At 35.5% G+C, this 288,358-nt stretch overlaps 2 protein-coding genes across 4 annotated transcripts; one reads left to right on the top strand and one right to left on the bottom strand.

Moving 5' to 3' along the window:
• The first annotated feature begins 30,370 nt into the window (after positions 1–30,370).
• Positions 30,371–133,110, top strand: Ciao1 (cytosolic iron-sulfur assembly component 1). Of its 2 annotated transcripts, none has more exons than XM_090392427.1 (7): positions 30,371–30,612; positions 35,460–35,599; positions 66,929–67,189; positions 91,510–91,598; positions 102,002–102,203; positions 120,207–120,294; positions 132,541–133,110. In XM_090392427.1, exons 2-7 carry the CDS (start codon positions 35,470–35,472, stop codon positions 132,770–132,772), a joined length of 1,002 nt encoding a protein of 333 aa, XP_090248553.1. In that variant the 5' UTR covers positions 30,371–30,612; positions 35,460–35,469; the 3' UTR covers positions 132,773–133,110. The 2 variants fall into 2 exon arrangements, with proteins under 2 accessions (XP_090248553.1, XP_090248552.1); XM_090392426.1 differs by having other exon boundaries at positions 30,373–30,737.
• A 14,849-nt stretch (positions 133,111–147,959) lies between these two features.
• On the bottom strand, positions 147,960–285,008 carry LOC150106402 (solute carrier family 49 member A3-like). 2 transcript variants are annotated; one of them, XM_090392423.1, is made up of 10 exons: positions 284,881–285,008; positions 266,842–267,000; positions 249,867–250,083; positions 236,725–236,801; positions 211,792–211,929; positions 206,108–206,224; positions 191,911–192,063; positions 179,839–179,999; positions 170,355–170,479; positions 147,960–148,551 (listed from the first exon to the last, which is right to left on the bottom strand). In XM_090392423.1, exons 1-10 carry the CDS (start codon positions 284,974–284,976, stop codon positions 148,355–148,357), a joined length of 1,440 nt encoding a protein of 479 aa, XP_090248549.1. In that variant the 5' UTR covers positions 284,977–285,008; the 3' UTR covers positions 147,960–148,354. The 2 variants fall into 2 exon arrangements, with proteins under 2 accessions (XP_090248549.1, XP_090248550.1); XM_090392424.1 differs by having other exon boundaries at positions 266,842–266,888; positions 284,881–284,971.
• Between the last annotated feature and the right edge of the window lie 3,350 nt (positions 285,009–288,358).

The raw sequence follows: 288,358 nt of genomic DNA, 5'->3' as shown, positions 1-288,358 counted from the left end.
ATGCATGGGATGTAAGCATTGGATGCTAGTGATTTGTGATGTGTATATTAATGTTAATGGTATAATAACTTTGTTGATATATTTTCCAGAGTTCGTGTTTTAATGTTCTGTAGTTATCCATGTGTTTCAAATTTCTTGGTAGGTTGTTGAGTTGCGTGGGTATCTGATGTGATCTCACAAAAGAACGGTATGAGTTGTTGTAGGGTGTAGGGATGTAGAGAGTTGTTGTTGTAGGTCGTGTTATACGATATATGTTTCTGTTGTTTCGATAGGTGATGTCGAAGTAATTCCTTGTTAATATCATGTAGTGTTTCAGGTTTTTAATGGTCAGGATTCTGACCATTAAGTATGTCGCCATGTGCTGGTCGGATATTGGTTGTTGCGTGTAAGATGTCCAAATCACTGTTTTAATTTTCCTGTACAATGTTTCTAATTTTGTTAGGTGGCTGTTTGATGTGTTTGCATAGACTGTTATACCGTATCTGAGTAGGGATTCGCAGATACCGTGATATAGGATTTTTTTTATGTTGGATGGAATAATGTCTTTTACTTGGAAGAGTTTTGCTGCGATGATCTGGAGTTTGGTATGTAGGTATTCTATATGTTTTGTCCATTTAAGGTGGCAATCAATATTAAGACCAAGGTATTTTGTATGTGTTACAGGTTTGATTTCAGGACATTGGTAGGTATTTTTGTTGTTAATGCAGCGGTATGTGTGATAATGTATCGATAGTGGTGCGTGGCGCATGATTCTTGGGTTGTTGTGTTATCAACATCTGTGTTTTGGTGCCGTTGATTTTGCGTTTTGGTAGAAGTATGTTGTGATTTCATTTAGGTCTTGTGCTTTGGAGAGAGCCGTGTTGATGTGTGTGTGTGGATTGCTAGTAGTGAGGTGTCATCTGCGTACTGAAATATCTGACTTCTTATTGTCATGTTATGAACATCGTTAATGTATATGTTGAATAGAGTGGGTGATAATATGGCGCCTTGAGGAACACCGTGTTTTATTTGTATACCCCGGCTGTGACATGTACCTATTTTTGTTACTTATGTTCTGTTTGAGAGGTAGTTCCTAGACCATGTATGCAGTGTTCCTCTTATACCTACTGAGTATAGTTTGGTGAGTAGTATGTCATGTTCAAGTGTATCAAATGCTTTGGTTAAGTCAAGCAATATAAGGACGGCGTACTTGTTTTTGTCGAGAGCTTTGTTTATTGTGTCGGCAATGTCTTCTAATAAAGTGATGGTGCTTTTTGTTTTCTGAAAGCTGTATTGGTTTTGTGAGATGATGTTGTATTTCTGTAAATAGTTCTGTAGTCTGGTGTGTGTTATTTTTTTCTAGAAATGTTGAGATGACTGGTAGGGTATCTATTGGTTTGTAGTTCTGAGTATCGTTTCTTTTACGGTGTTTGTATATTGGCGTAATTATTGCAGTTTTTAGTTGTTGTGCAATAATGCCTGTGTCGAATATTACGTTCACGAGTCTCAAAAGTATTGAATTTATTTGTTCAAAGTGTGTTATAAGGTCTGTGAGTCTTATTTTGTCTATTCATGGAGTGGTATTTGGTTTTAGTTGCAGGAGTACTTCTTTCAGTTCCTGTTTTGCTACGGGTGGAAATATATATCGTTTGTTGTTGACTTTGTGTCGGTAATTTTTTGTTTATCGTTGGTAGTTTGTCTTTTTTGAGTTGTGTGATATTGTTTGTGAAGGTATGGTTGAATGAGATTGCTAGTTCCTCTTGGTTTGTGTCCTGATCGAAGCTTTTTGCAATAAACTCTTGTGCTGAAGTTGTCTTTTTTCGAGTTACTAATTCGTTGAGTGTAGCCCATGTTTGCTTCATGTTGTTGTTATATTCTATGAATTTTTGGAAGTAGTAGTGTCTTTTTGTCCTACAAATTCTTTGTTAGTTGATTTCTTGAGTTTTTGTATAAGGTTTGTAAATGTGTGTTACTGGGTTACTTTTTGAGTTTTTTTCATAGATTTTCTTTTACAGTAATAGAAGTAGTAATAGAGGTAAAATAGTAATAGATGAAGTAATAGAGGCCTACAAACGGTGGGCGAACTATGTCGTCATTTATCCATGGATTGTTGTCTGTTTGTCGCCTCGTTTGTGTAGGCTTTGTTGCTTTTTTGTATATTTCTGTAAACTTTAGTTGAAAATTCTCGTATAGTTCGCCCACCGTTTGTAGGCCTCTGCTTGGCGTGTTGCCAAGAATAGTCGATTTATGCAGAAGGGGAGAAAGAAATGAAGGACGTACGAATTGGTCGCCAAGACGCGAAATCACGTGCTTTACAGGTAAAATTTTCCAACTGTTATACAAGCAACATAGCTAACCACAATACTCATAAAAGAGAAGTTAATTTTCCGACCTATAATAATAACTTATCTCACAATACGGACTGTTTACCCTATTATTGGAATGGATTCTCCTTTTTCTGACATGCGCAGAAGTGTCGAAGGATCTCTAATCGGTGGGCGAGCTATATATAATGTTATTACAGGATCATTTATTTTAAGTAGGTAATTCCAGTCTGTATTTTTTACATGGTTATCGACAATGCTCTTTAGTATGATCGAGTTTTGTGATGGTGGGAGCGGGGGGGGGGGGGTAGGTAATGTAATAAAGTGAATTTGAGAAAAAGTAGTGTTCGGCAATTTTGACGTTAATTTACTGATGATGTATATGGATGGATGGGAGCCCGTGTGTTGATATGATCAATGCATGATTGTGTTAGTGAGTTATTGAGTATTTCTTCTCTTGTTGGGGAGTTAATGGTAGGGTTCATGTTGTACTGACTTAGTACATCAAAATAGGTGTTAGTGGTTGAAGAAGCGTGGTCAAGAGTATGTCCGCTTCCGCATGTTCACTTCCGCAGGGCCGGCGGAAGCGGACATGCGATGCATGCGGCGTCGCTATGAAGGGGGCGCCGCCTCCGGGGCACGGGTCATAAGTTCATTTTTAAAAAAATTAATTGTTATTATAAATAACAATTTCGTTATTTCGTTCTCTGTGTCGTGTTGTGTAATAATTTCTTGTGGGTATAAAATAGAAATGGAATCAAAAATTTAAAAAAAGTTATCAGGGGCACAAAATCGTTAGCGTCATACTGCGAAAGAAGCAGTTATTAAGAAACAAACTGGGGCTCTTAATAAATTTGTTAAAATATTTTAATATTCTGATGCAGATTGTAACCAACTCGATACATCAGAAATCAGAGTTGAAGAACCGTGCGTATCATCCAGTTTGTATGAAAATACTATTGCAACTATTGAACAAAATAACAAGATGCATGATTTAAGTGAAAAACAGTTAGGAGAAGATTTAGTTGTAGTTGACCACGAAACTAACACATTGTTAGTCTCTGTAAATTTAGAAGATCCAGGTGAATGGGGAAATATTAATTAAAAAATACGGGTTGTTTTAATTGAAATGGGGCCTGTTCGAAAGAAAAATGTAATATATCCCAGAGATACATATGGTCGTAAATTTGGCGACACGTATTATAATAGGAAAATGGAAAACGGGGAGCTCGTGCCAAGAACATGGCTCATTTATTCCGGACTTTAAATTCTTTTTTTTTTTTTGCTTTTGTTGCAAACTTTTTGCACCTACTGAATCAAGTAGTCTTGTATTGTAGAAGGCTATAACGATTGGAGAAATATAAGTACAACTTTGCATAGACATCAGACTAGTTTAACTCACATGAAAAATTTCTTAAAATGGAAGGAACTTGATAAAAATTTAATAATCAAAACTACTATTGATTGCCAGACTCATAGCATGTATGAAATGGAAAAGAAACATTGGACGAGTGTTTTAGAACGCTTGATTGAAATTATAAAATTCCTTGGTAGCCAAAATTTAGCTTTTCGCGGATCATCTGATAAATCATATGAAAGGTATAACGGCAATTTTTTTAAAATTAGTCGAATTGTTTGCGAAGTTTGGTCCCGTTATGGAAAAATCATGTTGAAAGGGCCCTACATCGAAACAATAGAGTACACTATTTGAGTAAAGACAGACAAAATGAAATATTGGAAACTTTAAGTAACACAATCAGGGATACGATTTTATTATCAATTCGAAAATATAAATAATATTCCATAATTTTAGACTGTACACCTGATGCAAGTAAAACAGAACAAATGACCATTATTATTCACTTTGTTTCCTGTGACAATGGAATTGTCAAGATCAGGAAAAACTTTTTATGTTTTGTAGATATATCAGATTCCACAGGACGTGGTTTATGTGCAACAATAATGGAATAACTGGAAAAATGGAACATCCCCATTGAAGACATGCGATGTCAAGGGTATGACAATGCGGCAAATATGAAAGGGAAAAAATATGGGCTCCAAAATTTCCTTTTGAACAAAAATCCCCGAGCTTTTTATGTGCCATGTCTGCTCATACTCTAAATTTAATCATTAACGATGCAGCCAAAGTGAATGCAGATACAATTAGTTTCTTTGCAATTATTCAAGAAATATACATTTTCTTTTCATTCTCTTACAAACAAGGGGCAATCCTTTTAAAAAGTTCGTAAAAAATTTAACATTGAAACAGCCATCAAAAACGCGATGGGTAAGTAAAATTAATGCAATCCGCCCTCTACGATATCAGTTAGGTGAAATTTAGATGCACTTTTTGAAATTTTAAGTAATGAAATTTTTAATAAAGAAACTCAGCATGAAGCACAAACATTATATGCTAAAATAAAGGACTACAAATTTATTTGCTCTCTTATAACTTGGCATGATTGAAAAATATCCCCTTTTAAAAAGTTCGTAAAAAATTTAACATTGAAACAGCCATCAAAAACGCGATGGGTAAGTAAAATTAATGCAATCCGCCCTCTACGATATCAGTTAGGTGAAATTTAGATGCACTTTTTGAAATTTTAAGTAATGAAATTTTTAATAAAGAAACTCAGCATGAAGCACGAACATTATATGCTAAAATAAAGGACTACAAATTTATTTGCTCTCTTATAACTTGGCATGATTGAAAAATATCCCCATTGATGTAAAATAAACACAAGTAACATGCTTCAAGACAAAAATATGAACATTACACTTGCTTTACAATCTATCGAAAACTTAAAAATATTCTTACAAGAGTATCGATCAGATACAAATTTTAAAGAAGTTCTAAAAACGGCAAAAGAACTGAGTGAAGAGGTGGATGGAGAACAAGAATTTAAAACTGTACGGAATTCGATGACGAAAGAAGATACGACAATTTGATTACGAGCATCATGACGAAACGTCGCAATCGCCAGAAGATAAATTTAGAGTGAATGTGTTTTATACATTTCTAGACGTTGCAATGTGTTCGTTAATAGAACGTTTTGAACAACTAAAAACATATTATGATAATTTCAATTTCTTGTATAGATTACTACAAATTAATAACGAAGATTTACGAAAAAATTGTGACGATTTAGAGATTCTCTTGAAGGACGGCGACAATAAAGATGTAAATGCAATAGAACTATATGACGAGTTATGTGCTTTCCGGGATATTTTTCGGAAGGTTAATTTAAATATTCAAAACCATTTCGATATTCTTAATTTTATTGTGTCCAATAATTTATCTTTCCCTAACTTTTCAATTGCTTTAAGAATACTATTAACCTTACCTGTTAGTGTATCGAGCGGTGAACGTTCCTTTTCCAAGTTGAAATTGATTAAAACCTACTTAAGAACAAGTATGTCACAAAAAGGGCCTGTTAGTTTGGCGTTAATAGCTATTGAAAATTATATATGTGCGGAATTAGACGTTAAGACCATTATTTCTAATTTTGTGAATATGAAATCAAAAACCCTAAAATTTTATTTTAAAAAATTTCAAGTATATTTATGTAATTTAATTTCTTTTCTGTTATTCTGTAAATATGTTATTTTTTGAATACTTATATTAAACGTTCTAATTATTTCTGAATTCTTTTCTTATTTTCTCATATATCTTGAGTTTCTTTTATTTTCCTAAAAGATAGTTCCACTTATAAAAATTATTAAAAAATTTTTACAGGTTACTAAGAATTTACTAACTTGTAAAATGAAAGAATTTTTTAAACTTTAGTTCAAATAAATTTTAATTTTAATTAAAATTCATTTTAATTTTGTCAGCGATTCGGATCGGTGAGAAGGCTATAATCTCTGTATCATTATATTCAACGATTAAAGTGAAGTGGCTTTATCAAAATTTGCTTTAACTTTTAAGAATTTTTTGAATATTCGGGTTTTTAACGATTATCCTGCCTAGTCGTGGGTATAAAATAGAAATGGAATCAAAAATTTAAAAAAAAGTTATCAGGGGCACAAAATCGTAAGGTCAAGTGGCCAGCGATGACTTCAATTCGTTCATTGCTTCTGGCTAATCTTGGAATACTCCCAAGTACGAACAAAGAACTGAAAATGGAATAAAAGGCAACACAGCACTTGGTTCTGGGCTTTTTGGTCCTTGGCTCTTCACCTACGAGGTCTGCTGGAGCTCCTTCCCGCAATCCAGGAAATCGTTTTCCCGCCATCGTCGCCCGATGTTCACCGTTGCCAGCTCGCTCTAGGCTCCCGGTAGCTACGGCAGAACCCCAGCGCGTCCGACGAAGAAAAGTTCTCGATGATCGACCGGACGAAGGATGTTCCAGTTCCAATGTGTATAACGGAATGTATGTCGGACTTTCCTCTCGAGATTGCTAGCAAGTAAGCCATTAATTTGTTGTTGTATGTTATGCGTATGTAACTCGAATTCGTGAAGGATTGAGAGAGGTTACTTGTTAACTAGCATGAAAAGTGAATGTGAAATATCGGAAAATTATGTATTGTTTAAGCATGTCTAATTCACAGGTTGATTGTGATAGTGTCTGAATTAGTGTCATTTAAGTTTTGAATATATTGAAAGAAAGTTGAATGTAAACCCTCCTGGAATACTTATGCATACTTGTAAGCCAAGTCGTGTTCATAGAAAACGCTTTTATATCAAGGCAAACCAGGGTTATTTTCTGCTAGTGAAAGCACTATAGTTTCTGTTGCTCAGATAGCAAGTAAATTTGTGTGTTAAAGTGCTTTTGATTAAGTTAATCTTTAATTAATTTTATGTGCTCTGTAACTACCTGGTTCTCATTCCTTTATCCCGAAAATATTAACGAGCCTGCGGGAATAGAATATAGTAACGAGCCACGACTTGCACATAAAGATATTGTATAGAGGTGTTAACTTAACTTTTGTCATCTTCTTGGCCTGACTTTCAAACATCAAAAGATCAATTAAGTGGCGCAGTCGTTACGAATAAATAAATTTCTTAATTGACATTGTGCGATTGCTCAGGGACTGTTACGTTAGATAGACTTATTACACGAGGTCTACCTATTTGCAAAAAAAAAGGGGGGGGCAAGAAAAAAATTTAAGTAAGGAAGTAGGTAGAACAGATAAACAAAAAGACAAAGAAAGTAAATATATTACAACTGCATTCTCACGGTTTAATCTTTCTGAAGGGGGTTGGGGTGAAGTTGGATAGAGCGTTTGTGTTTGAGAGGGATTCGTATAGATTTTTTGTTGCTGGGGGTGGGGGGGGGATTTTTGGCTCTCTATAATATCTACATTGTGCTGGCCTCAGCTCTCTGTAACTCCCTAAGTTTCTCTCGTCGAAGGGCAGTTTGATCATGTTAGGTATGTAGGAGCTTCGGTTGGCTTTTTACCTAGTAATTATCATACTTATATATTATGTAGTTTGTTTCCTGTGGTCTAATAATACTGTTCTCCCTCGCTTCGAAATTTATTATTAGACTGTGGTTTAATACTTTCTCATTCGTGTCATGATAAACTCTTTGCCTGATACTTTTGTCACTCCCAAGAATAGTCGATTCATGCTGAAGGGGAGAAAGAAATGAAGGATGTACGAATTGGTCGCCAACATGCGAAATCAAGTGCTTTCTTGTCTGTCGCTGTACTAGTACTAGCTTGATTTTTTTTTGTCGCTTTTTTGCATTTATTTTAATTAATTTGTATGATGGATCCAGTACAGTCAACAAGTTCTGTTGTTAAACGTTTCAGTAGCTCTTGCAAAAGAATATTGAATAATGTGCTGACATTCTGCGAAAAAGAATCGTTTCCTTGTTCCCCTTTCTCAAGTCATAAAAACCGCAAGTGCAATTGCGGGCGTATCGGGGTCGACTGTTAAAAGAATTCGTAGGGAATCAAAAGGTGAAGGTAAGCCAAAATTTAAATCTCCTAAAAAAAAAAAAAAAAAGCGCCAGAGTAAAGAACACCATCGAAACCGTAGCTTTGAATGATTTTGATGTAGACATTATAAGAAGAACTATTCACGAATTTTACGTGGTCGAGAAAATAGTGCCAACTGTTTGGAAATTGATTCCTGTGCTTAAAGAAAAAATTTAGTTTTCTTTGGAAAAGAGAAACTTTAAGGAAAATACTTCATGAAATCGGATTTTGTTTTAAAAAGTCCCAGAATAAAAGGAAACATCATGTAGCGAAGTGACATTGTTTTATCTAGAACGCAGTATTTGAGAGCAATAAGACGTTTCAGGGAGGAGAAAAGACCGATTGTGTATCTAGATGAAACTTGGATTGATAGTAATTTAACTTACGGAAAATGTTGGCAGTCTAAAGAAGAATATGGAGTGCTACAAACCGGAAATGCCTCGCGGCGCATAATAATTTTGTGTGCGGGTGGAAAAATTTGGTTTTTTACCGAATTCAAACTTACTATACAAAGCCAATTACCATAGGCAAATAAATTCTACGATCTTCGAAAAGTGGGCAGATGAAAAACTGATTCCAAACCTTCCTAAAAATGCTGTTGTTATAATTGGTAACGCTTCATATCACTCTATTCGATTGGGCAGAAGTGAAAAGTTTCATTCGCCATCGCAACGTAACTGGAGATACTGACATGTCGAAACTTTTTAAGCTTTCAGAACAGGCGATTGAAAGTGTTACAGTTCAAAACTGGGGAAAATATTGCTTTCATGTCACCTCATTGGAAAATATGTATTGGGACAGAGACGAAATTATCGAAGAATTATGCGAACCGTTGGTGATCAGTTTAAGTGAAAGTGATGGCGATTCGGACACTGATTCAGATGACTCTGAAGATTAAAAGAATTTGATAATGGTATTTTTGTTCAACCTTTTTTTGCATGTGTTTGTTAAAAGAGTCACAAATAATTAATCGGTTTAGGACATTAAAGTGTCTCAGTTCTCTCAACTGTAAGTTTGGAATATCTAAGTTCATTTGGAAATATTTCTGTTTTTCTGTATAATTATTTTTTTATTTTATAGAAAACTTTCTTAAAAATAAACTTAGTTACATTTTTGTTTTATGCTATACCTTTTTTAATTTTGTTAATACTCTACGTACATTTTTCCAACTGTTATACAAGCAAAATAGTTACACTTTAAAAACTACAATGTTCATAAAAGAAAAGCTAAATTTTCCGACCTGTAATAATAAGCAAACACACCCCAGAAGACAGATTGATTACCCTATTATCGGAATGGATTCTTCTTTTTCTGACATGCGCAGAAGTGTCGAGGGACCTCTAATCGGTGGGCGAACTATACTGGTAGACAAATGACATTTTCTCATTGACCTCAGAATGCTGTTGATAGTTTTTCACTGATGATGACGCACTTCATTACTCCTCTTCATTCTGTAAACCTTGTAATGTTCAAACATTTCAAGCTACTAAAACATTACTGTTACATTTTTTATCACCACAAAAATTCTGTATACTAATTTCATCATAAATCCATAATGAGTTCACCATAATGAATATATGAAGCACAAATCGCTTGAAGACTTCACTTCACCTCCGTTTTCTTTTGATAATACCTACATATCCAGATAGGATCATACTTCATTTCTTAGGGCTGACATGTAGTAACCAAAATGGCCTCAACAGCATTCAAAAAAGTTCATATCCTTTCTGATCAAGACAAATCACAAATCTACATAGAATACTTTTCTCACATTTCGGAGAATGAACCAAAAATTTCCCTTCAAATGTTTTTCAGATAATTCTGGCTGAGTTTCTCTCCAGGTTTACTAAATCTTTCACACTGGCGTTTTGTTTTAAAAAAAAAGCCAGCTAACGCCTTTTTGTTCCCATATAGGGAGTAGGCGAGGCCATTTTTAATCCCTATCTAACTTTTGGAGACTGAGTGGGCAGTTCAATCTCCACTGGTAGCCAATCAGAGAGCTTGCCCAAGGCTATCACTAATTAATCGGCATGCAGTGAAGAAGGCAGCTAGTAAGTGCCACCATCTGGTGGTCTCTAACCCTAACATAATATATGTAATTTCTGAAAATAGTGTGGGTTCGACGGCCGATTTTCTTGAGTTTATGGGACGAAAAACCCGAGTTTCCGGGAGGAAAAATCCGCTAGCCCGTGCCAGAGATCGACTAACTGTGGAACCAGTCGAGAAAAGGCTTAGAAAAAGTTCTTCTAGTCGGCGACTAAATTCGAACGCCTTTCTTCGTGAGGTCAAGCGCTGTAGAGTGCAAACTCCACTTCTACTGAGACGTTTTGTTTGTAAAAAAAAAAAAAATGCCTTCTCTATTGGTATTTTCAGGTGTGTGTGTGTGTGTGTCTGCTGAGCTGGCTTTCTTCATTCTTGTAGTTTCCTGTCAGCCTATAAAAAGACATAAAGTTGTAAGTCCAATTCATATTCTAGCTTTAAACATACCAAAGTAACTTCTCACCATTTTTCATTCCATCACTAGCGTTGTCCGGAATTATCTTGCAGCTCATTAATGAAATACACCCATAGGTTCCCCTCTTTCTTTTTTATCTCTTGTTCTTACATGGCAATAATTTACATCTTCTTCTTCTCTGTGAGTTTAATTTTTTTTTTAAATTCTAAATAACATAATAATGAACATAACACAAAATTGCCGATTAGTGTCTACATTTACAATTTATTTTATTAAAATTATTCCGATTAATAGCTACTTAAAATTTTACTACTAATTATAGAAATTTTGCAGTTTAAGGTAAGGCTGAATGTGTTATAAATATTTCAACTTCTGATTATTTAAAATACTCGAGTTTAGTAACTGTTTTAAAAACTGCAAGATAAAGGCGTGTTTAAAAGGAGTTTTCAAGTAGCACTAATCAGAAACTTTTGCTTTTCAGTGGAATTTAGAGTTCCTCAAGATCGAGGGAATTTTAGAGAAAGAATCAAAGCTCATCTCAGCGAAATCAAGAAAAATACAGCTGAAATAAATGAACAGTTCTATGAAGTTTTTGATTAAAATATATGCTTTATTTTGGAAAAATGCACGATCTATTGTAGAATTTCAAAATAGTTTATTAATTAACGGATGTTTTCATATATTGTCAAATATTATTCATAAATTTGTGTAGGTTTATGGATTGATTTGATCAGCGACGAAGAAATTTTTAACGTTGCTCTTCGTAACAGAAGATTTGTATTCGTTTATTTATAATATATATATGAAACATAAATTTTACATATACATATGAAAAATCAGCATTTCATTAAAACCAAGGATATGTTACGTAGCCGCTTTCTTAGATGTATGAGGAATAGTGTATCAGACTATTATAAGCCCTCAAAACAGCCCCACAGTGGGAAATTGGTTATACATGGCTCCGATGCACTCCATGTGTATTCTTCCCAGTCAAGCATGATCAATTCCTGCATTTCATCAAATTTTCTGGATTTAGTGGATCCCTATCACAAACGTTTCAAATCAACACATATAAAAGGTTCTGGGTGTGAGCGATGATCCTGTGACTTAAGAACCAATTCATTAAGGGACAGTCACTGTCATGTTTCTGTAAATATTTCTGGACGATACGGGTCCTGTGACATTGCACATTATCCTGCCGGAATTATCAAGCACATGTAGGATAAATGGTCAAGATTAAGGGGAATACTTAGTCACAGCGGTGGCTCGTTGCTTGAAATCGTAGGGGTGCTGCAACTTTCGAAATATACATACACAATATAAGTACAGTTTATACCTGTTTGAATAAAATATCAAAATTATGGTAGAAATTAAAAAAATTAAACATGAAAAAATATTGTTTATTATCGATAAAATTATACAAAAAAATCACCTAACGGCTTTTTTGTTCCCGGATATAGGGAGTAGGCGAGGCCGTTTAGACCGCTCTAACTTTTGGAGACTGAGTGGGCAGTTCAATCTCCACTGGTAGCCAATCAGAGACAGCTGGCCCAAGGCTATCACAAATTAATCGGTACGCAGTGAAGAAGGCGGCTAGCAAGTGCCGCCATCTCGTGGTGCCTAACCCTAACAAAATATTTTTAATGTCTGAAAATAGTTTTGGTTCAATGGCCGATTTTCTTGAGTTTATGAGACGAAAAACCCTCGTTTCCAGGTTTTTCGTCTCATAAAGGAGAAAAAACCTGCTAGCCTATGCCAGAGATCGATTAACTCGGGAACCGGTCGAGGAAAGGCTTAGAAAAAGTTCCTCTAGTCGGCGACTAGATTCGAACGCCTTTCGCCGTGCGGTCAATCACCGTAGAGTGCAAACGCCACTTCCACTGAGCTTTGGCATAATTCAAAATTACTTAAAAATAAAATATATTCTTGTTTTATTTCATGAAAAAATATTGTTTATTATCGATAAAATTATACAGTTTAGTATAATTCAAAATTACTTAAAAATAAAATCCATTCCTTTAATTACAATTAAAGGAATAGATTTACAATTTTGGACATTACAATTAAATCCTTTAATTGTAAAGTCCAAATATTTAAATTTAAAGAGACGGAGTAAACATGATAAGCACTACGAACACTCTACTACTGGCGCAAACTGCATAAGTAATATGGCAGGGCGCTTTAAACAAGATCAAGATAAGATAAGGAATCGTGATGTGATTGATTGTTGAGATGATGACGTCATTCTGTGTGTGATGTCATGTGTTTGGAATTTCCCTGTGGGTATATGTCTCAATGGCTTCAATTCTTGTTTTGTTCACGTATGGAATTATGGGTGATGTTAGAGATAAGGATTCGTGTCGTGATTGGTGGGGCAATTCGAACAAGATCAAGATCAACATAAGATAAGAAATCGTGTCGTGAATGTTTGTTATTATCAGATGTAGATAAGTGACATTCTTTGTTAGTTGTAAATAAGTGACGTTATTGTTTTGAATGGAAAAGAGAGATATATTAGTGAATAAGGAATCGTGTCGTAATTGGTGGGACAATTCTGACCAGATCAAGATAAGATAAGGAATCGTGACGTAGATGTGTTGTTATCAGATGAATATAAGCGACGTTATTGTTTTGAGTGAAAGGGGAAGCGATGTCAGTGTCCTGGATGTGTGTTGTTATGAGTTGTAGATAAGTAAATGGTTTGCGTATGGTATTATGGGTGATGGATAGTGAAAAGATAAAGTTTGGAAATGTTTGGAATTTCGCTGGGGGCCCTCATCTGTCAGGGACATTATGTGGTGTGGTTGGTTAGCTTAAATTGTGTGCGATGATTAGAGATAAGGAATCGTGACGTTTTGTATTTGGAAATTTATGGGGAACATATGTCTTTCTGTGATATTGCATGGTGTTTTGGTTTGCCTATGGAATTATGGGCGATGTTTTTTAGATAAGATATCTTGGAATTTTCCTAGGGTGACACACATCCTTCATTGTCATAATGTTTTGTCTTTGGTTTTCTATAGATAGCTGTACTAATTTTCCAATACATTTTGGGGTATTTCTTTCCTGTTAAAAGGCAGGAATTCTTAGAGTAGATTCGTGATGGCGGCAGGGTTTAGGCTTTTCTGAATAATTTAGATGTATGCTGGTGTCCCTCAAACATACACCTTTTTTTGCTCCGACGTTATCACTATCAGTTGGAGGTGACATCACTAAAAGATTATTGGCAAATGAAAACCTCTTTTCGATTAACGTTATATTGTTTACTAATGTTTCAGTAATGGTGTTTTTTTTAGTTTACATGAAGAGAAAAACAAACGGTATTTTAAAAAATAAATTAAAAATAAACGGAGTCTTAAAAGCTTACAATAACTTTTTGTATGTAGTCTAGAAATTCTAATGATAATTTAAATTTACTTACAGTCTTTCCAGAATGATTCTTCTTAATGCAATAGATATTCCAAAATAGTTGAATTTTTATCCATATCCCACAATACACAAAAACATCATCTTGAAAGAACGATTCTGTAATAACTTCAAAAACTATTTGACTTTTGTTCCTTAGATTTTCTGTCCGTTTGGTGCATCGCTAATTCCTTAGCATTGGGTCATACTATGTTTTTATTCCCAAAGTGGTGAGTGTAACCTCAAACTGTCTTTTCCTGACTAATATATCCGCCAGTGATCAGTAAACCCTCACACAGAACAATATTTCTGTAAATAACCCGAAACTGTTGACTACATCATTTAGTTTTCACCCGTTTGGTTTCTTGGAGATGACTCATTAATTTCTGGTCTTAGTTTTCAACCTCTATCACACTATGGAACTGTTTGTATTAATCACATCCTGTAATATATGAGTTGTAGTATTGTTTAAAACTTATCATTTTCCTACGGTTGGATGTTTCTCATATACTTACATATGACTAAGTGATTAGCATTCACATGATTGTGATGACACATATCCTAAAATTATTCATTCCTGATTAAGGATTTTATACACTTATTGTTTTCAAGTAGATGACTTGTTTGTTTCTTTACATTTTGTGTAGCTAGGAAACTGGAATTTATTTCAAATGAATATTAGCTCTGTAATATACATACAATAAAACCCCGTTTTTACGTTCCAGCAATTTACGTTTTCCTGCCATTTACGTCATTTGCTGTTGGTCCGTCTTAAGGCCTAATCTCACGATGTATTGTTTTCCTGCCATTAACAACTTGATGTGGACGTTATTTCCCGTGATTTGCGTTTTTTGTCATGGTGGCAATACCGATTTCTGCGCTCTGTTCTCAGGCAGCGTTGCTTTCGGCTGTAGTTTTCCCGCCATTAACAACTTGACGTGGTCGTTATTTCCCGTGATTTGCGTTTTTTTCTGGGTGGCAATATTGATTTTCGAATCGATTTCAGCGGAAATCTGCGCATTTCTGTTCTCAGGTGGCATTGCTTTCGGCAGTAGTTTCGTTTCCGCCATCATGGTGACTTGCGCGCATGCAGCAGTACTGTAGTGATGAGCGATACGGTGATTTTTCGATCACAGTACGAATTGATATTGCAGAATTTCTGCAACGTAATTTAGCATGTGAAAGTTGCTTTCAAGTTGTGGTGGTGGATTATTCATGTTAGTAACATGGAGAAAAAAGACAGAAAATATATTTCGGTACAAGAAAAGATGGCAATTCTACGACGTGTAAATTGGCATGCTGGAACACGTGTGCATTTAGCATAAGATCTTGGACTCTCTGTGTCTGTCTACTTTGGACACGATAGTAAAAAAACAGGTCAAGCATTGAACTCAATGCAAAGCAATCTGGTGCTAAGTCAAAAAAAAAGTAAAAACAATCAACAATTAGAGATTTTTTAAAATAGATAAATGTAAGAACATTGTAAATTCATTTCTTTTTTTTTATTAAATTTTGTAATCTAGTATGTAGACTCATATACTAGCAGTAAGTTATCTTTTAGCCTTTTTTAAATGTTTTTTTACATTTCCTGCTATGTAGACTCTCCTTCTATTTGCCCTTTTTTCCATCAGTTCCATGAAAAGTGTAAAAAACGGGTTTTACTATACTTTGTTAATTTCTATTTTACCTTTATTTTACTGTAATATTATTATCAAATTGTATTTACTGAATCTAACATACAGAAATTAAATAAAGTGAAAAAGACAGTATTTTTTTATCTTATTCTTCTGATTTAACATTTGCACTGATGTTCATAGTGTATGATTTGCTACTGATGTTCATAGTGTATGATTTGCTACTGGTGCTTACGTGTAATTCATGTGGTTTTTCTCCATGTGACATTTCAAAACAAGTTGAACTATGGTTTTTATATAGTTCAACTAAGTAAAACTCATTTCCGTTAGTCCCAATTGACTGTTGTCCTCTCAGCCCGACATTTATTTCACAGTAGAGATATTTATATATACAGGGTGTTCCGGATAAATTTGACAGTTTCGTAAGGAAAAAGAAAATCTTCTTTGTATCTATTAAATTTAATGAATTGACAAAAAAACATTACAGGCAGAGTTAATTACAATACTATCAACAAGATTTACTCAAAATAACCACCATTAGCATCGATCACAGCTTCAATTCTGCTTCGGAACCTCGAACAAGCTGATGCTACAGTCTCCCTGGGAAGGGCCGCAAAAACTGTTTTAATTTTATCCATTAACTGGGCTTTTGTATTACTGGAAGTGCGATTGGTGTCTTTTTCAACTGCGCCCCACACAAAATAATCCATGGGGTTAAGGTCTGGGGAGTTTGGAGGCCAAACATTTGGACTGGTGAAGTCGTAGAAATTTTCAGACAACCATTTTTGACTTTTCCCAGAGGTGTGGCAAGGGGCCGAATCCTGCTGCCATACATACGGCCTACCATTGGCTACCCTTGTTATCCAGGGCTTGACTACAGTTAGCAACTCCACGAACAAAGCCCGAATTCCAATGCCAGGGTTCTTCAACACCTGTTCCTGCAGATTTGCGAGGAATTCTGCTGTACGAACGCAATCAGATCGTCTGCTAGGGATCTTTCTTCTTGCTACATCCTCGTAGTCACCATTGCAAGTCTCTAGTTCATGCCTGATTGTTTTTACTGTATTCAGGGAGCATTGGGCAGCAGTCGTAATATCCTTATTTTGATGGCGGGCACGAATCATCATGATACAAGTTATTCTCTTCCATGATTCAGGTGGGTTCCAGCTATCCATCCTTTCTGACATCTTGTATATGAATGAAGAAGGGTCCAAACTTTTAAATGAAGAGAAGTGTGTGTTAATACATGTAACTTACGGAAAAATATAATTAATTATAAATATGTCAAATTTATCCCGAACACCCTGTATATATATATATATATATATATATATATTTTTTAACACAATTATTATATTAGATATTCTTTTTAATACAAATAAATAATTATTTATTCTTATTTCAAATGAAAATTAGCTCAGAAAGAAATAAAGAAAAATTGTAAAGAAAAAAAAGTTTCAAAAAAAAAAAATCATCTAATGCCTTTTTATTCCCGTATACGGGGAGTAGGCGAGGCCATTTAGCCCTATCTAACTTTTGGAGACTGAGTGGGCAGTTCAATCTCCACTGGTACCAATCAGAGCTAGATGGCCCAAGGCTATCACTAATTAAGTGGTACACAGTGAAGAGAGACGGCTCAAATGTGCCGCCATCTCGTGGTCGCTAACCCTAACACAATATATTTAATGTTTGAAAAATAAGGTGGGTTCTACGGTCGATTTTCTTGAGTTTACGGGACGAAACACCCGAGTTTCCGGGAGGAAAAACCCGTTTGCCCGTGCCAGAGATCGACTAACTCTGGGAACCGGCCGAAAAAAGGCTTAGAAAAATTTCCTCTAGTCGCCGATTAATTAAAAAAGCAGCGGCGAGAGCAACGAGCCTTGAGAAACACCTACAGGGATTCTTTTCAAAGAGGATTTGAGTCCTCTCATCTTGACCTGAAATTTCCGGTTTTTTAAAAAGGAATCAATGAGTTTAGTAATGTATAGTGGAACGTTGGCTGTAAACAATTTATAGATGAGGCCTTTGTACCAAACCTTATCAAAGGATTTTGCAACAGCTAGAAAAATATGTCCTGTATGTTGTCATCAGTTGAATCCAGTTGTGATGAATTCTGCCATCTGTGAATTTGTTGTGTAGTACTGTGCCCGGTACGGAACCCAAACTGCCCTTTCGGAATTATGTTGTTTTTGTTCACCACATCTTGAAGTCCATTTAGAATGCCTTTTTCTGCAATTTCCCCAAACATGATAGGAGACTGATGGGTCTGTAACTCTGTGGTAATTGCTTTTCCAGGTAATGAATGAGGATTATGTCTACTTGTTTCCATCGGGTGGGAAAATAATTTAATCTAAGTATTGCATATATAATGGCACCAAATGCATGACAGCTTTGTGCGAAAGGGCCTTAATTGTCTTATTAGTAATCTCATCAGGACCTGGGGCCTTTTTGTTATTAAGTTTTCTAATTATTGAGTAGCCTTCTTTAGGTGAGGTGTGACAAATATTTTCACGACTGCAGGGTTGACAGAGCGCAGTACGAACGCGTCGGTGGATTTTCTCAATGAAGGGGAGGTCCGCATACACGTAGTTAGGACTGCACTGAAGTTCCAATGCATCTGCAAGAACCTCTGCCTTTTCATCGTCCCTGTAAACCATACCTCTTTTTCCATGAATGGGTTGGATATTGGAACGATCTGTACGGAGAGCTTTTGCCAGTTTCCATAAAGAGTTATCTTCAGCTTTCAGGGAACAAAGTTTTCTTTCCCATTGCTGATTCCTGTAGTCTTTTAGCACATAACGAAGTAAGGTTGATGCTCTATTCAGCTCTCGGTGGTCCTGAGGAGATAGTGTGTTATGAAATCGGCGTCTGATTATGTTTTCGTTTGTGATTAGAACAAGGATTTCTTCTAGAAGTAGGTTTATTTGAGCTGGGGTGGAAACAGAAGAGACTGTAGCTAAGCCAGATTGAATTTTGCTTTCTAGGTTGTTGACTGCCACATCAATTTCTTCATGAAAGAAGATATTTGGTACTGAATCTATGATAGTGTGGACTGTAGCCTTGAATTTTGTGAAATTAGTAAATGACTGATTGGGAGTGAGCTCCGGATCCTCTCCGAGTTTTAAAAGTACCGTGTTGTGGTCTGAACTGAGTTAATTAACCACTTGCAGCTGGAATTGATGAGATGTTTCTGAATATAGCTATATCCAATACATCGGGCCTTCCGTGTGTTCCATAGTGTTTTCGTTCAATCGGACCTGCGATAACAATGTTTATCAGCCAAGCAAAATTGTGAAGGATTTTTCCGTTGTAGTTGGAACACCTGCTATTCCATAAGGGATGCTTCGAATTTAGATCTCTTGCCACTACTGTTGCTTCAGTAGTGTCAAGCAGCTGGGAAGGATCAGAGGATAACAGAGTTTTCCCTGGAGGGTTATAAACTGAATATATTTTTAAAAATGCCTGCATTATTGGTGTGAATTTCCATGCCAGTGTTTTCCAGATTAGTTGTAGGGATCTTTTTTATTTCATTGTAACGGATGTTTTTCTTGACAAAGATTGCAGTACCGCCACCTCTAGCATTTAGCCTGTTATTTCTTATTAATGAGTGATTCCTCAGCTTGGGATTATCATAGGGCCGCAGATGAGTCTCATTGATTAAGAGGATATCAATTTTGAAGTGATCAGCAAATTCTTGAAGCTCTATAATGTTGTTACTGAGCCCATTAGCATTCCAGAAAGCGACCTGTATGGAATTTACTGTGATGGCCTGATTATCCATTAATCATTGAGAATATCACTTGGGTATTTTTAAGAAATCTGTTTGTATCAGCCTGGTTTTGGATTTGATTTGCTAAAATCTGTTAGCATTTCTCCCAAAATGGCGGCATACATCGCCACGGAGCTTTGACTGCTTGGTATGGTTTCTGCTGGTTTGTTGCGTGAGGAAACCACAGAGGCATAAGATTTATCGGGTGTAATAGCCCGCACTTTAATTACCGATGCAGGTTATGACGCGCTTCTGAGTGAGCGGGGATACTGCCTCTCTAGTCTTTGTCAAGTTAGATGGGTGGAGCGAACAACCCTCGTAGTTGGCTAGGTGTGGGCCACCACAATTTGCGCACTTAGCAGGTGTGGTTCTTGGCTTGAGGCATGTATGAGAGGGGTGATTATCACTGCACTTAACACATTTGTATTCCGACCTACAAAGTTTCTACGCATGCCCATACTTTTGACAGCGATGACATTGTCTGCGAGATGTCTTCCTCCTAATTTTTTTCAGTTTATCAGTCTTGATAACTAAGTTTCAGACAGTCTTCAGAATTTCTCTTTGTTCTTTACTGATCTCCAGTAAGACCAGAAGCATGGGGCGCTTGTCTGCTTTGTACATGCGCGAAATTTTTATTGGCGCTAATCCTTGCCGACTGAGTTCAGTGGCTATTTCTTCAGATGTTATAGTTTCTACTAAACGTCTAATGACTACCTTGAGTTTTTTTCGCTTTTAAGCTGAAATGTGTGATATAGGACTTTCAGTTCATCCAAAAGTCTGGTGAGCAGCCAGTATTACGATGTACCTTCAGGCTGAATCCGGACTCCTTCATCGGTGTTCCTAGCCGAAGTGAATTTGATGTTGTGGTTTTTCATCAACACTGTGAGTGATGACAATTTTTCTTTAGTTCTTAAAATCTGGTGGAATTCTTTCTTTAGGCTGTGTTGTTGTATCTGTCTCTGCTACTCTTTCAGTTTGAGCTGTAGTGTCCATTGGTGCTGCTCTCTCTAAGTTCTGAGGGGGTATTTCAGGTTCTGCAGTTGGAGATTCCTTCTTTCTCTTCTTCCTGCTGACCACCTGATACTCGGTAGAATCTACGTAGGAAATATCGTCAGCTGTTGTTGTTAGCTCGCTGGCGCTGTCTTGGGAGAAACTAATGTGAAGTTCAGATGGTTGGGGTTTTATTCTTTAATCTGATGAATTTCGACTTTTCCATTTGCGACTCGCCATTTGGTATGCAGTAGTTGCTTATGTGTCTGAATATAGCTAAACGTTCTTTAAAATTGAGGTCTTCGTATGGCGTATCCATGATGAGGCCTAAACTTTGTTATATGGAACAGGACCTGTCTTGTCCCTTCCAACCGTCAAGTGTAGACCGGCAGTGGACATTTCCTTTTAAAAGGCAGAACACAACTAACAGCCACAGGATGGGGAACAGGAGAAGGCCTGAAGAAACTTAATAAAAATCAAAACTCTTATCTTCCTAGAATACGGAAAAGAAACTGCGCCTATGAATCGTCACGTGCACAAACAAAACTTGCGACAATAAGCACTGAGAAAACATGTCCATCTCTTACGAAAACAAAATCTAATCGCAAATTTTTCTACGTTAGACAAATTCCACTATCTCGCCATATGTATGGCAAGTTGGTGGAATATATAGAGGTGTGCAGTGCACATTCACGGAATAGCAATATCGCCGATATTATATTTTTGCATTTATTCCCGTTAAAGACTTAATTGTTTTCTGGCTTCGCGTTCCTAAAATTAAACACAATATGCTAATGCTTCATGAGAGGACACATTTTGACGCGTTAACATTGCATCACATTCGCGTTAATAGAGCTTTGAACAGATGTACAGATGGCGCTGCGGATGAAATTCTTAGTGTTCCAGTAGCTTTAAGCACCAAGAGGGGGAGGGAGACAGCGTGTGCGCTGAGACAACAGCATCTCGAAATCAGTGGCTGTGATTTTTTTTATTGTGTCAATCAAATCAACTGAACGTTGTCATGGATTGCTGCTTTTATTTTCTGAGTTTCATTTGTTTTGGGTACATGACGCGTGAACTGACGTGGTTAGGACACCGGTATAAACAAGTTTTTAATATATAATTTTAAATAAATAATTTATAACTTTTTGCTCATGTTTACAATTGGAAAATTCCATTGGGCATGCGACGCCATTGATATATATATATATATATATATATATAACGTGCTAAAACTTTCAGGTACAACTCTTTGTTTACCATCTGACCACCTGGTACAAATTCATAATGGACAATGCCATTCCAATCAAAAAACAACAACCGACATCACCTTGATTTTTGACCGACTCATCCATCAACACTTAAATCACTCATAGCACTGTGTTTGGTTCATACAGTCCTCCCAGTATGCTTGGTTAAGCAATTGAAATGTCTCTGTAAAATTTTTATGAAGTTTGCAGCAAAATTTCATACACACACCTGGTTCTTAAAGCTCTTTCATTGTCACTTTGTCAGTAATCTGATGAATAGCTTGTTTACATGCTCACTTCAGCTGATGTTATTCGACGACTAATGCTCATAGTAGAACGGAGCAAATGGCAGTTTATTGTTAAAGTCTGCCGCTAGGTGCGCTCAGTAGCCGCAGGATGATCTGAGTGTCAAAATCAAACAGTTGGTGCGCTATTTAAAAATTCGGTCTTTTTTTGAACACGTCTCATATATATATATATATATATATATATATATATATATATAATGTATGTGTGTGTATATATACAGGACCGGCGTTACCATTTAGGCAAACTAGGCAACCGCCTAGAGTGCAAGCCATGAAGGGCGCTTCTACACTAGATTTAAAGAAAATGGTAGAAAATTTTGCAAAATTAAAGGCAACAAAAGTTAAAATTTGATTTATTATATTATACATATGGTATATTACTTTGTATATTATTAATAAAGCATGACAAAATAATTTTTATTTTTTATATTTAAAATTTCATTTAAAAAAATATCCAACTTGTGAAATAATGGGCGCAAAATAACCTGGCACTGATAGTGTGTGTATATATATATATATATACAGGGTGTTCGGGATAAATTTGACAGTTTCGTAAGGAAAAAGAAAATCTTCTTTGTATCTATTAAATTTAATGAATTGACAAAAAAACATTACAGGCAGAGTTAATTACAATACTATCAACAAGATTTACTCAAAATAACCACCATTAGCATCGATCACAGCTTCAATTCTGCTTCGGAACCTCGAACAAGCTGATGCTACAGTCTCCCTGGGAAGGGCCGCAAAAACTGTTTTAATTTTATCCATTAACTGGGCTTTTGTATTACTGGAAGTGCGATTGGTGTCTTTTTCAACTGCGCCCCACACAAAATAATCCATGGGGTTAAGGTCTGGGGAGTTTGGAGGCCAAACATTTGGACTGGTGAAGTCGTAGAAATTTTCAGACAACCATTTTTGACTTTTCCCAGAGGTGTGGCAAGGGGCCGAATCCTGCTGCCATACATACGGCCTACCATTGGCTACCCTTGTTATCCAGGGCTTGACTACAGTTAGCAACTCCACGAACAAAGCCCGAATTCCAATGCCAGGGTTCTTCAACACCTGTTCCTGCAGATTTGCGAGGAATTCTGCTGTACGAACGCAATCAGATCGTCTGCTAGGGATCTTTCTTCTTGCTACATCCTCGTAGTCACCATTGCAAGTCTCTAGTTCATGCCTGATTGTTTTTACTGTATTCAGGGAGCATTGGGCAGCAGTCGTAATATCCTTATTTTGATGGCGGGCACGAATCATCATGATACAAGTTATTCTCTTCCATGATTCAGGTGGGTTCCAGCTATCCATCCTTTCTGACATCTTGTATATGAATGAAGAAGGGTCCAAACTTTTAAATGAAGAGAAGTGTGTGTTAATACATGTAACTTACGGAAAAAAATAATTAATTATAAATATGTCAAATTTATCCCGAACACCCTGTATATATATTGGGATTAGGAGTTAAAATAACTTGGTTATTCTAATATATATAATATTCATCAAAGCTTGATTTGCTTCCTCAGTCTCAACTAAAAGGCCGGTTATATTCCATTAATTCGAGCCCTACCCAAGGGCCTATGAGTAACATCGAGATATATATATATATATATATATATATATATATTAGAATAACCAAGTTATTTTAACTCCTAATCCCAAGTATGCAAACAATTAAGTTTGCGCCTGAAACAAAGTTCAAGTCTAAAGATGGTACAACACCAGGTCAACTCATTGTAAAGGTGGGTAAAGCTCTGATCACTATTCTTAGTATTTTCCCATAATGTAAAGCACATCTCACTAGAAGATGTATACTGCAATGCATTATGGGTGGGGTCACTACCCAGACCGGTTTCAACCTTTTTTGAGGTCTCCTCAGTGAGTAGCTAGATCCTAAATACCAAGGTTATAGTAATACGGAGCCTTATTACTATAACCTTTTGAAGCTGTTCTTTCGTTTTTGAAAGAACAGCTTCAAATACAACTACAACGTTTTCATGCTAATTATGTATAAAGACTGTCTATGTTGTTCATAGTCTTTTAAAACCTTAATGTTTTAGTGTTTTTTCTTCTTTTATAATGTCACCTGAAGAAGGCTGTTACAGGCCGAAACTAGTAGTGTGTTTATATTAAAATGTGTTTACTTAAATCTTGGTTCTAGTCATTTAATTCTTCATAAAGCTATGCATGTTAACCGAGTCAATGATCATATATATATATATATATATATATATATATATATACACAAACATATTTATATATGCTGAACTTAAAACCGAGAACTAGAATAACAATTAAATTTATTCAAAACGCAACATGTTTCATCGGATTGTCCGACTTCTTCAGGCGTGGGAACATAGAAAGCAAATGAAAAATACTACGAGAAACATCGTATCACTATAAAAACGACTATTATAAAATTCAGTTAGCTTTGAACTGTAGCTACAGTCCATGTTGAAGTTCTATTGTTTGACATCTGCGTGCGTCTGATTTCACGAGTTTGCCAACAATATCGGATAACAGAGGCATTGGGATAAGGGATTGGCAATGGGCAGTCCCCTGTCTCCTATATTAGCTAACATCTTTTTTGAAGATTTCGAACAAAAGGCAATCTCCTCAGGCTACTCTTAAACTAAAAATTTGGCCTGAGATTTGTAGATGACATATTTCTTATCTGTGAACACGGCACCGATAACATTCAGTCTTTTTTAAATCATTTAAACAGCTTCCACCAAGACATCAAATTAACAACGGAGGTTGAAGAATATGGATCTCTTCCCTTCCTGGACGTAAGACTTACTAAGACATCTGATTCTATAAAAATCTCAATCTTTAGAAAATCTACACACACACGGATAGATACCTACATGCGTCATTATCCTGCACAGAAAGTGGGTATCATCTCAACTCTAGCACATCGTGCCAGATCTATACTGTCAGATAATGATGAAGAGCTAAAAAATGAACTACAACATCTACAAAGAACTTTCATAAGTAATGGCTACTCGTCGAAAACTATTAATAAGCATCTATAGCGCCGCCATCAAAACAACTCAGAAACACATGACAAACACAAACTTATATCTCCTTACCATACATCAGCTCGCTCTCCACAAAACTGAGAAGAATTTTACGAAAATTCAACATAAAAACATGCTTCTCTACTCTTCCTAAACTAAGATCGATTTTAAGCAAATACAAACAAGCTCACAACCATCTACAATTCCCAGGATTGTACAAAATCACGTGTGACTGTGGAAACAATACTATGGCCAAACGGAAAAATCGATCCTCCTACGTCTGGAGGAACACCAGAGGGACATTGCCTACAAAAAAACTAGAGGAAGTGCGCTGTCAAGCCACGTACTGTTTTCAGTAAACACAAATGATGAAGGCAGTCAACATGAGATAAACTGGAGAACAACTTCAAACCGTCATATATGGCGTGACGAGGTGGAGCTCCGCATAATCGAGTTTAAGGAAATTATTATGGACCCTCATCATATAAATAATAATTTTAGTTATAATCTACCTGACTCTTTCAGCTCTGCTATCCGATTTGGCACACTCGTGAAATCAGACGCACGCAGATGCCAAACAATAGAACTTCAACACGAACCGTAGCTACAGTTCAAAGTTAACTGAATTTTATAATAGTCGTTTTTACAGTGATACCATGTTTCTTATAGTGTTTTTCATTTGCTTTCTATGTTCCCACGCCTGAAGAAGTCGGACAATCCGATGAAACATGTTGCGTTTTGTTTAATTTAATTGTTTTTCTAGTTCTCAGTTCTAAGTCAATATATATAAATATGACCATATCCCAATTCCGAGTTAATATTACAGATCGTTATATATATATATATATATATATATATATTAGGAGAATTCATTTTTACTCGGTAGGAATATTATAAAATAAGTTTAATGACTATTACCGAGAGAAAAGATGGCAAGATATATTTAACAAGATACTACTAGTTTACTAGTTTCGTTACAAGAACATCATCAGGTATCATACTCAAAGAAATATATAAAAAATTACAGAGACTTAAAATTGTATTAACAGAACAAGTGAAAAACAGTAGCATGTTTGAAAAAATGCAAGTATGAGTTCCATACAAACGAATACTACGCGCTGTCGCGAGTGCGCCAGTACTGAACAGAAGCAACGTGTGCGTCCGAGAGATTGTAACTCAGGCTGTTGTTGATATGAGAGGAATCTAGAGAAATTCCTCTTGATTCAACAATCTTTCTTTCGAGTTCATCGTAGCACACATGGATATTAGCAGTTTGAGTCCAGTTTACAATGTGCTGGCGGCCTTCGTCTGAGTTAGCAGAAAAGAGAACGTGGCTAGAGAGAGCGCTAGCTCTAGTCCTATTATAGGAGATATCTCTACGGTGTTCATCCAAACGTAGAAGGATGGATTTGGCAGTCTGTCCATAATAAGGCTTTCCGCAATCACACAAAATCTTGTAGACTCCTGGAAACTGAGTAGGAAGATGTTTCTGTTTATATTTGCAAAGTAATGAACGAAGTTTTGGAAGCGTAGTGTAGCACGTTTTGAAGTTAAATTTCCTGAGGATCTTTGCCAGTTTTGGTGAAAGAGAGCTGATGTAAGGCAAGGAGATGAAGGCTCTTGGGGGAGGGGGATCTTCAGCAGTAGTTGAGTGCCTGGGGGGAAAGAAATTTGTCAATCTTCTTTGGAGAGAAGCCATTGTTAATAAACGTTTTTTTAAGAAAACTGAGTTCATTTATAATTTCTGTTTCTTCGGTAAGTAATGATTTGGCTCGGTGGGCTAAAGTGGAAATAATACCACATTTTTGTTGAGGATAATGATGGGAGGAAGCATGAAGGTATCTGTCAGTATGAGTAGGCTTTCTAAAAATTGAGATTTTAATGTTCTCAGCACATCTGGTAAGTTTGAGATCTAAAAAGGGAAGACAGTCATCCGATTCCAGTTCGAGGGTGAAAGAGATCTTTTCGTGGCACTTGTTTAGGTGGTCTAAAAATAAATAGAGTTATTGACGCCGTCTTCCCAGATGAGGAAAATATCATCAATATATCGGTACCAGACTTTTGGTTTAAAGTGAAAGGAGTTAATAGCTTTTCTTTCAAATTCGTTGAGAAATATATCCGCAAGAATCGGAGATGGTGGGCTGCCCCTAGCCAGACCTGCGTTTTGTAAGTAGATCTTGTTATCATATTTGAAGTATCCTGACTGTATGCAATGGGAGAGAAGAGCAAAGAGTTTTTTTGATAATTTATTCTTGAGAAGATCGAGGACTTCTTGAGCAGAAACATTTGTAAAGAGAGAAACAATATCAAAACTTGCCATTAAATCTGTTTTTTTAAGTTTGATGTCCTTGATTTTAGAAACAAAATCTGCAGAGTTTTTAATATGTGAAGAAGAAATTCCAGAAAGATTTCTTAGAAAACTCGCTAGAAATTTGGAGAGATTATAAGTGGGAGAGTGTATGCCCTCAACTATAGGTCTGAGTGGCAGTTATTTTTGTGTATCTTGGCGAGACCATACAGTCGAGGTATCATGGGATGAAGCGACCGAAGAGAAAGCCGAATGTTTTTTTTTTACTCTAAGGTGGTTTTTAATAAATTATTAGTTCTATTATGTAGTTCCATCGTAGGGTCATTAGCAATTTCTGAGTAGGTATCACTATTTAAAAGTTCCAAGATTTTATTATGGTAATCAGACTTGTTTAAGACTTGTTTATAATAGTAACATAGTTATCATTCTGCGGGAATGATAACTATGTTACTATTATCTTTTAAGGACTTGATAGCTTTTCTTTCAGAGTAAGAAATGTTGTCAGGTGGAGGTCTAGCTTTATTAATACAGAAAATTGCTTCCATACGGAGGAGGTTGGCGTCTTTCTTTGGTAATAAAGAAGCTGCCTTTTCTATCTTTGTTAAGAGATGTTCTCTAGGGATGGATGTAGGAGCAGTGACAAAGTTGAGACCTTTAGCAAGGTCTCAACTTTGTCACTCAACTTCAACAAGGTCCCAATGGGTAGCCCACTCTCTCCGATTCTTGCGGATATATTTCTCAACGAATTTGAAAGAAAAGCTATTAACTCCTTTCACTTTAAACCAAAAGTCTGGTACCGATATATTGATGATATTTTCCTCATCTGGGAAGACGGCGTCAATAACCTCTATTTATTTTTAGACCACCTAAACAAGTGCCACGAAAAGATCTCTTTCACCCTCGAACTGGAATCGGATGACTGTCTTCCCTTTTTAGATCTCAAACTTACCAGATGTGTTGAGAACATTAAAATCTCAATTTTTAGAAAGCCTACTCATACTGACAGATACCTTCATGCTTCCTCCCATCATTATCCTCAACAAAAATGTGGTATTATTTCCACTTTAGCCCACCGAGCCAAATCATTACTTACCGAAGAAACAGAAATTATAAATGAACTCAGTTTTCTTAAAAAAACGTTTATTAACAATGGCTTCTCTCCAAAGAAGATTGACAAATTTCTTTCCCCCCAGGCACTCAACTACTGCTGAAGATCCCCCTCCCCCAAGAGCCTTCATCTCCTTGCCTTACATCAGCTCTCTTTCACCAAAACTGGCAAAGATCCTCAGGAAATTTAACTTCAAAACGTGCTACACTACGCTTCCAAAACTTCGTTCATTACTTTGCAAATATAAACAGAAACATCTTCCTACTCAGTTTCCAGGAGTCTACAAGATTTTGTGTGATTGCGGAAAGCCTTATTATGGACAGACTGCCAAATCCATCCTTCTACGTTTGGATGAACACCGTAGAGATATCTCCTATAATAGGACTAGAGCTAGCGCTCTCTCTAGCCACGTTCTCTTTTCTGCTAACTCAGACGAAGGCCGCCAGCACATTGTAAACTGGACTCAAACTGCTAATATCCATGTGTGCTACGATGAACTCGAAAGAAAGATTGTTGAATCAAGAGGAATTTCTCTAGATTCCTCTCATATCAACAACAGTCTGAGTTACAATCTCTCGGACGCACACGTTGCTTCTGTTCAGTACTGGCGCACTCGCGACAGCGCGTAGTATTCGTTTGTATGGAACTCATACTTGCATTTTTTCAAACATGCTACTGTTTTTCACTTGTTCTGTTAATACAATTTTAAGTCTCTGTAATTTTTTATATATTTCTTTGAGTATGATACCTGATGATGTTCTTGTAACGAAACTAGTAAACTAGTAGTATCTTGTTAAATATATCTTGCCATCTTTTCTCTCGGTAATAGTCATTAAACTTATTTTATATATATATATATATATATATATATATATATATATATATATATATATATTAAAGATGCCAAGAAAGATTAGCAAAACAAGTGTTTTCTGCCAGGAAAACGACCCTGAGGAAGACCAAGATATAGGTGGATTGATACTGTACAAAGTGCCTTAGACGATAGAAAAATTTAAGATAGGAAGTTAGTGATGATGTAAATTTTTCATGTAGTACTATGATATCCGGTACACCCCTTGAGGGTACGTGGCAGAGGAATTTGATGATGAGATACCAAGAAATTTCATACTTGGTTTTAATTCTTTCTTTAAATTTTTTCCGCCTCTTATATATATATATATATAAGAGGAAAAAAAAACACTAGAAAAATTTCCAAAAATCTTTTCCTAATTAAATTTTTTTTTGTCTTTTATTTCTTTACTATATACTTATGAATTAGCGATCATTGCAGATACTTAGTCATAGGTCGTATGCAATGCGTGGTGTGTATTCTCAAATCGCCTACTGAACTCGGTTTTTTATTAGGCGTAATAAAAGGTTTTATTAGGCGTAACTGAACAGTTCAATAATAGTTGCAGGGCATGCCGACCCGAGAGTGCACCGCACTCGGGCGACAACATTGATAGCGAAGAAACAAATATCAAATGTTTATTTTATGTAACTAATATCTAATTTGGATTATACAATGCAGTATAATCATTAACAGTAATAATATTCATTTCTTGGTATATCCTACATTGAAAAATTTAACTAATATAATATTAAGGGGTGTCCGATAAAAGTTTGCACTCAGGCGCCAAATACCCTTGGTGCGTTTGGTAGATGGATACGTAATATGGTAAACGAGGTGCATGTCTGCTATCTCAGCGTTCGTAAAACGACGTATGTTCTTCGTACCACGTCGAAAGCTTGAATGAGGAAACCCCCAATTGCTCACCTGGAGCGCTGGCGAACAGCGCCACCTATCACTTTCGGGTGGCGTTTCCGGTCATGCTTTCCTATGTGCATATGGTTGAATTTGATAATCTCTACTTCCCCTCAAAGTTTGTACATGGAATTTTGAACCACTCTGTATATATATATATATAAGAATCGAGAACAGGCTTTATCCAATGGAGTAACGCATGTTGCGTCTTTCTTCCAACTGCGTTACGTTGGCACCTATTATTATTTTCATTCTCAGATTCAAGTTCACGATCTCTTGAAGCATGCCATCTGGTGGTGACAAGTGAATTAATCATGCTGCAATAATCTCCGCTTACTTTTTGGAATTTTTATACCTGAATGAACTCTTTTTGGGTTGGTGGGTAGTTCAAGTTGCTCTGAATTATCATTTGATGTTTTGAAAATACATACAGTACTTTTTTTTTTTTTTTGAATTGTGTTATGTTAAGAATACTCAGAAAATGGGTAATCAATAATATCCTGGTAAGCGTTCTGTTAATTTTAAAACATAAGACTAATTTGTAAATAACCTATAAAAAAATCATCAAACTAATGTAAATATAAAAATTGGGGAAAAAACGGGGGGAAACAAAGCTGGTTTATTTTAATTTTAAGAGTTTCCCTAGGATCACAGATTGTGATATTGTCAGTGAAGAAAAGTAGTATAGATAATAAGCAACACTGTGGAAAAAGTAATACATAGCACCGCTCGGAATCGTAGTTAATTATCCCCGAGTCCATTTTACTATACATCTCACAGCATTCACTAAGACACACTTCACGAACTTATTTTTGTCTATTAACCGGACAGTTTTTTTGCCGTTAAAGAAGTTTACGGGGAGGGAAAATATGCAGCTCCTGAGATCGGCTAAACACACCAATTAAAAATACTTTCACGTTATTATGATTCAAAACCCGCTCTTTGCCAACCGAAAGGCCGTAGTATATCTTTCTTCCGATTGCGCCAGGGGGATCTTATTACATGGTCAACAAGTTAAAATATTATTTTAAAAGTGAAATAAACTGAGGAGATTATAATGTATTTCAGTGGGAGAATTCTCCCACCAAAAGAATTTTTTTTTTACAGATATGTACTAAAAATGTAAACCATTGCCATGTTGTTGCAGCCTTTGTGGTTAAGTCATCATTGATGCTATTTGGTTGGAAAATACATATGTTTGAATCCTTCCATAATCACCTTTTTTTTGAAGACTCACTGTTAGCAACTCACTCTAACCATTATTTGATGAGGTAGCTACCATAGTTCTGGGCAGAACAGGGGGTAAGACAGGGATGCATCTTGTTCTCCCTCTTCTTTTTAATTGTTTTCTGGAATATGTCATGAAGCTCTTCATGAATATGACACTGGAATAGTAGTTAGCAGACTAAGAATAAATAACTTCAGAACACACACAATTTACAGACATAGAATACCAGTTGTGGTGGAAGTGGGTGGTAGATGGCATTGATTCGTAGTAGAGGTTCGGTGTAGTGGTTGAGACAGTTGTAGGTCCTCCCGCGACTCTTCAGACTCCTTGGAGGTGTCAGGAATAATAATAATAATGACTTGTGTTTTGCAGACGATATCGATCTTATGGCAGAAAGTGAAGAAGAATTACAAGAGATAACCAGCCACATTTTCAGAACATTAAAAAAGTATGGCTTATACATAAACCAACAAAAACAAGATAACCTCAAATCAGACATTGAATTCTTAAAGATACAAATTGGCAATAAACATATTGAGAATGTAAACAAGTTCACTTATCTAGGAAGCACGTTGAATCAAGATGGTCGCTCAAAAACCGACATTAAATACCGAATTACTAAGGCAACCGTGGTCCTACAGAAGTTAAAACCATTGTGGAGAGATAACAGAATAGCAATCACAACCAGACTAAGACTAACTCCTGTCTTTTGAAATGAAAACTTACAGAAGACTTTTGAGTATTCCCTATACCGCTCATGAAACCAATGAAAATGTCTGAAAACTGATTGATTCAATAGATGGGAGAAAAAGGGAAAATATTCTGACAGATGAAATGGTTTGGACATGTGGAGAGGGCTAATGGCATTCCAAAGCAAGCACTAGAAGGAATTGTTCTGGGATCAAGGGTTAGGGGCCGACCTCGATTAAAATGGACTGATAACATCAAAAAATGGACAAATTCCTTCCTTTCTCAACTGACATCAAGAACAAGAGACCGAGATGATTGGAGGAGGCTAACAAACAATAACACCTACCAGCCATGAGTGACCCAACGGTCCATTTAGGACTACTGGAGAGGAGAAGAAGCTATCATAGTTCTACCTGAACTCATTCACTGAAAAAACATGACTAACTCTGAGATTTTTACTCTTCCTCTCATTTGCCACTTTCCAAACAAAAAATCCATTTCCTGTGACCTTGCTAACCAATCCATTACAGAATTTCTAGACAGTGATCTTTGTTCTCTATATTTTCATCAATCTCATAAAAAATTTTTAACTTCGATTTCTTTCATATCTCCTCCATTCTGCTTATCAACAGATTTTTTTTAACCCAAGGTTACAAAATGATGATATGAAATGGTTGCAAGGAACAATATGATTACAGGTCCATAGACCTGTCATCATATTGTTCACTCACCTCTGATCCTTTTCACCACTTCCTCATCCCCAAGGAATCCAGATAACCAGGTGCATGCAGCAGTTCAGATGTGTCTGTAAACAATGCCTCTTAAATAGAATAATAAGTTTCTTATCTCTACTTGTCAGTGCCTTCTTCAGCAACCAGGTATTCCACTGAGCTATTTTGGCCACTTTTCATTATGCCCTTATCTTTAACTATCTTTCCACTAACATTCTCAAATCCCTGGGAATCTCAATTTCTTGCAGCTGAATTCTGTCAATGTAGCACACACCTTGTAATATTTTCATCCCAAACCTAACGCTTAGCATATCGTCATTAGTCTATTTAAATCACCCTGCAAGAGCTCTACATCATCTTTATAAACTATTGCTCAACCCAGTTATTGTTCTTTAACTTAAGCAAACAGTATGGATATTTTCCCTCAGATTATTTCATTTAGTATTCATGTATACATCAAATAGCAATATCCCAGGTTGAGTGCTGAAGCATATTACTAATTGCCTGCTTTTTTGTGGATTCTATTCTTCCATATACTATTCATCAGTCACTTCATTATCCATATCATTGGCTTTATATTTTTACCCATTTGTTTCAGTTTATACAATAGTGTTCCATGTAGCATCCTGTCAGATGGCATTGCCAACTCCAGCAGTATCGCCATTTCCTTTATCCAACTCACTGAAGCAAGACATGGCATTTACAGAATAGTGCTGGCTTCCATAGAGTATCAAATTCCTATTCACTTCCTGAATTCTGTCACTGAGATCCTGAGATCCACTACTCCTGTATACTGATCAGTGTCTAATTTTCTACTTCTGTCTTGGAGCCTCCTTTATGGAACAGAATTGCTTTTCCCTCTTTCCACTTCCTTGGGCTCTTACTAGATCTGAGACTTAAAAACCTGCTCAAGGACTTCAATGTTGCTTTTGTATTCTTCAGTCACATAGGTCAATATCTTCTCTTATCCCATGGCCATAATCACATCAAGAGTGTACAGTATCCTAAACACCTTCAGTCTTCTTAATAGATGACTCCTGACTTCCTCCAGTTATTTTCTTATATATGCTGTTTCTGCATTATGTATTTTTTTAGGTGTGTCTATAGGTTCTCTACCAAACTAACTACTATCATCCTCCCACTGTCCTTTAATCATGTATGAACATGGGATAAGACAAGATATTGACCTAAGTGATAGAAGAATGCACAAGGAACATTGAAGTCCTTGAGCAGGTTTTTAAGTCTCATCTAGTAAGAGCCCAAGGGAGAAAGGAGAAAGAGGGAAAAGCAATTCTGTTCATGCTTAAAAACTCATTAACAGACTCCTTCCTTCTCTCTCTCTCTCTCTCTCTCTCTCTAACCACTAGTAACATGAGGTTGGTGTATAAAAAAAAGTCATCTACTTATTCTCCATCAGTCAGTATTCACATCTATAACTAATATCTCCACCTGAATGATACATCCTTGCAAAGTGATCACTCAGTTACTCCAATATTTTGGTATTCTGTCACTCCTTATCATCAGCACTGATTAAAGTTATCCTTTCATAATCATTTTTATTTTCTATCATGTAGCAAAATAACGTTTGGATTTCCTTTGGCGTTCTTGGCTAATGTCCTCTTATAATCTTGATTTTGCTTTCCTGCCTATGCTTTGTACTGATTGTGAGACTGCAGATCACATTTCTCTATGTCCCAGCCATAAAATTTCCTTTTTTTTTTTTTCCATATTTTTTTTTTTGTTTTTGTTTTTTTCTTGCTTATTAATGTTACTCATCCATGTGGCTCCTTGATTTAACCTCATGACCTGGATATATACAGTCTGATACTGCTTCAAGCTCTCTAGTAAACCTCATAATGTCCTGCTCTGTAGTTCTACACATGTAACCCTTCTTAATTGAAAATTCCGTATGTTTGGCAACCTTACCAGTCAAGACACATGATTACTCTTCCCCCCACTTAGAGCAAATGTGGATACCTTGTTATAAACAAATCCTTTAATGCAGTTCAGGTAATTATCTTTTAATAACTCTGAAAATTCCATTTCCTTTTCTCCACATGGAGAAAAGGAAATGGAATTGGGGCAGAATTGGGCACTTATGGCATTCTCCCCTTTCCTTAGATATTGATTTGGTATTGGCAGCCAAAAATTTTTCATAAGAAGTTTCCACATGACAGAATTGAAAGTTCTCTTATGGGAGTCAGTGGAAGGCATTCCATAGGAAAGGAGATGTACCAGGATGTAATTTTGATTTATCTAGAGTATGAGTTATCTGGCATCTGTAGCATACTTGGGAAATGCATTAGGGAAATACCAAGTGTATTCTGAGAGTTCTGATCTTCTCATGGGAAAATTGGATAATTTGTATTGTGATTCTTGTATTTGAAATAAGTTCTTTTATCACATATTTATATTGATATTTGAAGGGAATTTTTAGAATGTTTCTTAGCTGGTAAACTTCAATATAATAAAAAAAAATGTTTAAACACAGTGATAATAGTAAGTCTAATAAATTTAGAATTTATACAAAATTAATTTGTTAATTTTAAAATTTCACCTCATTATTATTGTTTTAGTTACACCATTATGAAGTTAGTTAACAGTGCTGAATTATGTGGTCATACTGATCGTGTATGGTGCGTTGCATGGAACTGCCAAGGAACACAGTTAGCAAGCTGTGGAGGTGATAAAACTATCCGCCTGTGGGGAAAGGAAGGCAAGTGTTCAAGAGCTTTTGCAATTCATAATGAATGTGTATTTTCTTGATCATCTAACTAGAGTAATTATTTGGACAATGGATCAGGTGTTAACTAATAAATATTTATTAAACCTACTAGTTTCACCAAACTTTAGCTGTTGGCATCTTCAGGGTAAACTTTTGCAATTGTTTACTAATTTTTCTTCTTTGTCCATTAATTGGGCATGTATGTGTGTGTGTGCACACATATAAGCTAAATATTTATACTGATTTCGAACATCAAAAACATCTGATGTAATCAGAGCTATGCAAAATGGTGATGCATAACAATAAAATGAAGCAAAGTTATTTTATATCATTATATTTAGGTAGAGAGTAGCTCTTGTGTGCCAGCCTGGTTAGCGTATCCACCAGGGATGGCTCGACTGCAGAACTGCAGCATCCCCAATTTTTCTCGATATATAAATATATTTATTAGTTTATTTATATTTGCTTGTAATATTTAATTTTATCATCAACAATCCTATACAATTCTCTTATTTTGTGTAAAAAATAATAAACATCCATCTTGTAGCACTTAGGAGGGTGAAGGACGCTAGCAGCACTGTGTCATACCACGGTGTCATATTGCTATGCGCGCAAGCATATACATGTCATAGTGAGATGCAAGCTATTACCATAATGTGGCACTTTCCTTTTCGCAGTTCCACTGTTATTTATATGCAATTTGCGCCAGTAGTAGGGTGTTCATAGTGCTTATCGTGTTTACTCCGTCTCTTTAAATATTTGGACATTACAATTAAAGGATTTAATTGTAATGTCCAAAAATTGTAAATCCATTCCTTTAATTGTAATTAAAGGAATCGATTTTATTTTGAAGTAATTTTGAATTATACACCAAAGAAGAAGACTAAACAGTATAATTTTATCGATAATAAACAATATTTTTTCATGAAACAAAACAAGAAGAATATATTTTATTTTTAAGTAATTTTGAATTATACCAAACTGTATAATTTTATCGATAATAAACAATATTTTTTCATGTTTAATTTTTTTTTAAATTTTTACCATAATTTTGATATTTTATCCAAACACGTACACTGTACTTACAGTGTGTATGTATATTTCGAACGTTGCAGCACCCCTACGATTTCAAGATACGAGCCACCACTGGTATCCACTCTCCAGCCAAAAGGCTGCGGGTTCAAATCCTGCCATGGGCATGGATGTTTGTGATTGTCTGTGAAAATACTAGTGGTATTGGTTGGTTGGCAGTAGTAGATGGCATTGGTGTACAGATGATGAAGGTAGTTGTGGTTGGTGGAGACAAAGAGGTAGAGTAGGTGCCCTCCCTCGATGAGTCTTTGGACTCCCTGGAGGTGTTGTGTAATAGTATCCAAATGACAGGCCATCCTTGATATAGTGCTTAATGTGATACTTTACTTTACTTCCTTTTAATGTATGGACATATTAGCAATATCTTAAGATAAAGTTAGAAGGTGGTTAGTAATTTCTGCTAATCTCTGGAATGAACTGCACACAACATAATTTGTTTAATAACTAAATAATTATATTAAATATAATTATAAAGGAAAACAAAAGTAAAAAAAAAAAAAAAAAAAGAAGAATATATTCACAAGCAACTAGATATATGGTTATAAATGGCTATAAATAACTAGTGTGTCAGTGCTAAGGACTAAAGTAATACACCAGCATTGAGTCTGAATAATTTCAGAGGGATGATAATACATACTGAATTATGAACATATACAGAAGTAGAAAACAGGCCATTAATTTCACAGGATGCAAATATTGTGAAAGGATAAATACACCTTCATATTTCTTTTTTCAAGTAAGCTTAATTCTGGGTTGAAGCTTGTTGATTTTATATAGAAACATAATTTCTCATATGAATACTCTCAAAATTACAAAATCAAAATTACTATGTGTTCATCATAGTAATTTGCTGACTTTGTCATATCAGTCTTGTCAAGGAATATGGTTTTGGTAGTATACCAAAAGTTTCCATATAACTAGATTTATTACACAGTATGAAATAGAATGTTTTCACTACCTTCTAGTAAAGATAACTTATCATGCTTTGAAATAGTTGAAGTTATTTACTGCCCCAGGTTACTTCTGCCCAACATTTCTTATACTGAAATTCAAGCTCCTTGCTTTCTCTCAAAATTAAATCTCATCTTGCCAAGACATGTAGAATAGCTTAGGTTGATAGTTATTCATTTTGATGATATACAAACAACTACAAGAACAAAGTTAAGATTGTATCAGGCTTCTAATATTCTACTGGATTTCTAACTAGTATCTTCAGAATAACAAAAGAAAAAGAAAAAAAACCTCAACTCCAAACTCAATTCCAATCCAACAGCTGTAGGTTGGAGATGGTCTTAAAATAATAAGTCTCCCAAACTTTTGGCAAATTAATACAGCCACACTTGAAGTTTGGAAGGGTTGAGTGTGCTCCACTGTTGCTTACTCTGCAAATAGTCTCTCAAACTTGCAATAGCTTCTCTGCAATTTACTGTAGTAAATTGCAGAGAATTTACTAATCCAGACTTTCCATAATGATGGTTATAAATGTATTTCTTACATGCTTCAAGACAGAGATATTAACATATCTTCCTGCATTTTTGAAAATTATGGAGACAACTACCGTGTTTGAATGAAAACTTTAGTTTAAATAACTAAAATCTGCAATTCGACGTTTCGACCTTTATGTCAAGGTCATCTTCTGGAGCATACAACTATACACAGAAAACAAGCTACACTACAATCAAACTGGTTTGTTAAAGATACTGACCAACTGCTACAACAATTGTTGGCATAACCTCTGGTGAAAAAAAAAAAAATAAATAAATAAATTATACATCAACGCTAGAGTCCTATTATTAGTGTTATCTGTTGGTTGTAGAAATACATTGGGCGCAACAACAAGTAACTATCTATATACATATAATAACAACATGTTATACCTGTACATTCCAGCCAGTTGGTATGGAATGGCTTCTAATAATAGTTGTAGATTGGCTAGAGTCCTGACTTCTGCTGGATCTTATATATTAGGTAGGCAGTATCAGTTGGTCAGTATCTTTAACAAACCAGTTTGATTGTAGTGTAGCTTGTTTTCTGTGTATAGTTGTATGCTCCAGAAGATGACCTTGACATAAAGGTCGAAACGTCGAATTGTAGATTTTAGTTATATTAAACTAAAGTTTTCATTCAAACATGGTAGTTGTCTCCATAATTTTCAAAAATGCATTCGGATCACCGTGCAAGCCTAAAAGAAAGAATAACATATCTTCCTGTTTGTCCATAGTAGCCAAATTGTAGGCACAGAGCACTCCTACACTGCTGAATGTGTTAAGAATGGAATTGTTGCTTACAAGGCCAAGGATTGCCAATTTAAATATGTGGTTTGAAAGTTGTGTGCAGATTATATTTATTTGCACCTTAGCCATCTTTTCAGCTGTACCCAAAACTATTTCTATACCCTTTATCCTTTTGGGTATAGGGGTGAAAATAGCAGGGTTTCAGAAATGTCGCTTAAAGTTACTAGTCACAGAAAAATTTTATTCACCCATAGTATGAATTGTGGCATTGCTTGTGTGTACACCATAATAATGGTTGTAAATGTGTTTCTTACATTCTTCAAGACAGAGGATATTAAAATATCTATGTGGTAATATATATGTGTGTGTGTGTGTGTATTTCCACTGTTTCAATCTCAGCAACAAAAAGAACACCTTTAATATTAGAATTTAAGACAGCCATATTCTGTGCAAGAATTTGTAAGATATGGCATTTTTCTCTTTTTTAATTTTGCCACTTGTTCATTGTTTTTTTGCCTTATATGTTACATGCTACTTTTTTTTTCTGTTGCCTGCCAGTTAAGGAAGCAAGATAGGTGATGTTTTGAATTGTATTACTTGGAAATTGTGCCCTGTTATTATAATGTTTTAAAAGTGATTTCACTTAATCTTCTGCCCTAAAAGAAAGTACAACAATAGTTCTTGAAAGACTGAAGGTTGTTAAACTATCTGTAAGTACTCTAAGAATTTCAAAAATTTTCAAAAAAAGTGCTATGGGCAATATTTTAATATTGGCCATAGCAAGCATTAGCAGCCATCGTAGCCACGCCTGCAGCACAAAGCAAAGATGTGGGCAACAAAACAGCGACAACAAAGCACTTAGAGTCTCACTACTAGTTCCTCAGATAGACCTCTTGAAGCTTTAAAAATTCTGAAGCAGCAAACTTGACATTATCAAAAAGAAAAAGTTTATGTTGTGATTTTTGGTGCGGTGCCAGTGAACTCATGGCAATTGTGCCAAAATAGACGAATCGGCCTCAAATTCCTCAGCCAGCCATTAAACAATTTCTAAACCTCGGCAAGCACATAGATAGCCTGGAACAGTGTCTTATCATACTTGATGAAACCTTCTCCTGGAAAATTGATGCAATCAAAAAACAAGCTCAAAGCAATCCACAATCAGTGTCTCAAAGCTATTACTGCAAACAACACTAGCAAGCTTCACAATCTCATTGCCTCATCATTTGAAGATATAATTGAAGCAGAAAATAAAAAGTACAATACCATCATTCTAAATTTCCATTCAGAAATTTCTAAAGCAGAGCTAAACGATGATGATTATTATGATAAATGATGATTGCAGGCTTGCTGAACAATGCAACTTTGACCCCAAGAAAATTGTCAGGTTTCACCACTTTCAGTCCCATGATTACAGAGAGATGGAATAAACTTCCTGCACTTCATAAAAGTGACCTGCTATATCCCAGAAAGCAGATGAGTGTTCATATTGGCTATGAAAAACAAGTTGGAAGACACCAACTCTGCAACACTTGTACAAACCTGGACAGATGTGACCTATGCACAACACACAAAAAAAGCAATTATGAAAAGAACTGGAAGAAAAAACAATGGAGATGAAGCATGGTCAATCATTTATAAGGAAGGGATACTAGTGAGAAAAATCAATCTATAAATAATTAGCTTGGAAACCTGATCTCGAATACTACATAGGGAATGTGTGGGATCCATGTCAAAAGCAAACCTCACAGAAAAAACTTTCAGATCCATTTCACAAATATTCTTATTATTATTCCTTCCCCCTGCTCTTTTACCTTCCAGTGTCAAGGATTTTCTATTCATTTAACTACAACCGTATCTTGAGGATAAGGTGGTTAGCCGTATGCCTCCCAGTGTGTCCTATGTCTGTAGAAATGTATGCGTGTTCACAGGCTGGTTTACTTTTTCTGGGGGATAAAAAAAAAACCCAAGTTTCCAGGTGAAATCCCCTCCTCTATCTCTGTATAAGACCGGCTAACTCACCCTTAGTTGAAAGAGACCAGTTAAAGGTTTCTCACATCACCAGGTCTTTCTGACCAAAGGTCTTCATCTATACTGACTGAGCTACGGAGGCTCTTCACAAATATGCGCAATGAAATGGATCTATTTTCTTCCTGACAGAAACTCAAATCTCAACCTCCTCAAACACTACTCATCTGTACTTTCCCAACTACACATTCTTTAACTCCTATTGCATTAGAGGTGGGGGTCTGCACATAACTTTGGCTAAAATTCACCCTACCTCATTCTACCAAATTTACATGCTGTCTCTACCACTTTCCTAATGCCAACATCCCCTCTGAACTCTTCAATTATCTTTCCTTAAATGTTGATTTCCTTCAGTCCAGCTCTCCAAATAGCAAAGTCATTTTCCTCGAAAACTTCCATGTCCACAACACTAACTGGCTGCCTACTTCCAATTACACAGTTCAAGCAGGTAGCATGACTGAGATGTTCACAATCACAAACAATCTCACTCAAATTCATGTCCACCAGAATACCAAACAATCCCAACCACTCCCCAAACATTTTAGAATCTCTTCCTTACCATGATCCATCTAAGTATGCTGTGAATGTTGTCTGTTCTCTAGACAGCTCAGACTACAATGTAGTGCAGATCTCTTCCCCCATGGAGCAATACATATACAACCACTCACATCCACGTATGGCTGGGGTGTTCAACCCATCGATCGCGGAGCGATTTTTGGTCGATCTCTTGTGTATTCCTCCTTACTTACAAATTTAATTAAAACTGCAAACATAATATTTTATTTATCATTATTTTGTATTATTTGTAATTCGCTTTAAGTGTATTGCTATTGTTTATTTATTTTTCTTTAAAATTGTGAAATTAGTAATTTTCTTATAAGTCCGGGTAAATGAATTAATTTGGATCAGTGGAAGTCAAACAGCGAGCTGAGTGAATATGATTATAAGCAAAGTGTAAAAACTTGATTGTAGCTTAAATATTAAATATTCCAAAGCACATTACATCGATTTTTTTTACTTAGGTTAGTTCCATGTGAATATTGTAAAAAAATAAACTTTGTTTGTCTCAGTATAGTTTATATTAGTTGTTTTTGTAAATAACTCTTTTGAAGCTAACCATATATACTGCTTTAATAAGAATATGTTAGAGTGTTAAAAACAAAGGCAATGTTTTTGTCATCAAACCTGTACATGGTGGCATTAGAAAGATTGTTATTGAAACTTGTATGTATGAGAAAGGCTTGCAGGCTCTGTGTAAACATCTCCGAAGTCAGTCAGAAAGAGTTCAAACAACTTTCCGATGGCCGGCAATTTACAATCAAAAGAAAGCGGAGGAGAACAAAAGGCATGCCGAACTTGAAACTTAAGATGAAAGACTTTTACCGATTCTTTGGGGGTTGCCAAACTTCATGCGAGGTCTCAGAGGAGGCCTAATAAAAAGGGACTGAAGCAAGCAGAAGGGGTCCCGGTTCCAGAATTGCTGTCAGAGAGGAGGCTGCCCGGTCCAGAGTCGATGTCAGAGAGACTGCCCAGATCCACGTTAATTGAGAGAGGAGTTTCCCGCTTCCAGAAAGGAGCTTCTCGGTTCGAGACATTGCTAGAGAGAGACTACTTCTAGGTCGCAGACAAGGTTTTAAATTGCCGAAAGGAAGAGTTCCAATTGCTGGAGAAAAGTTTCCAGGCCAGGTTAATGTCAGACATTCACCAGTGTGTTGCGTTTTCATTACAATTTGATGAATCAAACAACTTCACTAATATTGCTCAGTTAATGGTATTTATTCGCATGGTATTTCAAGATTATTCAAGTAAAGAAGAACTTTTGAAAATTATACCATTATTGGGAAGGACTAGGGGAGAAGACATTTTTTTGGCATTTGATGAATTTGTGAAATAACACAAAATTCGGCTTTTTAAACTTGTGTCTATTACTACTGTTGATGCTCCTGCAATGATAGGTAATAAATCAGGCTTCATTTCATTATGTAAAAAGGATCACAAATTCAGATTTTTTAACATACCACTGTATTATTCACCAACAAGTACTGTGTAGTAAAAGATTAAACACAATTACATATTACATTTAAAATTGTAAATTCTGTTCGAGGAAAAGCCCTGTAACAGTATTTAAATTACAGGCAGATGATGATGATAGGGAACTTTTGTTGTACAATAATGTTCGCTGGCTCAGCAGAAGTCAATTTTTAGAAAGATTTCTTGTATTAAGCAACGATATAAAAAATTTTCTTGATGAAAAAGGAGATATTTATCCACAATTGAGTGATAAAAGATGGTTGTTACACTTATCATTTTTAGATTTCTGTATGAAATTAAGCAATTTAAATTTAGAGTTACAAGGTAGAGATAAAAATTTAATTGGCATGTTAAGTTCAATAAAAACTTTCCAACAATACTTACTTTTATTAAAGAAAAATATAAATGACCGCGAATTTAGACATCTCCCATATTTATTAAAATTTTTTGAACAAAATCAAGAAATGCTTCGATGATTTAAAATAATTTAAAAGAATTAAAACATGATTTAAAAGAATTTATTCGTGGAATTAGTTGAGGAAGAAATAAATTCAAGATTTAAAGATTGATTTTAATAAAACTGAAATGATTATCTTTTATCAATAATCCATTTCAAGAAAACTTGAACATCACAGAAATTTCAAATAAAATTAGTGGGCTATTTGATATAAACCAAGCTGAAGTAGAACTTGAGATAATAAACATTCAGAATAGTTTACATTTAAAATCAATAAACAATGAAGTCATTTGGAAGTATGCACATGAAAAATTCCCAATATTAACTGATATTGCACGAAAAATTCTGTTGTGTTTTGGATCGACATACTTGTCGGAATCTGCTTTTTCAAATATGAACGTCATAAAAAAAATCAATTAAGAAACCAAATTACAAATGATCATTTGGATGATTGTCTGTGATTGGCCACTTCTTCATATCAACTTGACTATGAAAATATTGTGAGGTGAGGTCCAAACAATGCCAAATTTCACATTAACTTTTTTTTTTAAATCAACCAGCATTTCCTGTAATTTGTGAGTTTGTAATCAATCTGTTGTTTTTTTCTAACTTTGGTTTTCCAAAATAGAGAAATAAATATTTTATTCCAGTATATTTGTTTTTTTTTTGTTGTATTAAAATAATTAAAAGTGATAAATAAATTTTTAAATACACAAATAAAGTTTTTAGTTGTGTATTTTTTTTAAATTGTTTATTTTTAGTTGTTTATTTGTGCATAATCAGATATCAGGTTGGGGGAATGTGATCTATATAAGAGAGTAGATCGCCAAATAACTTTTTATAGAAAAGTAGCTCGCATAGTAAAAAAGGTTGAACACCACTGATGTATGGCATTATTAGAAAGCCAAGTAGAGTGATCTTTGCAACTTCTACACCTCATTTCCTTGGTCAGATTACTGTTTCCAGCCACCTGAGCCAAACCTATATGCAGAAAGAATCACTAAAATAATTCTCATTGGCATGGAAACGTTTATCCTCTCCACCCTAAATTCTCATCCCCTATCTAACTGACTTGCATCCACTCCATCTTCCTATACAGCCTACACCAAAGCACAGAACAGTTGCAAGAAAATTATCACCACATCGAAAACTGATTTTGACTGAGCTAAAAGCAGGAAACTTGCATCCTGCCCAGATGGCAGCCATGCCTTTTAGCTCAAGCTATTGGCCATAACTTCTGTCCAACACCACTCTCACCACTCCCAGATGGCACTATTGCATCACACACAGAAAAAGCCAACCTCCTTGCTTCCTACTTCTCCAATTCTTGCATAGATGATTATGGTAGATTCCTCCTGCTCTTTCAAACACTCAGCACTCAATGCCACATTTGACCTTTTGCCAGAAAGAGATCAGAAAAAATTTACACCATGGGGGAAGAGATCTGCACTACAGTTATATACAGTTATATGGCACAGGCATATAATTAATATTCCCCCCCCTCTTCATCCAAAAAGTTTGGCATTCTCTTTCACTCTAGATGTTACTTTAACTCCAAACAGGGTCTTGATCCCCTATACAAATCTGCCTGACCATTGAATACTGCTCTCATATCTGGGGTGTGTCCCTAAGAACTTCCTGAAAATACTAGATTCTATACAAAAAAGAGCAGTTAGATTGATTGACCACCTTTCTCTCACTAATACACTCCACTCACTTTTGTACAGATGTTCAGTCTCTGTAGCCTGCACCTTCTCTGAATACTTCTATGGCCATCATTCATCAGAATTGGCATCAATAATTCTCCAATCCGCTTGCAAATTTGTTCAGATGTGTGCAACTAACCCCCCCCCCCCCCCCCCACACACACACAGTTCATCTCCAAACCCACAGAACAAATTTATCCACTTCTTCACTTATCCCTTCCACAACTGCCCTCTGAAACAGTCTTCCATCATGTGTTTTCCAAGGAATACAATCCACAGCTTTTTAAGTCAAGTGTGAAAAAGTTCTTTATTTCCCATCAGCAGTATTAGCGCATTATAGGTATAGGTTGACCAACTTCTCGTGGATGGGTTCTCCATAAAATTATTAGTCTTCCATAACAGGAAGAACTAAATTTCACTCTTATCATCTATCAAAAGTACACTGCAAGCTAAGCTTTGGAGAGGAATTATGTAAACAAATGCTTCTTCCATTTCTATGTGTATGCATCTCATAATAATGGATGAGTTTTTCCTCATTTGAATATTTGAAGAAGCATTTAGAAAACTCACTAATGGAGTCTTTGATTTCCTTAACTAATTTTTGTTTTTACTGCCATCAGCAATAATTTATGCTTAATAAAGCATAAATTTTTTACACTTCATTTTAATACTGTTCTGTTATTGGGTATATAAGCTTTTAAAGTCAGTAAATAGTTTATTAAAGTCTGTGCAGTTATCCGAGTGGTTGTGTGCTCCACAACCATATGCCTGAGAAAGGAGTGTCCTGTGTTTGATTCTCATCGCTGATGTGAGGAGCTAAGGATCTTTCTCAGACATAGCCAAGTTAGCCGGTCTTAGCGTGGACTGTAGGGTTTTTCTCCCCAGTTTACCTGGTGTTTTTCCTCCCACAAAGCAGGTAAACCGGTCTTAAGAACATAACGCTTCACAGACAATTACACATGGTTGAGCATGGGGGTAACGATCCCCACCTCATAGTGAGTTATGAAACCCAAAAATGGGAGGCCTGTAGTGCCAAAGAAGAAGAAATAGTTTATTGAATTTAGCTTTATATAATAATAGGTTATATGAAAAAGTCGCCGCAGGTGTTCAAACATTTTAGAATCTATTTTCCTTTGGAAAGCACCTCATGTATTCATGGATGATTTCTGGCTAAGTGCTAAGTTTATCACAGGTTTTTTTTTGTGCAAATTGAAGTCTCATGAAACATAAATGTTGCTGCTCTTAAAAAGGCCTCAAAAACCTTATAGTAATGTAGAGTTTTTGTCAACAGTCTCAGGATATTTTTAATACATTACAGAATTCAATTTCATCTTTGTAACACTACTACTTGAATTCCTTGAGCTATTTGTCTTGATTGTTTATAGTTGATGACACAACAAAACTCTTTTTTTCAGTGTTTGTAGTATATTTTGATCCCTGATCTTTGCCTTCACTTTTGCACTTCACAAAACTAAAAGGTGTAGTTTGTATTTTCTTTCATTGGTGTTTCATTTTTCAACAGAACATCTAGTTTGTCTAAAGTATGAGCAGAAGCACTCACATTGAGCTTGGTAAACATTGGGGGGAGGGGGTAGAGAGAGAGAGAGAGAGAGAGAGAGAGAAGGGACTGTTAGCGAAGATTTTGTTGATAGGGGGAAAAAAGTAGGAACTAGATTATATCTTTTCGGTATCTTAGCAATCATCTCAGAGATATCTATGATATATGGGATAGGGACTCGCTGTACATGTTCAGGGTTTTGGGAAAAGGGCTTATAAGAGTCCAAGATGCATTTAAACTTCCTAGAAGTGAAATTATTTTGTAGTAAGATGCATTGGATGCTGCTCAATTCTTGTTGAAGAGCTTGGGAATTGGAGCAGATAACACATGCTTTGTTGAGCAAAGATTTGAAGATGCCTATTTTTTTGAGATGGATGATATGCTGAATCTTGCTGTGTGTGTGTGTAACGTCCTGTGAAGGTAGGTTTATGGTGAATGGAAGCAGCAAGTATTTCAGAAGCGATACAGGAATGGATGACATCCAGAAAGGCTATTTGTCCATCCTTTTCTTTTTCCATAGTGAAGTTGATGCATGGGTGTAGGCTGTTGATTTTGGTTAAAAAAAGGTAAGTAGAGATTTTTCTGGGTCTGGCCAGGTGGCAAACACATCATCTACATATTGAACCTAAAAGGAAGGTTGGGGTTGTATTCAAGAGAATAGGAATTCTTCAAGATGCTTAAGTAAAAATTAGCAAGTAGAGATGGTGACAAGGGACTTCCCTTGGTGGTTCCTCTAATCTGTTTGTAGAATTCCTGCAAATGAAATAGCCTGAGTGCATGACAGAGTTGAACAGTTCAATTAAATATGTTATTCACTCTTTTCTTTGTGTTATCATGTTAATTTATAAAACCTTTTAGTAGACATATTGCTAAAACACCAAAGACTAACTTTGAGGACAATGTAGATGACAGGAAAGGAACATTCTTGAAGTGTCTTTTAAAAAAAGTTATATCTAATCCCTACAACATGATTTTGAGAGTATTTAACCCTTAACATTTTTACTTTTAAATAACATTCTAATTGTCATATTTTATTTTAACAACCACTCTAGAATAGATGTTAACATCTTGGTAAAGTTAGTTGGAGTCATGGGGATTCAAAATGAATAATCAATGATATTTTATCTCATTAAAAGCCAGGGTATTTGGTTCATGGGTGTTGTAACTTCTCTTAATACGTTACAACATAAATAAAGATCTTAATAAGTTTAAACATGACTTATATGTTGTGTTCATTCAGAGGCCCCTTCCAGATTGTCTCTCTGAATGATATCAACAGTTTGTGTATGATGGAGCAATATCTTCAAAAAATGAAGGTAGCCAGTGGTGTGGGCCCAGGGATCTATTCTTGAGCCCTGCTATGTTAATGATATTTCATGTGGATGAGCTGCAAATCTTCATTTGTTGGATAATGATGCAAAGTTGGGAAGAATTATAATGAGCATTGCTGATGTAATTCCCTTCAGGAAAAAGGGAATTTTTCACTTTGACAAATGAGTAAGGTTGTACTTTTAATATTGATAAATGCAAGGTGTTGCACTTCGGAATGCAGAGATGAAAAGCTGTGTACCATATTGGTGGAAATGTGCTTCAGGAATTAGGTGAGATTTGATATCTGGGGGGAATGGTTAACAGTGAACTGAAGGTTAGAGAGCACATTGCAAGTGTTGCAAAGACTGCACATCAAATTGCTGCTATGATAAGAAATACAGTGTAGATCACAGAGCTTGGTGGATAAGTAGAAAATAGATATGATAGACATTTCAGTGGGTGAGGGGATTTTATTGGATTAATAAATAAGAGGTTATAAAAACTGTTTGCTATGGAATTATCAGACACAAGGTTTATTATTAATCGTCTGGATTAAGTACAACTTTGGAATTGAAGACACAATTAAAAAAAAAATATATATATATATATATATATATATATCAGGTGCATCATGCTGGAAATCCCTGACTGTGGTTTTCCTAAGATACATAAAAAGAATATTCCTTTGAGACATTGTAAATTGCTTTGGCTTTCTAACTTATAAACTTTCAGCATATTTATTAAATGCTCTCTCCTCATCTACTGGAAATTATTTTTTCTTTTTTGAAAGTTGAAAGATGATTTCAAGAACAACTGTCAGGAATATCCTTATTGCTGACAGATCTTCTAGTTAGTTTTGACATCATTCACCCTTCACAAGTATTCCCTTTACTGATACATTAGAATTATTGTATAATGATTTTTCTCCTGATGTAAAATTATTCGATTTTGCTATACATGCAGATTATTTTTCTTTCCAAAATAAACTTCACAAACACATCAAGGGGATTGCAATGGGATCTCCTATTTTCCAACTCTGGCTAACTCTGACATGAAACATTTGGAAGAACATATTCTTAACATCTTTTCTCCCAAGCCCTCTGCTTGGCTGTGATGGTATATTTGCTATCTGAGACTCTTCATTTTCTGAACCTTATGAATTTCTGAAGAAAACTAATTCAGTCCATCTTAGAATTTAATTTATTGAAGTAGAAGACAATAATTGCCTCCCACATCTGGACATTCTTATCTTTCAACAACCTAATGATAGTCTACAGTTTTCTGTTTACAGGAAATTAAGACATACTGAAAAGTACATTGATGCTGTGTCACATAGTCTGTCTCAGAAGTCGGAGATTATTAAAATGCTAAGTACAGGTGAATGCATTTTATGTTCTGCTGATTATCTTTTGAATAATGATCTGTCTTTCATTAGAGCTACTTTCATCTCCCATAGTTATAGCCCTAAACTAATCAATAAAATAATTAATAATTATGACATCCAAACTCTCCTGTAGAAGCTTATGCAGCTTCAGTTCCATATATTAAGAACTTGTTAGAAAGACTCATGAGACTACTTTGCCAGATTAACCTTCAAGTTTCTTTCCATTTGGTTCAGAGATTAAATTCATTTCTCTCTAAAAGATAAATATCCCTCCACTTGCTTATCCCTGAGTTTATAGGATTCCATACTCGATGTGGCCTTTCTTATTATTGTCAGACTGGTTGTTCTGACTATACATAATATTTTGAATCTTGTAGGCAATTCTTTTGCTCTCTTCCTCCCTGAATAATGTTCATGTTACAATGAGCAAAATATATAGGAGTTGTTAATAAATTCTAATGCCTGTTATGTTTGTTAAACTTTAAAAATAAGTATTATGTTTATTCCATGTTTCTGTAATATATCTAGTTATAGTATCTTTTTCTTGTAACCAAATAGCAAGTGCAATTTTATTTTAAAATGGCAATAAATAAATTAAAAAAAAAATTGTTCTAATATTAATTCTGTAGTACCACTGATCAGTCTTCTGGGTGAATTGTGAGGGTTGCATCTACATGGTAGTCTTTTCTGTCATATTCGTTCATCATGAAAATTACTAATTTCCTAGTAAACGCTTGTATTTCTTAAATTAAAACAGCAGCAGATTTCAGAATTTTAGGATTTTCCAATAGTGATATCATTCAAAAATTTACAAATAAACTTGCAGACTTTATTCTTTTAAAAATTAGTAGGACTTTCTCCAGAAGGATAATGTAAGGATTAATTCACCAGAAGTTCTCATCTCATCATCATCTTCCTTTTACCCTCTTTTACCTTGCGGTGTCGAGGGTTAGTTAATCATTGGACCTCAAACCGTTCACAGGATAGGGTGGTCAGCCCTATGCCCTGGTGTATCCTATGTCCGTAGTGTTGAGTTCTGAAGGCCAGTTTTGCCTGCTTGCGGGATGAAAAACCTCAGATAAATTGGGGAAAAAACCCTACTGTCCACGTCCAAGACCGGCTAACTTGGTTATGACTGAGGAAGATCCTTAAGCTCCTCACGTCATCGACGGGAATTAAACCTAGGACACTCCTTTCCCAGGCATATGGTTGCGAAGCACACAGCCACTAGGCTAACCGCGTGGACAGGCAGTTCACATTCTATCTTAAATAGGAGTCTTCCATAAGTTCAGCGAACTGAACTTGTGAAAGAACTCATTGAAAAGACAGGAAGTTGTTCTATCTTTTCAAGGAGTCTAGTCAAGTTCTTTCCTGCTGTCCTCGTTTTTAATATGATATTGCTATTGATGAAGTCTGTTCATGTACCTAATCTTTCTCAGGACTCTCAGATCTGTAGTCTCAAGTCGTTGGTCAAGTGTTTTATTTCTAATCCAGCTCTCTAATTCCATATAAATTTATTCATTTGATTTCCCACCATACCGGCTTTGTTGATTATGTTGTTTATTTCCATATTTGCCATCTTCAATAAAAATTGTGCGTAAGTAGCTGAAATGTTTGACTTGTTCTATAGATTCTCCATTCACAAGGCAGTTGATATTTTCATTGTCTTTGTCTTGTTATTGCTGATTTTCATACGAAATTTATTACAACATTATTCAATTTAGTCAGGGAATCTTGCAGACTTTTACTGGATTTATTTAAAAGTATAAACCTGCATAAAGTAAAGAGTGAGATTAACATGACAATTTTGATATCAGGTTTAATACAGCTTTTCTTTGTAATGTAATTGTAATGTAGTGTAGTGGCGCTAGTAATGTAGTGGCGTAATGTAGTAGTGTAATGTACGTGGTGGTGAAATGCTTTAAGAAAGTGATTTTTAATTGGTGAATAGTCTGTTTTTCTACGTTTTTGTTTCTCTGGAATACAAGTGTACTTCAGTGGTTGTTTTTTGAAGTTAGTTGTTGTCGCGATATTGTGTATTTTGGTTACCGAGAAGATGGGGTCGGATGCATAACAGTGGAAGACAAGACGAAGCTAAGTTTTCATTACTGTATTTAGTTTTATTTCATTTTATTTGCTGCACTTAATGTTTTATTTTGCTTGTAATTGTTTGCACTTTTCTTATTTATTTATACTCCTTAATATTTATTTAGCGTTTATTTTTGACACTAATTAGCGACACCATTTTGATAATTAACGATTATGCTAGTAGTCTCTCAGTAGTAACAAATGATGGCGGATTCAGCTGCAGTCGCAAATGGCATGTCACCAAGTCCTCCGCCATTTAAGAACTCTATTGTAAGGCATGCAGTACTTGAGGCATGTATGCGTCTTGGGAATTGGATATCTGGCTTGTGAGAGTGGGAAGCGTGTGTGTGCGTAAAGTGCAGGCGGTGGGAGGAAATAAATGCAGTAAATATCTCAATAACTAACCTTGTTGCTCCAGGAACGGGAAATGAATACAGGAAGACGAGTAGTGTGATAGGAGAGAATGAAGAAAAAAAATATGAATGAGAAAATAATAGTTGATAGTGTAGGAGATGGTTTTGTTTGTGAGAGTGAATTTCTGACCTGCAGAGGGAAATGGAGGAGCTGAAAGAGGAGGTGGAATGTCTTGGGAGAAGTATGAAAGATGAGATTAGGAGAATGGAAGAGATAAATGCAAGGCAAATTGGAGTAGGGGAAAGAGAGAGAGTTTTGGGAATGATAGGAGAGGAGAGAATGGAATTGGATGTGGAAATGGAGAGAATGGAAACAGTAGGAGAGAGGGAATGAGAGAGAGGTATGGGAGTATTAGAAGAGGAGAGAATGGAAACAGTAGGAGAGAGGGAATGAGAGAGAGAGGTATGGGAGTATTAGAAGAGGAGAGAATGGAAACAGTAGGAGAGAGAGGTATGGGAGTGCTAGAAGAGGAGAGAAAATGGAAACAGTAGAAGAGAGGGAATGCTAGAAGAGGAGAGAAAATGGAAACAGTAGGAGAGACGGAATGAGAGAGAGGTATGGGTGTGCTAGAAGAGGAGAGTGGAAACAGTAGGAGAGATGGAATGAGAGAGAGGTATGGGAGTGCTAGAATGTGCTAGGGAACTGACAGTACCTTTGACCTGGCTTTTCAATGAAAGTCTGGCTGCAGAAAAGGTGCCCATGGAATGGAAGGAAGGTAAGATAGTGCCATTGCATTAGGGCGGTAGCAGACTGGAAGTTCTAATTATAGGCCAGTTTGTGTGTCATCAGTAGTTAGTAAGATCTTGGATAAAGTAGTGAAGGACCGTATACAACATTGGGCAGATGAGCGTAATGTTATCCGTGAGAGTCAACATGGATTTGTGAAGGGGTGCTCTTGTTTTAGCAATATGCTAGCCTTTTATGATAAAGTTACAAGAGCATTAGATGAGGGAAAGGCATATACTGCCATTTTCTTAGACTTAGCAAAGACATTTGACAGGGTGCCACATGATAAGCTGATATTTAAGTTGCAGCACATGGGTCTGGATGTCAGAATGGTTAACTGGATTCAGGATTGTCTGTCCAATAGGTATCAGAGAGTTGTGTTTGGTGGGGCAGTTTCAAGGAAGCAGAGGATTACAAGTGGGGTCCCACAGGGCCTAGTACTGGGACCTATATTGTTTAACCTTTATATCAATGACACTGTCAGTGGATTGCAAGGGGATATTCAGTTGTTTGCGGATGATGCAAAGCTGGGAAGGATTAAAAGTAATAGTGCAGATGCAAAAATGTAAGGTCTTGAGGTTTGGGAAACATCGATGGGACACTGCATACTCTATAGGAGGAGTTATACTGGAGGAAGTATGGGAGACAAGAGATCTGGGGTTGATGATTGATAGAAACCTGAAATTTAGGGGAGATGTCACCGGCAAAGGTTGGTCGATTGGTAGAGCCTCTGCTACTAATGGCTCGCAAAAAGTTAAGAAAGTTTGAGCGCAGTTAGTAGGGGACCAATTGTTCGATGCTGTTGGCACACTCTCCCTCAATGAGTCTGTGGACTCCCTGGAGGTGTCTAATAATAAAAATAATAATAATGCAAAGGTGGTGAAGGTAACACAGAGGATTGCTGCAATAATGAGAAGGACGCTGACCTGCAGAGATAAAACAGTTATCATTCTGTTGTATAAGACCCTGATCAGACCACACTTGGTCTGTTGTTCTCAGATTTGGTCCCCAGGATTTGAAGGGGATAAATTAACTGTGGAAAGGGTACAAAGGTGGATAACAAAGATGGTTTCAGGACTGTACAATGATAGTTATGAGGATCGGCTGAGAGATTGTGGACTGCAGAGTTTGGTGGATAGAAGAAGGAAAGGTGATATGATTATGACTTTTAAACTGTTGAGAGGTGGTTACAGGGTTGACACTGGGGAGTTCTTTTGCTTGGTTGAACAGCGGGAAGGAGTGATGACAAGAGGCCATCCCTGGAAGTTACGAAAGGAAATTGTGAGCAAGAAGGTGAGGAGTGATTTCTTTGCATAGAGGGTGGTTGAACCATGGAATGCATTGCCTGATGGAGTGGTGAGAGCGAGAACGTTCATCGAGTTTAAGGAGTGGTATGATAGACTTTGTGTTTCTTAGGGGGGGGGCCTCCCCCTCGATGAGTCTTGATAGACTTTGTGTCTCTTAGGAAGGACCTCCCATGATGAGTCTTTTGACTCCATGGAGGCCTGAATGATAATAATAATGGTAATCCATATAGATAATAACAGAGGGGATAATGTACATCCTTGTCTGACACCAGATTTTATATCAAACAATCTTTCTATACTTCCTTCAATTCTAACTGCTGACTTGCAACTTAAATAAGACTAAGTATTGCTTGATATAATGCCCCATGGACACCATATAACTATATCATTTTGAATAGCTTTTCTCTTGGCACCTTGTCATATGCCTTTAGCAGGTCTACAAAACTTAATTACAGATCTTTGTTATATTCCCACGATTTCTCAACTATTTCTCGTAAAGTGAAAATCTGATCCTTACGGCCTCTATTTGGCCTGAATCCAGCTTGTTCTTCAAGCTTCTCTTCCACAATCCTTCTCAACCGTTTCTCAAGTATACTTGCATATATCTTACCAGGAATATTCAGTACAGAAATACCTATGTAATTCTCACATTCAGTTATATTTCTCTTTTTATATATGGGTGCTATAAGAGCTCTGCTCCAATCATCTGGAATTCTTACCTCTGTCTAGGCCTTCTGAACTATGCAGTGCACCACTGTAAGACTTTTATACCTCCATACTTGAGCATTTCTGGTTGAATATTCTACTCTTGATGCCTTTCCACATTTCTGGCTTTTGATGGGTTTTTCTACTTCAAGTATGGATATGTATTCCTGACTGTATGCCTGGTCAGTGTATTTTACCACTGTGCTGTCATCACTGCTTGTTCCATTTACCAATTTTTCGAAGTAATTACTCCATACATCAAGGATATCTTTTTCTCCAGTTTTCACATCACTTTTACTATCTCTAATACCTTTCTTCCATTTTGGAGCTTTTTCAACAGCATCCAGAATATTTTGCCACTTTCCTGATATTTCTTTTCTGTGTACCTTCCAAAATCTTCCCATGGCTTTGTTTAGCTAGTTTTACACAGTGTTTAGCTTTCTTACATTTGTCTCTGTACTCTCTAATAGCACATGCTGACTTATTGAAAATTCACAAGGAATTTTCAATAATCTTTCTTCTTTTCCATTGCTGCCTCTTTGTGTCCCATGGAGTTTTGATTTTTCTATCCTTGCAGACAACCTCGCCACATGCCTCTCTGACTGAATCAATCAATGTTTTTCTTCAGGTCTTGCCACTATATCTCCAAGGTTTGGCTCCTTTTCTCAAACTCTTTCATTTTTTTTAAAATATTGTTTGTATATTTTAGTCTATAGATCAGATAATTATTATAATAATTATATATAATGTATATATAATTGATAATTATATTTACAGTGGAGTCAAAAAGGAAGACAGAGCAAAAACAGGAATAATGATTTTTATTTGAAAATCAATTTAAAAACAAAATCACACATTACAAATACTGGAATGAGAGAATTCTAGGACTAAGATTGCAAATAAGTCGTGACTTCCTGACTGTTATTGGTGTCTATGACCCAGAGCAAAATAACAATGGCTTTTATTCAGAGTTACAAAAAATTAAAGATAAGCTTAAATGATTATCTGTTGTTATTATTATTATTAATATTATAAATATTTATTAAGATATTATTAAGCAAACTATATCCGACACACACAGAAATACTAATCTATAAAGCATTATGTAATAACATTTTAAGTTACAGAGTTATATCATATGCATTCTGCACAGATTACAATTGTTGCAAAAGAAAATGATAAAACTGATATTCTGGGAACAGAGAGAACAGCCCACTTATATGGGCAGCCAGGACAGAACACAAAATAGTTAAGGTGAAACACTTATGCCACAACACAGTCATGCTAAAACATCACTTCAGTCCAAGCTAGAGTAACCAGAACAACATATCAGATAACAAGACCACAGTTAACAAACTACATAACATATAATAATCACTATGGAAAAGCCACCCAAAGTTTCTACATACCTGACATGGTTAACCCGACATGAAACTGCAGAGAGCTGAAACAGGAGCTATATAGATATTATAGCAAGACTGAAAATTAGAGGGATCTCTCTCTCTCTCTCTCTCTCTCTCTCACACACACACACAGGTAACCCTCTCGTATAACACAGATGTCAGGTTCCATAGAAATGCCACGTTATATAAATTGCATTATACGAGACTTAGATCACATACAAAAAGTAGGGTTAGGTTCCGAAACCGTTTTTTTTTTTTTTTAATTATATAAACAACAATGACATATCCAACAAAAACAATATTTTTATTTAATTCAGGTAATTCATGTAAGTTAAGAAAACATAAACTATGTAACAAATACGTAGCATAAAATTATAAAAATTACAAATTGTACATCAATTTCATTGCACATAATGCATAAATGTTTTAGGCACAATAAAATAAAATAGTTTAATCGTCATCACTGTCTTCAGAAATAACATTTCGTAGATGTTCTTTAAGTGGCCGGAGGTCGTCACCACTTGAAATCTCTTGGACATCATTTGTATAATTCTCATTGCATACTTCAGCTGGTTTAGTCATCAAGAAGTCAGTAATAAGACTTTGCTTTCCAGTGCAATTTTTTATTAAGTTCATAATATGGCGCTAAACAAATATCCAATTGTCTTGTGAATTTTCCCAAGCGCTCCATTGAGGAATCATTATCCGTAAAATAACTTCCTAACTTTCTTGCCAAGTCCAATCCTTCTGTTAATTTCTTTAAACTGAATTCTTGAACGGATTCATCAGAATCTTCGGCAGAACTTTCCCGCCATTTCATTCGATGCCATCTATTAATTGTACCAGTTCCTCCTCATTTAAATCTGTTTCTCCATCAATTAATTCACTAATTTCGTTTTCAACCATATCGCAAAAGCCCTCTCCACCAAAAATGTGTGCGACGTTTATTATACGACGTAGCTCAGCATCCACTGGAGGTACGAAATTTTGTTCCAGAACAACTTAAGGCCATATTTTTTTTCCAGCAAGCATTCAGCATAGAGGGTTGTAATTCCTTAATGGACAGAGATATAATTTTTACAAAATTCAATATTGAAAACTTCCATGCTTGAGGCAGTGTCATGTTTGGATTAGATTCCATTTTTTCCAAAATTAATTGAAATGTTCGCCGAATATACTATGACTTAAATGTTGATATTATTCCTTGGTCGAGTGGTTGAATAAGTGAAGTAGTATTAGGCAACAAAAAAGTTATTTTAATTTTCAGATGGCTTAAATTTGTTAGGTGGCCTGGTGCGTTATCTAAAATTAGTAGAATTTTGAAGTCCATATTATTTTTCTTTGTGTAACTTTCTACATCAGGTACAAAACATTTGAAAAACCAATTTTCAAACATGCTAGCTGTAACCCATGTTTTTTTGTTGGCCCGCCAATAAACAGGTAGGGTGGACTTGTCGAGTCCTTTCATCGCACGAGGATTTGCGGATCAGTTAATAAACATTGGTTTTGTCATGTAATCACCTGATGCATTAATACAAAACAGTAGAGTAATTCTATCTTTGGAAACTTTGAATCCAGGAGCTGATCTTTCATTTTTTGAAATATAGGTGCGTTTTGGCATATTTTTCCAATATAATCCAGATTCATCCGCATTGAACACCTGCTCTGCACTGAAACCACCTTAAATGATTTTTAAAAGTTCTGCTGGGTATTTCCGGACAGCTTCAATGTCTGCTGATGCTCCCTGGATTTTATCATCATCATCATCATCATCATCAAATTCCTGCCATGTACCCTCAAGGGGTGTACAGGATATGATAGTACTACATGAAAAAAATTACATCATTACTAACATCCTATCTACAATTTTCCTCCAAATCAGTCTGTTACTTGTCAAAACTCCAACATTATCAGATCTTATATTTCTATCGTCTAAGGCACTTTGTACCATATCAATCCACGTATATCTTGGTCTTCCTCTGGGTCGTTTTCCTGCCAACCTGGCAGAGAACACTTGTTTTGCTAATCTTTCTTCGCCCATTCTGTTTAATGGATTTTAAGATTATACAAAGAAAACTGCTTTTTAAAGTTTTCGAACCAGCCCTTACTGGCACAAAATCCATGCTGAGAGATTTCTTCTGAAGAATCTTGATCAAGTTCTTTTAAATGTTTATAAACTTTGAGAGCTTTTTGCTTAATAAGGTGTCCATCCAAAGGAATTTTCTTTTGAGTGCAATCTTCTATCCAAATCATTAGAGATTTCTTCATTTTTTCTATTAAAATATTGCGAACACGAGCAACGTGCTTTGCACTTACTGTTGACCTAGCAATAACACTCTCGGATTTTATGTTCATTTTGTTCGATTGTTCGAATTGTTGATTCATTTAAATTTGGAGTCCTTACAACAACTCCTGGTTTTTCTCCAATTTTCAACCAATCCAAGATTTTAATTTTTTCTTTGAGAGAAATGAATTTCCTCTTCAATGTTGGTTTTTCCCCTTTTGTTGCAGTTTTAGTGGCCATTACAATAAAAATAAACTTTTACATAAACAAAAAACATTACATATGTATGTAACTCACCAGAAAATAAACTGCTCAGCTTGAGAATAACACAGTTATGATTTTAAATGCACTTTCCTGGCAGAAAACGAAGACAATTTTCAACATTAAATACTTTATACAGTAAATCCTAGATGGCGAACCTATGGCACTCGTGCCAGAGGTGGCAAGTCTGAGAATTTTGCTGGCATGTCAACGATTTACAGATGATATCCTTTTATACGCTTATAAATCATTCAGGTTTTTTTTTTTTTAATTGTTACAATACATACAAGCTGAATTTTGTTTTAGACAAGACAGCAGCTATAAAGATGTGCATATGATTGGTGCAGTATTAATGAAAGATCGTGCAACCTAAAGACAAAAGCAACCAACAAGTGTTGAATTGAAATGCTAATTCTCTTCAATCGAATTCCATAACATCTGAAACTGTCATAACAACATTCACTATTAGTTTTAACACATTCACAACAGGTTGTCATTTATTGTTCTGACGGAACTTCTCATTACTGATTGGCTCAACTCACACAAACGTTTCAACCTTTGGTTAAATTTTTGGCCTTGCTTGCGTTTTAGGCGGCAGGCAAATTCGCACATTCATTATATGGCATGTTTCAATTCTTGGTAGTCTTTTATTTTAAGTTAGCCTTTGTGATCTGTCATAATGATATCGAGAATTGCAAAAGCAATAAAACAAACACTTATTTCATAATTGAAGAATAGTTTTTAGTTAGATACTTCGGTGCAACATATGGTTTTGCATTTGAGGCGTGAGAGGAGATGTGATTTATTAGTTAGCACCATTTTTATTCCATCTGTCTCTAATTGCACTATTTGTTGAGAATGACACAGACTGCAAAAGCCTCTGCACAGTACCTAATTCAGTGATAAAATAAAACTAAATTCGATACCTATAACTACTTGTGCGATACGGGCAGACACAAATTTAATGAAGATAAAATTTGATTTTTAAGTCCTGCAGTGAAATATAAGAAAAAAATAAATAAAACAAAGGGTTACTAGAAATTGTAGACTGCGTTATATCGAAACTGCATTAAAAGAGGGTCACCTGTGTGTGTGTGTGTGTGTATATATATATATATATATATATATCTTCATATATGTTTCCAAGCATATACATATAAACTGTTAAATCCACACCTGTCTCAGATAAGCTCTGCAGAAGCTTTGAAGAAGAAAGCAGAAATGCTACCCAAACAAACAAACAAGTATATCAAAAAGAATGTACTCAGTAATTTGTATACTGAATTTTTGTAGAGAAGTAAAATGTCTGTATGAAATGCAGAATCTATAATAAAAAAATAAAAAAAATTGAAAGAAAAAGACAATGCAAAAAAATTATTTGTATAAATATAAAATCATTTTATTATTATTAGTAGTATTGAACTGTGTGTTGTATTACTGCATTGTACAGTGACTTGTATGCAGGTTCGTGCCAATCCATATGTAAATACGATGGATATGGTATTTAGTTAGTTTAAAAAAAATGTATATTTACATTTAGAATCTTGCGACTGTAAATTACAATTACAGTTATATATTAGTTATTCATTATATAAAAACTGTGTGTAATCTTCATCGTTAATATTTGAACAAAATGTCTTGTAAATACATAACATATAATTAAAAATATTATTAAAAAGTTTTTATTGAAATCTTATGTACAAAATGAACCATATATGGTTCATTTTGTACATAAGATTTCAATAAAAACTTCTGAACTTTGTAAAATAATATGTTAGAATGTGACTTAAAATGATTATTGTATATATGTAAATATGTTAATGATCACTCAAAATATTATTATTTTAAAAAAAAAAGATAGAAAAAGAGAGAAAGAGATTAATAATGGGAGATTTCAATGCAAGGGTAGAGAACATTCCACTCGGTACAAATATTGGAACAAATGGTGAAACTGCATGCAATATGGATATAATAACATAAAAATTACTAATACTTTTTTCAAGCATAAAATATGTTGCTATAAATTCACTTAGGAAACAAGAAACCTAAATAGTATAATAGACTATATCAACAGTGGGTAAACTGCGGCTCACAAGCCACATGCAGCTCCCGAGACAATATTGGTTTTCATTATCATTTTTCCTAAACTTTTATATTAATAATGTATAGTTCCTGTAGTATTTTATTTCGTAAATGCTTTAAAGATAAGTAAAAAAACAGATATTTTGAAACTTTAAATTTTTAGCTTTTAAATGGTACCAATCAAAAGGTTTGTTTGTTGAAAAGTGTTTCGACATTTGATGGCTTGTGTCGCTTCCGCCAAAATTAGTTCCAAAAGTGACTACTATGATCACTGCATTACCCACCTCCTCCGTTGCCTGGACTCTGCATCATCACTCTTCATGTAGTACAAACAAGTTACATGCTTGTGGTGATAGTGGAACATAACTAGTGTAGTGTAGTGTAAATAAATACTTTTCTGAATAATAAATACTTAAGATTGATTTTAGTGAAAGTTATAAAACCTTTGTTTAAAAAGACTGAGCAACAGAAGAGTATAAAACGGAAATACGAACAAGAAAAGAGAGTGTTTAACCAACAATGGAAGGACAATTTTGCTTTTACTGTTAAGGGTGAAAAGGCTCTGTGGCTCTTGAACATTCAAAAATGTATGAAAATATATGTGGCTCTTATTACCGAAGAACTTTCCCGCCACGGGACTATATAATAGCTCATAGGAAAACAGCTAATATGATACTAGATAGCCAGGTATTTAGAAGTATAGAAATAATGAAAGAGAAAACTGATATAATGCTAATTACTAAGTATACAGTGGAAGAAATAGCATTACAAGAAATTCAATAAGCAATACAGTGTTGGATTCTGAATATATAGAGATTGGAGTAATTATTATTTGCTTCAGAATCCAACATGATCTTCCATCACAAAGGCTAGACTTGTAAATATTATTTAATGTAAAACTTATTTACAATTTAATATTCATATAACTACTTTAATTTTGTCTAATATCTAATTATTTAATCAAAGATATATGTATTAATAATGAAAAGACTGTATTAAATATTATTAAGCTATTTTAATTATTACTATGTTAATATTATAAGAACTTGTATTTGATAATTTAACTGCACATTAATTGAAATGTTAATATTCTCTGTTTATTCCTATTTGTAGAAATTTAACATTATGTAATAGCTCAATTTTATTATATTTTGTTTTGTTGTCATGGAGACGCATGTAAGCGAGGGCGAGTTGGAACACCATGTGAAAAGAAGGTTTATTGAAAAGTTTTAGATCACGAGAATAATTTAGGTGGGAAGAATGGATATATAAGCGATGAACGCTGAAATTATGAAGGAAGAGAGAGAGAGAGATAGAAAGGAGAGGATTGGCATTAGGTTGGAATCGGAGCATTCGGCATTTGGGAATCACAGTGCGATAATAGCAAGTCGGCAAGTCACTCAAGCAGCTAATAAAGGCTACTAGTCGAGAAGCAGTTAGCTAATAAGTTGTAGAATAACAATTATAGTTACGGAAAACAGCTGAGAGACTATTAATTAGACTAGCGATACTTGAATTGAGATATAATTTCAGGGCCGACCTGTCAAGGACACACAGAATCTTGAAATAAAGCATCGAGTAACTAGGGAATAGTAGAGGCTGTAAAATTGAAGTTTACCGTTAGCTGTGTTTAGAATTGTAGTGTCTAAAGAATTAATTGAATGCCGGAAGAGTGAACAACTGTGTATATAAAACCTCAAGTTAAGGAATTATTGTGTGTTGCCTTATTTCATGAGTGATCAGTAGTACTTATGCAACAACGTTTGTTTATGTGTATAGTGATCGACGATTAATTCAGTTATTGCTTAGAGGAATTATTTTAATGAGTGCCGTATACTGTTTAAGTATTTACAGTTATAAAAAGTTTACGTATAAGTAGGTGAAGAAAAAAGATTATCGATAAGATTATTCCAACCGTTAATATTCCTATACAGAGGAGTGTGAGAGTTTCATCCTAGAATTTCCTTATACTAACAGTAACTATTGAGGAAGTTGGCTAAAGTGTAAATTTAAAAGTGTTTGTTTGCGAAGAGGTATTACGGCAATTTTTTTTGTATTTGGAACTTAAGGAACTGTGAGAAGACTGTATTATAGAGATAACAGATTTACCATTGTATGAGTTGAATGATTGAATTTACCTGAGGAGTTAAAATGTTTTGTGATATCTTAATTACTGATTTGAATTTAAGTGTAAAATTTGTGATTCTAAATTAAATGTTTGTTTTTGTTTATCTAAAGTTGTATTTTGCCTGAATCTCTTTTACTGCACCATTCATAAAATATTCGAACCAAAGCGGGTAAATTAAGTAAGTTAAATATACTCGGCCAGTATATATAATAACAACATATAAAGGAAGGGTAGTTGAGAGTTGGTTTATCTTCAATTCTTGAACTAATTCAGATGTAAAGTGGCGTAGTCTTTAAATATAAATTTTCTTTATATTTGAATTAGAAATCAACTTACAACTTATCTATTAGTTAAGAACATCGTAATAGTAATCATGTCGGATCCAAAGTATAGATTGAGAAGAAGTAGGATCCAACAACAACAAAGCAAAGCAGAAAAATCCTGATTTGCTTTGCTGTATTGGTTGGAATAAATATAGAACTTATTAAATATGAGGTATTCTATTTATCAAACGATTTTTTTAATTATTTTGAGATTTTTTGAGAAATTTTGAGAGTTTTGAAATTATTTAACAATATCTGACAGCAGGGAAAAATTCCAGAAACTTGGAATAAGGAAATTATCATTCCAGTATATATAAAAAAGACGATAAGTGCAACTGTGAAAACTACAGAATCTTCTTTCTTCTTCTTTCACTACGCGTTATTCCTGCTTCCTATGCAGGGTCCGCGTGTTACTTAGATGCGACTTATTGTTAGTACCACTCCCAACCGACCTGTCGCCTAGTCTGCCGCTGGGGGGGGGGGATATATTTTTGGCTGTAGAAGCATATGTTCACGGGGCCGGTTTGCCTACTTGTGGGATGAAAAACACCAGATAAACTGGTGGAAAAAACCCTACTGTCCGTGCCCAAGACCGGCTAACTTGGCTATGCCTGAGAAAGATCCTCAAAATTCCTCATGTCTTCGATGGAAATTGAACCTGGGACACTCCTTCCCCAGGCATATGGTTGTGAAGCGCAAAGCCACTAGGCTAACCGCGTGGACTGTGAAAACTACAGAATAAGTCTCCTAAATACTGTTATAAGTTATATGCACAAATATTAACTTCAAAACTTAAATCATATGTAGATGATGAATTTTGAAGAACAAAATGGCTTCTGAAAAGGATGATTGTGCATTGATTCAGATTTTACATTAAAAATCTTAATGGAAAAACATTACAAATTCAACATAGAAACACACATAGCATTTGTTGTAGATTATTAGAAAGCCTTGACAGAGTCTTAAGAACAAACTGTGGACTGTGCTCAAGAATATGAACATTCCAAATCAGCTGCTTGCTGCAATAACTAAAATGTATCAAAACACCAAATAACTATAAGAATCAATGAAGAAGTTATAGGATGGAAATCAATAAACAGAGGGTCTGTGAAGGATTCTCAGTATCACCACTCTTATTTAATTTTTGTATAGATGAAATAGTAAAGAAACGGAAGAAAAATATAAAACCAGCATTTAAATTGGATCGTGGAACTGTACTTAATACCTTTTTGTTTGCAGATGGCCAAATAATCATAGCAAGAAGCAAAGATGAACTCCAAAGATCAATGTACTCTTTAAACATAATTGCTAAAAATTTGGAATGCAAATATCGACAGACAAAACAAAAACTATGGCTTTTAAAGGACCATCTCAGTCAGAAGTAAAATCATGATTGAAAATAAAATTTTAGAACAAGTTAACTGCTTCAAATACCTTGGATGTGATGTCATATACAAAAGAAGCTGACATTGATATCAAAATTTCAAACTTTCTAAAGATAACAGAAAACAGAAATGATCAATAATATTTTCAAATCATACAAGAATAAGAGTTTATAAAGTTTTGACAAGACTTTCTCTACTGTACGGAAGTGAATTACGGACCATAAAAACTGCAGAAGAAAAAAGAATAGAAACTGGAGAAATGAAATTCCTGCAAAGGGCAGCAGGTCTCTGGGACAAAAAAAGAAGCACAGAAATACATAAAGAACTAAAATTAGACTCAGTATTGGACAAAGTATATGAATACCGAAAGAAGTGGATTGACTATATTGGAAGAATGGACAGTTCATGACTACCCAAAAAATATTCTGATACCACCCATTTGGAGGATATAGAAGTCAGAAATGACCAAGGAAGAGATGGAATGAGACTAGAACAAGCCCCTGGCCTAAATCTCTGAAATGATAATGATGAACAACGTGAAATTTCATCCTAATTACACAGAGGCAATGAGACATCAAATGTTATGGAATAAATCAGAACTATTACACCATTGCTATGACATAACCTAGAAAAAAAAAAAAAAATTGGGGATTCCTTGGAAATGGCATTAGATCCTAAACATCTAAATATAAACCCAAGTATCAACTTGTATGAATATATCATAGCTATTGTTAGTCAAATGTATGCATATGAATGCATCAACATGCACATTGTGCCAAACAATGTAATGTGCAATTAGAAATATTTAAGAAAACATCAGTCTTCTATAACTACATAGTGGTTGTCACCTTTGTTAGTTTTTTTTATGATGACCCCACACATGAAAGGTCACAAGATCTATAGCACTACAGTGCCATGTGTGTGCAAGTAATTAAAGGAGAAAGTGTAGCATGTTGATATGCTTCTTAAAGAGTGGGAAGTTGAACTCAGTGGGAAAAACAGTATGGGGAAGATTGTCCCAAAGAGTAGAGATGTTATGGAATGAAGGAAGCTGATGAAAAGTTAGTTTGGTGTGTTCAGAGCTGATCAGCAGGTGTTAACCAGTGGTTGCTCTAGTTCTTACATAGTAAGAAGAAAGTGGTGGAGGAATGGTGGCAGCCAATTCAGAGCAGCAATGCCCATGAAAAATTCTATTGAAATTTTCAATAGAAATTTTCATGGGTATTTCATAGGTGCTATTTCAGTGCAATAGAAATTGCACTGAAACAGCACCTATGATAGTGACTTGAAGGGAGTCTGTGAGGGAAGTGTCATCTATTAAGCAGATTGCCCTCTTCTGAATATCATTAAGAATTTTTAAGGAGGTCTTGGGTGCTTCATCCCAAATGTGGGAACAGTACTCCAAACTTGGTTGGATCTGAGACTTGTATAAAGTATTAGGAGTTTAGAGGAAGAGAAGTAATGTTTAGAATGGAAATGAACACCAAGCTTTTTAGTGGCTAAGAGGTTATGTAAGTAATATGTTTGTGCCAGGATAAACTGTATGCGATAGACAACCCAAGAAGAGAAGTTGATCTTGAAAGAAAACCAGAACATTATCAAAAATGGAAGGGAATGAGGTAGGATTTTTGCTGTGGGTAATAAGGCAGGCTTGAGTTTTTTTGGCATTGAAATATACTAAGTTGTCTTCACCCCATTAGAGGATGTTGGAGAGGTCAGTGTTCAAGTCATTGGTTATGGAAGATCTTGATGCATCTAACATTACGGTAGTGCAGGGTTTATTGACTGAGGAAGAGGAATGTGAAGAGTACTGTCATTGGCAAAGCTGTGAATAGGATTTGAAGTCTGGGAAAGGAAGTCATTGATGTAAAGGAGGAAGAGCATGGATGAGAGCACAGAACTCTTGGACACTGCAACATTGATGGGGAAATCTGATGAGAGAAAGCCATTCCACCAAACTTTATTGTTTTTCTACTAGTTTGTATGTTTAAAACTGAGGAAATTCTGTGTAATTATGGTGAAATGTAGTGCTGTTAATTAAAATAATGGTTACCATCATTATTCTGGTGTTCCCTTATAAACTGTAACTTATATGTGTGTGTATATAAAACTGATTTCTGTGAGTATTTGGAGTTTATTTTATATTTTAGAAGACTGACAGTGAAACATGCATGTTGATGTTTTTCTTTAAATCCTAGTGAAGATATTTTTAATGTGTATATCACTCAGTTGCTTAGTTCTTCATAGTTAATTCATTTAATGTTTACATTTTTTATGGCTCCATCTAAAATTTCGATGGTCTAGAAGTAGCAATATCTTTCAAGGTCATGTAACAATAGTTAATTGAGTTCAGTTGAAATTTCCTTTATAAGCAAATTAGAGAGAAAAAAAATAAATTCCTTCCCATTTTTTTTAGGTGATGGATGGGTTTGTAAAGCAATACTAACAGAAGGCCATCAGAGAACCATACGAAGTATTGCTTGGTCTCCTTGTGGTAACTACCTTGCATCAGCAAGCTTCGATGCTACAGTCTGTATATGGGACAAGAAAAGTGGTCAGTTTGAATGCATTGCCACTCTTGAAGGCCATGAAAATGAAATAAAGAGTGTAGCTTGGTCATCTTCTGGCCAATATCTTGCCACCTGCAGCAGGGATAAAACTGTGTGGGTGTGGGAAAGTAAGTATTTTTCACATGTGCATGTGCACACACACACTTACAATTTGTATTTCTTATTTCTTAAAATCAAAGGACTCTACTTATCTGAAGACTTCATTTTCTTGCATTTTGATATTCATGATATTTAATTTGATGGGAAGATATAAGAAACTGAAATTGATTGTTCTTAATATGTTCAAGAAAATCAATATTTCAGAGGAAGATATAAAAAATTAAAATTTGTTAAGTATAAAAATATCAAGAAATATGCAACTTACAGAGCAATATGTTAACTGTCATATGAATGACGGTTTTTAAGAAGAGTCAATGTTTTAAAAGCTATGACTTTGGCTCATTGTTTTCAGTTGCAACTTGTTTTTATCACATAGTCATTTTACTGTATGAAGGGTAGGTCTCATTGAAAAGTCACTCTTTTATCAAATATGGCCATAATAGATAATCAGGTGCTAGATTGAGCCAGTGATTCTGATTAAGACTTGTTTTTTTTCTCCTCAGAAAGCATGATGCAAAATTCCAGTGAGTTCATGTGGCTTTCCATTGGTTATTATTATTATTACATGGGCATCTCCACAGAGTTTGAAGATTCTTCATGGGAGGCTATAAATAGGTATTATTGAAGTCTTGTCTATAGTTGCATCTTAGACTTATACACTGATAAAGCACATGCAGTCACCTCAGGAGCCCATTTTTTAACTACTCCAAGCAAAAAAAATCTAGTCTTAACACTCTTGCTAACTATTTGGATGCCAACCATGCTCAGTTGAGTATTTAGATTCCCAACAACAACTTCTAGGTGATTCCTTGTTCTGCAGTCATGTATTACCAGTTGTGAAATTTTTAACATCTACATGTTAAATATTCTTTAGCATGCTTATAGAAATTGAAATAAAGGATAGTAAAAACAGAATCCTTTCCAAATTTCACAAATCATTCTGCCCAGTTTTCTATCCATATAACAAACTCTTACTCTTGTGGCTGTTCAGAAGAATTCTAATTCATCTGAAGAGTTGTGAGAGTTGCCAAAATATTTGCAGTGAGCAGTGATTTAACACATTCTATATTTTTCTACCAGAATGCTCTCAACACACTGGATCTCTTCTTAACCCCTTAACGCACCATTTAAAAATCAGAAAGTGTCGTTTTTCTGCCAATTTTTTTATTCTTTATTTTCTTTATACACAAAAGAACATTAACAAATCTTGCAAAAAAAGACATTTTTTTGCAAAAAAAAAGGTTAACTAAACTGCATCTATTTTGCTAAACCAAGTTAATTCGGTCAACATCTTGAAAATAATCTTGATAAAAATCTTGAAAATAATAATGTTTTAGTCAAAATTTACCACTGTGTGGTAAATTCTAAAACACGGGATGACACAAAGAGGAATGTCACAGTCAGTACACATATATCTTGTTTCTTTGCGAACCCTTTTATTGTGTTCATTCCTTTTTCTTGAACAGAGGAAACACTGGCAAGTTGGATTTTCTTTCTTTTCTGTTGTTGGTATGAAAGATGGAAAATGTCGTGCAGACAATCTCAACTGCATCTTTATCACTTCTTTAAATGCTTGTAGTTTTATATTTTTTAATGGAGAGTTCGATTACTTTGAGGCGAAAATCAAGTGAATCCATCTTACCGCTAGATTTTTGGTAAAGCACAAAAGCGTTCCACAGTGCCAGGTCTAAGAGATGAAAGAAAATCTTTTTATAATACTTCTTGCCTCTCTTTCTGGGTACAACATACGAAGACAGGTGTTGATCAACACCACCCATGGTATGGTTGTAATCCAACACAAGTTGCGTTTTTTTTATTCTTCCTTTGCGCGTCTCTATATCTACCATTGATGTAGTGTGAATGGTAGAGATAAGGGAGATATCCTTCTTGTCCTTCCATTTCATTACACATACTTTCCCTCTTGGAAAACGAATTACTTCTCCAGTTTTCAATTTTTTATTCTTCAATTCGCTGAGTACTTCTTTTCGTGATACGTGTAATGTTCCATGAACATCAGTCTTATTTTTTATCAATAGATCTGCTAATCCAGGGGAATTATAGAAGTTGTCCATAGTCAAACAATAACCTTTATTCAATAAAGGTTTCATCCAAGTCATCACTACTTGTGAAGACATTGGAAAATTGCTAAAATCTCTGTCCAGAATGGTATTCTTGCCAGTATAGTAAAATTATAGACATCCATTTTGTGATTCACATAATAAGTATGTTTTTATGCCGAATCTGGCCCTTTTGAGAGGAATGTATTGCACCTATCCCAGACGACCTTTATAAAGTAATAAACTTTTGTCAGTAGTCACCAATTTCTCTGGCATAATTGAATTGCCAAATTTTCTATTCAAATCTTCATAAATTGGCCAGATTTTGTTGAGTTTTGGGCAAGGGTGATTTTGCTGGATCAAATTCATCATTATTTGAAAAATGTAGAAATTGTTTTATGGCCTTGAAGTGTTTCCTGCTCATACAATCTGGAAAAAATTGTGTATATAATAATCGATTTTTTTGTCCAATAATGACGGTATTCTGGTTTTCTTACTATACTTTGCAAAAGTACAACAGCCAAAAATACTCTGATTTCATTTGGATTTGTGTCATACCAAGAAGTCTTTTCTTTACCATGGGTACGACTCCTTGCATATCTATTTGTTTCATCCACAACACATTGAATCAATTGATCATCAAAAAAAAAGCTCAAAGAAATTTAGGCAGTTATAATCGCCAACATCAATATTTTTTATACCGGGAGCTTCTGTGAAAGCGAATAGTGGAGGTGGATGAGCTTCTTGTTGTATTGGATACTATTGTCAGGCTAAAGCGAGAGTTTCATCATCAGTACTTTCATCCTCTGAAATAGCATCAACTTCTGAATCACTGCCACTGTATTCTAAAGTTTCATCTTCTGAACTAAATAACCAGTCTTGATCACTATCCATGATAGGGTAATAAATATAATATAAAAATAAATAACAAACAAATGTTATAAAATATAAACGGCCTCGATGTAAACGACACTCTAGTGACCAAATGTGCAATTGCAGAACAAAGAATTGACATTCACAGGTGATGATGCAGCAGGTAATAGTGCACAAAAAATGTGCAAACGCAAACGAAATAGCTGATACACGCCATTGGCAACTTTTCTCGGTTGAAAGGAAATAGACACAAAATTGTCTAGCGTGTATATTCGGTTGTATTTATATGTGAAATCAAAATTCACGGTCACACGTATTAACTCGGGTGCACTGAAAAAATTCAGTTTCTTGGACCCGGGTTAACTCGGTTGAGTGTGTTATCCCTAAATACTCAAGGACTAATAGTCCTTGAGTATTTAGATTCCCAACATTTGTAAATAAGCTCATACAATGCCAAAGTCCATAACTTTACACTTACTAACATTAAACTGATAACCATTCCTATTTGGGTATTTCCTCCAATTTCTATGTAGTTCTAATGCATATGTTTTACAATCCATCATGCAGGTTTATTAAAAAAAAATTATTGGCATCTTTCAATTATAGCCCTAATTTTAACAGTTTTTGTGTGCGATTAGAGCCTCCCTCTCCTTCTTACTTCACCTGCCAAATCCTGTGTTCTGTCCCTTTAGCATCTTGCTATTTATGAAGGTCTAACTCAAAATGACCAAGTCTGATGGCTGCATGTAATGATCCTCTAGCACAAATGTAAATACAGAAAGAATGAATACAAGAAAAATACTGTTCAGTAATGAATTTTGCAGTACTATGTATGATCATCATCAATTGATTATTGAAGTACATTGGAACAAATTCTGTCAGCATCTTTTCCTACTTACCTCTAAAATCTGATTGTACCTTAAGTTTGCCTGAATCATCACCACTATGCCATCCAAACATCGCATATTATATACAAGTTGTGACAATTAAATTCCTGGAAATGCACACTTAAAAACTATATTTGCTTACTGTTAACAAATGTAGGTTTTAAGACTGCTGTCACGATCCCCCTGTGTGGCATTGCACTTAGATGATGCTGCCATTGTTCAAAACGTTTATGGAACTCATCTTCTGGAATGTTTTTTTATTACTGTCACCACATGATGTTGGATGTCAAAAAAATCTGTTTTCTTTCAAGGCATTTTTCAGTTTTAGGAAGAACAACAGCCAACATGAGTAAAGATGCTCTGAAATTTCCTGTCAGCAATGATCTTTTGCAAATTGACCATATTATTCACTACAGTACCTAACAATACTCTCCACTCTCTCTCTCTCAATACACTGGACATCTTCTTAACCAGTTCTGATAAACATACCATAAATGTCAATGTCCAATCAATTTCCCGATGCACCCAACACCAGGCCAACAAAAGAGTATAGTGGGTTGTCTTACTTCAAGTGCAGGTTGTCTTACTTCAAGACAACTTGCAGTTGTCTCACTATGCTTCCATCTCAGTATGGTATTACTGATTGTTGACCTGGGATGGCCCAATTTGTCAATAATTTGCTGAACAGATAGGCAGGCAACATGGCGTCATCCTATCACAATGCTTCTTTCAAACTGTCAGTTCCCTTCTCACAGCCATTTTATTCAGATGCCTTTGCACTGACTTGGGAGCATCATATCCCACCAATTTATACCAGCTACTAACACATGGCCCATTACATTACGAATATACTTTTATCATTATTAACCCTCTCATGCATAAGGGCCTCATATGAGGACACATAAAAATGATGTCCTCATCTGAGGACATCATTTTTAACATATATAGGGCACAAATTTAGCAAAATTAATGAATTCAGGGTAATACTAATACTGTAAGATTAAATGTTACTGTATCATCATTATAATTTTTTATAAATGAATATAAAAATTCATGCATAAGAGGGTTAAGAGAAACCTCCGGGGAGTCAGGGACACATCGTGGGATGCCACATACTACATGCACCAGCTATCATACTTATTCTTGAATTTATTCACACTGCTTGCACTCACAACATCCAATGGCAACCCATTCCAATCACACACCACCCTGTGAGAGAAAAATCTAGCCCTTGCCCCCTCCCCCTTCTTAGCAGCATTCATTCTCAGCTTCCAAGGATTCCCTCTTGTCCTTTCCCCCACCCTCAATAAATTGAAATCCTGTATGACCCTTTCAGAAGTTCGTAAGTCTCAATCATATCACCCCCTCTTTCTCCTGTTTGCAGTGGAATAATCAGTATTCCATAATCCTGATATCATTTTTAACACTCCTTTGAACTCTCTCAAATATATCAGAATCACAACGGAAACCAGGAGACCACACAATAGTCCAAGTGAGGTCTTATCAAGGCCTTGTAAAGAGGCAAAATGACATCCTTATCTTTACATGCGAATGTTCGTTTCAGCATTGCAATTATCTTTTGAGTTGTATTTGCAATTTTGCCACATGGCCCTGAACTTCAACTTCCTATCTACTAACACTCCAAGATTATTAGCCTCATCAGTTTCTTCAAGCATAATCCCACCAATATAATATGACGTTGGATATCTAATCATGCTGAAGTGCTTGATTTTACATTTATTGACATTGAACTGACATCCATTTTCCCATGCCCACAATTCCATCCTATTCAAATCATTCTGCAATTACTACATGTCAACAGCATTCCTGATTATCCTACCTATCTTTGTATCATCAGCAATTAACTGTATGTCACTTGTCAAATCCTTCCCAATATCATTAATGTATAGATTGAATAACAGCAGATCAAGCGCTGATCTTTGTGGTACATCACTGGTTATATTATTAATTTCATAAGAATTTACTTTTTTTTTTTTCCCCACTGTGTTTCAATATTATGAAATTAAATAAGAACAAAGAAATCACCATATTAAAGGCGGACTGTGCAAGGCTAGTGATTTTCTCATTCTGATGGATGTATGTGAAGCATGGTAATAAAATGTAGTACAAAGGTGGTCTGAAAAGTTCTCGGCCTCGACAATAGATGGCATCACTATTGGCAAGATTTTTTTTTCTAAGTTGGTACATCTGTGATAAACATCCATGTGAAATTGCAAGTCATTCTACCAAGTAGTTAGTTTTATATAGCTGTCTGTATCCCTTGAAATGGATAAAATTGAGTATTGTGCAGTTATAAAATTCTTTGTAAAGAAGGTTGAACGGCAAAAGAAATTCATTCGAAGTTCATAAAAGTTTATGGGCACTCTTGTCCTTCATTTTCAACAATTAAGAAATGGACTGCCGAGTTTAAACGTGGCCATACCAGCCTTGAAGATGATCCACGTAAAGGACGTCCAAAAAGTGTAACAACACCAGAAATCATTTATGGAGTGCACGATATGGTATTGGATGACTAGCAAGTCAAAGTGCATGAAATTGCTGAGACTATAGGCATTTCAAAAGAACGTGTAGGATGTATTTTGCATGAAGAATTGCAAAAGGGTGCCGCGTGGCACAAGTGCTTGGAGCATTTTAACAAGACTAAAACTGATTTTGTGCATTGATTTATTACTATGGATGAGACTTGAATTCACCATTACACACCAGAAACCAAACACCAGTCAAAGCAGTGGACAGAAGCCCGTTATTCAGCGCCAAAGAAGACAAAGTCAGTTCCATCAGCAGGAAAGGTCATGGCATCAGTGTTTTGGGATGCCAAAGGCATTTTGTTTATTAATTATCTTGAAAACTTTAAAACAATAACTGGGGAATATTATTCCAATCTTTTATCCAAATTAGATGAAAAAATTCATGAGAAAAGACCCAGTTTGCAGAAGAAAAAAAATCATCTTTCATCAGGACAATGCACCTGCCCACAAAGGTGTTTTGGCAATGGGAAAATTAAGGGATCTGCACTATGAATTGTTGGAACATCCACCCTATTCCCCAGATTTGACTCCCTCTGACTTCTATCTCTTCCTGAAACTAAAACTCTTCCTCGCTGGTCAGTGTTTTTCTTCGAATCAAGAAGTGATTGCAGCTGTAGAGGGGTATTTTGCCGATCTTACTGAGAACCACTGCTGGGATGGGATAATGGTGCTGGAGCATTGCTGGAATAGATGTATTTGTCTTAACGGAGATTATATTGAAAAATAAAAATACTTTTGAAATTATAAATTCTTTTCATTGTTAGGTGGAGTATGTTTTAATGCAATGAATATATTGCTTACAAATCATGCCGTATACATTATTTTTCAGATAGATCTATTGTTTATTCATAATTTTAAAAATTAAGTATATATTTCCCCATTTGTTATATATATGTCCATCTGGCATCATTACACTGCTGGCTGATACTTTCTAATATTTTTTTTTTGACACCAAAATCTAATTTGTCCCCCCCTCTCCTCCTTTCCCACAGCCAACAACACTAAAAGAAATAGTTCACCTCCTCTTAAGATATTATCCTTATTAACAGCTCTCATCTGAATGAATGTAGGTATTGTTTTACTGCTTTTAACAAATTTCTGCCCTTATACACTTGGACAGATCTGCTTGCACTCAGCAGATATAACTAACATTTTTAAATTTCTACAAGATGCTAATTTTTTAACTGTATATAGGTATATTTTAAATTAGTTGCATACAAACTTATAAAACTTTATAAGAATTTTCATATATGTAGATCAAAATATTTTTTCTGGTTTTAACAACATTTATTCATTTTACTATAAAATTTTAACTGTGGACATGGTGCATGATAACCATTGTTGCTTATTGCCAGTGAATAAACATGGACTAATATGACATATAGGAATGTTTATTAATAGAAACATGATAATTAATAACGTAACAGATTTAATTTATGTATATATATTTTTTATTAGTATAAAAGTTTCATTCTAGTATCACGGGCATGTTCAGTATGACTGTCAAATTAAACAAGAACAGAAACCAGTATATTCAACGATGCAATACACAAACTTCATGTACATGATGTAGAGTTTTATGGTCTAATTATATTAAGGTTCTAGTAAAAAGAACTTTAACAAAATGTTCTTTAAAAAAAATGCAATTCTGGAATTTGTGAACTATTTCCCATAAGAGGAATAATTTAAATCCATTGTTTCTCTTTAGATTTGGTCAATGTAGTAAGGTCTCAGCTCTGTGTACATACAGAGCTGAGACCTAGCCACAAGAAAGAACATACTAGTAGCATAGTTATGAAAGTAACTTACGTCTTATATCCTCATATGTTCTTTCTTGTGGTTATATCAGTTGCTTTAATATAGTTTTTGTTCTAGATGTTTTTCAGAACTTTCCAGATCCCCCTCTTATAAACGCTCCCAGAGATTATTACTTTTATGGGGAACCTTAATTTTCTTCCAAAGAACTCGATATCTTGTGGTGATAGCATGCTCTGCATGTTCTGATTGCTTGGCTCATGTAACTTAGCAAAGTCTAAATGTTCATCATAATGCACAGCTGCAGATTTACCTGTGGGGCAATCTATGCTGGCAAGGAATTTGATGTGCTGCATGTTGGGCTAAAAGCAGAAGTATATCTTTAGCTGAGCCTAGAAAAGTAGGTATCTTGTGATAGGACACTTGTTATCCACCAGGTCTAAGTAGTTTGGCTGTAACTTCCGAGACACCTATAATATAGGGAATGGTGACACGACAGATACCTCTTTATTACTATTGCAATGAGAGGCAGATGACAAATTCTATAATTATCTTGTTGGCATACAATTTGGTAAAGCCATTAGTAAGGAAGGTGGACTTCATATGATTTATTTCTTGGGAGAGCAACCGTATACCACTTCAGAGTGTGTGTGTGTGTGTGTGTGCACGTGCACTCATGTGCTCGATGTACTAGTCTTAATGGTATCAGTTTTTGACAATTATGATGGTGTGAAAGAGGACGAATGTTAAGTTCAGTATGTGTTTTCTTTCTGAATACTGAGAAATGAAAACTACTCTAGTTGATGATATAATAGGAGATTTAAAAAAGCAATCCAGTTGTTCTCTTCTAACTCAAGAGCGAACTGATTATTCATCAATAAGATCAGCACTTTTCACCATCACATCTAATTCACTCTTGACCATCATGTACCCCAGGTCACCTTAAATCTAGCAGATTCACACTACCATATACCACTTTTTGATACCTGTCTGTTAACCCACTTATCCAAGAGTTTGTAATCCAAATCCATATTATCAAAAGTTTATGCAGTAGCCTTTCGTGTGGTATCCTATCAAATGCCTTAGCAAAATCCAACAGTAACAAAGTGTATCCATTCCCTTTATCCAACTCGGTTGTAACATTGTTATAAAATATGAGAAAAATTGCTAAAATATAATCTTCTGTTAGTAAACCCATGCTGTACCTTGCTGAATATAGCTTGTCTGTATATGTATTTCTGTATGCAAAATGCCAGCTGCATGGAAGGCCTCAACTCAGAGATCGAATTTTTCCCTGGACTTTTTGCAGTGGATAAGATGCGACAATTGTTTTATGTTTGCATCCAAAAACGTTAAAGATTTATGAAATGTTAGATCGAATGATAAAAAAGATTGCATTATTGAATGCGAAAAATGCGATGAAAGGTTAGGACATTCCAAAAATGAGAACAATGTTACCAGGAATAATCAGAAAATGGATGGAAGTGCTTGTGGAAATAGTAATAATAGAAGTGACATGGAAGAACTTAGTTAGGCAAGAGTTAATGAAGAGTCAGGTTAAATATATGGAGGAAGAAATTGAACATTTAAAAAAGAGCATAACAGATGTAAATCACAAGGAGGTTAATAAGAAGAAACAAGTATCTAAAGATGATCAGGTTGCTTTATATGGCGACTCAGTCATTAAAGGTGTGATAAAAAATAGGTGCACAAGATATATTTTACAGGTGGTGCAATAAAACGAATATCAGATGCTTTGCATAGATGGAAGAAGGAACGGGCATCAGAATTAGTAGTGGGCACAAACAACTGGGATAGCGAGACAAAGAATGTGGAAAGGGATTTGAAGAAGTTGTTGCAGGAAGTGAAGGATAATAGTGGCATTGGAAAAGTGGTTAGTTTAGTGGTTAGTTTGTTGCCCAGATATGAGTGTAGTCAACTGAGGAGAGCAGTGATACTGAATAGCAAGATTGCTGAATTATATGTTAGGCAGGAGTGTTCAATTTGTGAATGTATGGAATGAATTCAAAGCTGATGGAATGGGTTCGGTGTTGGTCATTTGGAGTAGTAGTTGTTGTTTACTAAGAGTACACAGGGCTCATACAAAATTAATAATGCTAAGGGTCTCAGAGAGAGGTTGAGAAGCTGGTTGTGGAAGGATGGGAAGAGGATGGATAAAAAGGTGAGGAAGTGATTATAGCAGAGCAAAGTGATGCAGTGCAAAACGGTGGGGGATGATAAGAATTATGAGTGAAAATCAGGGAAATGGGGAAGTTCAGAATGAAGAGAGAAGTGCACTATAGCAGAGAGAGAGAGTAAAGAGTGATTGTGTTGATGGGATGGCTTCAAAGAGTGGAGAATTGTTATGCTTATATACTAATGTACAGAGTATCAGAAATAAAGGGCTGAGTTTGTAGCATTGATTGAATCAGTATGCCCAAGATAAGTGAAACTTGGTTGACTGAGGATGATATTGTCAGGACTTGAAATGGTAGGATATAGAATTTTCCAAAAGGATAGGAAGATGAAGAGAGGAGGGGGGGGGGGCATTGTTAATGGTAGCAGAGAAATTGTGTCCTTTGAGTCGAAGTGGAAAATAGTAGTAGTACATGTGAAGATTTTGAAACTGATGTGAAGTTGAGATCAATAGAATAGTATATCTAATAGGATCTGTTATAGGCCAAGGAACGTGAAGAGTATTGATTGTGAAATGTTTAGACAAATTAGTTGGGCAAGTATCGGGTCATCCCAAAGATAATGCCATTTTTTATACTGTACTTGTTCAAACGTGTCTCAGCTTGTCTAAACATGAATTTTTAAAGCTTTATAAGTACTGCTAAGTGAGGTGGTCTCATTCTAAGGAATTCCATCTTGCAAGAACATTATACATAAGTTATTGTTTAAATAACTCTTTATTACTATGGAGGTCACTGAAGAGCATATTAGGCACATCATGCTTTGAGTTCAAAAAAAGGTAACAATGCTGCTAACACTATAAAAAAATATGCAAGTGTTTACAGCAATAATATTTTGATTGTGCGAAAGTGCCAGCAATAGTTTTCCAAAAATTTCGACAAGGGGACTTAGCTTGAAAGACTCTCTCGTTCTGGGTATTGTCTCTCTCTCGATAATGATATACTGGAAGCCACTATTGCAAGAAATTCCAATGCATCTGTTGAAGATTTAGCAGAAGATCGTAAATCATCATCCATCTGTCACTATTTGCAAGAACTTGTAATAGTGTCTAAGCTCGGCAAGTGGGTTCCTCCCAAACTGATGAACAACAATCGAAGAGAGTGCATCAACAACTGCTGTTCATTCTTGAGAGGTTCAATCTCTGTTTTTGAGATGAAAAGTGGATGCTTTACAAGAATGTTAAGTGCTGAAGGCAGTGGGTTCATTCAGGGGAACAGGCTAAACCTTAGCCAAAACAAGATCTTCAACCTCAGAAGATTTTGTTAAATGCTTGGTGAGATATGGCTGATATTACACACTTTGAACTCCTGCCATAAAACCAAACAATCACAGCTGAAGTATACTGTAAACAACTTGATCTATTGAATGAAAATGAAAGAAAAGAGGTGTTCTCTGGTCAATCAAAAGGGTGTTGTTTTTGACTGTAATAACGCACATCCTCATAGTGCAAGAATCACCTGTACCAAGATTGAGGAACTTGGCTGGGAAAAGTGTCCACATCCTCTGTATTCTTCTGATCTTGCACTTTCAGATTATTACCACTTATTTCAAAGTTTGCAACATTTCATTAATAAAAACAGTACAATACATTAGAGGCACTGAAATTGAGCCCATGCAACTTCTTTGCCTCCAAACCTCCTGAATTCTATAGAAATGGTATTATGAAGCTTTCACAATGTTGGAAGAGAGTTATTGATTCAAATGGAGAATATATGCTTAATTAAATTCGCAAGCGATTTATCTTTTATATCCTTTTAAAACTGAGTGCTAAAAACATTACTTTTATGTTGACCTGATAAAAGGAAGATGATTGATCCTAATGGGTGATTTTAATTATAGGAATGTGGATTGGAAAGAAGAGATAGTATATAGTAACAAGGAGAGTGAATTTGCGGAGTTTCTGTAAATAACTTTCTAAAGCAGCATGTGATGGAAGCAACACAAGCTTTATCGGTGTTAGATTTAGTGATATCATCACAGGATGGATGTGAATGAGATATTAGCACTACCACCTGTTAGTGAAAGTGATCATTAAGTATTGGTTTGGAAGGTAGTCAAACAGGAAAAAGTTATCAAGAAGGTCTGCATGTGGAACTATAAGGTGGGTGATTATGAGAAGCTCCATAGTCAACTAGCATCACTACATTGGGTTGATGAATTGTGTAGAAAAGATGTTGACAGCATGGGAAATGATAAGGTAGTATCTAACACAAGCAATACATAACTGGGTACCAAGAGTTAAGCAAATAAATAGAGTAGGAAGTGAGATGGATGAACATGAAATCAAGCAAGCAGTGTTACAAAAGAAGTTGTTATGGAGGAAGTGCAAGACAGTTTGCAGTGAACAGATGCATGAAGGATATAAAGTACTGGCCAGAAAAGTAATAAGCATGGTTAAAAAAGAAAAAAGTAGAATATAGGAGGAGAATGGCCAGTCAGGTCAAAGCTAATCTAAGGAAATTTTTCTGCTATGTGGCAAGCAAGAGAAAAAAAAAATTCTGGTAACTTGACTGGTGAATAGTTATGGTGGCAGAGTAACCATAGCAAATGATATAGTGGAATTATTTAATGAACATGTCATCAGTGTATATCATACTGGTGTGAATGATGCTGTGCAACATATAGAAGGGAGGCAATAATTAGAATTAAAGGTGAAGAAATCACTGAGTATCAAGTGTTGCTTGAGTTAGATGTTAATAAGGCTGTGGAAATGGATGACATATCGCCATGTATTTTTCAACAATGTGCAAAAGAATTAGCCATACCCTTGTCCTGGTTATTTAATGAAAGTCTTATAGTGGGGAAGGTTACTAAGGTGTAGAAAGAAGATAAAATAATACTGCTCCACAAGCGTGGTTTGAGAACAGAAGTTTCCAGTTATATAGACCAATCTGTATATTTTCAGTTGTGATCAAAGTGTTGGAAAATTGGTTAGAAACAGAATACAAGATTGGGTTGATGGAGACATAAGATCTATGATGGTCACCATGGGTTTGTGAAGGATAGGTCTTGTTTTAGCAATCTGCTTATGTTTTATGATAAGGTGATGAATATGTTGGATAAGGGAGAATCATATACAGTGATATTCTTAGATTGCAAAAGCATTTGATAGATTACCACATGATAAGGTGTACAAGCTGCAGAGAATAGGAATAGATAGTATACTGTTTAGATGGATTGGAGATTTGGCTCTCTGAACAATACCAGCAAGTTGTGTATAATGGAGCCATGTCTAAGAAAAGGAAGGTGAGCAGTGGCATGCCTCAGGGTTCTGTTCTTGAGCCCCTACTGTTTAACTTATTTGTTAATGATATTTCATGTGGAGTGACTCGGACTCTTCAAATGTTTGCCAATGATGCAAAGCTAAGTAGAAATATCAGGAGTAAATGCAAGGTGTTACACTTTGGGATGCAGAGATATAGGGCTACATACTATATTGGTGGAGCTGTACTTCAAGAAGTGGATGAGATTCAGAAACTTGGAGTGATTGTAAACAGTGGACTGAAGTTTTGAGAGCACATTGCAAGTGTTGCAAAGACTGCATATCGTTGCTGCTATGATAAAAAGTACATTGACATGTAAGGATAAGGAGGTGGTAGTGGTGCCTCTATATAAGACATTGGTCAGATTACATATGATCTGACCAATGAAGTTGTATAAAGATGTGATGAAGGAGAGTGTGAGAAGTAGATTTTTTATGTGGAGAGTTGTTAGTGTGATGCATTGCCTGAATGTTTTGCAAATGCAGTTAGTGTACTTCAAAGCTCATTATTATAGATGTGTTGCTGGTTTGAGTGAGCCACTCATGAGACTCCATGGAGGTTACCAAAATAATAATTTAAAAACAAGAATATTAGGAATGAACGAGATATGTGTTAGCATTCAGAAGTAGTGTGAACAGAGTGAACCTCAGGTGGTATGATTACTTAAACAGAAATGGTAGGAGAAAGAAAAGATTTAGCAAAACATAAATAAAAATCTAAAGAAGAGCAGAAAATTGCTGAAGTAAAGTTTAAAGTGGTATTATTAAAAGAAGAAAGCATGAAAACATTATACTACAATAGATTAAGTTTCAAGGTAACCCATTAAGCAGCGAACAACATGTAGAAGATAATTGGAAGAATTATTGTTAAGACAAATTTAACTGAAATAGCAACAGAAGTATTAGGGATAAAAAAAAAAAAATCAAGAAGATGGACTCCAGGGTTTAACAAAGAAATAAAAATATTAACAAAAGAAAGAAAAATATCTAAAATATCTACAAATGAAAACAATAGATAATTGGAATGAATATAAAGAAATAAAGTTAATCAGAAAAAAATAGAAAGTGAAAATCAATTTTGGGAATCATATACAAAAGAACTAGAATATGATTTCTATGGTATATAGAAATAAATGTGGAGATTAATTAATGCACAAAAGAAAGAAGAAGCAGAATATAGCCCAGTATTAAAAGTAGAAATAGAGGAATTTCTGGCCTATCATCTCATTTCTCCACAACTAACCATGTCATCGAGTGGGACAAAAGCTGTTCCCCTTACTCAGAGGAAGATTACCACAGTCGCCCGTTCTATCGTGAACCTTAACAGAAATCAAGGCCTAATACTCCCAGAGATATGGAAAACCCTAATCAGAACCTTAAAAACGGAAGAAATGAACTTTAATACAAACTACAGAAAGTTCCTCAGCAACAGCTAGCTGATCTTGTACACGCGATACGTGTTTCACTCACGTTCGATACTATTTATTTGTAATTATTCTAGTCAGTTTTTATTCTTGTCGGTTTGCGGTTACACATAATTGTGAGAGTGTTTAAACCTATATGTAAGTGCCCTGAAGAAGCCAACAGATAAGTGTGGCGAAACTAGTTGGTTCAGTTAATTAATAAAATTGATCAACACTTGATCGGTTAACCAAATATTATTATTTACTAATTTATGATCAAGAAAACAACCTTCATGTAGAAATAGAGGAATTGGAAAATTATTTTAATAATCTTTATAACCAAATAGTTGAAATAAAAATAGAACTACGTAAACAAACAAAACAAGAAGAACAGAAATAAATACAACAGAAACAAAGATTGAAATAACAGAAATTGAAAATGCAATTAAAAAATTGAAATAGCAGAAAAGCTGTGGGTTCGAATCCTGCCGTGGGCATGGATGCTTATCTGTGAAAATTGTGGTGGTGGTGGTCAGCAGTAGATGGCGCTAGTATAGATGAAGGTAGTTGTTGTTAGTGGAGTTGTGGAGACAGAGAGCTGTAGAGCAGGTTGCCCTCCCTCGATGAGTCTTGGGGCTCCCTGGAGATGTTGTTAATAATAATGGAAATTGAAAATGCAATTAAAAAATTGAAAAAAAGGAAATCACCAGGTCTAGATAATATCAATAATGAATTATTAAAAAATGGTAAAGAAATTATAATTCAGAGTTTAAATATACATCATCATCAAATTCCTGCCATGTACTCTCAAGGGGTGTACAGGATATGACAGTACTACATGAAAAAATTACATCATTACTAACTTCCTATCTACAATTTTCCTCCAAATCAGTCTGTTACTTGTCAAGACTCCAACATTATCAGATCTTATATTTCTACGTCTAAGGCACTTTGTACCGTATCAGTCCACCTATATCATGGTCTTCCTCTGAGTCGTTTTCCTGCCAACCTGGCAGAGAACACTTGTTTTGCTAATCTTTCCTCTCCCATTCTATTTAAGTGACCATACCACCTGAGATTAGCTCTGCTAATGCATTCCTGGATGCTGACAATGTCAAGTTCTTTCCTAATATCCTCATTTTTAATATGATATTGCCATTAATGCCATCTGTTCACACCTCTAATCTTTCTCAGGACTCTCATATCTGCGGTCTCTAGTCTTTGGTCAAGTGTTTTACTTCTGACCCAGCTCTCAGATCCATAAGTTAAAACTGGTTTGAACACTGTCTTGTATACAGCTAATTTAGTGTTCCGACTAATTTCTCTCTTATTCCATATGAATTTATTCAATTGACTTCCCACCATACCAGCTTTGCTGATTCTGTTGTCTATTTCTATATTTAATTTACCATCTTCAGTAAAAATCGTGCCTAAGTAGCTGAAATGTTTTACTTGTTCCACAGGTTCTCCATTCACAACACAGTTGACATTTTCAATGATTCTGCCTATTTTCATTGTCTTTGTCTTTTTATTGCTGACCTTCATACCATATCTATTACAACAGCTATTCAATTTAGTCAGAGAATCTTGCAGACTTGTAGCGGATTTATTTAGAAGTATAACATCATCCGCATAAAGCAAAGAGCTGACATTAACATCTCCAATTTTGATATCAGGTTTAATACCACTTTCCTTCATAATGTGATCCATATAGATAATGAATAACAAAGGGCATAATGTACATCCTTGTCTCACACCAGATTTAATATTAAACCAATCGACAAAGCTTAAATACAGATCTTTGTTATATTGCCATGCTTTCTCGACTATTTGTCGTAAAGTGAAGATCTGATCCTGACAGCCTCTGTTTGGCCTGAATCCAGCTTGTTCTTCACCAAGCTTTTCTTCCACAATTCTTCTCAACCGTTTCTCAAGTATACTTGCATAGATCTTGCCAGGAACACTCAATAGGGAAATACCTCTGTAATTCTCACATTCAGTTTTATTTCCCTTTTTATATATGGGTACTATGAGAGCTCTACTCCAATCATCGGGAATTCGTCCCTCTGTCCAGGCTTTTTGAACTGTGCAGTGCAGCCACTGTAAGACTTTTATACCACCATACTTCAGCATTTCTGGTCAAATGTCATCTACTCCTGCTGCCTTTCCACATTTCAAGCCTTTGATGGCTTTTTCTACTTCAAGTATGGATATGTATTCCTGACTGCATGCCTGGTCAGTGTTTTTTATCACTGTGCTGTCATCAATGCTTGTTTCATTTAGCAGTTTTTCGAAGTAATTACTCCATACTTCAAGGATATCTTTTTCTCCTGTTTTCATGTCACCTTTATCATCTCTAACTCCTTTTACCACTCTTTCCTCCCTTCCTAAGTTTCTTCAACAACCTCCAGAATATTTTGCCACCATCTTGATATTTATTTTCTATATTCTTGCCAAAGTCCTCCCATGACTTTTGTTTAGCTAGTTTTACACACTGTTTAGCTTTCTTACATTTGTCTCTGTATTCTGTAAGAGTAAAAGCTGACTTCTTCGCCAGGAACTTTTGATATGCTTTCTTCTTTTCCTTCACTGCCTCTTTAACTTCCTGTGTCCACCAGGGAGTTCTGATTTTTTTATCCTTGCACACAACCTCACCACATGCCTCTCTGGCAGAATCAATCAATGTTTTCTTCAGAGTTTGCCACTGAATCTCCAAGGTTTGATTCCTGTTCTCAAACTCTTTCATTTTCTTTTCAATAATCTTTCTGTATTTTAGCCTACAGTTCACATCTGAAAGCTGCTCAACTTTTATTCGCTTTAAAACTTTCTTACATGTTATTCTTTTCAATATGAAATTCAATTTTATCCTGTTCAAGACTAAATAGTGATCACTTCCAATTTCAAATCCTCTATACACTCTGGTGTCCTGCACCAGGGAGAAACACATCACTATCAACAATAACATAGTCAATGAGACTTTTCTTATTCCTAGCCTCTTCTCTCCATGTGAATTTGTGCACATTTTTCTCTTGGAATATAGTGTTAGTAATAACCAGTCCATGTCCTGAGCAGAAATCCAACTGATATTTGCCATTATTATTAGCTTTGCTCTTTTCTCCAAATTTTCCCAAAATATTTTTGTATGTCTCACAATCATTTCCTACTCTTCTATTTAGATCCCCAATAAGGACCAACTTTCCCTTTTTCATTGTGTCAGTTGCTTTTTCTAAAGCTTCAAAAAATTCCTCCACTTCTACCTTAGTAGAACCTTCTGTGGGACCATAGGCACAGATAAGTCTCTTTGTCCAGTTCCCCATTCTCATATTTGCCCACATTACTCTACTTGAGACTGACTGCCATTCAAGAAGATTAGCCTCGTATTTTGTGTTGAATATTATGGCTACTCCTTCTTTTCCTTGATTGTCATTGCCTGAATATAACATTTTGTATTTATTGCTCAGAAAGATCTCACCAGTTTTGGTCTTTTTTGTTTCAGTCACCCCTATTATGTCGATCTGGTACTTATCTAATTCCTCAGCTAGCTCCATTTCTTTGCCATTCAGGCTTCTTATGTTGATAGTACCGATCTTTAACTCTGGTGATGTTGAGTTGGGGTTTGTTTTCAGATTTGTTCCAGTAGCTGACTTTTCGCTGTTCACCCTTCTTCCCTGGCGAAAACAACTGGGGCCTTGTTTAACTGGGCGACGCCCCAGCCGGCATGAAATTTTGTCATGTTGTACCATCCTTTTTTTATTTTGGTTTAACCAATAAGAATACAATTTGGTCGGCTAAATCCCAAATTGCCAGCCCATCCTCGTTCGTTCAGTATCAAAGTAGATAACCAACAGGGTGCACCACGAGAAGGTGAGGATTGGACATTAGGTCAGAAGCCCTGGTCGGTTCTCCGCATTCCTTTAAAGGCTATGTGGAGGTCTCTTCTCAGTTATACAGCTTTGACCCTTACAACCAAATAATAAATACAAAAAATAATCCAGTAGAATGGAAAAAAAGTATAATAATACCAATATTTAAAAAAGGAGATAAAAAAGCAGAAAATTATAGAGGGGTAAATTTATTTTAATAAATTTATCCCTCTATATTTCATTAAAAATACTAACAAGAATTCTAAATAATAAAATAACAAAGGAAATTAATCTACTAGATGAACAACAAGGTTTCATAAAAGATAGATCATGTACAGATGCAATATTATAATCAGACAATAGATAGAGAAAACAATAGAATACAATAAGAAATTATTTATATGCTTTATAGATCTGGAAAAAGCATTTGACAGAATATTAATTCAAAATGTAATAAAAATATTGCAGAGAAGAAAAGTATCAGAAAACATAATATAGATAATTAAAGAAATATATGATAATAATAGCTGTATAATAAAAAAACACAAGGAAAAATAAGTAAAGAGATACAACTTAGTAATGGCATTAGACAAGGAGATTCAATGGGTGAAATAACACAAAAAGTTAATAAAATACAGGAGAGGAAATAAACAATAGACTAATAAGAATCATATATTATGCAGATGATGTACTATTAATTGCAGAAAATGAAACTCAGTTACAAATATTACTACATGCATATAATGAAGTAGCAAAATTATATAATATGAAGATAACTAAAACAAAATGTGACAATATCACAAGAACCACAAAAATGCAAATTAGAATTGGAAGGTACTATTATCTAACAAATAACAAATTATTTAGGTATATAACTGAACTGGAAAGGAAGGCCACATCTAGAAGTCAGAGAACAAGTTGCGAAAGCTGCAAGAATATCAGGATGTTTAAATAAAACAATATGGAAAAATAAACATTTTAGAGTAGAGACAAAAACCAGAATTTATAAAGCAGTAATCTGGCCTATTATGACATATAATGCGGAAACAAGACGAGACACTAAGAAAACAAGACAAATGTTAAACACAGGTGAAATGAATATATTAAGAAAAATAGTAAATAAAACTAAACTAGATAAAATAAAAAATACAGATATAAGAAAACAATGTGAAATACAAGCAATAAATGGTCGTATCAACCCGAAGAATAAAATGGATTGACCATGTGGAGAGAAGAAGTGAAGATAGAATAATAAAACAAGTCTATAGTTGGAAACCAAAGAATAAGAGAAGAGACCTAGAAAAAGACTAAAAGATACCATTAAAGAAGATGAAGTCTTGGTCACAACAGTTATCACATCTAATGCAGAAAGAAGAAAAAAAAAAGTGGCAGGAGGTTATTGATGGCAGAAGGATTGGCAGGAAGAAAACATAAAGAACACAAAACGATGGGAAAAACATCAAATGCAAACTATAACGGGAAACATAAAACAAGACCAGAGGAGTGTGAAATTGTAAAAATGAAAAGTGAATTAATCAATCACACTGATGCTTAGTGGAATATGCACACAGCTACAGATAATAAATACCAACTAAATTTATTTAGTTAATAAATTATTTTACCTGTCACCTAAGTAACTTCATGAGCACAAACACTCAGTATGTGCAAGTAGGCACACACTGGTAAGAAATCAAACACAGACTGAGTATGAATGGTGTGATCCTACAGTCCTAATTGGTGTCCTCTACAGGTGTGATGATGGAAACCAGCTGAAGGTCTCATGATGACAGTCTTCCAAATTTGTTGCAATTTGGCGTATGTTATAATGCCAAAGCAGATTCTGGGAAAAGTCTCTCAGATTTGTAATTGCTCCTATATAAGAGGGAGATTTTTTCTGCTGAATCCAGTGATCCATATCTAGGATGGTCTGCTACTCCAGAACAGCTGTTTTATAGGTAATGGACATAGTTCTTGTCTTCTGCCAGGTGGATATTTGCTGGTCTTAATGTTTGTCTAAAGTATGATATTTTGCTGGAGTATGGGATCCAGTAGACTGTAAAGGTGACTTAGTAGATGTTAGAAGTTTATTTTGTACTTGGTTGGACTATAATAAATTTAGTTTAATCCTTTATCCAAGTGTAAGCAAACAAAGTTTGCACCTGAAAATATCTTCAGGACTGAGGTAAGGTGGTGCAACTTGCAGCAAAGGGGGACCAAGCTCTCATCACTCCTTGTCTCAGTATCTCCCATAATGCAAAGCACATCTCCTTGCGGACATGTATTATTATTCTATTACTTTGGATTAAGAGTTGGAAGTTTACCTCAGTCCTGAAGATATTTTCAGGTGCAAACTTTGTTTGCTTAGACTTGGATAAAGGATTAAACTAAATTTATTATAGTCTAACCAAGTATAAAATAAACTTCCAACATCTTTCTCTTAATCCAGAGTAATAGAATAATAAGGTGGTACACCTGTTGGCAACTTGTATAGGTAAATATGAGCTCTCCTATTGCTTCTGCCTTAGTATCACCACTTCTGGGTCTGCCTCCCGCTGACGAGACCTCAATAAAGGTCGGAACTGGTCTGGGTAGTGGCCCTTACCTTAATGCATAGCATTATACATGTCAGCAATTGCATTATGGGAGATACTGAGACAAGGAGTGATGAGAGCTTAGTCCACCTTGCTGCGAGTTGCCCAAGTGTTGTTACCACCTTACCTCAGTCCTGAAGATATTTTCAGGTGCAAACTTTGTTGGCTTACACTTGGATAAAGGATTAAACTAAATGTATTATGTGACTGATTAGACCTTTTGGTGAACAGATAATGATAGCTAGTTTCTGGTGTGGCTTGACGGAGGTCTATATGTATACTTTTTTATTAGCTCGTGAAATTTTTTCTGAAGTCATCCAGATATATGGAATGGCAATGGATTTTTTTATTCATAATTTAGGGGAAAGAGGAGTTTGGGGGATGAGCAAAGAGTTTTGTTGATTTTGTGAGTATGGGCAGGTGGAGGGAAACCATTGGCTAAAAAGTGTCCCAAATGTGATTGATTTCCATAGACTGACTGTTCAGTCTATGGAAATCTGTGATGGTTCTAACATAATTTCCTAAGGTTTTGAGGATACCATATTACTTAGAGGGGTGGTGATGTGAAAGATGATGGATGTACCTTCCAGTGTAGATAAGAGTCCTGTAAATAAGGAAGGATAAGGATCCATCGGGCAGTCAGGTGACAAGAGCATCAAGGAAGGGTAGACAGTTATTGTTTTCTTTTTCAGTTGTGAAATGGATCCTCAGGAGTGCAGACTGTTGAGATGTGTTAAAAATTTCCAACATATCACTGCCATGTGACCAAATGGAGAATACATCGTCCACATAGTGTAGCCATACTATGGGTTTGAGAGTGGCAGAGTTTAGGGCCATGTTTTCAAATGTTCCATGGAAAGATTGGTGAGTAGGTTGAGAGAGGGAGCACATGGCCATGCCTTCAGTCGGTTTGTATATTTTTCCTTGCCAATTAAAATAGCCAAAGTTAATTGTAAAATTGAATAAGGCTGTTATGTCAGGGGACCAAAAAAAAAAAAATAGTCTTTAGTAGTTCTGAAGTTTCTTTTAAGGATACATTAGTGAAAAGGTATGCTATGTCAGAATTGATCATTATGTCTCAGTATCTTTGAGGACCACATCCAACACGTAAGATTTGAAGTACATAGAATTTTTAACATGAGAGGAAATGTGGCCTGTAATGAGAGAGAGAACTTTTGAGTTAAGTGTTAGTAGTAAAACCAATACTATCCAGTATAGGCAGGTCTACGGTGTGTGTGTGTGTGCGTGCATGCGTGTGTGTAAAATTTCTTTTGGATAATCTATAAATCCAGGGAGGCCTAGGCTTCTAAGGTTTTTTGCTTTGAGATGGTTTCAGGAATCCAAGATTTAAATTTAATTTTGTCTAATGATTTTTGGAGTTCCTTTTTTTTTGGAGGGGGGTGGGGATAGGGTAGGTATCAATTATTAAGTAGTAAGTAGATCAATCTCTGAGTAAGATTGACATTTTTTTTTTTTTATCATACTCAGGGCAATCAAGTTACTGCTGTAGCATTTACTTCAGGACCACTCTTTTCTCCAAGATTTTTATGTATTCATCATTCTTCCAATTCTCAAAGTCCAATCTTTGTACAGTTTTGCCCACTGTAGCTTCTTTTTTCTGCATAGCCTTTGTCAACAGTTGTTTCTTTTTTTTTTTGGTTTGTAGGCAGTCCTCCCTGCTTTCAGCAATCTTCGATGGACTGTCATATCAAAAATATTAATCTTACTAGCTGCCAAGTCTCTATTTAAGTCTGCAGCAGACAATCTTGGATTCATTTTGCTTTTCCTAACTAGTAAATGATCTTGAGTAAGTGTAGTTTTTCTTTTTCAGTCACATTTTCATGACTCAAAGATACCTTTTCTGTCAAGAGAAAAGGTATCTGTCTCCTTAAACCTCTTTAAAATCAAATTAAAAGTACCCAAATCAACACCATACTCATTGTCAATTTGTCTTTGAGTCATGAATATCTGCTGAGAAAGTACTTATTTTTGAATACTTTCTTGTAGATGTATCCATTTTATAGCTATACAAAATAAATAAAACATTAATGTCAACTTGTTTATAATATAAATTAAAGATGCCGAGAAATTATATTCTTGGTTTCATCCTTGATCGCAATGTAAGTAAACAGTTTTTCATGTCAAGTAACTTCACAACTGGACTACTTGTATATAGAGGCTAATGATTTTGCATCAATTGCTTCAGTATCCCATAATGCAAAGTGCCACTACCCAGACCAGTTTCGACCTTTATTGAGGTTTCATCAGTGGGAGCCAGATCCAGAAGAGACACCAAGATTAAAGTAATGCAGAAGTCATTTATTTCCCATATACACTATTAAAACACCATTGTTTACAGTATTAAAAATGCACAATACTGTTAATAAACATCATAGAGACAGTTAAAACATGTAGCACTCAACCAAAATAGTGAACTAAAACCAAAACCAACAATAGTAACCCGGAAACAAAAACCAAAAACGTAACAAAAATTTGGTTTGTTTGGATTAATTTATTCGCTACTGTGGGCTTGGACTTTTCTGTTCATAAGAGCAAATATTTTCGTCATAGTGATGTTCACTATGGTGTGTAGCAAATGCACTATAGTGTATGTTCACTATGGTGTATCTACTATATTGGTCTTGTATCTAAGCTAAATTTTAGGTATAAACTGATAGATCTAAGAGCTAATTGCTCAGCAGTAGGTGGAAGATAGTTGTATCTTCTTTTAATAAGTAAGTCTTTTGCCACATGGGTAAGGATACCATAATTCTATCAGACCTTGAATACACATAACCTGATAGAACTCTGGTACTTGTGGGAATTTCTTTAGTGATAACATTATTATTTCATTGACATGATAAATTAACATTTTTTTCACATTACTTTTAGTTAGCGAAGATGATGAATATGAGTGTGCCAGTGTTCTGAGTTCCCATTCTCAAGATGTAAAGAGGGTCTTTTGGCATCCTACAAAAGAGGTAATCAAATAGGACTTGTGACTAAGTTAATGTTTGGTTTACATTTAAAGTTATAATTGATACTGATGTTCCAATCCCAATAACACCTCCACAGATATGAATTAAATAAATAAAAATACTGCAAAGTTATTTCAGTTTGTTTCCTTCTGTTGCAATGGAATAATAGAATTACTGATAGTTTTTAACACTGATTCACACGGAAAAAATATAATTCTCTGTAATTATTTTTTTCTTTTTTTTTTTTTTTTTAGATTTCTAAATACAATCTTCTTTCACTCTTAATTTTCTTTGTTTTTCTCTTGCCAGATATCATGCTCAAAGGGATTGGAAGTTATTTGCAGATAAAGTAGCTGAAATGTTTTACTTGTTCCACAGGTTCTCCGTTCACAACGCAGTTGACATTTTCAATGATTCTAACTATTTTCATTGTCTTTGTCTTTTTATTGCTGTATTTTCATACCATATCTATTACAGCAGTTATTCATTTTATTCAGGGAATCTTGAAAACTTGTAGCGGATTTATTTAGAAGTATAACATCGTCCACATAAAGCAAAGAACTCATATTAACATCTCCAATTCTGATATCATGCTTAATACCACTTTTCTTCATAATATGATCCATATGGATAATGAATAACAGACGGGACAATGTACATCCCTGCCTCACACCAGATTTAACATTAAATCATCTTCCTGTACTTCCTTCAATTCTAACTGCTGACTTACAACTCAAATGAAGACTAAGTATTGCTTGATATCATGCCCCATTGACAATATATAACTCTAGTGTATTGAATAGCTTCTCTCTTGATGCCTTGTCATACGCTGTTTCCAGATTGACAAAACTTAAATACAGATCTCTGTTATATTCCAATGCTTTCTCAACTATATGTCGTAAAGTGAAGATTTAATCCTGACAGCCTCTATTTGGCCTAAATCCAGCTTGTTCTTCACCAAGCTTTTCTTCCACAATTCTTATCAAACCATTTCTCAAGTATACTTGCATAAATCTTGCCAGGAACACTCAGTAGGAAAATACCTCTGTAATTCTCACATTCAGTTTTATTTCCCTTTTTATATATGGGTGCTATGAGAGCTCTACTACAATCATCTGGAATTCTTCCCTCTGTCCAGGCTTTCTGAACTATGCAGTGCAGATACTGTAACACTTTTATACCACCATACTTGAGCATTTCTGGTCAAATATCATCTACTCCTGCTGCCTTTCCACATTTCAAGCCTTTGATGGCTTTTTCTACTTCAAGTATGGATATGTATTCCTGGCTATATGCCTGTTGAGTGTTTTTTACCACTGTGCTATCACTGCTTGTTTCATTTAGCAATTTTTCGAAGTAATTACTCCATACTTCAAGGATATCTTTTTCTCCCGTTTTCATATTACCTTTATCATCTCTAACTCTTTTTACAGCACTCTTTCCTCCATTTCTAAGCTTCTTCAACAACCTCCAGAATATCTTACCACCTTCTTGATATTTATTTTCTATGTTCTTGCCAAAGTCCTCCCATGACTTTTGTTTAGCTAGTTTTACACAGTGTTTAGCTTTTTTATATTTGTCTCTGTATTCTCTAAGAGCACAAGCTGACTTATTTGCCAGGAACTTTTGATATGCATTCTTCTTTTCCTTCACTGTCTCTTTAACCTCCTGTGTCCACAATGGAGTTCTGATTTTTCTATCCTTGCAGACAACCTCACCACATGCCTCTCTTTCTGAATCAATCAGGGTTTTCTTCAAGGTGCCACTGAATCTCCAAGGTGTGGATCCTGTTCTCAAATTCTTTCATTTTTTCTTCAATAATCTTTGTGTATTTTATTCTACAGTTCACATATGAGAGCTGCTCAACTTTTATTTGCTTTAAAACTTTCTTACATGTTATTCTTTTCAATATGAAATGTGAATACAATTTTACCCTGCTCAAGACTAAATAGTGATCACTTACAATTTCAAATCCTCTGTACACTCTGGTGTCCTGCACCAGGGAGAAAACATCACTATCAACAATAACATAGTCAATGAGACTTTTCTTATTCCTTGCCTCTTCTCTCCATGCACATTTTTATGTTGAAAGATGGTGTTAGTAATAACCAGTCCATGTCCTGAGCAGAAATCCAACAGGTATTTGCCATTATTATTAGCTTTGCTCTTTTCTCCAAATTTTCTCAAAATATTTTTGTATGTCTGACAGTCATTTCCTACTCTGCTATTTAGATCCCCAACAAGGACCAGCTTTTTCATTGTGTCAGTTGCTTTCTCTAAAGCATAAAAAAATTCCTCCACTTCTACCTTAGTAGAACCTTCTGTGGGGACCATAGACAATGAGACACAAATAAGTCTCATTGTCCAATTCCCCATTCTGATATTAGCCCACATCACTCTACTTGAGACTGCCTGCCATTCAAGATTAGCCTCATATTTTGCATTGAATACTATGGCAACTCCTTCTTTTCCTTGATTGTTATTGCCTGAATATAACATTTTGTATTTATTGCTCAGAAAGATCTCACCAGTTTTTGTCTTTTTTATTTCTGTCACCCCTATTATGTCAATCCGATACTTATCTAATTCCTCAGCTAGCTCCATTTCTTTGCCATTCAGACTTCTTATGTTGATAGTACCGATCTTTCACTCTGGTGATGTTGAATTGGGGTGTGCTTTCAGATTTGTTCCAGTATCTGACTTTTCGCTGTTTGCTCTGGTTCCCTGGTGAAAACAACGGGGGGCCTTGTTTAACAGGGTGACGCCCCAGCCAGCATGAAATTTTTTCATGTTGTACCATCATTTTGTATATTGGTTTAAGCCAATAAGAATACGATTTGGTCGGCTAAGTCCCAAATTGTCAGCCCATCCTCATTCATTCAGTATCCAGGTAGATACCCAACAGGGTGCACCACAAGAAGGTGAGGATTGGACATTAGGTCAGAAGCCCTGGTCAGTTCTCCGCATTCCTTTAAAGGCTATGTGGAGGTCTCCTCTCAGTTATACAGCTTTGACCCTTAAGCATTCCGACTTTCATCTTAAATTACTTTAATATCCTATATCTTCTCCCCCCCACTTGACTGTACATATCATGTATTTGATGGTAATGATATTAGGATGGAGCACAGCATTTTTAGCATTCAGGAAATGGATGAGCAAAGCTAATTTCAGGTGGTGTAGTCAATCAGAATGGGAGAAGAAAGTTTAGCAAAACAGGTGTTTGATGGCAGAAAAAAGGTCCAGAGGAAGACAAAGATCTATGTGACTTAATGTAGTAAAGTGTACTTTCTTGCTCCTCCTCAACAGGTTAATAGACCATTTAGGTCTAATACTGCCATCAGTAGGTTTCTCCATCTTATTCTGCCATAAGTGCATCTAGTGTAAAGTGTTCATCCATCTGTGTCTTAAGTCTTTAATTACCACATCCATGTATCATTCTCAGTGTTCTTCCTTGTCAATTTTATTTGTTAAATGTTGTTTAACTTGTCATCTGCTCTCTAAACATAATCACACTACTTATCTTACTTATAAATGATAGCACATTGTGTCCTTGAAAAAGGTTTGTAGTTCCTCATTGTATTCATTTATATAGTTCAAAGATGGTCCAAAAAGTTTTCTCATTACTTTTATTTCAAATGCAATAAGTATTCTCATTTTAGTTTTTTTAATGTTAGTCATAGATAGTTTAAATAGTTTTTGGATTTTCTTGGTAATATTCTAATTTTAGAAGTTGTAAAATTGCATAGCATTCTCTTGTGTATCTCTTGATGCATAGCATGTGTGCTGTTACAGCAGATGTACCTTAGAACATTGCTTCCCAAACTTCTGGATGTCAGGACCCCCTTTGCAAAAATTAAAATATTTCACGGCCCCCCCTCGAAAAAAAAATCGTAATAGAGAGATATATTATTATGATATTTATTGTATTTATATTCAATACAAAACATACACAGCGAATATTGCAAAAATCAAATGGTATATATTACATTTTTTGCCTCTTATCGTTTGGTTCTGAAGACGATGCGGGCTGTTCTGGTAAAATATGAAATACTGTCCTTTTTTTTTGTGAGTCTGTTTCGGCTTCTTCTGATTGTTCGCGGGAATTTTTTTATATTTTTTATCAGCCACTTATCCATCTCAGGGTTAAACTTTTTAACGTAGAATAGATCAAATAATATCACCACTTACCGATACTGGCACACCACAGACTGATAACATGAAATTAGTGAATATTACCTGAATAAGGGAATCCCCGGACCAGGAACATTTTTCTCTTTTGTGACTTTTCTCTCTTTACGGTAATTAAGCCTAACGCAAAACAGACAGCAAAGGCAGGTTATTAAAACGTGCATATGATTGGTGTGGTATTAACAAAAGATCGTGCAACCGAAAGATAAAGCATAGCTGACATTTGAGTTGAAATGCTAACTCTCTTCAACTGAATTCCATATGTGAAACTGCCATAACATTCATTATATATATATATTACTTAGTTTTAACACTTTTACGAATTTTAACACGTTCGGTTGAATTTTATTGCTGCCTTGGGAAATCGAACTCACACACACACATCTAATTAATAACAATAGTTTTTAGTTAGATACTGTGTTTGTCCATGCAACATATGGTTTTGTTTCAGTCTGTACAGCATAGTTTCTGTATGAGGGGACATGTGATTCATTAATTGGTGTGTTTTTATCCCAGTTGTCTCTGATTGCACTATTTGTTGAGAAATATATTACACAGACTCCTCATACCTTATTCACTGCATAATAAAAGTACTTGTTTTTATTGCCTCTGCAGTATAGTGGCTGTTAGGGAGGGCATGTTGTTCACCACTGCAAGCGAGTTACTATCTCCCCACATGAACTTGTTTAAGCTTTTTTTCATGTGTGAAGTATATGCGAAACTAGCTCGGATGACAGTGATAATATAAAACGAGTTTTGATATGTATATAAAGTCAATATCAACAGTCCCTAATTACGAACGTGTGATGAAAGGGACAGGAAGATTTGGAGCTTACCTGGAGAGCATTCGAAGTAAATACAATTAACCACTGCTTTGAAATGAAACATATGAATAAGCATATATTTACTAATATTCATTAAGTGCCGATATATGCAGGAAGCAAAGTTTGTGAACCAACACCAATGTGTGAATTTTTCCATTAAAATATAAAAAATAATAAATAAATAATAAAAGTTAAATACATCTCTTTTAAAATAAAAAAATCTACTTAGTCTTAAAACACTATTAATATAATTAACGGCTATTTTAGCCTGTTTTTGTTTAGGAGTGTCCCTTGTATTTAATACATTTGCTAACATAACTCAAAAGGGGTATGTATATATTTTAGGGCATTACGGGCGAGTGTAGAAGGCAATTATGGCAGAATAAAAAATGTGGAAAAATTATGTACATACCTTGACTTTGGTTTAAAGATGCCTTCTAAATCCAAGCTCTTGTTGAAAGGGGGGGGGGGGGAGGGAAAGCACATGGGAATGTACTTGAGACACGGGAAACATGTTGTCTTAAAACATTTAAATTTTTTTTTCATTATTTCACGGCCCCCCTCAACAAAACCTACGGCCCACAGTTTGGGAAGTGCTGCCTTAGAAGACAGAAATATATGATCTAACAAATATTGGAGTCTGAAAAATAACAGACTGATTTTGGAGGAAAATTATCAATAGGAATTAGTAATAATGTAAAATTTTCATGTAGTATTTGCTGTAATAAGTTCTGAAATATAAATATACACCTCTTGAGAATACATTTTAGGAATTTGATGGTAATGGAGGGAAGAAGTAATATTGAGTTGGATAATCATCCATTGCACTCATAATCATTGATCCTACATTATCAGAATTCTGAAAAATGGAGGTTTATCTTGAAAGCAGTTGGTCATGATATATTTAGTCATCAAAATGTATGACAGAGTTGAAACAACACTGACATGACATTCATGCCATCAGTTATCTCCATTATGTGATATGATGATTTTTCATGCATAGAACACTTAACTAGATTAACTCATGTTCATAGCTGCATCTTAGAACCAGTGCTACTAAACTCAAGCAATGCATATTCTTTAAAGTATGCAGTGTAGCTTTGGCCATCAGTGGGTTCTGGTTGTAATCATTTACTGCACATAACTTTTTATCTGCCTGGAAAAGCTATTATGTTAGGAAATGCTTAAATCTTACCCAGAATACTCAGTAGAAAATTGCTCTTGCTATAGAGAACTCATAGGGAGTCACAGGAATTGGATAGTCAATAGTTTGATATAGTGAAATTGCTTTAAACTAGTGTTGTACCTCTGGTTTATGATTTTTAATAGAATTGAATTATGATTTTACTGCATCTTGGATTTGACCTTCTGACTGGACCTCCTGAATTATGCAGTGTATGTTGTGTAAAACTGTTATATCTCTATATTTGAAGATTTCTGATTTAATGTTGTCACTTCCAACTACCATTTCACATTAAAGATCCTGATGACTTTTTCTACTTCAAGTATTGAGTTGCTTTTTGTGTGGTTCCCACTGACGAAGGTATTATTATTACCCCACGACCTCATGGAGTCAAAGACTCATCTGGGAGGTCCTTTTATCACACACACACAGCTGCTCATACTGTGCCTTGAACACATTCAAACTCCTTGCAGACACCACACTCTCAGGCAAGGCATTCCAATCATTCACAGCTCTGCACGAAAAAAACCTGCCCCCCAGGTATGACCTCTAGTTCTCGCTTGATCTCCCACTATTTTATGTTGAGCTTCTCCAGCATTGATCCTATAACAACCCCTTACCAACTTGTAGGTCTCTATCATATCCCCCCCACTCTTCCTTCTGTCCACCAGACTCTGCAAATTACATCTTCTCAATCTTTCCTCATACTTGACATTCCAGAGATCAGAAACTACCTTAGTCAATTGCCTTTGGACCCTTTCCAACATCTCTTCATCCTTCTGAAAAACCAGGTGACCAAATCTGGGCATAATAGTCCATGTGTGGACTAATCAAAGCCTTATACAACAGAACAAGAATCTCCCTACTTCTACACATCAGTGTCCTCTGCATCATTCCCAGAAGCCTTTGTGTTGTCTTCACAATTTTGGCTATGTGTCCCCTAAATTTCAGATTCTTATCCACTATCACCCCCCCCTTCCACCTCCAACAATATATCCTCACCAAGTATAAATTCTGCATCCCATCTTTGTTTTCCAAATTTTAAAATCTTACATTTTGCAACATTGAACTCACATCTCCATTTCCGTGCCCAATCACTCAATGTCTTCTTGTAAGGCCACAACATCTTTATTACTCTTCATGGTTTGTCCCAACAAACAATGTTGGGACAAACCATGAAGTTGTTGATACCTATCAGATAGTCAAACTAGACTGCTCTAGTTTGACTATCAATTTATCATGAGGTACTCTATCAAAAGCCTTTGCAAAATCTAAGTATATTATTGTGTATCCTCCTCTGTCCAAGGAAGCAGTCACTTTATTGTAATAAGTAAATAGATTACTAAAACATGACCTCCCTTTAGCAAATCCATGCTGTTCATCAAAGATAATACCATTGTTGTCAACCTAACTCTGTATCCTAGTTCTCACAAGCTTCTCCAACAACTGACCACAGATAGGCCTATAGTTTGATGCTTGAGTTCAATCACCTCCTTTATGAAGTGGCACAATCTTGCCCTCCTTCCACCCCTTAGGAACTTGACCGAGTGCAAGACCCATATTAAAAAAATATGTCAAGGCAGGTGTCAACTCCCTGGCACATTCTTTCAGAATACGTGGTGATATATTATCAAGTCCCACAGCCTTATTAACATCTAATTTACTCAACTCTCCATACACCTCTTGCTCACCTACAGTCAGTCTCTCCTCCCCATCATCAACTGCTCTCAATCCCTCTATAAAGTCGCATTCACAAGATTGAAAGATCTTTATGAACTGTTCATTAAGTATCTTCACCACACATTCTGCATCAGCTGTCTTTATACCATTTTCTCCTGTCAATGTCATCCTTCCATAATCATTCTTTCTTTTGCTGGCTACATATCAAAAGAACTCCTTAGGATTCTTTTTGGCTTCATTAGCTAACTGCTGTTCATACCTCTCTTTAGCTACCCTCACCAACCAAGTCACCCTCCTTGCCTGGTCTTTGTAGACTTCATGGAATTGGTTATTTCCACTTCTCTTATGCTGCCTCCACAATGCCCTCTTTCTCTGTATCGCATGCTTAATCTCTTTATTCATCCATCTCACACCTACCTTATTTAACCTTCTCACCCTTGGAATACACTTAGACATTGCATCTACCAGATAGTTTTTGAAAATCCCCCAAGCTGCATTGATCTCTTTTCCAGCTAACTCCTCATTCCATGCTACACCTGCAAGCTGTCTCCTGAGCTCTTCATAATCACCCCTCCCCCCTTGTAGTTCCACATATACCCTTTTCTCACAGAGGTCCTCACACTGCTGACAACCACCCAGGTAATCACCTCATTGTCTCACTAATTGGTGGATGATTTGACACCTCATTTATAATTACATCCTCTGATGAGATGACCAAATCCAAGACCCTCAATCCTTGCGTGCCCTCTGTTACATACTGCCTGAGGTAGTTATCCCTCAAAAACTCAAGAAACTCATTTTCTTTACTTCCAGTTGCTATCTCATCATTCCAGTCTATATTGCCATAATTAAAATCGCCCATAATGATCACCCTTTTCTTATTTGCTTGACTAATTTGATTATACATTTCATTATCACCACCATCCACTTACCTGGTCTATAACAACATCCAACCAAGTATTTGATTCCATTCACCTCTATCTCACACCATACTGCCTCAAAACTACTGGCACTATTTCACTCTTGTATCTCTACTTTGTATGGACATAACTCTTTCTCTATCATCAATAGCACTCCCCCTCCCATTTTACCCTTTCTATCCTCACGAAACACATCATACCCTTCCATCTTTATTCCTATCAGGATGTCGTCCTCTCCCAACCATGTCTCACTTATTTCGACAATCTTTGGGTGAACAGATGCAATTAATGCAACCATTTCATCTGCCTTGTTTCTTATACTTCTAGCATTTGTATACGAACACAACAGCTCATTTCTGGATCTACAGCTAGTTCCACTGATACCACTCACTCGATGTGATCTCTCCATGCTCGACTGGGGCCATTTCCCTTTCTGCTTATTCATTTTAAAACCCTTTTCAATTCCAACTGTTTCCTCCTGATCCCAGGTCATCCCATTTCTTTCCTGTCTACACATGCTCTCACCTCCTCTCGGAGCATTCACCGTTCTCACACTGTGTACCCCTGTCCACCCTGAGCCTCCCCATTTCCCTGTTCCTCATTCGTAACCACCTCTTCAATCTCTCCTATCTTACTCTCCTGCTCTTCCACATCACTTCCCGCTTGATCTGATTCATTCTCTCTCACTTCTACTCACTTCTCTTCTCTCCAAGCGACTCACACCATAACCACTCAAATGCAGTCCATCGCTCCTACACAGTTCTTCTTCCTTCGAACTTATTCCACACATTATTACAAACCCATAGTACAATTTGTACAGTGGGTGGGATAGGATTTTTTTTTTTTTTTTTTTGTCAGTTTTGTATGTATTTTTTTTTGTAATTTTTTTTTTTTAATAGTCCGGAAACTTTGCTATAGAGACCAAACAAGGAACACTTCAGGCATCCAATAAGCAGAAAGGGGATCTCACATTGGGCGATGAGATTCATCTTGCACCTAAAGACAATTACAAACATCCATGCCCACAGCAGGATCCAAACTCATGACCTATTGATTGGAGAGTGGATATGCTAACCACTTGGCCAACCAGGCCAGCAAAACTGCTTAAGGTCAAAGCATGGATTACTGGGCTTGAGTAAGGAATGCTGTCATTTCTTACTCAAGCCCATAAAGTCACAATTAAATGATTCAACATTTGTTCACTGTCCAGCTCCATTCATACCAAACCCAAGTTATCTACAATTTTCATTTCGTCTACCTCTCTACATTGGAACATTCTTCTTCACCCATTTTATCTAAGGACTGCAACCTCCAGTTGTTAAAAAAAATATATATATATATATATATAAATATCGGTCAGCAGGTTACTTATTTTTACATCTTCATCATGAACAGCATTGATGGCATTAAATTTTGTGCGCTTTCATATGTGAGGTTGATTAAAAAAAAAAAAAAAAAAAAAAAAAAAAACGTCTTAATTGATTAATATTTTAACCAGACTGTAATTTCAATGAATCATGATTTATACAATGTGTTACCCAAATTAACTTGTATAATTGATTAACAGAAGTGGTTGCCATGTGAATTAATAATAATAATTTGTTTCTTTAGATATTGGCTTCAGCAAGCTATGATAATACTGTGAAGATTTATAAAGAAGATGGAGATGATTGGAGTTGTTTATGTACCCTGAATTCTCATGAATCCACAGTGTGGTCAATTGCATTTGACAAAAGTGGGTCAAGATTGGCTTCTTGCAGTGATGACAAGACTGTCAAAATATGGAAAGAATATATTTCTGGAAATCCAGAAGGTAATGTATGTTCTATTTTATTACATAAGAATTTGTCCCATTATTATTCGTATAGGAAAGGAAAATGTCTGCATTATGTTTATGCCACTCACTGATTTGTTATCTGTATGTCACAGATACCAAAGTTAAGAGCTGAATCAATTTACTTGGAGAAGATCTCAACATGGCCAAATTAGTTTAGCTGACTTGAATTCTGATTATGGGCTGAAACCAAAACATGCGCTGAGATAGTGTAGCATAATCAAAATCGTGCTAAGGTGTGGGATTACTTGGCTAAACCAGTTTTCTACTGTTATCATCTTCAACAGAACTTTATCAAGATAGGAAGTCCAGGTACCAAATATTAGTGGAAGAGAGGTGAAGCTAGCAGAGGATTTACTCAAATAGCTTGTTCTGACATTAGGATTACTGAGGTGAAGAAGATCAAAATAGAACCTTTTAAATAACTACTAAGATGTTTTACTAAGAAGAGTATAATTATAGTTCATTCAGTTTTGATAATGCCCTTTGGTTGGAAAGAATTGGATTCAAATCCCATCTAGAATGCAAACCTTTATCAGGGCTTTTCAGTTGAAGGTGACAGCTTGTCATATGAAGATAGTAGGAGTCTCCCCCTTCCTCGAAACCTCAGGTTTTTCATCCTCCAAAACTGATAAACCAGCCAGAAGAAAACATGCAGTTGTTTTATTACAATATATATATATATATATATATATATATATATATATATATATAGACACACACACACACTCACTCACACACAGATAGGATTAACTTCTTTATCAGAACATTAATCAGGTTTTAATTTAACTAAATTACTTGACCCTGACAGTCCATTGAGCCTAACATACCGGGGGGGGGGGGATCAGAAAAATAATCACTTGGTGATTATTAATAAGCACTGTGCTTCATTACAACAATGTGCATAAGTTGTAGAAAACTCCTTTTGTACTTGGTTACAAAGCAAATAATACTTGACAAGAAATTATATTTTTGTATAATCCTTTATCCAAGTGTGAGCAAACCGCATTTGCATGTGAAGTATCTTTGTGCCTAGGCTACTTGTATATAGAGGCTGTTAACATCACATCAATTGCCTTAGTATAATTTCATACAAATAATATATCTTGATTTTTTTCCTTTTCTTATAATGATATAATTTCTTGTTAAATATAATTTAATTTGTAACCAAGTGAAAAAACGTTCTACAACTGATCCAGAGTATTTTAATAATGTGATACACCTTACTACTTGTAAATGGAAAATATTTGGCTTTTTGTGCATTAATTCAACCTTGGTATCTTCCTGGGTTTGGCTCTCATTGATGACATTTTAATAATGTTCTTGGCTCTGGTTTTATTCCTTGGGAGTGGAGTGGTCTGCTCAGTTGTTGGTTTTTGCCTTTCATTGAGTAGAGGTTAGTGTATCTTGTCATGGAATGAATCAGGTCAGGAATGATGAGTTTAGTAGTAGTCCTTTCAGGTTGCTCAGTGAAATTTAGTGATCTTGTAGATAACTGTGTTTTTGAGATATATCCCACACTCTAATTCTAACAGTACCTCAATAAAGGTCAAAACCAGTCTGGGTAGAGACCTTCCCATAATACATATTTTTGATTAATATTTTAACTTTCAAAGCATACTTCCTTTCATGTCTGAAAGGAAGTATGCTTTGCATTATGGTATACCAAAGCAACTGATGTGAAATCAACAGCCTCTATGTACAAGTAACCTAGTTGTGAAGATAATTTATGTGCAAACTTTACTCACACTTATAAAGAAGCAAACAAAAATATAAAATGTAGAAAGATGTAGAACATATATTTTCTACATTTATTTCTGATCAGTGTAATTTAATAATAAGGTGATAAACAATTTTTACTTAAACCTTCATGAGTCTGGCTCTCACTGATCACACCTCTGAATTTTGGCATGATAAGCACCCCTGCGCACACACTAACATTAGATTATTTAAGTAAATATTAATAAGATTGCTGGTAGTGCAGTTAATGTCTGCATTATGGGATTACTTTTGGCCGTATCACAGCAACCATTTTATAGTATCTCAGCTACAGCATTTGCTGGTTGTTCAGAATTATTTCTATATCATGGAATTTGATTTTTATTTTTCAGTAATACAAGTGAAAGAATTTTCTTATAATTAAACACAAAGGTTTTGTTCCCCCCCCCCCATATAATGGTACCAATTCCTCCAAGGGTGTGAACTCTAGGAATTGAAATTCCAGGATGTGATGAAGTGAAACAAGTGACTAAGGTTTTAAAAGAAATAGGCCCCAGCAAGATTTACTCTTTCATGCTGTACAGCAGAAATAAATATTTAATTGTAGTTAAAGATGTGGAAACCAGGGATAAACTACTGCATGGTTTTACATTTCAAGGTAGCACAGTAATTCCTGTAATGGTAGGTTTAAACAGTAAAAATCGAGAGATTTTCTATGGAACATATAGAAAACATTTATCAAATAACGAAACCTGTAGTACGATCATAATTAAAAGAAACACACGTATTAACCACAGTGAAAATTATTTAATTGTAAATATTTCATCCTAAGTTATCTTAGGACATCATCAGTACAGTAGTTTTAAACAATAATAGGAATAATATACAGTTAGGGTGCATGATTACAATCTCATTAAACATGCATAACGTGCTACAGGAGTAAAAAAAAAAAAAAAAATATTTAACACAATTTTGTATGGCAATTTCACTTACTTTAGGAATAGTAAGAACGTCGTTGCGGTTTAAGTTTGGTCTGTGTAGTAGAGCTTCAGAACTTTCTTTGTATAAACGTTCATGTTTATATAAAGATCTATGTAAAAGTTTAGACTTTTCCCAATGGATCCTATGGTTTGGATTTTCAATTCCGTGTTGAGAGAGGCCAGATTTCTGTGGTTTAAAAAGACGAATGTGGTCTTGATGTTCCGAGATGTGTTTCTGAACAGACCTACCTGTCTGGTCAAAGTGAGATAATTTGCATGAGCATGGAATCTCATAAATGCCAGGCAACATCAAAGGTGAGAGTTTGTCCTTAGGAGAAGGTAACAAGTTGTAAATTTGGTTGATAGGCTTGTAAGTAGTGGCAAAATTGTATTTCTTCATAATTTTAGAAAGACGTTCTGAGATGCCTTTAACGTAAAGTATGGGAATCCTATGGACTTCTTCCTGTCTGGTTTGATGTGTGGAGAAGTGACTGATGATTTTTTGAGTTGTTTTAGGATTATATCCATTTAGGATGGCTGTATTTTTGATTACTTCTAATTCCTGGTTTCAAGATTCTTCAGAGGAGCAGAATTTGTGTGCTCTGGAAACTAGTGATTTAATAATGCCAGATTTCTGAGATGGATGATGAGCAGAAGAATTGTGAATGTAGCGACCTGAGAATGTAGGCTTGTAAAAGACAGACGTGGCGATGGAACCGTCTTCTTTTCTTTGGATGTGTAAATCCAAAAAGGAGATACCGTTCCATCGATTCTTTTTCTAACATAAAGTTGATGCGATGATGAAGAAGGTTATTTTATCTAGAAACAGTTGTAATTCATGTTCGGGATGATCCCAGACTGCAAATATGTCGTCGACATATCTTAACCAAATTTTTGGTTTGGGTTCAAAAGTGAATATTTTTTCCTCAAGATGTTCTAGAAACAAGTTTGCTAGGTTTGGTGATAAAGGAGATCCCATTGCTGTTCCTTCTTCTTGCTTGTAAATTTGACCTTTCCAGGTGAAGTAACCTGATGCAATAACAAACTTGAACAATTCAACTATGTTAGATGGAAATTTTTGAGTTAGTAATTCTATTGTTTCTTTATGGGGAATGTTTGTGAAGAGGGTCAAATGCCTAATGTCAAAGCTGATTAACAAGTCAGTTTTTGATAGTTGAATGTCTTTAATTTTTGTGTGAAACTCGGTAGAATTTTTGATTGAAGAGATTGAGTGGCCTATGTGAGGGCGGAGAAGGTTAGATAAGAATCTTGATAGCTTGTACTTTGGACAGCTGATACAGTCTATGATGGGTCTAAGTGGAACATTAGTTTTGTGTAGCTTAGTGAGATTCTATTGTAATCATGCGCCCTAACTGTATGTTAGGGCGCATGATTACAATAGAATCTTTAAACAATAATAGGAGATACATGATTACAATGTATCTCCTATTATTGTTTAAAACTACTGTATTGATGATGTCCTAAGATACTTAGGATGAAATATTTACAATTAAATAATTTTCACTGTGGTTAACACGTGTTTCTTTTAATTTTAATATAGAAAACAGTAATGAAATTCTTATCCAGACATTCTCAAAATGGAGTAAAATCAGTAACATATGAAGAATATCCCAGGCAAAAATCCCAACTGGTTTTCTGATGAAGTTACCTTCATGGACATAAGGATACCTGTACTGAATTTTGTCAACGTCGGTACAATCAAGTTATGGTGAACATATTGCTAATCAGACCCTGTTGGAAATGTGAAAGTTCTGAACATCACACTACTACCTGCCCTTTTATAATTTTCTCTGGAAGCCAGTAGGGCTTATTAGAACAGCATATACGTTGGAGAGGCATAAAGAAGAGTTCCCAGATCTTCCAGTTCAGTTCTAGTAAAGAGGTTGCTTTCAAACTAACTATACTTGGTAAAATCACAAAAAGTGCACAATAAAATCAGCCAGAAATTAGCCCCAAAATTCCAGAACTGTACAATAATGAATTTAGTATAACAATTGAACTGATATAAGACGAAATGCAAACAAATGAAACTGTTATACAAGAAAAAATTGGAGAAAAACAGAAACGCAAGTAAAACATCTGAAAGAACTTAATATCCAGGCGAGATCATCAAAAAGAAATGATGAATTAATAATATAAAATTAATCCTTTCTTTTAAGGTTACATGATGGTTAGCATTCATAGTGAAGAACTTATGGAGGCAAAAACACACATATTGGAGTAATTACTTTACTTATAATTATGAAAATAATACACAATTTTTCAATCTCTGTATTGAGGTCGTCATCATCAGGAACACATATGTACAGGACACAAGCTACATGACACTACACAAAAGTAAGATAATAAATGCTTAGTTAATTGTTTACATGAGCCTGACCTCTGGTGGAAAAATAATAATAAAAATAAAATAAAAATATATACAAAATTAAAAATTAATTCACAAAATAAAATATCCTTTATTCTTATCAGTATAATATACAAATAATTGGGGGCGGGGATTATAGCAGAACTACATTAAACTATTTCTATAGTCCTTTCATATTAAAGTTTTCTTCTGTTTGGGGTTGTTCTGAATGCTATATGGGTTGAAGATGAGGTCTTCCAGATTCTTTGAATTATTGATCCATCATTCTTGTTTAGATTTGCAAGATGTTTCGGCATCTCACAGGCTTCTTTGAGCTTTCTATCAAACCAGGTTTTGGTGCGGTGTAGGGACCTGGTGCCTTACCGGATGATTCTGTGATATGTTTGAAGTGCATGGTCTGACAGGCTTGTTTTACCATAGTGGAGAAATTTAATGTGCCCATTTATGTTCATCTTTTTTTATTGGGATGGTGTGCCTCGTTTTCCCTATGTAGAGTAGGTTGAAGGTGCACTGAATTTTGTAAACCCCTGGGTGTGCAAGATGGAAGAAGATCTTTGGTCGAGCTTAGTAAATTTCTTAATTTTGCAGGAGGTTTGAAGGTTGCCTTAATATTAAATATATTTGTAGTGTTTTATCTCTTTTTTACATTAGGCCCCCTAATATATGATATGGTTATGGAATTCTTGTAATCTTTTTTGCTTTTAATGGTATTTTTGTGGAGAATCTTGAGAACTGCTTTTTATTGTAGCCATTTTTTATAAATGTTTGGTTAATGATTTCATATTCTTTGTTCAGTGCCTGCTCATTGGAGAAAATTGTTAGGGCTCTATGTTTGAGGATGCTGATAACCTCTAGTTTTTGTGTTGGATGGTGGTATGAATTTTATGTATGTATTGACCTATGTGTGCAGTAGACCATGAAGGAAAGGCAGTCTGAGGGAAGACATGTGACAAGTGTGTCTAGGAAAGGAAGAGAGTTATTGTTTTCAATCTCAATGGTAAATTGGATACGTTTGTGTTGTTTGTTCAGGTGGCTTAGGAATGTATATAATGTTTTGTGGCTGTGAGGCCAAATGGCAAAAACATCATCAAGATATCTGAGCCAGACTTTAGGCTTGCTGAATCTAGACAAATTCTTCTATGTAAAAATTAGCTATTGGGGGGGGGGGGGGGAGGATCACTCATGATCTTACCTACATTTACCTAGAAAAAGAAGGTATGCCAGAGACGTCATGAGGAATTTTGGCACTCAGACTCAGAAGAGTTTATTAACTATTAGGAACCATCTCATGCTGATAAAGGGAAAGAGAGAGATTCAATTAAAGAAAAAAATAACATTTACTGACACAAAGTTTTTTTTCTCGTTATGATTACCATCTACATGAAAAGAAAATAACTAGTTTCCAAATTAAGAACAGTAGCCATGAAATTGAAATAATGGCAGCAACTAGAAAATAATGTACAAAAAGCAGGGTACACAATTGTTTCTTCACAGATTGAAGACGTCATCAGGTTTATCCAAAACTAGAATTTAAAGAATTACCAGTGGCACTTCACTAATCACATTATCTCTCTTCTTCTTCATTGCCTTATTAAATGTATGAGGATTCCACAGGCCAGTAAAATAAGAAGCTGTATGAAAACTTAATGCTATGCCATAATATCAGATTTTTGTTTCTCCAATAAACATACTTCTGTAGATATCCACTCTTTTTTAGATATTCTCTCTCTCTCTCTCCCCCTCCCTCCCTCACTCCTTGGGTCATTCTGTAATATCAAAAGTGATGTAGAAGGGTGAATCTTGACAATAGATTGGAAATACTGTGGATGTGTTTCTGCTATAGTTAGACAAAAAATTCTTTCGGGAATTGCAGCCATATTTATTATGGTGCCCACTACATCATAGCAGCTGGAGATTAGAACTGTATTGAAAATCCTATTAGACAAAATAAAATGTCTGAGAAGTGGAAAAGTAGGATATGTACATTTAAAAATATGTCTTGATAATGCTCAACTAGCAGACATAAGGAGGATTCAAAATCCTAATCTCCAGTCTTACACTTACATGAAAAATGGTATTGTTACCCATCTTGATTGAATTTATATCTCTTCCTTTGTAAATAGAGTAATTCAGATCTTGACAGCAACATGGCAAATCATTATCTAGTTTCACTTAAATTCCAGTGCATGGAACAAGTAGAGATCAGTTCCAGGCCATGGAGGCTTCTACCAAATTTCCCATTGATCTAGGCCCTCTGTTCAAACTGGAATAATGTTACCTGGAAATGGAATATGGGTTAAAATTCAAAGAAGTAGTAAAACGGAATATGATTGAATGGGGAAAGGAATATGCTTTCCTCAAAAGATAAAAAGTTGAAAGACATGTATAAAGAGAGAAGCTGATTCATAGTAAACCAACACAGTGGTACAGTATGCAGTAATATCATTAGAAACATCAACATAGAACTGGAAAGGCAGAAACAAGTGGAAGAAGGAAATTTTCAAATTAGAATACACACTTAGCAAATAGTCCTTCAACTTCTTTCTTCAGTACACATTTCACAAAATTCTGTGAAGAAAGGACTATCACCCAAATCTGTGGGGATGGTTAAAACATAAGGATATCCACCACACAAGATATATTACAGACACATTATAGCAGCTGAAGTTACCACTGCCTATAAAGAATGCCAGAGAAGATAATCTGCAGGACTTGATGGTCCAGGGATACAACTTTGCCACAAGGCCTGAGGTTTTATTCTTCCTATTCTAGTTATATTCTTTAATTCTTCTCTCTCTCTCTCTCTATCTATCTATCTACAGGTCACACATGAAGGAATTTTTAACAGGCCATGGTGTCCTCATTCCAAAACCTAATAGAGATTGATCATAGCTTAATCAACAGCTGGAGGGCCTATTTCTCTATTTTATAGTGACTACAAGATGCTTTCTGCATTATCAATATCAGGCTCAAAGTAGGAGTGAGATACATAATTAAAAGCACACAGGTTTATGGGGTTTCAGGTGGAGCAGTAGAACTTAATCTGTTTTTGCTACACAGTCTGCTCTTCCTAGTTAATGTGAAAAAAGCAGCCAGTAGCAGTAGTCAGTAGTAAATTATACTTGACAAAGTCAAATATAATTATACTTGACTTTGTCAAGTATAATTTAATTTATAATGTGCATAAACAGGAAGAGTTATAATGGTATTATTGTTAGATTTGTCCATCATACAGTGGTTTGCAAGTATTTGAAATAGGAATGGATTACCATCAAATTTTGAGCAGGCTAAAATTCACTATTGCAATAGTGAATTTTAGCAGAGACAAATTTGAGATACTTTTAAAAATAAGATCATCCAGCTTACTTATTCTTCTTCACTCCTTCCATTGGAAGCATAGGGCCTTGAACATGATCTTTCTCTGACTATTTTGCTTCTCTCTCTCTCTTTCTCTTCATCTGTGTCCAGTTCTTTCCATTCTTTCTGAGCACTTTTTCCACTCCTCTTCACCAGCTCATCTTTCACTACGTCTCTTTTTCTTTTCTCGTGAGATTCCACTCTAATACTTGTTTGACTTTCTTAGTACATGCCAAAGCAATCTCCATTTTCTCTGATTGATGTCATACGTTATTGGTTTTTATTTATTTTTTTGCCATAATTCTTTATTGGATATCCTTCTGGCCATTTATTATTATTATTATTATTATTATTAAGAGAGACCTCTAGGGAGTCCCTGACTCCCTAGAGGCCACATATTACACATATATGCACCAGCTATCATACTTATTCTTGAATTCATTCGCATTGCCCTCATGCACAGCATCCAGTGCCAGTCTATTCCAACCATGCACCATCCTGTGAGAGAGCTTCCAAGGGTTCTCTCTTGTCCTTTCCCAATCCTCTATAAAATAAAAAATACCATCAATTTAAATCCTGTATGACTCTTTCAGAAGTTTATAAATCTCAATCATATCACCCTTCTTTCTCCTGTTTGCTAGTGTCTGCAGTCTACAAATTCTCAATCTGTCTTCATAATCCTGGTAATATTTTTAACACTGTCCTTTGCACTCTCTCCAATATATCAGAATAACAATGGAAACTAGGAGACCAGATCTGCACACAATAGTCCAAGTGAGGTCTTATCAAGGCCTTGTAAAGAGGCAAAATGACATCCTTATCTTTTGAGTTGTATTTGCAATCTTTGCTACATGGCCTTGAACTTCAACTTGCTATCTACTAACACTCCAAGATCCCGAGCCTGATCAGTTTCTTCTAGCTTAATCCCACAATATAATACGACATTGGATATTTAATCATGCTGAAGTGAATGATTTTACATTTACTGACATTGAATTGACACCCATTTTCCCATGCCCACAATTCCAGTTTATTCAAATCATTCTGCAAGTACTGCATATCAGCAGCATTCCTGATGACTTAACATATCTATACATCATCAAATTTGAGATTAATTAAGAAAAAGGAATTTTTCAGGGATAGTCTCATGGGAAACTTACATAAAATTGAATTAAGGACTTAAGTAACACTGTATATGCTAGTCACATCAAACTTGACCCCCTCCCCAATCCATTGTGGTCTACTTACTTTCATAAACATTCATTGGCTTAATATAAAGTCTGAACGCACTCTTGGAGCCAGTGTACCATTGTAGTTTCTTTCATTTGATGTGTACGTTATTATATTATCATATGTCTTATAGATACATTGTTTTGAAGTGTAAAAAGTCCTTAACATAAAAAAAAATGCTTATTCCCGTTAGAAATAAACTGGTCTTTATACAAGCTGAATTGTTTGCAACATTGAAGTTAGTTATGATGATTTTATGGACTGAGTTTTAAGCAAGTTATTAAATTTCAAATTAGCTAATTGATTTATTAAATATCTCTAGAAAAAGGGCCATCTTTTTTTTCTAAGACCAGCAGAGGAAGAGGGAATATGTTGAAGAAGAAATATCCACTGCACCGTAAAGTGAAAAGCAAGATAACCTGTTTAATTTGTAATTAGAACGTTAGCTTTCCCCTAAGGAGTATAATTTAAAATGCAACTATAAAACCCACCATTTTATATTATCAGTACTTAGGTAAAGTAAGAGAAGATAAGTTAAAAGATTTTAAATCACCTCTTAGTAAACCATGAAGTCATCATCAAATTCCTGCCATGTACCCACAAGGGGTGTACAGGATATGATAGTACTACATGAAAAAATTATATCATTACTAACTTCCTATCTACAATTTTCCTCCAAATCAGTCTGTTACTTGTCAAGACTCCAACATTATCAGATCTTATATTTCTATCGTCTAAGGCACTTTGTACCGTATCAATCCACCTATATCTTGGTCTTCCTCTGGGTCGTTTTGCTCAAAACCTGGCAGAGAATACTTGCTTTGCTAATCTTTCCTCACCCATTCTGTTTAGGTGACCATACCACGAGATTAGCTCTGCTAACTCATTCCTGGATGTTGACAATGTCAAGTTCTTTCCTAATATCCTCGTTTTTAATATGATATTGCCATTGATGCCATCTGTTCATGCCTATAATCTTTCTCAGGACTCTCATATCTGCGGTCTCTAGTCTTTGGTCAAGTGTTTTACTTCTGACCCAGCTCTCAGATCCATAAGTTAAAACTGGTTTGAACACTGTCTTGTATACAACTAATTTCTCTCTTATTCCATGTGAATTTATTCAATTGACTTCCCACCATACCAGCTTTGCTGATTCTGTTGTCTATTTCTATATTTAATTTACCATCTTCACTAAAAATTGTGCCTAAGTAGCTGAAGTGTTTTACTTGTTCCACAGGTTCTCCATTCACAACACAGTTGACATTTTCAATGATTCTAGCAATTTTCATTATCTTTGTCTTTTTCATGCTGACCCTACCATATCTATTACAACAGCTATTCAATTTAGTCAGAGAATCTTGTAGACTTGTAGCGGATTTATTTAGAAGTATAACATCATCTGCATAAAGCAAAGAGCTGACATTAACATCTCCAATTTTGATATCATGTTTAATACCACTTTCCTTCATAATGTGATCCATATAGATAATGAATAACAGAGGGGATAATGTACATCCTTGCCTCACACCAGATTTAACATTAAACCATCTTCCTGTACTTCCTTCAATTCTAACTGCTGACTTACAACTCAAATAAAGACTAAGTATTGCTTGATATAATGCCCCATTGACACCATATAACTGCAGCGTATTGAATAGCTTCTCTCTTGGCACCTTATCATATGCCTTTTCCAAATCGACAAAACTTAAATACAGATCTTTGTTATATTCCCATGTTTTCTCAACTATTTGTCGTAAAATGAAGAACTGATCCTGACAGCCTCTGTTTGGCCTGAATCCAGCTTGTTCTTCACCAAGCTTTTCTTCCACAATTCTTCTCAACCGTTTCTCAAGTATACTTGCATAGATCTTGCCAGGAACACTCGGTAGGGAAATACCTCTGTAATTCTCACGTTCAGTTTTATTTCCCTTTTTATATATGGGTACTATGAGAGCTCTACTCCAATCATCGGGAATTCGTCCCTCTGTCCAGGCTTTCTAAACTATGCAGTGCAGCCACTGTAAGACTCTTATACCACCATTCTTCAGCATTTCTGGTCGAATATCATCTACTCCAGCTGCCTTTCCACATTTCAAGCCTTTGATGGTTTTTTCTACTTCAAGTATGGATATGTATTCCTGCCTGCATGCCTGGTCAGTGTTTTTTACCACTGTGCTGTTATCACTGCTTGTTTCATTTAGCAGTTTTTCAAAGTAATTACTCCATACTTCAAGGTTATCTTTTTCTCCTGTTTTCATGTCACCTTTATCATCTCTAACTCCTTTCACAGCACTCTTTCCTCCATTCTTAAGCTTCTTCAACAACCTCCAGAATATTTTGCCCCCTTCTTGATATTTATTTTCTATATTCTTGCCAAAGTCCTCCCATGACTTTTGTTTAGCTAGTTTTACAAAATGTTTAGCATTCTTGCATTTGTCTCTATATTCTTTAAGAGCACAAGCCGACTTATTTGCCAGGAACTTTTGATATGCTTTCTTCTTTTCCTTCACTGCCTCTTTAACTTCCTGTGTCCACCAGGGAGTCCTGATTTTTTTATCCTTGCACACAACCTCACCAAATGCCTCTCTGGCAGAATCAATCAATGTTTTCTTCAGAGTTTGCCACTGAATCTCCAGGGTTTGATTCCTGTTCTCAAACTCTTTCATTTTTTCTTCAATAATCTTTGTGTATTTTAGTCTACAGTTCACATCTTAGAGCTGCTCAACTTTTATTCGCTTTAAAACTTTCTTACATGTTATTCTTTTCAATATGAAATGTGGATTCAATTTTATCCTGCTCAAGACTAAATAGTGATCACTTCCAATTTCAAATCCTCTGTACACTCTGGTGTCCTGCACCAGGAAGAAAACATCACTATCAACAATAACATAGTCAATGAGACTTTTCTTATTCCTAGCCTCTTCTCTCCATGTGAATTTGTGCACATTTTTATGTTGGAACATGGTGTTAGTAATAACCAGTCCATGTCCTGAGCAGAAATCCAACTGATATTTCCCATTATTATTAGCTTTGCTCTTTTCTCCAAATTTTCCCAAAATATTTTTGTATGTCTGACAATCATTTCCTACTCTTCTATTTAGATCCCCAATAAGGACCAACTTTTCCTTTTTCATTGTGTCAGTTGTTTTTCTAAAGCTTCAAATTCCTCCACTTCTACCTTAGTAGAACCTTCTGTGGGACCATAGGCACAAATAAGTCTCATTGTCCAGTTCCCCATTCTCATATTTGCCCACATTACTCTACTTGAGACTGACTGCCATTCAAGAAGATTAGCCTCATATTTTGTGTTGAATACTATGGCTACTCCTTGTTTTCCTTGATTGTCATTGCCTGAATATAACATTTTGTATTTATTGCTCAGAAAGATCTCACCAGTTTTGGTCTTTTTTGTTTCAGTCACCCCTATTATGTCGATCTGGTACTTATCTAATTCCTCAGCTAGCTCTATTTCTTTGTCATTCAGGCTTCTTACATTGATAGTACTGATCTTTATCTCTGGTGATTTGAGTTGGGGTTTGTTTTCAGATTTGTTCCAGTAGCTGACTTTTCGCTGTTCGCCCTGGTTCCCTGGCAAAAACAACGGGGGCCTTGTTTAACCGGGCGACGCCCCAGCCGGCATGAAATTTTGTCATGTTGTACCATCATTTTTTATTTTGGTTTAACCAATAAGAATACAATTTGGTCGGCTAAATCCCAAATTGCCAGCCCATCCTCGTTTGTTCAGTATCCAAGTAGATACCCAACAGGGTACACCACGAGAAGGTGAGGATTGGACATTAGGTCAGAAGTCCTGGTTGGTTCTCCGCATTCCTTTAAAGGCTATTTGGAGGTCTCCTCTCAGTTATACAGCTTTGACCCTTAAGCACCCCAACCATGAAGTCTATATGTCAAAACCATTTCATCTTCCTTTCCCTCTTTTACCTTGCAGTGTCGAGGGTACCAAAATCATTAAAAACAATTTTATATTAACCAAAATGCTTGATGAATTCAGAATTATTAGTTTAAATTTGCTACATGGTCAAAACTGCCAAAATAACTTGCCATTACAAAGTTCAAACTTTTAACCACAGCGTCTTTAAAAGCTTGAACTGGTCCAGCACTGTTATTCAAAAGAATAATGAAATATTAGTTAACATAAATGAATAACCGGCTGTAAAATGTAAAAGTTTTATTGCATTTTCTATTGCAGTTGATGAAAGTATAGATGTTATGGGACAGATGTTAGATATCTTTATTTATGCATATGAGGAAAATCTTAACATAACCAAAGAAATGGTTGATCATCTTTCTCTTCATGATACAATAAATGGCAAGGATATTTCATTTAATCTTTGATTATCAAAATTAGTATATGTGACTGCAGATGGATCTCCTTCAGTGATGGGTAAACAAATGGATTTATGGCTGAATTCATGTATACTAATTAAGAAGAATGAAGCTACCCCTGGCAGTAAGTTTCACTATATCCATTGCATTATGCCTCAGGAAGTGTTCTGCTGAAAAGTTGTAAAATTGGAACATATAATGAAATTTTTAAAGAAAATAATAAATTTCATATATTCACATGGATTAAGTTAGCAGTTTGCTCATTGGAAGAGTAACTTTGAAGGATTGCTTTATTACACAGGTTCACTGGTTCTCTTGTCATAATGTTTTGAAGTGATTTTACTAATATGTAAAAATTCAGATGTTTATAAATATGAAAGGATGGCAGCTACCAGACAAGCTTGATGAAAGTAATTGGCTTCTGGATTTGATATATATATATATATAAAAATTTGATATATATTGCAACCTTTTACAAAGACAAATTAATGGTGACAGTTTGGCTCCCTTCACTTCATGTTCGGAATATCAACAGCCATCTAGTGCTAATGAGTTTATCCACTGTGACTCTCACTTTGAAGGAGATGATTTCTCTCTGGTCATTGTATCATTTTCCTATGATGTTGACAAGACAAGTAGTAACATTCAAATGGAGTGTTTGAATCCACTGCAACTTGGAAAGTTTAAGTATAGGTGTTTTTTTGTGAAGCTACTTACCCCAAATGTGTCAGTTTGCTGCAGGGATCTTAGCAATTTTGCAATAAATCCTTTTGTAAGCAACTATTTGCACTGTGTAAAGATGCAGACTGACAGCTGAAAATTTGAATTACCAACTGCAGAAAGGGTACACAGCTTTTTTTTTTTTAATGGCTTTGAGATCTTCTACTGCTGATTAAATTTGAATGATATCACAGATCTTGAGTAATGGATTATAAAAATATCAGGCTCTAGATAATTACTGAAGTAGTTCAAAAAATGAAAATTTGCAACAAATCAATTGATATAGTTTTGGATTGTTCCTGTAAAGTTGGCAAAAATAGACATGTCCCCTTTCTGCTGTTAGCGATTCATTTATTATCCATGCTAAAACTCAGGTCAGCAATAAAAACAACCCTGACATATAAACTTGTTTGGCAAACAAAACTAAGTTTTGAAAGATTGATTTAGCAAGCTTTTTTTTTTTTTTTTTTTTTTTTTTTGTGGCTGATGTTGAATCTTTCCTTCATTTAACATTATATAAGTAAACTGCGAAAACTGTTTTCTTCACTCTATACAGCTGACTTTCACATTTTTTGCAGCAGACCCATAGGGACCACAGAATAATTTGCTACTGAATAGCTTTGCTGAAAGAACTTTTGTTTTGGTTGGGACTTTTACGTAGTTGTTACCGCAGTATTTGCTATAGTGAAAGTAGACTGTACTTAAAATTATATTGATTTGATGTTTAAGATATGACCCTCTCAGCTTTGTCTTGTTCCTTAAGTGATCTCTGCATTTATGTTTTCTGAGTTTTCTCATTCATTTGCATCTTGTATTATTTGTTAAAAATTATTATCAAATAGTGAACTGTTATAATCATTTTGAAGAAAACATTGTGAAAGACTGTGTACATATTTTTAGAGAATAGGTGTTTGTATGTGTGTCTACATATACCACTAATGCTATATGTAGCTATATGCCGACAGTTCTCTCAGCATTAATTCTTTGCATAATAACTGATGATGATTTGCTGTTAGATTCCCACCAACTAATGTGAACTCTATGCCATCTAAATTTAAAAAATAATTAACTGTTAAAGTTTCTTAGTGAAACACATTGCTTAATTTCACTAAACTGTTTTAATGATGGGTTTCATCACAATGCACTGTCATATGCAGCTAATAGTTTAGTAACAATTAAGCATCAGGTGATAACAGCTTACAAAGTCATTGATTTAATGAGTCTTGAGCCATTTTAGAAAATAATTTGTTAGATTTGGCCTGCCACAGGTAAACAGTGAAACCACAAATGAATTAACATGTATCTAATCTAACATGTAGTGATAAAAAAAATAAATAAAACTTAATTAACATCAGTATAAACATGGTAAAAAGAATTTAAGAATTCAGTTGTAGCCAATTCTTTCTTCATAAATCATGTTATGTTATCAATTTTTCCCATATTGTAGTGCCCTATGCTATGGGAAAAATATAGAATGATGTTAATTTGAGAATGTCATAAAATTAGAGTTATATGCATATACCAAAGTTATAAAACTATAACTTCAATTATATGCAGAAGTTGTATATAAGATTTGGGAGAATAATGCCAAGGGAAAAAAAAAGAAGAAAAAAAAAACTATGGTATTAACATTATGACCTGGGTGAGTTGCAAACTCACTGTGTGCTAACAGCAAATAGTGAGGTAACTGTTCAGACTTCAGAAACAACACTAGTTTAATTAACAGTAACTTCATGTAAATAAAACATTAACTTAATTGGCATTAAAACATTAAAACTTTGCACTGTTAAATACATTAAGTTATTCAATAGCTCAAATCAGTGAAACCACAAATGAATTAACATGTATCTAATCTAACATGTAGTGATAAAAAAATAAATAAAAATTAATTAACATCAATATAAACATGGTAAAAAGAATTTAAGAATTCAGTTGTAGCCAATTCTTTCTTCATAAATCATGTTATGTTATCAGTTTTTCCCATATTGTAGTGCCCTACGCTAGGGGAAAAATATAGAATGATGTGAATTTGAGAATGTCATAAAATTAAATTTATTATATGCATATACCAAAGTTATAAAACTATAACTTCAATTATGTGCAGAAGTTGTATATAAGATTTGGGAGAATAATGCCAGGGGAAAAAAAAAGAAAAAAAAAACTATGGTATTAGCATTATGACTTGGGTGAGTTGCAAACAGCAAATAGTGAGGTAACTGTTCAGACTTCAGAAACAACACTAGTTTAATTAACAGTAACTTCATGTAAATAAAACATTAACTTAATTGGCATTAAAACATTAAAACTTTGCACTGTTAAATACATTAAGTTATTCAATAGCTCAAATCAGACATTAAACAATGTTCAAATTTCTCACCCTTCAATACATTAACTTCTCAGCCTGGAATCCTGCTTGGATTTAGGTTTACAACATATATTAACATAGCATAACACTAGCACTTGGGAGTTCTTATCGAACTGTAGCAGTGTAAGGGAGAAATCTCTTCTTCATAGTGGGAGTATCCACTCATGCATAAATATTTGATCCTTTTTTGACAACTAGTAAAATAAGCTGAGTGGTACTCTTCTATTTCAGAGAACGTTAATTTTCTTGCCAGAACTTGGACTGTTCCTGCAACTGACAACTGTTCTGACAAATATCTGTCATCCATCTCAGTTATGATGAATAGCATACTCTCATCCTGATGAGTCTGCTGACATTACTTTTTTTAACTGACAAGTCACATTAAGCATTAACTCTATACTGACATATTCCTTCTATACCAACATACTAAAAACTTTTGCTGTCTTGTGGATTCATGAGTTTTTCCTGACATCTCTTCTCATTCCTTCTGGATAATGATTCTCAGCTATGACTCAACAACAAACTCTTCTGTGACTCGGTCTCCATTTATGACTCAACAGGTGAGTATTTATATGCTTTAGTCTCTTTAATGGGCATGCTTGGCATCGCAACTGTTGTATTTGCACATGTCATGAGTCAAAAAATACACTGCTTTGAAGACTTATTCCTTTTATATTTGTAAGAGTTCAGTTTATAGCAAGAATTTTATTTTGTAAATACTAAATTCTTACATTTAGGAGAACTAAAACTAGGAGAACACTTGGGGAGAGAAGGAGAAAAGCTTGTTTAAATTTTGAATATAGAGTTTTATAGAGTTTACTTTTCAGAATTTGTTTTCAAACAAATTAATTTTGATAACTGATACCGTATTACAGGAATTCCTGTTCCAGATGGAGGCTTAGTATGGAAGTGTGTCTGCACCTTGTCTGGTTATCACAGCCGTCCAATTTATGATATTAGCTGGTAAGTGCTCATAATCATTTATGTTAAAGTAAGTTTCATGGCTTACACATATAACAAAAATTATATATTTATTCAAAAACTCCAAAAACATTATATGGACATTGTCAGGGAGATACTGTTAACTACATTCAAAAGATAAATCAAAATGATGAGTCATAAATCATGCATATATTAGCTGATATATGCAGCTGAAGTATGATATTACATTATTCAAGTTCAAAGAAACAATTGTAGTAAGATGCGTAGATTAAAAAGAAAAACTTATGAACAACACTCTGATCAGTTCAGATTTGGACGATTTTTTGGCAGTCCAAGTTATGCATGGTCCAGCATCATGCACCTCAGGTTTGCCACTCCCGTACTCACTAAAGTGAGCCCTTGAGGGGCCCACATTCTAATAATTTTATCGACTTTGATTTGATGCAACCAAAAATGAGTTGAATGGGTCCATTTTAGGGTGCATCCTAAATGCCAAATTTTATTTAACTCTATTCACAGTCAGATTGGATTTATTAAGTACAAAGCATAACTGGCCTATGGAATTGAGCACATGAGAACAAATAATTCAAAGGTTGAGATACAGAGAGAGAGAGAGGAGATATGAGAATAAACATACAAGTTAAATGAATCTAACAGCAAAGACAAAGGTGAGATTTTGTAGCTTATGACTGGTTGATATTAGAACTCTTTGGTTATCCCTGGAAGCTGGTTAAGGATATAGTCTGGAAGCATGTGATGCTTATGTTCTTCTCATGGTGTGTGTGTGTGGAATGAGCTATCATTAGATGTTTTAGTGTATCTTCTGTGAATGCATTCAAGGAGAGATATAATAGATATATAAGCATGACTGAAGGAGCATGCATAATAATTCTGCCTATAGAATGTGGTAGATAGAAGATGAAGGAGTGATATAATTGAGACACTTAAGCTGTTGGAGTGGTATTTACTGGATATAGGTGAGCTCTTTCATATGTAGAACAAGAGGAAGGGATAAGGACTAGAAGTATTCCAGAGAAGTTTTTGTCCCCCCCCCACGTTATATGGATGTGGTTGATAAGCAGAATGCACTGGTGATATGGATATGCTGCTAGCTGAGTAGACCTCTGGCTACTGAAACAGTGGCAATGAGAATACATGATTATGTATTATCTATCATACAGTCTGGTAAACAGAAGATGCTGATGTAATATGATTGAGACATTTCATCCAAGAGTATTTTAATAAGGTGTGACACCTTTTCACTACTTGTATATGGAAAATATATGACTTCTGCTTTACCTAAATTTTGATATCAATTCTGGGTCTCCCACCCGCTGATGAGACCTCAGTAAAGATGGTCTGGTAGATGCCCTTCCCATAATACTTAACATTATACCTACCCAAAAGGATGCGTGCTTATGGGATACTAAGGCAATTAATGCGAAGCCATTAGTCTCTATATACAAGTAGCTCAGTCATGAAAATACTTCATGGGCAAACTTTGTTTGCCTACACTTGAATGAAAGATAAATCAAGAATATAATTTCTTGGCATCTTTGATTTAATTTATAACCAAGTGGAAAAACTTTCACTGATTGAGACAATTATATTGAAAGGTAATTTACCAGGTGGACCAGAATGAGAGGGTGATTAGAGCATAAGTTCAAGGTTAGTATGATACTTTATGGTGCCTAAATGAGGCTCACAACGAGGCTCATGGCTCTATGCAGAACCTTTCATAGTAGTCATAATAATAAAAATGCAGTATCAATCAACAATGATTAAGTATCCATTTTAAAAATTACGTTTTTTTGGTAATAGATTTTAAATTCAAATACCGAAAAAATAATTCAAAAACCTTAATACACTTGTGAGCAGTTGAATTAGAGATACCTGCCGTGTTGGCAAAATGATGCTCTGGAAAATGGAATAGTGGCACGTGACGAGGATGTCGTCAGACGTTGTACTGACCGTCTGAGTAATAGTCGAGCACAGAATGAGGAAGACTCGAGATCTCAGCGAATTCGATTGGTGCCAGATAGTCGGAGCCAGACGTATGGTGCACTCCATCTCCGAAGTCGTGCAGGCACTGGCTTTTCACAGGCCACTTTGTCAAGAGTGTACCGTGAGTACATGGAATCAGGTAAAACCACAGCTGCCAGGGAAAAACTGCCATGGTGTACAACGTGTCAATTGACACGTTGTCAGGGGACGCCATCGGCTAGATCGGATGGTAACAGCGGATAGACAACATCTATCCACAGTGATCTATAGTGATCTGCAGGCCACAGTGTGGCAGATCACTCTCCAATTCAATGCTGGACAACAATGACGTGTAAGTAGCCACTCCATCCAGAACCATATCCTTGCTATGGGGTACAGAAGCCACTCTGCCCAAGTAGGGTACCTCTACTCACTGCACGTCACAACTATTAGCATGGGCACAGGAACACTGCCATTGGACCCTCGACGCACGGAAAAAGGTCGCCTAGACTGATGAGTCAAGGTACATGTTGGTACATGCCGATGGCAGGGTACGAGTGCGTCGCCAAGCATATGAAGTGATGAATCCCTCATGCCAGCAGGGTACAGTTCAGATCAGTGGTGGTATCCTTGTATGGGGATTGTTTACGTGGGATGAAATGGGTCCCCTGGTACATCTACCATCGTCCCTCACCTGCAAATGATACAGGGACCTGCTGTCAGATCATGTGCACCCATTTCTGTGCCTACAGTACCCTGCAGGAGACCTGTACCCATTGGTGTGTTGGGACCGGCTCACGTGAACTGGTTATTAAAATTTTTCAAATTTAGCGAGCCAGTTGTTAATGTTTTTTAAGTCGAGCGAGCCGGTTATTAAAATTCTTTATGAAAGAATAGATGATGAATGATAGTATATACTTGTAAATATTTTGAAATTATATAATAAACACTTACATATATTATTATTATCATCAAAAATAAATGCATAAAGGAGAATTCACAAAACGAAACTCAATTTACGAACGGGAATTTGGAAATGATTTTATTTACTAAACAATGTCTGTATTCATTAAAACACAAATATGTTATCAAAACTCCCGCACTGGGCATTTGAATAAACAATAATGCCTTATTTTTGGTGAATTTCCAAGAACTTGCAACATTAAGTTCTTGGAAATGCAACCTGCTACTAGCCAGGTATCTCTAATTCAACTGCTCATGAGAGTATTTTGCAGTTTGTATTCTGGAAATATTTGACAATCCATCATCAGATACCATATAGTCACTAAGTTGCTAGGTAGTGTGCCACACCAGTCCTTGCCATGTGGTCCTGTTGTATGCGTTTCTGGAGGCTTCAACTCTCTGAAGATCAATTAGTGCAGACACACCATTCCTTCATCTCATTGGTAATCTACTCCTTTTTCCAGGAACTTTATCTTTTATTACTGTTGTGAGAAGTCTGAATGATATATGCACGTAAACACAAGAAAGATATTTAATTAACCAAATATTTCGGTCTGGAAATAGCAGACCATCCTTAGTGGTATTACAAGAACAGTTTTAAAAATACAAGCTAGAATACTAACAATAGATCGTTAAAAATAGAACATGCCGCATGATGTTATATCACTAAGTATTAAGTATAAAACGGAATATTTTGAAGTAGAGACATGTGAGAAGTCCTTCCATCCTTTCAATGTGTCCAAACTATTTAAAATTTCTTCTGTCAATATCCTTAAGGAGCCTGAAAGGTCTACCAATATTTCTAGTATGCATTCATTTTGTCTGCCTTTCAGTATATGATATCTTTTTCTCATCAGACTTCTTTAGGTTTCAAGATTCACATCCATAAGTTGCTGTTGAAAAACAGTTGCATTCAGAATCCTCAACTTTTTTTTCCTGTGGAGATAGATCCATCCTTCCAGATTTTAGACAAGTCTCTGGCTGTTGTTTTAGTCATTCCTAATCTTCTTCTGATGTCATCTGAACAACAATTTTTCACATTAATAATGATTCTTGGTACTCGAACTTGCTGACTTCCTCGATTCTTTCTCCATTAATGAACACTTGTTTCTCAGGTGCTTTCCTGTCTGTATTTCCTTTGAGAACCATAATCTTTGTCTTGCTAGGATTGACCTGAAGTCCTGTCCTCTGTTCTTACTGATCTCAGTAACTTTGTCAAGGACTAGTTCTTCCTTATCATTACAAAGGAGTACTGTATCATCAACATACCTCAGGTTGCTAATCAATCTACCACTATCCTAATTCCTGTCCTAAGCTCATCTAATGCTACGCATATGATGTCCTCAGCATAGATACTAAACAGGTGAGGAGAAAGTAGGCATCCCTGCCTAACTTCCTTTCCAACCTGAATTCAATCGAGTTAATCCAACCTTTTCTTACTGTGGCTTTTTGCTCACTGTACAAGTTAGCCATCAACCTAATAATGTGATGAGGAAAACCCATTCTTTTCATTACTTCCCCTGGAAGTAATGAAAAGAATGGGTTTCGCCATCCCCCCTATTTGGCTCAATCCACCCTCTGCGACTTTTTCCTGTTCCATAAGATGAAATTCTGGCTGAAACAGCATTGTTTTAACATGATTAAGGAGATCTAGGCAGAATCACAAGAGATGATCAACACAGTCACACTCTTCCAGGGATGCATGGAATCATGGAAATCCATTGGGATTGTTGTATGATCATAGCAACTACTTCTAAGGAGATGGAATTAAGTAATTTTTTTTATGGTCAAATACCTCAAACTTTTGGGTTAGAACTTTTTTCAAGATACAGGAGATAAATTCTGAAGTACCATTTAATGTATGCAATGGAGAGTCAGTCTATCTAAGTCATCTCTTCTAATGAGGGTCGGTGAAAAATGGTTGATAATTTTCTCTATTTCTTTTGATAGGTTTTCGTGGAGAGAGGACATACTTTTGTTTTTTTTTTCACCATTATGAAAAATGGTGAAAAAAATCCACATGAAATAACCAGATGGGATAGAATGCTATTTTTTATTGACTGCTCTAACAGTTTGATGAAAATTCTTGTGTTTCACATCAGAAGAAATATGCTAACTAAAAATAGGTAACATACATAACAAGAATAACAATGGAAAGCACACACACACTTCCTATGACGTTGTTTGCTGGTTTGTGGTCTGCATATTACTGGTAACCACATGCATCTACATTGAATTAGAAAATACTAGATCTGTTATAAACTCATCCCTTGCTTTTTAGTTCACTGTTGGGATGGTTCATCATTTCAACTGCTTCTTTGAATGCTCCTGAGAAAAATCTGTAATTTGTGTGGAGCATTTTTGTTTTTTTTCCATAATATTCAATGTTTGGTTTTATTTGTACGAGGGTGGTCTGAAAAGTTCTCGGCCTTGACCATAGATGGCAACACTATCGGCAAGAGATTTTTTTTTCTAAGTTGGTACATCTGTCATGAGCATCCATGTGAAATTGCAAGTCATTCTATCAAGTAGTTTGTTTTATACAGCTGTCTGAAGCAAAAGTGTTGTCTGTATCCCTTGAAATGAATAAAATTGAGTATTGTGCAATTATAAAATTCTTTGTAAAAGAAGGTTGAATGCCAAAAGAAATTCATTCAAAGTTCATAAAAGTTTATGGGCATTCTTCTCCTTCGTTTTTGATAATTAAGAAATGGGCTGCTGAGTTTAAACGTGGCCGTACCAGCTTTGAAGGTGATCCACGTGAAGGACGTCCAAAAAGTGTAACAACACAGAAATCATTGATCAAAAGAAATTCATTCAAAGTTCATAAAAGTTTATGGGCATTCTTCTCCTTCATTTTTGATAATTAAGAAATGGGCTGCTGAGTTTAAACGTGGCCGTACCAGCTTTGAAGATGATCCACGTGAAGGACGTCCAAAAAGTGTAACAACACAGAAATCATTGATCAAGTGCGTGATATGGTATTGGATGACCGGCGAGTCAAAGTGTATGAAATTGCTGAGACTATAGGCACTTCAAAAGAATGTATAGGGTATATTTTGCATGAAGAATTGCAAATGAAAAAGCTTTGTGCAAGATGTTGCTGCGCTTGCTCACAGCAGATCAAAAACGCACTCGCATGAAAATCTCTGAACAGTGCTTGGAGCATTATAACAAGAATAAAACTGATTTTGTGCGTCGATTTATTACTGTGGATGAGACTTGGATTCGCCATTACACACTAGAATCAAAACGGTGGACAGAAGCCAGTTGTTCAGCACCAAAGAAGAAAAAGTTGGTTCCATCAGCAGCAAAAGTCATGGCATCAGTGTTTTGGGATGCTAAAGGCATTTTGTTTATTAATTATCTTGAAAAGGGTAAAACAATAACTGGGTAATGTTATTCCAATCTTTTAACCAGACTAGAAGAAAAAAATCATCTTTCATCAAGACAATGCATCTGCCCACCCTGTACCCCAGATTCGGCTCCCTCTGACTTGTATCTCTTCCCAAAATTAAAACTCTTTCTTGCTGGTCAGCGTTTTTCTTCAAATCAAGAGGTGATTGCAGCTGTAGAGGTGTATTTTGCAGATCTTACTGAGAACTACTACAGGGACGGGATAATAGCCCTGGAGCATCACTGGAATAAATGTATTAGCCTTAAGGAAGATTATGTTGAAAAATAAAAATAATTTTGAAATTATAAATTTATTATTAGGCCGAGAACCTTTCAGACCATCCTTGTATGTGCTGCTGGTCCTGATTTGTGTTTTCTTTTGTTCTCAGCAGATATGTCAGAAAAGCTGATCATGTAGACATCTACAAGATCAGTTTTTTTTTTAGGTGGATGGGAATTTTGGAGATTTCAAGAAGTTGAGATCTTGTTGATGGGGTAGAAGGTAATGCTTATATTTTGTTGATGCAGTATCCTTGTTATTTTATCTATTTTAATGTTTAAGCTGTGGTTTACACTACATAGGACAGGCAGTTCGGTCAGGAAAGATGCACGAATCTTGAATATACCAAGGTTGTTGAGAACGAAAGAAAACACAAATCAGGACTGGTAGTATACATACATACAGCTGAAACCAGACATCAAATATCATGGCAAGAAATGAAAATGCTCTACACATAGATTAGATTTTTCTCAAGAGCATTCAAAGAAATAGCTGAAATGATGAAACATCCCCCCCCAAAAAAGCAAGGGCTGATTTTACATCAGGTCTGATATTTTTAATTCAATGAGACTTGCACATAGTATGTTACCAGTAGTATGCAATAGACCATGAACAGCAAATGTCATAGCAAGTGCCTGCTTTCCATTGTTTTTCCTGTTCAGATATTTTCATTATGTATGTTACCTGTTTTTTTTTTAGTTTATTCAAGTATTTCTCCTGATGCCGTGAAACACAAATATTTTCACGAAACTAGCTGAGTATTCAATACAAATTAGTCTTTCTAGTCCATCTAGTTCTTTCATCTGGGTAATCCTGCCAGAAAATAATAAAATAATTTTATCTGTCATTTTGTAATTGTGACTATTGAGAGTAGCAGTTTCTTTGAGGTGTGGAAATTTCTTTCTAAAGTAATTTGGATGAGGAACAGATGATATGGGCTTTTCAAAAGTGCCATTTAATATGTCTGCAATGGATGGTGAGCAGAAGTGTGATGAATAAACTGACCTGAGAAGGATGGTTTGCAATAGACAAAAGATGTTTACAAGGAACCATCTGTTTCTTTTTTATTCTAGTTTCATAGTGAATTTGATTCTGTGATGTTATTAATTTTTTTGGCTAGACCTGATATGTGACATTTCTAATTCTTGATGTGGTTTATTCTCAAGAGCAAAAATATCATCCATATAGCAAGCTGTAGGGAAGGTTTTGAATCAAAAGCAGATTTTCTTCTAATTTTTCCAAGTAGGCAAGAATAGGAGAAATTGGTAAGCCCAAGGCTATCCCTTCAGTTTGTCTGTAAAACTTTCCATTCCAGCTAAAATATCCATCCAGAGTTCATGACAAACTTAAACGGGTACAAAATATCTAATGGAATTTTGAGGATACAAGTCTATGGTGTCAGCTAGAGGAATGTTAATAAAGAATGAGGCTATGGTGAAACTTACTAAATAAATCTGTGGATTCAAGATTGGAATCCTTGATTTTTGAAATAGTCATCTCTTCTCTTGTATCTTTTTGATACAAGAGAAGAGATTCGAAAGAAACTTAGAAAATTTTTATGTAAGCCTTCTTATACAATGTGCGATCGGTTATACAGGATATCCTGTATAACCGATGGTTTTTGTAACTCAGGGAGCCTATTGATTCTAGGTTTTTTATTTCATATGGGTTTCCTCCCCATTCCTTAGGATGGGTTGAGCCCTCCTAATGTATGTATATTTTATGACTGTAGATCCATGTGTGTGTGTGTGTGAGAGAAAAACCCCTCCTCTGTATGAGACCAGCTAACTCCCATTTAGTTGAAAGAGACCAGATAAAGGTTCCTTGCATCATGGACAGGAATCAAGCCCAGGTCTTTCCGACCAAAGGGCTTCATCTATACTAACTGAGCTATGGAGGCTCTACTTTTTCATTATTAAACACACAAGTTTAACATATGGTTATATATTCTAGTTCGTTGTGCATTCATTTCTGAAAAAAAAAGGACACAACATCAAGTAAAAATAAGTCATGAAAAAATATATACATTAAAGGATACCAGAAATACCACATGTAGTGTTTTTGGTGTACTTTCCACGATTAAAAAAAAAAAAAAAAAAAAAAGGTAACAATATAGCATGATACAGTAGAAAACAAATTAATCTGAATACTCATATACATATATATAATTAATTTTGCAAGACAATGAGTTCATTAATTCTCCTAGGCATGGACTCTATCAACGTAGAACACATTTTTCTTACTTCTGTGTCTCAAAACCATACTCTTATAATGGATTGTATTAAGTTATCCTTTGTATCACAATTTAATTTTCCAAATCTTTTCAATTATAGGTGGCCTTGTGTGACATCTTAAGTTTTTAGACTATTGGGATCAATATCAATACAGCTATAACATTGGATGTACTGACCTGTATGTTACAGGAAAGTGCAAGAGAAGTGGCAGTGTTCCTAACCAGAATGTTTGTCTCAACACTGATAGAGTGCTAAAGGATTGGAAAGGGAGCGAAATGTTTCCATCACAAAAAGGAGGCTCCAAGATTGAGGTTTCAAATTATAGACCAGTTAATATCAAGAGTGGTGGTGGTTGAGATATTGGAAATGTTTGTTAAGGAGGAGAATTCAGGAATGGGAGTAAAAAATATGATACTCTACAGGAGAGGGAGGGGGGAATAGCATGGCTTTGCAAAGGTAGTTCTTGTCTTAGTAATTCATTCTCTTTTTAGGATGAATTGGATAAGGGCATGATATTGTTGAACTTTGCAAAGGTATTTGACAGGATACCACATGGAACATCTTATTACATCATTTGGAGCTAATGACATAGATAAGAGGTAACTGATGGACAACCATCAGAAAGATGATAGGTAAACAGTGGTATGCCACAGGGTGTAATGGAGAGGATTTAGAGACAAATGAACAAAATAGTGACTCATTTGTGGAATGCTTTCTGCGAAAATAGACTGAAAGTTACAAAGTGCTGATAGACAAAAATTGGTACATTAGTGATGGTATTGGGAATGATTTCAAGAGAATATCTTGATTTTTTTTTCCAAGGATGCTAAACTGGGTAGAGCAAAAGTTAGTAAGATGATAAAAAGAGATCCTGCAGGATAATTAAAGTGGACTAGTATTTTAGGCATAAAATAATGGCTGCAATTTCAAAGTGTAAATGCACTTCAGGCCATATATTGCATATATAGAATTGCAAATGATTGATGAGCCTATATTTAAGGTTAATAGTAGAGTGTGTTCAGAGGACATTGTAAATGTGGGCAAAATATTTGAACTTGGATGTTAAAAAATCCATATTGACAAGTAAGGCTTTGATATAACTGCATCTGGACTATTGTGTGCAGATTTGGTTGTATGGGTTTCTTAGGAATATGGAAAGGATTTCAAGGCAAGTGACCAAAATGGAGGACTCATTTGTGGAGTGCTATGAGAATAAACTGAAGGTTACAGAGGTTAGCTGATCGTCAGTAAAGAGCAGATATGGTAGAAATGTAGACCTTACTAAAGGGGGTTTATAGAGATGTGCTAAAGAATGTTGAAACATTTAAGTCCAGTATAAATTCCACATGGACTTTTTAGACTAAAATTATTTACTAGTTTGGCATACATTACAATGCACTTCATCAGGAGAGTTAAAAAAAGAGTTGGATGGCAAGCAAACAGTAAAATAGAATATTTTGAAAAAAAAAATGGTCAGTGTGCATGATTCATGTTATAATATGATGAGAAAAGTGTCAGATCAGTGTGCATCACATTTTTTATGAACAATGACCACAGCTGATCATACCTTGTGCTGATGAGTGTTTAAACATTTCTAATGACTGCTTAATGAAGAAACTGCAATTGGTGCAGGCCATTTTGTATGCTGCCATAGTGCTTGATATTTTGTCTCCGTATGTACTGATTTGTATTTCCTATTTTTTCCCTCTACCTTCTTGATGTGCCCTATCATGCATAATCATTTGTCCCACATGGCACTTAGTCAACAAACAGTCTCCATGTGAAATTTATACTAGACATAGATGTCTGACATGTTCTCTGTGCACAGAAGTGAGATACTGAAGAAATTTTCTAATACAAGACTGTATAAAGGAAAAGTGGGGAGAGGAAGGGAGTGGCATCCCTGGAAGTTGCATAAGAGTGTAAGAACTGTATGCTCAGCAAGTGGTAAATGAGTGTAGCAAGTTGTAGAGTATGAGTGCTTTTTTTGGTGAATGACTTTAAAGAGAGAATGACAGTTGGTGTGGGCTTCCCATGGTGGGTCTTTGGGCTCCATGGAAATGCCCATATTAGCTATGAAAATGCATGTAAAGTTAACTTGCTCTTATAATAGTACATTTAATAATTTCTACAAGTTTCATTTTGTGTTACATTAAATAAGTGCCTTGTGTAACTTCCTTAGTAAATATGTTTTAATAAATTATGGAGACTACTACCATGTTAAGAATAATTATTTTAATTATTTAATATTAAGATCATCAGCTGGCATATATAAACACACAGACAAACCACTTTACAATTCAAGGAAAAAAAAAAACCTACATCAAAGCTATATCCCCTATTTTTACATGACCAGAGAACAAATTCATATTATCCTTTAATATTTTTAATATAGCAATAGTGATGGGCTTAATGTAAAAATACAAATAGAGCTTTGATGTAGGTTTTTTTTTTTCACTAGAAGTTAGGTCAGTAGAATGATGATTGATCTAATCAGTATCACTTTGGTATAGTGTTTGAAATGTAATGTAGCTTGTCTCTGTGTATATATATATGTGTGTGTGTACTTCAGATGATGACCTTAACATTGGGAAATTAAATTAATTATCCTTAACACTGTAGTAGTCGCCATGATTTGTCAAAATGAATGCTTATCACTGTGTAATATTATAAGAAAGGATTCTTTAGTAAATAAACTCACTCATTTCTTGTATTTGTTAAATCAAAACAATGTTCTAAATACTTCATGTTAATTATTAGACTATCTCAACATTTTAAAAATAAACTTTCATACACCAGTCAGTACTGGGGAGGAATCTAGAAAGGTGAAAGCCTCTTTCTGCAAATGATTGCCAAAGTTTTTGCAATTGACCACTCACAAAAGGCTATAAACCATTAGCACTGAGGGTGGACGAGAGCCTCTAATTTGAAGCAGAAAAACTTTCTGCCTCTTTGCACAGGATGATAAATCATCTTCCAGCTAACGACTTTCACAAACATCAGGTCACTATGGAATTTGAACCTACAGGTAGGTAATTTGCCTCCTGACTTTAGAAAGTTCATCTGAAAGATACATCATTTGTTTCTAAATATTATAAACGTTTCTGAAACATAGAGCCAAAAGGCTTCACTTCAGCAATGCAAAATTGTTTAAATTAAGTGGATATTGAATCCAACAAATACTAAGGACAGTGATCGGAGCTTAATCCAATTTTACTACGAGTTTCCCCATCATGAAAGGTCAGCTTATGCTTATATCCGCCGAAACTTTTATAGTCTCTATATTCAGCATGAAACTCTTGTATTGGCTTAGAAATAATGTTGGATTCAATATCCACTTAATTATAAATGTTTTTTTCTTTTTATTTACTTTCTCATTAAAAAAAAAAATTATGGATTCTCTTTGTCTAGGTGCTGTCAAACAAACCTATTAGCTACTGCTTGTGGAGATGATTGCATCAGGATATTTGAGGAAGAGAGTACTGAGGATTTAAATGCACCATTTTTTAATTTAGCTACAACAGTTGAAAAAGCACATGCTCAGGATGTGAACTGTGTTGCATGGAACCCAAAAATTGCTGGCCTACTGGCATCTTGTAGTGATGATCATAGTCTCAAGTTATGGCAAATACAAGAAACATGATATATAAAACAAATGTTTTTTAAATACTTTTTCTTGTCAGTAAAGAAAAAAGACAAAAGGGAATTGCTAAGAGTGTATATCTCACCATAAAATTCGAAATATGCATATATTTGAGTTCAATTTCTTATCTCTTTAAAAGCCGAAAGAGGAAAACTGAAATTTATGCCTTAAATGATGTAGTGATAAAATCAGTTATGAAAGGATACTCTGATATTCATGATTAACCAAGCATTAATGTCAAATATATTAATATTGCTAGACAAGCATTTTATACAGTAAGTACCTCTAATATGGATGATGCATAATGGTTACATTATAATAAATTTTATATTTGATTCTGTGGCTTGCCTGTCTCAGAGCTCAGTAAAGTACATTTTATTTAATTACTTGCATATCAGTAAATGAATTACAGATTTAAAAATATATACTAAATACTTCTCAGCAGAAATAACAATAATCACTATTATACACAAAACTTGATACAAACTATGTCAAACACATATGTTGCTTTTCTTTAGCTAAATCAACTATTTTATGATTGTGAAGTGTCATCTCCATTGAGGAGGTTGATTATTATGGATTTCCACCTGAGATCTGTAACATGCAGTAGAAAGATTAGATAGTGAGGCTCTAATCTCTTTCATCTCATAGTAAGTATTCTATGGATACTCTGATAGGTTGATTGAAAACACCTGATAAAGGTAGTTCTTGTCACAGATCCCATCCAAATGAACTACAGAGGCTCCATTTTATGATTATGTGCTGTTTACTCTCACAGTTTCAAATTTTATTTAAGATAGCAATTGATTTTGTTAGAATAAAGTATATATTTTCTAATTAGCATATTAGGCTCAATAGCTTGTAGGAATCACATAACTGTTATTCTATAGAAAAACACGTATGCCACAGTAAACTTTTTTTAATTATGTAAATACAGGATGTTTCAAAATGTCCCGATTTGAAAATTGTTATATCTCTGCAAACCACAAATGAATGCAACTTGTACTATGTGAACTGTTTTGGCCCAGAGTTGGATATGATGACTGCTAGATGCCACAACGCTTAGTTAATGAGAAGATAGATTCTATTCATTTGTGTTTCGTGGTTGCAGAGATATACAATTTTCAAATCGGGACATTCTTTTTGAAACACCCTGTACAATTATCGAACAACAGAAGGAATTGAATTCAAAAAATAATAGTGCACATGCTTTAATTGGAATCCCTCTACGTACAGTCACGTGTTCATGGATTAAAACTATTGGGCTGAAGTTAAAATTAAATTAATATAGCAGATAATTAATATAATTTTTGGAATAGTCGTTCTGATTAAGATTAGGTCTATGAAGTAAGGCTTCAGCACTTACTTTATACAAACGTTCATGTTTATATATGGATCTATGTAGTAGCTTAGTCTTTTGCCATTGGATCGTGTGGTTAGAGTTTTCAATTCCATGTTCAAGGGCAGATGTGGTCTTGACATTCAGAGATACATTTATTTATAGATCTCCCTGTTTATCCAAAGTAAAACAAGTTACATGAATGTGGTACTTCGTATGCACCAGGTAGAATCATTGGTGAAGGTAACAAGTTGTAAATCTGGTCGATGGGTTTGTAAGTAGCAAGGAGTTGATATTTTTTCATAATTTTTTGCCATTCAGAGATGCCTTTAATAATGTTACAGCAGGCCTGTGGGGTTCTTGTCTGGGTTGATTTGTCGATTAATTAATTTGTAGCGGTTAATTATTTTTTGGGTTGTTATTGTGTTATATCCATTTAGTAAGGCTGTTTCTTTGATAACACGAATAAAAAAAAAATTTTTTTTCTGCTGATTATGATCTGACACTTGTTTTTTACAAATTTTGGTGCGCAAATATCAAACCCATTTTTCTCTATCACGTCAGGTTTTTCCTCTATGGCATTTTCTTTTTGCTAATTTGCAAGTTTTTGATAGTTTTAAGGAGACAGTACTATTTAGAGGATCAAAAAAATCGATTTTTTAATATTATTTTCTGAAAGTATGTACTTTTAAAAATCTGTTCCTAACTTTTTATCAAGAAATTCGAAAAATTCCCGAAGATATAGCCTATTATTCAAAGCGGTGCACAGATCAGAATCGGAGCGCTCACTGCTCTCGCTTGTTAGTAAACGAATAAATGCGTAAGAACCTGCAACGGCACGTATAAATGCGAGAGAGGCCGATAACCGACCTAATACATTTAGGTGATGAAAAGTAGGCGATGACAACTGCCTAAAACAAATGAATGCTATATGCGTCATAGCAGACAAAGAACGATCGAAACCAGTCAATCATTAATCGATCGTGAAAGTATGATGAGCGCTTATAACGTTTCAATAAAGTCTGGTTTTTTTTTGTCTTGTTAATTGCATTTTAGTCAGCAGTGAAGAAAATACATCATGTCTACTACTCGAAAATGTGTCAATAGTGTAGATTCCTTCTGCTACATTTGTGGCAGCTTTACTGTTCCCAGTCAAAGGACAAATATCACTGATTTCGTTAAGTGTACTTTGCATACTTTGACGTAAAACTTGCAGATCAGGACAATTCACGGGCTCCAAATAAAGTGTGTAAGTCGTGTAGAAAATTTACGACAGTGGAGCAAGGGAAAACGGCAAAAATTAGCTTTTGGTATTCCAATGATTTGGCGTGAACCGAAAAATCACGTAGATGATTGCTATTTTTGTTTAGTTCAGACTTCTGGTTATAATAAGAAGAATAAGAAAAAAATTGTGTATCCAAATCTCGATTCGGCCAGTTGCTCATTCCAATGAAATAGCCGTGCCAATTTATAAAGGACTTCCTTTACTTGAGAACGAGCATGATCGGGATATGCCAGATGTTCTTGAGGAGCAAGACCCGGATGTTGATTTAGACAATGAAAATTTCATTTCTAGTTCTGGACTGCAACGTTTTACTCAAGCGGAATTGAATGACTTAGTAAGAGATTTGGGCTAATCAAAGGAATCATCGGAATTGTTAGCTTCAAGATTAAATGAAAAAAACTTACTGGAGCAAGATACGAAGATAACTTTTTATCGTAGCAGGGAAAGTAATCTTGTACAATATTTTAAACGAGTGTGGGTTTGTTTACTGTAACAGTGTCAGGTTTACTAACTGAAACGAATGTTGTACAATATCATCCAAATGAGTGTTTTCATTATATTATTTAAGGAAATTACAACGTCACGTTGCCATTTTCAAGAACTTAAGTACAAGACACGTGCACGCAGGCACAACAAAACAATAAGTGAGGAAGAAGTATGAAGCTATTATTTCTCCTAAAGTCCTGATGGTGCCCTCTAGCGGGCAATGTTGGTATTCTTGGGCGATTGGGCTGAAGGTCTGATGTAGGTTTCCCAAATTTGAGGAAGTCTCATGCAGCCAAATTTGTTGAGGTTTGGATTGTTTCTTAGGGCTGAAGCTGATTCTATGAAAAGCCTTTCATATCTGTATTTGCTACGGTATATTATCCTGGCTTTCTTCCACCGTATTCTATGGCAGGTATCCAGCGCATGGTCAGCAAGACCAGAGTGGCTGTATTGGTGAAACCGAATGTAGTCCTTGTGTTCCGAAATTCTGATATTTGCTGTCCTGCCTGTTTGGCCAAAGCAGGACAGCTTACAGCTGCAAGGGACCTGGTACACACCAGGTAGGTCTAGGGGGGGATGTTGGTCTTTAGTTGAGCGGCTAAGGGATGCCAATTTTTTATATGGTTGTAACAAGAAGTTGTTTTTTTTAGGATTTTTGTGATTTTTTCCAAGGTGCCTCGGATATAGGGTATGGTGATGGATTTAGAGTAATCCTTGTTGTGAGGGGGGGGGGTTACTGGTTTCAATATTTTTTGGATTTTTTTGGGGGGTGGTAGCCATTGGCTGAGAAAGTGTTGAGAATGTGGTTTAGTTCTGTGGTTAGGTCTTATGAAGCAGTATGTTAAAGCTTTAGATTTACAAGGTGACTGTTTCCAATACATATGTGAAAAATTTCCACAACTTAGTTATGAAAAAATTAAAGCCGGTGTATTTGATGAAACCACAAATTAGAACTTTAATGAGAGACCCAAATTTCATCAACTCTATGAACGAAATTGAGAAAGAGGCCTGGACTTGATTTACGATGGTTGCGAATAATTTTCTTAGAAACAAAAAAGCGTGCAATTACAAAGATCTAGTGGAAACAATGCTTGAAAATTTCCAGCGTCTAGGTTGCAACATGAGCATAAAGCTTCATTTCCTATACAGTCATCTTGATAGATTTCCCGAGAATTTAGGTGCTGTAAGCAATGAACAAGGCGAAAGATTTCATCAAGACTTAAAAACTATGGAAGATCGGTACCAAGGAAGATGGGATTCTCATATGATGGCCGACTACTGTTGGCGTATTCAAAGGGATTGCCAAAACAGAACACACAGCAGAAATTGCTACAAACAAAAATGTATTCCCTGAAACTCGTGTAAGTAAAATTGTTATTTCTTTATAAATATTCTTGTAATTTTTAATGAATATTGTTAAGTAGTTATGTATCTAATTATTGGCCTCTCTCGCATTCAAAGTGTCAGTACGTGCCGTTGCAGGTTCTTACGCATTTATTTGTTTACTAACAAGCGAGAGTGGCGAGCGTTCTGATCTGAATACCGCTTTGAATAATAGGCTATATCTTCGGGAATTTTTCGAATTTCTTGATAAAAAGGTAGGAACAGATTTTTAAAAGTACATATTTTCAGAAAATAATGTTAAAAAATCGATTTTTTTGATCCTCTAAATAGTACTGCCTCCTTAAAATTAGCAAAAAGAAAATGCCATAGAGGAAAAACCTGACGTGATAGAGAAAAATGGGTTTGATATTTGAAATCAGCGCACCCAAATTAGTAAAAAAACAAGTCTCATATAAAAGTCAGCAAAAATTGTGTTGGACTGTGTAATTTCCAAACCTTGTGTGCGCTCTGGATCCTAGAGATTTTATGATGCCATATTTTTGAGATGGATGGTGAGCTGATGTATTATGGATATATAATGACCTGAAAAAGTTGGTTTTCAGTAGACAGAAGTGGAAGATGGAGCCATTTCCATCTTCCACTTGCAATGTCTGATCACTTTTTTGAATCCTGGCCCCATTCTCTTGCATATATAATTTCCTATAAGTACACAAACAAAAATAGGCTTACTTAACTTCCAGTTTAGTTTTTGGCTTATATTAGTCATTTTATATTGTTTTTTTGGAGCCTCTTGGGGGGGAAAAAAAATTAGAATTAAAGACTAATAGATTTAATAGGGATTTTTTTTCCTATTTATTCCTCTAAAATGAAAACTTCATTCAGTTTAGATTTTTAATAAAGACTTGGACAAAAAAAAATATAAAAAAGAGTTTGTAATCTTAAAATGTATGCACTAGCATACATCATGTTTTGGAGGGATATTGTTAAAATTGTAAAAATATACAAAAGATATAATGGCTATGACAGCATTCTTTTCATGGTTATATTTCAAGCAACAAAGAGCAAAAAATTGCAATTTTTCAATGTCATTGAAAATACAGCTTCAAAATTTGAGTCACCTATTTAAAAATAGCACGTGGCACACCAGTTAACTTTTTTTTATATAAAAATAAATTATAGGGGCACCATATCACTGAAGAATCTCTTAGACCATACACTACGATTAATTTTTTTTAAAAATATTACATATTTGTAGTAAATTTCTTAAAAATTTCCTGAAGTCTCACTAATAATTCAACAAAAAAAAAAAAAAAAAAAAAAAAATACACATTACTCAGAAATCAAACAGCAGTATGCATTAATCAAGCAATGGGGTTGTTTCCAATTTAATTTAAAAAAAAACAGTGATAGTTTACATAAATATATAACTTTATATCAGTATAAAATATTACATTATTGAAATGGTTAACAATGAGGTAGGAGTGAATAACAGTGACAGAAATAAAACAAGTATAGAACTGTCTTGAAACAAAGTTAAACTACTTAGCATTACATAATGACTGAACCTTTATTATTATCACAGATAGTAGGTACAGTCATTTTGAGGTTGACAGCTCTTGCTCTCCATTTTGATGTTTAGGCTTCATCTTCTGTATTAGTTCCTTCAGCACTTATATGTACAATCTTTAAAGTACTTATTTCAAAAATACATAGTGTAACTATTTTTAAAATTATAGGTATCAAGTCACAGTTTGAGAGTCCAGAACTGGTTCTCACTCACATTTTTCCTAAGGTGGGCAGATAGTTATCATATGAGTGAAACTGTATAACCTTACTTTTTTTAATGCATTTCAAGTTGTCTCATATTATTCTAAAATGATTATATAAAAGTTCAGTAAAAATTAGTTTTTTTTTTTTAGTTTGAAAATGAGTAATCCCCTGTAAATATGTGCTAACTCATTAAGTCAAAAAGTTTTGACTAAATATGAATTAAATTAGGGATATTAGTTCATTGGTCTTCCCATGGTACAAATGTGTATTATAGGCTAAGAACTTTTTGTGGGTGGAACTCGCAAAGAATTTGAGATGTCAACTTGACAATGTTGAAGGTTTCCTTGTTAATATATAGAGTGGATTTCAAACAAGGAATAATTGTGTACACACACACACACACTTTCTTTTTTAAACTGTGAATAAATTAAAAAAAAAAACTGGATCTGAGAATGATGAAAAGCGATCTTGGATGTCCAAGGAAGCACAAAAATGAAAGCATTCAATCTATTCACTGTCTTCAAAAATGATCAAAAATTATCAGTTAGGAATGCATTCTGCACATATTCAATTCTGAAGAAAAAGCCTTACCACATTCAAATGTTGCATGAAGAAGATCATATTCTGTGAATTATTTTGGGCATGTTTAATCTGTAGAAGTGCATTCTAAATGATAATTTTCTAGTATTCTTCCAAAGACTTGGTGAGCAGATTCAATGCTGTCTCAGGATGATGAAATTTTTCTGTTGTGCATAGATCTGTTTTAAAATTATTCACAGATACTTATATTTTGCATAAATATATGCAAATCATGTTGTTTAGGCATTTATTTGAAATTTACCATTTTTCACCAAAATATGCAGTGCTTACTTCCTGATCTTCAAATCAATTTTAAAAAATATATCCTCTATACAGCTTTTTAAAAATCAAAGGGAGTAGGCAGAACCATTTTAGTCATACCTTTTAGAAATTGGTTCTCACTGGTAGTTCATTCATAGGCATCAGTGATTCAAAGACTTATAGGTATGGTCACCATCTCATTTTCCAGATTTTAACTGGTATTGTTTCAAACAGCAAGTTCTATGGTCAGTTTTCTGACCCAGGTTTGTGGGTTAGAGCCTGTTTCCCTGCCCTGAAAATTAAGACAGGAACCAGCTGAAACAAAGCCTAGGAAACAAAAAGTTTCTTTTGTGACTATAACTGAACCTATAATGACTTTCTGCTAATCTAGAATTATGGAAGTCATTACAAAGCTACACATACCTTAAATATTTACCTGAAATTATTGTATATTTTTGAATATTGTTTTTTTTTTAGAAGGGGCTCAAGTTGTTGAAAGTTTAATGTGGAACTGGCTTTTAAAACTAAAGGGCAGTGTTTTATTCTATATAAAATCATACTAAGTGAAACATAATACCCAAAAGAATTATTACACTATAGTATAGTAAATGGAAATATAATAATTACTTTTTAATACATCAAATGGTGTTTTTTAAGGGGACTGTTAAAAGATGATTTTTTAAAAAAAAAACACCTCTGCACAAGGAAGCTGCAATCAGTGTACCTCCAGTCAAGAACTGATCTAAGGATGGGATCATTTCCTCTCCACAAGTTCTGCAAATCAAGATTATAATACATATCAAATATTTGTTATAAGCATGGATGAAATGAAGGTGGCAAGGTCCTTCATTTTGGAAACCGAGTCTTTTAGCATGGCACTGGTTATAGCTTAACCAAAACCTTACTAGCTTTTAGGTGTTTTTTTTTTTTATTATTAGGACTTTTGATGGTGATTTATTAAACCTGTGTTTGCTGTAGTGAGAGATGATCATAATACACTGGAATCCCATACCCTTAGCTTCTGGAGTTGTTAATTTTTCAGCCAAACCAACTAGTTAACAAAGCTTTTTGAAACTCTTGCTATAATCAGTTTATTAACTGGCTTAACTATAATATTCCATGTTACTCAATGTTTTATATTGCTTTTATTTTTGGTGCTGTGTTGAGTGCATTTAAAAAATGGATATTTTCAAATATCACTATTCCCTTCCACAAAAAATGAAACCTTCAGTTGAAATAAATTACCAAAAACTGGAAGAAATCCCATTCCACACAATTTTGGACACTGTACTTGTGTTGAGCAAATCTCACATTGAAGAGTAGTGATAGTGAAACCATGCCTTGCACAAGACATATCTCCACAAATAAAAAATAGGTGCCAGTATTCAGAGTATCTACTAAAGTCAAGCAGTGATAACTTGCTCAGTTGCTTACCATGAAATCCAGAAAAATTGACTGTATTATCAGATAATTTATTATGAATTAGGTAGAGAATCCACTAAGATTCTTCTTTCTGCCTTAATTTAAAATTGCATTAGTATATAAATTAAGAGTTGGATGAAATGAAGTAATGTATATATGCTTGGTTGAGTTATGGTTAAAGCAATGGAAGCTTATGAGACCAGTGCATTATGTTTATTGAATGTGTTCTCTGGCCACTTTGCAGAATGAAAATGCTACCCTCGCACTGAAGTATATATATATATATATATGTTAGCATGTAAACTGGGAAAGTTTATTTTTCTAGTACTGGTACACTAGCTAGAAATGTTTGCTGTTGCTGCTTGCGATGATTATCAATCCATGCTCTGCAGAACTGTGGGAGGAAATACTCTTCTTTAATTGATCACTCCTGTCACCATGGAAACATTAAATCATACCAGTCGCAAAACTGTTTTACATTTTAAAAAAAGATGTGGATAGATAACAAATCTATTACCTGTTTCAAATAAATTTCATTTTAATTCTCTTTATCTCTGTACCTCTGCAGACAAAGGAATGATCTAAAGATAGAATATATATAACACAGCTAGGGAAAGAAGATAATCCAGCATTAAAATACATCACAGTTTCTGATTTCAAAAGCACTATTCCACTACATTTACTAAAGCCCAAAATTGTATGTATGAAATAATGACTTTCAGGACACCAGCAAAAATTTTCTCACATAAAATATTGTCATGATCTCTTCTCACACTTCAGTATATCTAGACTTGCACACATCTATTGGAGAGCATCTTTAAGACCTAGATACCGAAAGATTCCAGTGCTTAAATTTAAATTCAGTGTCAACTGCAGTGGTACAGAAGAAAGCAGCACCTTTAGTTCATCTTTATAATGCTAGACATTTTAAAGTTTAATTCACATATGGGTTAGTTTATTTGTAAATATCTACAGAATCTGAACTTTATCTGCCATTATTCCTGAAAAAACAAAAAAGAAAATTGCCTTCTCCCCTAAGAAAGCACCTAAAATAAGAATTTACTTTCTTCCATAAAATGTTTTGAGAAAAAGTGCAATGTATTTTATCAGCACCTGCAATAAAACTATTTTGTGAATGCAGACAATGCAATTCAAATACCACTTTGGATAGCAACCATACCACATTAGGCCACAAAATAAGTAGAATGGTGACAATATATTATGTGAATAATTATTAGGGGGGAGGGGGGTGCTCCATTGCATTTGGACTTCATCTAGATACATAATTAATATGAAGAAGGAACAGGCAATATCTCCAAATTACCCAGAGACAACACATCTGTCAAAAAGATGATCAACTATATATTCTGCTTTTCAAGCTAGACATTTAATGATATGTTTGTTATTGGTAATAAATTACCAATTGTCTCAAAATGACAGTGATAAACATAGATTAAAAGATATACAACATGAAATTCTACTATTACATTAACTCTTTCAAAAATTTCAAAGAAATACCAATTTTAAAATAACGACAAAAGGAAAAATACAGCATTTTCTTCTTCCTCATAAAAGGTTCAATGATAAGTGTGATGAAAAATAATATTTAAAAAAAAAAAATTAAATGGAAAATTTCCATTTAATTTTTTTGTGCAAATGGTGTTTGTATTCATCATGCAGCTACCCAAATGAAGACTGTTGACAGTTCAGTTATAGTTACTGAACAGGGGAACTTTTTCTAAGCTTTTCTTTAAGGTTTTCCCATCCTGAAAATCAACTAGAGAACTCACTATTTCAGACAATATACAGTGACCACACGATTGCAGCAGTTGTGTACTGTATTGTCTTCTTCAGATGCTATTTAAAATCACTGATGATCTAGATGAGATTGGCTAAAAGGTGTACTGTTTACCTATAATGGCCCCACCTACTCCTGTTGTGGAACAAAAGGTGTTAGTAGATTTTTTTTTCCATTTCCTCTGAGCTTCGAATAAAATATGGTATACAAAATGCTGTTTAGATCTTCCTGTTGGTGATAACAGCAGAATAGAAAATGATTACCAGACATATAGAAATGTTAATAGTAAGTACCTGCTGGTTTTGTTCAAACAGAGAGCTTGGTCCACGAATTGCCTCAGTCCTGAAGATACTTCTGGCGCAAACCTTGTTTGCTTGCATTTGGATAAAGGGTTAAATTTATTATAGTCTAACCAAGTGGAAAAAAAACTTCCAACATCTTTCTCTGCATCCAGAGTAATTTAATAATAAGGTAGGACACCTTTTGGCAACGTGAATAGGTAAATATGACTTCTCCATTGCTTCCACATTGGTATCACCACCTCTGGGTCTGGCTCCCACTGACGAGACCTCAATGAAGGTTGAAACTGGTCTGAGTAGTGGCCCCTTCCCTTAATGCATAGCATTATACATGTCTGCAAGGAGATGTGTTTTGCATTATGGGAGATACTAAGACAAGTAGTGATGAGAGCTTGGTCCACCTTTACCACGAGTTGCCTCAGTCCTGAAGATACTTCAGGTGTAAACTTTGTTTGCTTGCACTTTGATAAAGGATTAAACTAAATTTATTATGTTCTAAAAAAGTTTCCAACATAATGTTTATTTTGGCAAGTGACATCAACATTAATCATTTTACGTGATGAAAACCTGTAGAAGGAGGCAACATTATTTATAAGTCTTTTGCCAAATTTACTACAAAAATTAGCATAACGACATTATGAAGACAGGTAATTATGCAGAAAATAAACTGCTTATCGGTAGTAAACCTAAAGCATTTTTTATATTCAGGCATAATTTTTAATGAAGGCAAATTAAATATGGAAATAAAACAGAATAAACAAGGCCGTCATGATGAAGCCAGTCGAATATATTCATATAAAGCCAGACTGAAAACCATTAAACCAGCATCAGACAAGACCGTGCTCATACTAATTTTAACAGTAATCCTTCAATTATCTGAAAGTAATGGGAAATCCATTTGCAACTATACCAGAAGTCAGGCAGCTGACATACTCTTATTAACCCATTCAAGGATCAGTAGATTGAAGGTTTGGTTATTTGAAGGCCAGATAATTGAGTTTTGAAATAAAAGTCAAAGGCGATAAAAGTATCAAAGATAACAGAATTCTTTTAGAGAAAATTAGAATGAACAGATAACATTAAAAATAAAGATATTAAAATAATAATCATTTAAAAGATACATCAGCAAAACAAGTGTTTGAAGAAAAATTAGTAAAAGAGAACAAGAAGATGCAGGCCAAGGGCAGTTAAGTATAAAGCAGCTTAAATCAGAGCCATGACAAATCCACTAATTTGGAAGAAAAGTTCTGGTAGGAAACTAGTCATAAAATATTAAATTTTGGACTATCATAATATCTGGTACACTCCTATTAATGTTATATGATGAATGATCAATTTGGTACAACAGCAATAAAAATTTTTTTTTGTAGAAAATTGTTTTTTCTTCTACGTTGTATCTACAATGTAGAAGCAGCACTTGAATATGCTGTTATGCTAATACTTCTGCATTTTTTTTTTTATTTGGTTGTAGCACAAGAACTATAATTGACATCATTGCTGTCTTATCTTGATAAATATTGCTTTCTTTAGTCACTCATGTTCAGAGCTATTTAGAAAATAGAGACACAAGACTGCAGAACCGGTGAGAAATTACACATGAAAAGCTACTTAAATGCTGACAATGAAGTTCAGCTTGTAAGGAGGATTTCAGACTGGTGCTAGTCTTATCTTAGTGATAAAAAAATCTAATAACTGTTTATTTAGCAGTTTCTAATATGCTAATGCATACCGGAAACTGCTACTAGTTTTTTAGATGTGCCCAATTTATACTCACAGATGCACTTTTTCATTTATAGTTTGTTTTGTGGCATATTGAAAGGTATTCTAGACAATAATGCCCTTGAACTGGCATTATTGTCTCCTTGCAAGCAGCAAGTTTATAACAAAAGTTTACATCCAATCTTTTTCAAGTGAGTCAAATAATGGGTTGGAACATCCCCAGTTTATAACTGATTGTGCAGCAGATATTTAAGTACAAGTATGTCTAGTAAGAATTCCAGCAAAACTGTTTAGAGTACATCCCCTGCTGCAATTTAAAATGATGCAAATAATTTTTTTTTTTTTTTTTACAAATAAACTTAAGCAGCATGAAAATGCAACAATCATAATTTGAAATAGGAACACAGTTTTGGTGTACGTAGGCACAAAAATTAGTTTCCAGCAGTTAGCAATAGAGCACACGATGTATTACACAATTTAGTGCACTGCATTAAACTGTCATTGCATAAAGATATTTTTGTGTGGGGAGGGGGAAAAAAAGTAAAAAAAAAACTTTTGAGACCTCAATAAAGGTCAAATCTGGTCTGGATAGCAATCCTTCCAATAACGCATGACAATATAAACATCCAAATGTAAGTGTGCTGTGCATTATGAGATACTACGAACAATCTGATGTGAAGCTATTAACCTCCACATGCAAGTAGCCTAGTTGCAAAATTACTTCACATGCAACCTTGGAACCTTTTGTCCATCTTGGTTAAATCCTCATACATAAATTAATTATCATCATCATCAAATTCCTGACATGTACCCTCAAGGGTGTACAGAATATGATAGTATTACATGAAAAATTTACATCATTACTAACTTCCTATCTACAATTTTCCTCCAAACCAGTCTGTTACTTCAAACCATCACAGGACACACAAACTCAGCATTATCCATATGTTGAAAAATAGAGCCCAAAAGTTTATATCAGAAGAGGATACACAGACTGAACTCTCACTTATAGCCAACACATTATCACAAAATGGATATCCTCCAAACATCATCAAAAAATATCTATCTATACAGTGACAACCCCAGACAAGAAGAATCAAGCTCCCAGGTACATTTCTACTGTAGTGATTCCCTTCATCAGGTCAATTTCTTATCAAATAGCCAGAATACTTAAAGCCTACAACATCAGAGTGGTCTTCAAACCAAGCATCAGACAGGTTTTAGGATCTCCAAAAGATAAGGTGCCATTCTACAAATATCCAGGAGTATATTACATTCCTTGTAATATACTCCTTTAAACTACGTGAAGTTTGTCCTACATCGGACAAACTTCACAGAGTTTAGAGATCAGACAAAAAGAACATGTTGGTGATGTAAACCACAACAGAAGTATTTCTCCCGGCTTAGCACATCATTTCTGTATGTGTAACCACAGGATAGAGTGGCAAAACAGCTCCATGCCATATTTGGACGAGGACTACAGATATCATTTATTCAAAGAAGCCACAACAGTGTTAATAACTGGCGGAAACCTCAACAGAAATCAGGGTACTATTCTGAACAGTTTGTGGAAAAACCTGATCCTTTCTCTAAATCCATCTGAACTAAAGCTAGCCAGTAATCACATTATGCATTTACAACAAACACGCATGCATGATAATGAATAAGAACAATAAGTCCTCTCAGTCTCTGTCACGCGAACATGTAACCTTAGCTATTAGATTGTTTACGTTTTTATGTTCCTTTCAATTTGCATTTACTAGTATTTTTATGCTTTTCCGTAAACACCTTGAAAAAGCTAGACAGTTTGCTAGCGAAACTGGTAGGGAAAGAATGTAAGATGTTTGTATGCATTACAATATGGTCAGTCTGTTACTTGTCAAGACTCCAACATTATCAGATCTTATATTTCTATTGTCTAAGGCATTTTGTACCGTATCAATCCACCTATATCTTGGTCTTCCTCTGGGTCGTTTTCCTGCCAAGCTAGCAGAGAACACTTGTTTTGCCACTCTTTCCTCGCCCATTCTGTTTAAAATTATTATAAAATATAATTTATAAATTTTTTGAAGTTATACTTCATACAGAAACTTATTTGCTATTAACAAAGATAAAGGCAAACAAAAGTATAAATTTCTGTTTGCCTTTCTTTTGTTTTAAGACAATTCTACTTATGAATGTTGGTAAACCTATAGCCTCACATTAGTACCATGGGGAAGCAAATATAGATAATCTGAGGATCCTGTTCAAGAGATAAATGTGATACTTTTTCAAGACATTTCAGGCCTCCAATAAGCAGAGTTGTAGTCTCATGCCAGTTGATGAAAATCTAGAACTAATTAACAAAGAATTTTTATTAACAAATCATTTTTGTATGTTTAATTTTACTAATCTTTAAACCATTTAGGCTCTATAATTTCTAAAAACTGGATATGGAAAGAAAGAAAAAAACAAACTATATGGAGAGTTTGAGCAATTATTTATGAAAATACAATATTAAAATATATATATATATTTCAGATGAAGCAAGAATCATACAGCATTAGAATGAGTGAAATAATAAATATTTAAATCTTAAATCCAAAGAATGTTTAATTATTGAATTTATCACAGATTGTCACATGCAAACACGCATTTAAATGAAAAGAAATACATGCAAATGAAAGGCAGATGCTATTCCATTTAATAAATGTAATAAATTCCTGAATTTATTAAATGGAATGAACAAAAAAAAACTGCTTAGTTAATATATACAACCATGCATGCATCTTCTCTTCTCCTTAACATGTTATGGTTCAATTGCTTATCCTGGATCAAGTAACTTGGCTTCATTCACACATCTCTCTCTTTTATACACACACACACACACACACACACACACACACACACACACACACACACACACACACACACAATGCTCCTTGTCCTATACTTTACACATATGATAGATGACTGGATAGGAGAGTATTATATTTTGAATTATGACTAGCCTTCATAAACTTGTAGCTTTAACATTTTGGAAATTGATACAAAAATATAAAAATCATTAATATCTTTCTGTAAATGTTATTTGGTCAGTTCAATTAGTGATCTCTCAATTATCTGGGTGCATGGTAAAGTGATTTTATACTCAGATAACTGAGGATACAGTTAAATGGATGCACAATTACATGTTGCTGTTCTAAGAGACATCTACCATTAGTAAACTGGAGGTTCTGTTATTTGAAAGTCAGATAATTGAGAGACCAATACATTTTATGTTTACAGACATAACTACATTTTAATATTGGGTGGGATATACTATGTGATCTGTACGTATTGAAACGTCCAGACTATCTTCTGAAACTGTTGAATGCTGAAGTATTTGTCGAACTTTGGCAGCTACATCAGCTTTTAACCTCTTGTATTCTGTGTCAAAGAATGATATAAAAATTGCAGCACAGCCCACAGCAATTCCAGCCAAAACAAGGAATGGCACTGTAGCACAAAAATAGAAAGAAATGGATATGAGTAAGCATACAATTATCTGGATTAGAATGTTGTAAATCTATAAATCAGAAAACATTTTAAAAGATAAAGTAAAATTCACATAACTTAAGTGCTACATATACTTTCTTTGAAAGACCACCATTACTGCTTCAAAATCTTGTTAAAGTGTTAAAAATATTAAAATTTTTTATTTTTAAATATATATTAAGAACTAAAACCCACAAATTGCCTCAAGATTTTTCATATTAATCAAAACTACATCAGTTTCTCAAATGCTTTAGAATTATTTAGTATGAACGTGCAGAGGTTCAGGTTCAAAGGAAGAAATTAGTTATCATGTGTGTCGATCAGACATTTCTAGTGCTGTATTTCAAATATGATTATCATAATCCAATAAAAAAAAAATTGTACCTGGCTCTATTTACAGAGAGAGAGAACTTAGTGTCTTCTTCAGATTCCATATACATAACATTGAAAGAAACAAATCTTGTCCATCAGGTACAGGTGATAATTCAGTGGATGTATTTCATAAGTACACAAAATGATTATCTAAATTAACTTATATTCGTAGTGGAAAAATGAATTAGTTTAAAACCAAATAAATAAATGCACAAATATTTCAGAAAGAATAACTGATTGCATTTTTAACATAGACATAAAAACAAGGTTTGAATTTCAAGTTAGTCCTAGAATAGCTAATCAATCACCATGAGAGTTATCCTTTGATAATTTAAACTAGTTTTTATATCCATGATGATGGCAAAAAGTTATTCCTTCCAAAATATTTATATATCTTTAATTAATATTAAACTAATTTTTAAGCACCTATATGGCACAGTTGGAAAAATGATGAGATAATACATCTTTCCATTGGAAATAACCAAAGTTTGATTTCTGTCATGGCAAGAAGAACATTTATATGAACTCTTTTCACTAGATAGTGAATGAACCAATTTCATATACAGGTAGCAGTTGTTTTTTTCTCTCTCACAAACTTTTTTTTTTTATCTTGCATACAGGCAAACTGGTCAGAAAACACACAGTGAACAGACAAAAATACAGGTATCCCTTGCTTAATGCAGAGAAATTAATTGCGGCAATCCCTTGATATATAAGTGGCAAGAGTTTTGATTAACACGCCTTTAATCCTGCAGAGCTCGCAGTTGATCTGACAGATACATGCAAAATGTTTAATATAAATATTCTTACACAATTCAATGCATAGCTTGGATGCCATGAGTAGCTGTGCATAGATATTCCACACTGTTTTTTGCTTCAGTTTGGTTTCACATGTTATGTAAAGGTTTGTGATATTTGACAGTAAATTGTATCTGAGATATACCGCAACCTATGATATCAGTATAGTATGGTTTAGTTTTTTTTTTTTTTATTCTTTGTTCAATAATTTCTAGATTGTAATGAACAATAAATAAATCATCATGTATTACTGAAATAGAGAGCCAAAGGCTTATTTATCATACATGTCCTCCAGGAGATGTGCTTTACATTATGGAAAATACTAAGGAAAGTGATCTGGAACTTGCTCCACCTTTACTACGAGTTGTCCATGAGGTTGCTTATGCTTGCATCTGCCGAAACTTTTAGTTTCTATATATTCGGCACAAAACTCTTGTAGTTTTGTAGTATATTCGGCTATGAAATAATATTGGATTCAATATCCATTTAATTTGTACCATCATGTACTATATTTGCAGTGTTTTTTCTTTATGTTTTATTGCTTGTTTGCTGAGGTCTGGAGAGTCATTTTGCTTGTTATCGTAGAATTTATGCTGATAAGAAAAAAAACAAACTGTTCAAACGACTCTTGATAACTTCTTTTGATAAAAAAATTGCAGTAAATAATGTAGGTACACGTATTTACTGCAATTTTTTTATCAAAATGAATGCAAAGTAAATTAAACATTTACTTTGCATTCATTTTTTATCTTTCCTAAAAGAGTACCATATAAAACGAATTATTAATACAGTAATTGATCATGGATGAATTGTAATTTTTACCATTGGTTACTAGATTTGATTAACACGATTTAAATACACATGGTAACATTGAGGAATAATTAACCGCATTAATCGAGGGATACCTGTACTATTAGCAGGTAGTACACGGTGGATATGTCTTCCTGTGAAGAGCCTTTGGACTCCATGGAGGTGTCATGTAATAATACTGTTTACTGTAAATGTGTGTTAATATAGATAAACATCACAATCCCAGATACAACATACAAAGCCATGAGTGCTTTCCCCCCTTTTTTTGGGGAGAGGGGGAAATTGTGCTTAAAATTACTCACAGTTCAGTGATCTTCAAATCTGATAAAGTAAATGCAACTACTGTTATAAATAGCAAGGACAATCACCATAAAAAAACTTCTGAGTGACTCCACTATCTATAAAAAATGTAAATACAATCTTAGTAATAAAACCTACAAGAACAAACTTTTAAGTAAAATGTTACTTGGCCTTCAACCGTTAAAAAAGAAATGCATAAATCCTCATCTCTCACTTGTGTGACCTACCAAGCGACACACAACTGTGGCTATTCACTGAAGATGCTACTAACTATCAGACTTTAGCTCCAGCTGAACATCTTGTCGCTTGGTGTCGCACTGAATAGATCGTCAGCTTGTCGAGAGCTCCTGAAAAGATTAGTATTATTTTGTGTTAACATTAGATATTTTACTAGAATTTTAAGTAGTATTGTTTGCTTTTGTTTCTTGGTGTGTCTGTGCAATTTTTGCGTGTTTTCTGTTATTTTAATTATTATTTTTAAGAAAAGATAGCGTACACATGGTACCGATAAAGAAAAAAATGGCGGCCAGGTCGCCATGTTTGTTTAAGAGTTTTGATGTAAACGAATTTATGCAATGTGCTGTCTGTGAGATGTATGCCTTGCGAAGAGCGGTGGGAGTCTGGTTAGAAAGTGATAGTGGAATTAATATGTGTAGAAAGTGTAAAGAGAATGAGGACTTCAAGCGTGTTTCGTGTGTCGAGACTGATATCGTTAATGATAGTCAGAATGTAGAAAATGGCGGTGTGCTAGAGAATTGCGTGGTAGTGCCAGATAGGTGTGAGAGCGTCGCTGAAAGTGTAAATGAAGGTAGAAACACAGAAAGAATGGATGATTTGATCGATAATGAAAATGGTGAGATAAATGCGAGTAGCGAAATTGCCCGTTTGAATGGCGCGATACACAGAGCCAAAAGACAACTGGAGCGTATGGAAAAATGTGTGTTGAATGTACCGACAAATAACCAGCGGAAGTTTGTGACGGCAAATAATAGAATGTTCGTAAACGTCAATAAAATGAAGGAGCGAGTGCTGTATGGGGATTCGCTATTAAGAGGCGTAATAACTGAGAGAGTTTAACGAAGTCGTACCAGCCGGGTGCGAACATAAAGGACGTCAGCGAATCTATTTGACTGCAAAAACAGAGGGTGAAAGAGATGATAATCGTGGCAGGAACGAATGATTTGAAAGAGCACAAAATGGAAATGATAGAGGATGTGAGGGAGTTGTTTGAGGTAGCAAAAGAGAAGAGTGAGAGAGTTAGGATGGTGAGTATCTTACCGCGGTATGACAGCGAAGTGTTTAGAAGGAGGGCCATAATTGCCAATGACTTTATGCGTGGGTTATGCATGGAGAGTGGTGTGGAATTTGTGGATGTGTGGAATGAGTTCGATGGGCGAAAAGACTTATATAAGATGGATGGGTTACATTTGAATGGAGTTGGTGTACGGAGACTGGAAAGAGTGTTGATGAATGATGTGGAAGTGGATGTACAGACTCAGGGAAACTAGATTTATTAAGAGGGGGGGAGTAGATATGCAGACTTTAGGGGGGGCAGTTAAGTGTATGAATGAGTATATTATGCCCGGGCGAGTACGACGGACAACAAATCAGAATGGGATAGTTAGTATAAGGCATCAAAGTAGGGATGGGACAAATGGGCTTCTGCGATTCATGTACACTAATGCCAGGAGTATTAGAAACAAGAGTTTTTGGCCATGGTTGGCACTTCCAGGCCACAGGTTGTCGGTATTAGTGAAACATGGCTGACAGAAGATGATAAAGCTAGTGGGATTGAATGCGATGGGTATAGCGTGTTCAGGAGTGACAGGGTGAATAAAAAGGGGGGAGGAGTGTTATTGATGATAGAAGTTGAACTGCAGGATGGGGAAAAAAGCACATTTGAGGCTGTTTGGTGTGAGATAGAATCTAGCAGAACAAAATATACAATTGGGTGCTGCTATAGACCGGGTGATGGAGTGGATGGTGAGGATAGTATGCATAAGCAAATAGAAGAAATGAGTGGAAGGAGGGTAATTATTATGGGTGATTTCAATTATGGTAACATTGACTGGAAAGAGGAGAGGGCACATGGGAGGAAGGAATTGGATTTTATGCAGTTATTAAGGGACAACTATCTACGGCAACATGTATTGGAAAATACCAGGGGGCAGAGAGTGCTGGACCTAGTAATTGCAACTGTGAATGTAGCTGTAACGAACATGACCATGTTGCCACCAATTGGTGAGAGTGACCATAAGGTCATGACTTGGGAGGTGGCTAAAGGAGTCGAATTTACAATTAAGACAGGGTACATGTGGAATTACCGGGCTGGTAAGTATGACAAGCTTAGGTATGTGCTTGGCTCAATGCCATGGCATGTAAAACTGCAAGGGCTGGATGTTGATAGTGCATGGGAGGTGGTTAAGAACTGTTTGCAGGAGGCAATGGGTGACTGTATACCAAGAGTCCAAATAATAAATCAAGTAGTTGTTAAATGGATGAATAACACTATTAAGCTTGAGCTGCAAAAAAAGAAACAATTGTGGAGGGAATTTAAGGAGAAGGGTGACCATCAGGTACAGGAACAGTATAAAGCTCAGGCCAGGATGGTAACAAGGGTGGTAAGAAAAGCAAAAGCAGATTACGAAAGGAAATTGGCCATGCAGGCTAAAGAGAATCCCAAACAGTTTTTTTCAATATGTTGCAAGTAAAAGGAAAAATGCTCATGGTAGAATGATCTTAAAAAATGTTGAGGGTAGGGAGGTAACCGAATCAGTCGATGTTGTGGAATTACTGAGCGAGCACTTTGCAAGAGTATATCATCCAGGTGGTGACTTTGCAGAAATGGAAGAACCAACAGCTTATACTGGAATTGTGATGAATGAAGTAGAGGTAACTAGTCTATTACAGAACTTCAATGTCAATACATCTGTGGGATTGGATGGTATACCAGCTCGTGTCGTATGTGAAGCGGCCAAAGAATTGTCAGTGCCCTTGACCATTTTGTTTAATTTGAGCCTCAGGACTGGGTCGGTCCCAAGGGGGTGGAAAGAGGGGAAAATAGTTCCACTGCACAAAGGTGGTTCCAAGGCTGCTGTTGAAAATTACCGGCCAATCAGCATAACAGGAATCATTATCAAGGTCTTAGAGAAAATAGTCAAGAGGAAAATACAAGATTGGATAGAAGAAAATGGGATACTGTATCGGGGACAGCATGGTTTTGTGAAGGGTAGGTCATGCCTCAGTAACTTGCTCACGTATTATAACACAGTGATGGCTGAACTGGATAAGGGTAATGGGTTTACAGTGATTCTACTGGACCTTGCTAAGGTCTTTGACAGGATACCACATGGAATTCTAATCAGTAAATTGCAGCATATGGGAATGGACATAGGGTTGGTGAGATGGATAGGAGGGTGGTTGACGGAGAGATATCAGAGAGTGGTTTACTCAGGAGTAGAGTCCACAAGACGGCCTGTGACTAGTGGTGTGCCACAAGGATCTGTTCTTGGACCACTGCTGTTTAATTTGTTCATAAATGATATAGGAAAGGATCTGAGAGGAACAGTTCATTTGTTTGCGGATGATGCGAAGTTGGGTAGGGCAATAGTGAATGCAGATGACATCAAAATTTTGCAGGATGATTTGGATAGATTGGAGGTCTGGGCTAGGGAGAATGGATGTCAATTTAATGTGGCAAAATGTAAGGTTATGCATTTTGGGGTGAAAAGATTGGAGGCAGTTTACTGCATTGGTGGAACCGTGCTCCAGGAAATTGATGAGGCACGAGATTTAGGAGTGTTGGTGGATAAGGAATTGAAATTTAGGGGACACATTGCAAAAGGCCAAATCAGCTCATCAAATCACTTGGTTGCTGAAGAATACGTTGACAAGCAGAGACAAGCAGGTTATTGTTCCTCTGTATCGAGCCTTGATAAGACCCCATCTCGACTATTGTGCTGAGATTTGGTCACCTAGGTTTCTTCTTGATGGGGAGGAGGTGGAGAGGATCCAGAGGCGAGTGACCAAGATGATAGCAGGTCTGTGGAATGAATCGTACGAGAACAGGTTAAGGATTTGTGGGTTGCAAAAATTGGTTGATAGGCGGAGGAGGGGAGATATGATTGAGACATTCAAATTACTGAAGGGTTTCTATAAAATTAATTCAGAAGATATTTTTGAGAACAGGGCTGTTTGTGGGAGGACTAGGGGACATCCATGGAAACTGGGCAAAAGTGTGGTTAGTAAAGGTGTTAGAGCTGGGTTCTTTACTTTTAGAGTAGTGAATGAATGGAATGCGCTCCCTGAGTCTGTGGTGGATGCTGTGACAGTGAATGAGTTTAAGGCGAGGTATGATAGATACTGTATGAATGTCGAATAGTTGTGATGAATATGATTTAGGGCCTCCCTCGATGAGTCTAATGACTCCCTGGAGTTGCCAGTAATAATAGTAATAAATAATAATAATAAATTATTTAAAGATTCATAATGAAACTCACACATCCAAAATTCCCCCGACTTATATAAACTAAAAAATTTCACTTCACTAGAATATAACAAAATGACAGTCCCTGTTTACAAATATACAAGGATAAATTTCTCTCATCAAGTGGCTATTTTCCTCTGATATAAATATGTTGGCTCACGTTTCTGAGTGAATATATTTTCTTTAGCAAATATCATATTACAGAATAATAGATTGCTAAGGATTCACCTCCTAGCTAAGTTTTATATGGAATAGTTTGAAAAGATTTCCTGGAATACCGTCAACTTAAAATCTACAATTTGATAGTGGTATGTAGATGTTTGTAGTTTCGAAAATGAATCAAACATCCTATAGCTTTAAGATATTGTATTCTTTTTCTTACTCAACAGAATCCCTCCCAAAATTAGATTACCTGTGAGAAAGAATTTGATTCATACCTTTTTTTTCCCTTAAATATATACTCAATGTTTTTTTATGGACAGTATACAGCAGCATACCAGCACCTCTATTAAACAGTAACACATGACATACAGATGTATACATTTAGAAATTTGTAATATTCAGTAATTATACCTTTACCTAGTATTAAAATAAGCTTAGTTATTTAATGAAATTTTGCATTTTTAGTATGCCTATTGTTAAGATATTTGCTATAACTATTTTTAGAATTTCAAATTACTTTCATGTTTATATATTAAACTGTGTTTTGCATGAGTTGTGCCTCAAGCAGGACTGTATTGTACTGCTACAATAAAACTTTTACTTGTTTGGTTTGCGACTATGCAGTAGTTGCAAATGTTCATTCCAGCTGTTTCTAAATTACACTAAATACTCTAATTACTCTATTTTTCACTAAATACAGTATACATTGTTTGTGCTGATTTCAGTGCTGCAATAAATATTTACTTTCTTTTGCTTGCATCTGTGCAATATGGTGGGAGATGTGTTTCACTATATAGGATCATTTTCATTCTAGAACTAAACTACCAATATATGCCAGGCATGAACTGGACAAATTCTGGTGTCCTACTGAAGATCAAGTACAACACAAGTGGATTCATCTTTTTCTCCTCATCTTCTTCTTCTGCAGCTTTTCCCACTTAAGTAGGGTCACTGTTTGTGGTGAGTCTCCTCCACAACTTTCTGTCTTGGGCTGTAGCCACATCCAAGTTCTTCATCCTCAAGTCCTCCTCCACCATCTCCCTCCATCTCTTCTTTGGCCATCCGTACTTCCTCCTCCCTTGCACATCCATCTGCATGACCTTTCTTCCCACATACTCTTCCTCCCTCCTCATCACATGACCAAACCATCTCAACCTTGCCTCCCGTATCTTTGCTTCCTAAGTTCGTAACTTTCACCGTTCCCCTTACATAGTCATTTCTCAGATGATCCTTTCTGATCACACCACACATCCACCTAAGCATTCTCATCTCTGCTACCTCCATCCTGCTGATGTTATTTTTCCTCAGGGCCACAGTTTCCAAAGCATACGTCATAGTTGGTCTCACTACTGTCCTGTAAATTTTACCTTTTAGATTGATCGGCACCCTCTTATCACGTAGCACTCCAGCCATCTCTCTCCAGTTCCTCCATCCTGCTTGTATCCTGCATCCCACTTCCTTCTCAGCCTCACCATCCTCTTTCATTGTTGAACCTAAGTATCTAAAGTCACAGACCTTCCTAATGACATTTCCTTCCAGCTCCAGATCCATCTCCTGGCTGTCATCCACTTTGCAACACATATACTTGGTCTTACTTCTGCTCAGTCTCATACCTCTCTCTTCCAGTACTTTCCTCCAACTTTTCCAGTTTGGCTGCCACTTCTTCTCTTGATTCTGCACACAGCACGATGTCATCTGCATACAACATAGTCCAAGGCATGTATGTCTTCTCTCACTTCCTCTGTCCCCACCTCCATCACAATATTAAACAGGAACGGACTTAATGCATGCTGACCCTTGATGCAAGCCAACTGTCACTGGAAAACTTTCTGTCACTCCCAGGCAAGTTCGAACACTTGTCTTCACATTTCTGTACATCTCCTGCACCAACCTGACATATTTCTCCAGTACCTTCACCTCCCTCAGACACCTCCAGACTTCTTGCCTTGGCACTCTATCATACGCTTTCTCCAGATCAATAAATACCAGATGTAGCTCCTGTTGCTTCTCTCAAAACTTTTCCATCATCTGTCGTACCCCAAAGATAGCATCTGTGGCCGATCAACCAGGCATGAAGCCAAATTGCTTCATGCCTGGTCGATTTCCTGTTGGCAAACTTTCATGAACAGGTTCCACAGCAGGTCAATTCCCTCTTCCCCCAGAGCATTCCATGCCTCCACTGGAATCCTGTCTGGCCCCACCGATTTTCCATTCTTCATCCTCTTCACGGTCCCCTTCACTTCCACTCTACTGATGTTCTGCACCATCCCCTCAGAAGACTGCCCATCTTCTCTGTGAGTCCTCTCATTTTCCTCATTCAAAAGTCCCTCAAAGTATATTCTCCTTCTGTTTCTTATGTCCACATCCCTCCATAATATTCTTCCTTCAGCGTCTTTGATCTGCCTCACATGTACGATGTCCTTTGAAGCCTTATTTCTACATTTTGCCAATTGATAAATCTTTCTCTGTCCTTCCTTTGTTTCTAATTGATCATAAAGATCTGGATATGCCATGGCCTTCGCCTGTGCAACAACTCTCTTGGCTTCTCGCTTTTTCTCTCTGTATTCCTCTCTGTCCTCTTCCACTCTTGACTCGTCCCACTTCCGCTTTGCCTTCCTCTTAGCCGTCACTGCTTCTTGTACATCATTATTCCACCACCAACCCTTCCCCTCTGCTCTGTAATCTTTCTGGATGTTTCACCAAGCACCTCAATCTTTTCCCCTCATGAATGTGTTATATAAATCACTTTACTAAGTTTTATCCAACATTTGCAGATGTGCTGTTCATCTAAGTAATACAAAAAGACTTGAACTGTAAAGTAAAAAGTGTAAAGGATTACTGGTTTATTTTCCCCTTCCACAGTTAAAAATTAAAAACAAATGAGAAAACGAGTGAAGAGTTAACTGCAGAGGCTAAGTCAAAGAGTGTTTTTGTTTATGATGATATCATCATGAACAGCAAGCAATGACTGGCCAAGTTGCTAGATGGTTGATCAAAAAATTATCAAAATAAGAGACCTATTTTAAGACTCAGAACTATTGTTGGAGTATATGCCACCCCTAAATTCAAGAAAACACGTGATTTTTTTTTCTTTCTGATTTCTTTCTTTGGGTCCCCCACAGAAAGAAATCAATGCTTGACAAATCAGGTGAATGTGGGGGGCCATGCGATGGATCCACCACGCCCAATCCGTCGAGTCCCAAAGGACCTGTCCAAATACTGATGCACAGAAATGCCAAAATGGGCTGGAGCCCTGTCATGTTGGAACCACATCTGCCGATGCACAGTCACTGGAACATTGTTCAGTAAATCCGGCAGAACTCCTTCCAGAAAGGTCCGATACGTCTGGGAGTCCAGTTCAGGGTGGTAACAGGTATGGGCCGACAAAACAGTCAGCGACGATACCTGCCCATACATTAATGGCGAAGAGTTGTTGGGCAGCATGCGATCGCAGCGTGTGGGTTCTCATGGGCCCACACACACAAGCATTGCAGTGATTGAAGACCCCTTTGCGGGTAAATGAAGCTTCATCCGTGAACAAAACACAAGTTGGAAAATCCAGGTCTATGGCACCTTTCTGCAGAAACCACTGCACAAATTCCACACGTCGAGGATAATCTTCGGCCATCAGTAACTGGACTCGTTGCAGATGAAATGGATGTAAGGACTCAGAGGAGTGCAGAATGCACAATACACTTGATCAAGATGCTCCTATAGTAGAGGCAATGGCATGCGTGCTTGTCTCTGGATTATTGTCCATTGCATGCAACACCTCCTCTTCCATGGCAGGATTTCGCGTCGATCATGGCCGCCCACTATCATGCCTGCGTCCCTGAATGATCCATAGTCACACAATTTCTGATGCAAATGCGCAAACATTTGGTGATGAGGTACACATCTGTTTGGGTACCTTTCGCGATACATTCATACAGTGGGTCGTCCATTACCGTCAGCTAATCCATAAACGAGGTGCATGTCTGCCATCTTAGCATTCGTAAAACGATGCATGTTCTTCGTATGACGTCAAAAGCTTGAAGGAGGAAGCCCCAATTGCTCACCTGGAGCACTGCCGAACAGCACCACCTATCACTTTCAGGTGGTGTTTCCAGTCATGCTTTCCTGAATATGGTTGATTTTGATGTTCTCTACCTCCCCTCAAAGTTTGTACATGGAATTTTGAACTACCCTGTATATATAGCGTATACGGGTGTAGAAGTCATCATCATATAACTTCCTCAGTGAGAGGGTGCAGCACCATGTCCTTCCAGTTCTCTCTGTTGGTGGCTTTCCTTTTTGTTTCTGCATAGCCATGCGATCCTGTCCATGATCTTATATATTCAAGCCATGTCCTTCGTTTTTTGCCTCTTGATCCTTTTCCCATAATTTTTCCTTCCAAAACTGTTAGTATCCTCTGTCCTGCTGGCTGAACCTCTCAGTACATGTCCTGCCAATCTCATCTTTCTCTGGATCATATCCTGTAATAAAGTTCTCTGTGTTCTCATTCTCTGTAGGTCATCTGTATTTGTCACATGTTCTGTCCATGGAATTTTCAGAGCTCTCCTACATTTCAAAGGCTATTATCTGTTGTCTCTCTTCTTGAATATCCAGGTCTCACTTCCATATGTGAAAATTGGCCACACTAATGTTCTTATCATTGTTTTCTTTGTCTCAATACTCACAGAACTTCTGAGCAGATCTTTATTTTTCCAGAATGCATCTTTAGCTATGACTGTTCTTATTTTTATTTCTTTATCTTGCTTTCCATCTGCAGTAAAGTAGGTGCCTAAATATTTGTATTCTGTTGCATGTTCAATTTTCATATTGTTTATGAATATTTCTGGCTTAGATTTGCTTTCTTTTGAGATTTTCATAAATTTGGTCTTTTTTGCATTTATATCTAATCCAAATTCTTTACCTTCTTCAATTAGTAGCTGCATTAATTTGATTAATTTGTTTCTGTTTTCTGCTATTAGAATTGAATCATCAGTATATCTAAGACTGTTGTATTTTAAACCATTCATACTAATTCCTATTTTTTGTTTTTCAATCTTTTTCATCACTGTCTCACTATAGATATTAAATAGATTTGGTGAAAGGATACAACCTTGTCTAACTCCTCTTTTTATTTTCACTACAGAAGTCTCATTGTTAAACAGCTGCATTTTCTGTTAAGAAATTATATACTTGGTTTTAATCTTTTTCCAAAGGACACAAAACATTTTGTCCTTGAGAAAAAGGACATGAATCTCTCATCCAGAAATTTTTATTAATAAGGTCAAACACCTTTTGGCTACTTGTATATGATATATCGTTGTGTCCCAATTTACGATTATTATGCTTTCAACTATCCTTACATGTGAAACTCTACTTGTCTTTATATAAATCTTATCTATATACGAGATATCACCCAAATACAAATATTCAAGCTTCTTCTCCCCTTAGTGTCCCTAAATATTTATTTCATACTGCGCTTTTCAGGACATTTAGTTTAACATATAAAATTCAAAGACAAGGAGCAATTACCAAAATATGTCTGAGTGTGAAAACTAATATGCAATCATGACCGTTATCTCGTAACTTAACAAAATTTCCCCCCATGTGTGATTAGGTTCGTACGTTGTTACAAGTGGTGCATTGAGCGGCAATCTCAGACAACTGTATTTTCATTGAACAAAAATTTATTGAACTCTTAAACATGGTACAATTCATTCTTTATCAAATAAAAACTCAATTCAATACTCAGAATATATAATGCAAATTATCACTAGCTAAACACAAGTATTAGGCTAAGATCCTATGTGGGAATTGTGATCATACCGCCATAATAGATTCTATACAAACAAACATATATAGTCTTGGAACTAGCTGACCCTTTATCTAACCCCGTACTGGTCTGATCATGCTATAATTCTGTACTTTCTAGGACATATATAATCAGTTACTCTAATTTTCTTACTATGACAATATGGATTAAAACTATCCTTTCGCTGAGCTAATACACACTTTTGACCTTTAAAACTCTCTTAAATGAAATACAATGTACATGCATAAATCTCTAGGCACATGAATACTTATTAATTAATAGTAACAAGCTTATTCTCATTCTAGTCTGACAAGTACTAAAGTCCTAGTATAATTCTCATTAATCCCTTCAACTGTTCTGGTATTGAACAATGATTATAGTTACATATGATTTGAATTGACACGAGATTCTTACAGTACCTTTTTACTTGGGTCTTCTACACTGGTTTCTACCCTTTTCCGATTGTACCTTCCTAAAACGAACTCTTCTATAACTTATCACTCCTAAGTTCCTTTGGCATTAAGATGGGCTTTCACAATTTTAACTTTACATGCTTCAATCAAGAACATAGATAGGATCATCTATTCTATGGCTGTAAAAGTCACCACGTGAGCACTGACTTCTGTATAGATTTCTTTCTCTCATTACTATCACTGGATGATGAAACACACTGATATTATCTTCTTTCTTTTAACTAAACGGCGTCCCTCATTTCTTACAATAGGAACACGGAATCGAAATTCTGCACACTTTGTTTCCTTATTGTTTGTGTCAGACGGAGAAAACTCCTAACCCATCACTCAGGAAAACCGCGTGAGACCTATACAAAGACTCGTCAAGAAAATTCTCAGGAAAAAAGCCTCTTGGAGGGGGGGGGGATTCCTAACCCTTTTATACGATGACCCTACCGGCACCTTCTTCAATTTCTTTTCTTCCCCCTTTACTGGAGTTGATTTCACTGACCAATTAGAGTGGCATTTTTTTGGCCAAAACATCCTGTGGTCAGTGTGCACACGACTGACATGTGACGAAGTCTCAATTCGGGAATTATGCCCTTGAGCTTTAGTCTTTGTTTAAGCTACCCTCTATGTCTTCTATACTAAATTAACCCCCCTTCCAAAATTTTCTAAGAATTAACTCGAATCTTTAATCTCTTATTTCAAGTGTAAAAACTAGCCTCCCACATACAAAATCATATGACTAATCTTCTTTGCTTTACTTAACCTTATTTTATCATATCACAACTGTAATAAATTTCCTTTTTTTTTTTTTTTTCTTAGTTCAACAAACAATTTCAGCTATATTTTTCACTTGGATGCAAGCATATTTTCTTTCTTTTAATTTTATGTATTCGTTACTATCAAAGTCTTAATGATACCTGCTTAGGAATAAGCATGCTTGCTTAGCTATTCATACAGGGTTTTTGTTTCTTCTCTTGTTACATCATGATAACTGAAATTTTCACATTCTTAAGTTATCAGGGTGTAACAATATGACTTCTGCATTGGTTCAACCTTGGTATCTCTCCCAGTTCTGGCTCTCACTGATGAGACCTCAATAAAGGTCGAAACTAGTCTGGGCAGTGGCTTTTCCCATTATGCATTGCATTATATAGGTCTGAAAAGGGGGGGGGGTCTTTGCATTATGGGATACATACTAAGGCAAGTGATATGAAGTCATTAGCCTCTATATACAAGTAGTTCAGACATGAATATATATATTTCACATGCAAACATTGTTTTGCATCCTTGGGAAAAGGATTAAAACCAAGTATATAATTTCTTGGTCTTTAGCATATAGTGTATATGGTATCCCATTTACACATATAAATCTGGAATTTTGAACAGCTTTTCTCTTGGCACCTAGTTATATGCCTTTTCCAAATCTACAAAACTTAAATACAGATCCTTGTTATATTAAAATGAATTCTCTACTATTTATCTAAAAGTGAAAATTTGATCCTGACTTCTATTTGGCTAGAATCCAGACATTGTTCTTCTCCAAACTTCCCTTATACAGTTTTTCTTAGCCATTTCTTAAGTGCTTGCATAAATCTAACAGGAACATTCAATAAGGGAAATTCCTCTGTAATTCTCATATTCAGTTTTATTTTTATAGATGGATACTATGAAAGTTCTACTCCAACAATCATCCAGAATTTGCTCCTCTGTTCAGACTTTCTGAATTATTCAGTGCAGCCGCTGAAAAATATTTTTATACCTTCATATTTGAGCATTTTTAGCTGCCTTTCCACATACTTTTGATAGCTTTTTTGTATTTCAAGTATCGATATGCATTCCCACTGAATGCTTTCTATCACCATGCTGTCGTTACTTGTTTCATTCGATCTTTCACAGTAATACTTAAGACTCTGCAATATCTTTATTGTCAGTTTTCATCAGTAGTGACCGGTGAAAATTTTAAGTGGAGGTGCTGCATATACAAAAAAAAAATTTTTTTCCTAATCAGTAACCAATTATTAATAAATAAATTTACATATTAAAAAATTGTTTTATTAAAAATATTTCACCCTTAACAAACTTAATAAACAAACACCAATAATAAAAGTTTCGTATCTCAGAAATAACACGCACAAGCATTCCAAACACTGCCCAAACAAGCAATGTTGGAATCACTTGTAACGTGCAATGACAAGTGTAAACGAATATCGGCGAGTCTAGCTGCAATTGGTGTGATAATTCTCACACTGTGTTAGATCGCAATGCATTTGTTTCATATAAAGATGATTGAAAAAATATAATTCTTTTCATATTTTCAACAGTGACACGTGTCATAATTCAGCCTTGTATCTATAATAAATAAATAATTATATGTTATTTTAACAAAATAAAATAAGATTTACAAAAAATAGTTCATCCTCACCACAAACACGCAATAATAAAAGTTTCGTATCTCATAGAAATAATGCGCGCAAGTGTATGATACACTGCCCAAATGAGCAGTGTCAGAATCACTTGTAACATGCAATGAGAAGAGCAAGCGAATATTGGCGAGGTAAGATGCAATTGGCCTAATGTGATAATTCTGACACTGCATTAGATTGCAGTGCATTTGTTTCGTAATCTAAAGCATTAATCGATCAATTCCAATTATTAACTATTCAATCAATGTCAAAACATAAGTTGTAACCTTTAACATGTTGTATTGCATTTATATAATGTTGTAAGCATTATTATTTAACAACACAAACAAAATTTCATTTTTTCATTTTTTCCTTGGGGATGCTGCAGTGTTGCAGTGCTTACGTACGAGCCACCACTGGTTTTCATGTTATCTTTATCATCTCGATTCCTTTTCCAGTACTCTTTCCTTCATTTTTAAGATTTTTCAAGAATTTCCAGAATATTTTGCCACCTTCCTGATATTTTTTTCTAGGTTCTTGCCAAAGTCTTCCAATTACTTTTGTTTAGTTTTACACAGTGCTTTGCTTTCTTAGTATTCTCCAAGATCAGATGTTGACTTATGGCCAGAAAATTTCATTTAAAAAAAAAAAAAAAAAACCTTGACCACCTCTTTAACTACCTGAGTACATCATAGAGTGTTGATTTTTCTATCCTTGCAGACTACTTCATCACATGCCTCTCTGGTTGAATGAATATTTTCTTCAGGGTTTGCCAATGAATCTCCAAGGTTTGGTTTTCTTGTTTTTAATTTCCTTCATTTTTTTCTTGAATAATGTTTGTGTATTTAAGTCTACAGTTCAATTCTGAAAGCTGCTCAACTTTGATTTGTTTTAAAATTTTCCTAAACACTCTTCTTTTCAATATGAAATTGAATTTTATTCTATTCAACACTAAATGGTGATCACATTGACAAGTAAAGATACCCTCTTAATAAGGCTATGATTCAGTCACATGTTGACAACTGTGCACAGATTTGGTCACCTGCATTTCTTGGGAATTGGGAGGTGGTGGAGAGGATTCAGAGGTGAGTGACCAAGCTGGTGACAGGATAGACTGAGGGTGTGTGAGTTGCAGAGTTTAGCTGACAGTCAAAGGAGAGGGGATATGATAGAAACTTACAAGCTACTAAAAGGATACTATAAGATTGACACACAAGAAATTTTTCAATACATGGGGAGTAAGGGGAAAACAAGGGGTCACACTTGGAAGCTGTCTAAGAGTATGGTTAGTAAGGGATGTGGGGATTAAATTTTTTTTTGTAGAGTTGCAAATGAGTGGAATTGCCAGCAATGGTTGTAAGCACCCCAACAACGAATAGCTTTAAGGAGATATATGATATGTATTGTGTTAATGGAGAGTGGGTTTCCCGCAATAAGTCTTTTGATTCTATGGAGTGCCCATATAAATAATAATAATCATTTTTATTTTCAAGGCAATCTTCTGCAAATAGCATGAAAATAATTTATGTAATATTTTTATATTTTTTGGTAAATTGAAAGAAACTGAATCATTTACTGAAAATGTAAAGTAATGGAGCATCACTAAATGGTCTTAAAAATCAAAGACTGCAAACATTTCCAATAAAAATAAATTAATCGCTAAGATTGATTTGATCTGTTGTCATAATGTCATAATAAGAGACGGATGGTTGTGTTTTCAGAGAGCTCCCAAAAGCTAAGTACAATTTTGAGTAAAAATTAGAATATAGGTTAAAATTATAACGTAATACTGCCTAATTTTGGTAGCTTGTTGTGTCTGTGGGATTTTTTTGTGAATTACGTTATTTAATTTAGTATATAACATTACGTTTCATAGATTTGAACATGGTGGCAATGCGACGTAAGATAATGGCGTCCAAAAATACGACGCCATTGTACAAAAACTATAATGTGAGAGAGTGTGTCCAATGTGATGTGTGTGGAATGTATGCATTCCCGAATGAGGCTGGAATTTGGATTGAAAGTGATAGTGGTGGGAGAATGTGTAGAAAGTGTAAGCAAAGTGAGGAGTTGAAGTATGTGTCAGGTAGTGAGATAGTTATGGTTGAAGAAAGCCAGAATTGCCAGAATGTGAGTGAAAATAGTGGCTTGATAGAGAATTGCGATGTACAAGATGGCAATGAGAGCGGTGATCTAAGAAAGAGTGAAAGCAACCATATTGAGAGAGAAAATGGTTTAAATGAATAAAAATAATGAGGAATTATTTGTAGGAGGTGAGATCGCTAGGTTGCGCGCAGTGATACAAAATGCGCAGCGGCAATTAGAGCACCTGCAAAACTCTTACCAGAGTGATTCGGATAACGTAAAAAAACAGTGCAAGAATGAGAGAGTTTCTGAAATGAAGGAAAGAGTGTTGTATGGTGACTCGTTATTAAGAGGGGTGATAGATGGCAGTGTAACTAAATCGTACTTACCGGGTGCGAAATTTAAGGATGTAAGTGAGAGTATTAGAGTGCAAAAACAGAGGGTGAAAGAATTAATAATTGTGGCGGGTACGAATGAATTGAAAGGTGATAAATTTTTTATGAGAGAGGACTTGAAAGTATTGTTAAAGGTAGCGAAAGAAAAGAGTGACAGAGTTAGAATGGTTAGTCTGTTGCCGCGGTATGACAGAGAGGAGTTTAGGAGGAGGGCCATAATTGCAAATGACATTATGCGTAGGTTATGCAGACGGTGTGGTGTGGAATGAGTTTGAAGGGCGAAAGGACTTATACAAGATGGATGGCCTGCATTTGAATGGACTTGGTGTGCGGAGACTGGAAAGAGTGTTGCTGAATGAAGTGAAAATGGATGTGCAAAACCAGGGAAACTAGAACTACCAAGGAGGGGGGGGGGGAATGGATATGCAGACATCAGTGAGCCAGATGAGTGTAAGAATGTATATAATGTACCCGAGCCAGCACTAAGGACAAAAAATGGGAATGGGTCATTTAGAATAACATATCAATATAGGGGTGGGACTAAGGGATCACTGCATTTCATGTATACTAATGCCAGGAGTATTAGGAACAAGAAGGAAGAATTTTTGGCCTTGATTGGCTCTTCCTGGCCACAGGTTATTGGCATTAGTGAAACATGGCTGACGGAAGAAGATATAGTTAGTGTGATAGAATGTGTAGGTTATAGTGTGTTTAGGAGGGACAGAGAGAATAAAATGGAGGGAGGGGTATTATTGATGATAGCTGATGAACTGCAGCCAAGGAGAATTGAAGTTGTATTGCAAGATAGTGAAAGGAGCTCATTTGAGGCTATTTGGTGTGAGATTGAGACTGGCAGAATAAAATATAAAGTTGGGTGCTGCTATAGACCAGGTGATGGAATAGATGGTGGAGATAGTATGCATAGGGAAATTGATGATATGAGTGGAAGGAGGGTAATTATTATGGGGGATTTCAACTATGGTAACATTGATTGGAAGGAGGAGAGGACACATGTGAGGAAGGAAAAGGATTTTATTCAATTATTAAGGGATAACTATCTGAGACAGCATGTAATTGAAAATACTAGGGGTGTGAGAGTGCTTGACCTGGTAATAGCATCTGAGAATTTGACTGTAATGAATATGACCATGTTGCCACCTATTGGTGAGAGTAATCATAAGGTCTTGACCTGGGAGGTGGCTAAAGGTGTGGAAATTTCGATTAAGACAGGGTATATGTGGAATTACCGTGCTGGCAAGTATGACAAGCTTAGGAGATTGCTTGGATCAGTGCCATGGCATGTACAACTGCAAGGGCTGGACGTCGATAGAGCATGGGAAGTGGTCAAGGAGCATTTACAGGAGGTAATGGCTAATTGTATACCTAGGGTCCGAATAGTAAAACAAGTAGGGGTTAAATGGATGAATAACACCATTAAGCTTGAGCCGCAAAAAAAGAAACAACTGTGGAGGGAATTTAAAGAAAGGGGTGACCTGCAGGCACATGAACGGTATAAAGTGCAGGCCAGAAAGGTAACGAGCGTGGTAAAAAAAGCAAAAGTGGATTATGAAAGGAAACTAGCTTTGCAAGCAAAAGAGAATCCAAAACAGTTCTTTCAATATGCTGCAAGTAAGAAAAAAACTGTACACGGTAAAATGATTTTAAGGAATGACGATGATAAGGAGGTCACTGAATCAGTCGATATAGTGGAGTTACTGAGCGCGCACTTTGCAAAAGCATATCATCCAGGTGGTGACATTGAAAAAATGAAGGAACCATTAGTCTATATGGGAATAGTGATGAATGAAGTGGAGGTGACTAGTCTATTAGAGAACCTTAATGTGAACACATCTGTGGGATTGGATGGTATACCGGCACGGGTCTTGCGTGAAGCGGCTAAAGAATTATCAGTGCCCTTGACCATGTTGTTTAATCTGAGTCTCAGGTCTGGCTTAGTCCCGAAGGTGTGGAAAGAGGGGAAAATAGTTTCACTGCATAAAGGAGGATCCAAGACTACGGTTGCAAATTACCGACTGATCAGCATATCAGGAGTCGTTGTCAAGGTCTTAGAGAAAGTAGTCAAGGGAAAAATACAGGAATGGATTGATGAAAATGAGATACTGTACAGGGGACAGCATGGCTTTGTGAAGGGTAGATCATGCTTCAGTAACTTGCTCAAGTTTTATAACACAGTGACGGCTGAACTGGATAAGGGTAATGGGTTTACAGTGATACTGGCGGACCTGGCTAAGGCGTTTGACAGGATACCACATGGAATACTAATCCGTAAACTACAACATATGGGAATGGATATAGGGTTGGTGAGGTGGATAGGTGGTTGGTTGATGGAGAGATATCAAAGAGTAGTTTATTCAGGAGTAGAGTCCAAAAGACGGCCTGTGACTAGTGGTGTGCCGCAGGGTTCTGTTCTTGGACCACTGCTGTTTAATCTGTTCATTAACGATATAGGGAAGGATCTAAGTGGAACAATTCATTTGTTCGCTGATGATGCAAAGTTGGGTAGGGCAATAGTGAATGCAGAAGATGTCAAAGTCTTGCAGGATGACTTAGATAGATTGGAGTTCTGGGCTAAGGAGAATGGGTGTCAATTTAATGTGACAAAATGTAAGGTTATGCATTTTGGGGTAAAAAGATTAGCAGCAGTATACCACATTGGTGGAACTGTACTCCAAGAGATTGATGAGGCCAGGGACTTGGGAGTGTTGGTGGATAGGGAGATGAAGTTTAGGGGGCACACTGCAAAAGTAGCTAAATCAGCTCATCAACTCACTTGGTTGTTGAAAAATACCTTGACGAGCAGAGACAAGCAAGTTATTGTACCTCTGTACCGAGCCTTGATAAGCCCTCATCTCGACTACTGTGCCCAGATTTGGTCACCTCGGTTCCTTCTTGATGGGGAGGAGGTGGAAAGGATCCAGAGGCGAGTGACTAAGATGATAACAGGTCTATGGAATGAACCATATGAGAACAGGTTGAAGATTTGTGGGTTGCAGAAACTAGTTGATAGGCGGAGGAGGGGAGATATGATTGAGACATTCAAATTGCTAAAGGGATTCTATAGGATTAATTCAGAGGATATTTTTGAGATCAGGACTGGTGGTGGGAGAACTAGGGGACACCTATGGAAGCTGGGCAAGAGTGTGGTTAGCAGGGGTGTTAGAGCTGGGTTCTTTACTTTTAGAGTGGTAAATGAGTGGAATAAGCTGCCAGAGTCTGTTGTGGGTGCTATGACGGTGAATGAGTTCAAGACAAGGTATGATAGATACTGTGAGAATGTAATCGCATAGTTGGGTGGACATGATGTTTAGGGCCTCCCTCGATGAGTCTAAGGACTCCTGGAGTTGCCCGAAATAATAATAATAATAATAATTTGAAGTAGATATAATTTATTATTATTCCACAGTTACAATAATAATTATTATTTCACAGTGTTTATTTATAAAATTATGGTTGGTATAACTCAGATAATTTCGAAATAAAATGTTTTTATTTTTATGCAAAAGGTATAATATAGCTATGAATATTAGAAAAATGCATCTTCTTGGAATTTTTTTTCCCCATAAATTTATACTTCAAAATTGTAAAATAATTATACAACAAAAGAATCTAATATGATTTATTAATGGGGCAAGCTTTACTAAATTATGAACAGAAATTACAAAAATTCACCTGTCATATCTTGAGCCTGTATGGTAATACCCTGCTTATTTTGTAGAATGCATTTATTATGCTCAGGAGAAATCTTGCGACTCAATGACTCCACTAAAAATAAATAAATAGCTCCTTGCATATTCCTGAAATTAGAAACAAACATGTGATCACCACCAGTAAGCACAGTATAAAATTGCAAGGTGTGTTCAAAAGATATCTACACCGATGTGAAAGAACATGAAATTAAAACCCAACTACTGAAAATGTTTAGCAAAATCCATTTTTTTTAATGTTCAAAACAGTTACACAGATGCAAATATAAAAGATGATGCCATATTTTATCTATTTTTAATAAAATCTTTGTCCAAAAAATGGAACAGCACAAACTTTGATAAAATGTACTTCATGTTTAGAGCTTCAATCAAAAAACTAAAATACACAAGTGAATGAAAATTTCAATCCTTCTGCTTTCTTGAATTTAAATAAATTTCTTTGAACTAAATTGTGTAAACTCCCTAATTGTGTAAACTTCTTAATTACTGTTTTCTAATATATATTAAAACAAACACATTAGTTCCCCCCTTACACAATTTTGGTTACAATTTTTGGTTAAAAGCAAGAAACTGCTGTGGGACACAGTATTTCACTCACCCTAAATGCCTTTTGTCTTATATAGTTCAGCTATCATGCTACTCATTATTTCCATTCTTCAATTCAACTCACTACAGTCATGCTTCGTTAATATGATAACCATCTTCCCTACTATCCTGTTATTTTTCACCTGCCACAACAATTTCTCAGATTCCCTTCAACATGCTCTCATTTCCCTGGTCATTGGTATTTACAATCACTACCAACTCTGAATGATATGCAAAAGCATCAGTTATTCTTCTCATACTAACTAAAAAATACTTCTACAAAAAATACAATCAAATCACTATACAGTGCTACACTGCATCTTTTTGATGCTTTTGCAATAACAGCCTTAGCATTGTCAATTTCATCTACTTATTGTTTCCTCAACTATTTACCAAATGCTTCACTTACACTAAATTTTCATCTAATTCCAAGCTAATGTAATCCAAGAGTAAGTAAGAATATCATCCATTGTTTATATTCTTACCTACTCTTAGTTCCCTGTTTTATATTCACCTTCTCCCATGCCTACACTGAAACATTGCACTCCTCATATACACTAATATTTTCATTATCTATGTACTTAATTCACGAACAATACATACTAAATGAAAAACTAAAATGAATTTGGAGCTTATTCCAAGTTTAATCAGAAAAAATGACTGACTTTGAAAACAAGTATAAGTAGTGATAATAATTCTATGATCAAAAAGAAACTGGTAATGGTCTAGATTAATACACCATTAAAAAAAAATGTAATATCTCTTTTCAAGTCCTTTTACTCTATAGCACCTCCATAGAGCAGATGTACAAACAATGAAATATCAGCCTTTAGAATGGATGATAATGAGCTATTTCAACTGAAGGCAATTTATATGTTCTTCATAATGGGTATATCAGCCAGAGAACACACACATAATTAACAGACAAAAATACTGCAGACAGTAGATTGTGTGTATATATACACTCATCAGCAGTTGAATTAGAGATATCTGTCTAGTAGTGGGTAACACCCCCTTTTGCCTTGATGACGGTGGCGATGTGGCGTGGCATGGACTCCACAAGGCACCAGAAGCGTTGGGGAGCCAAACTGATCCATGACAGCTGCACAACCTCCCACAATGCATGGAGATTGGTCAGAGCAGGGTCCAGGGTGCATATATATCTCTCTCCCGACAGCATCCAGATGTGTTCAATAGGATTGAGGTCAGGGGACCTTGGGGGCCAGCCAAGCATCCTCATGTCCATGGAGTGTTCGTCTACCCACTCGGCCATAATTCGGGAGCGGTGGGCCGGTGCATTGTCTTGCTGTAGGTACAGGTCTCCTACAGGGTGCTGTAGGCACAGAAATAGGTGCACATGATCTGACAGCAGGTCCCTGTATCGTTCGCTAGTGAGGGACAATGGTAGATGTACCAGGGGACCCATTTCATCCAACGTAAACAGGCCCCATACAAGGATACCACCACCGGCCTGAACTGTACCCTGCTGGCACAAGGGATCCATTGCTTCATGTGCTTGCCAATGCACTTGTACCTTGCCATCGGCGTGTACCAACATATACCTCATCAGTCCAGGTGACCTTTTTAAATGCGTCGAGGGTCCAATGAGGATATTCCTATGCCCATGGTAATCATTGTGCCTTGTGACGTGCAGTGAGCAGAGGTACCCTATTCGGGCGGTGGCTTCTGTACCCCATAGTGAGGAGATGGTTCTGGATGGTGTGGCTGCTCACATGTTGTTGTTGTCCAGCATTGAATTGGCGAGTGATCTGTGGCACTGTGGCCTATCTATCCAATGTTACCAACCGAGCTAGTCAACGGCGTCCTCTGTCATCGACACATTGTACACCACGGCAGTTTTCCCTGGCTGCTGTGGTTTTACCCAATTCCATGTACGCACGGTACACTCTTGACACAGTGACCCGTGAAAAGCCCAGTGCCTGCATGACTTCAGCGATGGAGTGCCCCATACGTCTGGCTCCAATTATCTGGCACTGATCAAATTCGCTGAGATCTCCAGTCTTCCCCATTCTATGCTCGACTATTACTCAGACAGTCAGTACAAGGTCTGACGACATCCCTGTCATGCGTCACTATTTCCATTCGCCGGAGCGACCACAGCACCATTTTGTCAACACGGCAGGTATCTCTAATTCAACTGCTCATGAGTGTATAAAGAGGCCTCTGCAATTGATCCTGTATTCCATGGAGGTGTTATATAATAATAATAATAACCAATGCTATTTTAGAAAATTTGAGAAACTTGTTATTTTCATGTTTCATGTTTAATGCTCCTGCTCTGAAACTAATCTATAAAAAGTATTGCTTCTGTGGGATGCACACAAGCAAAGAAGTAGTATTAAATTAAATCAAAATCAAAATAAAACAATATATGAGGTAGGTTCCAAAAGTTTCTGGCCTGACTTAAAAAATCATGCCAATTTTGAAATGCTGTGACAGATAGCACCATCTATGGGGAGCTTAGTGCACCAGTTGCAACTCTTTACCTGTGTCATTTAGTTGGACGCACTAGTTTGACTAAAACGTAGCACGCTAAGCAGCTGTAATGTCAAAAATTGAGTACCATGCTGTGATAAAGTTTTTCACCAAAGAAGGCTTTCTTCAATGCTATCAAACAGCAATTGGATGGTGTTTATTGGGCTTCTCCTTCATATTCCAATGTGAAGGAATGGGCTAAACATTTTGCCAAAGAAGAGAGAGCACTGATGATGATGATGGTTGGCCTGTGGAAGTGATGCCTGAGGAAAATGTCTCTCTCTTGTTGAGGAGGAACTGATCAGTGACAGATGGCTGAAGCTCAAAGAAATCTCAGCAAGGTTGGGGCTTTCTATAACAACCATCTCTCACATCATTTACGAGAACATGACGAAGGTCAGTGCAAAGTGGGTGACCCGACTTCTCTTTTCAATTCACGAGCATCGTGTGATCTGTTCCCACAAGTTTTTAGAACTTTGCCAAGGGAATCAGAGAGAAGTGCTGGAATCCATTGTCACTGGGGATCAAACCGTGGTCCTTTATTATGATCTTCTTTCCAAAAGGGAATCCATGGAGTGGCACAAACCAGGCAAAGCAATGCCAAGAAAAGCCAAGGTCACTCAAGTCCACCAAGATCATGGCAAAAATCTTTTGAGATTGCAGGGAAATTCTCTTGATTGACTTCAAGGAAAGGAATACCACCATGAATGCAGAATATCATCCTGCACAAACTGCATGAATGCCATAAAGGAGAAGAGATGAGGAATGCCGAGTCATGGTGTTTGCCTGCTTTGCGACAATGTTCCAGTCCACATTGCAGAGGCTGCAGTGAAGGACTGTGGCTTCCAGGAGATTGACCACCCACCCTACAGCCCAGTGATTACTACCTCTTCTCGAAACTAACCACCTTTGAGGAAGAAAATTTGCAGATGACAATGAGGTCAAAGATGCAGTTTTAGGCCATTTTGCAGACAAAAGTGCACACTATTTTTTCAAGGGCATAGAAATGTTAATTCAAAGATGTGAAAAGTGTGTTGAAATAAAGAGGAGATTATGTTGAAAAGTGACAGTTATTTTCTTTCTATTCCATTCTAAAAGTTAGTCAGGCCAGAAACTTATGGAACTACCCTTGTATAACTTAAAATGGCAAGATTGCCTCCCAGCTATTAATTTAACATGTCAAAAAGAGTAAACTGGACATCATCATCATCCATAACACCTTGAAATTTCATTATCAAGTTTATGGTTGTTTGTAATGATTTGTCCTAGATATTTGTATGAATTCACTATTTCAATCTGTCTTTGATTTAATTCAATTTGTTTTCATTCTGGAGTATTTTCACTATATACATTATTTTTGATTTATCCATATTTATTTGTAGTCATATCTCCAGACTTACTGCATTTGATTCAATAATCACATGTTCTAGTTCTTTTGGTGATGTTGCTATGAGAATATCATGAGCGAATTGCTGATTGCTTAAGTATTATTCATCAATATTCAGTCCTTTTTTCCACCAAGTTCAAATTTTCTCATACCATATTCAAGGGCTGTAGCAAACAATTGTGGTGAGATAGAGTCTCTCTGTCTGATCCCACTTTTTATTTCTCTTTCTTTTCCATTTAAATTTATTACTGATGAACCTCTCTCATATATACGTGAGTTAATATGTTAATATAAATATCATCTATTCCCATATAATTTTTAGTGGAACCTGTGGCATAGTAATTAAATAATAAAGTAACACGTAAAAAAACCACAGTGATATCTTTAATTAGTAAAGGACATATATTTTGTACTAAAATTAATAGTACATCTTCAGTGTCTGTAACAGTAATAGGAGTGGAATACAGGCAAAACGTTCGGTGGATCACCTATTAAAATACAATTGTTATCGCGATAACAAACCTCTGAAGTCTGGTCTGGCGCAGCACCGTATTAACTCTACTCATAGTGTCCAGTGGGATAAAGCAGTTCTCCTCCATAGATGCAGATTCAAATATGAACGCTTATTCAAAGAAAGTTGTGAAACTATCTTACACCAACCGAATTTAAATAGAAATGACTATGTCTCTCTCAAAGATCTCGGAGACTTTTATCTTATGTAAAAAAACATTTATCTTAATAGATTAAATCTGTTATTTCTATTATTTCCTAGCATGCAGTAACAATTTTATTTTAATAGGTGATCCACCGAACGTTTTGCCTGTATTCCATTCCTATTACAGACACTGAAGATGTACTATTAATTTTAGTATGAAATATATGTCCTTTACTAATTAAAGATATCACTGTGGTTTTTTACATGTTACTTTATTATTTATCTATTCCCATATGTTTTAAAGCTGCAAGCATTTTACAGGTCTATTGAGTCAAAGGCTTTTTTGTAATCTATGAGGAAAAGAAATTGATATATTCTTTTGTTTTTTCTATTACTTGATTTTAGGCTTGTAAATGATCTAAAGTTGATAAGGATGTTCTGAAACTTGCCTGTTCCCTTGGTTAATAAAAATTTAATATATTTATTCTACATCTATAATTTTTGTAAACTACTTATGAAGGACTGGTAGAAGGGTTATACATCTATTATTTCTTATGTAGTTTGATCACCTTTCTTATATAGAAGGATGATTTTTCCAGTATTCCAATTTTTAGGGGTTCTCCCTGTTCTTAAACACTTGGTATACAATTCTGCTAGTTTTATGTGCAGGAGATCTCCATTTTTTTAAACATTTCTATTAGTATTCCATCAAGTTCAGGTGCCTTTCCATTTTTCATTTTTGTAAGTGCATGTTTTATTTAATCATCTTTGACTGTATATTCATTATAGCTTTCAGTATCCTTTTCTCTATTGTTGTTTTCTATTACTTTCTATTTATGTGTATATAATTTATAAAATTGAGCTATGATCTCCAACATGTTTGTTCTGTTTGTAAGAAACACAGAATATGGTATAAGAAACATAGAATATAGTGAACTTTACAAAACATCAGGAAAAAGATATGACATTTCAATACAAAAATGATAAGAATAGAAATAGAAAATAGCAGTCTAAAGAAAACAAGAAAACTTCTTGATAATGCAAGTAAACTTTACATTACATGTGTAAAAGATGAATTTATATTACATTTATACATTGAATTTATATTACAGGTGTAAAAGATGAAAATGGAATATTGATTACAAACAAAACAAATATCATCATCATAATATTATGGGTATAGACCATATTGGTCTGTTTTGGTCTCATTATCCACCCAATATCCTTTTTTTGAGGTCTACCCTGCCTTCTTTTTCCAATTAGCTTATATTTTAATATTTGTTTAGGATATCGGGTGTTGGCCATTTGATTTACATGAACTATCCTTTTTTGTTTATAACTGTTTAGTTTTTCTTCTATTGATTTTGTTTTCAGTTCTTTTAAAATGTCTTTGTTCCTTTTTTTGGTCTAATAATGTGTATTTTGCAGTTCTCATAAATCTCATTTCACTTGTTTTTATTCTTTGTTTATTTCCCAAATTTCACTGCCATATAATAACTGCTAAAGTATTGTATATTTTCAAGCGTGTTTCTTTTTTGTATCATATTTGGATTGAGTGTTCTATTTATCAGGCCTATGATCTGTAAAAATTTTGAAGTTTTTAATTTTACGTCTTTTTCTCCTTCATATGATATTTCACATCCAAGATAACTGAAAGCATTTATCTGTCCTATTATTGTATTATTAATAACTATTTTACTTCTAACTGGAATTTGTCCACAAAATGCCATTGTTTTAGTTTTATCTAGGAAATTTTCATTCCAAACTGTTCTAATATAATGTTTAAATTATATATTGCTCTTTATAATCGTCTTCCTTATCTGATATTATTATCTGGTCATCTGCAAATAATAGCATATTTATTTTGTTATTCCAGGAAATTTCTACACCTGAATTGTTTAAGGTGTACCACTGTATTAATATTTCATTAATGTAAATATTGAAAAGTGTTGGAGACAGAGGCCATCCCTGTCTTACTCCTTGGGTTTATAGATTGTTTTTCAGACATTTTTTCATTTATTTTTATTTCGTTATCTTTGTATATATATTCAATCATGTAGTAGAATATTAGGATATTTATTCTTTGTAATATATCAAACAGTACATATCTTTTTACTTTGTCAAATGCTTTTTCATAATCTATAAACAAAAGATGAGTTTCTAAATTAAATTCTCTTCTTTTTTTCTATAAGTAGTTTTAAACAGAAAGCTGCATCCATTATAGAGCATCCTTTTCTAAATCCATTTTGACATTCTAATAATATTTTTTCACTGTATATTTTCATTTTTTCATTAAGTATTCTACTATATATTTTGCAGCATGCATTCAATAAACTAATACCTCTGTAATTAGCATTTTTTGTTTTATTCCCTTTTTTTTTTAAATACAGGTAACCCTTGTATAACGCGGATGTTAGATTCCATAGAAATGCCGCGTTAACGAGACTCAGATCACATAGAACAAGTAGGGTTAGGTTCCGAAATCGTTTTTTTTTTTAAAGATTATATAAACAATGACATATCCAACAAAAATATATTTTTATTTAATTCAGGTAATTCATGTAAGTTAAGAAAACCTAAACTATGAAATAAAATACATAAATATTTTTATAAGTGTACACTTATAAAAATATAAAACTGTATGTAAACTTCATTGCTTATAATGCATAAAATGCTTTAGACAAAATAAAATAAAGTGCATGATTTAATAGTCATCACTGTCTTCAAAACTAACATTTCATAGATGTTCTTTATTTACGAGTGGCCGGATGTCGTCATCACTTGAAATCTCTTGAACATCATTTGCATAATTCTCATTGCATACTTCAGCTGGTTTAGTTATCAAGAAGTCAGTAATAAGACCTTGCTTACGACTATGCTGCAATTTTTTATGAAGTTCATAATACGGAGCTAAACAAATATCCAATTGTCTAGTGAATTTTACGGAGCGCTCCATTGAGAGATCATTATCCATAAAATAACTTTCTTGCCAAGTTCAATCCTTCTGCTAATTTCTTTACACTGAATTCTTTAACGGATTCATCACAATCAGAACCTTCGGCAGAACTTTCCTCATTTTGACATCATCTACTAATTGTACCAGTTCCTCCTCATTTAAATCTTTTCCCATCAATTAATTCACTATTTCGTTTTTAACCATATCACAAAAGCGCTCTAAGTGGCCATTACTATAAAAATAAATTTTTCACATAAAAAAAGCATTACATATTGTATGTAACTCGCCAAAAATTAAAGTGCTCAGCTTGAGATTAACACACTAATGATTTTTAATGCACTTTCCAGGCAGAAAAACGAAGACAATTTTCAACAATAAGCACTTCATAAGGTAAATAATTGATGTACATGTGTGCTAAAGGGTATTTCCCTTAATATAAATTCGCTACTTATAACTACATGCGCGATATGGACAGACACAAATTTAACGAAGATAAAATTTGATTTTTAAGTTGTGTGTTGAAAAATATACGAAAAGATAAAGGGTAACTACAGTTTGTAGACCATCTTATATCGAAACTGCGTTGTATAAGTACCGTGTTCAATAAGGGATACTACAATTTGTAGACCGCATTATATCGAAACTGCGTTGTATAAGTACTACGTTATACAAGGGTTACCTGTATGTGTATTACTATATTTGTATTCCATTCTATTGGTATTTGTACATTTGTAAATATTTTATTTACAAATTTTAATAATCTTTGATGAAATTTTTTTCCAGCAAATTTATACAGTTCGGAGTTTATCCCATCTTCTCCTGCTGATTTGCATTTTTTAATAAACAAAAAAAGTATGTCCAGTATTATTCAGATCGAATCACAGCAATCAATCATGGTTAAAAAAAAGGAAAGTATTTTTTGCTTTCACTAATTTTTATTCTGACTGTGAAAACAGAAAATATGTCAATTATGTCTGTAAGTTTAGTGTGTTTTTAGGCCATTTTTGTCTGTTTTCCAGGAATATAAAACTACGTCTGTATAAGAGGCCAATTAATTCATGAAACTGGTCTTTTCAAACCAAAAGGCATGTGTTCTTCTGAGTGTGTGCTAAGAAGCAGTTAATAGACAATTTACTGTCTGTACAACAAACACCAAACAAAACAGCAGTAATGCATGAAGTAATTATGATAATGTCACAAAGGTTTCATGACAAAATACATCAAGAGCAGAAATGAGCATAGTGCAACTGACCACAGGATTACACAATTAAATCAGATCAATAATAAGTGAATCACCGTAATAATGCAATGCTATTAATTTATATGATTTTATTTTTACATTAAAAAAAAACTGTTCTAAATCATCTTACCCTGATATAATTATAAATCCTGTGCTAGTAGCTTCAGGTGTATGTGGAAAGGAGCATTCAATTCCAAGTTCTAGGCCAAGGGGCACAGTAGCAAAACCAGTCAATCCTAAAATGCAACTTGCAAAACCCAAGAGCCAAAACATATCTGGATACCTAACAACCTATTAAAAAATGTATATTACATTTTTGTTTCACTCTAGTTTCACTTATATAATTATGTAATTTATATATGAGAAATGATTATATTTCTCATAAACATTTCTTTGTTTATACAAGAGATATCCTGCTTTAACATGTTCATGTTAGCAAATGAACTATTTTGTATTACAATTGCTAACAGACCAGGAAGGATATGAGAAATTAACTTCTGCTTTCTATTTGCACATCAGACATGCCATGAACTCTTGCATGTCCTTTCCATTGAAACCAAAACTGTGCAAGGAAAAAGAATACTGATTTCAGGATAAGACACTGGCTTCCACATTTGAATGGTACATTAAATCAGTTAATGGCAGAATAAATTAAATATGAACCAATAACTAGAGACAAAAATCATGTGTGCCCAAGTGTCATGTTTAAAACAGAAAAAAATATAACGAATCTGTAATCTATAGTGATAAATCATGCAAGCATTTAGTCTGATCTTAAGAGAACAGAAAATGTACAAAGAAATGATTCAGAGAAGCAAATCCATCTGAACACAGCATGTATGATTCATAATCCATTATGATTTATCATGATTCATCTATGCATGGCATTAATCATAATATGCATTGGTGCAGTGAATACCATATGAAACATTTAGAATGTTTTGGAATTGCATTATGAAGCAATTTAAAAAAAAACGTTTGCTAATTCTTTTTTTATGTTTTTTGGAAGTCACTTTGGTAAAAAGATAAAAATAAAAGCTTTATGCATAATATGCATATTGAAATCAACTGATGTATTTTAAAAGATTTGATTAAAAAATATCTCATATTAGATAACTGCTGAAAGTTTTTTCACTTGGTTATGCTATAAATTGAAGATGCCAAGAAATTATATTCTTGGTTTCATCCATTATCCAAGTGTAAGCAAACAAAGTTTGTGCATGAAGTATCTTCATGACTGGGCAACTTGTATATAGGGGCTGTGATGTGATGTGAAATCATTAGCCCCTATATACAAGTAGTCCAGTTGTGGAGATACTGAGCTACTTGTATACAGGAGTTGTGATGTGATGCAATGTGAAGTGAAGTCATTAGTCCAGTCATGGAGATATTTCATGCACAAACTTTTGTTTGCTTACACTTGGATAAAGAATGAAAACAAAAATATATAATTTCTTGACATCTTCAATTTATCATATTAGATAATGTTTAATTTTCTTTGGTAAATGAAACAAATTGATTATTTTAAAAAAATAATAAACTACAGTAATAGCTTTTATACCTTTTCACCCATCTAGCCACTAACTCTGTTTACATGTTTGGGAGAGTGCACCAGGAACCTCCCTAAAATTCTTAATGCAGTAGAGATAGTTTCACTATCTAACTGATAGTCTGTTTCTGTCTTTTTCTACAGATACTTCTAAATCCATCATTCTTTCACTTTCCACTGGGCCTGTAAAAACATGAGCAATAGCTGTCCAACATCCCTTTACTATCTCAAATACACCAAATGCCCTTCACTGTAGATGCACCAAACCTGCATCTCCTCTTTCTCTTTCATTCCATTGCATTTATTTATTCTCTAGAATAGCCTTCCTCAAGAAGTGTTCGCAACAACCATTTACCTCCAACTCTTCAAGAAAAATGTTGGCATATCTGTCTTTCATAAACCCTGCCTACAACACAGCTCTAATGCACCATAGGTTCTTCAACTTTCGTGTGTGGAACAGACAAAAACAACAACATATTTTACATGTTTTATTATATTTAGAATGCAATGTGTAGTTTTCAGTCTAACACCACCCTACCAGGTTAATGTTAAGATAAAAATTAGAAACTAAGTGCAGTGTTAGATGATTTCTTTTACTGCATTTGAAGATCATGATATAATTATAAAGATGCAGTCTATACAGTCTATACATTGGTGCTGTTAGGAAGCTCCCGAAAGATCGGTGATTTCTGTTGATTTATTGAGTGTGTTTTCTTAGATTTATTGGTATATTTTTAGCATATTATTGTAGTTTTTAGTGTATTTATTATACTACAGTATTTAAGAACATAATTGTAGAAATATTGTTAGTTTTTACTACTCTTAAGAATGGCACCAAAAACTCATCACAACAGGGCACTGTCTAAAGCTCAAGTTAAAGTTGTTACTACTGAGGAGAGTGTTTGCTGCAGTAATGATGATGATAATAACTTATCTGAAGATAACCAGACATTGGAAATATCTCAATTAAAAGAAATTATTAGAAAATCGACCAGAGAATTAGAAAAAGTGGAAAAACACTTAACAAAAACCTAGGCAGGATCTGAACAAGAAGAGAAGAGGAATGCACTGAACTTGGTAATCATATTAATAACAAGGTAAGTCGATTAAAATCTAAGAAAAAAGAGGTAATATGGTATGGTGATTCAATATTAAAATTTGCAGTTGCCAAGAGAGTCACTGGGCAAAAATTAAAAATATGACAAGCATAATTGAAAAACATAAAAGTAAAAGAAATGATAGTTCTGGTATGAATTAATAATTTAAGTAGAAACAAATATAGAATGAGAGAAGATATGAAAGGTCTGTTGGAAGAAGCGAGAAAGAAATGCGAAAACAAAAATTGTGGGTTTGCTACTCAGATATGACAGTACAGAGTTAAGAAGGAGGGCAATGATAGCAAATGGTTCCATGCACAGGCTGTGTAGGAGAAATGGATGCGAATATTTAGATGCGTGGGGGTGTGTTTGACAATAGAAAGGACTTGTATAAGAGGGACGGCCTGCAATTGAATTCATTTGGCATCAGGAGCCTGGAAAAATTACTTATCGATATGAGATAATGCAGAAAGTCAGGGAAACTAGATCATCAAGAGAGGAATGAGAAAAATGTGTATGAGCTATGGTATACAGACATGATAAAGATATGAATGGCTTCAAGCATGGTAAGGTATCTGACAAAGGGATGGAAAAGTATTCTTTGGGTTCAGACTTTGAGTATGTTTGGGGAGAGAAAAGAAAAAATTCTACAACAAGGCCAAATAGATTGCATATCTAATTATAATAAGCTAGGTGGTAATTTGTTATGTCTGTACACCATGCCAGGAGCATCAGAAACAAAGGGGTTGAGTTCGTCACTTTATTGAATATCTAAGATTATTGGCATTAGTGAAACCTGGCTATCAGAATCAGATATGGTAACTGGGATCAAGCATAACGGGTATGCTATTTTTAGGAATCCATTCTTTTAGTGTTACATGGTGATCAGCATTCGTTTAAAAATTTTATGGAATTTACAACCGTGTTAAAAAACTTTTTTATTATCCCGAAATTTCGATCTTCATATCAAGATCATCATCTGGAGCATACATAAATATACAAGACAAGCTGAGTTACATTATTAACTGTAAGCTAGAGAAACAATGATCTGATCACATGTTATTCTACTGGCATGATGTCTAGTGAAAAAAGAAAAAAAAAAATATTTATAAAATACATCAAGCTAAATTCTATTTATGATGACAGGATTAAACATTCTTTCTTACAGATGGTTTTCTTTCAGAAACAATGATGTCCTATTTTTAGTATTACAATTGTTATTTAAGATACTGGATTTTCTACAGTCCTGTTTATAGTTGTTCTTAGTGAGGAAGGTTCCGTGGGTTGAATATATGCCTTCCATATGTTTGGGATTTTAAGACCATCATTATTGTTCAGATTGAGGTGATTGATAATGATCTCACAGGCTTCCTTAAATTTCCGTTCAATGAACGGAAATCTGAACAATAATGGTGGTCTTACAATCCGAAACATATGGAAGGCATATATCGACCCACAAAACCTTAGAAATATAGATGGTTTCTGAAAGAAAACCATCTGTAAGAAAGAATGTTTAATCCTGTCATCATAAATAGAATTTTGCTTGATGTAATTTATAAATAATTTTTTTTTCCACTAGAGGTCATGCCAGTAGAATAACGTGATCAAATCATTGTTGCCTAGCTTACAGTTAATAATGTAACTCAGCTTGTCTTGTATATTTATGTATGCTCCAGATGATGATCTTATTACTATTATTATTACTATTATTACGGGCAACTCCAGGGAGTCATTGGACTCATCGAGGGAGGCCCCAAATCATATTCATCACAACTATTTGACATTCATACAGTATCTATCATACCTCGCCTTAAACTCATTCACTGTCACAGCATCCACCACAGACTCAGGGAGCGCATTCCACTCATTCACTACTCTAAAAGTAAAGAACCCAGCTCTAACACCTTTACTAACCACACTTTTGCCCAGTTTCCATGGATGTCCCCTAGTCCTCCCACAACCAGCCCTGTACTCAAAAATATCTTCTGAATTAATTTTATAGAAACCCTTCAGTAATTTGAATGTCTCAATCATATCTCCCCTCCTCCGCCTATCAACCAATTTTTGCAACCCACAAATCCTCAACCTGTTCTCATACGGTTCATTCCACAGACCTGCTATCATCTTGGTCACTCGCCTCTGGATCCTCTCCACCTCCTCCCCATCAAGAAGAAACCTAGGTGACCAAATCTGAGCACAGTAGTCTAGATGGGGTCTTATCAAGGCTCGATACAGAGGAACAATAACCTGCTTGTCTCTGCTTGTCATCGTATTCTTCAGCAACCAAGTGATTTGATGAGCTGTTTTGGTCACTTTTGCAATGTGTCCCCTAAATTTCAATTCCTTATCTACCAACACTCCTAAATCTCGTGCCTCATCAATTTCCTGGAGCACGGTTCCACCAATGCAGTAAACTGCCTCCAATCTTTTCACCCCAAAATGCATAACCTTACATTTTGCCACATTAAACTGACATCCATTCTCCTTAGCCCAGACCTCCAATCTATCCAAATCATCCTGCAAAATTTTGACGTCATCTGCATTCACTATTGCCCTACCTAACTTCGCATCATCCGCAAACAAATGAACTGTTCCTCTCAGATCATTTCCTATATCATTTATGAACAAATTAAACAGCAGTGGTCCAAGAACAGATCCTTGTGGCACACCACTAGTCACAGGCCGTCTTGTGGACTCTACTCCCGAGTAAACCACTCTCTGATATCTCTCCGTCAACCACCCTCCTATCCATCTCACCAACCCTATGTCCATTCCCATATGCTGCAATTTACTGATTAGAATTCCATGTGGAATCCTGTCAAAGGCCTTGGCAAGGTCCAGTAGAATCACCGTAAACCCATTACCCTTATCCAGTTCAGCCGTCACTGTGTTATAATACGTTAGCAAGTTACTGAGGCATGACCTACCCTTCACAAAACCATGCTGTCCCCGATACAGTATCCCATTTTCTTCTATCCAATCTTGTATTTTCCTCTTGACTATTTTCTCTAAGACCTTGACAATGATTCCTGATATGCTATGAAGATTGAAACGTCGGGATAATAAAAAAAGTTTTTTAACATGGTTGTAAATTCCATAAAATTTTTAAATGAATATTTTTAGGAATAACAAGAGATAGGAGAGAAGGAGGAAATGCTACTAATGATATCAGCCAACTTAAGTCTAGTTAGGGTAGAAATGCAAGAAAATAATATAGCAACAATGTCTCGTGTAGTGGTGAGTTTGAGGCTATTTGGTGTGAAGTGGAGGCTAACAGAATAAAATACGAGGTGGTATCAAAAAGTTTCGAGACTAGCTCTGTTTACGAGAAATTACTTTATTTATCTACGTTTACACACTATCACCTTCAAAATAGTCCCCTTGCATATCAATACAGCGCTCCCAGTGTTCTTGCCACTTCTGAAATGTGTCCTGGAAGTCTTCTTTTTGAAGCATATCAAGCACTTTTGCGATTTGTGCTGGATCTCCACAATGGTGACCTTTGAGCTGGATCTCATCTTTGGGAAGAGGATGAAGTCTGCAGGAGCCAAATCTGGCAAGTAGGGTGGGTGGGGAAGTGAGATCATGTTGTTTCAGGCGAGAAACTCACGTGTGAGGAGAGCTCAGTGACAGGGCGCATTGTCGTCATGGAGCATCCAGTTTATTGCGCACCACAGACCTGGTTGCTTTTGCCGAATGTCCTACCTCAGACACTTTAAAACCTGGCAGTAGAACTCGCTGTTGACAGTCTGGCCCCTGAGGATGAATTCTCGATGCACAATGCTGCGAATGTCGAAAAAGACGATGAGCATGCACTTGGTCGAGTTGCAGACCTGCCTTGCCTTTTTCGGTCGTGGAGATGATGGGCTCTTCCACTGTGAAGACTGTTGCTTAGTCTCAGGGTCGTACCTGTACACCCAAGTTTCGTCACCAGTAATGATCCTCGACATGAAGGATGGGTCATCCACGGCATGTTGACGGAGTTCTTGGCAGACTTTGATGCGGTGTTCCTTCTGCTCCTGGATCAGCAGCCTGGGGACGAACTTGGCAGCAACACGGTGCATGTTCAAATCACATCTTTGAATTTTGAATATGACACATCGACAATGGCAGCTATGTTGTGGAGTTTTCTCCGACAATCCTCATGCACAAGTTGCTGAATCATTTCGACATTTCTGGGGGTTAAGCTCGTTGACGGTCTTCCTGATCTCTCATCATCTTCCAGTGATGTTCTTCCACTCTTGAAGCACGCGTGCCACTCAAAACACCTTGAAAACGACTCATTGCAGCATTGCCATAAACTTGCCGAATCATGTCAAACGTCTCAATGGTAAATTTGCCCAATTTCATGCAGAATTTCACGTTTGCTCTTTGTTCTAACTTGCCGTCCATGATGAAATCACAGATGTGGTAACGCATGTGGTCAGAATAGCATCAGTTGCACAGCTCCCGATGTACATAGGATGATGTCTTTTGGCACACTGACTTATGAAGGTAGGTTCTCCCTGTGACTGTGTGTGTGTGTGCAGTTGGCGTCCATCGTGGAACGGCTGACAGCAGAGCCGGACTTGCAGAAGAAGATCATCACATGTCATGAGATGTGAATTTTCCAGTATGATCCAGAAATAAAGAGACAATCAATGCACTGGAAAACTCCCACGTCACTGAGAATGAAAAAAGCAAGAATGAGCAAGTCAAAACTGAAGGCAATGCTGATCGGTTTTTTTTATATCGATGCCGTGGTAATGGTTGAATGGGTAGCAGAGGGTCAGACAGTTACCCAACATTTACCTTGAGGTTCTGGTCAAGCTGAGAAAATGAGTGAGGAAGAAGAGACCCACGATCTGTGGAAGAACAACGCTTGGAATCTCCATCAGGACAATGCTCTAACCCACACAGTGCACTGTCTGTAAAGCAGTATCTGGCTGATAAGAAGATCCCAGCGTTGGATCTCACCTTACTTGCAAGACTTCGTTCCATGCGACTTTTAACTTTTTTCCAAAGTTGAAATCTACATTGAAGGATACCCATTTTCAGTCAGTGGATGAAGTAAAAGAGAAAACCGGAAGTGCTACTGAAGCAGATAACACCTGATGACTTGCAGCACTGCTTCCAACAATGAAAAATTCATATGCAACAGTGTATAGATAGAGTAGGGGAGTATGTTGAAGGGGATAACAATAAGTTGTACAACTGTAATAATAAACCACATTTTTGCAATCAGTCTCATTATTTAATAGCCACACTTCTTATTTTACCACCAGTTTGTGACAGTGATCATGCTGTGCTCTCTTGGGAAGTATCTAATTATATTGATGTTCCCATCAGAACAGGTTACATGCTGAACTACAAAGCTGGAAATTATGATCAACTTAAGAGAATACTATCTTTGGTCCCATGGTATCAATTACTTAATGAGAAAATGTCAGCAATGCATAAATGCATAAATGCAATGCAATGCAGGAAGCTTTGAAAAAATGCTTAAATGAGGTGGTATCTGAATGTATCTCTAGTGTTCAAAGAATCAATAGGTTGGAAGTGAAATTGTGTGGAAAGCTAAATCAGAGTATGAAACGAAATTGGCTATGCAAGCTAAAGGTAATCCAACAGAATTTTATTGTTATACTGCAAGCAAAAGAAAGAATGAATGTGGAAGAATAACTTTAGTGAATGCAGATGGTACTCTAGTGTCAGAAACTAATAAGATTGTTCAATTAATGAGTGCTCACTTTGCTAAGATATATTAACCAGATGTATGCAACACATGCACAGTGTTACTGCTATTGGATGAAGAGTTAGAGGTGCATGAAAGTGAGGTTAAAAAGCTGTTGCATAACCTGCACAAGAAGTTATCAATAAGGACAGATGGAATATCAGCATGTTTGCTAAAGTAATGTTCAGCTGAATTGGCTAGGCCTTTCACGTGTTTGTATAACTTGAGTCTCAGCTCAGGAATGGAAAGAATGTATGATGGTTCCATTGTACAATAGTGCAAAAAACTGATGTATCTAACTACCGACCCAGTATCTCTGGTGTGGTAGTGAAGATTTTAGAGAAGTTGGTAAGAAATCGCATTCAGAAATGGGTAGACAAACAAGCTATACTCTGCAAGGAGCAGCATGGGCTTACTAAAGGAAGGTCATGTTTTAGCAATTTACTCAAATTTTATAACAATGTTATGGCTGAGTTGGATAAAAGGAATGGATACACTATGATAATGTTGGATTTTGCTAAGGCATTTGATAGAATACCACACAAAAGGCTGTTGCATAAACTGGAGAATACGGGATTGGAATATAAACTCTTGACTAGTTCAATCTATACATTAATGACATTAGGAAGAGTCTAACAGATGTGCAATTGTTTGCCGATGATGCAAAGATAGGCAAGGGCAATTAGGGATGCTACTGATATTCAGCACTTACAAAATGATTTGAATAGGCTGGAAATTTGGGCAAAAGATAATGGCTATCAGTTTAATGCTAGTAAATGTAGAGTTATGCACTTTGGTGTGATAAGATTTCCAGTGACATATTATATTAGGAGTTATGCTAACAAGAAACTGATGAGGCTAGGGATCTTGGCATAATGTGTATAGGAATTTGAAGTTCAAAGGTCACATAGTAAAAGTTTCAAATACAACTGAGAGGATAATTGCAATATTGAAGCAAACCTTGACATGTAAGGATAAGGAAGTCATTTTGCCTCTTTATAAGGCCTTGATACAACCACACCTGGATTACTGTGTGCAGATTTAGTCTCCTGGGTTCCATGGGGGATAAAGGTGCAGTGGAAAAGATGCAAAGAAGAGTTACAAAGATTATATCTGGATTATGGGATTTAGATTATGAGAGCAGATTGCGAGTATGTGGATTACAGACTTTGGTTAACAGGAGAAAGAGGGGTGATATGATAGAGGTATATAAACTTTTGATTGGGTATTTTAGGATATCATCTGATGAAATTTTTCATTATATGGAAGGTGAGAAGAAAACACACGGCATCCATGGAAGTTAATTTTGTTCACAGTCAAGAAAGTGGTAAGAACTAGTTTTTTCCTCTAAAGAGCAGTGAGTGAGTTGAATATTTTGCCTTTAGGGTAGTGAGTGCATATAGTGTGAATGAATTTAAGAGAGCATATGACAGTTGGTTTGGGCGATTTATAGTTTCCCTGGATTAGTCCTCGACTCCCTGGAAGTACCATATAATAATAATAATAACAACAACAACAACATACAGTCAATTGTCAGTAGCGACAACAGCACTGCAACAAATTTCCTCACTAATACAAACTACTGAAAAGTCCCATAGGAACAATGCTATTCTTTTTTAATTTAAAAAATTTGCTACAGCAAATTATCCACTATAGCAAATTATTTCTGAGAACATGAGATATTGAGAAGTTGTTGTGTTTTCACCAAGATTTCAATAATAAACTTTTTGAAAGTTACTTTGTTAGGAGTAGTTACTCTAAAAGATTGCTAAATGAAACAAGCAGTGACAGTACAGGGATAGAAATCATTCAAGAGAAATGCAATCAGAAGTACATATCAATGCTTGAGATAGAAAAAGCTATCAGAAATCTGAAATGTGGAAAGGCAGCTGATATTTGACAAGAAACCCTCAAATATGGAGGTATAAAAGTTTTACAGTGGCTGCACCACATAATTCAAGAAGACCTGATCAGAGGATGAAATTCCAGATAATTGCAGTAGAGCTCTCATAGTTCCCATTTGTACAAAGGGAAATTAAACTGCATGTGAGAATTGCAGAGGAATTTCCCTACTGATGTTCCTGGCAAGATTTATGCAGATATACTTGAGAAAATCACAAGAAAAATTGTGGGAGAGAAGCCTGGAGAAAAACAAACTGAGTTCAGGCCAAACAGAAGTTTGTCAGGATCAAATTTTCACTTTAATACAAATAGTTGAAAAATCATTGAGAAATGGAACTGGAAAAAACATATAACAAGGTGCAAAGAGAAAAGACAAAATGTTACAATCTATGGTGTAAATGGGACATTATATCAAACAATACATAGTCTAAATATGAGTTGTAAATCAGCAGGTAGAATTAAAGCAAATACTGGAAGATTGTTTGATGCAAAATAAGGTGTAAGGGGATGCACATTATCACTACTGTTCTTCATCATCTATATGGATCAAATTATGAAGGAAAGTGGCATTAAACCTGATATCAAAACTGCAGATGTTAATTTTAGCTCTTTACTTTATGCAGATGATATTATGCTCTTAAATAAATCCAGTACAAGTCTGCAGAATTCCCTGACTAAACTGAATAATGCTATAATAAATTTTGGTATGAAAATCTGAAAAAAAAAAGGCAGAACCATTGAAGACATTAACTATAGAACAAGTAAAACAGTTCAGATATTTAGGTAAAAGTTTTAGTGGAGATGGCAAATTTGGAAATAGACAACAGAACTTGCAAAACTGGCATAAGAGGAAGTTGAATACATAAATTTATATTCATTTGTATGAATATAATATTCATACAAATATAATATTCAATATTCATTTTTATACAAAATAAAAAAGAAATTAGCCTAAACACTAAACTAGCTTGTATGCAAGACAATTTTCAAACCAATTTAGCATATAGATCTGAGAGCTCAGTTAGAAATAAAACACATGATCAAAGATTGGAGACCACAGATAGGAATGTTCTGAGAAATATTAGGAAAGTGAACAAAATGGCATCAATGACAATATCATATTATAAACAAGGATATAAGGAAAGGACTTGACATTATTAGCATTCAGGAATGTGTTAGCAGAGATAATCTCAAGTGGTATGGTCATTTAAATAGATTGGGACAGGAAATATTAGCAAAGCAGGTGTTTGAAGTCAAGATGGCAAGGAAAAGACCCATAGAAAGACCTAGGTGGATTGATACAGAAAGAAGTACTTTAGAAGAGAGAAATATAAGATCTAATAATTATCTATACAATTATCTAAACAATTAATTTGGAGGAAAACTGTCAACAGCAAGTCAATAATGGTGACTTTTTTTCATGTTTTGCTGCCATCCTAATATCCTGTACATCCTCTGAGAGTACATTGATGATAATATTTTGAAAATTAAATAGCTTTTCAATTACTTGAAAAGTTTTAATAGTTTTCTAGAAAAGACTTCATTGATAGTTAAAAAATACTTATTTTACATAAAAAAAGAAGAGAAACTGACTTTTTTTAAAATAATCTGACAAAGCTATACAAGAATGAAGTTCAGTGAAACCACTAAAGGACTGTTTTCAAAAGCATTACATCTCAAGAAAGATTTTTAACAAAAAGCAAAACAAGCAATAAAGAACAGGCACAACTGGAGGTGAGGATAGAGGATATTTAAAAATGTGTGTTCAGCAGAATACTGCTATGTGTCCCTCCTAAGGCTGGCAACATAATAATTAACTCAGGAAAAAAAATTACTTTGATTTTTATCAAAATATCACACTTTTATCACAACAATATCACAAATATTAATAAATACTGTATAAATTCAAATTTATGTTTCTGATAATAAAATTAGACTAACCTCAACAAATAATATAAAACTCAAGCATGTAAATGTGGCAAAGAGCTTTGAAAGAAGAATAAACTTTTTTGTTTTGTCAGCTAAAACACCTGTCAGGGCACCACCTACTACACCACAACACACTGTCAGTGCTTCACATAATCCTATGAACCACTAAAGGGAGGTGAGAAAAAAAAAGTCATTAGTACTGACTTAATATAGCTTTTACACTGAATTTTATATGAATACTAAACAATGTGACTATATGAAATATACAATTATTTCAAGAAATTCCTCTCCTTTTTCTACCATCTCCTCTCATTCAATTATTCCAAATAGATGCTATTGAGCTTCCACATATGGCAGAATTACAACAAATAACAAAATACTTATCTTGATATTTACATGTGGGGATTTATTGCAAGTAACTAAAATTTGGATCAGTGAGAGGCAACCAAATAATTCCATATATGTTAGTTTACGAAATACTATTGGCATGATATTAGATAGTAATTCTGGTGGGCATGCTACATATTCTAAACACTGTATCTATCTTTTAAACAGGAATATTTTTGATTTTTTCAGCATGTATCCTAAGTTTTTACTTCTTGCAAATATCTTAAAGTGGGGGCTTTTCCAACTTTCTACATACTCTGACAAGTCCTACTGTACCCCATGCTAGGTATAGTAATATGAATATAATTTAACACATTTTAAAACTAGTCTCAAATACCCTCTGCAATAAAATGTCAGAATTACATTTGTATCCAAGAAATTAATTTATTCTGAAGAAGATTTTAAACATGTACTTGACAGATCCTGAATTCTTGACTTGACTTCATAAAAATGAAAACAAGTCAAGAACTGAGCTCACAAAGATATTCTAGACATGGAGTAATTCCTTGAAAAATAGAATCTCTCCAATTGTCTAGAAAAAAATACCAATAGAACAGGCCGAATTCAGGCCTAACAGAAGTTGCTGTGAACAGGTGTTGGTCTTGGCTGCACACAATAAATGGCTAAAGACAATCTGTTTTTGTGGATCTTTCAGCAGATCATAACACTTTAGCAAGGCTGAATCCTGAAATTCTAGAGGTCACTCCTTCCTCAAGACTACCAATCTTGTAAATAATATGCTGTCAGAGAGAGATGGATTGAGCTATATTCTAATGAGTCCAAAAATAAATTCCATACATTAAGGGATGATCTTCCATAAGGATCTGTGCTAGCTCCATCACTTTTCAGTCTCTATACTTATGACATCCCCACCACTGTCACAAAAATTAATGTATGCAGATGACATTGCAACTCAGAGCATCCCTTTCAAGTTGCAGAGAATATGCTAACAAAGGACTTATTAAAACTCAGCAACTACTTAAACAGCCCAGTCTGCAAAAAACTGAAGTCACTGCTTTCTATTCAAATAACAGCTGATCAGACTGCACTTCTAAAGTCTACTTTAGAAAGAGCATAGCAAAATATAATACAATATCAAAATATCTTGCAGTGACTCTTGACAGATCCTTGACTCTCAAAAATCATTGACAAAAGTTGTTGGCAAATTAAAAACTTGCAGGTTCTTCATAGGGTGCAGATGCCAGTACATTATGCATAACTTTGGCATTAGTGTTTCTCAAATACTGTTCCCGAATGTGACTTAACAGTGCTCACATCTCAACCAGGTCTTAAGATTTATCCCTGGAACAATAGGACCAATACCAAATTACTGGCTTCCAACACTTAGTAATATTGCTCCTCCTCTATTATGAGGGGAAAAGGACTTTAAGCAACCTATGAAATAAAATTAATGAGAACAGTTACTTGTCCATAGATGAAGATATCTCCCACACAGCTACTCAGAGACTGAAATCTAGACAACATCCTTGGAGAACTGTTGTGCAAATGTTCCATGAAGCCTTTGATATGACATCAGCCTGGAAACTGGAAGAAAAAACACCTGTAGCTTACATGTCACTATTCCTGATCCAGCTACCAGACCTAAGGGTTTTGACATTCCAATACATTATAGTCTACAATTAACCAGTTCAGGAAGGACATGGGAGATGTAAAAAAAACATATGCCCATAAATGGAAATGGACTGACTCTCCATACTGTGGCAATTAAGTACAGCTCATTAACTATGTTGAGTTCTCTTATCCTGGAACTTATATAGACTTTTCTTTATGTTAAAACTGAAGCTTTATTGTGAATTCAGAACTAACTGTTAAACTATGATGCCTTTTCTGTTTAATGTAACACTTCCATCTATTTATTCTCTTATCCCTTTCTATATGTGCATCATTTGCTACATAAATAAACTTGAAAATTATTAAATGACAATAACAGAGTGGTGGTAGAAAATATTACATTTATTTATTTGGTCTGAATTTATTTGATAGAAGAGGAAAGCAATCAGAGTACATATTATCAACACCATTCTGATGGAGAAACCTATCAGAAAGCTTACATATGAAAAGACAGCTGGGATAGATGATATCTAACTAGAAACACTCAAACATTAGGTGGGAGATAAATTTCATCAACCGGTGTAAGACCACTGCCCTGCTTATTGGAGGCCTGGAGTGGCTTGAAAAAATTCATTTTTGTCGGGTCTCCAGAGCAGTGTTTCTGGAATATGTAAAAATAACACACACAATACACACACACACACACACACACACACACACACACACACACACACACACATTGATAAAAATGGGGGGGGGGATGCTCAGCCCACCGATGGTATAAATGTACTATAAATTTAATTTCATTAATGGAAACCACATAAATAAAAACATGATGTTGGTTGCAGTTGTTTGGAATTACGGCTGAATCAGCTGAGGTTACGAGGCCAATATGTTATATCTATAAATTGTATACATTCTTCTAGGCTGTTTGCTTGTGCTGTGAGGTGAAAGCTGAATTTCTGGGAAGAAAAACCATACCAACTCTGTATAAGACCAGAAAAGACACTACTTCTAACTCACCTTCAGATGAAAACCTTATAAAGGTTATCAACATCCCAGAAGGGGGTTCAAATCTAAATCATACATGGGGGTATTAAACGTTTTACGTGGCTATACTACAAAATTCAGAAATGCTTTCAAAAATTAGAATCCTAGATCACTGAAGCAGAGCTATTATAGTAAAAAGAGAAATAAAACTGAATATGAGAATGCCAGGTAAGATTTATGAAAGCATATCTGAAAAAGAGGCTAAGAAAAATTGTGGGTGAGATATTGGGAGAAGAACAAACTGGGTTCAGACCAAATAATAGCTGTCAAGGTCAGATATTTACTTTAAGCCAAATAATTGAAAAATCAAGGGAATATAACAGGATTCTATATATTTGAGATGTAAGCCAGCAGTTAGAATTGAAGTATAAAAAGGTAATTTTAAGAAAAATCGGGTATGAGACAAAGGATACATTATCTCCACTCTTATTCATCATCTGTATGGATCACCTTATGAAAGAAGGTGGCATTAAACTTGATAACAAAATTGGAAATATTCAACTAAGCTCCTTACTTTATACGGATAATGTTACACTCTTAAATAAATCCAGTACAATTCTTCATTCAGGACTTTTACTAAACTGAATAACTGCTGTAACAAAATTTGGTATGAAAATTAGCAGGAACCTAGAAAGCATCAACTACATTCTCAATGGAGTAATATCTACAGTACAAGCAAAATACCTCTGTTATTTAGAAACAATTTTTTAGTGCAAATTAAACTTGAAATAGATAACAGAATGAAGCTGTTTTAGCAGAGAATTGGGTTGAATAAATATATATGAAATAAGAGAGAAGTTATCCAAAACACTACATTATAAGTATACAAGACTTTGAGTTCAGTTCAAAGATATTTGGTGAATGATGTCGATTCATAACACTGCAGAAAGATAAGTAATTTTTTTTTCAAATTTTTGCTAATAATACTGAGTTAATTTATTGTATTTATTTGTTTTATGAGTGTGTGAGATAGACTGAGTTATTTAGATGTAATTAAAACATGTATATTTCCTTAAACTTTATATTGCTTGTATGGCACCTATACAGAGCAGAACAATGGCAGCAAAGACATCTTTGTTGGGTAAGCTGAATTTGTGTGGTTTTGTCCAGTGTAAAATTTGGAAGATGTATTCATTGCAAAAGTTGAAAGATTTGTGGAAGGAGAGCAAAATTAGTGAATGTGTAATACATGTTTTGAGAGTGAATGCCGAAAAAACAAATTACATGATAGTAGAGCAGAGAGCATTAATAGAAGACTGAAAAATGTAAATATTGATGATAATAAAGAGAGTGTGGTGGCAGAAGTTCCGGAGAAGGTAGAAGACCTGAATAAAGAAATAGTGCACTTGATGTAGTCCTTCACATGAAAAAACCACGAGATTGAAAAGCTGCAGAAACAGCAAGAGATCAGTCAAACAAGAATATAAAAATAGGGGTCCAAAGCCAAAAAGAAAAACTTACTTAACTGGTTGGTTAAGAATAAACGAGAGAGAGAGAGATAATAACCAGATAATTTTTTTACAGCAATTCTATGATAAGGGAAGTACTTCACAAAAGCACTACAAATTCTTGGTTCCCTGGTGAAAAAATTAATAATATTAGTAACACCATCAGAATGGAATGCAGAAAGTGAAGGTGAAAGAATTGATTGTTTAGGCTAGAACCAATTACCTAAGAGGTAAGAACTATTGTATGAGGGAGGATGTGAAAGTTATTAGAAGAAATGAAAGAGAAGATGAGAGGGTAAAGTTTATTTGTGAGTCTGTTGCCATGCTATGGATGGAGACAAACTGAGAAGGAGAGTGATGATGGCTAATGAATCGATATGCAGGTTGTACAGAAGGAGTGATGTAAAGTTTGTGGACCTATGGCCTGAGTTTGATGGATAAAAAGATTTGCACAATGCTGGTGGACTGCACTTAAATGGATTCGGAGTTAGGTGTCTAAAGAGCTTTGTTCACTGAGAGTGTGGAAGTGCAAGCAGGAAAACTAAAGAAATTAGGGCAGATGCAGACAAGTGTGTGTGAAGGCACCATGAAGTGAAAGAGTGTATGAATGAATAAATAATGAGCAAATAGTATCTCTCAAACAATAATTTCAAATGGGGTAGTCAATTCAGGATGTCAAGGTTGTTGGGAGCCTAAGGAGATGCTACAATTTCTATATACTAATGCTAGAAGCATCAAGAATAAGAGGGAGGAGTTTTGGCATTGGTTAATGCAACCTCACCAAAAGTCATAGGTATTAGTGAGACTTGTCTAACAGCAGATGATGTACTTAGAGGGATAGAATGTGATGGATTTAGTATTTTCAGGGAGGACAGAGTAGATAGGATGGGAGGGGGTAGTGCTGATAGCAGTAGATTAACTGCAGCTAACAAGAGTAAGAGACAGTCGAGCAGATGACAGCTGAGTCAATTGGTCTTAATCTGGTGTGAGAATAAGGCCAATAGGATAAAATATACAAAAGATTGGAAGGAGAAAAGATTACATGGCAGAAAGGAAATGGAATTTATACTTACTGAAAGAGAATTATTTAAAGCAGAATGTGACAGACGACTTGTGGTATGAGAGTGTTGGATCTTGCTGTAGGATCAGAAGACTTGTCCATAACTAAGGTGGCTACATTGCCTCCCATTGGGCAAAGTGATCATGTAGTCTTGATTTAGGAGATAGAAAAACAAGTGGAAATTCCAGTTAAGAAAGGATATGTGGAACTACAAGGCAGAAATTATAATATACTTAGGAGGAAGCTTGAAGCAGTACCAAGGCATAAAGATCTGCAAGGGAAAGATACTCATAGTGCACGAAGGATAGTCAAGGGATATCTGGAAGAAGCAATATCACACTACACCCAAGGTCAGGAGGGTAAATCAAGTAACAGTTCAATGAGTAGTATCATTAAAAAAATAAAATAAATAAATCTTTCTTTGAACATTTTCTCTCATGAACAGTACATGAATTGGGCAAGAAAGGTAACCAGCATGGTAAGGAAAGCAAAATCAGATTAGGAGAAGAAATTAGCCGGCCAGGCAAAAGGAAATCCCAAGGAGCTTTTCGTTATGTGGCAAGTAGGAGGAAGAATAACGATGGAAGGATAACTTTAATGAGTGAGGATGGCAGAGAGGTTTTTGACAAGTAAAGGCACTGTTATGGCAAAAGTGACAGGGACTGATGTCAGAACAGAAGTTGATGAAGTGGAGGTACTTAGGATATTGCAGAATTTGAATGCAAATACAGCCATGGGATTGGATTGGATATCAACTCTTGTTGTAAGAGAATGTGCAGGAGAACAGTTGATGCCTTTGACTAAGTTGTTTAAATCTCAACTCTGGCAGTCCCAAGAGAGTGGAAGGAAGATCTAAGTCTGTGGTAGCAAATTATAGACCAATCAGTATCTCAGGAGTGGTGGTAAAAGTATTGGAAAAGTTGGTAAAAAAGAATTCATAAATGTGTGGATAAGAATATGATACTCTATGAGAGACAGCATGGTTTCGTGATGGGTCTGTCATGCCTTAGTAATCTTACTAACTTTTTATAATAGAGTGACAACTGAGTTGGATAAAGGGAATGGCTATGATGATACTACTGGATTTTACAAAAGGTGCCTGCCAAGATACCACATGGAACTCTGTTACACAAACTGCAACAAATTGGGGATGGATATGAAACTGGTGATATGAATCAAAGAGTGGCTGATGGACAGATACCAAAAAGTAGTATATGGAGGAGCAGAATCCATGAGAAAGCAAGTGACTAGTGGTGAATATGTGCTACAGGATTCTGATCAGACCACTGCTGTTTAATTTGTATACATAAATGATATTGGAAATAATTTGCAGGGGATATTCTGTTGTTTGCTGATGATGCAAAGTGGTAGGGTAATTAATAAATAATATAAAATAGATTACGTATGTACAGGGTGTTCGGGATAAATTTGACAGTTTCGTAAGGAAAAAGAAAATCTTCTTTGTATCTATTAAATTTAATGAATTGACAAAAAAACATTACAGGCAGAGTTAATTACAATACTATCAACAAGATTTACTCAAAATAACCACCATTAGCATCGATCACAGCTTCAATTCTGCTTCGGAACCTCGAACAAGCTGATGCTACAGTCTCCCTGGGAAGGGCCGCAAAAACTGTTTTAATTTTATCCATTAACTGGGCTTTTGTATTACTGGAAGTGCGATTGGTGTCTTTTTCAACTGCGCCCCATACAAAATAATCCATGGGGTTAAGGTCTGGGGAGTTTGGAGGCCAAACATTTGGACTGGTGAAGTCGTAGAAATTTTCAGACAACCATTTTTGACTTTTCCCAGAGGTGTGGCAAGGGGCCAAATCCTGCTGCCATACATACAGCCTACCATTGGCTACCCTTGTTATCCAGGGCTTGACTACAGTTAGCAACTCCACGAACAAAGCCCGAATTCCAATGCCAGGGTTCTTCAACACCTGTTCCTGCAGATTTGCGAGGAATTCTGCTGTACGAACGCAATCAGATCGTCTGCTAGGGATCTTTCTTCTTGCTACATCCTCGTAGTCACCATTGCAAGTCTCTAGTTCATGCCTGATTGTTTTTACTGTATTCAGAGAGCATTGGGCAGCAGTCGTAATATCCTTATTTTGATGGCGGGCACGAATCATCATGATACAAGTTATTCTCTTCCATGATTCAGGTGGGTTCCAGCTATCCATCCTTTCTGACATCTTGTATATGAATGAAGAAGGGTCCAAACTTTTAAATGAAGAGAAGTGTGTGTTAATACATGTAACTTACGGAAAAATATAATTAATTATAAATATGTCAAATTTATCCCGAACACCCTGTATATATTTTTATTAGTATAAAATTATAATTAAAATATATAATTAAATATTTAAAATAACAATTAAATTTAAGTTAATTCCAGAATTTGTGAAGAACTATTTCCCATAAGAGAGATAATTTAATTTCTATTTAGATTCAGTCGACGTAGCAATGGTTCACAACTCTCTTTGTAAAGACATTCCATGAGATCATTACTTTTATGGAGAGCCTTAATTTTCTTCCAAGAAACGCAATGTCTGGTGGTGATAGCATGTTCTGCAAGCCCTGATTGCTCTGGCTCATGGAACTTACTGTAATCTAAATGTTCATCATTATGCATGGCTGCTGATCTACCTGTTTGGTCAAAATACGATAATCCACACTGGCAAGATATTTGACACTCCAGGGTAGGCTAAAGGCAGAAGTTTATCTTTAGCTGAGCCTAGAAAAGCAAATATCTTGTTGATAGAAGGGAAGGATACTTGTGGGCAAATGGATCCAAGTAGTTTGGCTATACCTTCTGAGATGGATGCCTTTAATATAGGGAATGGTGACACGATGGACCACCCCTCTGTATCATTATGTTGATAAGAGGCAGATGATAAAGATACTCTTTAATTATTAATTATCTTGTTTACATACAATTCAATAAAGTCATTAGAAGGAAGGTGGATGATGCGATTTATTTCTTGGAAAACAGTAATTCGATGTACTAAAGTCTTAATGGTGCCAGATTTGATACTTATTACTTATTATTATTATAAAGTAATTAATTATTACTTTCTATATTTCAGTGAAGTTAAATCAGCATCTTCAGAGATTGATACACTTGTATTAGACATGTGCGCACTTCACTAATGAAGATGAAAGAGAGGAGGAAAAGCCTCTCCAACTTAAATTTTCTTTGGTGGAGTAAGGTAGCTTTTTCCTACTGGATCCTGTGCCAGATATCCAGGGCATGGTCTGCTAATCCTGAGTGGCTGTACCCACACCACACCACCCCTTCCAAACATAGATTACAGCATATCCATTACCATCCTCTATATCCATAGTGTCTCAGAAAACATGACCAAGATATTAAAAAAACAATCTTGTTACCACTTTTGAACTACACAAAAAAGCTAGCAGTCCTTATCTGCTCCAGCAAAGACTAGCCACAACCTCTGGATTTACCTGGAGTATACTAGGTATCCTGCAGCTGCAACCATGCCCTGGATACCTGGCACAGGATCTGGTGAAAAAAAGTCACCTTACTCCACTGAAGAAAATTTAAGTTCAAGGCATTTCCTCGAATCTACTGCAGCTCTTAACAACCATCCCAACCTAAAAAAATATGGTTGTATCAGATTGTCCCTCATATGGGAAACCCTTATCTGCAGACAGTCAGCCCAACAGCCAAGAATGCCAAACCAAAACCAATAAGTGGCATAATTATAGGACTTTAGGTCTTCCTGTATCTTTCCTGTTTTCATCTTTGTTATTGAAATGTGCCTGCATGCAAGTGATTAATACGAGTGTATTAATCACTGAAGATGCCACTTTAACTTTGGCAAAATACATGAAGTAATAATTAAATAAATATATTTAATTATCAAGTGTATGTTGTTAATTTCCTTAAACAATATACGATGCTCAAGAGTGAAATGGATACGATGGTGAAAAGTGTTGATTTTATTGACGAACTGTTGTATGCCTGCATAGAACCCATGCCAAACTGCAAAAATATCAACATATTTGTACCATAAGGATGACTTAGGAAGGATGCTATTCAGTATACATTGTTCAAATCTTTCCACAAAGTAGTTAGCTAGTGTGGGAGAAAGAGGACTATGTGTGTCCTCAATTTGTTGGTGAAGTTTGTTTTGTCATGTGAAGTAGTCAGAATGAATAACAAATTCAAATAGACTGACAATATCTGCTAGAAAATCTTGCTTGAGGAAATTAAGTGTCTCATCTAAAGGAACATTTGTGAATAAGGAGAAAATAACTAGCCTGAAAAGGAGATCACCTGGGCAAAGACAAAGCTCTGATATCTTTTCTTTAAATTGAGAACTATTTTTTGTTGGGTATGGTAATAGTCAATCAAGATTATTTAGAGAACTTGCAGGATGATTTAAATATAAAATGATTTAATGTGGAACAGTGTAAAGTTATGAATTTTGGGATAAAAAAGATCACAAGCTGTATACCACATTGAGGGAATTATACTCCAAGAAATTGAAGAAGCCAGGGATTTGGGGGTAGCAGTAGATAGAGAGTTGAAATTTAGAGGGTATATTGCCAAGGCAGCCAGGGTAGGTAGCTCACAGGATTACTTGGTGGTTAGAGAAACACTAACAAATCAGAGATAAGAGAGTTATCATTCCTCTTTATAAAGACTTCATATGACCACATCTGGTAACCAGGGTTTCTTGTGGATAAAGAAGTGATGGAGAGGATCAAGAGACAAGTGACCAAGATGGTGAATAGTTTGTGGAATACTTCCTATGAGGATAGACTGAGGGTTTATAGATTGCAGAAGTTGGTTGATAGGCAAAAAAACAGGAAGGATACAATAGAAACATCCTTTAAGATAGATCCTTTAATTTACTTAAAGGATCTATAGAATTGATGTAGGGGAAATGTTTTAGCACTTGGCTAGAGATGCCAGAACAAGAGGTCCAGAACCACACTCTTATCCAACATGGAAGTTGGGTAAGGGTGTAGTAGCAAGGGCATGAGGACTAGATTTTTTACTTGGAGAGTGGTGGAATAGGTTGCCTGAGTCAGTTAAGTGCTTTGTCTGTTAATGGTTTCAAGGAGAAGTATGATAGATACTGTGTTTGATAGTTTCAGTCTCCCACAATGAGTCTTAGAATTCCATAATAATAATAATAATAAAGACTGTGTTCACACCAATTTTAATTAATGGATCTGATAGCTGGATCAGAAATAAAATAGCAGTTTAAAAAAAAAAAAAAAAAAACTAGAGATCACAACACGAGTCCTCAGAAAAATCAGGAGAGTGAAAATATGCATCGCTAGTAGAATCACGTTAAAAATTAAGATATCAGAGGAATGACACATTCTTGAATGACATTGTTAGCATTCAAGAATGTGTTAGCAGAGATAGCTTATCTAAGATAGTATGGTCTGATACACAGAATGGGAGAGGAAAAGCTTGCACAAAACAGGTACACGTGCTTGATGCTAGGATGACAGGAAAAAAAAAAAGAATCGAAGCAACCAGATCTAAGTGGATTGATGCAGTTACCAATAATACAGAAGACTAAATTGTTAGACTTGAACTAAAGAAGAGTTGGAGACCAGACATAACAGAATTGGAAGAAAATTGTTAATAGGAAGCTAGTAATAATGTGATCAATCTGACCATTTCACTGTACAAAAATTACAACTGTTTCACAACCAATACAATACAATGAACACTTACACTAAGTGAATAAATTATTCATTTTAATGTAAAATTCGTATATTAAAATTGAAACTTTCAGAGTAATATTAACTGTACATGAAAAACTAACATTAAATTTCCTTGAAATTTTCAAAGATAAATTATTGACATGTTCAGAAGCAAATATTCACACAATACATAGTTTAAAGGTATATCTAACTACCCTTATTGTAATTAACTCTTGCAGAGGGACAAAAATAAATAAATTCATCAACAGATTAAAGTTTCTGGTTCTGCTAGTTTACTACAAGTTAGTGTTTGTGACAGAATAATATTTACAGAAGAAAAGAATGGTGTAAGGGATCTACACTCTAATTACCCTGCAAATATGACTGCTAAATATTAACTAACATAACTGAACGTTTTGGGAAAATATTTGAGAAAAGTTTATATTTTGGGAAAATTTGGATTAAAGAGCAAAGCTTATAATAATGGTAAATACTTGTTGGATTTCTGCTCAGGACATGGACTGGTTATTACTAACACCATGTTCCAACATAAAAATGTACACAAATTCACATGGAGAGAAGATGCAAGGAATAAGAAAAGTCTCATTGACTATGTTATTGTTGATAGTCATGTTTTCTCTCTGGTGCAGGACACTAGAGTGTACAGAGGATTTGAAATTAGAAGTGATCACCATTTAGTCTTGAGCAGGATAAAATCGAATTTCATATTGAAAAGAAAAACATGTAAGAAAGTTTTAGAGCAAATAAAAGTTGAGCAGCTCTCAGATGTGAACTGAACTGTAGACTGAAATATACAAACATTATTCAGGAAAAAATGAAAGTTTGAGAACAGGAATCAAACCTTGGAGACTCAGTGTCAAGATCTGAAAATTGATTCAAGTGCTGATTGATTCAGTCAAAGAAGCATGGGGTGAGGCTGTCTGCAAAGATAGAAAAATCAGAACTCCACAGTGGATACAGGAAGTTAAACAGGAAGTGAAGGAAAAGAAGAAAGCATATCAAAAGTTCCTGGCAAATAAGTCAACTTGTGCTCTTAGAGAATACAGAAACAAATATAAGAAACTAAACACTGTGTAAAACTAGCTAAACAAAAGTCATGAGAAGATTTTGGTAAGAACATCGAAAAGAAATATCAAGTAGGTGGCAAGAGTGCTGAAAAAGGAATTAGAGATGATAAAGGTCACATGAAAAGTGGAGAAAAAGATGTCCTTGAAATATGGAGTAATTACTTTCAAAAATTGCTAAATGAAACTAGCAGTGATGACAGCACAGTGATAAAAAAACACTGATCAGGCACAGTCAGAAATACATACCCATACTTGAAGTGGAAAAAACCATCGAAAGTCTGAAATGCGGAAAGGTAGCTGGAGTAGATGATATTCAACCAAAAATGCTCAAGTATGGAGGTATAAAAGTCTTACAGTGGCTGCACTGCATAGTTCAGAGGGCCTGGACAGAGAGATGAATTCCAGATGATTATAGTAGAGCTCTCATAGTACCCATATATAAAAATGGAAATAAAACTGAATTTAAGAATAATTACAGAGGTATTTCTCTACTGAGTGTTCCTGGTAAGATTTATGTCAGTATACTTAAGAAGGATTGTGGAAGAAAAGCTTGGTGAAGAACAAGCTGGATTCAGGCCAAATAGAGATTGTCAGGATCAGATTTTCACTTTACGACAAATAATTGAAATCATGGGAATATAACAAAGATCTGTATTTAAGTTTTGTAGATCTGGCAAAACCATAAGGCAAGGTGCCAAGAGAGAAGCTATTGAAAATTCTACAGCTGTATGGTATCAGTGAGGCATTATATCAATCAATACTTAGTCTTTATTTGAGTTGTAAGTCAGCAGTTAGAATAGAAAGAAGTACAAGAAATTGGTTTAATGTTAAATCTGGTGTCAGACAAGGATGTACATTATTCCCTCTGTTATTCATTATCTATGTGGATCACATTATGAAGGAAAGTGGTATTAAATCTGATATGAAAATTGGAGATGTTAATGTCAGCTCTTGGCTTTATGCAGATGATATACTTCTAAATAAATCCGCTACAAGTCCACAAGATTCCCTGACTAAATCGAATAACTGTAGTAATAGATATGGTATGAAGGTCAGCAATAACTAGACAAAGATAATGAAAATAGGCAGAAGCATTGGAAATATCAATTGCATTGTGAATGGAGAACCTATAGGACAAGTAAAACATTTCAGCTACTTAGGCACAATTTTTAGAGAAGATGGTAAAGTAAATATGGAAATAGACAACAGAATCAACAAAGCCACTATGGGAGTCAAATGAATAAATTTATATGGAATAAGAGAGAAATTAGTCTAAACACTAAATTAGCTGTACACAAGACAGTGTTCAAACTAATTTTAACTTATGGAGCTCAACAGCTGGATTAGAAATAAAATACTTAACCAAAGACTAGAGACCATATATGAGAGTCCTGAGAAAGATTAAGGGTGTGAACAAATAGCATCAATGGCAATATCATATTAAAAACACTGATATTAGGAGAGAACTTGACATTGTTAGCATTCAGGAATGTGTTAGCAGAGCTAATCTCAGGCGGTATGGTCACTTAAATGGGGGAGGAAAGATTAGTAAAAGAAGTGTTCTCTGCCCAATTAGCAGGAAAAAAGATCCAGAGGAAGACCGAGATATAGGTGGATTGATACAGTAAAAAGTGCCTTAGAGGATAGAAATATAAGATCTGTCGATGTTGGAGCCTTGACAGGTAACAGACTGATTGGAGGAAAATTGTAGATAGGAAGTTAGTAATGATGTAAATTTTTCATGTACTACTATCATATCCTGTACACCACTTGCAGGTGAATGTCAGGAATTTTATGATAAGTGAACAGTAAGTGATATTAAATACTTTATGCAAATATGATAAAACTGAAATTAAACCAAGTCCATAATTAAATTAAAAATTATTCAATCCACTACTTACATTGGAATAGCCTCTGCTGCATAATGCCTCCTGAAGAGTACTGATAATGGCATTATATATCCCTAAAAGGCAGCCAATATATAACAACAGGAGAAGATATGCCTTATTGGAAAATAGCTGAAAAAACAGACAATTATAAACAATATGTACTAAAAATGATGAATTTGATACTAATTTGATAAATTCCTAATAGCTCTGTAAATCATTTAATTTGATAATGTAATGTTTTAAATGTAAGTTTCTGTGGTTTACAGTTCTGTGGGAAGTTTTTGGTACCGAGACCACATTATAATATAAATAGGAGTTTAATAAAAATAAACAATTAAAATCCAACAAGTTTCGTACATCATAAGTTACATCATCTGGGGTAGTGGTACATAAGTTTCTGTACATAATAATAAAAGTTCATAAAAGTACATAAAAGTTAGTGATAATACATAAAAATAGATGTTTTTGATAACTTCACAACTGTTAAATATAACTGATAAATCAGAATACAAATGGTAAATTCGTCACTGTACGAGTGTTGGAACATTGCTAGTTGTTGCTATTATGTTCTGTGGTATCACACGTGCTATATCCTAGGTCCGTGGCGAATAATTTTTTGATGAAAGAGCAGACCATACTAGATATAAAATTAAGCCTTGATTTTTATTGCAATGCATTGTGTAGGGATCCTAAACATTTGCAAGGCTTCTTTAATAAGTTTTAAAAGAGGTATACCATGAGTAGACATATCGATACAAAATTAATCGCGGAAAAAACTCGCGTACAAAGATTATTTAATAGTATAATTTTCGCCTGTGTGTCACAGGCATCTTCAGTACATTAAGCTCAAATTAAACAATAACTGACAATTCCAAAAAGCGCCACCTAAGTAGCTGTTGTAAGATAACTAAAAAGGTCAATAACTTTCCTAAAAGAAATAAAAATAAAAAATAAAAATAAATAAATAAATAAATAAAAATAAAATAAAAAAATTATACTATTAATATTATAGGTGAAAATTATACTATTAAATAATCTTTGTACGTGAGTTTTTTCCGTTATTAATTTTGTATCGAAAGGCTTCTTTAAATTTTCTTGTAAAACAATTACGATCAATATATGACATTTTTGTTTGTTGCCAGAGTACTTGATGGCCAACAGTGGTTGTGTGGAATGCCAGGCCTGATTTATGTTCTCTTCTTTTTTCAGCGTCTTTACATACAGATCTCTACTGACCTTCACTGTCTGGCCTACATAACAAATGTCACTGTAAAATATCACAAGAAATAAGTTTTGTTTAACGAATTTTCGCTAATTATTTTACAATTAAAATTTTTTCTCTAGAATAATAAAATATAAGAATGTACTATGTAGTTGCAATAATAAAAGAATTGTAAAGATGTATATGCTGTTAAAAGTGCAACTGCACTTTTAACAGCATATAATAATATAGAAATGTTACAGCACATAATAATATAGAAATGTTGCTAAGAGCTTAAAAAGACATAAGTCGAATCCTGGAATATTCCAAATTGAGAACAAAGAACTGTGATTTGAATAAAAGGGCAATACAGCACGTGGTTCAGGGCTTTTTTCGACCTGTGGCTGACCTTTCCTGGACTTTAGCTCAGCACCTACGAGGGCTCCTTCTGGAGTTGAAGGATGGTTGTTTTTCCCGTCGCCAATGCCTGATGTACTTTTGCTGCCCACTCGCTCTAGGCTATGGATAGCCACGGCAGAACTCCAGTGCATAATTCGAAGGAAGACTATCGAGGATTTTTGCTCTGATAGAAGTGTCCATGTGTATCATTAAGGAATCGAACTTTCCTCTCGGGAAATTGTTAACAAGCAAGCCCTCATTTTGTTTTGCAGTATGTGATACGATTGTGTCTAGAAATCGTAAATAGAAAGAAAGAGGCTAATTGTTAACTGGCGGCTATATGTGAACTAAATGTTTTGTTTTAGGAGGAACTTGTTTTATTAATGTTGTCTGATTCTCGGGATGCTTGATACAATATCTGAATTAGCCTTAATTAAGAAGCAAATGTAATGGAAGAGAATTAACTGTGATAATGTTCTTATAACAATTGTGTATGCTTATGAGTTATATTTGTCCCATAGAAGATATTCTGTGATAAGTAAGATTGAGTAATTTTGCTAGTAAAAGTGTTATAATCTATGATGTTCAGATAGTGAGTGAATGTGTGATATATGGTGCATTTTGTTTAAGTTAGTATTTAATCATTCTTTCTATGCTTTGTATCATGTCTTTGAAGTCAAAATAAATATATTTTGTTTTTACAATTGCCTGATTCTAATTCCTAAGCCAATGCACTATCCCGAAAATAATTAACGAACCTGTGGGAGTAAATTATAGCAGCGAACCACGACTTGCAATTTTGGATATTTGTGTAGAAGTGTAAGATTACATTTTGTCTTCTTCTTGCCCTGACTGTTAACATAAATTAGATCAATTAAGTGGCGCAGTTGGAATTTAAATAAATTTCTTAATTGATTTGTGTACGATTGCTCAGGGATTTCCATGCCAGATAGATCTTAAAAACGAGGTCTATCTAGCAGTAGAAGAAAGGGGGGGGGGGGGAAGAAGTAATACTAAGTAAGGAAGTAAGATAGATAGATATAGACAGAAGACAAAATATATTACATCACAAGAGCAATGAATCTCATGGACACCTGGTTTTTTTTAATGGGGTGATGTGGACATTTTGGTGGATGTAAGAATCTTGATATTGTTTGTAAAAGTAAAAAGTCACTTTTATGTTGTACTCACAGAGCAATGCAGCCACTTTGTCTGTAACTTTCTTCATGTAAGGCTGCATTCTTGAAATCTTGTTTAAGTAAGACAGTTGCAGGAGATGTATTAAAAATTTTTCTGATCATCTTGGGTTCAAAACCATTAAGTGCAAGATTATGTTTCAGGTAGTGAAGTTCTTCATTCCTTTTAATTGACATGCATGATATATTATATACCGTGTCTTGCAGAGTTTTAATTATCATTTACTTCAACAAGAATCTCAAAGAAAGGTAAATTGTTGTGCTGTTCTAGTTCAAGAGTAAATTTTATATTGGGATGCAAGTTGTTCAGATAATCTTTGAAAGCAATCAGTTCATCCACCATTCCCGACCAAATGATGAAAATATCACTGATGTAAAGTAACCAAACTTTTAGTTTCTTCTGATAGTTTTTTTAATACATTAGTTTTGAAATTTTCCATAAACAGGTAGGCCAAGGCTGGAGAAAGGGGAAGGGACCATTACAAGTCTTTCTTTTTGTTCCCAATATTTGTTTTGAAACATGAAAAAATTGTTTCCCATACAGTGTTTGAATAGTCCTACAGTATTGGGTAAGAAAAGATTTACAAGGAGATCCTAGGTAGGTAGCTAAGTAGAGGCCAAATAGAAGATTGCTAAGATAAGATTTTATACTTTATGACACACAATAGTTGAGAAAACATGGGAATATAAGATGAACCTGCATTTAAGTTTACAGATCTGGAAAAGGCATGTGATAAGGTGCCAAGAGAAAAGCTGTTCAAAACACAATTATAAATTGCATACATAAAATATTATATGAAAACCAAGGAAAAGGCAGGATGGTCTTTGAAAACAGAGGCACTACAATCATTTATGCTTAACAGTGAAAGAGGAGAAGAAGACATGAGGTATTATACAGAGCAACACACACACACACACACACACACACACACACACACACACACACACACACACACACACACACACACACACACAGTAATCCCTTAATCATCCAACCACAGTGACAGCAATTTACTGGTCAGATAACTCAAGTTACAATTACATGGTGCTCTGCAAGAAGTCAGCCAACACATTAACCATTTAAGGATCAGTTCATTGAAGATTCTTTCATTTGAATGATCATATCATTGTGAGATCACTGTGTGTATAACTGATGCAACAGATTTGGAATGGAATGATTTCCTTTCATCCTTCGTTGCCTTCCGTGCTATGTTCTATGGCTGTATCCTGTGTGTTCACGGGTCCAGTTTGCCTATTTGCAGAATGAAAAACCCCAGAATAAATTGGGGGGAAAACCCTGCTGTCCACGTCCAGCTAACTTGGCTATGGCTGAGAAAGATCGTTCAGCTCCTCACGCCTCCGACGGGAATTGAACCTAGGACACTCCTTCCCCAGGCATGTGGTTGCGAAGCTCACAGCCACTAGGATAACTGCATGGATGCAACAGATTTACTCAGAAATAAATAGAAAAACTTTATTTTGAAAGCACAACTAGTTTTGCCTTGCAAGAAAGACTTCATCGGGTACATAACATGGATATGAAAAAAAAAAGAGAAATACAAAATATACATTACTAGAGAACACTGCTATAATATCAAGTTACAAATGGATTGCTGACATTTGAAGGCATTCTGAATCCTGCAGCATTGATAAGCACAATCTCATGGATATGATCTTGCATATGCTAAAGTTGGATGGCTGAAGAATAACAATCAAAGAAGTTGTGCAATCCCTTAAGTTTGTATTAAGGTGGACTAGATTAAGAACAATAACCGAATTAACAATTCTTCTTTGGAGCTCATCAAAGCAGCTAAAAATGTTCTCTGATTTATCCTAGCTCACTGGGTGAATAGTGGATTCATTGTCAGGGTTAGCAGAATTAAAATGTGATTAGACAGAGTGGTGATGGTCCCAGTTCTACCATTGGGTTCTACTTAATCCTTTTATCTTTGTCAGCTGCCTTATCAAAGATAAGGCAGCTGACAAAGATAAAAGGATTAAGTTGAAAAATGCCTCTAATTCTTCCTTAGAACCTTCTGTAGGATCAACATCACAGTACAAATAAGATTTATTACTCAATCTCATTTTTTAATTTGTCCAATCAGTGTGCTTGAAATTGCTCCCCATGCAAGAAGTTCATCTTCAAGTTCATTATTGCCAGAATATAATACCTTATAATTAATATTTAGCAGTGTATCATCTGCATTATTCTTCTTAGTTTCAATAACCAATTATGTTGACATACTGATGCTTGTCTAATTTCTGCCAGTTCCACATCTTTTCCAGTGCTTCTCATGTTGATTCTGCCCATCCTTCAATTCTGATGATGGTAAGTTTGTTCTAACAGCCGACTTTTTAATCTTCACCCAGGTTCCCTGAAGAAAACAACATGGGCCTTGTTTAACTGGACAATGCTTCTGCTGGAATGAAATTTCATCATGTTATACCATCATCTTTGCAGTTTAATTCAAAGGAGAATACAATTTGGTTAGCTAAGTCCAAAACTGTTAGCCCACCTTCATTGTTCAGTATGCAAGTATCCAGACACTTAATAATGGGGCACACTACAATAAGGTGAGGAATGGATACTGGGTCAGAAATGCTCTCAGTTCTCTGCATTCCTTACAGGCTATGTGGATGTCTCCTCCTAGTTATTTAGCTTTAATTCTTAAGTAACCCAAGAGAGGGGATATTAGAGAAAAACAAAATGTACAAGTTCATAAGGGGATTGCATAACACAAATACAGTGAAAAGTTTTTAATTTTGAATGAACAATTCATAGAAACTAAAGCAGAAATTGATAAAGAAATAGAAGAAGTGCTCACATAATTACCAATAATATCTGATTAAACATTTTTCAAATAAATATTCCTTTCAAATTATATAAAATGCATCTTTACCTGTTTCAAACTGTGTGTATATGGTGCATATGTAGTGATAGCAGCACTACTGCTAGGTGGAGATGGTGGATCAGAACTACACATACCTAGGCTCGCAATGATGGCAAAAGTCACACCAACTATACACCAAACAAGGTTCTGAAATTCGAAATAAATATTACAGGAATGCAATTTCAAAAATCAAGAAAAAGTATTGAAAATTGAATATATACAACAAATAGCTATAAAGTGATAATAAAACAAACAAATTCTAATGTTAATACATTCTTTCTCATTGTATTCTTTAAAAATAAATCACCAGAAGCTATACGTTTCAATCAACGATGTGGCTATTCAAAATATACAACTCCTCTTTTGTAACTTTCTTCAAATAATGTTTTCATTAAAACTTGTCCTAAGATGTCTTTTTGGTTTTGAGAAAGAGAGACAGAACTCATTTACAGCTAAGTGAATTATGGGACCAAAAATTTTAAGATTTAAAGTGCACAGCGTCTTTTAACAATTTGAATAATAATGCATAACCAATACCACCTTACTACTATAACAGTAAATAAATGCTATTTTAATTTCTCACTTTTTTGTTTGTTTCTGTTTGAGACTGGGAAATTATGCAAATTTTCTACTAAAGATACAGTTTGTTTTTCAGATCATATGCTTAGTTAACTTAGGACAAGTTTTCATTAAAACTTGTCCTAAGATGTCTTTTTGGTTTTGAGAAAGAGAGACAGAACTCATTTACAGCTAAGTGAATTATGGGACCAAAAATTTTAAGATTTAAAGTGCACAGCGTCTTTTAACAATTTGAATAATAATGCATAACCAATACCACCTTACTACTATAACAGTAAATAAATGCTATTTTAATTTCTCACTTTTTTGTTTGTTTCTGTTTGAGACTGGGAAATTATGCAAATTTTCTACTAAAGATACAGTTTGTTTTTCAGATCATATGCTTAGTTAACTCTTGCTACAGCAAACTTGTAAAAACCAAATGAATAGTTTGTTATGGTGAAAGGTTTGCTAAATAATCTGAAAGAGGCTAAGAAGAAAGAAGGAATCTGTTGAGGCTTTCTTTTTTTTTTTCAAACAAAAAGGTTTGCTGAAGGTTGTAGGTCTTTGTGGAAGATAGAAGTTAGGGAGACTGTTCCAAAGAACAGGGGTAGACTGAATGAAAAAGGAAGAGAATTTGATTCCCTGAATTTGGATGGTAAAAGAGCAATGACTAGCAAATGCTGTTGCTCTGACAGTTTTGGAAAAGAGCGGAGGAATAATAGTGGCCAGTTCAGCAGCACAACGTCCATGGAAATACCTGAAGAAGAGGTAGAAACTTAATGTCTACAAGAGATAACTGTAGTAAATACATGAGGAAGGAGTCATCAATTGCCAGCTTGGTTGGCTGAGTGATTAGTGTATCTGCTCTCCCCTGTACATGAGACTTCTGAGACTTCTGTTCCACTTACTGAAAGCATGAAGCCTCAAAAAAGTTCCATGTTTGGTCTTTAGAGCAAGGTTTCCAGATTATATAAAAAGTAAATAAAAATATAAAACAAAAAATGATATCATATGGAATCCTAAAAACATTCACTCACAGACCCAGAGCTATCTGTTCCAATGACAATGCTCTTACTATTGAGCTCACTTACTTGCATCACACTTAAAAAAAAAAAAATATTAAATTTTCTCTGGAAATCCTCTCCATTACCTAATACACAAGATAACAACAAAACTATTACCATTCCATACATTCAGGGCACATCCAAAAAGATATCTAGTGTGTTTAATAAATATCAGCTCCTACTACATTTAAACCATATGTCAAATTGGCAACCTCATCCGTTTACCTAAGGACAAACTTTCTCCTTTATCACATCCAGGAGTATTTGAAGTTCCCTGTACTTGTGACCTGACTTACTATGAACAGGAAGAACTGTTGACATCTGCCAGCCTTGGAGAATATAAAAAATACATTCACCACTATCGTTATGGCAAGTCAGGACTTGCAGACCATATACCTTGAATAGTCCTTCACACAGGATCAGATGGAAGAAAACAAAAGTGCTACACAGAAGTCATTATAAGTCAGATTGTTTTTGGAATCAGCAACAGTTTTAAAACATTCTCCAAACCTCAACAAGTATGGCTGTATCAATTCACCAAAGATCTGGAAGACAGTTATTTTAAGATCAAATTGATACTTTTTCTCTCTCTCTCTTTCTTTTCAACAATAGATGGTGCCAATTAGGACTTTAGTTTCTTGCACTGGCCATTACAATTTTTTTCAAACTAGTCCCACTCTTATACCAAATTGTGATTTCGTGTACTGTGACAAACTGTGTTTGTACTCTGAAGTTGTTGGATACAATACCAGTGAAATATTAGCAAATAAGTTAAATAAATAGTAATTATTTTCTTATATTCTGTGTTGTAAATTAATACCAACTGAAACAACTCATGCTACAAGGCCAGTGTATTATGTCTGTTAGTTGTGTGTGTTCTAATGATTGCTTCACCTGTTTTGCAAAATGAAAAATGCGATTTCCTAGAGGGAAAGACCCTACCACTCCATATGAAACCAGCTAACTCGCCTTCAGTTGAAAAATCCTGATAAAGGTTCTTCCCATCCCAAATGGGATTCAAAGTCAAGTCTTTATGACCAAAGGACATTGTTAAAACTAACTGAGCTATGGAGGCTAAAGAACTGTTTCATAGTGAAGGAAAGTTTGAAGAGGTTGTGGTATGCATTATCAAGAGAACTGCCATCCACACAGTGTATATGGAAGGAGAAGATTGTTAAGATGTCAAGGATGTTAGCAGAATGGTGAGGACTGTTTGGTATTCTAGTAGGCAGATGGATTATCTGTGTTAAGTGAGTGCTGCTAATGACAAATACTTCAACACTCCTGCCCAGCTTAATCAGTGGAACTGGAGAAAAGAAGCTGGTTTGAGTTGTGTAAATAGTGGGCTCAACCACAAGGACGAGTTCACTGTCTGGATATTTGGAGTGCAGAGGAGATGGCTGATGTCCCCCACCTGTCATGGAGGAAACGAGGGTTTAATTTTCTGCCACAGAGTTGTCTGCCAGCCTGTTTGGTTTGCATACCACTCTCCAACCAACAAGCTGCAAGTTCAAATCCCACCAACGAGCATGGATGTTTGCAATTGTCTTTAGGTGGGAGATGAATTTCATTGCACAGTGTGAGACCACCACCCCACTTACTGGAGGCCTGAAGTGGCTTGAAAAAGTTCTACTTTGTCTCTAGAGTAGGGTTTCTGAATGATGTAAAAATAAATAAAAAATACCAAAAATATATAATTTATAAAATCCTTAGCCCACCATGATACAAATGTAATATAGGTTTAGAGAAAACTTTTCATGAGCGATAGCTACATAAAAAGCCTCGATAGAGAAAGCAGGGAGGGGATGATCATTTAAAAATTAGCACAATTAAAACAAAATTGAGAACAAAGTCAGATCAAACTTAACAAAAAATCTGTTGGAGTTGGCTGACTATATTTACCTTGGACAATTAGTTAGCGTTAAGGAAAAACAAGTGTGTACTTCTCGTGGTGCACCCTGTTAGATATCTACCTGGATACTGAATGAACGAGGATGTGTTGGCAATTTGGGATTTCTTCTTCTTCTCTTCCGCTCATGGTGAGTTGAGTTCCTCAAAGACGAATTTTTGCTATTTCTGTCTGCTGTCTTTTTATGAAGTTCTATTATGGAGAGTTTAAGTGGGTGCTTTCGTTAATGTTGTCAATCCATTTCTTTCTTGGTCTTCCTCTGCTGGACTGTCCTTCAATTCTGCCATTTAATAATATGTTTGGCAGTCTTTCTTGGTTCATTCTTGAAACATGTCCAAACGAGCTTAGTTGACTCTTTTGTTTTTCTTTCTGTCCAGTTTGTTCTATTGATTTTTCTTAGGCATTTCATTCAAAAGCATTGAGTTTATCCATTTCTTTTTTTCTTAAGATCCAGCATTCTGAGCCATAGAGTACTGTGGGAATTATCACTGTTTTATATATCTTTAATCTGAGTTCTTTGCTTAATCTGTTATTGTTCTATATTTTTTGTAGTCTGTCCACTGAACAGAATACAGATAAAATACAGAATCCATTATCGATTCTGTATTTTATGGTTTTGAAATAGTCTAGACCAGATTTCTCAAATTTTCCTATGACAGAACACTTTGGTTAGAGTCGAGTATCATCAGTCTAGTATTCAATGTAAAGCTAAGCACACACTATCACTGCAGCAGGCTGCATTGCTACAGTGCACACTACACACATGTTGAGCAGCAATGCATCGCATTGACCTTGCTTGTGCCCACACGTTTCTTAGAATAGATACCTCCGTACTTTACTCGCGCTCAGAGGTGTCGACAACCGCAGGCAGCTAAGTCAAGGCCAGTGTGTGTTGGCACAATCCCAAAGCAAAGTGAGGAGCGCATGATTTTCAAACATATTTGAATTTGTCGCAGCATTTAAAACCATTCCAGGCTCATATTAATTTTGATAATTTTTCACAGAACACTTATTCACTTTCTGTGGAACACTAAGTTAAAGCAACTCAATTACTAGGTAACTGAGTTGCTTTACTTGTTCTATATTATTGTTTCCTATTTTCATTTAGATTGCTCCCCTTTTTCTTCCTATTACCATTCTTTCTTCTTCTCCCGTAGTCCTAAATGAACCGTTGGGTCATTCATGGCTGATAGGTGATACTCTTTGCTGGCCTCCTCCAGTAGTCTCAGTCTCTTGTTCTTGATGTCAGTTGAGAAAGGGAGGAATTTGTCAATTTTTTGATGTTATCAGTCCATTTTAATCGAGCCCCTGACCCTTGCTTTGGAATGCCATTAGCCCTCTCCACATGTCTGAATCATTTCATCTGTCTTCTTCTGATGACTGTCAGAATATTTTCCCTTTTTCTCCCATCTATTGAATCAATCAGTTTTCAGATATTTTCATTGGTTTCGTGAGCGGTATAGGGAATTCTCAAAAGTCTTCTGTAAGTTTTCATTTCGAAAGACAGGAGTCTCCTCTCATCTTCCTTCAATAAAGTCCAGGCCTCACAACCATACAAGAGGACAGAATTCACTAAGGTGTCAATTAGTCTTAGTCTGGTTGTGATTGCTATTCTGTTATCTCCCCACAATGGTTTTAACTTCTGTAGGGCCACGGTTGCCTTAGCAATTCGATATTTAATGCCTATTACCATTAGTTTTGTTTTATTAAAATTGATTTTCATATCATATTTGTTACTTGTTTGATGCAGCTTGGTCAGAATATTTTATAATTTTTCTTGGATGTCTGTAGTGATAACTATGTCGTCAGCATACTTTAAATGTGTTATATTTCTTTTATTTACAGTTATGCCTTCACACATCTGTAATCCTTCATCTACTACTTCTTTCAGGTACAGGTTGAATAAATATGGTGACAATGGGCAGCCTTGCATATAACTTTTTAATTCTTGATACAATTTAATAGGTATTTGTCAAACCCTGTGTTATCTAAAATTTTAATGAGTTTGCTTCTGTTTATTGAGTCAAAAGCTTGTTTGAAGTCAATAAAACAGCAGCAGAGTTTTTTATTTTTGTCTCTCATAAGATCTGCTAATCTGTTTAATGTGAAAATTGCATTTATTGTACTTCTCTTATTTCTAAATCCCATTTGCTCTTCTTCCAAACTGTTCTTCATAGGAATGTTTAACTCTGTTTTGAAGAAATCCTGATGAATATTTTATAGCAGTGGCTTATAAGGGTGATAGGTCTATAGTTAGTGCAGGATCTGACATCTCCTTTTTTGTGGATAGGTATGATCTTGCCTGTTCTCCATTTTGTTGGTAAATTTCCTTTCTTTAATATGTTGTTGAATAGTTGCCTTGGGTAATTTATTATGCTTTCGCCCCTTTTTTCCAAAAGTTCTTTTTGAATGTTGTCTATACCTGGTGCTTTATCATTTTTCATTTAATTTGGGATTTAGCTGACCAAATTGTATTCTTATTGGCTTAAACCAAAATATAAAATGATGGTACAACATAACAGAATTTCATGCCAGTTACACAATGCCCCTGTTGTTTTCACCAGGGAATCAGGGCAAACAGCAAAAAAAACCACCTACTAGAACAAATCTTGAAACGCACCACAACTTAACATCACCAGAGTTCAAGATCGGCACTATCAAAATGAGAAGTCTGAATGCCAAGAAATAGAGTTAGCTGAGGAATTGGATAAATACCATTGGACATCATAGGGGTGACTGAAACAAAAAAGACAAAATCAGGTGAGATTTTTCTCAGCAATAAATACAAAACGTTATATTCAAGCAATGACAATCAGGAAAAGAAGGTGTAGCTATAGTATTGAACTTAAAATATGAGACTAATCTGCTTGAATGGCAGGCAATATCAAGTCGAGTGATGTGAGCAAATATCCGAATTGGGAACTGAACAATGAGACTTATTTGTGCTATGGTCCCACAGAAGGTTCTACTAAGGTAGAAGTGGAAGAATTTTTTGAGGCTTTAGAGAAAGCAGCTGACAATCCAAAAGGAAAAGTTGGTCCTTTCTGGGGATCTAAATAGCAGAGTAAGAAATGATTGTCAGACATACAAAAATATTTTAGAAAAATTTGAAGAAAGAGAAAAGCTAATAATAATAATGGCAAATACCTTCTGAATCTCTGCTCAGGACATGGACTGTTCTGACTAACACAATGTTCCAACATAAAAATATGCATAAATTCACATGGAGAGAAGAGGCAAGGAATAAGAAAAGTCTCGTTGACTATGTAATTGTTGATTGATACTGATGTTTTCTCACTGATGCGAACACTAAAGTGTACAGAGAATTTGAAATTGGAAGTGATCACCATTTAGTCCTGAGTAGGATAAAATTGAATTTCATACTGAAAAGAACAAAATGTGAGAAACTTTTTCCACTTGGTTATACTATAAATTAAAGATACCAAGAAATTATATACTTGGTTTAATCCTTTATCCAACTGTAAGCAAACAAAGTTTGTGATTGAAATATTTTCAGGACTGGGGCAACTCATATATAGAAACAGATGACTTCACAACCAGTTGTACGGCAAGGGTATTTGCCGCATGGGTGCAAACTTTTATCGGCAGTCCCTAATACTGCATTGTATAATCCAAATTAGATATTAGCTACATAAATAAAATGCTGCCCGGGTGCGGTGCACCCCTTGCACCCTCAGGTTGGCATGGCCCTGTTCACAACACTAGCTTAGTATCCCATAATGCAAAGCACATATCCTAATGGGTATGTATAATGCTATGAATTATGAGAAGAGTCACTACCCTGATCAGTTTTTGACCTTTATTGAGGTCTCATCAGTTGGAGGCCAGACACAGAGGTGACAATAAAGGTGAAGTCATGCCGAAGTCATAATTTCCTATACAAGTAGCCAAAAGGTGTCACACCTTATTATTAACATACTCTGGATTAGAGAAAGATACTGGAAGTTTTTCCACGTGGTTATATTATAAAGTAAAGATACCAAGAAATTATATACTTGGTTTAATCCTTTATCCAAGTATAAGCAAACAAAGAGGTTTCGTCAGTACTTGGACTCTTAGAAAATATAGAGACAAATGTAAGAAAACTAAACACTGTGTAAAACTAACTAAACAAAATTTATGGGAGGACTTTGGTAAGAACACAGAAAATAAATATCAAGAGGGAGACTGTTGAAAGAGCTCAGAAATATTTTTTTATTATTATTATCTGAGATCTCCAGGGAGTCAAGGACTCATCGAGGGAGGCTGTAAATTACCCAACCCAGCTATCATACCTTCCCTTAAATGCATTTACACTAGATGCACTCACTATCCCAAAGGGCAAATTATTCCACTCACTCACTGCTCTCTGAGAGAAAAACCTAGCTCTTACCCCTTTCTTGACCGAGTACAACCTTAACTTCCATGGATGCCCCCGTGTTCTCTCCCTGCCTTCCATATAACGAAAAATTTCATCATTTGAAATGCTATAACACCCATTCAAAAGTTTATAGACTTCTATCATATCACCCCCCTCTTTCTCCTGTTAAACCAGAGTCTGTAAACCACATACTCGCAATCTGTCCTCATAATCTAAATCCCATAATCCAGATATAATCTTTGTAACTCTTCTTTGCACCCCTTTCCACAGCTTCTTTATCCCCTTGAAACCTAGGAGACCAAATCTACGCAATGTAATCCAAGTGCAGTCTTATCAAAGTCTTATAAAGAGGCAAAATTATTTCCTTATCCTTACATGTCAAGGTTCGCTTCTGCATAGAAATTATCCTCTGAATTGTATTTGCAACTTTTGCTATGTGACCTTTGAACTTTAAATTCTTATCCACCAATACACCAAGATCCTTTGCCTCTTCAGTTTCTTGTAGCATAACCCCACTAATATAATATGCTGCTGGATCTCTAATCACACCAAAGTGCATAATTTTACACTTACTAACATTAAACTGACAGCCATTTTCGTTTGCCCAGATTTCCAGTCTATTCAAATCATTTTGTAATTGCTGAATTTTGCACCGGAAATATTTTCAGGACTGGGGCAACTCTTATATAGAAGCTGATGACTTCACAGACTGGTTTCAACCTTTATGGAGGTCTCGTCAGTGGGAGCCAGACACAGAGGTGATACTAATGCTGAAGTAATGCCAAAGTCATACTTTCTTATATTAGTAGCCAAAAGATGTCACACCTTATTATTAAAATACTCTGGATTAAAGATAGATATTGGAAGTTTTTCCACTTGGTTATACCGTTCTGGGTAGTGAACTCTCTCATAATGCATAGTATTATACATACCCATAAGGATAAGTGCTTTGCATTATGGGATACTAACACAAGTGATGTGAAATCATCAGCTTCTATATGAGTTGTCCCAGTCCTGAAAATATTTCAGGTGCAAACTTTGTTTGCTTACACTTGAATAAAGGATTAAACCAAGTATATAATTTCTTGGTATCTTTAAATTTATATAAGAAAGTTTTAAAGCAAATAAATGTTGAGTAGCTCTCAGATGTGAACTGTAGACAAAAATGCACAAACATTTTCAAGAAAGAAAGATGTTGAGAAGAGGATCAAAACCTTGGAGATTCAGTGGCAAATCCAGAAGAAAATATTGATTGATTCAGCCAGAGAGGCATGTGGTGATTTTGTCCAAGGATAGAAAAATCAGAACTCCATGGTGGACAAAGGAAGTTAAAGAGGCAGTGAAGAAAAAGAAGAAAACATATTGAAAGTTCCAGGCGAATAAGTTAGCTTGTGCTCTTAGAGAATACAGAGACAAATGTAAGAAAGCTAAACACTGCATAAAACTAGCTAAACAAAATTTATGGGAAGACTTTCGTAAGAACATGAAGACGGTGGCAAAATATTCTGGAGGCTGTTGAAAGAGCTCAGAAATGGAGGAAAGAGTGCTGTAAAAGGAATTAGATATGATAAAGGTGACATGAAAACTAGTAAAAAAGATATCATTAATCATCATCATCATCAAATTCCTGCCATGTACCCTCAAGGGGTGTACAGGATATGACAGTACTACATGAAAAAATTACATCATTACTAACTTCCTATCTACAATTTTCCTCCAAATCAGTCTGTTACTTGTCAAGACTCCAACATTATCAGATCTTATATTTCTATCGTCTAAGGCACTTTGTACCGTATCAATCCACCTATATCTTGGTCTTCCTCTGGGTCGTTTTCCTGCCAACCTGGCAGAGAACACTTGTTTTGCTAATCTTTCCTCTCCCATTCTATTTAAGTGACCATACCATCTGAGATTAGCTCTGCTAACGCATTCCTGGATGCTGACAATGTCAAGTTCTTTCCTAATATCCTCATTTTTAATATGATATTGCCATTGATGCCATCTGTTCACGCCTCTAATCTTTCTCAGGACTCTCATATCTGCGGTCTCTAGTCTTTGGTCAAGTGTTTTACTTCTGACCCAGCTCTCAGATCCATAAGTTAAAATTGGTTTGAACACAGTCTTGTATACAGCTAATTTAGTGTTCCGACTAATTTCTTTCTTATTCCATATGAATTTATTCAATTGACTACCCACGATACCAGCTTTGCTGATTCTGTTGTCTATTTCTATATTTAGTTTACCATCTTCAGTAAAAATTGTGCCTAAGTAGTTGAAATGTTTTACTTGTTCCACAGGTTCTCCATTCACAACACAGTTGACATTTTCAATGATTCTGCCTATTTTCATTGTCTTTGTCTTTTTATTGCTGACCTTCATACCATATGTATTACAACAGCTATTCAATTTAGTCAGAGAATCTTGCAGACTTGTAGCGGATTTATTTAGAAGTATAACATCATCCGCATAAAGCAAAGAGCTGACATTAACATCTCCAATTTTGATGTCAGGTTTAATACCACATTCCTTCATAATGTGATCCATATAGATAATGAATAACAGGGGGGATAATGTACATCCTTGTCTCACACCAGATTTAACATTAAACCATCTTCCTGTACTTCCTTCAATTCTAACTGCTGAATCACAACTCAAATAAAGACTAAGTATTGCTTGATATAATGCCCCATTGACACCATATAACTGCAGCGTATTGAATAGCTTCTCTCTTGGCACCTTGTCATATGCCTTTTCCAAATCGACAAAACTTAAATACAGATCTTTGTTATATTCCCATGCTTTCTCGACTATTTGTCGTAAAGTGAAGATCTGATCCTGACAGCCTCTATTTGGCCTGAATCCAGCTTGTTCTTCACCAAGCTTTTCTTCCACAATTCTTCTCAACCGTTTCTCAAGTATACTTGCATAGATCTTGCCAGGAACACTCAGTAGGGAAATACCTCTGTAATTCTCACATTCAGTTTTATTTCCCTTTTTATATATGGGTACTATGAGAGCTCTACTCCAATCATTGGGAATTCGTCCCTCTGTCCAGGCTTTCTGAACTATGCAGTGCAGCCACTGTAAGACTCTTATACCACCATACTTCAGCATTTCTGGTCGAATATCATCTACTCCTGCTGCCTTTCCACATTTCAAGCCTTTGATGGCTTTTTCTACTTCAAGTATGGATATGTATTCCTGACTGCATGCCTGGTCAGTGTTTTTTATCACTGTGCTGTCATCACTGCTTGTTTCATTTAGCAGTTTTTCAAAGTAATTACTCCATACTTCAAGGATATCTTTTTCTCCTGTTTTCATTTCACCTTTATCATCTCTAATTCCTTTTACAGCACTCTTTCCTCCATTCCTAAGCTTCTTCAACAACCTCCAGAATATTTTGCCACCATCTTGATATTTATTTTCTATATTCTTGCCAAAGTCCTCCCATGACTTTTGTTTAGCTAGTTTTACACACTGTTTAGCTTTCTTACATTTGTCTCTGTATTCTGTAAGAGTAACAGCTGCCTTATTTGCCAGGAACTTTTGATATGCTTTCTTCTTTTCCTTCACTGCCTCTTTAACTTCCTGTGTCCACCAGGGAGTTCTGATTTTTTTATCCTTGCACACAACCTCACCACATGCCTCTCTGGCAGAATCAATCAATGTTTCCTTCAGAGTTTGCCACTGAATCTCCAAGGTTTGATTCCTGTTCTCAAACTCTTTCATTTTCTTTTCAATAATATTTCTGTATTTTAGTCTACAGTTCACATCTGAGAGCTGCTCAACTTTTATTCGCTTTAAAACTTTCTTACATGTTATTCTTTTCAATATGAAATTCAATTTTATCCTGCTCAAGACTAAATAGTGATCACTTCCAATTTCAAATCCTCTGTACACTCTGGTGTCCTGCACCAGGGAGAAAACATCACTATCAGCAATAACATAGTCAATGAGACTTTTCTTATTCCTAGCCTCTTCTCTCCATGTGAATTTGTGCAGATTTTTATGTTGGAACATGGTGTTAGTAATAACCAGTCCATGTCCTGAGCAGAAATCCAACGGATATTTGCCATTATTATTAGCTTTGCTCTTTTCTCCAAATTTTCCCAAAATATTTTTGTATGTCTCACAATCATTTCCTACTCTACTATTTAGATCCCCAACAAGGACCAACTTTTCCTTTTTCATTGTGTCAGTTGCTTTTTCTAAAGCATCAAAAAATTCCTCCACTTCTACCTTAGTAGAACCTTCTGTGGGACCATAGGCACAAATAAGTCTCATTGTCCAGTTCCCCATTCTCATATTTGCCCACATTACTCTACTTGAGACTGACTGCCATTCAAGAAGATTAGCCTCGTATTTTGTGTTGAATACTATGGCTACTCCTTCTTTTCCTTGATTGTCATTGCCTGAATATAACATTTTTTATTTATTGCTCAGAAAGATCTCACCAGTTTTGGTCTTTTTTGTTTCAGTCACCCCTATTATGTCGATCTGGTACTTATCTAATTCCTCAGCTAGCTCCATTTCTTTGCCATTCAGGCTTCTTACATTGATAGTACCGATCTTTAACTCTGGTGATGTTGAGTTGGGGTTTGTTTTCAGATTTGTTCCAGTAGCTGACTTTTCGCTGTTCGCCCTGGTTCCCTGGCGAAAACAACGGGGGCCTTGTTTAACCGGGCGACGCCCCAGCCGGCATGAAATTTTGTCATGTTGTACCATCATTTTTTATTTTGGTTTAACCAATAAGAATACAATTTGGTCGGCTAAATCCCAAATTGCCAGCCCATCCTCGTTCGTTCAGTATCAAAGTAGATACCCAACAGGGTGCACCACGAGAAGGTGAGGATTGGACATTAGGTCAGAAGCCCTGGTCGGTTCTCCGCATTCCTTTAAAGGCTATGTGGAGGTCTCCTCTCAGTTATACAGCTTTGACCCTTAAGCACCCCAATATCATTAATATCATTAATGTATGTTGTAATTACTTCGAAAAATTGCTAAAAGAAACAATAAGTGATAGCACAGTAGTGAAAAACACTCAACATGCATGCAATCAGGAATACATATCCATACATGAAGGAGAAAAAGCCATCAAAAGCCTGAAATGTGGAAAGACAGTGGGAATAGATAATATTCAACCAGAAATGCTCAAGTATGGAGGTATAATCTAGGAGTGTGAACAGATAGCATCAATGGCAATATCATATTAAAAATGGATATTAGGAAAGAACTTGACATTGTTAGCATCCAGGAATCAGAGCTAATCTCAGGTGGTATGATCACTTGAATAGAATGGGAGAGGAAAGATTAGCAAAACGTGCTCTCTGTTGGTTGGCAGGAAAAATACCCAGAGGAAGACCAAGATATAAGTGGATTGATACAGTAAAAAGTGCCTTAGAAGATAGAAATATAAGATCTGATAATGTCTTGACACGTAAAGGATTGATTTTGAGTAGAGTTGTAGACAGGAAGTTAGTAATGAAGTAAGTGTTTCATGTAGTAGCATCATATCCTGTACACCCCTTGAGGGAACATATCAGGAATTTGATGATGCTGTTAGAAGAATCAGACAACAAAATGAAGCATTTGGATTTGATAAAGATTATCGGTTAGATGATTTACTTGTATGTTTAAAAAGAAAGATATTTAATATTATGTCATGCTGTACCATCATTTTACATTGTGACCAGCCCTGAAGAAAACACTGATTCAGCCAGAGAGGCATGCAGTGAGGCTGAAAGGATAGAAAAATCAGAACTCCATGGTGGAAACAGGAGGTTAAAGAGGCAATGAAGGAAAAGAAGAAAACATATCGTAAAATCCTGGCAAATAAGTCAGCTTGTGCTCTTAGAGAATACAGAGACAAATGCAAGAAAGCTAAACACCGTGTAAAACTAGCTAAACAAAAGTCATGGGAAGACTTTGGTAAGAACATAGAAAATAAATAACAAGCAGGTGGCAAAATATTCTGGAGGCTGTTGAAAAAAGCTCAAAAATAGAGGAAAGAGTGATGTAAAAGGAATTAGAGATGATAAAGGTGATATGAAAACTGGAGAAAAAAAGATATCCTTGAAATATGGAGTAATTACTTTGAAAAGTTACTAAATGAAACTAACAGTTGGAAGTTTTCTCCCACTTGGTTAGACTATAAATTCTATGTTAGTTTAATCCTTTATCCAAGTGTAAGCTTGTGCCTGATCTTCAGGACTGGGGAAACTCATGGCAAAGGCAGACAAACTTCACATCACTTGCCTTAGCATCCCATAATGCAAAGCACATCTCCTTGCAGACATGTATAATGCTATGCATTATGGGAAGTGTCACTACCCAGACCGGTTTCCCTGTATTAAGTGCAGGTTACCACTCCAAAAACTCGCGAGATCCCCCAATAATGAGCGACCCGAAGGATTAAAACTCAGCGTTGTTCCCCTCTGTAACAGGCTCACCCTGTCACTGAGAACTCTCAGCATTTGGCTCTACCCAGTGGCAGACTCACCCTCACCACCAAGCAGAACTGCTCATATTTCATTTGAGGGGTATCAGCAACAGCCATGCCTAAGTTAACTTCATGGGATACAGCACTGCCATCCTCTGGGTCTAGCTCCCACTGAAGAGACCTCAATAAGTAGATGATATTTGACCAGAAATGCTTAAGTATGGAGATATGCAAGTCTTGCAGTGGCTGCACTGCATGGTTCAAAAGGCCTGCACAGCTGGATGAATTCCAGATGACTGGAGTAGAGCTCTCATAGTACCCATTTATAAAAAAGAGAAATAAAACTCAATGTGAGAATTACAGAGATATTTCCATACTGAGTGTTCCTGGTCAGATTTATGCAATATATTCACTTTATGACAAATATTTAAGTTTTTTTTTTGGAAGTTTATTTTGCACTTGATTAGACTATAATAAATTTAGTTTAATCCTTTATCCAAGTATAAGCAAACAAAGTTTCACCTGAAAATATCTTCAGGACTGAGATAAGGTAATACAACACTTAGGCAACTTGCAGCAAAGGTGGACCAAGCTCTCATCACTCCTTGTCTCAGTATATCCCATAATGCAAAGCACATCTCCTTGCAGAAATGTATAATGCTATGCATTAAGGTAAGGGCCACTACCCAGCCTCCCACTGATGAGACCTCAATAAAGGTCTAAACCGGTCTGTGTTGTGGCCCTTACCTTAATGCATAGCATTATACATGTCTCCGCAAGGAGATGTGCTTTGCATTATGGGAGATACTGAGACAAGAAGTGATGAGAGCTTGGTCCACCTTCGCTGCGAGTTGCATCACCTTACCTCAGTCCTGAAGATATTTTCAGGCACAAACTTTGTTTGCTTACACTTGGATAAAGGATTAAACTAAAATTTATTATTTAAGTTTTGTGGACCTGAAAAAGGTATATGACAAGGTGCCAAGAGAAAAGCAATTCAAAATGCTACAGTTGTATGCTGTCAATAGGGCATTATATCAAGCAATATTTAGTCTTTATTTGAGTTGTAAATCAGCAGTTAGAATTGAAGGAAGTACAGAAAGATGGTTTAATGTTAAATCTGGTGTCAGACAAGGATGTATATTATTCCCTCTTTTATCAATATGGATCACACTATGAAGGAAAGTATTAAACTTGATATCAAAATTGGAGATGTTAATCTCAGGTCTTTACTTTATGCAATGGTGTTATACTTTTAAATTAATCCAGTAGAAATCTGCATGATTCCCTGACTAAATTGAATAACTGTTTTAGTAGATTCAGTATGAAGGTCAGCAATAACAAGACAATGAAAATAGGCAGAAGCAATGAAAATATCAACTGCTTCGTGAATGGAGAACATATACAACAAGTCAAACATTTCAGCTACTTATGCACAATTTTTAGTGAAAATGGTAAATTAATCACCAACAAAGGTTGGTCAATTGGTAACACCTCTACTACTAATGGCTCACACAAAAAGTCAAGCAAGTATGAGCGCAGTTAGTAGTTGGAAGGGGTTTAATCGTACAATGCTGTTGGCACACTCTCCCTCAATGAGTCTATGGACTCCTTGGAGGTGTCACATAATAATAATATGGAAATAGACAACAGAATCAACAAAGCCAGTATGGTAGGAAGTCAAATGAATAAATTTATGTGGAATAGAGAGAAATTAGTTAAAGCACTAAATCAGCTGTATACAAGACAATGTTCAAACCAATTTCACCTTATGGATCTGAGAGCTGGGTTAGAAATAAAACACTTGACCAAAGATCAGAGATCACAGATGAGAAAGATTAGGGCATGAACAGATTTCATCAATGGCAATATTATATTAAAAATGAGGATATTAGGAAAGAACTTGACATTGTTACATCCAGGAATGTGTTAGCAAGAGCTAATCTCAGGTAGTATGGTCACTTAAATGGAATGGGAGAGGAAAGATTAGCAAAACAAGTGTTCTCTGCCAGATTGAGAGGAAAAAGACCCAGAAGAAGACCAAGATATATGGTGATTTATACAGTAAAAAGTGGCTTAGAAGAGAGAAATATAAGATCTAATACTGGAGTCTTGACATATAACAAATTGATTTGGAGGAAAATTGTTGATAGGAAGTTAATAAAGATGCAAGTTTTTCATGGTACTATCATAATATCCTGTACACCCCTTGAGAACACTGTCAGGAATTTGATGATGATATTTAATATGTGCATTATTTTAATGTTTACCTACTGAAGTAAGACATGGACAGTGATTAAAAAACATGAAGATAGGTTGCATGTGGTCCAAAGAGACTCAGAGAAAAGAATGATCCACATAAAAAAAAGGGGATAGAATTAGAAATAGAGAGATGACTGGAGTAGAGGATATTGTGAAGTATTGTAAAGCAGTGCTTGCCAAACTTCTGGATGTCAGGGCCCCCTTTGAAAAAATGAAAATATTTCACGGCTCCCCTCGAAAAAAAATTGTAATATAGACATATATTATTATAATATTTATTTATTTATATTCAATACAAAACATACACAGCGAATATTGCAAAAATCAAATGCAAATATTACATTTTTAGCATCTTACATACACATGACATGACACATTATCTCATATTTTTATATAGATATATTGTTATTGTACATTTGCAGTACAAGCACATGAAACGTAAAATGATTAGTAATAAAGAAAGAATTAAAAACATAAAAGAAGTTTAATAACAATTTAATGTGATGGATGTGTTTCAATGCTCCTACAACAATATCAGATGAAATATTTGAAACTGAATTCTTAGATTTCTGCTTTGAAATGAAACTTATATGAATAAGAATAAGCATATATTTACTAATATTCATTAAGCACTGAAATATGCAGGAAGCAAAATTTGTGAACCTGCACCAATCACCAATGTGTGATTTTTTTCCATTAAAATATAAAAACTAACAAAAAAGAAGTAAATAATAAAAATTAAATACGTTTCTTTTAAGATAAAAAAAAAAATCTACTTAGCCTTAAAAGATTTTAAATTTGTTTTCATTATTTCACGGCCCCCCTCAACAAAACCTATGGCTCCCAAGGGGGACCGCAGCCCACCCACAGTTGGGGAAGCACTGTTGTAAAGCATATAAATGAGATGGACTGGCCATATTAAAAGATTAATAGATGAAAGATGGACAAAATTAAACACTGAGAAAAAAGAAGGAAAGGTCACTAAGGAACAAGATGGAAGAAAACTTTGTGGACATTAGCTAAAGTCAGAAAGAACTAGAAAATTAAGGTGTAGGCTTATATCTAGTAGTTGAATGAAAGAGGCTAAAGAAGAAGTATATTTATACAGCAAATTAATGCATCACTATTTGGTAAAGAAATTTTGAACCAAAGTAGTTTGAATGATGCTATTATTGTAATAGAAGGAATTGTGTAAGGTGTAATTTGGGTGGCTGAGGTAGATGTAATTGTCAGTCACCGGATGAGGTACTGTGAGAAACGATAAGTCTGGCTTGGATGACTGCAGAGTTGTACACATTGTTTATACTGAGGCCATGAATGATAAAGTGAAGAGAAATCTTTTTTTTTTGGTGATAATTATAAATGTATGTGGTGTTTATTGGCTGAATTATTTTAAGTTTTTTTATTGTTTTTGATGTATCTTTTTAACTTTTTTTTGTTCAAGATTTTTCTTATGATCTGCAGTAAAGCTGTATGTGACTAAGTTATCCTTCATTATAAAGAGCAGGGGCATGCAATAGCAGATGAGATTCATGAACATACCACCCACAGAAAGAAATCCAGTCTCCTGTCCATCCACACACACAAAGCCACAATAGTTCCCTCATACATTTTCTTTCTCTCTCTCTCTATCTCTCCAGGCATGAACAACCAGGTAAGTGACAAAAGGGTTTTTCACTGGTGATTGGAAAGCTTCATGATTTACTATTGAGTTCTGTCCCATGTACTATCTAGTGATAAGTCTGTGGAACCATTTTATTGCTGTACCCCTGAACAGGGAAGACAGAGTATAAAGTATTTGTCACAGCCTTGAAGAATGTTGCTCAATGTAAGTGAGAAAAGGGGAAAGAGAAAATAAAGCTCTTTCTCTGAAAACCAAACATGGCAGAACTCCAATAAGCTATATGGTAGATATTTCACCAGGCAATGGAAGACATCTTCCACTTAGAAGATACATTTCCTCCAGCTAAGGGGAAGATATGCCTTTGCAGTAACAAATGCTCACCGCATATGCCAGAGCTCCGCTTGTGGAAACAGGCTACACAGTGGGAAAGTGGAATTGACTTGACTAAGAGGTAGCTATATATTGCACATCAACAATCCTACGGAAGTAACTTTTAGCATATCATTTGATGCTATGTATTTTGGCTGGGACATTTCAAGAATATCCTATAGTGAGTGAATTCACTACAGGTATTTGCTTGGTGTTGAGTGAAAAACTATGTTCACACATGGAAACATCAGTTCTTTGCCATTTTGTTTTCATTGCTTAAAAATTTAAGACAATCTTTGCAGAACCTTTTGTATCAGTTTCTTTTATCTAAATTTAACTAGTTACCATATTAACTGCATAGTCATATCCTTTCAACATTTTCATGTTGGGGAAACAGTGCACTGTATCTTTTTGTATTCTTTAAACTTTCATATTGTAAAAACCCCTTAAAGTGCACTCCCTATATTCATGCTGCACTTTAAGGGGTTTTTACAATATGAAAGTTTAAAGAACACAAAAAGATACGGTGAACCATGAAATTATTTAATTTCATGGTTCAATAAGAAAGACACGTTGCTGGTTGAGTAGGCCTCCCATGATGAATCCACCAACTCCATGGAGATTATTTATTATATAATAATAAATAATGGTTTATTCATAATGACAATAAGATCATTCGCAGTAGTAAAAAAATTATTACTATTAAGCCAGAGAGTGATCAATTATGTTCAGATTTATTGATTTGTTAGCTTCAAATAGAGAGATTGCAGAAATTAATGCCTACAAAAGTCATTAACCCTGACAACTTCAGCTTTTACCATCAGAAACGATTATTTTTATTAATTGTAAAAAATATCAGTTTATTCTAAAAGATTGCTAATTCGTGTAATTTTGCAAAAAAAATAAAAATAATATTATATGTATATATACTGCCCCCCCCCTCCCGAGTTCCAGACTGGTAGGCCGGTTCTCCTTGAATTCTGATGACGCAAAAGGGAGTCCCCCCCCCTGGCACCTATGCCGCCCCCCTTCCCAAGTTCTGGACTGGTAGGCCAGTTCTCCTTGAATTCTGATGGCTCGACACTCAGGGTAGCTCCTGAGTTTCAAAACATTTCAAATAACTTGACAAAAAATGTGACACAAAAACGTTTCATAAAAAGGCTTATCATTTTATATCTATATATATATATTTTTTTTTTTTTCGCAATTTATTTTTAGTTGAGGATTACATCTAAGAATTTGAACTACATGCTTAATGTCCAACTGCTTAGTTTAATCACTTCACTTTTTCTGAATTATAAGAATGGTCTTTCTCAAAAAAAGTTAAAAATTAAAAAATTGAGATTAAACTATCAATTTTTTAAAACAATTATCTCTCAATTATCCTACTATACTGGATAATCAATTTGGTGGTCTTATTATTCAAGGGTTTGGCTAACTGAAGGCAAAGTTACTTGATGTTACACCATGTAACTTCTAGTTGTTCTAAACAGAAGTAGTAAGGATGATATTTAAATCACATGCGCGCACACGCACACACACACACACACTTCAATTGATCCTAATAGTATCAGTTTTTATTTGGCTGTCTTGTAACTGCATAAAAGGAAAAATCCATTCTCCACATGCCTTCACTGTTGTTTAATTTTTTAATTTCCAAATGTATTATGCTGACAATGATCCATGATATGCAAATCAAAATATTTGTTGTTTATCTTAATTAAATAATTTTTCAACTGTTATGTACGTGTAACTTATACAGAATAATAATGCACAGTCATCTCTCAGTAAATATATTAAGATCTGTTTCCTTATGCATTACTGTTTCTTTCATTTCTAAGTTTTTCAAGAGCCTCCAGAACATTTTGGCACCTTGCTGATATTTATTTTCTATATCCTTACTAAAGTCTTCCACTGACTTTTGTTCAGCTGCTTTTATACTTTGCTTTCTTACATTTTTCTCTGCTCTGAGAAGAGCACATGCTGATTTACTTGTTAGGAACTTTCAATGTGCTTTTTCTATTCTTGATTTTTCAATCATTGCTAAGAATTTCACTACATGCATCCCTTGCTACATTAATGTTTTCTTCAGTTTGTCCCTGAACTCCAAGGTTGTATAAGAGGGAGAGAGAGAGAGCGAGAGAGAGGAGAGAGATTAATCATAATAATACAAACTTCATTTATGAAGTTTTTGCTCAGTATACATAATACTGCAAAAAAATGACCATAATAATTAAAATTATTATGTGAGATATTTACAACCTATTAACAGGGTGCACCATAAGAAGGGGTGAATCAGACATTAGGTCAAAAGCCAATCAGCTATCCATGCCTGTGATAGCCTCCTTCCAGCTATCTAGCTTTACAATCCCAAAGCAGGCAACATAATTTCATCTCACCAATACTCAACATTAGACATTTCATGTACCTGTACTAATTTTTTTTTCTTCATTTTAAGCATCATTCATTTATTTTTTACTCTCCCATTTGCTATTGTCACATCACATACCACTCATCATTCTGAAAAACGTCTTGATAGTGGATATACTAAATATGCTGAAAGATATGCAACAAAAAAAAAACTGCAGCTTTTTCATCCTTTCTTTTAGCAATACATGGTGATCAGTATTCATATTAGTAAAATTATGGAGACTACAAATGTGTTAAGAATAATTACTCTAATTTCCCATTTCAACCAACGTTTCAACCTTCATATTCAAGGTCGTCATCTGGAGTACAACACACAAAGACAAGCTATATTACATTTCTAACAGTAAGTCAAAGTGAAGTGTTGAAAGTTTATTTTTCACTTGGTTAGAGTATAATAAATTTAGTTTAATCCTTTATCCAAGTGTGAGCAAACAAAGTTTGCACCTGAAAGTATCTTCAGGACTGGGGTAAGGTGGTACAACACCAGGACACTCCTAGCAAAGGTGGAGCAAGCTACCAACACTCCTATCTCAGTATCTCCCATAATGCAAAACACATCTCCTTGCGGATATGTCTAATGTTATGCATTAAGGGAAGGTCCACAACCCACACTAGTTTCGACCTTTATTGAGGTCCCTTCAGTGGGAGCCAGGCCCAAGTGGAGATACCAGGCAGAAGCATTAGCAGGTCATCTCTACCTATAGGAGTTGCCAAATGGCATGCCACCCTTTTTTAATAAATTACTTTGGATTTAGAGAAAGCTGTTGAAAGTTTATTTTTCACTTGGTTAGAGTATAATAAATTTAGTTTAATCCTTTATCCAAGTGTGAGCAAACAAAGTTTGGGCCTGAAAGTATCTTCAGGACTGAGGTAAGGTGGTATCTCCACTTTGGCCTGGCTCCCACTGAAGAGACCTCAATAAAGGTCGAAACTAGTCTGGGTTGTGGCCCTTCCCTTAATGCATAACATTAGACATATCCGCAAGGAGATGTGTTTTGCATTATGGGAGATACTGAGATAGGAGTGTTGGTAGCTTGCTCCACCTTTGCTAGGAGTGCTCTGGTGTTGTACCACCTTACCCCAGTCCTGAAGATACTTTCAGGTGCAAACTTTGTTTGCTCACACTTGGATAAAGGATTAAACTAAATTTATCAAAGTGAAGTGATTTGATCAACCATTATTCTACTGGCCTTACCTCTAGTGAAAAACTACATCAACGGTATATTCTATTTATAACATCAGAGAACAAATTTATATATAATGTTAACCCCCCTGCCAACCAGTCATGACATCTATAGACGTCAAGCTAAATCTGAATAGGATTCTGTAACATAACACCCATTGAATAACATGGATGAGAAGTGCAATTTGGTCTCACTATTTCATCCACCTCACCAGTAGGGAGATTAATAGACCAAAAGTGGTGGTCTAATCCATAATTTAACAAGAGTGTTATATTAGAATTATGATCTTGGATTGCTTAATGTCCTAATTATATTTAACACTTTGACCAAAAGGTTAAGTGGGTAGAATATGTGCCATCCATATTCTTGGGATTTTAATTGTGAAATTCTTATCTCAAGAATAAGAATTCTTGTGATAAGAATTTCACAGGCCTCCTTAAATTTACACTCATAACAATGTTTTGGTGTGATATAAACAAGTACCTTTCCAATAAATTCCATGTGGAGTATTCAGGGCATGATCAGAAGTCCAGATTTACCATAGTTATTAATTTTAATATGCCATTTATGTTCTTTTTTTTTTCTGATAGGAATTATACATCCTGTTTCACTTACAGGGCAAATTACAGGTGCAATGAATACGGTATACTCTAGGATAAGCCAGTGGAAAATGGATGTATTTTGGCTGTAGCCATTTATCAGGAAGGTATTGCTGATAACTTTTAATTCATATGTAAGTGCTTGTTCACTGGAGTAAATCTTCAAAGCTCTGTTTTTTAGTGTGTTAATGACATCTAGTTTTTGTGTTGGGTGGTGGTAGGAGTTCTATGTGTATGTATTGGCCAAATATGTGTAGGCTTACAGTAAACAGTGAAGGAAGAACTGCCAGAAGGAAGGCGTGTGACAAGTGTATCTAGAAAGGGAAGCGAGTTCTGACTCTCAATTTCAATTGTGAATTGTATGCATGTCCGGGCGTTAGCCTAGTGGCTGTGCGCTTTGCAACCATATGCCTGGGGAAGGAGTGTCCTAGGTTCGATTCCTGTCAGTGACGTGAGGAGCTGAAGGATCTTCCTCAGCCATAGCCAAGTTCTTGGGCGTGGACAGCAGGGTTTTTCCTCCAGTTTATTCTGGAGTTTTTCATTTCCACAAACAGGCAAACCAGTGAACACACACAGCCATGATTAATAAACCCTTGACACCGCAAGGTAAAAGAGGGTAAAAAGGAAAATGAGATGACAGGAGATTGTATGCATTTGTGTTGTTTGTTTAGATGGCTGAGGAAAGAGTAATGTCTGGTGGCCATGGGACCAAATAACAAAAATATCATCAATGTATCTAAGTCAGACTTTGGGTTTTAAAGGAGAGGAATCTACAGTATGTTGCTCAAAAGCTTCCAAATAAAAGTTAGCAAATTGGGGGGGGGGGGGGGAGTGGTGAGTCTATGGCTGTGCCTTCTTTTTGTAGGTAAAAGTATTTTGCCACACAAAATAGCCAAAATGTAGTATATATGCAAAGAGCACTGTGATATCATGTAGGAATTTGTTCTGTAAAAGAAGAATTGTATTATTGATTGGGACATTCGTGAAAAGGGCAGAGATGCCTAAAGTGACTAATAAATCACTATTTCTAATGTAATGTCTTTCATTTTGTTTACAAACTGTTGTGTGTTTTTAATATAGGAGGGGAAATGACCTACCAGCGCCTTTAGCGTTGATGCTAGTTTCTTGGCTAGATGATAACCGGGGGCTGTCAATACCTTCAACTATTGGCCGAAGCAGTACGTTCTACTTGTGAATCTTGAGTGAACCCAAAATTTTCAGGGAATGAGTGTAGTGCAGAAGTAGTTTTTTTAACTGTATCCATGGGCCAGGATGCGATTGATAATTTTGCTGTTTCCTTTTTAATCCGATTAGCTGGATTACAGTTTACAAGTTGATAGGTGCTGTTGTCTGAGACACACTGATTCATTTTTTCTAGGTAGGCTGTTCAATTTACTTAAATTCCTGTTACTTAAATTACTTAACTTCCTGAATTGACTATCCTATTCAATATTTTTGCTTGAGAGACTAGATTTTACACTTGGTCATTCTCATACTCACTCCACAGATGGGTGTCTTCATACAAACTCACCTGCTTCCACCCTATTCAACAGCTGAAAAGAGACACAAATAGAACTAACAGCAGAGGAGATAATGAATATAACAGATAAAGAATAAAAATGAACAAAACTAAAAAAGTATATATATATACTAAAAATGAAAACTGTTCTATAGGAATAGTTTTCATTTTTAGTTCCGAAATTTTTAAATTGTTAATCTTTAAAAATTAAATGCATTTTGCTTATTATCTTCTCTGCTATTAGTTATTTTGTTTGGTTGGTTTACTGTCCTTAAACTTTTTCTTTCAATGCATTTTTCAGTTATCAAGTTCATCATATTATCCTTGCTTTCTTAAAAATACACCCAAGTATGTCATTTTAATACTTTCTTAATATAACTTATAAAAAAAATTTCATTTTGTTTAGAACTAATTCAGCCTCATTTTATAACATAGGAGCAGTTCCATTACCAAAATAACTTTATTTCTACTAATAAATATCCATTTCATATTTCATGACTACAAGGTTAATTATAAGACATTATTTAATACTTAAGACTAAAAAATGTTTACATTTTACAAAAATGTAATTTTGTACTTCTAATCACTTGAAATAACTTACTGCAAGTGGAATATTTTCTGCTTCTTTTACAAAAAGAGGAGTCAAGCCTGTTCCTGCCATTATTCCCAGAGGAAAACCTTAAAAATACCAAATCAAGCATAACTGCATAAAATTAAATAAAACAAAGCGAAATTAGCAGATTAGGAGTAGTGTAATAGAGCCTTAAATCTTTTAAGTAGTAATTTTAATAACATAGTAAAATAAAACACTAATAGCAATGCAATATAAAAATTTACTTTTTAAGATTAGTTAAAGGCTCTCATTAGTAATAACATTTCATAAATTCATACTATATATTTTTTTTAATCTAACAACTTTTTAATAAACTTATTTCTAAATATTTTTAATTACACTTTGAATACAACTCAGTATAACTGCTCTTTAATATTAAAACATTAGGAACCAAATAAAAGGGGTTTATCATCCACTTTCAGATCACTACATCCATGCTTATTGGAAGCCTGAAATATTTTGAAGAACTTCTATGTTTGGTCTCTAGAGTAAAAGTCTTTGATTACTAACCTTTAGCCTACCCTTGGTGTTGAACGAACCATAGGTTCTGAAAATCTTTCCTGGGTAGGGTTTTCAAAAAATAAAGTACAATATTATAATAAATTTTCCCATCATTATAATAAGACTTTGCTTTGATAAATATGAATATTAAATGCAGAAGGAGACTTAATTGCAAATATACAAGGGTGGTCTGAAAAGTTCCTGGCCTCGACCACAGATGGCAACACTATTGGAAAGAGATTTTTTTTTTCTAAGTTGGTACATCTGTCATAAGCATCCATGTGAAACTGCAAGTCATTCTATCAAGTAGTTTGTTTTATACAGCTGTCTGAAGCAAAAGTGTTGTCTGTATCCCTTGAAATGGATAAAATCGAGTATCGTGCAGTTATAAAATTCTTTGGTAAAAGAAGGTTCAATGCCAAAAGAAATTCATTCTAAGTTCATAAATGTTTACGGGCACTCTTCTCCTTCATTTATGACAATTAAGAAATGGGCTGCCGAGTTTAAATGTAGCCGTACCAGCCTTGAAGATGATCCACATGAAGGACGTCCAAAAAGTGTAACAACATATGGTATCGGATAAAGTAAATCATGAAATTTCTGAGACTATAGGCATTTCAAAAGAACATGTAGGATAAATTTTGCATGAAGAATTGCATATGAAAAAGCTTTGCACAAGATAGGTGCCATGCTTTCTCACAGCAGATCAAAAATGCACTCGCATGAAAATCTCTGAACAGTGCTTGGAGCTTTTTAACAAAAATAAAACTACTGAAAAAGAGAGCCAAAAGGCTTCACTTCAACAATGCAAAATTATTAAAATTAAGTGGATATTGAATCCAACATTACTTCAAAGCCGAATAGAGAAACTATAAGAGTTTCATGCCAAATATAGAAACTATAAAAGTTTTGGCAGATCTAAGCATAAGCAAACCTTTCATGACAGGGGCAACTCATAGTAAAGGTGGAGTAAGCTGTGATCACTATCCTTAGTATTTCCCATAATGTAAAACACATCTCCTAGTGGACATGTATGATGTTATACATTATGGGGGAGGGGGGGTCACTACCCAGACCGGTTTCGACCTTTGTTGAGGTCTCGTCAGTGGGAGCCAGACCCAGATGTAAAATACTCAGGTTGAAGTGATGCAGAACTTATACTTTGCCATATGAGTTGCTAAAAAAGGTGTCACATCACAAAAGGCACCAATGAAAAAGAGAGCCAAAAGGCTTCACTTCGGCAATGCAAAATTATAAAATAAACTATAAAAATAAATAAATAAATAAAATAAATTATAAAAGAATAAAACTAATTTTGTGTGTCGATTTATTACTATGGATGAGACCTGGATTCACCATTACACACCAGAATGAAACAGTGGACAGAAGCCGGTTATTCAGTGCCAAAGAAGACAAAGTCGGTTCCATCAGCAGGAAAGGTCATGGCATCGGTGTTTTGGGATGCTAAAGGGATTTTGTTTATTAATTATCTTGAAAAGGGTAAAACAATAACTGGGGAATATTGTTTCGATTTTTTAACCAGACTAGACGAAAAAATTCGTGAGAAAAGACCCAGTTTGCAGAAGAAAAAAAATCATCTTTCATCAGGACAATGCACCTGCCCACAAAGGTGTTTTGGCAATGGGAAAATTAAGGGATCTGCACTAAGAATTGTTGGAACATCCACCCTATTCCCCAGATTTGGCTCCTTCTGAGTTCTATCTCTTCCCAAAACTTAAACTCCTCCTTGCTGGTCGGCATTTTTCTTCGAATCAAGAGGTGATTACAGCTGTAGAGGGGTATTTTACAGATCTTACTGTAAATCACTACAGGGACGGGATAATGGCACTGGAATAAATATATTAGTCTTAAGGGAGATTATGTTGAAAAATAAAAATAATTTTGAAATTATAAATTCATTTTTTCATTGTTAGGCAGAGAACTTTTCAGACCACACTCATATATGTATATTATGCATATATAAGAAGTGCTTCGAATCTTAACTACAGTAAAAGTGAGTACTATAACAAGTCCAACTCTCTTCTGATGTAAAACAACAGAGCTTCAATTTTGGTATAATTTTAACTTGATTTTAGGAAATAGTTTTCCTTATTAAAATGCTAGAAATTTTCTTCAAGCTTTGAAAAGGTATGACTTCTTCATATTGTAAACTAAATTTATTTGCTCATGCATGCAATTTAAAACTGATAATAAATCAGTTTGTTGTCTAATAGAGCTAATTACAGAAGCTTATTGATGATCTACAGCAGGGTTTCTCAAACTTTTTCTACGATGGAACACTTCACAAATCCTGAAATGTTGACGGAATACCTTGGTTATTTTGTAATGTATTAATTAATAATTAATTGGTAATTTAGCTTCTTTTATTGTTAATTAATAAGTGATAGGTAATTTAGCTTATTTATTTGTTAATTAATAATCGATAATTAATTATTAATAATTATTAATGATCAATAATTAATTATTAATGATTGATAATTATTAATGATCAATGATTAATTATTAATGATTGATAATTATTAATGATCAATAATTAATTATTAATGATTGGTAATTAATTAAACATTAATTAAACCATCATTAAATTAATTTGTGCTGATTTTCATTGACATATCCCATTCTGATCACCAAAAATTTATAATATAAGTATTTACGAGTGAATGCAGACTTTCTCCAGTGTGCTGGTTTTGTAGGTTAGGTAAATATAAATAAAATAAATGAGTAAATCTAAGCGTTAAGAAAAAGCAATCATTTATTGTCAAATGTTAATTAGTACAAAACAAAACACATAAAAATAGTAAAACGTATATTGCAAATTAAGTTCTTAATGACTCTGATGTTTTTAGGGCTTTGAATTACAAATTCTTTTGATATCAGGCACAATATTAGAAAGTTGAATTCTCATATTTCGTGCAGCGTCGAATCTGTTCCTGGACTTTGATTTGGTTGCAGCATAATATGAAAATCCTGCCTTGCATAAATATATCGTTGTAAAAGGAAGTAAAACAAAAATAGCTAATTTTGATACGCTTGTCCAGAAATCATTTATTGGCAGTTCCTTGTATTTTTGTTTTAAATCAGAGTCACTAATTAAGTCAATTAGATTTTCATAGTCACTTTCGCTGAAGCCTGCTGGCTTAGCTGTCACTGTAAATGGATTCAGAACCCAGGAATTGTCTTCACTGGATTTTGGAAAATATTGCAAAAGGGTTGATTGCAAGTCATGCAAGCGTTCTAAAATTACGTTAGATACTTCTTCATTTACTTTAGAATTTATTTCAGTCAAAAATTCATGTAAGGTGGGAAAACAATCAAAATTATTCTGTTCAACTGTAGAAATCCAGAATTGCAACTTCCTATCAAAAGATGCAATTTTATCTCTTGTATTAAAAATTGTAATATTCTTTCCTTGTAATGATAAGTTAATTTCATTGTACTTTGTAAAAATATCTGCCAGATCGCAAGACACACACGCAAGACCATGAAGAATTTCTTAATAATTCAATAAAATTTTGTCCTAAATTATGTGACATCAAGAAGACCATTAACTCACTACAAAGTTCAAAAAGCCTCAATAATGCTTTTCCTCTGGATAGCCATCTCACTTCAGTATGTAATAAAAGTGCATTATTGTGCACTACCCATTTCATCGCACAAAATTTTAAATAATCTGGATTGAAGTGGCCGAGATTTTACATAGTAATCATTTTTTCGGCTTCATCCAAAATAGTTTTTAAATATGTACGAATTCTTTTTTGTTACTAGTGCTTGTCTATGCAAAACACAATGACTTTTGGTGGCTCTTGTAGCTACTTGCAGGATACGTGTTACAACTCCCTTCATCTTTTCTACCATTGCTTGAGCACCATCTGTACAAATATCAATACACTTCTCCCAACCGATTTCCTGTTTTGTAATATAATTATTAATACAGTTGAATATATCTTCTGCGGTAGTTTTTTCTTGTAGATATTCGCACATGAGTAAATCTTCTTCAATACTTTTATCAAATATGTAACGAATAAACACTAGTAATACAGTGAGTCCTGCAACATCTGTAGATTCATCCATTTGCAATGAATATTCACTGCAGCCCAAGTTGATGAATTAGCTCTATTTCTATGTCAACAGAAAGATCTTTGATGCGGCGTGAAACAGTATTATTTGATAATTGTACTGCATCTATTTTTTTAGCAACCTGCTTGTTTAACATGCATGAATGCATGATACAATGTCTTTCACACAAGGCTTAATGAGCGTCTCACCAATTGTATGAGCACCATGAAGTGCAATGCGGTAACTCACATGAAAATACGCCTCTGTTGCATTTTCAGTTGTAGCAATTGTAGCCATTTGAAGATTAGATTTTTCTAGCGAGTCACGTCGTCTCTTAAAAAAATGTATATCTTTTCCTTTGTAATCAGTGTGTTTCGTTTCGAAGTGCCTACGAAATTTAGCTGGAGCCAAAGAACTGTTTACTAGTATTTTATTACATAAAACATCAGGAGCATGTGTATTGCCAATACACGTAAATCCATAATTTAAATAACTTTCATGGTACTTCCGTTTTGGTCTGTTCTTAGATGACTCTTGTTCTTTAATATTAGCTTTTGAAGAAACCACCATTTTCAATTTCATATCTTCTCCAATCATACAAGTAGATGTGTCAGCAGAAGTACTTGCTCCTCCTTGTGTTAAAGTTCCTGTCTTTAAACAAGAATCCATGGGTATTTTTTCAATAATATTCAAATTCAAATATTTGTCAGAGCTATAATAAAAACAAATAGAATTTTGTTGTAAAGGTAACTTTAGTATGAAAAACAATAAGATTATAAATAAAAAATGTGTCGAATAATATAAAAGTAAATGAATAATGCAAAATAGTAAAAAAAGACTGCAACACACAAAAGTAAATATGAATTGTAACAATACTTGTAAGAAACATACTAAACCATATCAAATAATGTAAAGCAATTGTAATAAGAATGATATGATAAAATGTTCAGTAACAAAAATTAAACAGTTAGAAATAAATCAGATATTAATTATAAAATTAGTTAAAAGAATAAGAAGAATTCTTTTTTTTAAAGTTGCCTTGCCTACTCCCTATCGGGAATAAAAAGGCGTTAGCTGATTTTTTTTTTTCAGAGGGCTCAGTCCCAATAAATTTACTCTTAAATACCTTTCGAATTTTTTTTTTAAAGTTCATACATTAACATAAGTATTAATAATTAATTATGGCATAATCATAAAGAGTATTAGTACACTTATGTATACAGTGTGGCATGTTGACAAATATAAATTACATTTAAATTAGTTATCAATCACTGGACTAATGAAATGTTGTAGCATATCGTAGTTTATTCAGGCAAACATCATTAAATTAATTTGTGCTGATTTTCATTTACATATCCCATTCTGATCACGAAATATATTTATAATATTATTATAAGTACTTACGAGTGAATGCAGACTTTTTCTCCTGTGTGCTGGTAGTTTTCCCCTCCTTTTGTAAATCCTGGAGATCTTTGAAGGCTTCAGGTGGATGACTCACTATCTGTTCTGTAGCAAACACCTTCAATAAAAGATTTCTTAATACCAAAAATAAACAAAGTGCCTTGTCTCTTATTCATATCAGATTTTAACTCTGTATTGTTATTACTTTAAAAAAAATCACGGCACTCCGGTTTCAGAACAAGTACTTACACACTGCAACACGAACTTGCGAAGAAAGTATTCAGTAGTAATAGATTTGAGAACCGGATACAGACTACCTTGATCTTCAATTTCAGTGGAAAAATTTTCTTTATACTTCCTTGCTGATTGGTCACTGATATTTGCAACGCAGATGTTATTTCGTTCAGTTTTGAGAACACGCCGCCCATTGTTGTAATCGGCTTGCAGGCAATTTTATGATCGGTCATAAACGGCGGTATTCTCTTTCCCAATTGTTGAAAGATTTCAATGTGTGAAAATTAATGATAATTCATGAATACTTCCATGTTTAAAAATATGCTGCTTGGTCAATGACATTTGCTACACAGATGTCATTTCCTTCATTCTTGAGAACAGATGATATGCCACAACTGTTATAATCCGCTTGCAGGCAATTTTTATGATCCGTCATAAACAGCGTTATTCCCTTTCCCAAATGTTGAAATGTTTCGATGTGTGAAAATTAACGATACACAGATGTTATTAGGTGTTCTGGGTCTGAGATTTTCGACATATTCATGAATATTATTCTCCTCAGAATATTTTTACTATAAAATATTTATTCATGAAAAATGCTTAGAAAACTAAAATGACAAATTTCATAACTTCTCGCGGAACACCTATTCACCTTCCGTGGAACACAGTTTGAGAAACTCTGATCTACAAAATGCTTTCATTTTAGTGATTTTGAATCTACAATTGAACACAGGTTTGAATTATGTGGGTCCACTTTTATGCAGTTTTTTTGAATAAATATATTGGAAAATTTTTAGGAGATATGCTACAATTTGAAAAAAACTCTCAGTCAAACCATGTAGCCTATAAATATCAAAAAAATTAAGAAAAAGTTAGATATATGTCTTGAATGCATGCAATATACTTAGATGCTAGTCTATTTTATCATTTACTACAATAAAGTATACACAAATCTATTATAAAAAGTTAAAATTTATCAAAACTTATGCACACAAACACTTACATACTGCACATAGCACCATTCACAGTCGAGAGAAATGTAAACATACATAAAGATGGAGTATTAAATCATAACTGCATAAAATTAACTGTTATTAAATTAGCATAAAATAAAAATTTTATAACGATTCATTCATTAGTGTATAACATAGGCTACCGCAAAGTATGGAGAAGGACGATGTCTCAGTTGATGTCCAAGTCAATGAAGTTGATGTCTGCATTAGGTTTCAATCAAGGGTTTTTGATTTGCCTCTTCTAAAACAGTGGAATTACGAATATGATCCTTCCAGGAGTAACCAAGAAACTGTCTTAAGTTAGGTTGTATTAAAGCTATTAATGGTTTTTGTTGCTTTTTGGGTGGAAACAGTCCATGTTTCTCCACCATATAAGAAGATAGTTTGAGAGGTTGCTTTATAAAGCTTAATTTTTGTTTCTAAGGTCATGAGGATGATTTCCATATATTTCTTAGCTTCCTGTGTTGATTGAGAGCTTTATATTTTCTTAGACAATTACAATTACTTAAAATTATTTTTACTGAAGTAAGTACAGCTCAAGATCTTAAGCAGCATATTAAGATTTGTTCAACAGTGAACACTTCTGGGAGGTCAGTAGTAACCTAACAGCTGCAACAGGAACTTCAAGTACTTCAATACTCATAAGTTGCCATTAAATTTGTTATATTATTAATCTCGTGTAACAAGATTGTAGCAAGCAGCTAACTGATCAATTACAGTTCCATCCCATGTTGTTACTTACTTTCGATTTCCTTCAATGACTTCAATCTATCCCTACGATGATAGAGGGGATCTTATAAGATTGACAAAAAGAACTTTTTTTTCAATACATGGAGAGTAAGGAGAAAACAAGGAGTCACACTTTGAAAGGTGTCTAACAGTGTACTTAGTAAGGGTGTGCAGATTAGCTTTTAATTGGAAAGTGGTGAATGAGTGGAACAGAACTGCCAAGGTGGTTATGAGCACCCCAACAGCGAAAAGTTTAAGGAGATGTACGATAGGTATTGTTAATGAACAGTGTGGATCTCCCATGATGAGTCTTTTTACTCCATGGAGTAGCTGTATAAATAATAATAATGAATCCTATAAAGCCCTTTCATTAACTAACATTTCTATCTCCTCTTTTCTGCCTAACAAACAACTTCTGAAACTCGCACACTTTCAATCCATCTTCATATACAGCATGCAGGGGTTGTGATTTGTGATTTTATGTGGTCTACCAGTCTGCAATTGTGCTGTTGTTGCTCCAAGGCATGTTCACTTCATAGTAACATCACTTACATTTGATTGGGGCAGCTTCAGAAGAGCAGAAATTTCCCAAACTTAGTTGTTGAAAAGGTAGCATCCTATGGGACTGCCATGTCAAACATCACTGAGCTCTTTAGTATGACTGTTAATGTTTGTCTATGAAGATTGCAAGACTATGTGCTTCCTTTTATACCTGTACAAGCTATAGTTGTGATGTATACAGCCACATCCACTATGATGAAGAGCGTGTCTGGATATTTTTGATCAGATAGTGTACTTATCAACCTACACCCTCTATCCAAAACGAAACCAAACTTTTCGAAAATAGAAGAAACTAGTGGCACCACCAGTTATATCTTTTTGTTGTCAAAAGAGACAAACCTTCATTAGTGTTGTGTCAACTGTTTATGACATTTATTTCATTAGAAGCCAAGTTATAGTGCCAAGAGTGACAGTGTGTTTGGACGAACGGTTGGAAAATGAGTTTCAAACAGAGAGTTGCGATTGACTTTTGTGTTAAACTTGGTAAAAGTTTTACCAAAATGCATCAAATGCTTCAAAAATCATACGGTGATGAATGCTTATCCTGTACTCAAGTGGCTTAAGCAATTTCAAAGTGGTCGTGAGACACTTGAGGACGACGAAAAGCCAGGCCGTTCAAAAACTGGCCTGAGCGAAGTTAACATCTAAAAAGTGCATGATTTCATCAAAGAAAACCTGAAACAGTCCACGAGATTGATTGAAGATGAATTTTGGATTCCAAAATCAACTGTGCACAACATTTTGACCAAGAGATTAGGCCTTCGCAGAAGGCCTAATCTCTTGGTCAAAATGTTGTGCGTCACTTAGAGAAGTCAAAAGTAAAGACAATGCTGATTTGTTTCTACGATTCCAAGGGCATTATTTATAAAGAATTTGTTCTGCTCGGCCAAACGGTCAATGGTGAGTTTTATCTTGAAGTTTTGGAGCGAGTGATAGAGAGAATTCGTTGTGTACGGCATGAATATCGTGATGCAGGCAGCTGGTCACTTTTGCATGATAATGCACCATCTCATCATTTGAACACCCTGTGACTTCTTTCTCTTCTCCCAACTACATTTGCCGATGAAAGGAAAGTGATACGACACCACTGAAAATGTTCAAGCGGCAGTAACCACGACCCTCAACAGTATCCCAAAAAGTGATATAAAAAACTCATTTAATGAATTAATTGACCATGCCAAACGCTGTATCAAAGCTGAGGGAGAGTATATTGATTGAAATAAATGATTTGAATAATTATAATTGACCTGTGTTTTATTTTCTATCAAAAGTTCGGTTTCTTTTTGGGCAGAGGGTGTATTCTTGAATTCTGTTTTTGACCAACTTTTCCAATACCTTTACCACCACCACTCCTGAGATACTGGTTATAATTTTGTACCTCAGTCTCAGACCCTCCTTTATGCAAAGAAACTATTTTGCCTTGATTCCACAATACCCTAAGTATTTCTAATTCATCAACCACTATTATCATATCAGATCCTGTTCACATCTGTCACTGCAATATCTTGGCAAGTATTTATTTTGTAACCAAGTAAAAATACTTTCTACAACTATCTCTGCTCCAGAGTATTTTAATAATAAGGTTATACACCTTTTTATTACTTGTAGATGGGAAATATGACTTCTACATTAATTCAACCTTCATATCTTTCCACTGATGACATATTAATGATGTTTATCTTTGTGCTTGATTCTGGGGAACAGAGCAGTTATGCTTGGTTACAGGTTTGCCTGTCACTGAGTACAGACACCAATGCAAGATTGACAAGTAGCCCTTTGATTTTGTGAATTGACTGAGTGGCCCAAAAGATTGCTTAGGAGTAATCTTTTGGGCCACTCAGTGAAATTTAGAGTGATACTATAGATTACTCATATCCCTTACGTCTGGGTAGTGGCCCTCCTTTAATGCTTAGGATTATGCATGTCCAAAGGAAGTATGCTTTGCACTATGGAATACTAAGAAAACTGATGTGAATTCATCAGCTTCTATATACAAGTCTTGTCATGAAGATATTTCACAAGCAAACTTTGTTAGCTTACACTTAGGTAAAAGGAGTGAACAAGAAAATAATTTACATTATATAAATTTCTGATCAGATTACTATTATGTGTAGATGTGGTCTCCAAAGTTCTAAGGGGATAAAGAAGCTGTGGATAGGGTGCAAAGAAGAGTTACAAAAGAATATATAGAGATTATGTGAATTTAAAATATGAGGACAGATTATGAGTAAGTGGATTACAGACCCCTGGTTAACAGGAGAAAGAGGGTGGAGAGAAAACACAGGGATATCCATGGAAGTTCAGTTTGTTCAAGAAATGGGTAAGACCTATTTTGTTCTCTCACAGAGCAGTGGGTGAGCAGAATAGTTTGCCTTTAGAGATAGTGAGTGCATCTAGTGTGAACGAATTTAAGGGAAGGTATGACAGTTGGTTTGGGTGATGTACAGCCTTTCTCAATGAGGTCTCAGATAATAATAATAATTATTATTCAATGAATAGATGGGTGGATAGACAAATCTGTTCAGAGGTAAATTAATGCCTTGAAGAAAACCGAATATCTAATATTCTGGATTCTAGGGAAGCAATATTTGTAACATGCAGAGTTAGCCCCAAAAATAAGCCTCATCTTTTCCAGAGATTTGAGTGTTATCAAAACTAAGACTGAAAGAAATTGAGTATTTTTGTTTTTTTTTTGCAAGAAACAAAAAACATGATTGAGTTTTGGCTAGTAGTGAAATTAACAAGGTTATCATAACCCCAATGAAGACTCTTTTGGACATTAGAATTTAATTTTCGATGCTCATAATCTAAAAGTTTGCACAAAATGCAGGGTTTATCAAATGAGAAAGAGGAATGTAGCACAGTGTAGTGCACTGCCACCAAAGAAACTGTGAATTGGATTTGCAGTAAACCACAGAACAATGCAGCAAAACCATCCAAATGCAAACGAGGTGGAAGCAGGGTTGGGCAAAAGTTACAACCAATAGCTCTGGCAAGAGACAGAAAGACTGCCACTTGGGCACAGTACATGATACATGTTTCCTATTTGCTGCACTTTTTCATGATCCATTTTGGATGTCTTGATAATTTGCTTGCCAAATATTTTGAATGTTAGTATACACTGAAAAGAAAGATGAAAATTTAATCAAAATTTAATTTAATGAAAAGTTGGCCAAACATGTTTGAAAACTGTACATTGGTGCTAACCACCATCTACAGGGTGTTCGGGATAAATTTGACAGTTTCGTAAGGAAAAAGAAAATCTTCTTTGTATCTATTAAATTTAATGAATTGACAAAAAAACATTACAGGCAGAGTTAATTACAATACTATCAACAAGATTTACTCAAAATAACCACCATTAGCATCGATCACAGCTTCAATTCTGCTTCGGAACCTCGAACAAGCTGATGCTACAGTCTCCCTGGGAAGGGCCGCAAAAACTGTTTTAATTTTATCCATTAACTGGGCTTTTGTATTACTGGAAGTGCGATTGGTGTCTTTTTCAACTGCGCCCCATACAAAATAATCCATGGGGTTAAGGTCTGGGGAGTTTGGAGGCCAAACATTTGGACTGGTGAAGTCGTAGAAATTTTCAGACAACCATTTTTGACTTTTCCCAGAGGTGTGGCAAGGGGCCGAATCCTGCTGCCATACATACGGCCTACCATTGGCTACCCTTGTTATCCAGGGCTTGACTACAGTTAGCAACTCCACGAACAAAGCCCGAATTCCAATGCCAGGGTTCTTCAACACCTGTTCCTGCAGATTTGCGAGGAATTCTGCTGTACGAACGCAATCAGATCGTCTGCTAGGGATCTTTCTTCTTGCTACATCCTCGTAGTCACCATTGCAAGTCTCTAGTTCATGCCTGATTGTTTTTACTGTATTCAGGGAGCATTGGGCAGCAGTCGTAATATCCTTATTTTGATGGCGGGCACGAATCATCATGATACAAGTTATTCTCTTCCATGATTCAGGTGGGTTCCAGCTATCCATCCTTTCTGACATCTTGTATATGAATGAAGAAGGGTCCAAACTTTTAAATGAAGAGAAGTGTGTGTTAATACATGTAACTTACGGAAAAATATAATTAATTATAAATATGTCAAATTTATCCCGAACACCCTGTATATGCAGTATCCTAATGGCCTCACTATCAGCTGGGAGTTATTTCTTTGTATGGTTTCTCTTTTTCTAAAGAAGTGTGCAATATCTTCATGAAAGCTCAAGGCTTAATTTGTTAAGTAATTATTTTTGCTGATATACACATGAAATGTGTGTAAATGAAATGAAATTATTAAAATCAGAATGGGGAAAAAATGATTTAACACAAATTCTAGGCTATATGTCATGACTTGTTCATGCACTAGCACAGCATGAAACACAGCCTGGCATGAATGTGAAGTGAATGGTTTTTTTACAACAAATATGGTAAAAAAAGAATATGTATTTTCAAAATATATGATGATATCAGTATCAAGTTCATTTCATTCAATGCAAAGTTGGATGGCTACAGGACTAGTCTACCTATAATGAGTTACTGCACTATGTAACTCCCTTGATTATGGAATAATATCAAGCATACAGTGTTCATAGCTAACATAATCTTACCTAGGAATCCCATGGTAGTAGCTACTGTTCTCTGGTATTCAGGAAACCATTTCTCTGCAACTTTAGTCACAATGAAAGTGAAGAAAGGTTGAGCAATTCCAGTCAAAATTTGTCCAATTAGAGAGATTTCATACCGATAGCCACTTGTGATATATGTCACTGAACTAAAAGCTTTCAGTGATGAGCCAACAGCATTCAGCCATGCTCCAATTAAAATCTTTAAAAATATACAAATATATTTAACTAAACATGCATGTTATATTGTTTGAGTATAATATAATTAATTGCATGACAAAAAAAAAAAAAAAAAAAACATACTAAAGTCAAAATTTAGCTTGGTATAATAACTTATCCTACAGCAAATTCTTCCAATGGATTGAATAATATATTATACTTTTACCAGTCTTGTTGGCCAAGTGGATGGCCTCCTCTTTCCAAGCAACAGGCTGTGGATTTAATTCTACAGTGGCAAGGGTATTTGCAAAAGTAAGTTGTAGACAATTTCCTTTGCCCAATGTGATACCACTACCCACTTAATGGAAACCTGAAGTGACTTTTTTTTTTTTCTTCTAAATACTGATTCTATACACAAGAGGTTGAATGTTCAACCTCTTGTGTATTAGTATAGTGAATGGGCAGTGTTGAGAAAGAAGAAATCTGTTCACATTCGACTTGAAGACTCGTGTACTTTATTCCTTCTGAAACACATAAGATGAGAAGCGGAAGGAATAAAAGAGATATTTGTTCTGCGAGTTTGGAATTGAACTGCGAAGAGATAACTGCTGGCTTCTGCATGAATTTTGATGGATTTAGTACAGTGAGAATTACTGATGCAAGTTGCCCAACCATGGCACTAGTTTATATTTTGGTCAACATATAGTGTATATGTTGACCAACTTCTTGTAGACGAGTTCTCCATAAAAAAAAAGTTCATCTGAACCCTCATCAATAATTCTTCCACTCTCTACTAAATGAACAGTTACCATGGAGATATTTATAGAAAATGCACATTGTAGAAACTAAAGGGCTGAGTGGAAGTGGTAAAAGATGTGTCAATGAACTAATTGCTCTTTCTTTAGGGAACTCTAGGGGACATCACTTCAAACATGAGCAGTATTCAATGACAGGGTGGATTTCTGCTTTATACAAGATTAACAGTCTGTTTGAAGTAAAGTAATACCTTAAACAAAAGAGAAATCCTTATTTTTTGAATGCCGAGGAGATAATAGTTGCGATATGTTTATGCCAAGAGATGCTTCACATTAGAATAATCTCAAGGGAAATATCCTTTTTTAGCGATTTGGGCATGTTATCAAAAGTAAAAAAAAAACTTTGTTTTGTGGGAAATAAAGCAGAAATGCATTTTGCTAACACTGAAAGTGACAAAGTTATCGGAATTCCACTGAAGAATGGTTTAGATATCAGAATTTAAAGGTAGTGGATCTTGATGCTCTGTAGATAGCAATGATTTATGTGCACAAGGTTTGTGAGGAATATAATGTACTGGCATCGTTAAAACTGCATTAAGTTGGCAGTCAACTGGAGAAGTAAGTTACTGATATATAGAAATAAGAGGATGAGTGAAAGAATAGACAGAATCCCAGCATTAGCTGCAAAGTTAGAGGATAAGGAAATGTTTACCATCCGTTTATGTGTCCAAGAGTCAGGAAGCTAGCAGCCCAAATGCAAAAATAGTGGTCTATTACAGAAGCTTAATAGACCATTCTGCCAGCCTCATCAAAAGGCTCAAATAAATCAAGGAACTACTTAAGATTGCCTAACTGTTTCATGGTATTTGTCAGAGATGGTCAATAGAAGTAAGAAGATCCCCTGTTGACTGAAAGTACCAGAATCAATATTCTGGTACTTTCAGTTGATAATTGTTCATTAGTTCAGTGCCTTCAAGATAGCATATGAGTTGAGTGCTGATGGTTTCTTCATTTGTAGAGAGGACAAGCAGAGGACTGAATTATTGGTCAATAATTATGGTAAGGATTTGTCATCCTCCTTAGAAAAAGGGTTGTAAATAGGTCTAATGACAAACTGTAAGACAGATACAGTGAAAAAAAAAAAGAGGCATAGAATCCTAAGAGTCAACTCTGGAGCACAAACTCTTCAGAACAATCAGCAAAATGTCATCAGGATTGAAAGATTTCTTTGGTATGTAATTTGGATAGGATTCTTCTGCTCTCCTTCTGGCAAAAGGCAATAAAGTAGGGTAACCAGATGTCCCTTTTTTTTTTTTTTTAAACGGGATTGCACTCCCCCACCCTTTTTTAGGCTCTGATCCTGTTGTCCCGACAAAACCTTAACAGGATGCTAATTGTCCCTTTTTATTAACTTTAGTCCTGTTTTGTCCTTTTATTGAATTTGTGGCATGACTTCATTCTTGTATTTTGAATATGGAAAGGATAGTGTCTCTGCTAGTGACATGTGATAGCTTGAGATCGAAAACATGCATTCATGCTATGACGATCATCAACCATTATGAACGCACTCTCTCTCTCTGCGATAGGATGAAAATGCTGCAACCAGTGGCAGCACTGCTGCATCTGGGCGGTAACAACGTTACTTTGTCTACTACAATTGTTTTGTGCTTCTTATGCCGGTATGCGAGTAATTGTGAAAGTTAAAGTGAATATATATTATGAGTGGTGATATTTCATCCAGATTTTATTATGCCAAAAAGTAAGTGTAGTTTCACTCAGGATTTAAAAGAAGAATATCCCTTCTTGAAAGATGATGAAACAATAAAAAAATTTACCTTTTGAATTTTTCACGAAAAATTCAAAAGGTAAATTAACTGATGAAAGTAAATGTCTTGCAGCTCAAGAAGGTCTATGTGCATTTCATGCAGTGAAACATAACCTTCCTTTGAGGTCAATGGACTGCACCTCTGCGATAGCAAGAAATTTATTTCAAAAAAAATTTAAATGTGGGCGAACAAAGTACCAATCAATTTTAGTGAATGTCCTGGCATCTTACATAATGCGGGTAATGGCAATTGAACTGAAACAAGCCAAATATGTGTCGGTTATGGTAGACACATCCAACCACAGAGATTTAAAGTTGATGCCTGTCCTTGTTAGGTACTTCATCCCAAATAAAAAGGTATTCAGTTTACCTGAATACTTTTTTATACAATATTTTTTATTATCAAAATATACAATATTTTGCAGAAACAGCAGCTAAATGAGAAAATTGCATTTTCTGCATATAACTGCAACACCAACTTGTAAGATACTTTTGTTCACTTATCCATTCTGTTTTGTTTATGCATAACTTTTATACAATCTGTGTAACATACTGTTTGTAATCACTGTACTTTATACCAACAGTATGTGTTGAAATGAAGAGTAGTGATTAAAACAGGTTACAAACAGTATGATACACAGATTGTATAAAAGTTATGCAAAGAAAATGACTATTCCAAGAGAGGAAAATATGGAAAGCATTTAGAAAGAGGTGGTTCTGAGAGCGAGAATGGGAGCAAACAGAAATAAGAGACATTAATGTGGAAGGCAAAGTTCTGTTTAAAGAATGCAGGCTAGTGTTCCATATAAGATAGAATGTTGTCAGAATTGTGACTGCATCAAGGAGATGGCTTACAAACCAAGATATACAGAGGTTTTGAGCATTATTCACTAATGCCAGACATAACAAAAATAAGGCAGGAGAAATGGAAACAGTGGCAAAGGTTAGTACAATTTTTCAAAAACTTGCTAAAATATGCAAAATATGGTTCCCAAAATGAGGGAAAAAATATGAAAGATGTATTTTCTGAAAAAGCAAGGGGAAGAATTTGGGAAAGTACACTACTAATAATAGCAGATAAATTATGCATCAAGAATGCAAAATCAAGAAAAGGGGTGGTGACAACAGAAACAGGTTCCAATCTGGCATGAAGCAGAAGCAAATATCCCAAAGGATTTAATAAAGTGTTGTTAGAGGCCACAGATATAGAAGAAGGGTGAAATATAATAGCATATTTATTCCTAAGACATAAGCAAGTGATCATCCTAAGATAACATCGCCATGTGAATAAAGAATGAATTTTTAGGGTTGCCAAGAAATAAACTTTCATCAATTAATAAATGGATGGATGAAGAAGAGAATGGAAACAAGTGTTTCCATTCTCTTCTTTATCCATGTGTTTGGTTTGGGGATGGCATCAGAGGATGAGAGATTTATAAATGAAGAGGTCATTCCTCATCAGTCTCAAAATTATCAAATAAATAAACAACTAAAGGATTTTATGCATATAGTACCCATTAATTTTTATTTGTATTCAAAGATGAACTTTCATATCGCATATTATACACTTTGAAAAATAATAAATTTAGTTTAATCCTTTATCCAAGTGTAAGCAAACAAAGTTTGCACCTGAAAATATCTTCAGGACTGAGGTAAGGTAGTGCAACTCCGAGCAAAGGTGGACCAAGCGCTCATCATTTCTTGTCTCAGTATCTCCCATAATGTAAAGCACATCTCCTTGCACATGTATTAAGGGAAGGACCACTACCCAGACCAGTTTCAACCTTTATTGAGGTCTCGTCAGTGGGAGGCAGACCCAAACGTGGAGATACTAAGTCATGAAGATATTTTCAGGCATAAACTTTGTTTGCTTACACTAGGATAAAGGATTAAACTAAATTTATTATAGTCTAACCAAATGAAAAATAAAACTTCCAACATCTTTCTCTAAATCCAGAGTAATTCAATAATAAGGTGGTACAAATGTTGGCAACTCCTATAGGCAAATTATGACCTCTCCTATTGCTTCTGCCTTAGTATCTACTAACTGGAGGATTCAAGTGAACCCCCTCAAAAGCTCAGCCATAATATTTTCAAGAAGAAAGATCTGCAACAAAGAAGACATCCTGCTCTCTGGTCAAAAGATCCCATGGCAATCAAAGACCAAATATCTTGGGGTATTAATGGAAAAGAGACTCCTTTTCAACAAACACATCAATCTCATTTGCTCCAAATCTTCCAAAGTCATAGCTCAGCTCTACCCATTGATCAACCGTAAGAGCAAATGAAACCTACATAATAAATTGCTTCTTTACTGGATGGTAATACGTCCAGTCATTACCTGCGCCTCACCAGCATGGAGTCATACTTCAAGATCAAACATTTCAAAATTACAGAGAATCCAAAACAAATGCCTTAGGATGATCCTGGATATACCGTGGTTCATCAGAAATTCACAGATTCACCGAGAAACTGGCACTCCATACATCTCCTCCGTTCTTCGTGATCTCACAGAAAAATTCTTTGTGAAGTCAAGTTCACATTCAAACCCACTAATAGTACAAGCTGTCAATTACAATGAGATGATTACTACAAACACAAAAGACCGAAGGCTATTCTTCTCTCAACCGATCATAGCTAACACAACTGCCCTCAGAGGGCGAGCTTAATTGCTCACAAATCTCCCACTCCCAAACAACTCTCATTAAAGATAAAGGGGAATATGAAAAGCACTAGTGCTTCACCCATCCTGTCAGTAATGTTAATGGTTAATGGTAATGGCCTTAGTATCTCCACGTTTGGGTCTGCCTCCCACTGACAAGACCTCAATAAAGGTTGAAATCAGTCTGGGTAGTGGCCCTTCCCTTAATGCATAGCAGTATACATGTCCACAAGGAGATGTGCTTTGCATTATGGGAGATACTAAGACAAGGAGTGATGAGAGCTTGGTCCACCTCTGCTCAGAGTTGCCTGGTGTTGCACTACCTTACCTCAGTCATGAGGATATTTTCAGGCACAAACTTTGTTTGCTTACACTTGGATAAAGGATTAAACTAAATTTATTATAGTCTAACCAAGTGAAAAATAAAACTTCCAATATGCTTTGAAAGATGGTATTATATCAAGCAACACTTAGTCTGCATTTAAGTTGTAAATCTGGAATTAGAATTGGAGAAGGTACAGGAAGATGGTTTGATATTAAATCAGATGTGAGAAAAGGGTATATGTTATCTCTCCTGTTATTCATCATTTATATGGATCACATTATTTAACAGTAAGTAGTATTAAACCTGATAATAAAACTGGATATTTTAATCTCTACTCTTAACTTTATGTAGATGATGCTATACTTCTAATTAAATCCAATACAAGTCTGCAGGATTTCCTGACTAAATTGAATAACTGCTGTAATAAATCTGGTATAGAAATCAGAAATAAAAAGGCAAAGACAATGAAAATAATGCAAAACAAATTCATTTCAGGATGCATCAATGTTTCCATTGATGCATCCTGAATAGAGAACCTATAGAACAAGTAAAACATTTCAGCTATTTAAGCACAAGTTTTTTTTAGTGAAGATGGAAAATTAAATTGGGAAATACATAGCAGAATTAGCAAAGCTGGTAAGGGAGTCAACTGAATAAATTTATATGGAATAAGAGAGAAATTAGTCAAAACACTTACCTAGATATATATACAAGACAGTGTTCAAATCAATTTTAACTTATGGATCTGGGTGCTGGGTTAGAAATAAAATCCTTGCTCAAAAACTGGAGACCACAGAAATGAGAGTTCTGAGAAAGATTAGGGAAATCAAAGAAATTTTAATATGATTACTGGCATGAACAGCAGTATCATATTAAAATTGAGGATATTAGAAAAGAACTTGATATTGTTATCATTCAGGAATGTGTTATCAAAACAATTCTCAGATGATGTGGTCACTTAAATAGAATGGGAGAGGAAAGGTTAGCAAAACAAGTGTTCTTTGCCAGAATGGCAAGAAAAAGACCAAGAGCTAGGTGGATTAATGCAGTAAAAAGAGCCTTAGAAAACAGAAATATAGGATTTGATAATATTGGAGTCTTGACAAATAACAGATTTTGGAGGGAAATTATCAACAGGAAATTGGTAATAATCAACTTTTTCACATTGTACTATCATAATACCTTGTACATCCCCTGAGGGTACATGTAAGGAATTTTATGATTCATTAAGCCATGCATAACAGAGAAAAAAAAATATCAATTCTAGAGGCATGTACTGAACACTGCAGTTCCTAATCTTTCTTTCTAGCCATTGATATTTCCAGTCAAATACAGGAAATATCAATACATATTGAAATCACACTAAAATCACTATGTATTTACTAATGATTTTCCAGTATTTGGACTGCATCCAATGCGAGGGTCATGCTATTGTAAGTTTCTTTCAGAACAACAGAAATGAGTAATATGTATTGAAGATTTTCTACCCCCACACCCCCAACTGTATAAAACTGCCTTCAAAAATAGTCTATCCTTCACATTTACATATTGATATTTCCAGTTAAATACAGGAAATATCAATACATATTGAAATCACACTAAAATCACTATGTATTTACTAATGATTTTCCAGTATTGGACTGCATTCAATGTGAGGGTCATGCTATTGTAAGTTTCTTTCAGAACAACAGAAATGAGTAATATGTATTGAAGATTTTCTACCCCCACACCCCCAATTGTATAAAACTGCCTTCAAAAATAGTCTATCCTTCACATTTACATCCAAACATTTAAACACTTTCATCAGCCCATTTACATCAAACAGTGAATTTGCAAAGCATAAAATACAAATATCAATATTCTCGTATTCTTTAGCTAGTAAAATTTTATCCTTGAAGTCTGGATTCCCAAAAGTTCTGCTTGTTGCTTTGAAAGATATAGCTCATATACTAGATATTATATGTAGACCTTCCACAATGAGTCCACTGAACTCCATGAGTGTGTGTCCTTGTAATAATAATAAAGCTCAATGTATTCAATGATTGTACAATGCATAATGGGATTTCACAGATCTCCAATTTGAATGGGAACTATGGGCACAAAGGGATGTTGAAATGCAAGTACACAAATGCAAGAAGTATCAGGAATAAGGGTGAGGAGGTTTGCGCATTGGTAAGCTAGACTTGGCCAAAAATTATAGGCATCAGGTGACTGAAAATGATATAGTTACAAGGATAGAATGTAAAGGGTATTTTCAGGGAGGATACAGGGAAAACAGGACAGGAGGTGGGATATTGCTGATGATAACTGAAGAAATACAACCAACAAAATTAGCAATTAAAGAACTAAAATTAAAGACAATTTTAGGTCTAAGAGAGATGGTTCATTTGAGACTGTCTGGTGTGAGATAGAGGCAAATAGGACAAAATATATTGTTGGGTGCTGCTATAGAGGAGGGGGGGGTCCACAAGAACCATGATGTGCTAATCTGCTGATACATGAACCATGTATCGGCAGATTAGCACAATGAGTGTAGGTCAAACAATTATTATGCGAGAAAAAACTATGGGGACATCAACTGGAAAGAGGACAGCAGCAGCCATGGCAAGATGGAAGTGGGATTTATACAGTTGCTATGGGATAATTACATGAAACAACATGTTATAGAGGGGACAAAGGGTTTGAGGGTGTTGGATCTGATAATAGCATCAGAAGATGTATCCATAACCAAGATAGATGCTCTGCCTCCAATTTGGGAGAGTGACCATATGGATGAATCATCAAGGATGGATTATGACAAGATCAGAAGACAGCTTGCAGATATATCATGGAATGAAGAATTGGATGGAAAAGAGATAAATGCTGCTTGGAAAGAATATCAGTAGTGCATGCCAAGTGGTCAGAGACTGCTTGAGCATAGCAGTATCATACTGCATACCCAAGGTCAGGAGGATAAACCAAGTTGGAATTAAGTGAATGAGTAGGGATATAAAGCAAGAGCTGCAAAAAAAAATAAACATTGTAGTGGAAATATTAAAAAAAAAGCATACTCATAAGCAGTACAAAGTGCAAGCAAGAAGAGTGAATGGTATGGTAAGGAAGGCTGAATCAGACTATAAAAGAAAATTAGTCAAACAGACCAAAGTAAACCCAAAAGAGTTTTTCATTATGCAGCAAGTAAGAGAGAAAATGACTATGGTAGAATGACTAAACAATGCTCACAGTAAAGTGACTGAACCAAAAGAAATAGGTGAGTTGCTGAGAGATCATTTTGCAAAACTGTATCATCCAGGTGGTGATTTTACAGTTGCTGATGTTACAGAGATGCATATCAACATTGAGGAAGATTAACAGGAGGTGTTCTGCATATCAAAAAAATACGAATGTGAACAAAGCAGTGGGACTGGATGGCATATCAGCCCATGTATTACATGAATGTGGCCAAGAATTGGCATGTCTCTGATGAAGTTGTTCAAATCTAAGTGTCAAATCAGGTAGGGTTCCAAGGGTATGGAAAGAAGGTCAAATAGTAGCATTGTATAAAGGTCCAAGGAAGAGACAGAAAACTACAGACCAATTAATATATCAGGAGTAGTAGTTAAAGTATTTGAAAAGGTGTTAATTTGTTAAGGTATTGGAAAAGTTGGTGAAAGGTAAAATACAGTGGGTGGGCAGCATGGTTTTGTAAAGGGTAAAATTGTTTTAATAATTTATTCATATTTTATAATAAAGTGAAAAAAGAATTGGATAAAGGTAATGGTTACACCATGATACTGCTAGATTTTGCCAAGGCATTTGACAGAATACCACATGGAAAACTATTACAAAAACTGGAGCAGATGGGAATGGATATGAGGCTAGTAATATAGATGGGGGGGGGGGCTGATGGACAGACACTAGAGAGTAGTATAAGGTGGAGTAGAATCTAGGAAAATGACTGCGACTAGTGCAGTACCTCAGGGTACTGATGTACTGCACTAGTACAGTACAGTACCTCAGGGTTCAGTACTAGGGCTCTTTAATTTGTATATCAATAACATAGAGAAAGATCTAAGAGGGGATATTCAGTTGTGTTGCTGATGATGCAAAACTGGAGAGAGCAATAGTTGATAAAAGTGATGTAGATATCCTGCAAGATGATTTAAATAAATTGGCATTGTGGGCAAAGGATAATGACTGTCAATTTAATGTTGCAAAATATAAGGTTATGCACTTTGGGTTGAAAAGGTTGCATATGGTGTATCAATAGCATCAATATTGGATTGCAGGAAATTGTTGTTGTTGTTATTTTGTTGGATGATGTGTAAGATTGTGGTTAAGTAAGGATGCGTGGACCAGATTTTTTGCATGGAGAGAGAGAGTGGTAAATGAATGGAATGGATTGCCATAATTGGTTGTGAGTTCCCTGATGGTGAATGGATTCAAGGAGAGGTATGACAGGAATTTGTGTGTATGATGATTGATTTGGGTCTCCTGTGATGAGACTCCATGGAGATGCCGTAAAATAATAACAATAAAGACCTGGTAACGTGTAGAGCAGTGAAAAGGAAATGTATGGTCAAATTGGTCTGGCTAAGACAAAAAGGGTGATCATTATGGGTGATTTCAATTATGGTAATAGAGAGTGGAATGAAGAGATAGCATCTAGAGACAAAGAGAATGAATTTCATCAGTTTTTGAGGGACAGCTACTATAGGCAATATGTAACAGGGTACACAGGTTCTTGGATTTGATTATCTCATCAGAGGATGTTATGTTATGATAAATGAGGTGTTAAATCTTCTTCCTTTTGGTGAAAGTAAAAAAAGTGATTACTTAGGCGATGGCCAGCCATATGAGGACTTCTGTGAGAAAGGTATATATATGAAACTAAAAGGATGGATTATGACAAGATCAGAAGACAGCTTGCAGATATATCATGGAATGAAGAATTGGATGGAAAAGAGATAAATGCTGCTTGGAACCTGTTCAGGAAATGTTTGGCTAAGGCAATGTCTGAATGCATTCCCAAGAGATTAGAAGATCAAATAAGTGAAATGAATGAATGAAAAAGGAAAGGAATATAATTTGGAAGAAGAATGTAACATTATGGAGGAAGCACAAGATGAGTGATAATAGTTAGCTGCATGAGGAGTACAAAGAGCAAGCAAGAAAGGTAACTTTCTTGCAAAAAATGCAGTATGAGCAGTAGCAACTAGCTAAAGAGGCCAAGAGAAATCCTACAGAGTTTTATTTTTCGATATGTGACCAGCAGAGGAAAGAATGACTATGGAAGGATGATACTGGTGGGATAAGATGATAGAAGGATGATACTGGTGGGATAAGATGATAGAAGGATGATACTGGTGGGATAAGATGATAGAATGATAACCACTGAGGAGGATATAATAAATTACTAATTATATGAAGAGCCAAAGGCTTCAATTCGGCAACATGAACTTATTTAAGTTAAGGGATATTACACCCCATATTGTTTCTTAGCCGAATAAGAAACTCAAAGAGTTTCATGCCGAATATAGAAACTATATATAAAGTTCGGCGATTCCAAGCATAAGCAAATACCTGGATAGTGCAGCATCTGACCCATTTGGTAGTGCAACACTGAGGCAACTCATAGTAAGGGTGGAGCAAGCTCCGATCACTATTCTTGGTATTTACCCATAATGTGAACTTAGCTTCATAAATTTACTTTCATCCTCATGAAAGTAACATCATTGAGAACTTGAGAGCAAGGAGGATCGACTGAGAGTGAGTGAGCAAGAGGTATATGAGGAACTGAGTAAACATGATGTCAACAGGGCTGTAGGACTTGATTACCTTGTGTTATGAAGGAATATTCCTGGGAGCTCACAACAAAGAAGTAAGTTAACAAATGCTAACTTATCTCTTTAACATGAGTCGTAGATTTGCACAAGCTCGAAAGGAGTGGAAAGAGAAACAGAGTTATGGTAAAAGGTGTTAGAAAGGCTAGTGAGGACACCAGGATTCATAATTGGGTTGACAACAATCTCCTCTTTAATGGACAGTATGGGTTTGCTAAAGAAATATCGTGTTTTAGCAATCAATTTACTATAACATGGTGATATATGCACTGGAGAAAGGAGATGCATACCCAGTGATATATTTGGATTTTGCTGAAGACTTTGATAAATTGCCACATGGCAAGCTCATAATTCAATTGGAACAGATGGGGATGGACAGCAGATTAGTGCAAAGGATTGGAGGCTGATACCTATCAGACAGCCAGTCTGATATGTATATCAGCAAGTTGTGTATAGGGGAGTGATATCTTAGAAGAGAAAAGTCACCAGTGGTGTGCCAGAAGGGTCTATTTTGGGGTTATTGCTGTTTAATTTGTATGTAAATAATATTAGGAATGGTGATATACTGAATGGTGATTAAGGCTCAGCCTACCAATGTATCAATTGTGGTAGTTTATGCACCCCATACGGATAGGCCTGAAAAAGAGAGTGAAGAATTCTATGAAAACTTGCAAACTGTTTTGGACTGCCTACCAAGGAGAGACATACTGTACATCTTAGGAGACTTAAATGCAAAAGTGGGAAAGAGTATGAGAGTCAGGCCAGAGTGTGGCATGCTTGGTCCGGGTGAACGTAACACCCATGGTGAAAGACTGTTGGAATTTGCCCGTGCTAACAGATTAGTTATTACCAATACCTGCTTCCAGAAACATTCACAACGGACCTATACTTGGACATCCAACATTAATAGGTCAAGGCACCAGATTGATTACATCCTGGCTCTCCAGCGGTGGAAGACAAGCATCTCTGATGTGCATACTTGTCCTGGAGCAGATTGTGGTACAGACCATCAGCTGGTAAGAGCCAAAGTAAGACTAAGACTTTGAAGACTTCCAGGTCAGGCACATTCCACTAGATTGGATGTTAGAGTAATTCCTAGTGGATTCACAGAAGAAACATCAACTCGGCTGGATGATTTTTTGGAGACTAATGAGGAAATCTCACCAGAAATGCTTTGGGAAGGAGTCAAGATGATAATACAGGATACAGCGAAGACGTATCTCGGCCCAATAAGAAAACCAAGAGACCCATGGATATCAGATTCAACATGGGAACTAATCAAAAGAAGGCGGTTGGAAAAACAAAGAGACACAGGGACCGAAGAATACAAGAGATTACATAGAGAAATCAGAAGAGCCATCAAGCAGGATAAGGAAAAGTTCTATACTAATAAATGTGAAGAAATAGAGTTCCAGATGAGAAGGCATAATTATAAAAGGATGTTTTATTTAGTTCGTGACTTAAAGCAGAAGTTTAAGCCTAAATTGAATGTCATCAAAGACAGGAATGGATCATTACTAACAGAAGAGTTGGAAATCAAAAACAGATGGAAAGAATACTGTGAGGAACTGTACAGCAGAGTGGATAAAGAAAATGTGGAGTCCTCCCACCAAGAAAATTTTGATTTGGAACCTCCTCCACTTAGGCATGAAGTTGAAAGAGTAGTTAAGCAGCTCAACAGCAATAAGGCCCCAGGTGCAGATGAAATCCCAGCAGAGTTAATTAAGGCCACAGGAGATGGAGGGATAAGAGTGTTTCGTAGATTGATTACAAGGATATGGGAGACAGGATCATGGCCTAGACACTGGAAGAAGTCAGTTTTTATACCACTACACAAGAAAGGTGATATGAAGGCATGCAAGAATTATAGAACTATTAGTTTGATATCTCATGCAAGCAAAATTTTATTAAAGATCATGCTAAATAGGATTGAGGCCAAAGTTGAGGCAGAGATGCCCGAGGAACAAGCAGGTTTTAGGAAAGGTAGGGGCACCAGAGATCAGATCCTTTGCTATAGACAGATCATAGAAAAATATAAAGAATTCAGACTCCCTCTGGTAATGTGTTTCTTAGACTACACTAAAGCTTTTGACTGTGTTGAGCATGTGAAACTGTGGGAAGTAATGGAAAGAATGGGTTTTCCTCAACACCCTATCAGGTTGATAGCCAACTTGTATAAGGAGCAAGAAGCCACAGTAAGAACAGGTGTTGGATTAACTGACTGGCTTCAAGTTGGAAAAGGAGTTAGACAAGGATGTTTACTTTCTCCTCACTTGTTTAGTATATATGCAGAGGACATCATGCGTGAAGCATTGGATGAGCTCAGGACAGGAATTACGATAGGAGGTAGATTGATCAGTAATCTGAGGTACGCTGATGATACAGTACTCCTTTGTAATGTAATGACATGGAAGAACTAGGACTAATTCTTGACAAAGTTAACAAGATCAGTAATAGCAGAGGACTTCAACTCAATTCTAGCAAGACAAAGATCATGGTTCTCAAAGGAAAAACAAACAGAGTAGCTCTTGAGAAACAAATGTATCTTAATGGAGAAAGAATTGAGGAAGTCAGCAAGTTTGAGTACCTGGGATCCATTATTAATGTGAACAATTGCTGTTCAGAAGATGTCAGAAAAAGGTTAAGAATGGCTAAAATAACAGTCAGAGACCTGTCTAAAATCTAGAAGGATGGATCTATCTCCATGGGAACAAAGTTGAGGATTTTGGATGCAGTTGTTTTTCCAACAGTGACTTATGGATGCGAGACTTGGAACCTAAAGAAGTTAGGTAAGAAACGGATATCTGCTTTTGAGATGTGGTGTTACAGAAGGCTGTTGAGGATATCATACACTGAAAGGCGTACAAATGAATGGGTGTTAGAAAAGATTAGTAGAACTTTAAGGCTCCTTAAGGATATTGACAGAAGAAAATTAAAATATTTTGGACACATAGAAAGGATGGAAGGAGGACTTCTCAGAACAGTAATAGAAGGTAAAGTTCCTGGAAAAAGAGGCAGGGGTAGACCATCAATGAGATGGATGGATGGCATGTGTGGAGTGACTGATCTTCAGAGAGTTGAGGCTGCCAGAAGGGCAAACAACAGGACTACATGGCGAGGCCTAGTGTGGAACATCATCGAGCATCGGAGTGACCATACGGCATCTGTAGATGCCCAGTGAACTCAAAAAAAAAAAAAAAAAATGGTGATATACAGCTGTTTGCAGATGATGTAAAGTTTGGAGAACTATGAGGAGTAGAATGGATGTTGTAGCACTGCAAGTGGATTTGAATGAACTTTGTGAATAAGTGAATGAATGGGACTAACAGTTTAATGTAGAAAACAAAATGTAAGCACAGATGGGAAGTAGATTGGTGGGATATCTTAGAGAAGGTGGAGGAGATGAAGCATCAGTAGATAGAGATCGATCTGAACTTTCATGGATATTTTGTTAAAATTGTAAGGACGGAACAGTGCATTATGGCAATGACGCAGAGAACATGGACATATAGGAGTAAAGATGTTAAGATTCCATTGTATAAGGTTTAATCAGACTGCATATAGATTATTGTACACAGATTTGGTCACCTGGTTTTCAAAAGGATGAAAAGATGTTGGAAAGTTTTCAGAGACAATTGATTAAGGTGATTTCTGGTCTCTGGAATGTTAAGTATGAAGACAGATTGAGAGTATACAGTTTACAGAATCTAGAAGAATTTGGGGGGGGGGATTAATCAAAGCATAAGTTGGTAAGGAGTTATTACCAGATTAATTTAATTTGAATCAGATTTTTCATAGAATAAGTGGAGATGGAAGAACATGAGGTTATCCCTGGAAGTTGTATAAGGAAAGCACAAGCAAGAGGTTGAGGAGCTGGTTTTTTTTACATGGAGAGTGGTGGTCAACTGAAAGTGTAGTGAGTGTGATGACAGTGAATACAATTAGTTCATAGTATGATGAAATATGTGTGATAAAGAACCTTCTACAAGGAGTCATCTGACTCCATGCATATCTGATAATAATAATAATGACTTTTATTAGCCAGAAATAACAATATGTAAGGTGATCTGCTGTCAACCATCATTCATGGAAATTTTTTTTTAGCTTTTATTCATTCTGCCATATTTAGAAAGAACTTGGTGCAGCTTACATGAGTTTTTATCATGATTTATCCAATTACAACCAAAATACAAAATGACATTTGTATTTTGGTTGTATCTATGTGACGGATCAACATTGCAATTCTGCTGCAAACTGTCCATATTATTATTATTGTTGTCTCCATGGAGTCAGAAGACTCATCATAGAATACCCTACATCAACACAAGAACCATTATTCACACAATACCTATCATACTTCTCCTTAAACTCATTCATAGACAAAGAACTCCCAACCACATCTGGCAAAGCATTCCACACATTCATCATCCTCCAAGCAAAAAAATCTAATCCTTGTTAACTACACTCTTATGCAATCTCAGGGATGACCTCCCTGTCCTCTTTCTTCAGCAATGCACTGTACAGAAAAAAGTCATCAGTATCAATCCTATAAAACCCCTTTAATAACTTATGCTTTTATCATACCTTCTATTATGCCTATCAGCAGTTTTTGGAGCCCACAGACTTTCAATCTATCCTCATAGAAAATATTCCATAGACCTGGAACAAACTATCACTTATCTCTGGATCCTCTCCATCACCAAGGATTCCAGGTGACAAGATCTGTGAGCAACAGTCCAGATATGACCTTATTAATGCCTTATAAAGTGGAACAATAACTTCCTTATCACTGCTTGTTAGTGTGTTCTTCAACAACCATTTAATTTGATGTGCTGTTTTGGCCACCTTTACAATATGCCCTCTAAACTTCAGTTCTCTGCCCACAATCATCCCCTAGTCCCTTGCATTGTCAACTTCTTCAGTTCCATCAATATAGCACAGAGCATATGATCTCATCCTCCCAAAGTGCATCACCTTACAATTAGCCACATTAAACTGGCAGCCATTTACAATAAACTTGGCCCATTACAGTCAGCATATTTAAGTCATCTTTTAAATCACGATGTTGAGCTGTCAACATCATGATTCTGCTGCAGATAACCACACAAATTCAGAAAAAAATAAACAGAATCAAAAACAACTAGTCTGCAGTTGTTTCAAACTCCAGTCTATAAGTTACACTTCACACATATAAATTTATGAACATATGACATTGTAGCATTGTCCAACATTTTTGTATGTTATGATTTTTTTTTTAAGAATTTGAGAAATGGTCTTCATTTTTTTCTAAAGCTGTAAGTCTGTTTATAATCATGTTATCAACGCATTGTTGATCTTTGTAATCATTAAAATGAAAATTTATATATAAAAAACATTAATATAACAAAAGATGAAGTAAGAGTTTGAACTTACTGCTTTTCGAAGACCATGTCTATCCACATACCACATCACAATTACTCCTGGAAAAATTGTACATATTAGTACAGACAAGGAGAACCAATTGATATCATTTTCTGTTACTCCATAATATTCAGATGCTACATTAGCCACAGAAACAAATGATATCCACACCTATACAAGATCCACATAAGAGACAGGAAATAAAATACTGCAAATGCTTAATACAATTAAAAAATGGCATTTAATTTCACTTCTACCATAATATACCTTGCATACTGTTATATATAAATTTTTCTTAATATATAATTAACATAATTAACATTAATATGGCTAGAATAAGACTAATTATCCAAATGTATAGTTATAATAAGTTTTTAATGCATCAAAGTAAATTATACTTAACAAAAAAAAAAGTTGTTTGCATCCTTAGGTAAAGGATGCAAACAACATCTGCACATGAAGTATTGTCACACCTTAGTAGTATACAGAGGCAGTGTACTTCATGTCATGTATAGTATAACAAGTGGAAAAAATTCCAACAACTTTCTCTAATTCAGAGTATTTTAATAATAAGGTGTGACACCATTTGGCTACTCATATATGAAAATAAGACTTCTGCATTACTTCAACCTTAGTATCACCTCTGTGTCTGGCTCCCACTGATGAGACCTCAATAAAGGTTGAAAGCATCTCTGCTCGGTGGTGAGGGAGCCTGCCACAGTATAGAGCCAACCGGTTCTCAGAGTTCTTTGCAGTGGCAGGGTGAGCCTGTTACTGAGGGGAACAACACAGAGTTTCTGATATTTGATCCTGGGGATCGCTCATTATTGGGTGATCCGGGGGGGGGGGGGGATCTCACGAGTTTTGGGAGAGGTATCCCCGCACTTAAACAGGGGAAATCGGTCTGGGTGGTGACCTTTCCCATAATGCATAGCATTGTACATGTCTGCAATGTGAAGTTATTAGCCTCTTCATACAAGTTGCCCCAGTCCTGAAAATAGTTCTGAAGAAAACTTGTTTGCTTACACTTGGATAAAGGATTAAACCAAGTATATAATTTCTTGGTATCTTTAATTTAAAGAGGTCATGGTTTTAATCACAAAGATTTAATCACCTGATTTTCATGGGGATGAGGATATCTTGGAAAGGGTCCAGAAAAGACTGACTAATGTAGTTTCCAGTCTGTGGAATGTGGGGGTATGAGGATAGACTGAAGGTATGCAATTTGCAGTCCCATAAATAGGAGAGAGGGGGGGGGAGGGATATGATTGGTAATAATCCTTTATTAGGAATTGTTACCAGATTAATGTGAAAGAGATTTTTCATCAAATGGTAAATAGGAGAGAGGGGGGGGGAAGGGATATGATTGGTAATAATCCTTTATTAGGAATTGTTACCAGATTAATGTGAAAGAGATTTTTCATCAAATGGAGAAAGGCAGGGATAAAACAAGAGGTCATCCTTAGAAACTGTATAAAGGTGTGACAAAGGTGAGGAGCAGGTTCTTTGAATAGAGAGTGACTGCTGAGTGGAATGCCTGAGAATGTGATGTGTGCAAACAATGATTTTAAGGCATGGTTTGATGACCTTTGTGCATAACAGTAAAGACCTCTCATGATGAGTTGACTTCATGGAGGTCCAGTGCTAAAATTTATAATACGGATACTAAACTACAATTTTAAAGACATTTGTGGCATTAACAAATACTTTTTAAACACAGACATATGTAAGAATGTTTTTTTTTTGTATATGTGTATTAAAAATCACATGCAAGGTTAAACAATACAACAGGATGACAAGCAAGGAATAGAGATTAAAAGGTTTGTGGAAAATCTGTGTGAAATAGATCAGAATCTATTTCACACAGATTCTGATCACCTTGATTCCTTGATAAGTGGCAGAGAAGATCCAGAGGTGAGTTACAAAGATTGTTGCAAGTCTGCGGAATGTTTCCTATGAGGACAGATTGAAGATCTACGGGCTCCAAAAAATAAAATGTGGCAATGCCACAAGGCTTCTGAGGGGTGGGGGTGAAGAATAATGGAGGGACTAGAACTAAATGAACTCGCATTACACCAAAGGTTTGAGTAAGTGTAGGATAGTTGTTAATAAAGCTATCAGTTATATGATGCATAGTTTTAGGAAGTGTGTGAGCATACATCAGGGATTAGGAAAGTTACTGTTCCACTTTATAAGGCATTAATAAGGCCACATCTGGACTATTTCACACAGATTCTGATCACCTCGATTCCTTGATAAGTGGAAGAGAGGATCCAGAGGCAAGTAACAAAGATTGTTGCAGGTCTGCAGAATGTTTCCTATGAGGACAGACTGAAGATCTATGGTCTCCAAAAACTAGCTTATAGGCATAAGACGGTAGCAAATGTAAGAGTGTGGTTAACAAGAGTGTCAGGACTAGATTTTTTGCTTGCAGGGTGGTGAATGTGTGGAATGCATTGCTAAAGTTGGTAGTAAGTGCTTCGTCTGCAAATGAGTTTAAGGAGAAGTATAACAGGTATTGTGTGAATAATGGTTAGTGTGTCAATGTAGAGTCTCCCACAATGAGTTTTATGACTTCATAAAGTTATCCATTATAATAATAATATGGACTATGTCCTTGACTTGATGCTTAATGGGGGGGGGGGCGAATCTTGCAATATAAGTCAGGCAAAATAGTGCCATTACTCACAGGAGTAGCATCGAGACAGAGTCTCCAAAGACTATTCAGCCTGTATATCTGCAATAGCAGACTGAAGTAATAGAGACTACTAGAATATATGATTGAGAATGAAGATCAGAATGGACCTGTAGAACAGAAGTCATAATATGGTATTATTTTTTTTAAGACAATCCTATCTATGAAGGATTATAAACCTATAATAATACGCTAGTAGTTGGACGGGAAGGGCTGATAATTAGAGATCAAACATGGCCTTTGTCATTTTTAGGATTCCAATTAGCAGTGTTGATTGCACACCATGAAATAACAATTATCTACCACTAAAGGATTTCTCATCCTTATCTACTGTGCATATCCTTATCTACTGTGGATTTTTGACTTTTTGCAATATATTCCTTGAATTTCAGCTGTCTACTATCACTCCACTACCACACTGTATGTATGCTGCCCATTTCCTCCTTTACTTCCTACAGTATATGCCTAACAAATTCCAAAGTTCACTTTCACTTAACTCACCTATTGTTTGTGCCAATCTATTCCAAAAGAAACTAAATCACTATCACTCTTTATAAGATTCTCAATACAAGTATATAATAATATCTATCTGAGCATGAATCAGGTAGTAAGAGATCTGAGACTGAATTTAGGGAGTATGTAGTGTAAGAGGGATGATTGTGTTATACCTAGAAAACACACTCATTGAGTTGAAAAGACGAGCAATGATAATGAATAAGATGACACTGCAAATGTGAAATAAGTGGATGTGCTTGGATTGCATTTGAATGACGGGAGTTATATGTAGGAGATAGATTGCATTTGAATGAAGAATGACAAAGGCATTTGGAGAGGCTGCTGTAGCTTTCTGGGTAAGTGGTGTGTTAGAGCAGGAGAAACTAGAGTTGCCAAGATAGAAGGTAGCAGGGATGGCATCATGCAAAAACAGTAGCTTGGTGGAAGCGAGGAGAAGGAGGGAGTACAGTATACTGCAAAGAGTAGTAATAATAGTTAAATATTTAAAATGCACTGGTTTTTCTATACAAATGTCAAGAGTATTAGGAATAAAAAGAATGAATTTAAGGCATTGATTGATTCAGTCTGCCTGAAGACTATTGGTATTAGTGAAATGGGATTGACAGAGAAGAATGTCTTGACAGAAATAGAAACTGAGGGGTATAGCATATTTTGGTAGGATAAGGAAGGTGTGGTGGAGTGTTACTTGTGGTTAAGTGATAAGCTGTGCCTTCTCAGGGTAGAGAATCAAAAGGTAAACAGTAGTGATGGCTTTGGGAATATAAGGTGTGAGTTGGAGAATGTTAGCAGGATGTTTGTTGATATAAGCAGAAAATATAGAGGATGATGAGTATGAAATGACAAATTAAGTAGTTTCACAAGTTCAAAACAAGTGATAATTGTAGAGGATTTCAACTATAACAATATAAACTGGGCAAAGGAAAGAATATTAGTAACAAGGCAAATGAATTCCTCGAATGTTTGTGGGACAAATGTCTGAGACAGCATATGATAGAGAAAAAATTAGGATTAGTTTTGGATTTAGTGGTAACAGCAGAGGAGATCTAATGGTCACTGAGATGCCACACTTGTCCATGGAATTCAGACATGAAGGATCAACAGAAATGTAGAAATATCAAGGAGGAAGGAATTTTATGTAGAAAATTAGACAAGTGATTATGATACTTGGATACCAGTTGGGGTTGCACAATGGATGGAAATGAATAAGATGACACTGCAAATGTGAAATAAGTGGATGTGCTTGGATTGCATTTGAATGACGGGAGTTATATGTAGGAGATAGATTGCATTTGAATGAAGAATGACAAAGGCATTTGGAGAGGCTGCTGTAGCTTTCTGGGTAAGTGGTGTGTTAGAGCAGGAGAAACTAGAGTTGCCAAGATAGAAGGTAGCAGGGATGGCATCATGCAAAAACAGTAGCTTGGTGGAAGCGAGGAGAAGGAGGGAGTACAGTATACTGCAAAGAGTAGTAATAATAGTTAAATATTTAAAATGCACTGGTTTTTCTATACAAATGTCAAGAGTATTAGGAATAAAAAGAATGAATTTAAGGCATTGATTGATTCAGTCTGCCTGAAGACTATTGGTATTAGTGAAATGGGATTGACAGAGAAGAATGTCTTGACAGAAATAGAAACTGAGGGGTATAGCATATTTTGGTAGGATAAGGAAGGTGTGGTGGAGTGTTACTTGTGGTTAAGTGATAAGCTGTGCCTTCTCAGGGTAGAGAATCAAAAGGTAAACAGTAGTGATGGCTTTGGGAATATAAGGTGTGAGTTGGAGAATGTTAGCAGGATGTTTGTTGATATAAGCAGAAAATATAGAGGATGATGAGTATGAAATGACAAATTAAGTAGTTTCACAAGTTCAAAACAAGTGATAATTGTAGAGGATTTCAACTATAACAATATAAACTGGGCAAAGGAAAGAATATTAGTAACAAGGCAAATGAATTCCTCGAATGTTTGTGGGACAAATGTCTGAGACAGCATATGATAGAGAAAAAATTAGGATTAGTTTTGGATTTAGTGGTAACAGCAGAGGAGATCTAATGGTCACTGAGATGCCACACTTGTCCATGGAATTCAGACATGAAGGATCAACAGAAATGTAGAAATATCAAGGAGGAAGGAATTTTATGTAGAAAATTAGACAAGTGATTATGATACTTGGATACCAGTTGGGGTTGCACAATGGATGGAAAAGCTAGAGGAAGAGCTAGAAGTCAGCAGTGCATGGAAGCTAGTTGAGAAATATTTGGCAGTATTAATCAAATTACTACTACCAAAAATGGATGTAGGAATTGCAAATAGAAAAAGAGGTTATGAAACAGAGAGAGAGAGAGAGAGAGAGAGAGAGAGGGGGGGGGGGGGTGAAGAACAATTGAATGAGAAAGATAAGGCTTGAACTAAGAAAGTGGCATCAATGTGGTATAGAGAGAAATGAGAATTAGAATAAAAATCAATAAGAGCTCATATACAGAACTGGACTGATGAGGGTAATATGAAAGGCTGCATGGATATGCTAAGGGGCATTCTTGTTTTACTAATCTGGTGGCCTTTTTTAATAAAGTAATAAGGGCAGTGGATGAAGGAAAAGCATACCCTGTCATTCTTTCTGGATTTGCAAACACATTTGACAGGGAGTAGCACGATAAGTTGATATTTAAGTGTATGGGCTTAGACACTAGACTAGTGGATTGGAAACTGATAGATATCAGAGTTGTATGGGGAAGAAGGGAATAGAAAGGTTACATGGTGATTCTGCAGGATTGAGGAGATTATTACTAATAGATGAAGTTTCTTAAGAGGGTTTGAATATTTGAAAGGTGGGCAAATCAATGGAACTATACTGGAGTAAGTGCAGGAGACAAGAGATCTTGGATTTTAGTTTGGTTTATTTGGATTTATATGAGGCAGTGCATTATGTGTGTCAATTGCATGCTTTCTAATGGCTGGTATGTGTGCACTGCAGGATGAAAAACTAAGTTTCGAGGAGGAAAAACCCTGCTACCTCCGTATGAGACCGACTACCTCACCTTCAGTTGAAAAGCCCCGATAAAGGTTCTTCGTGTCCTAGACAGAATTTAAACCCAAGTCTTTCCGACCAAAAGGCATTGTCGAAACTTAATGATCTATGGAGACTCAGGAATCTTGGAATGATGAGTGATAGAAATCTTAAGTTCAGGGAACATATTGCAAAGACTGTAAAGATGACACAGAGAACTGCTGAAGTAACGAGGAGGACACTGACCAGCAGAGATAAGAGGGTAGTAGTAGTATAATTGTATAGGGCTTTGATCAGGCCATATCATGGTTACCTTATTCTAATATGGTCACTAGGATTTGAAGCAGATGAAATAACTGCAGAGACGGCGGAGACAGATAAAAATGATATCAAGGCTGCAAAAAAGCTGGTTATAAGGATAAACTGTAGATATGTAATCTGCAGAGTCTGGTGGAAGAGAAATGAAGAGATGATTGAGACATTTAAGCTAATGAGAGGTATTTACTGGATTGAAACTGAGGAGATTTTTTCGTCTGTTGTGAGGAGAAGGTACAAGGACAAGAGGCTATCTTTAAGTTGCAAGATGTAATAAGAGGATAATACATTTATTTTTTGTGTGTGTGGAAAGAGTAGTCAAAGCATGGAATGCATTACCTGAGAGGATGGTGAGAATGCAGACAGTGAATGAGTCTAAGACATGGAATGACAGATTGTGTTGTCTAATTGAACTCCCATGATGAGTCAATCCACAGAAGACATTAATGATAAAGTTCATTATTATTTCTTCTTATTTAATGGATAGACAAATTAGTTTGGCTGGAATCAATCTTCCATTTTTTTTGTGTTCTACAGTCTCAATTTCCTGTTAAATGGTAGTATAAAACTTCACGAGTTCAACTGCTGTTTCTGGTATGATTTGTGTGGCTGTTTTGTACAAATTTATTGTCTCTATCTGTCTAACTCCACTGGTGTCCAGCATAGCAGCCAGAAGAGCTAACACATGTTAGCCAACCCACCACTATTAAAGACTACATTATCTGTAACGTGGTGGAGAATTTTGTAGCATGCTACACATGTTGCATGTATGAATCCTGTGGATTAAAAATGCAGTAGGTGAGAAAGGGAAGGTGTATGCGTGTATTAAATGTAGGCAGTAAGAAGCACTTGTGAATTGAACGCTACTGCCTTGAGCTTTGACAGCAGAGGTAATACATTAAAAATGGATGACAGCCAACTTGTAGCTGTCAGTGTGTGAGTGAATGTCAGGTAAAAGCAGAGAGAGACAGAGTAAGAAAGAGAATTGCTGAGAAAGGAAACAAAAGGCATAAAAATTCAGTTGAGGAAGTGGAGGAAATTATTAAGAGACTAGAAAGGTTAGTTACACAAGGAGAATGAGAAATGGTGTGAAAGAACAAGGGAGTGAAGAAGCAAGAGATATAGGTCGACCACCTCCTTATCCCTACATGTGACTACTTTGTATCATGTAGGGATACTTTATCTGTAGCATGGTGGAGAATTTTGTAGCATGCTACACATGCTGCATGTATGAATCCTGTGGATTAAAAATGCAGTAGGTGAGAAAAGGGAAGGTGTATGTGTGTATTAAATGTAGGTAGTAAGAAGCACTCGTGACTTGAATGTGATATTATGATGCACGGTCTTCACTACACTTGCAATATGTCTTCTAAATTTCAGTCTGTTGACAACTATCACTCCCAGATCTCGAATCTCAACCACTTCCTACAGTACAGCACAGTCAATATAGTACCCAGCTTTACATTTTTGCATTTATTAATATTAAAACTACAACCCCACTCCGTTGTCCACAAAAATCTATTCAAATCTTCCTGAAGGGAATTAATATCAACAGTGCTACTTATGATTCTCCCCAACTTTGAATCATAAGCAAACAATTGAAGATCCCTAGTCAGTTCACACGATACCATTTACAAACAAGTTAAACAGCAGGGGCCCCAAGTACAGAACCCTGGGAGATGTCACTGGTTACCCTCCTTTTTTGAGACAATGCTCCATCATACACAACTTGCTGGTATCATTCAGAGAGCCAATCTCCAATCCATCTAACCAATATGCCATTTATTTCCATCATCTGCAGCTTGTATACCAACTTATCACGTGGTAGTCTATCAAACGATTCCGCAAAGTTCTAGAATATCACCACTGTATATGACTTTCCTTTATCTAACACACTCATCACTTTGTCATAAAATGCATGTAAACTGCTAAAACAAGATCCTTTACAAATCCATGCTGACCAGCATAATGTCCATCACAAACTTGTATTCTATTCCTAACAAATCTTCCAAATGCCTCGACTACAACTGCAATTATACAGACTAGTCCATAATTGGAAACTTCTGTCCTAAAATCATGCATGTGGGGTGGTACTATTTTGCCTTCTTTCCACTCCTTAGGAACCTTAGCCACTGGAAGACTTTCATTAAATAACCAGGTCCAGGACATAGCTAATTGTTGTGCACATTCATTAAGAATACACGGTGATATGTCATCCATTCCCACACCCTTATTAACATCTAACCATCAACACCTGATGCACCTCCGATTCTTTCCCTTCTAATTCTCCTAATACTTGCCTCCCTTCTATATATTGCATGGCATCATTTATTATTAACTATTAAATTTTATTAACTACTAAATATCTCTCTTCAGACTAATCAAAATATCATTAATATGTAACAGTAGTGAACTTAGAACAGAACTGTGGAGAATTTTCATTAAGGTTTAGATCTTCTGCATTGAAACTCATCAGGCCACCTATTCAGAACATTATTTGTTATATATCCTCAATTTCTGTTGAATATCCTTTCCTTCATGCTTACACGGTGATCATAATACATCATGAAAATTATGGAAACAACTACCATGTTAGAGTAAAACTTTAGTTTAATATAAACCAAAATAAACACTCAACGTTTCAACCTTCACATTAAGGTCATCATCTGGAGTATATATATATTCTTTTTTTATATATAAACTGACTAAAAATCCGAGGATTATAACAAATTGAGATTTATTTGATACCGACATGTTTCTTCAGGATTGACTTCATCAGGCGTTAAGAACATAGAAAGCTATTAAAAGACACTAAAAAAAAAAAAAAAAACATTGAGACACCCTAAAGTTATAAAATTATAAAGGAATAAATTCGACTGTAAATTACAGTTATTATGAACTTGAGCTATAGTCCGTGTTAAAGTTCTATTGTTGTACACCTGTGCGTGTGTGATTCCGCGAGATCTCCAGTATCTGATAGTAGAGCTGAAAGAGTCAGGCAAATTATAGCTGAGCTTATTATTCATATGAAGAGGGTACAAGGTAATTTCTTTTGACTTGACATTTGTGACGTTCTACCTCATCGTGGCAAATGTGCAGGTTTGAAGTTGTTGTCCAATTTACTTCATGTTGGTGGCTTTCTTTATTTGTGTTTATTGAAAAAAACAGGACATGGCCTGATAGGGCAGTAGCCCTGGTTCTCTTGTAAGCAATGTCTCTCTGGTGTTCCTCGAGACGTAGGAGGATATATTTCTCTGTTTGGCCATAGGAAGATTTTCCGCACTCACATGTGATTTTGTATACAACTGAGAATTGTAGAAGTTTGCGAGTTTGTTTGTAATTGCTCAAACCTGATCTTATTTTTGGAAGAGTCGAGAAGCACATTTGTATGTTAAACTTCTTTAAGATTCTACTCAAATTTTTGGATAGTGTGCTGATATATGGCAAGGAGATATAACCTTTGGAGTCGTCCTGTGTCTCTACGTTGCTACATTGACGGTGGAATAATTGTTTGTTAATACTTTTTAAAGAGTAGCCATTGCTTTTAAAGGTCCATTTAAGATATTGTAGTTCTTTTTTTTAGTTCTTCTTCATCTGACAGTACAGATCTTGCACGATTCGCTAGAGTTGATATAATACCCAACTTCTGCGCTGGATGGTGATGTGAGGACACATGCAGATATCTGTCCGTGTGTGTTGGCTTTCTAAATATAGAGACTTTTATTGACTCAGGCATCTTGGTGAGTTTAACATCTAGGAAACAGAGGGAACTATTTTCTTCAATCTCCATGGTCAATTTGATATCTTGATGGAGGTTGTTTAAGTGGTTGAGAAAACTGTGAAGATTCTCAATACCATGTTCCCATATGAGGAATATATTGTCCACATATCTAAGCCAAATTCTTGGTTTTAAACTAGAAGAGGAGATTGCCTTTTGTCAAAATCCTCAAAAAAAATGTTGGCTAATATAGGAGAGAGGGGGGGATTCCCATTGCCAATCCTTTGACCTGTTTATAAAGTTTACTTTCAAATTCAAAATAGCCAGAGTGTACACAGTGAGATAGTAGAGAACATTTTATTTGAAATTTTGTTCTTTAAAATATCGAGAACTTCTTGTGTTGGAATGTTGGTAAAGAGTGCTACCACATCAAAGCTATATGTATATATATAGCTATGTATATATGTATATATACATACAAAGAAACAAGCTGCAGTACAATCTACATGACATGCTAAAGTTACTGACCAACCGTTACAACTATAGGCATAACCTCTGGTGTAAAAAGAAAAAATATTATATATTAGGTTACAAAATTAAATTAAGCTGGAGAGCAACATGCTTACAAAAAGGGGGGGGGGGGGGGAAAACCTTAATAAAATTAAAATTAAAAAAAAAAAAAAATTACTTACATAAGTATACATATAAATTGCAACAAACTGGTATGGATAGTGGCCAATAAAAGCTGAAAAATTGCTTCGAGTCCTAAAGCCAGGGTTTGCTGGAAAACTAAGTGGACTGAATGTGTGCCATCCAAATTCTTGAGATTTTTATGCCACCATTATTATTAAGATTAGGGTGGTTAATCAAAATTTCACAGATTGCTTTAGTTGTGATGATTGGTCAGTAACTTTAGCATACCATGAAGATTGTAATGCAGCTTGTTTCTTTGTATATATGTGTATACTCCAGATGATGATCCTAATGTAAAGGTTGAAACGTCAAGTGTTTATTTTGGTTTATATTAAGCTAAAGTTTTACTCTAACACGGTAGTTGTTTCCATAATTTTCATGATGTTTTTTTGAATATCTTTCACACTTCTTGGTTCATTTAACAGTCTTTCAACAAACCAAGCAGTGACAGAACCATACTAGAAAATTTTCGAGAAGAATGCAAATTGGAGTACATATCAATACTTAAAATAAAAATAAATCAGCTAATGCCTTTTATTCCCTTATAGGGAGTAGGCAAGGCCTTTATACCCTATCTAGCTTTTGGAGACTGAGTGGGCAGTTCAATCTCCACCGGTAGCCAATCAGAAATAGCTGGCCCATGTCTATCACTAATTATAGCAGCCACCGATGAAGAGACTGGCAAACATCTCTTGGTACCTAACAAGATATGTCACTGTCTGTAATAATGTGGGTACTACAATCAATTTTCTTGAATTTACAGGATGAAAAACCCGCTTGCCCGTGCCAGAGATCGATTAACTTGGGAACTGGTCAAAGAAAGGCTTAGAAAAAGTTCCTTCAGTCGATGACTAGACTTGAACTTAAGTCAAACTTTGAGCGACCAAGTGCAGAGGACATAAGCACCACTTCCACTGAGCTACAAAGGCCTTGAGCTACACAGGCCTCAATACTTGAGGTAGAAAAAGCTGTCAAAAACTTGAAATGTGAAAAGGCAACTGGAGCAAATGATATTTGACCAGAAATAAGTATAAAAGTTTTGCAGTGGCTACACCGCATAATTCAGAGGTGCTGATCAGAAGGTCAAATTCCCAATGATTGGAGCAGAGCTATCATAGTACCCATTGTATAAAAAACGGAATAAAGCTGAATGTGAGAATTACAGGGGAACTACTAAGTGTTTCAGGTAAGATTTATGCAAGCATACTTGAAAAGAGGTTAAGAAAGATTATGTAAGAGAAACCTGGAGAAGAACAAGCTGAATTCATGCCAAATAGAGGTTGTCAAAATCAGATTTTCACTTTAAGACAAATAGTTCAGGAATCGTGGAAACACGACAAGATCTGTACTTTAGTTTTATACATGTGGAAGAGGTATATGACAAGGCGCCCAGAGAAAAGCTTTTCAAAATACTTCAATTATATGGGGTGAATGGAAGATTATACACAGCAATACATAGTCTATATTTAAGTTGTCAGTGAACAGTTACAACCAAAGGAAATACAGGAAGATGGTTTAATGTAAAATCAGGGATAAAGGCAAGGATGCACATTATCTCCACTCTTATTGATCATTTATATGGATCACATTATGAAAGAAAGTGGCATTAGGCATGATAAAAGAACTGGAGATGTCAAACTTAGCTTTATGCAGAAAATGTTGCACTCCTAAACACATCTAGTGCAAGTCTCCAGTACTCTCTAACTAAACTGAATAACAGCTGTAATAAACATGCCCCGAAAATCAGCAATAAAAAGAGCAAAACTATGAAAATAGGCAGGAACATAAAAAACATCAACTGCATTCTGAATGGAGATCCTATAGAACAAGTAAAATATTTCTGCTATTCAGGCACAGTTTTTAGCGAAGATGGCAGGTTAAATCTGGAAAGAGATGACAGAATAAGCAAAGCTAGTATGGTGGATAGCCAGCTGAATAAATTTATATGGAATAAGAAAAATTAATTAACCAAAACACCAAACTAGCAGTATACAAGACTGTATTCAAACCACAAGTTATGGATCTGAAAGTTGGGTTAGAAATAAAGCACTTGATCAAAGACTAGAGACCACAGATATCAGGGTTCTGGGAAGAACTATTCAGGTCAAAACTATTAAAATAAATCATGATGGCATGAAAGAGTTAACGAAAGATGAGCGAGTGGCGTTGTATGGCGACTCCATTATTAAAGGTGTGCTAGAGGATAAAATGCACAAGGTATGTTTTCCAGGCGGTAAAATAAGTAGAGTGATTGAGGCATTGGATATGAGGCGGGAGCGAGCAAAAGAGTTAATTGTATTAATTGGTACAAATGATTTGAGAGCATGTCAAAATGAATGTCAAGAGACTGCTTGGAAAGATAAAAGAGAATAGTGTGACAGGAAGGGTGGTCAGTGTGTTGCCTAGGTATGATTGTGGTGAAATGAGGCGGAGAGCAAGGATTATGAATGGTATTCTGGCTGAAATGTGTGAGGAGATGGGTGTACAGTTTGTTAATGTGTGGAATGAGTTTGAGGGACGAAGTGAGCTGTATGGGAGCAATGGACTGCATTTGAGTGGTTATGGTGTGAGTCGCTTGGAGAAACTGCTGCTGGAAGGTAGAGAAGTGAATAGAGAAAATGAATCAGATCGAGAGGGGAGTGATGTGGAAGAGCAGGAGAGTAAGACAGGAGAGATTGAAGAAGTGGAAATGAATGGAGAGGTGAGTGGTATGAGTATAGAAAATGAGAGAATGGGTGTGCAAGAGGAGCAGGGAAACGGGGAGGCCCAGGGTGGACAGGGATACACAGCGTGAGAAAGGTGGATGCTCCAAGAGGAGGTGAGAGCATGTGTAGGCAGGAAAGTAATGGGATGACCAGGGATCAAGAGGAAACAGATGTTGTTGCAAAGGGTTCTAAAATGAAGAAGCAGAAAGAGAAATGGCCCCAGTCCAGCATGGAGAGAGCACATCGAGTGAATGGTATCAGTGGAACTAGCTGTAGATCCAGAAATGAGTTGTTGTGTTTGTATACCAATGCTAGAAGCATAAGAAACAAGGCGGATGAAATGGTTGCACTAATTGTGTCTGTGTACCCAGAGATTGTTGGAATAAGTGAGACATGGTTAGATGAGGATGACATCCTGGCAGGAATAGAGATGGAAAGGTACGATGTGTTTCGTGAGGATAGAAGGGATAAAAAGGGAGGGGGAGTGCTATTGATGATAGAGAAAGAGTTATGTCCATACAAGGTAGAGATGCAAGAGGGAAATGGGGCCAGTAGTTTTGAGGCAGTATGGTGTGAGATAGAGGTGAATAGAATCAAATACTTGGTGGGATGTTGTTATAGACCTGGTAATGTGGATGGTGGTGATAGTGAAATGTATAGTCAAATAAGCCAAGCAAATAAGAAAAGGGTGATCATTATGGGTGATTTTAATTATGGCAATATAGACTGGATTGAAGAGATAGCGACTGGAAGTAAAGAAAATGAGTTTCTTGAGTTTTTGAGGGATAACTACCTCAGACAGTATGTAACAGAGGGCACACGAGGATTAAGGGTCTTGGATTTGGTCATCTCATCGGAGGATGTAATTATAAATGAGATGTCTAATCATCCACCAATTGGTGAAAGTGACCATGAGGTGATTACCTGGGTGGTTGCCAGCAGTGCAAGGACCCCTGTGAAAAAAGGGTATATGTGGAACTACAAGGGGGGTGATTATGAAGAGCTCAGGAGACAGCTTGCAGATGTAGCATGGAATGAGGAGTTAGCTGGAAAAGAGATCAATGCAGCTTGGGGGATTTTCAAAAACTATTTAGTAGATGCAATGTCTAAATGTATACCACGGGTGAGAAGGTTAAATAAGGTAGGTGTGAGATGGATGAATAAAGAGATTAAGCATGCAATACAGAAAAAAAAGGCATTGTGGAGACAGCATAAGAGAAGTGGAAGTAACCAATTTCATGAGGTCTACAAAGACCAGGCAAGGAGGGTGACTTGGTTGGTGAGAGTAGCTAAAGAGAGGTATGAACAGCAGTTAGCTAATGAAGCCAAAAAGAAACCTAGGGAGTTCTTTCGATATGTAGCCAGCAAAAGAAAGAATGATTATGGAAGGATGACATTGACTGGAGGAAATGGTATAAAGACAGCTGATGCAGAATGTGTTGTGGAGATACTTAATGAGCAATTCATAAAGATCTTTCAATCTTGTGAATGTGACTTCATGGAGAGATTAAGAGCAGTTGATGATGGGGAGGAGAGACTGACTGTAAGTGAGAAGAGGTGTTTGGGGAGTTGAGTAAACTAGATGTAAATAAGGCTGTGGGACTTGATAATATATCACCACGTATTCTGAAGGAGTGTGCCAGAGAGTTGACACCTGCCTTTACATATTTTTTTAATACGAGTCTTGCACTTGGTCAAGTTCCTAAAGAGTGGAAGGAGGGCAAGATTGTGCCACTTCATAAAGGAGGTGATCGAACTCAAGCATCAAACTATAGGCCTATCTGTGTGTCAGGTGTTGTGGTTAAGTTGTTGGAGAAGCTTGTGAGAACTAGGATCCAGAGTTGGGTTGACAACAATGGTATAATCTTTGATGGACAGCATGGATTTGCTAAAGGGAGGTCATGTTTTAGTAATCTACTTACTTATTACAATAAAGTGACTGCTTCCTTGGACAGAGGAGAAGGATACACAGTAATATACTTGGATTTCGCAAAGGATTTTGATAGAGTACCTCATGATAAGTTGACAGTCAAACTAAAGCAGATGGGGTTGGATATTAGATTAGTGCATTGGATTGGAGACTGGCTATCTGATAGGTATCAACAAGTTGTGTATGGGGGTGCAATATCCAGGAAAAGGAAAGTCACTAGTGGAGTGCCTCAGGGGTCTGTTTTAGGGCAATTACTATTTAACTTATATATTAATGATATTGGTGAAGATTTGGATGGAGATATTCAGTTGTTTGCAGATGATGCAAAGTTGGGACGAACCATAAAGAGTAGTGAAGATGTTGTGGCCTTGCAAGAAGACTTGAATAAATTGAGTGATTGGGCAAGCAAATGGGGATGTGAGTTCAATGTTGCAAAATGTAAAGTTTTAAAATTTGGAAAACAAAGATGGGATGCAGAATTTATGCTTGGTGAGAATATATTGTTGGAAGTAGAGGAAATAAGAGATCTGGGGGTGATAGTGGATAAGGATCTAAAATTTAGAGGACACATCGCCAAAATTGTGAAGACAACACAAAGACTTCTGGGAATGATGCGGAGGACACTGACATGTAGAAGTAGGGAGATACTTGTTCCAATGTATAAGGCTTTGATTAGGCCACACTTGGACTATTGTGCCCAGATTTGGTCACCGGGTTTTCAGAAGGATGAAGAGATGTTGGAAAGGGTCCAAAGGCGACTGACTAAGGTAGTTTCTGACCTCTGGAATGTTGAGTATGAGGAAAGATTGAAAAGATGTAATTTGCAGAGTCTAGTGGAGAGAAGGAAGAGGGGAGATATGATAGAGACCTACAAGTTGGTAAGGGATTGTTATAGGATCAATGGTGGAGAAGTTCTACAGAGAATAGTGGGAGATCAGGGGAGAACCAGAGGTCATCCCTGGAAACTGTATAAGGAGGGTGTGAGTAAGGGAGTGAGAGGCAGGTTTTTTTCGTGCAGAGTTGTGAGTGATTGGAATGCCTTGCCTGAGAGCGTGGTGTCTGCAAGTAGTTTGAATGTGTTTAAGACACGGTATGATGAGATGTGTGTGTAAGATAAAAGGACCTCCTAGATGAGTCTTTGACTCCATGAGGTCTTGTTTAATAATAATAATAAGAAGAAGAATTAGGGGAGTGAACCAATGGCAGAATCATATTAAAAATGAAGATATTAAAAAGGAACATGACATTATTACCATTCAAGAATCTGTCAGAACTACTACTCTAAGGTGATATAGTGACTTAAATAGAATAAGTGAAGAAAGGTTAGCAAAACAGGTGTTTGATACCAAGATAACAGGTAAGAGACCGAAAGGAAGACCAAGGTCTAGGTGAATTGATTCTGTTAGCCTGCCTTAGAAGCACAAAATGTTAAATATGACAATATTGAAGTGCTCGAGTAATAGACTGATTTGGGGAAAATTGTTGTTAGGAGATTAATAATAATGTAAATTTAATCATGTGGTGCTATCATAGTAACCTGAATACCCCTTTCAGGTAAATATCATGACTGATGATGTATCAGATGTTTCTTTATTACAATATTTTACCTGCAGTAGTTCATCGTTATCACTTTTTTTCTGAGATTTTTTTATAAAAACTTTCATAGGAGTTCTAGGAAAATAATAATTTATGTAGCATTTCCATTCCACAGTCTCAAAAAGTTTAGAAAACACTGACCTAGATAATTACCTGCATCAGTGGATAGCAACCCATAGATGTAGTCACGAAGTTGTATCTGGTATGATCCCAGCAATTAAACATATTAAAACAGATTTAATACACGTGATGTTTAAATTATTGTTATTTTCCATAACATATAGTTAGCATTTCTGTCATACATGCAAGAAAATCTGCATGGAGACTGTTGGCTATTAATCTAAACTGATGTACTAAAAAAAAAGTGGACCATGAAAACTTTGTGTACATTATTTGGTATTCATTAAAGAAACATTAAAAATGATAGGCCACTCTAATATAATACTTTAAGCGAAATATATATATATATATATATACACACATATATACACATACTATTTGCTATTAATCTAAGCTGATGTGTTGTATGACAGCTGGTTTGGGTCATGTATTGATGACTCATCGAGGGATGAGTATTTCACTCCCTGAAAGTCTCAAATAATAATGAATAACTTGGGGAAACAATATTTTTTTTCAATGCATAATAAATCTTTCCCACTGTCTATTATCAAACCTAAACAGTACATTCTGAGACGGACTGATGGTTTTTAGTAATATTTCAAAGAGAGGGGTTGTTTTAATTTTCCTACTGAATTAACGACATTATCAGTTGTTAAGCATTCGTCAGTTAATAATAAAGCACGTGTATATATTTTAGTTAATAACCGATGCAAGCAAAACACAATATATATATATATATATATCCAGAAATACTTACAGAAGCAGAAGTAAAATTTAAACCAATCACAATGAACAAAACAAACCATCTTCGTTTGTAAACTCGAAAACCTTCCACTCCTACTTCCTCGGCCATACTTACATATGCATTAATTTTGACAACCTTTGTTATCAGCTGATTTTCTTTCACTTCTGCTACTTTCTGATATCCAATATGAATTTATAGTCATATTCGTTTATTTATTATTATTGCTTAATAAAGGCATTCGTATTTCTTGTTTGTTTGTTTGTTTTCTGTACAAAAAAGAAACAAAGCTACACCTTGGATATTCAGGACAATCAATAAGGAAAATTATATTTGTGTGTGTATATTTTTTTTTAAATTATATTTCTGTGCGAGTGTGATAAAAGATATTCTCAACTGAAATACAAAAATAAAAGTGTTCATGTAATAATAATAATAATAATAAATCCATTAACGTCCTTTTGTTCACAAAATGGAGCAGCCAGAGCTCTTTAGCCCTAACTAACTTTTTTGAAAATCGGTTGGCAACTGGGTTTCATCCTCCATCACTGATAGTGAACTCTAATCTAGTAATGAATCAAAGCTTTTAAGGAAGCGATTCGGCAATTGTAACTCGACACCCGCTAGGACTTACTTTAAGTTTCACGATGGATTTTTTATGCTCCCTAGTAAAAAACTGGAGTTTTCAGAAAGAGGGGACCTTGGTTATCTCTGTTGAAGATAGTCTAACTTGGGAACCGATGAAGAAAAGCCTAAAAAAAATTCCTGTGGTGAAGAAAACAGTATCACCATTAATTTCTTACAAGAGAAAATACCAAGGGCCTACAAGTACTATTTTCCTACTACAATATATTTATTTCTAATCAAGAAAGAGTGTGCTGCATAATAAAATACATCTTGTTTTCAAAGTTTCTCCACCGCACAGTTTCCGGTTTTATTTATCATTACCTTTAATTACTTTTTTAATTATAATGACACAAATGCTGTTAAAATAAATACCATTTCAGTAACTGATAATTCCGTGAAGAGTGTCATGAACCATCAAAAGAACGAATACAGCATTCAGTATGCCTATTATTATTATTATTATTATTATTATTATTATTATTATTATTATTATTATTATTATAGTTCAAAAACAAACCAGACTAAAAGTATACAATACATTAGCCATACCAGTCTTAATGTCAGAAAAAAAAAAATCAGCTAACGCCTTTTTATTCCCGTATACGGGAGTAGGCGAGGCCATTTAGCCCTATCTAACTTTTGGAGACTGAGTGGGCAGTTCAATCTCCACTGGTACCAATCGGAGATAGATGGCCCAAGGCTATCACTAATTAAGCGGTACACAGTGAAGAGAGACGGCTCAAATGTGCCGCCATCTCGTGGTCCCTAACCCTAACATAATATATTTAATGTCTGAAAATAATGTGGGTTCTACGGTCGATTTTCTTGAGTTTACAGGACGAAAAACCCGAGTTTCCGGGAGGAAAAACCCGCTTGCCCGTGCCAGAGATCGACTAACTCGGGAACCGGTCGAAAAAAGGCTTAGAAAAATTTCCTCTAGTCGGCGACTAGATTTGAACCACCAAACCCTTCCTTCGTGCGGTCAAGCGCTGTAGAGTGCAAACACCACTTCTACTGAGCTACACAGGTTAATGTATGGAAGCAAAATCTGGACAATAAACCAAAAAGACAAACAAAGATTAACAACAGCAGAAATGAAGTTTATGAGAAAAACTGCAAAGTACACCATATTTGATCAAAAAAAGAAACGAAGAAATTATGAAAGAATTAAACCAAGAACCAGTAATAGAAAAATTAAAAAATATAAACATAAATGGATGAAACACGTTCAAAGAATGAAAACAGAAAGATTACCAAAACAAGCCTTAAAGTACAAGGCATTAGGAAAAAGAAAACCAGGACGTCCTCTTAAACGATACAACGATGACTTCTAAGGCCGGAACAGGCTACGCTAGGCCTAAATCCTTAATATGTATGATTATTATTATTATTATTATTATTATTATTATTATTAGTAGTAGTAGTAGTAGTAGTAGTAGTAGCAGTAGTATTGTATGGTATCTCCAAGGAATCCAAAGACTCGTCCCATGCTATCATACCTCTCCTTGAATCCATTCCCCATATCAGGGAACACACAACCAATTCTGACAGTTCATTCCACTCACTCACTACTCTGCTCTGCACGCTCCTACTAATCACATTCATACACACCTTCCACGGATGGCCCATAGTTCTCTTACTATTTCTCATATAATGAAAAATGTCACTTCCATCAATTTTATAAAATCTCTTTAATATCTTAAAGGTCTATATCATGTCCCCTCTTTTCCAGCTATCAACTAAACTTTGTAACTAGCAAGCCTTCAACCTATCCTCATAGGAAGTATTCCACAGACGTGTCACTATCTTGGTTGCTCGTCTCTGAATCCTCTCTACCACCTCCTGGTCGCCAAGAAATGTAGATGACCAAATTTGTGTACAGTAGGCAAGATATTGCCGAATTATAACATTATAAAGAGGGGGATAATACCTTCTCTATCTTTATTTATCAGTGTGTTTTTCAACATCTAAGTCACTGCGTGCTGCTTAATTAGTGATAGCCTTGGGTCAGCTATCTCTGATTGGGTACCAGTCGAGATTGAATTTTTTTTTTATGTAATCCTGTGAGCTATTTTAAGAGAGAAGAGCTCTGTGGCTATGTGGAAGTGGCATTTGCACTCCATGGCGTGTGGCTACATGAATGAAGACTTGGATTAAAATCTAGTTGCCGAATAGAAGAGCATTTTCTAAGCATTTTTTCTATCGGTTCCTGGGTTAGTCGATCTCTGGCATGGGCAAGCGGATTTTTACTTCCGGAAACTCGGGTTTTTCGTCCCATAAACTCAAGAAAATCGACCGTCGAACCCACACTATTTTCAGACATTAACTCTTCAGTGATAACTCTTAGTGATAACCTTGTACCAGCTATCTCTGATTGGCTGCCAGTGGAGACTGAACTGCCCACTCAGTCTCCAAAAGTTAGATAGGGCCAAAACGGCCATACCTACTCCCTGCACGGGAATAAAAGTTGATAGATGATTTTTTTTTAATTTTATTAAGAGAGACCTCCAGAGAGTCAGAAACTCATCGAGGAAGGCAATACCATTCGCATCAGCTGTCATACCTGTTCTTGAATTCATTCACGCTACTTGCACACACAACATCCAAATGAAATTCATCCATGCAATCTATTTTGGATGCAGTCAGGCACTACTCGATGGGGATAAAATCTAGCCTAACCACCTTCTTGACAGCATTCTCTACTTCCATAGATGCCGTAGCATACTTTCCCCATCCTCCATAAAATGAAAAATTCCATCTACTGAAATTATGTATAACACCTTCAGAAGTTTGGAAGTCTCAATCATATTACCTTCCTTTCTCCTGTTTGCTTACAAATTCTTAATCTGTCTTTATAATCTCTTTC

Source organism: Typopeltis vanoorti, chromosome 5 (assembly GCF_054136105.1).
Source record: "Typopeltis vanoorti isolate ZY-2024b chromosome 5, IOZ_Tvanoo_1.0, whole genome shotgun sequence".
In the NCBI taxonomy this organism is placed as follows: Eukaryota; Metazoa; Arthropoda; class Arachnida; order Uropygi; family Thelyphonidae; genus Typopeltis; species Typopeltis vanoorti.
The sequence above is the reverse complement of the archived record's forward strand: the minus strand, read 5'-3'. Positions and strand labels throughout refer to the sequence as shown.

What these genes read in the sequence shown, in the direction of transcription:
- Ciao1 (XM_090392427.1), top strand. Translation starts at nt 35,470, where the DNA reads ATGAAGTTAGTTAACAGTGCTGAATTATGTGGTCATACTGATCGTGTA. An exon ending in AACTGTGTGGGTGTGGGAAA is followed by an intron (nt 67,190 to 91,509) that starts GTAAGTATTTTT and finishes CATTACTTTTAG; the next exon opens with TTAGCGAAGATGATGAATAT. An exon ending in TTTGGCATCCTACAAAAGAG is followed by an intron (nt 91,599 to 102,001) that starts GTAATCAAATAG and finishes TTGTTTCTTTAG; the next exon opens with ATATTGGCTTCAGCAAGCTA.
- LOC150106402 (XM_090392423.1), bottom strand. Translation starts at nt 284,976, where the DNA reads ATGGCCGAGGAAGTAGGAGTGGAAGGTTTTCGAGTTTACAAACGAAGA. An exon ending in CAGAAAATATTCCACTTGCA is followed by an intron (nt 211,930 to 236,724) that starts GTAAGTTATTTC and finishes TTCGAATTTCAG; the next exon opens with AACCTTGTTTGGTGTATAGT. An exon ending in GCAGCAGAGGCTATTCCAAT is followed by an intron (nt 192,064 to 206,107) that starts GTAAGTAGTGGA and finishes ACCTCCCTTTAG; the next exon opens with TGGTTCATAGGATTATGTGA.